The 288358-nt window shown below is 38.0% G+C and overlaps 1 protein-coding gene across 2 annotated transcripts; it reads left to right on the plus strand.

Moving 5' to 3' along the window:
* The first annotated feature begins 51281 nt into the window (after positions 1–51281).
* ANTXR2 (ANTXR cell adhesion molecule 2) lies at positions 51282–178548 on the plus strand. Of its 2 annotated transcripts, none has more exons than XM_084882814.1 (17): positions 51282–52164; positions 53061–53132; positions 55211–55282; positions 69839–69920; positions 70395–70502; positions 70637–70705; positions 71458–71538; positions 87223–87283; positions 88963–89061; positions 91594–91663; positions 101282–101360; positions 112066–112161; positions 125631–125675; positions 127088–127180; positions 132480–132647; positions 132961–133041; positions 176646–178548. In XM_084882814.1, the coding sequence occupies exons 1-17, from the start codon at positions 52010–52012 to the stop codon at positions 176682–176684; spliced, it is 1470 nt and encodes a 489-aa protein (XP_084738940.1). In that variant the 5' UTR covers positions 51282–52009; the 3' UTR covers positions 176685–178548. The 2 variants fall into 2 exon arrangements, with proteins under 2 accessions (XP_084738940.1, XP_084738939.1); XM_084882813.1 differs by having other exon boundaries at positions 51284–52164; positions 127085–127180.
* Positions 178549–288358: the final 109810 nt, after the last annotated feature.

Raw genomic sequence — 288358 nt, forward strand, 5'->3', positions numbered from 1 at the left:
AAGCAGCTCTTCCTGACCAGTAGTTTCATGATTGAGAAGTTGAAAATGGAGCTGTATAATTAGTACATGTGTTTCTCAAACCTCTGTCACATCATATTGTTTAGTTACTATTGAGACAAGGCAGTGAACATCTAACAAATCTAATTCTTTATAAAACAGAAACGTTTCTCAACAATTTCTTAAGAAAATTAATGAATTCTCACCTGGGGGAGCCTAGCCAATATGAGCAAAATCCCTGCTGAAACAATCTGAAAACTTAGGAATTTCTTTGTGACTTTGAGTTTAGAAACTGAGCCAATCAATTATTCTCTCATCCCTCCCTTTCCCTCTATTTCTCTATCCCTCCCTTTCCATTCCTCTCTGAAATCAATAAAAATAAAATTATATATATATATATATATATATATATATATATAGACTGTAACCTTAATTGTTTCAGTTCTATTGATTTTCAGTAAGTAATTAAGTGTACCCTGGGGTAGCATCAGTTGACAATAGTGTGACTGGCACTTGATGCTATTAAAAAATAAGTCCAGAATGGTTATTTGACAGCCATGCACTTCTAAGAAAGTGATAAGTTGGTAGCTATAATATATTCTGATTTGCCTGAAGATTTCTAATGATGAACAATAGTGGAAAATTATTGAAGGCAGGTGTCAACAAACATCTTTTGAAAAGATCCAGATAAACATTACAGGCTCTCCGGACCATATGTTCTGTGTTACAATTACTCAACTCTATCATGGTGGCACAAAGACAGACTAAAGCAATACATAGACAAATAAGGAAGTGAGGCTATTTGTTCCAATTAAACTTTACTTCCACAAATGGGCACCAGGCCCCATTTGACTTGTAGGTCAGCTGACATTAAAACTAAGGGGTGGTTGATATTAATGAAACATAACTCATACAAACTTTCCAAAGACATTAAATATATTTCACAGGAATCCTCTTGAGTTGAAAATGTGTACCATGTAGGCCTTTATTTTTAAGACCTGTTCTGCTCTGCCCAGGCTTTTGTGTTGAAAAGTGTATGGGATTTACAGCCAAATGTCCTTGGTTCAAGGCTTGTTCTTCTACTCGCTACCTGTATGACCTTTAGCGAGGGGCTTTGTTCTTCCTTTATAAAATTAGACCATAAGAATGTTTAATTGTGAGAATTAATTGAGATAATATTAATGAGAAGGATTTTGTAAAAATCAACTATAAACACTTAACTACAGAACAGTTACTATTACCATTATCTTGGGTCATTGGTTAACAAGTGTCTTTTTTTTTTGTCTGAATATCTTTACAGGCTAATTAATCTGTGTACTTTCCTTAAATGAGATGTGGATTAATCCAAGGAGAATCTGGCAATCAAATCTACTTCCCTAAAATAATTAAATTACCCATGAATCATAAGGTTTTAGGAAATGTACACTCATAGAGAAAATAAACCCTAACATTTGTAAATCAGAAAATATAAAGAGAAATTATATTAGCTGATATAAAGGATACTATGTCTTTAAGAAAAAAAAAAAGATTGTTAAGGGGCAGGAAAATAGAGAAATAAAAGAAGTGGAAGATGAAAGGTACGTCAAGGGGCAAAACTGAAATAGGGCCAACAGTGGGAATTTAGTGGGAAAGAATTCAAAAGGCCAAGTTAATGAAAGTAGGTCTAGTTCAAAGTAAATAACAGAGTCTGCAGGCAAAGCACTAAATAAAAAACTTGCAGCTCTGGGCTTATCTGTCCTCATTACCAGTGTGACCATTTTGTCGTCTTCACTTTGATTCGGTTATTACACTTGAGACCTTCCCATTTGTATCTGTATTTTCTGACAGGCACCCAAAGATAAGGACCAGGCAAGCATTTCAAATAATAGCGCATAGTTCTATTGGGCCTGCATTTTTAATCAGAGAAAGCTTCCTTGAAACAAGTGACACTCGTGTGCCCTGACTATGAAATGAATTAAGATAAATGAAGATTAAATAACAGACTTGTTCATCAGGATTTAGGGTAGACTTAAGTTTTCACAGTCCATTTTCTTGCTCTCACTTTTTCGCTCTCTCAAGCCTGTATTCCTGCTTATACATTCTCACAACACACATCCACACCCACGCACGCCTGTCATCCTTTCTCTACCCAGATGGATGAAATGGACTGAAGTGGGGTGCACCAATGTGTCTTTTATAATAAGTATTCACTGTCTCAGAGTCAGACAAATGAGAAGAAAATAAAAAGCATGTTTTTTTGTTTTTTTTAAAGCATAGAGAAATGACATTTCTATTTTTCTTCCTGTTATGACTCAAACTAACCTAGTTAGGTACCACACTCATATTAAGTAGATATTCGGTTCCTCCATCTGGAAAACAGAAGGTTAAAAGTATGACTATTACAATTCAAGAGGCTTTTATTTTCACCTTCAAAAAGAAGTATTTGAAATATCTCTTCTTATCCCCATAGTTCTTTCCAGTCGCTAGGTTATATGTGGACTTGGCTTTACCAGTAGAAATATGAAAACACACGGAAGAATTGTGTCTTTTGTTATTTTGGAATTGTAGTGGAGTTGGAAGTTTGGGCTAACTGGGAAAGGAAGAAATGCATTACTTCAAAGAGAGAAACTAATTACTTTGAGGAAAAACACTTTCAAAATTCTATGAAATACTATCAAGGGTTCCCAAAAATGAAAATAACTTTTGAAAAAAAATTAAGGTCAATATATTAATGGCATTTTAATTTTTTATGTGTTTAAGAATAGAGGAAAATGTGTTTTATATATATATATTTTTTTTTAATTGATTTTTTACAGAGAGGAAGGGAAAGAGATAGAGAGCTAGAAACATCGATGAGAGAGAAACATCGACCAGCTGCCTCTTGCACACCCCCGATCAGGGATGTGCCTGCAACCAATGAACATGCCCTTGACTGGAATCGAACCTGGGACCTTTTAGTCCGCAGACTGATGGTCTACCACTGAGCCAAACTGGTTTCGGCAGAAAATGTATTTTAGATACTTCCTAAGTATCCAAGGGGAGAAATGCATGTTCTGGTGGTTGTGACACCTCTCTTTATTTCATATTTAGCACACTAGGTATTATTCAATAAGGAAAAGCAAAATTTTGTAAGGCCTTTCTCCTGGCATGAAATCTTCCATCTTAATAAGATAAATCATTTTTTGTGATTCCAAACTTAAACCCCTTAATGTTCTTCCAAAAAGCCTAAAATAATCCATATATATATATATATCCTATATAATGAAAACCTAATATGCTAAGTGTCTGATTGGCTGATCAGCCGTTCAACCAATTAAAGCATAATATGCTAATGATATGCTAAAACTGCTCAACTGCTTGCTATGATGTGCACTGGCCACCAGGGGCAGATGCTCCAACTGGTAGGTTAACTTGCTGCTGGGTCCAGCTGATTGGGACTGAGTGAGATGGGCTGGACATGCCCTGGAGCCCTCCTGTGGTTGCTCCCCAGCTGGCCAACCTCCCGCATCCCTCCCTGGCCCCAATTGTGCATCAGTGGGGTCCCTCGGCCTGGCCTGCGCCCCTTCACAATCCAGGACCCCTTGGGGGATGTCAGAGAGCCAGTTTTGGCCCAATCCAGTAGCCAGGCCGAGGGACCCCACTGGTGCATGACTTTGTGTACCAAGCCTTTAATATATATATATTGAGAGGCCAGATTATTATGATCTCTGAACACACAATAATCTGACCACTCAGCGTGTATATATACATATACATACATACATATACATACACACACACACACACACACACACACACATATATATATACATACATATATATATATTAGATGCCTGTGCATGAATTCATGCATGGGTGGAGTCCAACCAGCCTGGCCAAAGGGAGGGACATGGGCAGTTGGCCTGCCTGCCTGCTGGTCGAACTCCTGGTCAATCCAGATAATTATGCATTCAGACATCATAATAATCTGGCCACTCAGTGTATACTAGAGGTCTAGCCTGAACGCTCTCCAATCTGAGACTGCTGGCTCCCAACCGCTCACCTGCCTGCCTGTGTGATCACCCCCTAATCTCCCGCATCAACCTGATCAATGCTTAACTGCTCCCCTGCCAGCCTGATTGCCCCCAATTGCCCTCCCCTGCCAGCCTGGTCACCACTAATTCCCTCCCCTACTGGTCTAGTTGCCTATAATTGCCTTCCCTTGCTGGCCTGACCCCCTCTCCCCCCAACTGCCTTTCCCTGTTGGCTTGGTCACCTTTAACTGCCCTCCCCTGCTGGCCTGGTCACCCCCAACTGCCCTCCCCTACAGGCCCAGTTGCCCCCAACTGCCCTTCCCTGTAGATCTGGTCACTCCCAACTGCCCTCCCTCCCCTGCAGGCCCAGATGCCCCCAACTGCCTTACCCTGCTGGCCTGATATTACCCACAGCTACTCTCTCCTTCTGGCCATCTTTGACCACATGGGGATGGCCATCTTGTGTGAGGGCATGAGGGTCAATTTGAATATTACATCTTTATTATATAGGAATATATATATATATATATATATATATATATATATACACACACACATATATATATGTGTGTGTGTGTGTGTGTATACTTTTTTTTTTTTAATGCAATGATAGAGAAAGCAGAAGATACAGAGATTTTTCTCAGAACTCTTCTCTTTCCAGTCAATTATGGTTATTACCACCAAATAGAAGTAGACAGCACAGATATCTGACTTTAAAAGTTTAATTTTACAATAGGTTTTCGTTTTATCTCTATTCCCCAATTCACTCATAAGACAGTAGTTTCCAAACATAATGAGTAGTTTCCAAACATAATTTCAAGTAGAGGCAGGAAGACTTGAAAGAATGACCTGCATTGGATTAAAATTGTCTCTATATTGCTTTTTAGATAATTATAGATACCTGAAATAATCAAAACATGTACTTAAGATTTGCAGAGCAGCTTGTCAAAGTCTGTTTGCTTAAGAATACCGTGTTTTTGCTCTTTTTAAAAACTGCTTTACAGAAGAAACACTCCACGGTGGTAACATATGATGAAAGTGACACTGATTTGGAATGTAAATATATGCAGAGTATTTTAAACTGACAGCACTTTTTTCAATGTAAAAATACTTTAAAAATATAGTCTATATTTGAAATTCAAGTGACAGAGATTAAAACAATAGCAATCATTCTATTCTAATTTTTAAAGTATATATAGCAAGAGAATATTTACTTAAAGATACACTTTTTTTTTACTTTGTTAGAAAAGAGTGGATATCTTAGTGTTGTTTTTTAAATATTTGCATATGAAGTAGAGCTGGTTGAAAATTTGTTTTTCATTAAATTGGATTATATGAAATTGCTGAAATAAATTTTTTTTAACCTACACAGAGGGTAATTTCACATGCTTCAACCTCATGTATAGGACTGCCTCAAAGGAATATCACCAATCCAAATACGGATACTTTTAAAACAGCAATTCTTTTATGTTTTCTATATTTTGAATATCACCTTACATTTCACAACAATACCATTTGCAATTTATCAGATAAATATTTCTTCATGCAACATTCCCATTTTATTTTCTGAAAATCAGGTGGAAACATTTGGAATGCACATGGATTTAAGGCTCTAATCTAGACACACATTTTTAAGATGTTAAATATAGCCATTGGTTTACCAGGACACTTTAAGGAGTTGTGTTACATTTATACACGTATGTGTTCACCACCAGAATAAAAATAAAACATTTCCTTTCCCCACCTCTGCCCCCCCATTCCTAGGCAACCACTGATCTGATTTCTATCACTTTAGATTAATTTTACCTTTGACAGGACTTACAAAAGTGGAAGTATATAGTATGTACATTTTTTGCTCCAGGCTTCAGCCAGCATAACGTTTTAGACATTCATCCATGATGCTGTAAGAATCAATAGTTCATTTCTTTTTATTGGTCTGCTGTAGTATTGCACTATATATATGGATATATCATAACTTTGTTGAACTATTCACCTATTGAGGAACTGCTATCAGTTTTTGGCTGTTATGAATAAGATGGCTAAAAATACTGTGTATAAGACGCTATGTTTTAATTTCTCTTGGGAAAGTACCCAGGAGTGGAATTGCTGAGTTGTGTATATTCAAGTTTAATATTACCAAAATGTTTTTTTCAAAGTGGTAATGATACTGGATGAAGTGTGTATGGGAGGTCCTCTTCCCCATTGGGTGCTGTTGGGGGTGGAATTCTTGCAATATCTCAAGAAAACAGGATGAGCCAAAACTTGTTTGGCTCAGTGGACAGAGTGTCAGTCTGCAGACTGAGGGGTCCTGGGTTCGATTCCGGACAAGGGCATGTACAATGGTTGCAGGCACATCCCTGGTAGGGGGTGTGCAGGAGGCAGCTGGTCAATGTTTCTCTCTCATCGATGTTCCTAGTTCTCCATCCTTCTCCCTTCCTCTCTGTAAAAAAATCAATAAAATATATTATTTAAAAAAAGAAAAGAAAACAAAACAAAAAAACAAGGTGAGATATGGTCGAAAGTTTTATTTTCAAGGAATTATATTCCTGGGTTTCTAAAGTCCCATTTTCCTTTCTCTAGTCATAGAAGAAATGCAGCTGGGGTTCCAGTAAAGCTAGAAGCAAAGCCAGTGTTCACAGTTTCTATTCCATGTCACAGCCCAGTCCAGCACGGCATCAGGCTAGCTGCAGTCCCTTAGTCCATTGTGTGTGTGTGGGTGTGTGTGCGGGGGGCGGGTGGGGCCCACATGGGAGAATGCAAGAGGGCATGCCCCAAGAACAAGAGTTCCAAGGGCCAGGAAAGCACAAGAGAGCAAATTTCTTTGTTCAGGGGATTAATTATTCCAAATCTGCAAGTGCTTGCAGTGGCCACACCTATTCTGGTCAATGACCTTTGTTCCCAGGTGAGACTGACATACTGTACATGTACCTTCCCCATGTCCAACTTTACTGGGCATGCATCTTTTCCCTTTGTCCAGTCCCTGTAATATCTGGCCTTCCTTTTGTTCCTTTTCTATTAGCTAATTACAATGGTATCAGTAACAACTTGGTTTTTAGAAAATATTTTATTGACTTCAGAGAGGGAAGGAGAGGGAGATAGGGATAGAAACATCAATGATGAGAGAAAATCATTGACTGGCTGTCTTCTGCACGTCCCCATTGGGTATTGAGCCTGCAACCCAGGCATGTGGCCTGACCGGGAATGGATCCATGACCTCCTGGTTCATAGTTCAATGCTCAACCACTGAGCCATGCTGGCCAGGCACAGTCTTAATATTTTTAATGGCAAAAATACAGCTCATTTTCTTTCTATAATATCATGTCTTCCATTTCATGAATTCTCCTCCTTGGCCCCAACTATTACAAGATGACAGAATCATATGACAATGAAAATAAAAGTGCTCAGGTTCTTTAGTCTTTAAGTCACACAAGGCAAGATATATTAGGCGTTTGATTAGTTGTTAATAACAGCTTGAAAATGTGTCACTGGCTGTAGTGTTTTCTGAAGTTCAGCATGTTAGCATTTTAATGTGCAATATTTTATAAGGGGGTGGGTGGGAGAAGTTGCACATCCAGCTTCTATTTCCTGTTGATTGTAACCCCCTTTGTCAGTAACCTGCTTGAACTGCTAAAACCTTCAGGAGCCTGATTGTAGAAGCTTCCTGTTAAGTGGGAAACAGTCACCCCTGCCTCTTAGCAAATTGTGGTAAACATGTCAACACGTTATGGAATGGGGCAAACCTTTGATTTTGTGAACATCTGATGAGGAGATCCTTTTTATCAGAACTTTTATGTGGGTTCAAAAGGCAGGACTAGATATCCTCTTTGTTTACTCTCAGGTATCCGAGATGGGTAGGCACATGTGCTGGAATTTGGGGTTAGCTCTCTATGAAATGTACTTCATACATGGGCTTTTGAGTTCCCCCTGACCTCTCCTGGTATTTAAAACCGGAGGTCCTGACTCTAGGGTATATACTACCTAGATATTCTAAAATAGATATATTAAATCCAGTGCCAAATGCAGTTAGATTCCCCTCCCCACTCCGGGTGTTTCAGCACATTTGTACAAGTTGTTAAAATACTTGTTTTGCTGAATTTTCATTAGCACATTCTTAGTGAGATAGTAACATTCAGTATCACTGAGAAATATGTTGGACAGCTCTAGTAAGTTTTTTTAATTATTGTATTTGTAGATATTCAGAAGATTGTAGAAACTCTAACTACTGGTAATTTAAGGATTCCAAAACTATTGTGATGACCCTAATATTCCAACTGATAATAACCACTACTATATTTATCAAGCACTTATGTTCCAGTAGTGTTCATAGAGCACTGTGAATTATCAATCACAATAATTTCTGTGTATTATCAATCACAACAGTCCTATGAGGGAGGTACTACTATTATTCTCACTTTAAACATAAGGAAACGGAGGCGCTAAGAGGTTAACTACTCTGCTCTAGGTTACATAGTTAGTGAGTGTTAAAGCTGGATTGTGAAGTCAGTCCAGCCATACAATGCTAATATTTCAGTTTATTTTTTACTTCTTTTTTATTTTATTTTTAATATTATTAATTGATTTTTTTATTGGGAAAGAAGAAGGAGAGAGAAATAGAAACATCAGTGATGATAGAGAATCATTGATCCATTGCCCACTGGGAATCGAGCCTGCAACCCACACATGTGCCCTCACTGGGAATCGAACTGTGACCTCCTGGTTCATAGGTTGATGCTCAAGTACTGAGCCATGCCAGCTTGACTTCATTTAAAAAAATATATTTTTATTGATTTCAGAGAGGAAGAGAGAGTGAGAGAGAGATCGAAACATCAATGATGAGAGAGAATCATTGATCCACTATCTCTTGCATGCCCCCCACTGGGGATTGAGCCCACAACCTGGGCAAGTGCCCTTGGCCAGAATCGAACCTGGGACCCTTTAGTCCATAGGCTGATGATCTAACCACTGACTTTATTTTTTAAAATCAGTTTTAGGTTCACAGAAAAATTGCAGGGAAGGTACAGAGGTTTCCCATGTCCCCCTGTCCCCCCTCCATCTCCAATGTGCATAACCTCCATTATTAATATCCCTCACCAGAGCGGCACATTTACTACGGTGGATGAACCTATACTTCAGAAAATACTTACAGCCCAGTGACACATTTTCAAGCTGTTATTAACATTATGGACTTTCGGTAATTATAATGTGTCCATAATGTAAATTAGGACTTGCTTGTGGTGACACAGGCTGAGTCTCTCTTACATTGGTCAATAAAATTAAATAAGTTTTAAGTGTACAATTCTGTAATATGCCATTAAGTGTACCATTCAAAATCTAGCCTCCATTCATTGTCATTTATTTCCCATTTACCCTCTTTCAACTCCCTTCATCCCCTTTCCTCTGGTAATTATTACCATACTATTTTCTGTGTCCATGAGTTTATTTATTTATTTATTTATTTATTTATTTATTTCCCTTTTGGTTTACTCTCTTCACCTATTTCACTCATCCCCCTAGCCTCCTCTCCTCTTATAGCTGACAGTCTGTTCTCCATATCTATGAGTCTGTTTCTACTTTGCTCATCAGATTTCACACATAAAGAAAATCATATGTTATTTTTCTTTTTCTGACTGGTTTATATCACTTAGCATAATACCCTCTAAGTCTACCAATGCTGTCAAAAAAGATAAGATTGCCTTCTTTTATACAGCTGAGTAGCATTCCATTGTATAAATGTACCGCAGCTTTTTTATCCACCCCTTTATTGTTGGGCACTTGGGCTATTTCCAAATCTTAGCTATTGTAAATAGTGTTGCAATGAACATAGAAGTATATATATTCTTTTGAATCAGTGTTTCGGTTTTCTTCAGATATATTCCCAGAAGTAGAATCTGTGGGTCATAAGGCTGTTCCATTTTTAATGAGTTGAGGAAATTTCATACTTTTTTCCATAGTGACTGCACCAGTCTGCATTCCCATCAACAAATGCACAGGATTTCCTTTTCTCCACATCCTTGCCAATACTTGTCATTTGTGGATTTATTGATGATGACCATTCTGACAGGTATGAGGTGATATCTCATGGTGGTTTTAATTTGAATTACTATGATGATTAATAACATTGCCTATCTATTTATATGTCTATTGGCCATCTGTATGTCCTCTTTGAAGAAGTGTCTATTCAGGTCTTTTGCCCATTTTTTGTGTTCAATTGCTTGAATTCTTTAGACATTTTGGATACTAACCCCTTATCAGATGTATTATTGGTGAATCTGTTCTTCCATTCAGTGGGTTGTATTTTCATTTTTTTTTGTAGTTTTCTTTGCTGAACCAAAGATTTTTATTTTGATGTGTAGTCCCATTTAAAAAAAAAAATTTGTTTCCCTTGCCTGAGGAGATGTATAAAAAATATTGCTATGAGAAATGTCCAAGATTTTATTACTTATGGTTTGATTTATATTCTTTTAAATTTGATAAATTTGATTTTTGGTCTAGTTTGGTGAATGTTCCATGTGAGCCTGAGAAGGATGTGATGCTACTGTCACTGAATGAAGTAGTCTATCGCAGTCAATTGATTGATGAAGTGGTTGAATTCAACTCTGTCCTTACTGATTTTGTCCTTACTACATCTGTCCATTTGGATAGAGGGACACTGATGTCTCCAGTTGTAGTGGAAATGGTCATGGCAGGATTGTGACTATTGGGGTCAGGCTGGCCAGGGGGAGGGGCCAGTTGGCTAGCTGCAGTGCAGGTCATAGTGGCTGGTCTTTCCATTCACTTGGCATATATATATATATATATATATATATATATATAATATTTGTCAACTATATTGATAAAATCTTACATATCATTGGTATGGTTGTAGATTTACTTATTTCTACTTTAGGTTCTCTCTCTCTCTCTCTCTTTTTTTTAAAATATATTTTATTGATGTTTTACAGAGAGGAAGAGAGAGGGCTAGAGAGTTAGAAACATCCATGAGAGAGAATCATCGATCAGCTGCCTCTTGCACTGCCCCCCTGGGGATGTGCCCGCAGCCAAGGTACATGCCCCTGACTGGAATCAAACCCAGGACCTTTCAGTCCGTAGGCTGACGCTCTATCCACTGAGCCAAACTAGTTTCAATGACTTTAGGCTCTCTTAATTTTTGTTTTCCTTGTTTAGAATTGTTGTATCTTCCTGGTGAAATGAGCCTTTTATCATTATGAAATGACCTGTTGAGCCCTGGTAATGCTTTTTGCCTTAAAAATCTACTTTATTTAACATTAATATGGCTATCCTAGCTTTCTTTTGGTTAATATTTTGCAGTACATATATATGTTTTTCATTTATATTTTTATTTTTAATTGTTTCTCTTATAGGCAGAAAATAGTTGAGTTTTGTTTTTTTAATTTCTCTCTGATCAGTCTTTGTTTTTTAATTGGAACATTTAAGCCATTCATATTTAATGCTAATGCTGATATATTTTAATTTCAACCTACCATTTTTCTATCTGCTTTTTATTAATCCAAAATAATTTATATTTTTCTTTTTATTTGGTTAATTTTTTTCCCTTTGGATTGAGTCAATATCTAATTTTTTTAAAATTTCTTCTATTATCTTGGTAGTCATAATTTTTTATTATTCTTTTAGTAATTGAACTAGAGATTAAGACATGTGTCCTTAAATTTTCAAAGTAATGTAAATCAGTATTATTGTCTTTTTTTTTTTTTGATGCTACAAAGACCTTAGCACACTTTAATTCCATTAACCCCCTCTCAATTTTATGTCATTGTAGCCATGTATTTTAGTTCTTAGTAAATCTTAAAGTTTATAAGATATTATTGATATATTTTATACAGTCAACATTTATATAGAATTGCACACCTATTTATCAGTTTTGTGTTTGTTTGTTTTTTTAACTTCTATTTTGTTCTGGAATCTGTACTTCTATCTGGGATCATAGTTCCTCAACTTGAAGAATATGCTTTAAATTTCCTTCAAAATGGGTTTGAAATCAACCAATTCTCTGTTTATATTTGTTTTAAAATAATTTTGTTTTATTTCTTTTTAGTTTTTGGAAGATATTTTCCCTCGGTGACAAATTCCAAGTTGGAAGTTATTTTCTTTTTTTTTTTTTTTTTTTAAATATATTTTTATTGATTTTGTACAGAGAGGAAGGGAGAGAGATAGAGAGTCAGAAACATCGATGAGAGAGAGTCATCGATCAGCTGCCTCTTGCACACCCCCTACTGGGGATATGCCCGCAACCAAGGTACATGCCCTTGACCGGAATCGAACCCGGGACCCTTCAGTCCCCAAGCCGACGCTCTATCCATTGAGCCAAACCGGTCCCGGCTGGAAGTTATTTTCTTTTAGCAATTTGAAGTTATTCCATGGTCTTCTGGTTTCTGTCATTTTTATTCATCCTTCTCAAGTCTCTTTCTTCTTGCCTTCTTTGTTCTCAAGATCCACATTAGATTTTTCTTCAGTAAACCTTCCATATCTTTAATGTTTTTTTTTTCTATTTTCCATACTTTTGTATCTTTATACTTTGTCTGAATCTTTTCCTCTGACTCACTTTTAAGTTCATTAATTATCTATTTACCTTACTTAATCTATTTATAAACCCTCACATTGGGTTTCTAATTTGTATTATAGTATTTTTTTTCTTTTCTAAACTGTAGTTTATTTAGCCCTCTACCAAAATTCTTTAACATTTCAAGCATAGCTTTTTTTTTTTTTTTTTTTACAAATATACCAGCACTTTATTTCTTTTATTTCTTTTTAATTATTTTTATTAAGGTATTATATGTGTACATATTTTACCATTTGCCCCCCACAACTCAGTCCCATACATGCCCTCATCCCCCAGGGTTTTGCATCCCAAGCATAGTTATTTTAAAGTTGCTGTTGATATCCTTGTGTCCCTCTCTTATCTATATCTACATCTATATCTATATCATCTATATCTATATCTATCTATCTATCTATCTATCTATCTATCTATCTATCTATATATATATAAAAACCTAAGAGACCATTTGACTGTTTGACTGGTAGCCATGATGTGCACTGACCACAAGGGGGCAGACGCTCAACACACAGGCATGGAAACATGAAACAGACTGATGAACCTCAGAGGGAAAAGAGGAGGGGAGAGGGCAGGAAGAGATTAAACAAAGATCTTATATGCATACTAGAGGCCAGGTACACGGATTCCTGCACCAGTGGGAATTCTTGGCCTGGCCTGCATCCTCTCTCAATCTGGGACCCCTCAGGAGATATTAGATTGTCAGATTTGGCCCAATCCTCGATGACCAGGCAGAAGGACCCCACCAGTGCATGAATCAGTGCACCAGGCCTCTAGTTTATTTATATTTTCATTAGTTTTGATCAAGTTGTTTTGTATTCTCTATTCCTCTTTAATTTGGATTGCATGTCTTACTTGGATATGGAACATTGTAAAGAAAATATGAAGCCTAAGAGATAGCATCTTTCTTTAGAGAGATTTTGCGCTGGATTCTCAGCTTTAGGGGCACTCTTCTATACCTTTAATTCAGTCAGGCATTGGGATATTGAAGATGGACTACAAAACACCTCTTTTGCCAAAATTGGTTTGGCTCAGTGGATAGAGTGTAGGCCTGCAGACTGAAAGGTCCCAGCTTCGATTCTGGTCAAGGGCATGTACCTTGGTTGCGGGCACATCCCCAATAGAGGGTGTGCAGGAGGCAGCTGATCGATGTTTCTCTCTCACTGATGTTTCTAATTCTTTCTCCCCCTTCCTATCTTTTAAAAAAATCAATAAAAACTACATATGTTAAAAAATACCTATTTTCCCTTCAGCCATCATTGACATTGCTCTAGTATTCTGAAAACAATACTTTAATCCTCACTCTACTACCTTTGCCAAATTTTTAATGACTATCCATTGTTCAGATTTTAAGAGTCTAAAGTATAGTGCTGGTAATTTACAGTTCTTTTAAAAATGACCTGTCTGCTTTTTCATTCTTATCTTCCATTATTCCTCAAAATTTATTTCTATTTTGTGAAACAAATTTACCTAGTGCCCCAGAGATATACTCTTCTACTTTATCATTTCTATGCCAGCCTTTTCCTTCTCAGAATGCTTACATCTGTCTTCCAAATCATTGTCTTTTCCATCTTCTGGGCCTACTCAAGATTTTATCTTCTTTATGAAACCACCTTTTACAACAAGCTCATAACATTGTTTGCCTCACCTTTCATTTAGCAAGTATGATGCATTGATAATATAGGTTGACTTCCTTATCATAGGTATGTTGACTATCTGACCTCATTATATCTACATCATCCAAAAACTTTTATATCTAATAGTTATATGTATAGTTGTTGCTTGAACAATACAAATCTATTTTAAGCCTGCATTGTTTTCTTAAAATCTGGTAATGCCATTAATCCTGGGTGCATATTTAGCCTGAAACAACCTTTATCATAGTTAAGTAATGTGGGAATTCCTTCTAAAAGGGCTATTTCAATCTTTAGGTGAAAGTTAACAATATACCCTCAACTTCTTTTTTCTATTTGAACATATGGTTGAGAATCTTATCATTTAGCTTGTGGCACCTTTATAAGTTTGAACTGCATTTAAAGTGCCTTTCAACTTTGCTGAATAACTGAAAGAGAAGTTGCAGTGTTTGAGACATCGATTAATAAAGTCACCAGAAAATGATCTTCCAGAACTTCTAAAATTCCAGAAATTCTTCTAGTTTCTGACATAGAATAAATATCTATTTTCCCCATTTGTGTTGATGGAGCAGATGCTTTGTTGTTGTTGTTCCATCTCCCTTCTGCCCACTAATTTTTAGCTGTTGGTCTCACATTTAGTTATGTGTGAGTTCCAACTCACCTCATGTAGATATCATCTACTATCCTGGATCTTTCTACTTTCTTCCTCAGAACCTTCTCCAAAGCCATGGGAATCTATTGGTGCTTCTTGGAAGTGTAGGGGTATTGATGCTTCCAGGGTGGCCCTCAATCACAGAGCCCACCAATAAATGCTTCTGCCTCCTATTTCTCAAGGGGACAGTTCTGCAAATGTGCTGTACACAGTGAAGAGGTTCGGGGCCCCTATTACCTAGAAAGCATCCTTCATTATGAAAACTTACATTATCTTTTTTTCTTCTGCCCTAATTCATTGCCCTTACTCCATCATTCCTGCTTCCAGGGATCAAGTTCCAAATTAACTACAACAATCTAAGTCCTTGTCTGATCCTCTGGGGAGTATCCAAATTAAGACAGTTAGGTAGTTCCTTTATGGGTTTAAGAATGGGCTATAACTGTATTCATTTAACAAATATTTATTGAGACCTACATTGTTCCTGGCACCTTTCAGGGTTTTACTGGGAATGAAAAATAAAGGAAACAGACAAACACTCTCTTCATCTATCTTATGTTGTAGTGCAAATCACAATCAAGTCTCAAAGTTTTTCTATAGTGAGTGAGTCTGGATTAGATTTGTAAAGAGCTAAAGTAGATACTTTAAAAAAAAATCTTTATTGTTCAGATTATTACAGATGTTTCTCTTTTTTCCCCTCCACCCAGTTCCCACCCCACAGCAGCCCCTTGCCGCCCCCCCCCAACAACTGTCCTCATTCATAGGTGTAAGATACTTGTCCAATCTTTTCCCGCACCCCCATACTCTCTCCCCCCTGAGAATTGTCAGTCTGCTTCATTACCACGCCCCTGATTCTATTACATTGACCATTTTATTCTGTTCATCAGATTTTTTATTCCTTTGATTTTTAGATTCACTTGTTGATAGATATGTATTTGTTATCACTTTGTTGTTCATAATTTTTTATCTTTACCTTTTCCTTCTTCTCTCTCTTCTTAAAGAATACCCTTCAGCATTTCATATAATACTGGTTTGGTGGTGATGAACTCCTTTACCTTTTCTTGTCTATGAAGCTCTTTATCTGACATTAAATTCTAAATGATAGCTTTGCTGGGTAGAATAATCTTGGTTATAGGTTCTTGCTATTCATCACTTTGAATATTTCTTGCCATTCCCTTTGGTTTGCATAGTTTCTGTTGAGAAATTAGCTGACAGTCTTATGGGTACTCCCTTGTAGGTAACTAACTATTTTTCTCTTGCTGCTCTTAAGATACTCTCTTTGTCTTTTGCCTTTGGCATTTTGATGATGATGTGTCTTGGTGTGGTCCTCTTTGGATTTCTCTTATTTGGGGTTCTTTGCACTTCCTGGACTTCTAAATCTATTTCTTTCACCAGATAAGGGTAGTTTTCTGTCATTATTTCTTCAAATAGGTTTTCAATATCTTGCTCTCTCTATTCTGGCACCCCTATAATTTGGATGTTGGTACTCTCGAAGTTGTCCCAGAGGCTCCTTACACTATCTTCATATTTTTGGATTCTTTTTTTCTTTTTGGTCTTCTGGAGTTGTTTGCTTCCTCATATTTTCAGTCTTTGACTTGATTCTTGGTATTCTCTAGTCCAGTGGTTGGCAAATTCATTAGTCAACAGAGTAGCAAACTGAATAGGTGTTTAATAAATAATTTTTGATTTATGTACAAATTGAAGGTTAAGTACTAGTTCATTCTACTGCACACTTTGAACATCTAATTTAACCTCTCTGTACTGTTTTCTACATCTACACTAATAAAAGGGAAACATGTAAATTGACCATACCTTTGCTATGCCTACAAGGCATGCCCACCAGCCAATCAGGAGTGAGTATGCAAATTAACCCAACCAAGATGGCTGCAGCCATGGAGTGAGCAGAAGGCTTGGGTTTACCTGGCAATGGAGGAAGCCAAACTTCTGCATTCCTGGCCGGTTCTGGCCTCTGCTCAAGGCTACAAATTTTCAATTATAGAAGATAAATAAATCCCAGATACTAGGGCCTTTGCTTGGGATGCTGGGGGCAGGGGGGGAGGGGGAGGTGGGGCCTGAAAACTACCACAGGCCCCTTGCTCAGGCCACCCCATGCCCCAAGGGAACCTCCACCCTGATCCAGGACACCCTTCAGGGAAAACCAGCTGGCACCCACCCATGCTCCAGGCCTCTATCCTACCTAATAAAAGGGTAATATGCAGATTGACTTTCACTCCAACACTCAAGATCAAGATAGCTGCCTCCATGTGTTCAAATATCTTGCCCCCATATGGACACAAGGTGGCCATCACAAGGTGGCCAGCAGGGTAGGGCAATTAGGAGGGACCAGGCCTGCAAGGGTGGGCAGTTGGGGGTGATCAAGCCTGCAGAGGAGGGCGTTTAGGGGTGACCAGGCCAGCAGAGAAGGGAAGTTGGGAGTGAGTGAGTCTGCAGGGGAGGGAGGTTGGGGGCAAACAGGCTGGCAAAGGAGCAGTTAGGCATCAATCAGGCTGGCAGAGGAGTGGTTAGGGAGTGATCAAGCTGGCAGGCAGAAGTGATTAGGGGCAATCAGGAAGGCATGCAGGTGAGCAGTTGGAAGCCAGCAGTTCTGGATTGTGAGAGGGATGCCCTACTGCCTGTTTAGGCCCATTCTGATAGGTGTCCCAGATTGGAGAGGGTGCAGGCTGAGCTGAGGGACACTACCCCACCCCGCTGTGCACAAATTTTGTGCACCGGGCCTCTAGTCTATAAATAAAGACAACAATAATAATGACCTCGTAGGATTGTTGTGCATTGTAAATAAAGGACTGCAGGTGAAAAATACAATTTAAATTAAAAAGCCAATATGAATATCAATTGTGGTGTCAGAAATGCAAAAGAGTGTATCTATAAAAGTCCATGTTTGCACATATTCTTTTATATATATATATGCTAGAGAAGTGCAAAGCTCAATGGAAGGTTTTATGACTATTGAATCAGTTTTCCCCCTCCAACCATCATACAATTAGCATTTTGATGGCCAACCTATTTGTTAATTTTGTTAAATTTGATACAGGTATTATCAGCTTTCTGTGGCTTATTGTCCCTGCCTAATTGTTAATAGTGCTGAGTTTCTTGTTGATAATGACACTGTAAATGTAAACATCAATAAAGCAAGAAAACGGCCTTTTTAGGAACAGCTATATAAAAAGTATTCTTTTCATTTGTAGACTTGGAGGAAAAACCTAAGCCTCACTGATGTTGAGCAGCATGGCTCTATCACCGTGCACATTTCCTTTCTTTCCCCACTGCGTGCTTGAGAACGCCAAATTAAAAACGAAAGCAGCATCCATGTGAGCCATTGTCTTCAGAACTATAGGCAAGTGAATGAGTATTTCATAGACTTAACGTGACAGTGAATTACACATCCAAAACAGGTTGTGTGTGGTTTAGCAAAACAAAATTAAGAGTCATTCTAGGGAAGGACATTGCCACAGCTTTGGCATAATTAGGAATCATCATAATCAAATACAGTAAATTGGCACATCTGCTTTTCAGGCTGTTGATCCAACTGCACGGATGCCTGTGTGCGCTGGAGCAAGCGGTTCTGATGTAGCTCGATGTGTTCTGCAAAGCTGTCTTCGCATAAATATTTACATAATTTCCTCCAAACACCACTAAAAGCAGTTTTTTAAAAAAATCACTTTTTCTCCCTTGGTTATTATTTCTTTCCATCCCTATTTCTGGTGAAGGAGTGATCCCTTGTTACTCTAGGTACGGATTTCTCTTTCTTTAAGAGAAGTTTAGAGGAAAATCTTGGAACCTGAGAGTTTTGTAAAATGAATGAAGTGGTAGCAGTACCTTTCATTCGATGTATTTTTTTTATTTTTTATTATTATTATTTTTTAAATAAATTTTTATTGTTCATATTATTACAAGTGTTCCTTCCCCCCCCTTCCCACCCCACCCTCTGCCCTTTCCCCACTCCCCATTGTCCTCATCCATAGGTGCACAGTTTATGTTCAGTCTCTTCCCACATTCCCCTGTCCCCTTTTCCCCAAGAATCATTAGTTCACTCCCCTTCCATACCTCTGATTCTATTATATTCAACAGTTAATATTGTTCATCAGATTTTTTTTTTTAATTTCCTTGGTTTTTAGATTCACTTGTTGATAGTTACGTATTTGTTGTTCATAATTTTTATCTTTATTTACTTTCTCTTCTGAAAGAACCCCCTTCAGCAATTCATATAATTCTGGTTTGGTGGTGATGAACTCCCTTAGCTTTTTTTTATTAGTGAAGCTCTTTATCTGACCTTCGATTCTGAGTGATAGCTTTGCTGGGTAGAGTATTTTTGGCTGTAGGTTCTTGCTATTCATCACCTTGAATATTTCTTGCCATTCCCGTGTGGCCTGCATGGTTTCTGTTGAGAAATCAGCTGACAATCGTATAGGAGCTCCTTTATAGGTAACCACCTGCTTAGCTCTTGCTGCTTTTAATATTCTCTCTTTGTCCTTTGCTCTTGGAATCTTAATTATGATTTGTCTTGGTGTGGTCCTCTTTGGATTCCTCTTATTTGGAGTTCTGTGTGCTTCCTGGACTTGTAAGTCCAATTCTTTCCCCAGGTGGGGGAAGTTTTCTGTCACTATTTCTTTCAGTATGTTTTCGATATCTTGCTCTCTCTCATCTTCTGGGACCCCCATGATTCTGATGTTGGATCGTTTGAAGTTGTCCCAGAGGTTTCTTACATTATCTTCAATTTTCTGGATTCTCTTGCCTTCTAGCTTCTGCAGAGGAGTGTCTTCTGGCTCTTTATGTTCCAAATCTTTGACTTGATTCTTGCGATCTTCTATTCTGTTTTTAGGACTCTGTATAATATTTTTTATTTCAGACAATGTATTCTTTATTTCTTGTTGATCCCTTTTCATATCCTCATAGGTCTCATTTATTTTATTGGCCTTTTCTAGGATACTCTTGAAAAACCTCATAAGTGTGGTTTTGAACTCTATATCCAGTCGCTTTTTGTCCTCCATTTCTTTCGTTTGTGATCTGTTTGGTTTAGCCATTTTCGCAGGCAGCTTTTCTGATGGGGCGGGGTTTCAGGGTGGAGCCTACAGCCTTGGCTTCCGTCAGCCCCGCCCTATGCGACTCCTGAGACTCAGGGTCCTTCAGTACTTGTTGCAAGCACCTCTGAGAGAAAGGTGCCCTCGATTTTCGCCTGCTACCAAACTGTGTAGGCTCTCCCGCAATGGGCCCGAAACTGGGGTTCAGTTCAGTTGGAAGTGGAGTTGGAGATGGCGTTCAGAGCAGTCTGGAGCCCCTGTCTCCTTCCCGCCAGGGCAGTCCTACAGCACAGCCGGCCGGCCCTTCTCTGCACGCTGTGTGCGCGCCTCTGGGACCTCCTTTCGCTGCTTCCCCGCATACCGCCTTACAGCCCAGCTCCCTCTGGATGAGCCTGGGTCCCCGGGGTCTGGCCTAGAACGGGGGTTCAGAGCAGTTGGGGGCCCAGCACAGTCGGAGTGTTTATCTCCTTCCCGCTAGGGAACGCCAGCCAGGCACTCGGCCTCCCTCCTCTCCGGCTCTGTCCTCTCCGCGCACGCCGCGTGTCTCCGTACCTTGGGCTTTTACAGCTCCTCCGCGCTTCCTTCTGGTTTTCTCCTTGCTTCTCGTTGTAGAATTTCCAGTCAGTCGACTTTCCTGTAGTTCTGGGTAATGTCCATTTTATATTTTAGTTGTATTTTATTGAAATTGTTGCGTGCGGCTGCGGCTAGGTGCCTACCCGAGCAGCCATCTTGGATTCTCTCTCTCGATGTATTTTTTTTAATATACACAAAGAAGAACTAGACCCTAACCAGCTGTGGGGAATGCAAAGCAGAGGGACAAGAGAGAAGTTGGAGACAGAATTCACTCCCGGTTTTAGATGAATAAAGTACAGAAGGTCTAATTAGCAGAGGTGGAACAGCATAGTCTTGAAGAAGCAATATACCATACCCCATTTTTTTTTTTTAATTATTAAGGTTTAAATTGTCTTCTATTGAAACACTGGTTGAGGAGTTCTTTAACTTTTAGTCATTTAATAATTCTGATAGCTTCCTTTCTGTTAAAATGAGCTAAGAGATCCCTTTTGTTTCCTCCAGTTTTGATGTTTTGTTTTACATTGTGGGACTACATGTGCCTTTTTTTCCCTTAGACTTTTAAAAAAATATATTTATTAATTTCAGAGAAGAAGAGAGGGAAAGAGATATAGAAACATCAATGATGAGAGGGAATCATTGATTGGCTGCCTTCTGCACGCCCCCTACTAGGGATCAAGTCTGCAACCTGGGCTTGTGCCCTTATCCAGAATCAAACCTGGGAACCTTCAGTCCATAGATGGGTGCTCTATCCACTGAGCCAAAACTACACATATTTTAAATAACACATATTTTATACTTTAAAAAATCAATTAAAAATATACTATATCACCTATTCTATTTTCCCTATTGGTCTTCTTTACCAATGTGCACAAGTCCTGTTTTTCTTAATGTAAGTTTTATTTATTTTATTTTTTGAAGTATTATAAATAGTACTACATATGTCTCCTTCTCCCCCCCAAATTGACCTTCCCCCAGCCTTCCCTACCCTTTGTTGCATGTCCTCACCTCCCCCCCCAACCCATTTCCAAATATGATCTTCCATACAGTGGGCTTTCTTGTTTTGTTGATGGTTTCTTTTGCTATGCAAAAGCTTTTTATTTTGATGTAGTCCCATTTGTTTATTTTCTCATTAGTTTCCATTGTTCTAGGAGGAGTATCAGTGAAGAAATTGTTTCGGCATATTACTGAGATTTCTCTGCCTGTGGTTTCCTCTAGTATTTTTTTTTAAATAAATTTTTTATTCTTCATATTATTACAAATGTTCCTTTCCCCCCCACCACCATTGCTCTCCTCCACCAGGTTCCCACCCCACCCTCTGCCCTTTCCCCACTCCCCATTGAGGAATCCAAAGAGGACCACACCAAGACAAATCATAATTAAAATTCCAAGAGAAAAAGACAAAGAGAGAATATTAAAAGCAGCAAGAGCAAAGAAGGTAGTTACCTATAAAGGAGCACCTATACAATTGTCAGCTGATTTCTCAACAGAAACCATGCAGGCCAGACGGGAATGGCAAGAAATATTCAAGGTGATGAATAGTAAAAACCTACAGCCAAAGATAATCTATCCTCTAGTATTTTTATGGTTTCTCATTTTATGTTTAAGTCCTGTATCCATTTTGAGTTTATTTTTGTAAATGGTGTAAGTTGGTGGTCTAGTTTCATTCTTTTGCAAATATCTGTGCAGTTTTCCCAACACCATTTATTGAAGAGACTATCTTGACTCCATTGTATGTTCATGCCTCCTTTGTCAAATATTAATTGAGCATAGTGGTTTGGGTTGATATCGGGGTTCTCTATTCTATTCCATTCGTCTATGTCTGTTCTTGTGCCAGTACCAGGCTGTTTTGAGAACAGTGGCTTTGTCATACAGCGTGAAATCTGGTATTGAGATCCCACCTACCTTGTTCTTCTTTCTCAGGATTGCTGTGGGTCTACTCAAGGTCTTTTTTTTTTATTATTCCAGATAAATATTTAGAGAGTTCTTTCTAGGTCTGTGAAATATGCTGTTGGTATATCAATGGGGAGTGCATTGAGTCTATAGATTGCTTTGGGTAATATGGACATTTTAATGATATTGATTCTACCAATCCATGAACATGGTATGTTCTTCCATCTGTTTAAGTCTCTCTCTCTCTCTCTCTCTCTCTCTCTCTCTCTCTCTCTCTCTCTCTTTCTCTCTCTTTCAGTGTCCTATAGTTTTCTGAATACAGGTCTTTTACCTCCTTAGTTAAGTTTATTTCTAGGTATCTTAATTTTTTTGGTGCGATGGTAAATGGGATTGCTTTTTTAGTCTCTCTTTCTGTGAGTTCATTATTGATATATAGAAATGCCATAGATTTCTTGGCATTAATTTTGTATCCTGTTACATTGCCAAATTCATTTATTAAGCCTAATAGTTTTTTATGGAGTCTTTCTGTTTTTTTTTGTTTTTTGTTTTTTTTTTATGTACAATATCATGTCATCTGCAAATAAGGATAGCTTTACTTCTTTTTAAATTTGGATGCCTTTTATTTATCCTTCTTGACTAATTGCAATGTCTAATACTTCCAGTACTCTGTCCAACAGGAGTGGTGAGAGTGGGCATCCCTGACTTGTTCCTATTTTAGGGGAAATGGTTTTAGTGTTTGCCCACTGAGTATGATGTTGGCTGTGGGTTTATCATATGTGGCTTTTATTATGTTGAGGTATGATCCTTGAACTCCCACCTTATTGAGAGTTTTTATCAAGAAAGGATGTTGGATTTTGTCAAATGCTTTTTCTGCATCAGTTGATATGACTATGTGATTTTTATCTCTCAATTTGCTTATGTGATATATCATGTTTATTGATTTACAGATATTGTACCATCCTTGCATCCCTGGGATAAATCCTACTTGGTCATGGTGTATGATATTTCTGATGTACTGATGGATCCAATTTGCTAGAATTTTGTTGAGGATTTTGGCATCTATGTTCATGAGGAATATTGTCCTATAGTTATTTTTCATTGTGTTGTCTTTATGTGGTTTTGGTATTAGGAAAATGTCTCATGTGCACTTGAGAAGAATGTATATTTGGCAGTTTTGGGGTGGAATGTTCTAAAGGTGTTGATTAAGTCCATCTAATCTTGTGAGTCTTTTAGGATTAATGTTTCTTTGCTAATTTTTTTGTCTAGTAGATTTAACCAGGGATGTTAAAGGGGTATTAAAGTCTCCTTCTATGATTGTGTTGTTGTAAATCTCTCCCCTGATATCTTCCAAAAGTTTTTTGTTGTTGTTGTTGTTGTTTTTGTTTTTAATGTAGTTGGTGCTCCGGCATTGGGTACATAAATGTTTACCAGAGTTATATCCTCTATTTGTATTGATCCTTTTAGAATTATGAAGTGACCTTTCTTGTCTCTTCTTATGGTCTTCATTTTGAGGTCTATTTTTTCAGATATAAGTATTGCTACCCCAGCTTTTTTTTTTTTTTTTTTTTTTTTTCATTTCCATTTGCCTGGAGATATTTTTTCCATCCCTTCACTTTCAGTCTGTGTGAGTCCCTTGTTCTGAGGTGGGTCTCCTATAGATAGCATATTTATAGATCATGTTTTCTTATCCAATCATTCACTCGATGTCTTTTGATTGGAGCACTTAATCCACTTATATTTAATGTTTTTTATTTTATTTTATTGATTTTTTTACACAGAGATAGAGAGCTAGAAACATCGATGAGAGAGAAACATCGACCAGCTGCCTTCTGCACACCCCCTATCGGGGATGTGCCCACAACCAATGTACATGCCCTTGACTGGAATTGAACCTGGGATCCTTCAGTCTGCAGACCAATGCTCTACCACTGAGCCAAACTGGCTTCGGCTAATGTTATTAATAGGTACTTGTCTGTAGCCATTTCTTTACTTTATGCCTTTGTTCCTTCTTCCCTTTCTATTTCTTCTTTTTACAGAATTCCCTTTAGCTTTTCTTGCATTGTTGGCTTGGTAGTGACGAACTCCCTTAATCTTTTTTTTTTTTTCTGAGAAGTTCCTGATTTTCCTTTCAGTTTTGATTGATAGTCTTGCTGGATAGAGTATTCTTGGACTGAGACCTTTCCTTTGCATCACTCTGTATACTTCCTTCCATTCCCTTCTAGTTTGATGTGTTTCTGTTGAGAAATCATTTGTTAATTTGATGGGGGATCCTTTATAGGTAACTGTCTGGCTCTCTCTTGTCATCTTTAAGATTTCCTTTGTTGGTAACATTTGCCATTATAATTGTGATGTGTCTTGGTGTGGGTCTTTTGTAATTCATCTTGCTTGGGACTCTACTTGTGTGGCTTTTTTCTTCCCCAAATCAGGGAAGTTTTTTGTCACAATTTCTTCAAATAGATTTTCTAATCCTTGCTGCTCTTCTTGTCCTTCTGGCAGCCCTATTATATGTATTTTACTTTGTTTTGTGTTGTCCCAAAGCTCCTTAAGCTCTCCTCCTGCTTTTTAATTATTTTCTCCTGTTGCTTTTCAGATTGGTTTTATTTCTCTACCTTATCTTCTAACTCACTTATTCTGTACTCTGCTTCATCTAGTCTACTGTTGAAACCTTTCACAGTGCTTTTGATTGTAGCTGTATCGTTTTTGATTTCTTCATTTTTGATTTTTGTTGATTTTCTTGTCCATCCAGTGTATGAATTATATGAACATTATTCTAAATTATTTTTCTGTCATGTTCCATGCCTCACTTTCACTTATTTCCTTTCTTGGTGATTCATTTTTTTTCTATCCTCTAGGGATTGTTTTGTTGTCTCCTCATTCTGACTATCATCAGAAGGTTCAATCACTAAGTTGAGGGGGCCTTGGCCGTGTGCAGTGGGAGCTTTGCACCACCCCAGTGTCACTGAGGAGCTCTGTGTCATTGACGAGCAAGACATGTGCCTGCTGTGGGTTGGTGGGAACCATACTTCCCCAGGATCAGAGTCACTGGTGCTCAGAGAAGCCTCATGTATGAACCTAGAATCAGAAACCCTACCTGTGCCATTCTGATAAAGAGACCCTTCTGGTGTGTGCCAAAAATCATAGTCCCCTAGCTCATGCCAGGAGTCATAGTCTCCCTGTTCCCGCACTGAGAATCAAGTGTTGGAGTCTCTGTTGGTTGGTGTGGCCTTGTGCTGAGAATCAGAGTTCCTGTGTGTGCAGGAGCTGATAGTAGGAGTTACTGGCTCTTAGTATGCATGCACTGGATGTTAGAAATCCCAGGAATGCATAATGAGAAACAGAGTGAAGTCACTAGTCCTCAGTGCTGCCTCTCATGCATAGAATCAGGGTCTTTAGTCTGCTTGGGGGACCGGGTTGCACAGCTGCCCTGTCAGCAGGAGGTCCACTCCTGCGCTGTGAAAAACAGACTTCCATGTGCGCTTGCCCAGAATCAGTCAGGTGGCACTGCTGCCCTGTGTGGGCATGAGGTCCATTAGCATGCACTTGTACTCTGGGGGAATCAGGTTTCCAGGGCTCTCCTGCCCAGGCTCAAATTCAGGCAGTGGGGCAGAGATTCCCTGTATTGGCTTGGGTTGTGGTCTCTGCAGCAAGCAAATTCCCAGTGTTCACACACCCAGGCTCAAAATTAAGCAGCAGGGCTGGAGCCACCCTGTGTGGGTGTGGGGTCTGGTCTCTGCAGGAAGCAGGTTCCCAGTGTTTGTGTGCCCAGGCTCAAATTTGGGTAGCGGAGCTGGAACCTCCCTGTGTGGGTGGGCCTGCTTGCCTGGGGTGGGACCAGCAGTTCCTATAGTGCTACATTGAGGCTGCAGGGAAGGGGATAGACTCCATGACTCACAGAAATCTATGGCCAGGATGTCTGGATTCTTGGTGTCTGTGGATCTGTAGCTGTGGTGGTAGGTCTTTATCCCTAGTAGTTGTAAGTCCTGGTTTGCGACTGAGACCAGGTTGGGTGGTGGTGAGGTTAGAATCCTAGTCTCAAGCAGTTCTGTTTTTCAAGGTGGCGTGGTATCTGTGCCTACATTGGCTTCCCCTGGAGTGTCTGTGGTGGCAGCGGGGTTTCACTGTCTAAGACTGACCATTTTTTGCAGTCCCTTGTAAGACCTGCATGATCTAACTGTCCCTAGTTCACACACACACACACACACACACACACACACACACACCCCACATATCCACACACTCATCTATCGCTCCCTCACTCTCTCACACACTCTTCGATGTGGAGGGCATATTTATTCTATGTTATTATTAGCTCTTGGCCTTTCTTTCAGCCTTACTGGCATTCTAGTGAGCTTGGGATTTGTACATTCGAGGGTGGTGTAATTATGTTTTTATAAGAAAACTAGAGGCCCAGTGCATGAAATTTGTTCATGGGTGGGGGGTGTCCTCAGCCCGGCCTGCACCCTCTCCAATCTGGGACCTCTCAAAAGATATTTTACTGCCGGTTTACAGGGATTGGGCCTAACCAGACATCCCTCTTGCAATCCTGGACTGCTGGCTCATAACCGCTCACCTGCCTGCCTCCTGATTGCCCCTAACCACTCTGCCTGCTGGCCTGCTTACACCCAACTGCCCCTGGCCACTGGCCTGCTCACCCCCAAATGCCCCCCTGCCAGCCTGCTTGCCCTCAACTGGCCCCGCTGCTGATCTGCTCACCCCCAACTGCCTCCCCCCAGCCTGATCACCCAACAATGGCCACCTCCACCAGCCTGATCATCCACAACTGCCATCCCATCCTGGCCTGATCACCCACAACTGCCCTCCCCTCTTGGCCTCTAACCATCTCTACGTTGGCCCTGCCACCATGGCTTTGTCGAGAAAAACATATGAAAGGTCTCCTGGAAGGTCTCTCAGTCTAATTAGCACATTACCCTTTTATTAGTATAGATAGAGGCCTATCTTGGTGCCCGGACAGCACAAGTTACAGATGATTGGTTTGCTTGAAGGGTGTCCCAGATCAGAGTGAGGGTTTCCTTAAGGGGTGGGACAGCCTGGGTGAGGGGCCAACGGCTGTTTGTAGGCTTGCCATGTCCCCAGCAGGAACTCTTACTTCATGGGGGCATGGCCTGCCTGGGTAAGTGGCTGAGGGCCATTTTTAGGCTGGCCACATCTCCCAGTGACCCAGGCCCCCATCCCCGCCTTGAGTGGAGGCCAGGGAAGGCTGGAAGCCTGGCTCACCCCTGGTGATGACCCAGGCCCCCAGCCACTCCTTCAGCGGGAATCTTGGATTGGGGGGGGGGGGGGGACGGGGCGCGGGGAAACTTGGCTTCCTCTGTCGCCGAAGGCAACCCAAGCCTCCTGCTTGCTCCAGCTCCATGGCCACCATCATCTTTGTTGGGTTAATTTGCCCACTCATTCCTGATTGGCTGGTGGGCATAGCAGAGGGATGGTCAATTTGCATGTTTCTCTTTTATTAGTGTAGATAATTGAGGGGGGTTTACATGGGAAAGGTATGTTTTTCTTCCCAAAGGCATTAGAAAGAGGCAACTTTTCAACAATTTGCAAATAAGAAAGAGGCTTCAAACTAGGAACATATAAGCTAGCTCCTAATCAATTCTCCCACTTTGACTTACATTAATATACAGATTATGAATTATTGGCTACAGTTGTGAGATTAAATATGTGCATATAGGAATGCTAGATTGAGTGAGGTTGTCTGTGTAAGGTGCTTATTTTAAACTTTTCAGTGAGATTTACATAGTTTGATTACAGTCCCTTCTTTTCAATGAATTCTTCTGTCATATTGGATCACAAGACTTTCTTCAACCTAAAGAAATTTACATTAAAAAAGAGATAAATGCTCAGTTGGAACTTATGATATTATTGGAAGAAGAGTCTATTTAAACAATCACAATAAATTATAAAAAGTCTCTATTAGGAAATGCATAGAGTACTAGGATATATAGAGGGTACATTTATTTTTCTCCAGAGGAAGTCAAGGAAAAGTTCTTGGATCAAATTATGTATAAGGTGAAGCCGAGAATAATAATTAGCAGTAATTAACAAAATAATCTGATAAACAAAATAGCTCCAGAGGTATAGAAGCATTGCACAAACTGACTGATCTCAGAGGGAAGGGGGATAGGGGTGGGTGGGAAGAGATTAACCAAAAAACTTATATCCATACAGGTTTCCAGAAAAATGTATATACATTTTAACACCTGATTGGCTTAATTTTGAAAATGCAATATATTTTAATAAACACTGCCTTTATAGTTATTCCAAGTGTGTATATACATTTTTGGTGGGTATCCTATATATGCATCACACATAGAGACAGACAATAGTTTGGTGAAGGTCTGGAGTGGGGTGGGAACCAGATGAAGGGGAGCAATGGGTGGAATATGGGGGGCATCTATAAGACTCTCAACAATAAAGATAAATAAAATGGAAAAAGTAGCAGTGAAACAAAGAGGTGGAGTAGTATTTAAGATAGAAATTTTTCTATGGTACAAAAATGCGATTACTGGTCATTTTTAAGTTATTTATATGATATAATCCTTGAGAAGATAGGATTACTTACCTTTAGAAATATGGAACTTTGGGCTTGTCTGTAATGATAGATCCTTAATTATTTTTCATTTTCTGTTACATTTTTTCTTTGTCAAAAGCCTTTTTTGGGGCTTCTAGTTTAAAAAAGAAATATTTATTATTTGATCTGCATCATTAAAATAATAGAATGTTCTAGCTAGAAAGAATCTGCAAGTTTGTTCAGTCCAGCCTTCTTATTTTACAGAATGTTTCATTAAGGTATAGAGATTAAGAAACACATTTAGCCGAAACTGGTTTGGCTCAATGGATAGAGTGTCGGCCTGCGGACTGAAAGGTCCCAGGTTTGATTCCGGTCAAGGGCATGTACTGTGATTGTGGGCACATCCCCAGTATGGGGTGTGCAATAGGCAGCTGATCGATGATTCTCTCTAATCGATGTTTCTAACTCTCTATCCCTCTTCCTTCCTCTCTGTAAAAAAATCAATAAAATATATTAAAAAAAAGAAAGAAAGAAAAAGAAAAAAGAAAAAAAGAAACACATTTACTAAGTTCTCATGGCTGGTTAGTGGTGGAGTTTGTACTAAATATAGTTTCTGATCCTGGTTTTGTGATGGTTCAGTTATCTCTGCTGCTTTTTCATAACATGAGGATAAAGAAATGTATGTTTCCATATTATTTTATATTCAAGTATCAGGAGAAGAAAGTTAAAAACAAAAACAAAAAACGAATAGAGGCAGAAATTGAATGGGATAAGTTTCTTTGTTTTGTTTTTGATGTTCTAGTTAGTGGTTTCATAATAGTTATGAATGTGCTTCTAAAATTTACAAAATGGACATATTTATTGTTGCTTTATTCAAAATACATGTTGATTTTAATTATATATCTATGCTAGTATTTTAATTGAGAAATAAAAATTGTTTTAACCTGGTGCAGTTAACATGAGTCTGAATTTCTATTTTTTCCTAATGACATTTCATTTTCTTATACTATCTTTTTTAAAAAAAAAAAAATGTATTGTTGAAAGTATTATACAATATATGTCCCTATGTCCCCTCCTCTCACCCCCCTACCTCCCCATTGAACCCTTCCAGTCTGGACCTCTCCCACCTTTCCCCCCCAGGCCCTCAGCAGCCCATTGTCTGTGTCCATGGGTTATGCATATATGCATACAAGGTCTTTGGTTGATTACCTCCCACACACCTACCTCCCTCACCTTCCCACCAAGATTCCACACTGTTCCATGTTTCCCTATCTCTGGATCCACTCCATTCATCAATTTATTTTGTTAATTAGATTCCATAAATGGGTGGGATCACGTGGTACTTGTCTTTCTCTGAGTGACTTATTTCACTTTGCATGATACTCCCCAGGTCCCTCCATGGTAGTACCTTTTAAGTTACAGATTAGTTTAAAATTCTTATGTCAGTTTGGTTGACCATATGACAGTGGTTAAGAGTTAAGGTTCTGGTATGATTCTTGGTTAATTCTGGACTCAGTATTTACAAATTTTGTGACTTTAGACAAGTAATCTGACTTCTCTCTATAATTCCATGATGACGGTTTAGTGAGATAATTTAAACTATTTAGCCTGAGCTTAGAAAAGGGTTCATTGCATGTCAGTTGTTATTGTTGTTATGAGACATTAAAAAGTCAAGTTCTCAGTAAAAATAATGGTTGTTGGTGGTCTCCAGAAATTATAGGAATATTTGTCAAAGCCAATAAAAAAACACATTTTTACATTTGTGGAATGGCCCAAACCAGTTTTGATATTGTTGTTACCGCTGCTGTTGCTAGAAACCAGATTTAGTTTATGGGTCTTGGCTGCCAGATGAATGAAGCGAGAGCCAATGTTGTATAAGTGGGCCCCAGGATTCCTGGGAGTGTCCGGAATGTGAGGAGGTTGCAATGTGCGCTAGTTAATGTTGCAAATCTCTCTTCCTGCCAGGAGTGACGTTATCTGGATAGCTTGGCTTAGCCTGGTTATCCCACCCTATTGGAGGCAGCACAACTGTGAGACAGAAACAAACAGGCTGGGCCTGGTGAAATAATCCACTGGGGGAATGTGGGAGGGGGGTGCAGAGAGCTCGAACAAGGAAGAGGTGTGGACAGAGAAGTATTAAAATAAAAACTGGAGTAGATCAATCGCATGGAATTCCAACTGGAGAAGATGGGATAACATTTTTGAGATATGAATCAACTTTTTCCTGACATTTTTCATCCTCACTATCCTTCCTTCTGAGCTTATCCTCCACCCCTTCCCCCCTTGCAGACTGAACTTGGTTGGCACATGTGTGGACAGATAACACTGAGATCCAGATTTTACCACTCCTTCCCCCACTTTGGTATTGAAGAGCTTCTCTGATTGGAGATGCATCCTGGAAAAGGGAGTGGGCGTCACTGGGATAGACTGAGATTGCTTACTTACTTCAGGGACTTTCTACTCAAGTTGAAATTTAGTTTTTAGAACAAAGGAAATAATATTAAATTCCTGAACATGTGAGTTTGCAGATGAGATTAAAATGTAAAGCATATATATATATATATATATATATATATATATATATATATATATATTATATATTTTTTCCAATTGAATTTCTCATTTCTATTTAAATTAGACACTAGGTAGAATATTTTAAGAAAGATTCTTATTTTTGCAATACTTGTGAATAAGGAAGTACAAGGAAGTACAATGAAGAGTTTGCTGCTGTTCGCCATAATCATAAAACCAGTAATGATACAGTATAGCTCTGTTTGAAAACAATGACAATAAGCCCTAACATTTTCTCACTGAATTAAACTAAATCTCTACCTGAGGGATAGACCTTTGTATTTATTCTTTCAACATACATTTACTGAGCACCAATTATATGTCAGGCAGCATGCCTCACACCGGGCATATACTGACAAGAAGCAAATACATAGTCCAGGGGGAGGGACTGTATGCAAGCTGACAAGCTAAAATTCTATGTGAAATAGGACTGGTGGGAATATGGTTCTTACAAGTAATTTTCACATAAGTTTATTTGATCATAGATTCAAGTGGAAATTAAATGATGGGTAATATCAGGATACTGACAGTACCATGGACAAATGAGTTCTCATTGGTTGATCTGGCTTGCTAAGTCAAAGTATAAGATCTCACCTCTCAATTACTTACTCAACATTCCAGTACATTTTTGGAACAATGGATAGTTTTAGAAGCTGCCAAGCAGATGGACGAATGGTAACTGACTTAGAAGATCTAGGAAAGTTGACATGTAAGCTAAGTAAAATTGCTGAATCCTGGAGATGCTCTCAAGTTGAAACCACAAGGTGCTTCCAGAGGTGAGATGGCAGGGTGAGGCTGAAAGCAGGAGAATAGGCTGACTGTGTTGCCTGAGAAGCTCCCACTCCTCCTTACTCTCACTTTGCCCCAAGCAGAAGCCAGGGGGTGAACTGGTTGGACCAAAAATGTTCTGTTCTTGAAGATACTGGATCCAGTTAAGAGCAGTTATGGAGATATCATCATACAAATTAGAAAATGTGCAAGTCTACATTCTAGCAAATGAGACACTGAGAACCCTTTTCCATTGGGGTTCTTAATATCCAGAAGACTGCAGGTCCAAGTTATATTCTTCAGGCAGGAGATTGTAGGATTCTTCTCTGGAGAAACATGGGCCATAAGAAAGGACCTATAGATATTGTCAGTAATATAGCTCTTCTAGGAAGGTGGGGGGAAGGAAATGTCTATTTGGGAGGTGGTGGTATAAGGGAGTTAAGTCCTATAATTTTTTAGCATGTAGTCATTTAGTGAGAAATCAAGATATATCACAATAAGCATGTTAGTTGTTTTTACATAGTATTAGAAATATAGAGATAACTCAAGAAGATGCTTCTAAAGTATTTGAAAATGGATTTATCCATTTTGTTTCTCCTATCAAGGTTTAGGAGTGAAGCGAGAAATGTATTACTTTATAAAAATGAGAAATTATATGAAGACAATCAATATAGTGCCATGGAGTCAAACATATCTGGGTCCACCTTTTCTACCTGTGAGCTCTGTGACCTTGGTCATGTTGCTTAAATTTTCTGAAATTCAGTTCTCTCCTTAGTGAATGAGTCGGTGTGTGAGTGTGTGTGTGTGTTGAGGTGTGTGTGTGGGGGGGGGGCACTAAGCACATAGCAAGCATTCAGTAAATAATATCTTAGGGTTATTTTGAATATTAAATGAAATAATATATTTAAATACTTAGTATATTACTCAATAAAGCCTAGCTAATACTATTATGACAATGCTTTGTGAAATATGGGAAGAAAATCAACTCAGAGTAAGAACAGGAATAAATATTTGACTGTGAATACACACACATAGGCACAGAATACACACACATAGGCACAGACATGCATACACACAGTATATAAACAGAAGGAGAAGTGAATCAAGGATAAGAACACTATAAAGGACAGTTGTATTTGTCCTTGATGTTTAAGTTAAAACAACAAGATTACAACAAACAGCCAGCCCTAGCTTGTTTGGCTCAGTGGATAGAGTGTCTGTCAAGGGCATGTACCTTAGTTGCAGGCACATCTCTAGTGGGAGGTGTGCAAGAGGCAGCTGATTGATGTTTCTGTCTCATTGATGTTTTTGGCTCTCTGTCCCTCTCCCTTCCTTTCTGTGAAAAATCAATAAAATATATTTAAATGTTTGTAAAAAAAAAAACCAAAACAAAACAAGAAATGGCCAATTCTAGTTAAAAAGATGTAGAGAGATAAAGTTCCTCAGAATATTCTGTTGACTCACCTTAACTCTCTTTGTGGAACAAGGTGACCTGTAAATATGTCCAAAGGATTTACTGAGTACTTACAAGGTACAAAGTATGTATACTAATTTCAGTAATAAAATTATATTGTCATTATATTTAGTAAAAGTGCTTTTGCTTTTATGCATCCACTTTATTTTTATAGTTGCCCTGTAAAATAGCACTTTTTTTAAGGTAACACTTTCTGGTTGGCTTTCTTAGGAGATAGAAATTGGGATAGAGTGGTGAAAATAAAAGGAAACTATAGAAGTTGCCTAAATATTAGCATAGATATAGAAGCATACAGAGAATAACTTTGTTATAGGTGCCTATGTCATAACTCAGTATGACAATTTGTTTATTAAATTTCAGTGAGAAGTACAACTGCCAAATGAATCAAAATACTGATATCACCAAGTTTGCACATTCACCCCCCCCCCCCTATAAAAAAAATAGTTCCATGGAAACTCAAATTGGTTGGTAGAAATGCAATGAAAACATACTTAGGGAATTATCTTAAGGGCAACTCAAATTGGTTGGTAGAAATGCAATGAAAACATACTTAGGGAATTATCTTAAGGGCTGATATAATCAAAAGATGACAGTTGATGTCCCCCAGTATACCGTAAGTCTGTATTTTCCAAGCCACCAGAATATCCATGTTAGCTGGCCAAGTCACCTTCATCTCTGGGTGGTGCTGAGAGTATGCTGACAGAATTGTATCCTTAGACTTCATGTAGATCATCTGGAGATACTTAGTCTCCAGCTATATTTTAGTACAGCTGGGTAGGTTAAAGCCTTCTTTTATATCAAGTCACAATCTAGGCATATTTTCTTGATGAATATTACATATTTTAAATTACAATGTAAAAGCCCAGATTTCTCTGTAGAGATTAAAAATGAATAACATGTCCATATGATTTTTTAAAATATTCTTATAAGTGCATTAAAAATAAACTCCCAAATTAACTAAAATGAACTTGAGTTCATTTTAATAAGAATGAAGCTAAAGATGATTTATCTATTGGATTAATAAATATAGTATTGGAAGCATAGGTGCCAGTGTCAGAATATAGACTGCACAGTCAATGAAATTCTTTATATTGTGTGTACATTTAGGATACTATCAAACTCTTTTTTTTTCAACCCTCACCTGAGGATATATTTTCCATTGATTTTCAGAGAGTGTGGAAAGGAGAGAGAGAGAGAGAGAGAGAGAGAGAGAGAGAGAGAGAGAGAGAGAGAGAGAAGTGTGAGAGGGAAAGACCGGGGAAGAAACATTGGTGTGAGAGAGACACATGGATTGGTTGCCTCCCACAGGTACCCCAACTGGGGTGGGGATCCAACCTGCAATCCAGGTACATGCCCTCAACTAGAATCAAGCCCTCCACCCTTTGGTGCACAGGCTGATGCTCTAACCATTGAGAATGCTGGTCATGGCAATCAAACTCTTTTAATCACTATCCTTATGTTAGAAGCTTTGTTTGTCTTAGCTAGTGAAATGTCACTTCAACAAAACCAAAAGAACTAAAAAAAAAAAAAAAAAAATACCCACATGCTTAGAAAGCAGAAAATAGCAAAATGTGGGAAAGAAATCATCTTTGTAAAGAAAGGTCAGTGCAAACATATGGATCCCCAGTGAAATTAAAATAAGGTTTCTGTACAGACTAGATACTGCAGCAAATAACGGTGCCACAGGCCAGACAGAAGGTTGCCAAGGCCCCAGGCTGCTTTCTTATTTCTGCTAAGCTCAAGACTTTATCCAACATTATTTTGGTGATAACACTTGTTATATATCCTCTGGATCCTCAGATGCTAAATCATGCTGTAATAGACTTTATCCAGGAAACCTAAAGGCCAGCCATATTTCATCATTTCTTAGGTTTCAGTGATTATAAAACAGCCATCTGTACATGTCTAGAAGCATATTTTTATTTGGGTTATTATTTGATAATGGACAGACAATCCAATTACCAATCCTCTTTAATGTGTCTATTTTTTTTAAGTCTATAGGGAAAATTTAAATGATTATATTTTTAAAATTTGTATTTTATTTAATTGAAATATGCATTAGACTTCTTGCATTCATTAAACTGGAATATACGTATTTACACAGAATAACAAAAATACGTTAATTAAAAAATATTTGACTATATTATTTCTTAGAGGTTTTTTTTTTTTTTCAGTTAAGCAAACTGCCCATGTGCTTAGACCTGGAGATCATACATAAGCATCCATTAGAGTACATTCTGTTACTATTGTTTAACATTACCTATCAAATTTTTATCTATTTGGTGCTTTATCACCAGGCAGATTCCAAGTAAAAGGTGAGTGAGGTGCTTTAAAAGTAGCTTTGAAATGCAGCTCTGGCAACACTCCCTCCCCTTCACTGCAGACCTTTGGACCTACATGGTTAACAACACCTGACAGTAAGCCACCTGCAACAGATGCCTGGCATTCTGCCATGAGATGTTTATTCTTTGAGATTAAGGCAAATATGAAATACTGCTGGTCAGCTTGGAGTTGGAGTAGGAGGAAAGGTAATGCATTAAATATTTATTAGTGATGCATATATTAGTGTGAATTTTTTTTCAGATCGTTCTCTATTGATGAGGAAACCTTGAAGAGCTTGTTTGTCTGGACAAGAAATGGAAGCATGTGCTTTAATGGGAGCAAGGGAGAGAGCAGTTGAAACTGAGCATGGTAGAGATGGAAAGTGGGATTGGAAGTCAGTAGAGAGTCTGAGGATGCTGTGTAGGGGCTGGTCGTACCTATCAGGTTTCCAGCAGAAAACAGATGGAAAACATTCAAATGGCATAACTAATGGGGAGATGATTTATGACGGATGAGGTAGGCACAGGGCAGGAAGGAGAAGATGCTAGCAGCAGAGAGCTGTGCAGAGAGGGCTGCCTTTGGATAAGAAGATCCTGCCGACCAAGGGCCAAGGCATCCTGGGCATGCATCAGGAGATTGATTCTCTGTGCCTCAGTTTTCTCATCTAGACAATATTATATGTTTTCTAGAAAGCATCTGTGTGTCAGGCTGTACCATTTATATGAAAACTCCAAACAGAGCCCTTCCTTCCAGAGAAGGAAGGTCAGAAGAAAAACAAAGAATGTTTAATTTCAGGAGGATGCAGAAATTAAAAGCGCAGGTAAAATAAAAGGAAGATTTATTTACCTGAGGCAGGTCCTAAGGCTAATACATGGGAGGTGCTATATATACATGTGCTCATAGATAAATGTTTCAGAGACATGGGTATGTAAATATGGAATCAACTCAGTTAGCAATATGAGGAAGGAAGGGAAAGTGGCCCCCCACCCCAATCCAAAATATTTGCCTGAATCATTAGGATAAAGAATTTTAAATATCTGTTTTTCTAGTGGAGATATAACTAAAAAGACAGCCAATCCTCTTTAATGTGGACTATAGTTGATGCAGACACAATTACAGGGCTGTCCTAGTCATACTGGAAATGGAATAGCTGTGATTGTTTAGCAAAAGGGTGATTTTTATCATTTCTTCAGAAACTTATTTTATACTAACATATACATTTTTAGCCTGCACTGTTAACTTATTAAACCACAGCAAAGAGATTTAAGAACACTATTTTTTTTTTTTTTTTTTTTGCTTTGTTTCCCTATGGGACTAACTTTCAGTTTAATCCCAGCATGCAGTTATGTATGAAGAATGTCAATACACTTTATCTCTTACAAGATACTCTTGTAAGAAAAATTGCTAGTTAACAGGGATGATACACTTCTTAAGTGTGCACCAGGGAAAAGAGAAATTATTTGTTTGATGTCACGTGTTTGGTAGTGTGTCTGATACGATCTAACAGGAATGCAGTTTAAAATTCTGTGTGAAGTCCCTCTGTTTTGACTGTCAATTCAGGGTGGAAAACCATTTTGTTAGAAGTGTCAAGGATATGATGAATGGTGAAGATATCAACTTCGTTAGCTTATTTTTTGACTGCCACATGATTCTTCTTGTACGGTATCATGTAGGAACAAAAAAAGGCATTGATTCAAAGGCCAGAAATTCAATGAGTTTTAAACTAATCACCTCAAGGTGCAATGAATTTATCTGCAGTATTCTTTATATATTGATGTTTGTGTCTACATCGCTCCCTTGGCTTACATTCAATATTTGTGCCACAAAAAGGAAATCATTAATAAATGCCTTTAAAATGCAAATTTGTCAAGGTCAGAGTTTCAAAAACAGAATCTTGTGTTAAATCAAGTACTGCATTTTATTTCTCTTTAATAGTTGGTTAGCTTCTCAATCAAACTGCTGATTATAATTGTTAAAAATTAATTTATAAAAGCCATTATCATCCTTGTCTTTGTCTAGCTGAGCTTCATGTGAGAGAAAAATCTTTTGTACAGAAAGGAGATGAGAATATAGTTAATATAAACCATACACATAGTGCACTCTATGGAACTGAGGTAGCTCCCAGAGAAGGTGGGTGAAAGTAGAATTTTTGAAAGTGAATCTTGCTCCTTTGAGAACTCTCTTTATGAAAGATGGGCTACATGTCTTGTGGAAGATACCTTTGGCTAGCCCCCCATCGCTAGGAAATGTCCTCTCACCACCAAGGGTGGGGCCCTGTCTGCCATGTCTTGGTTACATGTTCATGCCTCTGAACTTGAGCTACAATCAAGGGTGGACGCCTGATACAAACTAAATCAATACAATAAAGTCCCCTTTCCTGGGAATTTGAAATTGGGAGCTGGACCTTTCAGGTTAGACTCTAGTCTCATCCATAGGCTCCATTACAGTCCTCACCTTGGTTTCTGTGAGACACTATGGAGCTTAGTAATGCTTCCTTTTGTCTTTATTTGTTTACTTCTTTTTTGGAGTGAACCCAATGGATTGGATTGAAGACTTTAGTTTGTAAATGCAGGCTTATTATTGTCAAAATCTTCTGGGGCCCTATTCCAACAATAAGATGTCCCATGTGCTGTTTCCTTTAAGCCTTCTCACCCACAGTCTCATGCACAGATGCCCAATTTCCAACTTCTTTTCCCAGCATCTCTTACCTTCAGAATACATGTATTTCTTTCAGGCCCTTACCTTCCCACCCCTAGGAGCGCCTTTCTTCTGATTTACTGTTAAATTTACAGTTTTGAGTCCATCTAGACTTTAATATTTCATTGAACACAAGATAAAAAGCAATACATTAATAGTAAGTTTTACTTATTTTGAAAATAGTTTTTAGTTCTCTCAGCTTCTCGGTATCTTTCCTCTCCAATTTATCTTGCCACAGCACCTGGTTATCCTTCTAAACGTGTGGCGCTATTGAATTGAACCCCTCTGATGTTTAAAATTTATTATTGTCTCCATTTTGTCTACTTGAAAATGCTCACACTATAACGTTTTAAGGCAACGTCTGGCAAGCCTTGTCATTAAAGGTGAGATAGAAGATATTTTAGGCTTGTGGACCATATGGCTTCTGTCTTAACCATTCAACTTTGCTGTGGGAACAGAAACGGTCACAGGTAATATTCAAGCAAATGGGCATGGCTATGCCGGACAAAACTGTACCCACAAAACAGATCGTATGTGGGATTGACCTAAAGCCTTCTTCATATTGGATCTCAGCCAGCTCTGTCACTTGGCTTTCTACGCCAATCCTTCACATACTCAGGGTTCTACTGACATTAAATGTCTTTCTGTGCCCAGGAGGTACTCTGTCCACTCACTACGCAATGCTCTGTTCCCTTGGATGAGGGCAGGGGTGGGGCATAGGGAGACAGTTGTTTCTCTAATCACATTTCCCACAAAAGGTACCTTTGCATCACCTTTAAGATAATATATAGTTTTATTACTGGTCAAGAGGGTGATGACAATATTCTGAAGCTAGCATGATAAAATATACGACTAAAACTCAGTGCTAATACTAGGATACAGGCAATACTATGAAATAGGTAAAAAAAAGTAGTCATAGATTTGTGCCTTGTTTTGTTTTGTTTTGGTTACTCCTTACCCGAGGATATTTTTCCATTGATTTTTTAGAGCAAGTGGAAGGGAGAGGAAGAGACAGAGAGAGAAACATCCATGTGAGAGGGGCACATCAATTGGTTGTCTATTGCATGCACCCTGACCAGGGCTGGGGAACCTGCAACGGAGATATGTGCCCTTGACTGAAATTGAACTAGGGACCCTTCAGTCTGCCCAGCTATGCTCTATCCACTGAGCCAATCGGCTAGGCCCCCCCCCCTTTTTTTAAATATGCTTGCTCTACTCCCCATCTTAGTTAATGATGCCAGACCCTACCTCAGATATAGAAGCTGGCTTTGACTTTCTTTCTTCAATTTTCTTTTTCAACTTGCAGGTTAAATGTTCTATCCTTCATCAATCTTAATCTCTCCAACTAGCAGTAATTTCTCCCTCTTTGGGATTACACCCCATCACATCACATATGGTTAAAAAATAACCATCATCCTGTGTCATGATTATTTTTAAAGTATTTTAGTTTAATAAATAGATTATCTACCTAGAGTATCTCTGGGAATAGACTGTGTATCCTAAAGACCACAGATCTTTGCAGAGAATAAGCATTAGAAAGTTATTTGATAAATAAATTTTTAATACTTATAAAGATGAATTTCTCCACATTGAAGCTCCCTTTATTTGATGAAGAAGTGTTAACTCCGTATAAAGATCAAGGTCAAAAGCAAACCTCTGGTTTACTAATCTTTAAAAAATATCCTCAGGCACTGTGGTCCAGGGTTGCTGAACGGAAGTTGGCATTTTTGCTAGCCAAATCTGTTCCATATGAAGCCCACTGGCCATTTGGGGATTGACAACTCTCCTACTGCTCCTTTCAAAGAGCTTCTTAAGAAAACTGGGATAGATAATCTATGTGCCATATGTGCTGTTAAAATAAAGTTGGATATGCACTAATCAAGCGGTTTCCATGAGAAACGCAAGGCCTCCAAAATATGAAACATCGTTTTAATTGTAGGACTTATGGCAAGCACTCCAAATAGCAAAATTACATTTCAAACTTTTTTTCTTAATCTAAAAAACTAGTTTGTACCAAAGCTTAAATATCCTGGAGCAAAAACACTGTGGCTGTTTAAACTGTTATAAAACAAGTTTGAAGCAAGCAAAAGAAAGTTTTCTCTTTCGTGTTGCCTGCAAAGTCTTTAAATTAGTGCTTAGCTTAAAATATGTATGTTTTCTTTTTTTCTTTTTGAGAATGGTGGGGACACAGATATAGGGTTCTCTTTTCTCTCCCACAGCAGATTTCGGGCAAGACAGTGAGAACAGCCAAATCTGAAGTCCCTTAGCTGAAAGCGCAGGCTGAGAACATCCTGATTTAGGTGTCAGACCCAGGATAAACCAGTTTCTTGTTGCTGCTGTTGTTTGTTTGTTTCTTTTGAAGAAAGTGATAGTTAAGGAGGAATTGAGATTGAATACTGTTAATTTTTAATGTACCCAGTATTTAAAGCCAGCTGACTGTAAGAGTTTTTTTTAATATATATATTTTATTGATTTTTTACAGAGAGGAAGAGAGAGGGATAGAGAGTTAGAAACATCGATGAGAGAGAAACATTGATCAGCTGCCTTCTGCACACCCCCCCCCGCCCCCCCACTGGGGATGTGCCCGCAACCAAGGTACATGCCCTTGAGCGGAATCAAACCTGGGACCTTTCAGTTCGCAGGCCGACGCTCTATCCACTGAGCCAAACCGGTTTTGGCAGGGTTTATATATATATATATATTATTGATTTATTGTTTTTTTTTTACAGAGAGGAAGGGAGAGAGATAGAGAGCTAGAAAGCTAGAAACATCGATGAGAGAGAAACATTGACCAGCTGCCTCTTGCACACCCCCTACCGGGGATGTGCCCGCAACCAATGTACATGCCTTGACTGGAATCGAACCTGGGACCTTTCAGTCTGCAGACCGACGCTCTACCACTGAGCCAAACTGGCTTCGGCTTTTTTTTTTTTTTAATCAAAGAGACAGTGTAGACAGGAGCACTGAAATCTATAACTTGCCATCCAAATTTGTTTCTATTGTTACTTTTAAGTTTTATGTTATCACAACATATTATGAAATAAAGGTTACAATAGCAATTTAAATTCTTCTAAGCTATTGCACGTTGTAATCTCTTAGAAGTAGGTATAAATATGCAATTTATTTGTTTAAAATAATTTGGGAGTGGCAGTTGAAAGACTGCTTTATGTCCTTTGCAATGTTTAAACTGAATTTATTGGGGTGACATTGTTTCACAAAGCAATACAGGTTTCAAGTGCTTGCTGCGACTTGTTTCATTTTCCTTCTGAATTGTCTGCTTCTATTTATATTCACTCCTAATCTTTGAATTTTGTTATTTATAATTTCTACCTCTGGTTCCATAGGTAGCTTAAAGGATTTGCACTCGTCTTGCAGTATTCTGAAATAAATAGATTGGATCTTCTTTTTTTAAATCTACTTCTCTCTTTCCTCTAGGGTCTCTATGTTACCCTTGGAGGAGGAATAATATCAAATGAGTGCCATGGATAATTTAAAACTTCACATTTTCTTACCTTTTTTTTTTTTTTCATGTATAACCCTTTAATTATAAATGCCAAAAAAATGACTGATTTAAGGTTCATAGAGATGATAGAAAGTTAGGACTTGTCAATGCCTTTGAAAACAGAATCTGCTCTAGCTACTTTAAATGAAAGGTGGAAAGGGGTGTATGAGGGGTGTAAATAGCTTCCAGGGGCGTTTGGATTGCTGAAGAAGGAGAGGGAAGGCAGAGCTCCCAGAAACAAGTCCCAGAGCACACTCCAGCATGGAGCTGCTCTCTGCGGTAATGGGGAGAAGATGAACCCCAGATCGATGGAATGCGCCCCAGCTGCTGCCTCCTGCAAGCTGCTTCTGTCAGGGCCCGCACCAGCAAAAAGGACACCCCTTGTCCTGCCTCTCTCCCCGGGGGACTCAGTTCTGATTCAGAGTCTGGCCTGAGCCTGTACGGCCAGATTACAAATCATGAGGAAACCCGCCTGAGGGGAAGTCTAGGAGATGTCTATTTAAGCTTTTTCTAATGTGCAGAAGGACGTGTTAAAGGGGAGTTGGATCAGTGTTGGGTTTACCCACAGGGTCTACCATGCCAGGCAACTCTTATTTTCTCTTTTCTTTGATTTCCACCTCTCCTCCAGGTGGGATGCGAATAAACAGCAACATGATTCGAATTTGAAAGCTGGTTTAGGAATCAAGGTGTGCCAACATGCATCAAAGACCAATGAGAAACAACTATTTCCCCATTTCCTAAAATGTAACTTCCTTCTCTGGTGATGAAAACATGGCTCCCACCATCTATACTTACTTAATTTATCAATCTCCCATCTGTAACAATTTCTCATCACCACTGTGAGCCTCAACCTGCAGGAGCTGACCCCACCACCGGCCTGCACTGCCTCCCAGGCTGTCCAACTCCCCACGTGGCTGCCACTCTGCCAGGACACTTTCTACAGCCCATCCCCACGTTTTCCGACAACTTAGGAGTGATCCCTGGAAAGAACCTCCCCTCCATTACATGGGTTTTCATCTCCCATGCCTGGCTGCTCCTTGCTTTGAAGTCCTTTCCCCCCTGCTTGCCCACTCCTGCTCCACATTAGGGACCTCTCATCTTCTGGTCTCTCTCCCTTCCTGTTCGTGCTCTGGCACCCTGCTGTGATGAGCTTTCCCCACAAAGAAGTCCTCCTCCCCTCCCATTGGCTCAGAAACCACACATTGGCAGTGCTGCCTCTACATACATGTCGCATACACATATAACCTCCTCGCCTGGCGTGTTCTTTGACTCTTCATGTTGGGCCTCAGCCTTCTTCGCATGTGGACATCTCTCTTACCCTTTTTGGGCTCCAGTACCCCATGCCAGGATGCCCCTCCCTGCACCAGGGGACACTCCTCCATCTGCTTGGCCTCAGACACCCTGTGTTGGACCATTAGAGCACGTCTTTTCCCTGACACCATTTCTTGCCCCTACCTAGTGGCTTTTGACTTGAATTGTTCATTAAGGGAATGGAAGAGCAGATAAATCAGAGATAGGATTTGATGTGTAGAACGTGGTATCAGAGAAATGGGAGTGCAAACTGAGATAAGACCAAAGGTATAATTGTGTATGTATACAAGGGACACATATAAGGGGACTTGTTAGTGGTGATAATAGAACTAATTTGTGATGCTACTGTGGAGGGCCTTAAATTGTCAGGGAATGAGATTTCTTTGGCAGTTATTAGGTAAGCGATTGGCTTTTATACTTCAGAAATAAGTCACATTGCAGTGTGTAAAAGGTATGGGAGACAGAATACTACCGTGTTTCCCTGAAAATAAGACATCCTCCGAAAATAAGACCTAACGGGAAGATAAGACATCCCCTGAAAATAAGACCTAGCGCAACTTTGGGGGAAAAAATTAATATAAGAAACTGTCTTATTTTTGGAGAAACAGGGTATTAGAATAATTCCACTGAGAATTGAGAAACTGACCTGGACCAGGTCTATGATAGAGGGCATGAGAGGAAGGGATGCCGTTAGAGGGCAGGTATAGATTTTTATGATTCCAGAATACCATTCTGAGTCTGACCTGGCTTGTCAAGGTCTGACATTGCACGTGAGATGTGACTTTCATCAAGCAAGCCGCCAGTTGTCTTGGATTTTTGTGGGCGTTCTAGATGCTATAGTTGCATCATCTAGATTCCTTCATCAAGACTGAGGCACTCATTCCCCAAAGCCAGGAGTTTGGTTCCTCCTTAAAATTGCCTTGCGCCAAAGGAAGCTGCCTTGTCCCTGGTTATGCTCTCTCTACAGGGGCAGCCACATTGAATGGATGGTCCGGGAGGGGACCAAAACCCTGGCCTCACTGTGCCACTGAAACCAGGACAACTATGAAAGGCCATTTCAATTCCAGGAGCTACCCCGGAGGTTGGCTGAGGCCTCCTTTGTAACTTCATCATGTTCAACTTTCCCTCTGAACATTCTTGCTCCTCGCACCTGTCATAGCATTTGCTCCTGAGAGCATGCTCCAATGCACCTCCTGCATGCCAAGCTCAGAGTCGCAGGTCTGTTACTGGAAAACTGGATTTAAAATGCATTCAAAAAGAATAAATAAATAAAATAAAACACATTCAATCCCAAACGCAGATGTTGGTAATCATTCTGTCATTGGTTGACATCCTTGGTTGTCATACATGGAAATATTATTTTTGAAGTAGAATCATTTTGTTCCCTTTCAGGAACTCGTTCAGACATTGGGGAAGTCTAGCTCTTTAATGACTGTACCTGATAAAAGCTTAAATAAGCTTTGTCACCTGTGGGCACTGAGGATTTATTTTCTTCCTCTGAATCACTGGAGCTGTGTAATGAATCACTCTGCTTGTGATATGACGATGATTCACTTCCAGTGTGTTTCTTCATTTCCAGGAGAGTTGTGTTTGTTGTTGTGGATGTAACACAAAGATATCTACTTGTAAATAATATAGGTCACATGATTTTTTACACAGAAAGGATACATTTATTTCACTTTCCTATGTTTATTATTGTTGCTCATTTGCCCCTCCTGTGTATGGTTTGTCTGGGTGGGAGACATAGAAATAAATTAAAGATAGGATGTTGGAGAGGTGAATTCCTGAGAGGAGTAGGTATAAAATATGTGCTTAGAAGATTGTCAGATACATAGTAGGTACCAAATATTTGTTAAATAAAAGCCAGTAAAGAAATAATTAAATAAAATTGAACAAGAAGTCCATGGGAGCTCTGCAGGTGGAAGAAGGCCTCGAGAACACTTTTAGTCATTAGGTGTCAACCTCAAGCTGCTCTACTAGTAAATATGTAAAACCAGGTTTAACAGCTTTTCCTATTCAGTAGCATATATATTTTTTTAATGAGGTGATAAATTCTAACATTTATTAACGAAAAACAAAAAAACAACAACAACATCGAAACCTGTAAAGAATTTTTGTGAGTTTATTTGAGCCAAACTGTCGACAGATGCCGTGAAGTAGAACCTCAACGGATTGAGATAATGCTTTGGAGAACGCAGGGTTACATCTATATCTATACATTGCAATCAAAGGAAAGGGAAGTAGGTGAGTTACATGAAATTCATTGGTGATAGATTAGGGAGGTGGGACAGAGCAAAGTGGGGAAACCTCTGGGATAGGGTAAAAGGTGAAATGATGGACATGTGCTTCTTTTACAGAGATGGATATGGGATACTTTAACAGTTGACAATTAACTTGATAACAATAACAATGAGGGAATGTCTCTAAGCTATTTGTTGTGCCCTGAGGGGTCAGGGGTAAAAAGGAAGTTACCCAGACATTTTAGAGGCAAAAAGACAAATGGGCTCAGTAAAGAAATTCTAAGTTGATCTTTGTCAGGTGAAATACTGGTCTAGGACATGACTACCCACCATAACATGTTTGTAGTTAGATATTTAATTTTCAAACCATTGAGAAAGAAAAGAGCTACATGCTAACCTGACAAGCTCAGGAAAGGCCTGCATGACAGTCTTGCAAACTCAGGAGACCTAAAATAACCACAAAAGATCGTTTGAAAATTAAATATCTAACTACAAACTGGTTATAGTGGGTAGTCATGTCCCAGATATTTCACCTGACAAACATCAATTTAGATCTCCTTTACTGAGCCCATCTGCCTTTCCTGCCTCTAAGATAACATATCTATGAGATGTCTGGGTAACTTGTAACTTCCTTTTTGCACCGGACCCCTCAGGGCACAACAAATGGCCTCCAGACATTCCTTCATTGTTATTGTTATCAAGTTAATTGTCAGCTGTTAATTACCTTAGAGTATCCTATATCTATCTCTGTAAAAGAAGCTCATGTCCATCATTTCACCTTTTACCCTATCCCAGAGGTTTCCCTCTTTGCTCTGTCCCACCTCCCTAATCTATCACCAATGAATTTCATGCAACTCACCTACCTCCCTTTCCTTTGAATGCAATGTATAAATATAGAAATGTAACCCTGCATTCTCTGGGGCATTATCTCAATCCGTTGAGGTTCTGCTTCCAGGCATATGTCAACAGTTTGGCTCATATAAACTCACAATTCTTTACAGGTTTCAATTCCCCCACCCCCCCACCCCCGTTAACACCATCTTTTGTGGTTACTTTAGGTCTCTGAGTTTGCAAGACTGCCACACAGGCCTCCCCTGAGCTTTGTCAGGTTAGCATGTGGCTCTTTTCGTTCACACATTGAATTTGAAGTTTGGTTTAATAAGAATAATTTTCAGAGTAGGGCCTTGTATGGATTGTGAAGCAAAATACTTTAGCAGAAATCTAGATAATTTGATAAAAAATATTTTAGATTTATTTATCTAAATAATTCAGTCTAGCCGCATCGCTCTCTTCCTCTCTGCTTTCCCTCTCTATCCCCTTTTGTTTTTTCTCTCTCTCTGCTTAAAAACCTGCATTCCCCATCCCATTCTTGATTTAAAACTGAAAGTTAAACTCAGTTCCAGAATGTCTGCTATGGTGCAAATGTAACTTTGGAACCTTAACCTGGCTAGTGGCTAGCTGTTGCAATGCCCCAGTCTTCACACCTGGTAGAGGAGATGAGAGGGTGTTGCTATTGTTACTGCTCCTTCCTTGTGGTTTGGTGAGATCCCAAGTCTGCCCTCATTATTGTTTGGGAATTTGGAGGCTCAACAGCCTCTTTCACCAAGGACTATTTCAAGACTGCCCCAGTTTTAGCCCTGAGAGTCCCCTGTCCCTAGACACCCCTCACCTGGAACAGATCAGGACAGTAACTAATGCATTTCCCATTGATTTTTATTAGGTGAAAGTGATTCTGATAATTATATAATTATTGATTAATTATTGGTCTGTGCCAGGAGAGGCCACGTCCCTGCTTGGTCACTCCCACCAATGAATAACATGAAAAGAGTTTCAGAACTCGGCTGAACTAATTACCCAAACAAACAAAAGAATGGTGACAAACTTCAGTATATCCATCACCTCTACTGGCTTTGTCCTCAGGAAAGAGGAACTGAGTTGGGAGGACTTGACTAGGGCTGGGGAATTGGAGAAAGGACAAATTTTAAGGTATTCTGTTTTATTTTGGGACTAAAAGAAGATAGTTTCTGAGATCAGTTTGTGGAGTCCCAGAAGATGAGCAAAGAGTCTAGAAGCTAGGGGAAAAGAAAGCCAATAAATGTGGTTTACAATTCTTCATCATGAGGATATGTTGCTGGCAGATAGTCATTATTCAATGCAGCTGGTCCTGAGGTCAGCCCTGGAGTCTCATGTTTATCTGGTTTTGCTGCTTTTCTGGGCCTAGAGCTGAAATACAACTGAGGCCTAGTTGCTAGGGAAGAAAGGTCACACTGCAGATGAGATCCCATCTTAGTGACCTTTTGTACTTGGCCCATTGTCCTTGCTCTGCTCATATCTGCCTACTTGATTACCATAGCCCCATCAATACCTTCCCTGACCCATCAATTAAGAAGTGGTGGGTCACCAAAACCGGTTTGGCTCAGTGGATAGAGCGTCGGCCTGTGGACTGAAGGGTCCCAGGTTTGATTCAGGTCAAGGGCATGTACCTTGGTTGCGGGTACATTCCCAGTAGGAGGTATGCAGGAGGCAGCTGATCAATGTTTCTCTCTCATCAATGTTTCTAACTCTCTATCCCTCTCTCTTCCTCTCTGTAAAAGATCAATAAAATATATATTAAAAAAAAAAAAAAAGAAGAAGTGGTGAGTCTAGTGAATGGTACTAGAATTTCCATCTCCAAGTGGCAGATATTTTGAAACTGAGGGTCAATCTGTATTTACTGAAGCTCTTATCCATTCATTTTTCTCGGTTTAGCTGCTGTAGGATGATATAATCTCCTAACTGGTCTCCCTCCTTTCATTCTTGTTCCTACAAGTCCATTGTATCCTATCAACGTGAATAATCTTTGAAAAGCATAGATTTTATTACTTTACCCCCTATCCCACCTTCTGGGTTGAAATTATCTACTGGGTTCTCATCACACCTAATATAAAATATTGGAAATCTTTATCACAGTTTTGTAAAATGTGGCCTCTGCCTACCTCTCTTACTTCACCTTACCCATGCAGATCCAGCCACATGATCATCTTTCTGCTTCTTGAATGTGCTAAGGTAATGCCTATGGAGAGTTGCAGGAGCTGGGAATGTGTTCTCTTTCAGCTTCTGGAATAACTGCCTTCTTTTGGTTCATCATCTAGTCAATTATTCTCTATTATATTAAACTAGAGGCCCAGTGCATGAAATTTGAGGGGTGTGTGTCCCTCAGCCCACCCTGCACTCTCTCCAATCTGGGACCCCCTCGAGGGATGTCCAACTGCCTGTTTAGGCCTGATCCCATGGGGTTAAATGGGATCTCACAATCCAGGACTGTTGGATCCCAACTGCTCATCTGCCTGCCTTCCTGATTGCCCCTAACCACTCCCCTGCCAGCCTGATTGATGCCTAACTGTTCCCCTACCAGCCAGTTTGCCCCCAACTGCTGTCCCCTGCAGGCCTGGTCACCCCTAACTGCTCTCCACTGCAGGCCTGGGTCCTCCCTAACTTCCCTCTTCTGCTGGCCTGGTAACCCCTAACTGCCCTCCACTGCAGGCTTGGTCACTCCTAACTGCCCTTTCCTACAGGCCTGCCCTCCCTCCCAAATGCCCTCCCTTTCAGGCCTGGTCCCCTGCAATTGCCCTTCCCTGCAGGTCTGGTCATCCCCAACTCCCCTCCCCTGCCTGCTTGGTCACCACCACCTGCCCTCCCCCCAGACTTGATTGCCCACAACTGCCCTCCCTTGCAGGCCTAGTCCCTCCCAACTTCCTTCCCCTGCTAACTATCTTGTGTCCACATTGGGGCAGCCATTTTTGAACACATGGGGGCAGCCATCTTTTGTGTTGTAGTGATGGTCAATCTGCATATTACTCTTTTATTAGATAGGATAGAGGCCTGGTGTATGGGTGGGGGCCTGCTGGTTTGCCCTAAAGGATGTTCCAGATCAGGGTGTGGGCTTCCTTGGGATATTCGAGTTTCCCTGGGTGAGGGGCCTGTGGTGGTTTGCAGGCCATCCACACCCTCCGGCAACCCAAGCGGAGGCCCTGGTATCTGGGGTTTATTTATCTTCTACAATTGAAACTTTGTAGCCTGGAGCAGAGCCAAACCTTCTGCTTGCTCCATGGCAGCAGCCATTTTGTTGGGACTTATGTACCTTCTATAATTGAGCCTTAAGCAGAGGCCTAAGCCGTCCAGGGTGTGTGGAAAGCTTGGGTTCTCCCATTGCTGGGGGCAACCCTAGCCTCCTGCTCTTTCCAGCTCCATGGCTGCCATTTCGGTTTGGATTTATGTATCTTCTATCATTGAAACTTTGTAGCCTTGAGCTTGGCTTCCTCTATTGCTGGAGAAACCCAAGCCTCCCTTCTGCTCTCTGTGGCAATAACCATCTTGGTTGGGTTAATTTGCATACTCGCTCTGATAGGCTGATGGGCATGGCTGGTGGGTGTAGCGGAGTGATGGTTAATTTGCATATTACTCTTTTATTAGATAGAACATTTTAAATCTCTGCAAACCACCTTTTAATATGGACATGTATTTATTTATTTTTGTCTGTCTTTCTTTCTTGACCAAACCTTAAGCTTGGTGAAGGCAGGTGCTTGTCACTTTGTTCTGTGCTTTAACTGTAAGTACTAATAGATAATTGATAGTAAATCTTTGTTAAAGTGACTGGTTTCTATTCTCAAAATGCTTATAAACAAATCTGGTTGTATATAAAAAATAACTTAAATGAAAAGTTGTGTACACATGAAAACAAACATAAGAGATTAGTAAAAGGCAATATGCAATTAAGTGCTATGTGAACTTTTTATCACAAAGCATTGCTTTAGTTAAAACACAAAGGAGGAGGTGACAAGTCACATTACTGTCAATCATTATAACTTTCTAAAAACTCGTTTCAACCTGGAGAAGGCAGAAGACTTAGGTTGAAGTGGTGGAAAGGAGAAAGGAGAAGGCAGGCGGGTGAGGGGGGAGAGTGTAGATAGACTATACAGAGAATTTGAATGTAGCAAACTTCAGCTCCTGCACTAGTTTGGTAAGGCAGCCTGGCTTGCCCCAAGATGACATTCTTAATATGTGGAGATTGGGGTAGATGACAGTAGAAAAAATATTTTGAAATTCCATTTTCCACTCCTAGAAGTTTCTCCCCCTTGTCCGCCCCCCCCCCCCCCCCCCCCGCAACACACACCCTTCCTTGGCGAGATGAAACTACAAAGTAGGTTTATAATAGAAAAAAAGAAGAAGTTGCCCTCCTAGGTGGAGAGTTGGGGAAGTAAAAAGAGTGTGTGTGCTTGTGGTAGCGAGGAGGTGGGGCGGAATAGTCTATCATCCTTCGCGGGGCGGCCCCCCCCCCCCCCCCCCCCCCCCCCCCCCCCCCCCCGCTTGCAACTGTTAGTCTTTGGTTTTCAATCTCAGAGAGCCAAGCTGCTGAAACAGACCAGGCCTGCAGGATCTATGGGTATGCTCAGCGTCCGCAGGACATTTGTTTTTTCTAAACTCCTCCTCTTCCCACAGTTTGGCAAGCATTAGTCATTTTCAACGAGGCAAGAGCGCACAAGTGTGCCTGTGTGGCTGGGGCTCCAGATCAGGCCCCGCCCACCCGGAGCCGGGACTTGGCCGCGCGGAGCTCTTGGCTTCGGTCGGAGTGGCCACTCCAAGCCGCTCGCCCTGGGCAGCTCAGCCTCCTCCCCTAAAGGGGACCGTCCGGCCGTCCGGGCCGAGCTCAGGGAAGAAAGTTTGCGGAGCGCGGGGGAGCCGGGGCCGCCGGAGGAGGGGAAGGAACCAGAGGACCCGGACCTCCGCTCTGAGTTTGTGCAGCCGTCCTGGGGGGCGCCTGCCCGCCGCGCACGGCAGCCGCGGGGCTCCAGGCCACCCCGAGGAATGGGACTCGGGGTCCGGTCCTAGGAGGGAGCTGGAGGCGGGTCTGGAGGCCGGTGTGGAGGCCGGGGAGGAACTTCTTCCGCGCGCTGTCGCCTGGGCCCTGATCGTCTGCAGAAACTCTCCGGATCCGCTGGGAAAGGACTGAGTGCTCTCCGCTGGGACTCGTCTGGATTCCGGCAGCAGCTGGGGCTGCGGCTGCAGAGCCTCCCTTTGTCCTCTGCGGACCTCCCTCCCTCCCCTGCGCCCTCCCTCTTCCCGGGAGTGGGTTCCGCTGCTCCAGGCGCCCTCGCAGCTCCTCGTCCTCCTGCCCCGGGGTCCTGGGTGACTCCTATCGGCCGCCGCGTCCCGGGGGGCCCCGCCAAGGGGCCGGGAGCTGCCGGAGCCCAGGCCCCCGCCGGCCGCACGATGGTGGCGGCGCGGCGGTCCCTGGCGCGCAGTCCCGGGAGCTGGCTGGTCCCGGGGCTGTGGCTGCTGGCGCTCGGCGGTCCCGGGGGGCTGATCAGCGCCCAGGAGCAGCCCAGCTGCAGAGGCGCCTTTGATCTCTACTTTGTCCTGGACAAGTGAGTGTCTGAGGGGGTGCAGTGTCTTGGGGTGCGGGTGGCCGTAGGGGGTGAGTTGTGGCTGGGAAGCCTAGAGGTGTGCGTACGCCCAGGGAGAGGGAGGAGACACCCGGGGATGGGACTACCTTGTTGCTGTTTCCGGGCCGAGGGCCAGCGCTTTGGGGGTCTTTGCTGGCTGGGGGTGGTGATAGGAGCCATCCAGAGGTGCTGGCCTCGGGGAAAGTGGGAGAGTCCCCGCTTGCCAGTCCAACAAGGGCCTCCTGGGAAATGGAAATGCGGCCCCCGGGGGTAGCCTTCTGTGCCCCTGGAACCCAGACCAGGCTGTTGGTCAGCCTCCCAGTCCTCACCCAGTCCCTCTGGCTAAAGTGTGCTTGGTTTTATCCTAGGAAATGCCTAGGGTTAACCCACCCCCCACCCAGTGTGGTTAGCATTTCCTGGGAAGTGGGCTGTGTCTGTTTTATTATTATTTTAAAAATATATTTTATTGATTTTTTACAGAGAGGATGAGAGAGGGATAGAGAGTTAGAAACATCGATGAGAGAGAATCTTCTATCAGCTGCCTCTTGCACTCCCTCCCTACCCCCTACTGGGGATGTGCCTACAACCAAGGTACATGCCCTTGTCCGGAATCGAACCCGGGACCTTTCAGTCCGCAGGCCTTCGCTCTATCCACGGAGCCAAACCAGTTTCGGCTGGGCTGCGTCTATTTTAAAGAGCCTGGGTCCTGCTCCAAACTATGAGCAGGCAGGTGGTCCCCAAAGATGGGTTGACTTTCTCAGTTCCTGTAGCGCCTGTTTCCTTACCGGTACTGTGACTTTGATTCTAGAAGCGGCCCCATGTGCGTGTTTGTTTTTCTCTGATTCGCTCTATTTCTTTCTTTTCTGTTTCTTTTCCAGGTCTTGGAGTGTGGCCAATAACTGGCTTGAAATTTACGATTTTGTCAAGCAACTGACAGAACGATTTGTGAGGTATTTCCCCCGCTTTACTTTCCTAGAGACTGGAGTGTGACATTGAGGGAAGTAGACCAACATGTAGGGTGTCCTTCCCCAACCCCCCCCCCCCTTTTTTTTTGAAACCTTTTGCAGGAAAAGCCGTCAGTGAAATGTGGATGTTAAAGAGCCTCCCCAAGTTCATTATTGCCCACAGGCTCTTATGAGGACAGACCTTCACTGGTGGAGGGCTTATGTCATCTGGAGCCCAGAAACTTGGCTCAGGCTCCGGGGAAGCATCTTCAAATGCTATTCCACATGTCTCTTCCTTTTTGAATCTTCATCTGTTATGAATTTCAGTTATGCTTTCTCATAATTTTTCACATTGATTTTTTTTATGCGAATAGTCTTCATAATATATTTTCCTTTCCACACGATTCTTAGCATTGTAAAGGTCCTCATTAAAAAAAAAAAAAGTGTTGGTAAACTTCAAATGAACATGTGTTAATAACCTACTACCAGAAAAGGCACCTGTGTGGATGTTTAAAGAAATGACTTGTGTTTACAAAATGTGTGGGTGGGGTGTATGGTGCGTTTAAAATTTAACTGTTCTGTATATGCAATAAGGCTTACTAGGAAAGACTCCTATAAAAAGCAGAACTACTATGTAATCCAGCTCACTCTCTTATTTAGAGGTAACTAGGAATTAGTGGCATCCCTACTTGAAAATGGCCCCCAGACACCAGGCCTTTGAGGCTTTTTCCCCCTCTTTCATTTTTCTTTTTTAAGGAAAAAATATGCAATGAGCAAATGCAAGTTTATCAAGATAATGGGAAGGACACAAAAAGGAGCTGTATCATTAAATATTGCTTCTTTCAGTCTCGTTAGCCCAAATGTTGTCTGCAAAACAGGCTTGGATGATCAAAACATTTTGAAAGTCATGTTGCAAGTAACTTCAACAATCTGTAGAGGCCTAGGCAATCCTTGCTTTCAGTTATTGGCAGTCATAAAGTTATCCCTATAAAAATGTATGCTTGTCCATGTTCCATCATCCGTCTCCTGTACCAGAAACCAAGTATAACACTCATTTCTGGACAATGTCAGAGATAAAACCGTCTAAGAGAGAAAAATAAACAGGGCCCTATGTCCTGAAATGTCAAAGGCAGAAGAAAGTTGTTTGTACATTTTCTGATTTAATCCAAGAGTGTGCAGAGAGTGCCACACAGGTTTTGATGGAGAGCAGTGGATCATTTCCGTACAACATTTTCAGGAAGTGAGGTTCTTATTCATTCGGTCTGCTTTGCAAGATGGACTTCTGTAATACAGTTTCTGGCTCAAGTTTGGTTTCTCCGTTACTAAGATACAGTGTAGGAAGTGAATAAAGGGTGACTACTGAAGTGAATGATTTTCAAAACATGCAGCGGACATCATTCTGCTCTTCGGTCTGTGGGTTTTAGATTCATATCTTCAGTTTGCAATCTGAGTAATTGTTGCAAAGTGTGTCTTGGAAACGAACCATTCTGTGGTGTAAATGCCTAAAGCTTAAAAGATGCAGCTCACTGGGGCAGTTGTTGACAGTTGGAAATAGGACCTTTGAGACTTAGGAAATTGAAGATGCCTGATCAAAATGGGATTTGTTGGTCTCTTTTACATTGTCCATGGCAATTAAATTACTCTTTAAGTATTCTTACTTCAGGATAACTTTTTATGAAGTTCATAATACAATTGCAATTAAGTCAAACTGGCTGCTCTCCAGCCTTCGATTGCTAGCCATAGTCTCTCTGCAGGGTTTGGTCTCCTTTAAGGAGATGGGGTAGAACATCAAGCAGTTTCTCAAAAGAATTTTTTATGGACCTAGAATTTTATCTTTCTAGTATGTCTCTTCCTAAACAGCCCCAAAGGGCATGGAGGAGTGTTTGAGAGCTGAGAAGCACTGCCTGAATCCAAAATGACTTATGCAGTTAATGTGAAGCAGCGTTAGTGTATCTACTTAGGGGGTTCCATTTAAAAGAAGCATGGACTAGTCAGTGAGACTGATTTCAAGCCTGGCTCTATATCTGTATTGTGTCAATATTTCTCTGAAACATGTTTTAACTGCCTCTCTTCTTATTTTGCAGCCCTCAGATGAGAGTATCTTTCATTGTGTTTTCTTCTCAAGCAACCATTGTTTTGCCATTAACTGGAGACAGGTTAGTGCATTATCATGTCACTGCAGGCTTTTAGCAGAGACTACTAATCTTAAACGAATGATTGATATTCCAAGTGGTGATTCAGGCCTCTCTGTGAAATCAAGCAAATGCACAGACAATGTGTTCTCTTCACTAATAGAGGGGAGAGGAGGTACGATTAATATAAAAGAGCAGATAATCTGAAAATCAGTATCATTCATATTGGCTGTGGAATGTACAATGAAACCCAGGACTTTGTCTACTTGTATATTCACTACCTCCCACCTTTTCCCTTCTCAGTTACTGTAAGTAGTTCTACATCTTTCTTGTTTAGATGTAATACATTAATCAAGTAGGAGTTTGAAGAACATTAGGGAGGAAAAGCTATGGATCTATTTGGATAATTCACTAGATTCAGCAGACAACCTGGGTCTCTGGTCTTACTCTAAGGTACACTGGTGCTGAATATGTTTACTTTAATAAAGAAACTTGCTTTATATTGTACTGAAGGCCCAGTGCACAAAATTTGTCCATGGGGGTGGGGGGTCCCTTAGCCCAGACTGCTCCTCAGGTGATGACCAACTGCTGGTGTAGGCCCAATCTCTAGGATCGGCAGTCAGACATCCCTCTCACAATCTGGGACCATTGGCTTCTAACTGCTCACCTGCCTGCCTTCCTGATCGCCTCTAACTGCCCCATCTGCTGGCCTAGTTGCCCCCAACTGAACCCCCCCGCCAGCCTGGTTGCCTCCAACTGCTCCCCCCCTGCTGGCCTGGTCACCTTTCACTGCCCCCCTCTGCTGACCTTGTCACCCCTCTCTGCCCCTCCTGTCTACCTGGTCACACCTAACTGCCCCTCTTGCAGGCCTGGTCGTCCCACGCAGCCCACTGCTCAGTCACTTGGTCACCCCTCACTAACCCCCCTGACAGCCTGGTCACCCCACACAGCCTGTTTGATCTTCTGTTCAGTTACGATGGTCACTTAGGCTTTCATATGTATAGATTAGTATATATAGATGTACATATAAAATACATCTTTATGGCTCACATTTTTATAAGACATATGCAATATATATGTATGTGTCTCTACACACAGACACATACACATACACAGACACACACACAAATATACAAATCTTTTGTAAAAGGTATGGCTTTTTCTAAGCAATTGTCACAGTATTTCATATGACCATTTCTATGTGATTTGAACACACTGTGGCAAGTTGGAAATAGTCATTGCCATATTTTAAAGAATGACTAGCTTCCATGGAATCAGTTTTGTTTACTACTCTGAGTTCTTTGTTTTTGTATCTACTTCATTTAATACAAGGTATGCAAGATACTCTTTCTCAGATCTTTTTTCTTTTCTTTTTTTACATTTTTATTTCTTTATTGATTAAGGTATTATATATTTGTCCTCACCCCCCCCCCCCCAATTACCTTTTAAACCCTTCTTGCTCAGTTCTTGTTGGACTAATTAATGAGTTAGTATTATTTTTAAATCAAATTTCTCCAAACTGTAGTTTTAGCAGGGGAGACTGATGGAGTGTGTTTTGCATATGTGGATTTCTCAGGAGTTATGTGTGAAAACAGGTTTCTTTTATCAATTATTTTTCCTTAAAAAATGTCAAAAAAGCAGAATATTTGAAAGGATTCAGGGAGAGAGCTTATATAAACTTAAAATTTATTTGTGCTTTAAGTATTACTTTTCCTGGAGAGGAAGACTGTGGAGGGGGGGCGGGGGTTTCATTTGCACCTGGGTTTCTTCAAGGCCAGAGCAGTAGCAGTCCCTTATAACCCGTAAGCAACATCTTTGTACACTCAGTGATGTGACAGTCCTTGACTCTATGGGAATAAATTTTCTTCACTGACCAACTTAATTTCCAAAGAAACAGATTTGGATCTAGCCTATCCTCTAGGAGAAAATAAAAGAATAATGGTAACATTTATGGAATGCATGTGTAGAGAAAAGCACTAAGCATAATGACAGACATATTGTAGACTCTCAGTAATTGTCACCTGTGTATGCTGTGCCAGGTGCTCTGTCAGACACTTTACATATGTGTCCTCCAGCGCTTTGTAGATGAAGTGTAATCAGTGGTCTCCAAGTTGATATTGCTTAGACATGCGCATGAAGAGCTTAAGTCATTAATGTAAATTAGAGGTTCTTCCCTTCTCTTGGTTGGATCTAATAGGGGAGAGATTGGAATGGCATAAAGAGGCTTCTATTTGAAGAGACAGCATAACGTTGTTGTTAAGAGCCACTGAACCGGTGGTATTTAGCTAAATGGCCATGGACAAGCTACTTAACCTCTTTTATTAAATATATTTTTTAAAAGTTCATTTCTAGAGAAAGAGGAAGGGAGAGGGAGAGAGACAGAATCATTGATGTGAGAGCCAAACATAGACAGGCTGCCTCCTGCCTGGGAGTCAAGCCTGCAGCCGGGCATGTGCCCTGGCCAGGAATCAAAACTGCAAACGTTCAGTGCAAGGGATGACGCCCAACCAACTGAGCCGCATTGGCCAGGACACTTAACCTCTTTATGCCTCCTTTTTCCCCCACCTATATACTGACAACAATGATGATGATGATAACAATAACTACCTTATAAGATTGTTGTAAGAATTGAAGTCAGTGAGTGAAGAGAATATATGACAGAATCTGGCACATATGCATTTAAGAGGTGAAAGTTTTGTTGTTGCCTGGAGCTAGGAAATATGGAATATTTAATGATCAGAGAAGAATTGTATTATATAAAGAGATTATTGTCATGTTCAAAAGGATTTATAATACTCCAGGCAGAATTTTAATAATGCTACTTGAAACTTATTTTGCTTGCCTATCTCTTGGGAATAAATATACATTTATTTTTATTGAATTTAACTATTTGTGGCATGTTGAATTAGTTTGAGATGACAGAAAGAACACTAAGAAGGTCTGGGTTAGAGTTCTGGTTTTGCTACTTCCTGACTTTGAGACTTGGACCAAGTATATACTTAGTGTATTACTTTTTATATGTATAAATTACAGAAATAAACTATAAGTTTTCTTAAGAGAGATGTTATGAAGATCAAAATAAGACAGTGCATAGAAAAGTACTTGCATATCACAGAATAGTCTCCAGTAAAGGATATTGTTTTCTGCTTCTAGTTATTCTTATACTAATTTTATTTAATTAAGTCAGTAACTTTTTAAATTTCTATGGTCCTCTACATTTGTATATAATAAGATCATTTTTCATCCATTACATACTTTCAAGTGTGTAGGAACAATTTACATATTTAGGTGCAAGATCACTGAACAAATATTTCCACAACTATTGTAGATCTTTGTGTCAAAGCCCAGAAATGGGTATTCCATGTATCAGCTTTCTTGATGGCGTATATCAGACTGACAAACAGATCTGCATGCATGAGCAACACAAAAGTTCAGTACAGCAGGTTTCACAATTTTGGTTCTATCACTTATAATTCTTCAGACTGTGGTGAATATGAGAAGTACCTCTTTCATGTTTCTCAGAGTGTTGCTAAATATTTTCAGTAGAGATGGAGCAAGATTGGAAGGCAGTATGTCCTTACGGTAGGGCAGCGTCTTCTGTTAGTGTTTCAGCATAACATCTAGTGCTTTGTAAATGCTCGAATAGAATCATATGCATGGCAAGAAATGACCAGTTATACATTTCATAAACTCATCACTTAGAAACTTTATTCTTTTAAACATTTCAGTTCAAAACACTTCCTTCTATTCTCTTGTCTTCATGATTTTTATCCTCCATATATCTGTTAGTCCATTTTTTCCCCATCTACCTGCATGCCTTCCTTATAAGATTTATTGAGCATGGTGGGCTCTGGGAGTAACACAAAGATGTAGAATCTAGTGTGTGTGAAAATAAAGGGCTTGCACATACACATGAATAGTTCAGGGCTGTATCACAGCATCAGGTAAGAAGAAAGTGCTGAGGGTTTTTCAATATGGAAATATCCAGCCGTTTAATATTAGAGAATTTTTAAAATATATATTTTATTGATTTTTTACAGAGAGGAAGAGAGAGGGATAGAGAGTTAGAAACATCAATGAGAGAGAATCACTGATCAGCTCCCTACTGGGGATGTGCCCACAACCAAGGTACATGCTTTTGACGGGAATTGAACCCATGACCTTTCAGTCTGCAGGCTGACGTTCTATTTACTGAGCCAAACTGGTTTTGGCAATATTAGAGAATTTAAAATAGGACTAATTTTAAAGGATATTTTTAGTTTTTGTGGTATATAATTGGGAATAGTGACTTATGCTCAGTTGTGTTTAGTATGGTCTTAATAATATAAAAGTGATTTAGTTGAAATCATTTAGTGAACAATTACTAGGTGATAGGCAGTGGGCAAAATGCTTTCCATTCATTACCTCACTTAATCCTCATATCAACTTCATGTGATACATACTATTAGTATCTCATCTTTGCAAATGAGGAAACTGAAGCTGAGAAAAGTAATGAAGCTTGTCCAAGGATACTTAGTTAATAAGTGGTGATCAGTATATCAGCCAGAATGGTATCTTAATGTATAAGGTAGATCGTGCCACTCTCATGCCGAATACAGTCTAATGGCTGCGAATAGAAGAACACACCTCCCAGTGGCCTAGAACTCCGACCTGGTTGCCTCACCCAGTCCTCTGTGACAGCATTGGATGCCATAGGCTAGCCCACTGGCCACTTTTCCATTCCCTAAAAAGGCCAAGCTTGTTTCCACATTAGGAAGTTTGCTCTTTCTCTGCCCCAGATTTTGTCCAGGACAGGTCATTCTGATCATTTTATCCCCTGTGTCACTTCCTCTGAGAGGCCTGGCTTGGCCATCAAATCTGAGGGAACCCTGACCTGCCTCCTCAGAAATTTCTCTATTTGGTTACCACTCTTTGAAATTATTCTATTAACTAATCAATTTATTTTTATCTCCATGACTCTAACATAAAGTACATGAGAGTAGAGGGGTCTTTTTTATCTTGTTCACACATATATCCAACACCTAGGACAGCATGGCACCCAGCGGATGCTCAATCAATATTTGTTGAGTGAATGGCTGTTTGCCTGACTCCAGAGCCTTAGTTATTAATTGTCCTAATGTTTTCTCTCTCTTTTAAAAATGATAAATGATGACATATTTGCCAGTTTTCTCATTCCTATTCTTATAGATCAGTTATACATATTTTCAATTCTGTTTTCTATATACTTGTCCCAAGATTTAAAAAGTTGTATTTATTTGTTCTGAACACAATTACCCATTACTTAGGGAAAAAAATATTCCTTGGCCTGACTTGTTGGAAATTAAAGAGAAGTCATTAAGTGTAGATAATATATGCATTTCTATTATTTGAGAGAATTTATTCTAATTCCTTATAATCTGGATTTAAAATGTACTTGTGACAAGATAGTCCTTTTAAGAGTTGTTCACTTACAGTTGACTCATTCATCTTGTAGGGACATATGACAGTCTCTGTAAATGTTTAGAAGGTTCCTATTAGAGTTCTCCTTTTTAGGGATTGTGTCTCGCTAAAATACTAGCACCAGAGAGCAGCGATAGGCATGTGCAAGATTAGACATTGCAGCTTTGTCCATAAGAGTGAAAAACTGTATTCAATTAAATGCTTCTAAATTGATACTGTACTTGGAGTATATACATAGAACAGATACTATATAGCCATTAAAAGAATTGAAAAATTCATATAAATTGACATGAAAATATATCTTAAGATAGATTAATTGAGAAAGGAAAGTTGCCAAACACTCTGTTAAGTATGATTTTATTTATTTATTTATTTATTTATTTATTTATTTATTTTTAATATATTGTATTGATTTTTACAGAGAGGAAGGGAGAGAGATAGAGAGCCAGAAACGTCGATGAGAGAGAAACATCGACCAGCTGCCTTCTGCACACCCCCCACCGGGGATGTGCCCGCAACCAATGTACATGCCCTTGACCAGAATCGAACCTGGGACCTTTTAGTCCGCAGACCGACACTCTACCACTGAGCCAAACCGGCTTCAGCTGATTTTATTTTTTAAAACAAGAACAAAATCTTTAAATGTGTTTTTCTAGGTTTTGGTCTGTGTGTGTGTGTGTGTGTGTGTGTGTGTGTGTGATTAGAGAAAAAAGGCTGGAAGATATGCAACAAACTGTTAACAATGTTACTGTGAGATTCAAGCGGGGAAAGTCTTTGTGTTTTAATTTCAACGCATGTAGACTATTCAACTTTATTTTGATAATAACCTGTCATGTAAAAATTAAGCAAATGCTTAAATTAAAAAAGAATTGTTACTGACATTTCCCGTAGCTAGAGATAGCTATCTTGAAATCAGAATGAACCCAGGGTTTGAAAGAGTAAGCACTAGGAATAGAGCATATCCAGCTCTTATATTGGAGGGTCCTAAAGGCTTCTTGTTAAGATGACAGCACCGGGACTACACTTTGGGTAAGCAGACACAGGAGCTATCCACGAGCTGTGTGACCTTGGACAAGTTACTCCGCCTCTTGTTGTCCAAGCCCCTTGCCCGTTAAAAGGAGCTCAGCATCCCTGCCATAGAGTGATGTTGGGACAATAAACACCTGTAATGTGTGAGAAGGCCTCCTTGATGACTGGGTGGGAAGGAGGCTCATGTGGAAATGAGATTTGGGGCTATCAGTGTACACCACTGTTATCATTTTCAGCATGCTGTGCCAGGATTATAACTGCAGTGATTTGCTCAGGGTGACACCGCTGAGTAGCTAGACCCAGAATTCCCTCCCAAGTCTAACCCCAAACGTGAACCCTTACCTGCTGCACTGCCTGAGACTCTGTGTTCCCCCTTCACAATTAGTCAGAATTTATCATAATTCAAAGACATAGTCATCCTCTGAATTCAGTCTATTATGTTGAAAACCAGTGATTTGAAGAGAGGAAGTGACTCTAGGGTTTTAAAAAACTCTAATAGGGAAGTAGTGACTCCTGTTTAGAAAAGCCAGTTTTGGCCACACACACTGTGCTAATCCTGAGGGGTCTGGGCATAAGAGCAGCTCAGCTCCTGGTCCTGGATATGCTAATATTTACTGTCAGTGAAATTCTACATCTGTTTTGTGAGTGCGTTCTAGAAAATCAAATGCACTGTTCCTCACGCCTGTGAGGCAGCCCTGGCCCTTTGAAGTGGTAGAATGCAGAGGTCTGCTTCTCATGGCCCGGAGGGCATCAATTGGGGAAATGGAATAAAAACATACAGAATGCAGTGATAAACTTCAGGTGTGATCTGTGTGTCACATGTTGGTTAGTGTAGAAAAAGCTGGAAAACAATCTTTCACAAAACCCAGATTGTGTGGAGCATTTTGTAAGCAGAGACGCTTGAGTCAAAACTGCTACCTTGGGGTCACTGGTTTGGACTGGAGCACAGGGACTTGGGCATATGTTAGCCTAGAGTGACACGTTAAATAAATAATAAGCATGTTTGTATATAAAGCGATAGCTAAACTCAGATAATAGAATATATTAGCAATGTTTGTGTTTAGGAAATAATCTTTCATTGTTTGGAAACCTTAAAACATTTTTTTTAAGTTGAAGAACAAATAAGAAAACAATTACTTTTCTGTAATTTATTATTCAGGCAGTATGTAGTATAGCAGAATATAATAACACAATTAAGTAGATAATTGGAGGAGGTATCTGTGAATGAATGAACAGGTTTCCCCATATATATATATAAAATTTCTGTCAGTCTGGTGAATATTATGGCTTATTAATGGAAGGAGACAATAAAAATAGATAAAGTTCATTGAGCACTTACTATGTATCAGACATTTTGTTAAATGCTTTATACAAAACTAGAGGCCTGATGCACAAAATTCGTGCAAGAGTAGGCCTTCCCCTGGCTGCTGTCACCAGCTTCCCTCTGGCACCTGGGACCTGGGCTTCCCTTGCAGCCCCTGCTTCATCCATGTCTGGTCTAATTAGCATATTACACTTTTATTATTATAGACTAGAAGCCCAGTGCACAAAAATCCATGCAAGGGTAGGCCCTCCTTCCCCTGGCTGCCAGCACCCTCTTCCCTCCAGCACCCAGGACTCGGACTGGCTTCTCTCTGGCCCCAGCTTTGTCAGGAAGGATGTCCAAAATGATGTCCAGTCTAATTAGCATATTATCCTTTTATGATTTAATTATAGATAGTTCAGGTAAAATACAGTGCTAAGTGGATCATTAGTAATTTTTTATACAGACTAAAATAAAATTTTGAGAATATTGCTTTGTTTCATATTCTACTCAATCTACTAAGGTTTACTTATAAAATAAAAATGTTATTATGTTATATACATGGATTATTATGATAAAATTCTCAGGTAGTGCCATGCTTTGTTTGCAGTTACCATTTATTTTAAAGACTAATAACTTCTTAAGGATATATCACAGAATCAACCTATGATATAAACACCTATACATCTATGCTTATGCCATTTTCCAGATTGGCCTTGGGTAGCATAGGTGCCTGGAGTTTTTAGCTTTTGTGGTAGATTGTTCTTTTGTGACCTCCAATGAAGCACAGAATACAAACATACATATATATGTGTAATATATAAAGTACATGGATATATAAAATACATATATTCATTTAACTATGTAATTTTAAAAAAATCTGGGCTGGCCCTATTGCTTACTTTAATCAAGATTGTGACAGACATATGAAAATGAAACTGTGCCGGTTTCAGGTCTAAGATTTAATAAGGCCTGGGCGTTTCCTTTTCTTGTGGTCTTGGAAAAGGAACCATGAGACCACGATGGTAGGAGGAAACCTCGCTGAGCCACATGCACAAGTCACTTGTAGAAGAATACAGACTCTGGTCAGCAGTCCTAGCTGGGCTCAAAGGCAACAGCCAGCATCAGCACCAGCATCAGCTTGCCAACCGTGTGATGGAGATCATTTCTGCTCTCCTAGACATTCCAGCTTCCCTGTGAAGCATAGCTGCCCATTGAATGCACAGTATTATGAGAAACAATAAAATGTGTTTATACCACCAATTTCTGGGTAGTTTATTATACAGCAATAGATAACCACAGTAGAAATTGTGGGAAGCTGAGTGACCTTGAGGAGACGGAGGGTAAAAACTGGAAGAGCAGTGACAAATGGTTATTGGAGGCTGCCACAGGGATGACCATTTTATGTTAAGGGAGTGGACAAAATCCTAGCAGCAGGGGAGTGACTGATGTCGACAAATAACACTAGCAGCTGCAACTTACTCTGCACTTATTATTATGTGCCATCACATCCTCACAATGCCCCCACAGGGTGGATATTTTCATCCCTATTGATCAACGAGGAAACAAGATAGGGCTTAGAATAAATCTCTCTTCTCTGTGGCTATATGCCATAATCTCAGAAACTATACTTCACAGTTTAAAAGAACATCCTAGTCACTCCCAAACCCCTTCTTCAGTAGGACTGACAGGCAAAACAGGTAAGGGAACGAGCATTCTAACAACATGGAAAAGTTTTTAAATGAGATTAGACTAGAGGTTCTTAGTTATTATTTCAAAAAAAAAAAAATACCCCATCCCTATTACAAAGCAATTAGAATTAAAATCTTTAGGCACATTAGAATCTTTTAATTAAGGCACAGGAGAGATATTCTAAAAAGCCTGTTCGGTGATTACAGGGCACAGCCAGGGAGGAGAGCTACACTGCACCTGTAGAGAGGTATGTGGGAACAGCCATGGTCTATGTGTGAGCTGTTCTCCCATAGGAATCACAGCGTTCATGTGGGGTGTGTGTGCAACAGATGTGTGTAGGTTGGTTGATTGAAATCTGGAAAGAGCTTTGAGATCTGGGTCATTAAGATAATGTGCATTGGAAAGTTCAAGTACTATAGAGATAAATTGTATAGTAGTAAATGCATATCCTTCAGCATAAATAGAAGGTACTTAAAATTGTGCCTTAATTCTGTTAGTTGGGAAATCTAGAACTCTCTGCCAACCCTTTTTTTTAATGCCACTCTTTGTAAAAATACATCTTTATTTTAGTTATGACATCATGAACACCTTCCACAGTTCAGAGTGTGATAGGGATGGAGGAAAGCCATTGGACGTGACACAGTGCATGGCAGCTGTTGTTGCTGTTTCCTTCCCTTCCATTCCTTCTCTTGTCTTTTTATTCTCCCCTTCCCTTTTTATGTTTTACATATATATATTTTTAATGATTTCAGACCGACGCTCTATCCACTGAGCCAAACCGGTCCCAGTTATTTTTATTGATTTCAGAGAGGAAGGGAGAGGGAGAGAGAAATAAAAATACCAGTGATGAGAGGGAATCATTGATTGGCTGTCTCCTGCAAGCCCCTACAGGGAATTGAGCCACAACCTGGGTACATGCCCTTGACAGGTAATCAAACCTGGGACCCTTCAGTCTGCAGACCGATGCTCTATCTAGTGAGTCAAACTGGCTACAGCCCCATCCCTTTTTCATCTCTTCCTTTCCTTACTCAGCAAAGAAATTTGAGAGGTAATAGAGATGGATGTGCTAATTTTATGGATTAAAAAAGGGTCAATCCTTATAGTTGATTATTGAGTTTGGTCTCCAGTTCTCATAAAACACACACACACACACACACACACACACACAACAAAACCCAAAAAACCACTGGTTAAATATACCATTTGTTTAAATTTTTCCTCTTTTCAAAAAGTATCTGAAGCTGCACAGAACATTGCAGAAAATTAACAACATGTAAAAATAAAAGTAGCCCTAACCTGTTTGGCTCAGTGGATAGCACATCTGCCTGTGGACTGAAGGGTCCCAGGTTTGATTCTGGTCAAGGGCACATGCCTGGGTTGGGGGCTAGGTCCCTGGTGGAGGGTGTGCAGGAGGCAGCCAATCAATGACTCTCATCATTGATGTTTCTATCCCTCTCTCCCTCTCTCTTCCTTTGAAAGCAATAACAAAAACGTAAAAATAAAAATAAAGTAAAGATCTTGGAAAAGAGGATGCAGCATTATGGTAACCATAGGAGCTTTGCATAATTTGTGAATGAGTAAGAAATTTACGTGGGCTTCCCAATAAGAGGAGAACGCTTACATAATGCAGTTAGCAACAAGGAGGAAGTGTGTAGGGATGACCAGAAACTTCCGCTTTGGGACCTTAGAGGTGACACTGTGTGTCGGAAAGCAGCCCACACCCTTGACTACAGTTTCATACCAAGTGGTTCCAATATTGCTGTTCCTTGTAGTTGAAGACATACCGTTAAAGCCCAGCTCAGTAAGGTTGATCTTCTAAGGTTGAGATGCTGGATTTTTAGCTGATCTTTACAACGTATCCATTTTTTTTCTATGTTGACTTTATCATTTCCTCCTTGCTTTTCACTAGAGATTTCTTTAAGTCAAAGTATAGATGAATGAGTTCTGTTTTTAGTCCGCTATGTAATTTTGCTTTTCCCCAGTTAACTGTTTACCAATAAATTTGTCACCTGCATTTGGTTCCTTGGGATTCTTTGAAGGCTTAAGGTCTGCCCTGCCTTGGTTGGCTTTCTTTTTCCTTAAAGTGGCATTTACTGATGAAGGAGAGGCTGGCAGACTAGACTGTGTTGTCTATCTGGAAGGTGGTGGGACCAGGACTCACCTGTGTTGATGGAATTGGCTATGGGCAAGGAATGCTTTTCCTCGGATGACTAGGCAGCTGCAAAAGTAATGGGGGTTTAGTGCCACCTAGACTATTCCGGTGGCAGGCATGAGTGTGGGTAGAAAAGAGAGAGATGTTCTGCCTCTTCCATGGAAATAAGCTAGCAGAGACCTATCTTCCCCAAAGACTCTGAGTCCACATTTGGCAAGTTTTATTTATGTTAGCTTAGAGTCTTCTGCTGGTGTTGTCTGGTCATCAGGGGTGATGGGGAGCTGAATCTGAACTGAATGGAGAAAACGATTTTTGCCAACCAGAATCTGTTTGGGTAAACTTGAATTTCAGTTGTCTTTTTCATTTTCTTTTTGACAGCAAACATTAATACTTAAGGACACGCTGCCACTCATTTCTGGAAAGCATCAAATATTTGTTTTATCTGTGAGACTCAGACAGAATCACTTTCAAGTTGTTGCTGTAGATACTACACATAAATATTCAGAATAAACACGTTTATAAATTATGTAATTTACTCCATCATCTGTGGAATTATGATTTTTTCCCCCCTAGGGTAGGTTGAAGAATTTATTGACACTTACTTTGTAAAAGACATTACAATGAGTGGTAAGTGCAGAGTAGGGGGATACATTATACATACCACACATGGGGGTAGCCCACTGTAAACTTGCAGTCTTCTTGAGAAGTGAAAATATTAAGTGAAATTAATATTTTATTATTTTAAAGTAGAATGTTTTTAAGAGACAGTTATTTATTGTAGTGAAAGCTAAACATTCATAAGTTTGGAGTACCATAGAAAGAGAATGTAATGAAGTTAGAGATGGGCTCACAATAGGTAGATTTTAAACCAAGTATCAAAAAAGATAGCATATGTTATTAGAGATAACTAAATCAGGAAGGAGAAAGATTAAGATCATATTTTGAAAGTTGTCTTGTGTTTTGGGGAAACTTCTTGAGAGAGAGAATTTGTTTGATAAATAACTTTCATTACAATATTAAAATATAATCAATAACTTTTAAAATGTGAGTGAGGCTCTTATGAATGACTCATTTATTAAAAGTATTTGAAACACAACACTGCAACATGACAAAATAATAAATTTTAAATTATTTTTGTCATGTGTTTTAATAGTATATGAGGTATATATAGTATATATACATATTGTGTATGGTCCCAGTAAATTCCTTGATTTTCAGATAATATGAAAACTTGAATTTCAGTTCTCTCATTTGTCATCTATCATCCTCAGTAATATAATTGCTCTTCATGTTTATTGAAAGTATTATACTTAAGTTTAATATTTCAAGACTTTTATTTAAAAAGGTATTTTTCTTTGTTTCTGTTCAAAAACTAAAATTCCCAAAGCAATATATTAAGATTCCTCTTTTGATCTTTTAAGTTTAAAAATTTAAAAATTAGTTTTAAGTTTATTTTGGGTTATTTTGCAACATTAAAGTATTTATCTCTTAAGATTCTTGAAGTGTTTTTTTCTTTTCTCCTTTTTCTTTTTAAAATAGTCTTGGGAATCTATATTAAAAAAAAAAAAACCTGAAAAATTTGTCTTCTCTTACTCCTACGCACAAAATACCTCTTACTATTATATTCATATTTTATTTCAGTGTACTCCATTGGGACAACTAATTAGTCATGATGAAAAAATCAGTCATCTATCAACCATAGAATTATGGTTCTTTCTCTTTTTAATTTATACTATTCTCCTGAATAATCCATTGTCATCCATCCATCCATCCATCCATCCATTTATTTTTTATTTGTTCATCTCCATTTATTATTTTATTTGTTCACCAAATACATATTAAATATCCACAACATTCAAGAGAATGAACTGGTGTCTGGATGGGTGAGAAGGTGCTATAAAATTGCCTACATCACGAGACTTATGACTCTGGGAGATAAAAGTAGAAAATGTTAATTTTCATAAGTAACATCATTAAGTAACACACTTTAGGAATTTGCAGATAACAAAAAAAATTTCCAACTCATAGGGTGGTGGGTGAAGTGCTTCAGAAATATTCTTTCAGTTAAGTTGACCTACTCAGTCCTTGGTGTTATTATTTATTTATTTTAATGAGGTAACATATTTTATTCCTTAGCATTTAGTAAAATAAATATGATTGAAGGTAGATATTCTCAACTCAAAATTAGTTCATGCTTAGATTTTCAAGATATTTTACATTGTTAATACTTTAATTTTTTGTAGTTAAAATAAAAATATACTATCTAATAAAAGAGTAATATGCAAATTGACCATCACTACAACACACAAGATGGCTGCCCCCATGTGGTCAAAGATGGCTGCCTCCTTGTGGACACAGATGGCCACCACAAAATGGCCAATAAGGGAGGACAATTGGGAGGGACCAAGCCTGCAAGGGAGGTCAGTTGGGGGCAATCAGGCCTGCAGGGGAGGGAAGTTGGGGAGGGAAGGCCTGTAGGAGAGGGCAGTTAGGGATGACTAGGTCAGCAGGAAAGGGCAGTTAGGGGCAAACAGGCTGGCAGGGGAACAGTTAGGCATCAATCAGGCTGGCAGGGGAGTAGTTAGGGGGTGATCAGGCTGGCAGGCAGGCTAGCAGTTGGGAGCCAACAGTCCTGGATTGTGAGAGGGATGTCCAACTGCCCAATAGGATCAGGCCTAAACAGAGTGTCAGACAACCCTCAAGGGGTCCCAGATTGGAGAGGGTACAGGCTGGGCGGAGGGACACTTCCTCTCCCCCCCACAACCCCGCACGAATTTTGTGAACTGGGCCTCTAGTTATAATATACTCATTAAAACGACAAAAAGTATGGAGAGCTATCTGCCCTCAAAGCTCATGCTCCTTCCTTTTCTTACTGAAGAAAGCTTGGTTGCAATGCTGCCATGTGTTTTGAGAAGTGCTTATTGTGATCTTTGTTTACCTTAATATTATAAAACATTATTTTCAGAGGCAAAATCAATCAAGGCTTGAAGGACTTAAAAGCTGTCACTCCAGTAGGAGAGACATTCATCCATGAAGGATTAAAAAAAGTAAGTTTTTTGACATTTATACATACGGGAGGGATTTTTTCTGATCCTGTGATGAAATAATTTATAGCTCTTAGTCAAACTGAAAGATCCCATTACATACATATCTTAGAAAAAAAAAATTAAATTTGTTTAGTTGTTTTAGGAATGAGGCTGATATAAAACATTCCTTATCATGGTATTAAGAAAATTTGGATGGTATTTTGCCTTTTAAGAATTTTTTATTTTATTTTCTCTATGGTTATAGTCGGAATAGCCAACCAAAGCTAAAAATTTATCTCATTTAAACCCAATACTAACTACTTTATAAAGTAAATATATGTATAGTTCAATAAAATATTTAACACAAATACTGTATTTTAAAAGCCAGTCCCTAATACCTTGATTTTGTCACACTTATAAATTCAGCTTGAATAGAACATGCTGGTTCAAAGTTAAGATTAAATTGTGAGTTGGATAATTATTCTTTATTTTTAGGCAAATGAACAAATTGAGAAAGCAGGGGGCTTAAAAACCTCCAGTATCATAATTGCTCTGACAGATGGCAAGTTGGAAGGTCTGGTGCCATCATATGCAGAGAAAGAGGTGAGTATTGAACTAAAACTATTCTTTCCACTCCAGTGTATTCATTGATAGCCTGATATTTGAGTAATTAACCTTTTTCTCTCTGTCTCTCTCTCTCTGTCTACCTCTGCCTCTATCTCTATTTCTCTCCATAGGCAAAATTAGCCAGGTCATTTGGGGCTAGAGTTTATTGTGTTGGTGTCCTTGACTTTGTACCAGCTCAGGTGAGTAGAGCAGATATATAAACTTTAACTTAAATCATATAATTGTCTTAAGGATAATTTATTAAATTCTTTTCACTGATGCTAAGATAATCTATAAAAATGAGCATATTCTTGTATGTCTCGATTAATAATGTCTGATCTTAACAGGTTTCATTACTGAAAAATAAAACTCAGAATTTATTGAACATTTATTTGGTTTGGAAGAACTAAGGACAAACATTGGGGTTAAAATAATATACGTACTTCTTTCTTTAACTCAACTGACAAGATTATTATTACATTCTTATTTAAGTGTTTTATTTTTATTTAAAACTAGACCCATAGGAGTTCAAGGATTTAGGAAATTTGCTTATGAGAAATCTTTAATAATTTTATTTAAAAAACATTTTTTTTCATGAAGTTTTAAGGCTTTACATATTTAATTTTTTTTTCTACTCACAAAGTGATTTTGCATTTAAATTTTTGGTTGAGTATGACTATCATAATTAGGACTCCTTTCTTTCATGACATTTACAGCTAGTGGAGCTCTGTACTGTTTTGAAATTGAAACTTGAGGCCAATGTAAAGCTGATCTCAGTTCATTTCATTGTGATGCATTTAGAGTATCCCTAGTGCTGTTTCTGACAGGCTGCAGGAGGGGATAAATCCTGTGGTGTAATTCGTCAGAAGAACATAATTAAAATGTAATGAAGTTTATAAAATGTTATATGTCTCAACCACCTCTTAATTAAATTTTTCTCCTCTTTCTAAAGCTCGAAAGAATTGCTGATTCCAAGGACCAAGTTTTTCCTGTCAAAGGTGGATTTCATGCTCTTAAAGGAATAATTAATTCTGTGAGTATATCTCTGGGGGCAGGAAAGGCTCATAATTTTAGATCCATTTTAAACTGTAAGAAGTAATCGTGATAGCCAGTTCAGGTGGTCATTATCTGGAAGAAAGAGATTAAGGAGGAAGTTTGTTCGGTATTGCAAGCACCATGTAATTCTAAAGATCTAGATTTTGTTTGTCAGATTTGGTATTAATTTTTGCAAATTGAACTCTGTGAAGATTAGGTTTGTGATTTCAAGTTTAAGATTTTCATAAACAATCTTAGACACTTCTACCCTTTGAGCATGGCGTTCCTCAGCATCTTGATAGCTGGAGAGTTTTATAGAGCTTTATAGAAGCAATGTCAAATAAAAATTTGGATTGGAATGTGTGATTACTCTCTTTCCAATATGGTATTTCCTAGCTATCAGTCAGGCAACTTGAACCACCGGCTGAGCATTTGACTGCTCTTGTTCTTTTCATTTTAATGATTAATAGTTTCACTGGAACTCATAATATTTCTGTTTTGAATTCAGCAGAGCTGTCTCTGGTGATCATTAGAACCTGGGCAATCCTAAACAGGGTATGGGGAAGTGGAGTGATGAAATGCAAAGCAAAACTCCTGGGCTTTCACAGCTGAGGTTTATGTTTCATTTTACTGCCTTTTGCTAGAAGCACTAGGAACAGTTGCTATTAAGTATTTATGATATTTTGGTAAACATCATCCTAAAATGGAATATAATATTCTCTAAGTCAAAGCTTTCCTTTAATCTTTAGGTATTTATTGAAGGTGGGAATATTGTAGTTTCTTCTGACATTGGGCTCTGGTGTTTAAATTTTTCTTTAAAGATCATGTTTTTCAGAAATGATATTTATTGAATTTGGTTTTAGTATCACGTAAGTTCTTTTTCTTATTTAATGAGATTTTCCGAGAAGACAAGTTACTTTGCCTTATCACATATTAGTACTTCTAGTGGACAGGCAAAATGTAAATGCAGAATGGAACAGAGATTTAAATATTTTAGGAGTTTACATACATTAGTAGTTTTATGAAAAATTGCAATATTTTTATAGCTGGATACAAGATAAATACAACTGTGATTTGCTTTAAAATATAGGGATATGCGTGGACATTGCAAAATAGAGGATAATTTGACCCTATAAATCAATCGATCAGTGGATTGTATTTTAAGTAAAATTTTATTATGCTTGGGAATTTATAATTATTTTTAATAATTATACGGGCAGAGAGAAAAGAAATTACTGAGTTATTCCCTTTTGGAATATTTTTTTTCTCTATATAAAAAAATTTAATTCAGAATTCTCCACATGACTAATTTCCTTTTCAAAACTCTTTACGGGTTATGATTACAGATTTCTCCTTCAAGAAATTAATAGTTAACTACCAGAGGAAATAATATTATTGTTGTTGCCTACTTATGTTTATTTGTTAAATTTCATTTTTTAAAATTTGTATTTGGGAAACTTTAGAATGGAATTTGTAACTACATTCTTTATTTCCTAAAGTTCTTGATGGACTTTAGCTTGAGTAAATTGTGTTGAAAGACTTAGCATATGTTGGAGCAGAAGTGGAGAAAAAGGAACCCTCATTCACTGCCGTGGGGATATAAACAGCCACTATGGGAAGCAGTATGGAGATGCCTCAAAACATTGAGACTAGAGTCTCCATCTCTTTTCAGAGAAGACATGTAACTTGGCCTTATCATATATTAATACTTCTGGTGGATAGGCAAATTCTTCTTCTAGGTATCTACTTAAATCAGACAATTTATCTTCTCTGAAGGCACTTGAAAATAATAAGTTGAGTTTTGGAATATGGTGATCCCCTGCAGGAATTATGAAATGTGGGGATTTGGAGGCGGGAAATTTCAGTGAACCACCCTATGTGATAAAAAGAATCCTATAATGTAATTTATGTTAACATGACAATATGGCTAGAGTAAAGTTGCCAGGAGTATGGGTTAAGTTTGATATGTGAAGTCGTGGAGGCTTTTTGTGGTAGAGATTGGATTGCGCTGTGATAATTGCAGTAGATTGAATTAGAAACAAAGAACACAGACTTTTAGGAACATCCTGGGCTGGGTGGCTGAGGCACAAGAGGGAGTGTGGCTTGGCCTGGATCATGGAGGGATATGAGAGATAAACATTGACCTGTAGGCTGGGTCCATATTATGGGGGACTTCAAATGCTTGGATGGAGAATTACTTATTTCATAAATAATTGGGGAATCATGAAAAATTAAATTAGAGTATGAAATGTATATGATAGCAGTGAATGTTAGAAAGAATACTGCTATGATAATGTAGAGGATGATTTAGAAGATGGAAAGGTATGTTGTAAGTCTCTTGCAAAAATTTTTGTGAGATTCGGTGAAAAGAAACTTAATATAGTGGAGACAGTATGGTGGGAATAGAATGACCTGGCTGAGTCCCAACCATACCACTGCTATGTGGCCTGTATATGTTCTCTAATATAATCTGAGTTTTAAAATTCTATCAGCCCAATGGGGATATTAGCATCTGTTTCACTGGGTTATTTTGTGAATAAAATGAGATGATGATTAAGGATGATCTAGCTCAGAAGGGCTGGTAGGAAGCAAGGACTTTTGTGAGGCTAAGACTGTAGGAGAGGAGTCCCCTGAGAGAGATGCCAGCTTTCTTAAGAATCAACAATGTAGGCCTCAAAGGGCACGGCATTGATATGTGAGAGGATCAAATCTAGCAAATGGGTCGTAATAACGAAGAGTGCTAGATGGTGTTGTTACCCATAGTCAAGTATTTTGCCATGCCTTAGTTCTAAATCCTCAGGCCCGTGGTCAGCAAACTGCGACTCATGAGCCACATGTGGCTCTTTGGCCCCTTGAGTGTGGCTCTTCCACAAAACACCACGGCCTGGGCGAGTCTATTTTGAAGAAGTGGCGTTAGATAAAGTTTAAGTTTAAAAAATTTGGTTCTCAAAAGAAGTTTCAATCGTCGTAATGTTGATATTTGGCTCTGTTGATTAATGAGTTTGCCGACCACTGCGTTAGGCCATGGGGTTAGGGAACCAGTCAATAACTGGGGAAGGGGATTCAGTCTTCCCAAGACAAAAACTGTGTGGAATTTCAGGACTCTGCATTCAGAAAAGAGCCACCATTCTTGTCGGGGACCCTGTAGTGAAAATTAGTGATGCAGAGCAGAAACCGAGGAGGAAACAGGATACCTGATAAACCATATTTCCTCAGGGCTTATTTCAGGCACTGGGATGCTAGGTCTGTTGCAATAAAACTAGGTGGAGAACCTCAAGGGAAATGACTAATAAACTCTGTCCTGTCAGAACCTTATCAGTAGTCAGGGTCAGACTGAACTCTAGGTATGAAACGTTTTTCTTGCTGAGTCAGGCAGTTGTCATTGAGGTTGTTACTGTCATGGCAAAAATACAAAGGTAAACTTTAAAAAGTTAGTAGGACTTGAGAGCTCACTGGATATATGATACAGAGAGGGGCTCACATGCCCCCTTGGGCATTCTCATCCTGACTAAGACAGCTAACTAGAAACAGTAAGAAGGGAAGCTCTTTTTAGAGAGTGTTCGAAGCCAAGGTGAAGTTGGGTAGAAGGGCAGAGAGAGACATTGAATTGGGCCTCAGGAGAAATCCTGGTGGGAGATGTCCCTTCAGGAAGTGCAGGTCCAGTGAAATGTTCAAGTGGGAAAACTTCAGAATTTTAGTCACTGTTCCTTCTCTTGTGTTTTCTTCTCTCCCATCGTCCACAAACACAAGGGTATAATTCTTCTATTTTCCACTTTAGGTTGACATTTATTTTTGGTTTCTTGGAAAAGTAAGTTCAGGACTTTTACTTGAAAGTAAAATATTTAAACCAGTATAAGTCAGACTGACATGTGAGCACCACGTGGTTTCTAGTTTAGTGTTTCATAATGCAGTGCTGTGGAAGAACACATGAAAACTTTTGAAAATCTAGGATTGCTGAAAAAATATGGAAAGAATAAACATCAAAATGCTCTGTGGAAAACCCCCTTCTTCTTCCCCCCCCTTAAAAAACAAGACCATGGGATATTTTTCTCTTTGCAATATGTCCATAATTTTTTGATAGAGAACCTCAGAAAGTAGTAAACAGAAGAGATGAATCACTTGTGAAGCTGGTTGTATAAATAGCCCTCAACGAGGAGAATTAAGAGCTCTGCATCCGGGTGATGGCAGCTACTGTCCCAGCTCCTAAGTACCTAATGGGGAGGCACAGGAAGGTAAAGAAGAAGGGAATGATTGCTCACACGTGCAGGACATTTAAATAAAACTCCAATACATTCTTTATAAAGGGAAAAAAGTGCAACATACATTTAAAAGGTAACTTCATTCCTAGTGCTGAAAATAGAAGCTTCCTTGGACCTTTACAGCTAAATTATTTCAGTAATATCTATTGTTGTTAGGTGTTTTGTTTTTTTTTATTTAAAAGTATCTAAGAAAGGTGTCTAAACTATGTTTTAATGGAATGATAAAACATTGCAAAATCATTTCCTCTTCAGGTAAAACATTTCATAGAAGAGGGTATATAATAAACATTCTGATAAGACCTTAGCTTACGTGATTTTAGCAGGTTCTACTACGAAGGTTGACTGGTTAGTTGTGGAAATCTTTATTTATAAAATCCTGGTTGGATAAAAAGCCTAACATCTGAGCTAACTATAAAGATATATGCACAGGGGGGAAAAACAAAACTGGCAGGACTTACTCAAAATTGGAAATCAGTGTGTAGGACTCTTTTTAAAAAGGACTGGCTATAGTGTAAGGCTCACTATAAATCAGATTTTTCTGGGCTTCTGTTTATCCAAGGATCTTCAGTAATGACTAGAGATGAGGAGTCTCATCAGGACATCTTTCATATTAATCGTAGGTAGGTTAGGATTATATTTTCCTTCCCCTTTTTATGCCTAGTGTCTAATATAGCATTGAGTAAGCAGTCATTGCCTAATTCAAATTTGTAAATGAGCAAGTCAATAAAATTCATACCTCCTGAAATTATTTTTGTATTTTTATAACATAGTTAGGGTGTATTTAAGCAATAATAAAAGCAAAAACTTTTTTTTTGTTGTTGTTGCCAGAAAATACTTTATTCTGGTTCCATATAACTTGGATTTCATCCTCTTATATATATTCTACTCTATTAAGATTTTTGGTTACAACTGATAAAATCCAAGTTTATAATAGTTTAAGGGAAATAAAGTTATTGGAATACTAGAGGCTCAGTGCACAAAATCTGTGCATGGGGTGGGGAGGGTCCTTCAGTCCAGCCTGCACCCTTTCCAATCTGGGACCCCTCCAGTGGGATCAGGGCTAAATGGGCAGTCGGACATCCCTTTTACAATCCAGGACTGCAGGCTCCCAAATGCTTGCCTGCCTGCCTGCCTGATTGCCCCTAACTGCTTCTGCCTGCCAGCCTGATCACCCCCTAACCACTCCCATGCCAGCCTGATTGATGTCTAACTGCTCCCCTGCCAGCCTGTTTGCCCCCAACTTCCCTCCTCTCCTGGCCTGGTCACCCCTAACTGCCCTCCCCTGCAGTCTTGATCACCCACAACTGCCCTCCCTTGCAGGCCTGGTCCCTCCCAACTGCCCTTCCCTGCTGGCCATCTTGTGGTGACCATCTTGTGTCCACCTAGGGGCCGGATCTTTGACCACATGGGGGAAGCCATCTTGTGTGTTGGAGTGATGGTCAATCTGCATATTACTCTTTTATTAGATAGGATAGAGGCCTGGTGCATGGGTGGGGGCCAGTTGGTTTGCCCTGAAGGGTGTCCTGGATCAGGTTGGGGGTTCCCTTGGAACATGGTGTGGCCTGAGCAAAAAGCCTGTGGTGGTTTGCAGGCCAGCCATGCCCTCCGGCATCCCAAGCAGAGGCCCTGGTATATGAAATTTATTTACCTTCTACAGTTGAAACTTTATAGTTTGGAGAGAAGCCAAGCCCCCTGCTCGCTCTGTGGCTGCCACCATTTCTGTTTGGATTTGTTTACTTTCTATAATTGAAATTTTGTAGCCTGGAGTGGAGGCCTAGGCCGACCAGTACTGCAGAGGCTTGGCTTCCTCTATTGCCAGGGAAACCCAAGCCTCTCTCCTGTTCTCTGTGGCAGCAGCCATCTTGGTTGGGGTTAATTTGCATACTCACTCTGATTGGCTGTTGGGCATGATTGGTGGGTGTGGCTTGTGGGTGTAGCAGAGTGATGATTAATTTGCATATTACTCTTTTATAAGGTGGGATTATAGGGTGGCCCCAAGGAAGAAATTGTCTCAGTTGCAGTTGGAGCCAGTGCGTCGATCAATCCTCATTCTTTGGGTCTTCTTTCTTTGTAAATTTTGTCAGTTATTCTATTTGCCTCGTTCTCTTCTTGCTTAAGTGAGTGTCAGATGAAGGTAATTGTCAAAGGTGTCAGGCTTACAGGGTCTTCAGTTAGCAAATCTATTGAAAGAAAGAGCTATTGTCTCTTTGCATCAGTCTATTCGGTTGCAGATAAAGACTATGTTGGACTCAGTTGGGTCAAGTGCTCATTCTATACTGATTACCTTGTGGACGGTATGTAGACTAGCCCAGGCAGCCTGCCTGTTTCTGTAGAGGGTGGGAGCAAGGTGGAGAGGGAGAAGACATCCTGACAAATAGCCTCACTAGGACACCTGCAGTGCAGAACAGTTTGCCCAGTAGAAACAGGAACACCATTCATAGACATGTTAAAGATGAGAAAGTGTTCTTGGGTAGGAAAAATAAGTCCATAGCTATTACTGTCCAGCCCAATATAGTCAAATAAATTTAAAAAGTTTTGATATGTATTCTAATAAGGCACTCCATTTTTCCTAAATCCCAATGGACTAAAAATTAAAAATAGAAAATTTGCTTTAAATTACACATTTTATTTACTAAAATTTTAGAATGTTATCTTTACATTCATTGTCCAGGGCCCTATTTGCATGTGCACAAACATTTTACTTAATACTAACATTAGTCACTTCTTTTCCTTTAGTCGGTTGGGATCGTAGGTTAAGAAAATCAAATTACTTTGAGTAAATAATTGCAGCTTTGTGATATTTTGTGAGTAAACTAAACTGGTAACATGGATTTACATAGCCAAAATCACTGCCCTGTGTTTATTTCTTAGCATTTATCTGTTGGGCTGCAAAAGGAGATGACAGTTAGAGGCTTTGCTATTCTTGAAAAAGCAGATTCAATTCAGTAGGAGGCCATTGAAAAAGAGGAAATAATGGTTATGATTTATGATTAACTGTATCATCAGTGTAAATTGTAATGGGTAAAATGCATGATTTCTCAGTTATATCTTATTTTCCCCCAATGTTGTAATTCCAAATTCATTCAGAAGCACTTATTAAATATCTACTATGTTCAAGATACTTTTCTGGGTCTTGGGTTACGAACATGGACATGGTACCTCTGACTTTTCTGAGCTAACAGTTTTTAGGCATATATATTTGATTGTAAAATATAATAGAAAAGCTGATAAAGCTTTTTTTCTATTTTTGTTGGATAAGAAATATTTTATTTGTCACTCTAGATTTTGAAAAATCAAATTGGAACAATTGTAGAGTTAGAATGTCTGGCAGTTCTATTTCATATTTCAATTAATAAAACAAGAGAATGGAAAATAGGACTAATATTCAATAATATATGCAGCAGAGTGAGAAACATGCTGGGATGCAATTTCTTTAGATTCTTAAACAGATAGTATATTTATGATTACTTTATCCTATAATTTCCATGTTCTTTTTGTGGAAAGTCTTCACCCTGTAAGAAAACATTAAATGATCGTTCTGAGTTTGTGCTGATGAAAAGAAAAACAGAAAATAGAGGCAGATAAACTCTTGTTTCAAATCAGTTCATTTTTGGCATATTTCTATGATACAGACATATTTTCACCAACAGTATAATCAGCACCCTGCATTTGTTGTGTTTGGAGCTGAGAAGAGTAAAAGGCAATAATTATAACTTACATTCCTTCCTAGTTTTCTTCTGGTAAAAGTGTGTTTAGAAATTTGTCACTTGGGCTTGTAGTACTGGCTCACGTGCAGAGAAAGGGAGACTCCATATTTAGAAATGGTCAGTGCAAAACAGGCTGTATTGAGCAACTGGTGTTTTGAATCTTCAAGCATTTTTTTTAAATGAACTCAACCAAAACACGTGATTACAAATTACAGTTGCTTTTGTTGAACTATTACCTCTTAGATAAAAATAAATTCGGTAGCCAGAGAGGAAATAAAAAGTATAAATCTGTATATTGAAAGGTAAAAGGCAAACAAGGAAAGATTGTGAGAAACATCTGTCCAGTTGTCTTAACTGTGTTTTTATGCACATATATAACTAATTGCTGAAGCTTCATTCTGTTGGGAGCTTAGAACTAATGCTGTTCAGCCGAAACCGGTTTGGCTCAGTGGTAGAGCGTCGGTCTGCGGACTGAAAGGTCCCGGGTTCGATTCCGGTCAGGGGCATGTATGTTGGCTGCGGGCACATCCCCGGTAGGGGGTGTGCAAGAGGCAGCTGGTCGATGTTTCTCTCTCATCGACGTTTCTAGCTCTCTATCTCTCTCCCTTCCTCTCTGTAAAAAATCAATAAAATATATTTAAAAAAAAAAAAAAAAAAAAAAAAGAACTAATGCTGTTCGGTGACTTTTTTCTTATAAGATTTAAAATTGGAGTCTTTTATATTTTCGATGAGCTTCTATAGTGCTTAAAGCTGCTCAGTAAGTTAGGGGGAAAAAAAATGTCTGCCTTTTAGACTATTATTATCTTTACTGACAGTTCCTGACATGCTGCATGTCCTAGAAATTAGCAATTTCTATCTGTTAAAGGTACACCTAAGGTGCTTGTAAACTATCTGCAATGTTCTGTTCTAGGTGGTGTTATATGCCCAGAGTCAATGTTAGAAAATGATTGGTGAATATTTTGAATTTTAATAAAGTTTTTAAAGTGTTGGAGATGTTAAGGTATTGAATTTAAGTATGAGAAAATATTTGGCGTTTAACTTTCTTGTGTTAATATGTGGCAGGCTTCTCATTATACATTTTAAAGGAAGCTTTCAAGACAAATACATTTTAAATAGGACAGAAAGTTTTGATGAGGAGGACAGTGACTGTTATTACAGAGAGTAAACATATAAAACCATCTTTATGCATTTTATTCACAGTTTGCAACAACATGCTGGAATGTAGAATTTTTACACGAAGTACCAGAACTTAGAATTCTATGTATTTTAACATCTTTTCTATTATAGATTTATTTTTACTCACTTATAAACACAAATTTTGCAGATGGTCTTGTGTATACCAATAGCTACTCTGTCTAGACCTCTTTCTCTTGGAAGTCCACACCTTTAACTTATACCCAATCTGTGCCCTATGTGTGCAACTGCAGGTTAAAAAGGTTTAAGACCCTGTGGTTCAAACACATAGGAGGGAGAGAAACTAAGAAAAAGAAGAACAGAGGACAGACCTTCTTCAGGCACACATGTAGGCAGATCTTGTTTTCCAATGTTGGCATTCTGTTTCAGAAAACATTTTCCCTCACGCTGCTTGCATTTCTTGTCTTACTCAAGGTTCTGCTGCCTGGATTTCCATGTTTAGGGTTTTTATGGCTAAAAACATCCTCTTCATTTTTCCTAGGTGTAATGCTATCTAGTTGTTTGAAGGATAATCAGTTCACATATTCAGATGTACATAAAGGGTGGGAAAAGGAGGTTTGCTGTTAGTATGGAAAATTCTATCTAATAAAGAGGGAGTATACTAATTGACCCCCATGCCATTGCAAAGATGGCGATACCTGCAGCCAATTAGGAGGGAATATGCTAATTGACTGCCCCACCCTCAAAGATAATGATGCCTACAGGTACAAGATGGCGGTGCCCAGTCCTCGCAGCCCCCCTACTGCTCAGGGCTGGCCCAAGGCACATGCAAGCCTCAGATAGTGGCTGCCCAGCCACCCAGGGCCACCCAAAGTTCAAGTAACCAGGGCCAGCTGAGGCTTGCACTGCTGGCAGCGGCAGCAGCAGAAGTGTAATGGGGTGTTGCCTTCCCCTGATTGCCGAATTGTCTCCCACATCTGAGGGCTCCTGGATTGTGAGAGGGGGCAGGCTGGGCTGAGGAAAATTTATGCACGAGACCTCTAGTAATCCTATATAATAAAAGTAAAATATGCAAATTGACTCTACCTCTGTTACACCCATAAGCCATGTCCACTAGCCAATCTGGAGTGAGTATGTAAATTAACCCAACCAAGATGGCTGTAGTCACGAAGTGAGCAGGAAATTTGGGATTCCCTGGCAATGGAGGAAGCCAAGCTTCCTGCATACCCTGCCTGGCCCTGAACTCCACTCAAGGCTACAAAGTTTCAATTATAGAAGATAAACAAATCCCAACAAAAATGACAACAGCCATGGAGCTGGAGAGAGCAGGAGGTCTGTGTTGCCCCGGTGATGGAGGAAGCCAAGCTCCTGCAGCCCTGGCCTCTGCTCAAGGCTATAAAATTTCAATTATAGAAGATAAAAAAATCTCAACAAAAATGGCTGTGGCCATGGAGCGAGTAGGAGGCTTGGGTTTCCCAGTGATGGAGGAAGCCAAGCTTTTCTACTCCCCTGGCCTGACCTGGCCTCTGCAAAAGGCTACAAAGTTTCAATTAGAGAAGATAAATAAATCCCAGATACCAGGGCCTCCACTTGGGTCACAGGGGAGTGTGGCCGGCCTGCAAACCACCACAGGCCCCTCGCCCACTCCTTGCCTTAAGGGAACCCCCAGCCTGACCTGGAGCACCTTTTAGGGCAAACCATCCCGCCCCGACCCATGCACCAGGCCTCTCATCCTATTTAATAAAAGAGTAATATGCAAATTGACCATCACTCCAACATACAAGATGGCTGCCCCCATTTGGTCAAAAATGGCTGCCCCCATGTGAACACAGGATGGCTGCCACAAGATGGCCAGCAGGGGAGAAAAGTTGAGAGGAACCTGGCCTGTAAGGGAGGACAGTTGGGGGCAATCAAGCCTATAGGGGAGGGAAGTTAGGGGTGATCAGGCCTGCTGGGGAGAGCAGTTAGGGGCAACCAAGCCTGCAGGGGAGGGCAGTTGGGGCAACCAGGCCTGCAAGGGAGGGCAGTTAGGGGTGACCAGCCTGGTAGGGGAAGGCAGTTGGGGGTGACTGGCCCAGCAGGGGGAGTGATTTGGGGGTGACTGGGCCTGCAGAGGAGGGTAGTTGGTGGTGATTGGGCCATCAGGAGAGCAGTTAGGCATCAATCAGGCTGGTAGGGGCGTGGTGAGGGTTGTTCATGCTGGCAAGCAGGCAAGCGGTTGGGAGACAGCAATCCTGGATTGTGAGAGGGATGTCTGACTGCTGGTTTAGGCCCAATCCCTAAACCAGCAGTCAGACATACCCTGACGGGGTCCCAGATTGGAGAGGGTGCAGGCTGGGCTGAGGAACATTCTCCCCCTCTCCCCAGTGCATGAATTTTGTGTACTGGGCCTCTAGTACTCTATATTAACAATTCAGAGAATGATCTGAAATTTTAATTTATTTAAACTCAGTGGTATTAAGAATTTTAAAACAAACTTATAAAATCATCAATAAATGAAAGTCAAAGTTTAGTGACATTTATTTGAAGATAGGAAAGAAAGCAGATTTTAGATTGGTTTTGGTAATATAAAAGGAGTCTAGGAAAATAGGCAACTAAATTTCACTAGTTTGTTAGATATTAGGATTTATAATGGTTAGACAGTCAAAATGGTGCACTGGTTAGAAGAATGGGCTTTGGACTCAATCAGACATGCATCTGGCTCTACTCTTTCAAAATCAGTTATTCCAGGGCAACTTTAGAAAAATTTCTGTAAGTCCTAGTTTTCTCATCTGTAAAATGGTTATAAAAAGAGTATGTATTCATAAAACTTGGGAAGATTAACTGAAGAAATTCAGATAAAGTACCTAGCACAGTTTCTGGAACATAATGATTGCACAACCAAAAAAAAGTGATAATTATGATTGTCATTGTTAGTAATTTGAATTTTTGACTAGTTATATTTATTTCTTTTCGGTGTTTTTTTTTTTGACTAGTTATATTTGTATTTAATTTAGAAAGTTGTTGTCATCCATATTAATATTTGACTATGATATTTATGAGACTGACGCGCTACCTACTGCGCTAACGAGGCACCTAATATTTGACTATTTAAAAGTAAGGATTAGGTAATGATATAAATATTACATGCGTTTGTAAATATTCCTTAATACTAATATCACTTTTCAAGTGAACTGATGCTTTTGAGTAAATGGGTGCTCCAGTAATATACTTTTCATGGTGAGCATTAAGTTCCTTGTCAATTTATATATATCTTATATTCCAAAATCTCAAATATGTAATTTTGCATGTATTGTGTGTAAGACTTCAAGTGCCCAAATTTTATTAATGGTAGTTGGCTTGTTTTTAAATTTGGTCAGTAGTGCTATTGGCTCTCTTTGATGTCAAATAATATTAATCTTTATTTGAAACTATTTTCTGTTGCTATTGAGATATAATGAAGACAGATAGAAACACATATTTGAAGTAATGTCCTTACAAGATCCTCTCTTGTACAAATCATGGAAGTACAGAGTATGAAAGATAATGCATCAGTTATGACAATTGAGACACCTGATCCAATGTTCAATCAATCAATAACAGTATTTAATTTGATAAAGATTAACCAGAGTGTTTAAAGTATTTGTCATTCTCTGTCCATTATCATTTAGTGATGACTATTTTAATAGTAGACTCATTTTGAAATCTTGAACATTTTATCTTGTGCAATTAGTTGGTGAGAATAGATTATGAACTGTTTTGTATTTATCTAACAGTTAGATTCTAACTGATTATTTAAAAAATGTAATCATGTAAACTTTTGCACACAAACATTAAATTAGTTAAACTTCTGGTTGTTTTCTTAAAAATAGGAATATGGTAAACTCCAGATAGAAAAACCAAAGTTAGGATAAGTATTTTCTGAGCATTTATATATTTTATCTTTCTCTTTTTTTCCCTACCACATTCTCTCATTGTCTTTATTTATTTTTCATTTGGAAATGGTTTTGGTGAACTTAGCTACAAATTATGGGTTCCTGGCTTCCCAACATTCACAATTGATTGGAAGGGGAGGTGCTTTTTCATATAAATTAACTTTATTTTGCTTTATTTTAGTCCTAATATGATTGTCGCTTTGCTTACTAGATAGATCTTAATATATAGTCTCATTACTTCATGCATTTAGTCTGTGTTCTGTAAGTGTTTATTGGTTGTACTGAATGTAAAAAACAATGTGCCAGTCCAGAAAGGGTTGAGCAGTGTAATGTGATTCTGTTTCTATACTCAGAGTTTGTCTTCTAAACAAGGAAGTGATTCATCCACTCAAATAATATGATATAAAGTCCCAAGAAATTAAAAAAAAATGAAAAATAACTTTAGAGAAAGGCAGGTTGATCTGTGAGAAATTCAAATGCATTATGTATTCTTTTGTATAAATATATATTTTACAAGTTACTGCAAGATATAACCAACCTTTAACTACTCATCCCTGCTTAATATATAATAATGATTTAAAAAAAATTCAGATCTGAGTGTAACATAAATTGCTAAATGATTCTGAATTTATTGTTTAAAATCAAATACTTTACAGGGCATTAATAGAGTCTAGTTTCAGAGATATAGACCACCAGTGGTACTTGAAGGTATTTAATCTTCAGAGAGGTCTATAAGAATTGTTCATCTAATCTTGTTATTGAAACTATCATTTTAAAAATGCTTTGATAAATTACATCAAATAAAGGCGCAAGTCAACATGCACATTTGTCTTAAATATTATAAGATCTGATTTAATTATGGTCAATTTGGTAGGAGAGAGAAAACAAACATAATTTCAAAAATTCACACGGGTTACTCGGGGATACATATTCTTTGACATGGCCTTTGTAAAATCTCTTCATAACTTTTTGATTTACCTTGTTCTAAGAAATATTTTTTAAACAAATTTCTATTTTCAATAGACTAAATCTTTAAACTACTCTCATACTTCTCTTTAATGTTGAATAGTTTTTCAGTGATTCTAACAGAGGTGTGGCTAAAAACCAATAGAGAGATTGTACATTTGGTGAAGTCCGTAATAAGATCTGTTTTAAAATATGTTCTTACAGAACTGCTGGCAGAGAAAATAGATTTGAGGGCTTTGTGTTTTTCTTTGACCTTTCATTTTGGTGGCTCACTGTTCTCACTTTCATCTCAGATCCACCAGTGCTAAAGCTATGATGTGTGTGTGCGTGTGTGTGTGTGTGTGTGTGTGTGTGTGTGTGTGTTTAAGTTGGAACATGTTTAGCAAAACTTTTAGTCTTGTTATCTGGATTATGTCAAAATATGTAAAGATATTAGTGATTTAAGATACTTCCCATACTAGAGTACACTTTAGCCTTTGACAGAAGTCTTCAATTCTTAATTCCTTTTAAAGAAAATATGTTTTTATTGACTTCAGAGAGGAAGGGAGAGGGAGAGAGAAATAGAAACATCAAAGTTGGAAGAGAATCATTGATTGGCTGCCTTCTTCCTGCCCCACACTCAGGATCAACCCTGCAATCTGGGCATGTGCCCTGACCAGGAATTGAACCATGATCTCCTGGTTCATAGGTCAATGTTCAACCATTGAACCATGCTGGCTGGGCTAAACTCAATTCTTAATGGAACAATGGTACTCCCTCCTCAGTGGATAAGATAAAATAGCAGACCCAGAGTAGAAATTTGGGTATGGAAAGTTTCTGGGGTGTTATGGAATCTCTTTGGTCATTTCTGCATTTAAATAGACCTCATCTAGAATTTCTCAGACATTAAATTTTACTAGGTATGTTTCCTAATCACTAGGTGAAAATGGATTCACTGGGAAACTGTCTAAAAAACAGTTGCCCCCGTTCAGAGATGCATAGTCAGCAACAAAAATTCCCTCAGTTGAATCATCTGATTTTTAGAGTCTGATAGTTTATATTTTCACTGTTGTTAAAGAAAGCACTGAAAATGTTATTTCCTGCTACAGTTCTTCCTTCCTGTCCTAGTTATGAGCAGGAGATGCTAGAAACCATTGTACATGCATTATCTGTTTTCAACTCCCGTCAAGAAAGGAATGTTGTGCAAAGATCATCTGGAGTTTGTCTGACTTTGATAATGTAGTGCAGAGCCGTTCTAAAAATAAAGACAGGATTGTCGTGTCCATTAAGAGCAGCCTATTTCATCATTGTTGTTTTTCACTTGTAGCCTTGTGCCTTGTATGGCAGTTTCTATTTTCCAGAACAAGCTAAGAAGAGCCATTCTGTGTCTTTGGTCTGGGAATGCCATTGCACAGAGTCTGTCTGTGAGAATAAATATTTGGCTCATACAAGGAGCCAGTGTTCTGCAAGTGTCATGTCTGATACATGTAAGCAGTATCAGCATTCGTAGGCATTGAAGCTTTATAAAATAGTCTTAGAATATACACTGAAAAACAATACAAATTTCCTAAGAGCTTGGTATCTCTGTATGTGATAGTTAATCGATTTTTCTCTGCCATCTGGTGAAATTAAGGGGAGGACTCAAGCTTATTAGTAATCTTATAATTCACTTCACATGTTATAATTTAGTTCTATATCTTGGTCTTCTCTGTTTCCTTTTTAGATACTAGCTCGGTCATGCACTGAAATCCTGGAATTGCATCCCTCAAGTGTATGTGTGGGGGGTAAGTAGTTAGAATTTAAAAATACCATGTAAGAAAATGCATTTTTTTTTCGTAGTTAAAATATATGATTTGAAACTCACGTTGGAAAGAGAATAGCAAAATTAACTTTTTTGGCATCTTTGTAAGAATTTTTAAATAATTCCTTGAAATATTTCTATTTTAAATTCAAATTTTTAAGACTGGAGTGTTATTTTAAATAATGAACATATTGTGTGACAGGCTTTTAGAGTCTTCTGTATATTTAGTTCATGTTTGAGACCTTTCCTCTGACAAGTAAAATAAAATATGAAATTTTGTCTTTCATCTGATTATACAGGCCATGATGGATCTGTAGATTTTTAGCTCCATGCTTTGATAACCAGGCCAAAGGCTCAGGGCACATAAGGAAGTGACTTAGGGCTTGATGGCAGGAAGGAAGCAGGTGGTTTCTTTAGCTGGTGCTAAGCACAGGCTCAGGTTTTAACACATCAAAGCCATCCTTACCCAGAGCATGAGTCTTTTTGGCCTATTCTATTTCTCACTCACATTTGGCCTGGAGTTCATTTTAACCTGACTTTACTTAGAAAAGGAAAAATAATTTGGTGGGGGAGGACATGTGCTATGACGTTGACCATCGGCCTCCCAACAGCAGGACGTGGTGTTGACTTCTGCACCTTCTAGTCTCCTTAACTAATGATTACTGAGATGTTTAGGAGGAATAGTGCATTGGACCATCCCGGCAGTTTTATAATTCCCGATTCACAGATGGGGAAACGGGCAGAGACAGGTTTCATATTTGCTATTAGTAATTGTCTTATTAGACCCCTTTGTCTGACTGACTCTAAAACCCAGGTCCTCTTTTTACTGAGTCATATTTTAATTATTGCCTGCATTTTATTTTAACTTATGAGTAAAATTCTTTTTATAACATATTTAATGGCCTGTGAGATGGCAATATTTTCTTCCATAGTTACTTACTATGTATGTGTTAGATTATGTGTTAGATAGGAGGTGTCTGAGGGGATTGAGAGCCAAACACTATTAAAACAGTTATAATATATTATCTTGCAGCTAAGCAGCACACACTTATTTGCCAATCAAGATTTTAGATGTTAACTTTTTTTCTAGCATGTTATTTCACTCTAGCGTTAAGTGACTGCTCCTGTTATATACATAGAGTACAATAAATTAAGTCAACTTAATTTAGTGACTGGCCATGGATTATCTGTAGTCCAAAATACTTTGCCTCCAGTGAGTTATAAATTTGTATTAAACAAAAAAATGAATGTGGGATTTGTAATGTGATGAAGCTGTTCAAGAACTCTGTATGGTGTGTCATATATAAATTAAAACACAACACATGAAAGTTCTAAGAACCAAAGCACAGGGATCGTTAATGTTCTTTATATTCCCATACCTGAAAATAGAGAAAAACAAAGAGGTTTTATTTCTTCTCGTATTTTCCTAAGCAGAGAATTTGGGGAAGTTTGTAGGGTATATAATATCTCCACTTTTCCCCTAAAGGATCTAAGAAAGCAAGGAGAGTTGGAAATAGAGCCATGTCTTCTTTGTTATTAGTTGGCTGAATAGTGTGAAGAAATTCATTCTTTCTACCTAGATATTTTCAAATTATGTCTTTTTTTTTTTTTTTTTTTTTGTAAAGCAGTGATTAAAATGTTTATTTTCTTTTTTACTTCTAGAGGAATTTCAAATCGTTTTGAATGGAAGAGGATTCAACTTGGGCAGCCGCAATGGCAGTGTTCTCTGTACTTACACAGTGAATGACACCTACACCAAGAGTAGGTTCCCATCACCTGTGTTGTTTTCATATCAGCTGAGCAAGTCAGCGTCAGATGCTTTCCTCTTTTCCCCAACTGAAACCAACAGTCCTATGTTTTTTAACAAAGGAAAGGGAAATGAAGTCCCATAATAATAGAGATAGTAATAATTAATTGTTATTTAATGAAGGCAATGTTTGTTCACAGCTTCATAAATGTTGGATGCCATTCTGAGTAGCCTCATTATACAGATGACGGACTTGTGGCTGAAAGAGTCAAATAACTTGCCTGTGGTGACACAGTCAATAATGCGCAGAGCTGAGAGTCCAACCCAGTTTTCCTGTCTGTGCTCTGTAGTGACTACATCAAATGCCTGTTTTGGCTGCCTCTTTTTCTAGATTTATTTCTTATCACTCTTGCTTGAAAATATAACTCACTTGGACTACTCTACTACTTATTGTCACTTGTTTTCTTTTTTGTGTGAATATATTTTATTGATTTTTTTACAGAGAGGAAGAGAGGAATAGAGAATCAGAAACATTGATAAGAGAGAAACATCAATCAGCTGCCTCCTGCACACCTCCTACTGGGGATGTGCCTGCAACCAAGATACATGCCCTTGACCAGAATCGAACCTGGGACCCTCCAGTCCGCAGGCCAATGCTCTATCCACTGAACCAAACCGGTTAGAGCTATCACTTGTTTTCTTTTTCCAATTTCCCAATAATTTGTCAGTTAGGTTTTTGAGATAGGCTTTTTGTCCTATAGGTATTTTACATCTCCAGTGCCCACCCAGCATAGGGTTGATTGATAATTATTGTATTTATGGAGTTAGGTTTTATTTATCCTACCCTGGCTTTTAAAAGAGCAAATGAGTATAATGTTTTTATCTTCATTCTGAGAAATATTCTACTTACATGATCTTAGTATTCTGAGCATTTTGGTTTTCTTTTAAGACATTTTTTCCTCATTGATGATTATATGTCTTCTAAAATTTATACTGGAAGGCATATGCTACAACTCTGAACTCTGATAGAATTATTTCTTGAGAGGTTCATCTACAATTTTGCAGTTTATCTGATAGTACTAAACACTTCAATTAGCTTAGCTTTGGCTGCACACACAGTAACTAACTGTTCAATATGTGTTTGTTGAATTAAAGTGGTGATGATCTCAGCATGATAAATGTCATAATGAATTACTTTCTTTTCTATTACGATCATCATTTTGGTAAGGCAAGACAATAACATATTTTAACAATAACAGTTTTTAACAAATTTTCTCAAAATTGATGAGGACAAATGAGGAGGACAGGCAGTTGGCCATACCTCACACAATCCAGGGCTGCTGGCTCCCAACTACTCACCTGCCTGCCTGCCTGATTGCCCCTAACTGCTTCTGCCTGCTAGTCTGATCACCCCCTAACCACTCCCCTGCCAGACTGATTGACACATAACTGCTCCCCTGTTAGCCTGATTGCCCCCAACTGCCCTCCCCTGCTGGCCTGGTCACCCTTAACTCCTCCCCTTGACAGCCTCGTCACCCCCAACTGTCCTTCTTTGCAGGCCTGGTCTCCCACATCTGCCCTCCCCTGCTGGCCTGGTTATCCCTAACTTCCCTCACTTGCCAGCCTGGTTGCCCTAACTGCCCTCCTTTTCTGGTCTGGTCCCCCCCAACTGTCTTCTCCTCCAGGCCTGCCCCTCCCCCTCCCAACTGCCCTCCCTTGCAGGCCTAGTCCCTCCCAACTTCCCTCCCTTGCAGGCCTGGTCCCTCCCAACTGCCCTCCCTTGCTGGCCTGTTTGCCCACAACTGCCCTCCCCTGACAGCTATCTTGTGGCAACCATCTTGTGTCCACATGGGGGCAGCCATCTTGTGTATTGGAGTGATGGTCAATTTGCATATTACTCTTTTATTAGATAGGATACTTAGCTACATAAGATTAAGTATTTTAAAGTAAGTATTCAAACAAATAAGTAGAAATAGATTATATTTTCATCATTTCCATTCTAGGATTATCCATTTGATCATGTAATGTGTGAATATTTATAGTCTAGGTCATTTTCTCACATATTGTTAAAATTACAAGGGAAACTTAAGCATACAGCTTTATAAAATATAGGTTTTATATTATAGACACATCTGTTTTATTAAATGCTTGAAATAAATTCATTCTTTTTTGGACATTCATCTTTGTTTTCCCATCATTTCTAAATTCTGTTTTTAAATATATATACCATTTATTTAAAAAATCTAAGGTATTTGACAAATTGGGGAGTAGATGATAATTTCATGGGGTCTACAAATGTATGTGAACTTAGTCTAAGTAAAAATGTCATGATTTATAATTTACTGATACTATATATCAATGTAGTTTATAACCTCTACTTTTAATTCCTTTTTTCTTCTCTTCTTTCTATAGATGTCTGTTTGGTTTTTTATGCTAGTATGTCTAATGTTCAATACTTGAACTCTGATTGTCTTAGCCTTTCATATTATTAATAAAACTGAGATTCATAAAACTCTTTACCAAGTCTATGGCATTTTATTTTCCAGGTGTAAAGCCAATGAGTGTGGAGGGTAATTCTGTGCTTTGTCCTGCACCTAGCCTGAATAAAGTTGGAGAGTAAGTACTTCATTAAAAACATTTTAAAACATTTAAGCTACCAATTATTAGGGAATGGTGACAGACGTACATTGGTTATTTTATGTATAGTTTGAACATGAAATAATAAACCTTAAACACACCACTCTGATTAGTACTTTACCTATACTCTTAGTTTAATAAAGTCCGTTATATCTTATTTCTTAACTATTGATTAAAAAAAACCCTCTATAAATATTTATCTGGGTGGGTTTGAGAATTATTGTTAGAACCTTTAAAAAATCAGAGCCACAGTCATTATTTTGAACTTTAGAGTATATAATTTACCCATGTGTACATACACAAGTTCCAAAGTGAAATTTTGACTAATTGCTATAGTTTTTAAATATTAAGATTACAGATAAAAATGAAAATGGTTCATAAGGCACACCTCAGACTAGGAAATACTTTTGCTTTAATTTGTTTCTCAGTCCTGTGAAAGTCTATATTCTTCAGTTAAAAGAAGGGATATTTAGTTTGTGAGAAGACCTTTATTTGAATCACCTATAGGTGATTCAAATATATATATATAATTTTACTAGTAATTTATTATTTCCACTTATGATTTTTTATATTCTCTCTATTAAGAAGGGAATGATTGGAAACATTTAAATATTTCCTAGCCCAATACTACTGGTACAATATGCTTATGATAATGAATAGGATACAGGTTTTTTTTTTAAGATCACTTTCAACAGATCTTGAACCTAGAGTAGAGGAAAGTAAGATATACAAGGCCCCAATCCAAATTCTGGATTGGTGTTCAAATAATGCAGATTATATTTTTCTCTATGGAACCCAAGAGAACCATGTTAGTATTTTGAAGGTTACTTGAGCTCTTATCTTCTGAGGATGCATAACTATTCACGATATCTATTGAACATCACTTTGGGTCACCTAAGTAAATTTGGGCAGTATCAGCTGTCTCTTTTAAGTTGATTGAAGGAATACAAGACTATCGGACTCTTTTTTTCTTTCTATAAAAAATAGTTATTTTCTGTGTTATGTAATAATCTAGTTTCATGGATAAAATGCCCATGGCTGTGTATCAGACTGTGTCTTGGAATTTGAAGCAGATCCATTTTTCCTAGAGCCAGCTTAGCCCCAAGAGACTCCACAACTTTCTGAGTAATCATATCTGTGTTAGCAGTGATACATGTAAGGACTTAATGTTTGGTTTCTATTTTAACAAATCTATAATTCCATATTGATTCTCCTGATCATTCTCCTCCATCTACTCCCGTAGCTGTCTTTTCTGTCTTAGTCATTGGCAGCTCCACATTTTTTTGTGGTTCAGGTCAGAAACCTTTGATTCATTAATGATTTCTCTTACATGCAGGCCATCAAAGAACCTCATTAGCTCTAATTCCAAAATATGTTCGGAGTCCAATCCTTCCCCACCTCCTCTACTGATGCCATCCCAGACCAAGCGACTTTCATCTCTTGCTTGGTTTATTAGCCTCTCCGCTGGTTTTTCTGCTTCTGTTCTTGGCAGCAGTGATCCTGTTAAAGCACTTAAAATCGTCCATAATGAGTTCCCCATTCCACTCACCGTGAAAGTCGAGTGACTGCAATGTTTTACAAGGTTCTGCAGGATCTGGCCCCTCCTGTCTCAGACTTCATTTTTTTTTTTTCCCCCTTTCCATTATGGTCACACTGGCCTCTTTGCTATTACTTAACTATGTCAGCTTACTCCCACATCAGTACTTTTATACTTGCTATTCCCTCAGCTTGAGATGCTCTTCCCCACATGGTTCACTCTCTCACCTTCTCACGTCTTATTCAAAGGCCTTCTTCTTAGTAAGCTCTTCTTGGTCAACTCATGTAATCATACAATCTTATTGTGTCTCCTTCTTGCTAGGGTGAACTTTGTTTGCCTTGTTTCTCGCTGTAACTCTAGCACCTTACACATGCCTAACCTACAGTAGACTCGCTTTGATTTACTACTTATATAAACAGTTAAAAGAGCGCATTTGGTTGCTGGGAGCAGGGCCTCTACTGGGTTGGAGAAAAATGATCAGATTCCTATTTTGGAAGGAATGCCATTTAAGAGAGCAGAAAACTATCTTGGATTTTTAAAAAACATTTATATCCATTTATTTGGAAGCTTGCTTTGCCTGTAACTCACAACTGATAAGGCACATTATTACAAGATCGTGGGGGCTGAGGTAGAGAGACCAATATGAAGATCCTGGTGAAGGACAAATTGAAAACAATTCTTGTTTCTTCCTCCCTCCCCTGACTCCAGCAGCAAAGAACCACAGGTTTCAAAGTCCAGCTGGCCCCCTCTTCACCCCACCCTTGTTATCAAGCTCCTTTTAAAGCAACACATCTTTAAAAATGAAATTCTTCTGTTTTTGTTTTGTGTATTTTTTTTTTTAAATCATATGAGTCCAAAAAACAGTGCTTGGGAATTCATTCTCAAGAATTCATGTAGAACAGGTGGCCTAGATTAAAGCCTTGGCAAGATTCTTGGCCAAGCCAAATAAAAAACCCAGCAGATCATGTACAAAGGCAACAGTTCTGGTGAGAAATGATGAGTTACTCCTGTCGGCTACAGGATCCCGGAGTTGGTCAGTTTAGGAGCCAAGGTCCTTCTGTCCTTGAAAGTATGAAACCAGGTCTGTGCCAGCTCCATACTGCTGCTCTAGGAAGCAACGACAGCTACAGATAATCGAAACACACACAAGAAAGAAACCCTGTTTATAGTTCATTGAGTAACAAGGAGCTCAGAATAGTCTGTTGTATTTATTCGCCTCTTGCGAGGGATAGAGAGAAACATTGATCAGCTGCCTCCTGCACACCTCCTACTGGGGATGTGCCTGCAACCAAGGTACATGCCCTTGATTGGAATTGAACTCAGGACCCTTTAGTCCGCAGGCTGACACTCTATCTATTAAGCCAACCTGATCAGGGCTATTTTATCTTTTAATTCTAAGAGGAAAACTTGGTTTGGGGTTTCTTTCTTGTGTTGTGTTTTGATTATCTTGGATTTTTAATAGTAGTGTCTACTTAAGGAAGACACCTTACTTTCTTCTCCAAAGTAATTATAAAATGCAATATGCCTGGTCTGTCCCAGATACTGAATGAGCTTTCTTTAGAATTTGCCTTTGGGCATAGCCTCCTTTTGAAGAGACTACCATGGAGACCACGACTTATAGATAGGCTACCTTCAGGAGATGTGATTTTTAAAGATCATATAGAGCATAAAAAATATCAGACATGACAGGCCATCCTCTGTTTGGCTTGTGACACTAATATTTCACCTACAAGCAAACTTTTAGGGAGAGATTGCTTTGGGAAGAAGCTTTGTCTAACATAATTACTTTTGATCTTCTTTTTCTTTTTTGAAATCAAGTACATAATGCCATTGAGGCAAAACTTGAGAAGATGCTATTTGCAAGTGTATTAGGTATTTAGGGACATCATTATTTTTTCTACTAAGTATGTTGCAAGTAATTTGGAGCTTTCCTTTGCCTGGTCTGTTCTTTAGATGCTTTTGTAGCTCTCTTCTGAGATCGGATTAAAATCAACACAGCTGAAACACTTTAGTTTTGTAAGGTGACGGATGCTTAATACGCTTGCTTAATTATCTGTTGGCTAAGGTTTCAAACCCATTAAGTAGCTAGTTAGTCTATATTTCAAATGAACACATCTGGCCCAGCAATGAATGAAGGTTTTTCCTGTGTGAGGGTGACAGATGTGGTGATGGTTCCCCCTGTTCCCACACTTAAATAATTAACAACAGGCTGGTGAAGCAACCTTAGACAGACGGTCTCAGAGCCAGATGTGTAGTCTTAGTGCTGGATCCATGGGCATGTGCCTCATCTCATTAGCCTTTCTCAACTTTATGTTATAGTTCCTTGAATTACATTTGTTTTAGGATTCTTTGTTGAAAACCCAGGGCTCGTGAATTTTGGTTTGAAAGGGGGTTAACATGAAATTGTTGACTTGGAGATGAGAACGAAGGATGTAGCAGAGTAGTCAGGACATAAATTTGCATTCGGAAATTGATACAGAGTGAACAAACGATAAAACCACGTGGGCACATCTTATGCAGGTATATCACCAGTTAGTCTTGTTGAAATGGTTCTTTGAAGTACTTTCTTTGAGAAAAAAATATTTTATTAAATGTCTTTATTTGATAGGGATTTGTAGACTGAGTTGAACAAAATCTTAATATTTAAACAGAAGGTGGGAGTAGTGAGGTTGTTCTTTTAGATTCTTTCATTGGACACAGTTTAATTTTTAAAATGTCACATAATTAAACAAGTTGTCTTACCAAGAAAACACTGGAGATAGTTTGGAAGCTTTTTTTCTGCCAATGTTCATTTGCACCAAAATGTCTTAGTTTGAATAGAAAGGACTCTGTGAAGGTCTTCGAATCCTCCCCATTCCAGGGCAGGCGCCTTGTGGTGTACAGTGCAGATGCTAGCAGTATTTTCAGGATGGGCTTATTCTCTGACCCTTGTTTAGTGAGACATCAGCAATAACACAGCTGCTCTGCAATAGTTGAGATCTGAAACCTGTAATTTGGCAAGAGGAACAGAGCAAATTGGGTAAATATACATAAACACATTGTGAAGAAAGAAAAACAGAACAGAATGAACCAGAGCCTTATCCTACAGCTTGTTCGATAGAGATTATTTAAGGAGGCATATGGTATAGTTAAATGTGCTTTCAAAAATGCTGGCCAGAATCTTCTGGCAAATATGAAATAAATATCTACATCAGATGAATCTGATAGTATTAGTTCTCTTAAAAGGCAGTGTGGGAAGACACTTGACAGCGTTTTTAGTAAGAAGTGGAGGAATATCAGCGAATGTGGAAAATTTTAATCATCTGGTGCTGATGGGTCATTGAGATGAATGGTATGAAAGACTTGGGATTAGAGCCTGAATTGATAATAGAATCTTTGTTTTTGTATTTTCCTCCAGATTGTTATGTTTCTAATATAATAAATTTTCCTGGAATAAATTGATTAATTTCATTACTCTTTCTTGGTTGGACAAATTCAGCCTTTAACCTACCTTCTTACATGAACACTTCTTTTCAATATACCTATGTATGTACATCTATATAATCTCTCACTCCATTGTTTCAGTAGGCGGTGATACAGTCCCAACTTTATTCTTCTGTTTTCTCTGATGAATGATACTTTAACTAACTTATTTTTATCATGGATACCAGGACATTTTTTTATGTCTTTATTTTGGATATAAACATTGATGCATTAAGGCTGAGGACCTGCTCTGTTTTTCTATTTCGCTACCTGCCCTTCAGTGGTGGAACTTTTATCTTTTCTTCTACATGGTGTATTGCTTTCTGATTACATATAAAAATGTGATAAATTCATCTAATCTGCATTGTATTTATATTTTAAATATTATATTCCGTTCTGGAAATTGTCTTTTAAGAGGGATAACAATTTAAGCCAATCTATGGGTGGCCAACAAGATGTTGCTAAGTATGGAAATAATAAATAGGATGAACTTTAAAATTCTGTCAAAGTTGGATTCAGGAATGATACATTAGCTCTGTGCCAACATCAGGTTTGGTCTGTCATGTAAGAGATAGATTTAACTTATTCTTTATTGCCCCAAGCAAAGGAGAATGAAAGAGTGGAAGGTAAAAGGAGGCACCTTTCAGTTCAACATTGAGAAATCTTTCTAACAATTAGAATTACTTAGAGAGTGTTGATAACTAAAGTGTTCAAAGAGGGACAGCTATATATGAGGTAGAAGATATCCTAAATTTGTATGTAAAACCTCTTATATATCTGCTTTTAAGTTTTATATTATTGAAGCTTTTTCTATTACTAAGACATTTGACATTTTTTAGATGAAAGGCACTGAAAATTGAGTGATTTTTTCTAAGTGCCTTTTTTTGTATTTTATTAAAATATACAAATCAGTATAAAAAAAGGTTATTTTCAGTGTAATACTAAAAATATTTACTATACAACATAGCTGTATACATCTCTGAATATAGCTTTGTTTTTATTCTGAAATCTAACAATCTTCCTAACTGTAATCTTTGTTTTAGTTATATTTTGAGATATCTCAAAAAGAAATTACTTTATTTAAGAATATTTTAACCATATTGAAGAAAATATTTTAGACAAAACATTAATTTATATAAATTCAAAACTAGAAGTGAATTCTTCAAAGTATACACAAATATGAAACTTCATTTTTCAACTTATAATCTTTATTATGCATAAAGCTAACTTTTGAAAAGCTCTGCAGAGTATTTAATAGTAGCACTTAATTTCAAAATACCTTAAGTCACCTTAATTTTAATAACTTTTTGAGTAGTTGCCAGTTTAATTTTCAGTATGTGCAAATTGGAGGTAAATTATTTATTACTTCCAGCAAATGTCTTTCACAATTTTATTTAATTTTTTCGCCCTTTTTAATGGATCATAAAATGGCAGTCTTTTATTGGATATGCATAAAGTCAGCAGCAAATGAATACCTTGCAGATAGGTTTCTTTGGATTGAAATGTCAATCATATTTCATGGAGTATGAAATTTCTCAGATCAGAGTAGCTCTGACATATGGCACTGAACTAGTCCCCCATTTTGGAATTGTCATACATCTTTAAAAATTAAATAAAAGCACTTTGACCATTAGGCCTTATTACATTTTATTAAATTGATTATATATCACAATACTATTTAATATTTTCTCATATGGAATAAATTTAGTTTTATCACAATTAATTACCAACTGATGTTAAAATGCACTTCAAACAATCTTTTTGTTATGTTAGATTGTTTTGGCTTCTTCTATCTATGTGGGAAAATATTTTTTTTAAGTCTGGCATAAAGGTGGAAGCAATTCTAAACACTGCAGAACCAATTTATAGAAAAGGAAGTTGAAAGAGCTGTTAGTTCTCAGCCTTATCTCCCCAGACCACCTTGTGTTATCTGTCCTGTGAGCCGGTTCTGTCTCAGAAGGTTCTTCCTTTTGTTTCATGACCTCACTTTCTCACCTGCCTGGCAGTTTCTTCTCAGATGCCACCTCAGGCTATTCTTCTTGCAGTCCTTTATCTCTCAGTTTTCACAGTGATTGCATTTCTGGCCCACAAACACATCTTCCCTGCTTCCTCTTCTTGCTGATGAGCTCCACAACTCCATTCAATATCTTTTCCTTAGCGCAAAACCCACTGTTCAAATGTCCACTATCTATATGTCTACTGACTCACTTAGATTTCCCATAGTCACCTTACAATTGAAGTTCCCAAGTTAAACTCGTGTATTCTTGTTCAAACCTTCTTCTTTCCCTATGTTTTCTGTATAAATTTATCCACCCTCTTGTGCAAGATGGAACCTGTGAAGTCATCTTTAGTTCTTCTTCCTCACCTACAAACAATAAATGTCCAAGAGAGGTGAGGGAGAACATCAATTGGTCACCTATACATGCCCAGACCCAGAGTCTAACCTGCAAGCTTTTGGAGTAAATGACTATGTTCCAACCCCCTGAGCCATACAAGCAAGGCCTCCAGGTCTTGGAGTCTTAGGTCAGTTTCATTTGACAGCAGCCACATTATACTAGACTGAGATTTGGAAGATAATGTGCAGTTATTTGGGTTGCCTACCAGATCTTATCAGCATATATTTCTACCATAGGAAAGGGAACTTTCTTATAAAAAACTGTTCTACTGATCCCTTGAAAACTGAATCAATAAGATTACCTGCAATAATCATACTTTATTACAAATCAAATAATCTTCCCCCAAACTAAAACCATGTCCTGTCACATGCTTCCTGGTACGTGCTTTAAAGTAGAGGAATTAAGAACTAGGAAAGATTATTTTTGGATTCAACTGTGCTTAGTCTTCAACAAAATAAAACATGGCATTCAGTTTTGCAGAATAAGCAATTAGGTTTAAGTTTTCTTTTTTAAGTAAGCTACTTGGCATTCTATGGTAGAATAGTTCAGAAGTTCACTTAAGTTGATATAAACACCCTGAGTTCTCATTCTCTTGTGGAGTTAACTAAGCTTTGTTTTAAATGCAAAATTTAAAGAGAATATTGAGGAGAATATTTTACAAGAAATATTACCAATAGGAGTATTCCTGAATTTTGAAGGAGAATTTTGAAGAAGTTTGCTAGTAGTCACTTTCCTGGTGGTTCTCTCTTGGTACAAATCCAAACTAAGTTCACATTGAGAAAAGAAGCACATTAAGAACTTTTGTTTCATCAAGCATGTGCAGTAAGATGGAAAGAGTTCAGAATTTGTGAGAGTCCTAGTTTTACCACTTTCGGCACAGAAATGGACATTTCTGGGCCTCATGTAGCCCATCTATAAACTGTGGAGCTACTTCTTACTTGAAGCGTTATTGTAAGGATTAAATGAGATAAATGTCTGAAAATGCCCATGATAGCGTCTGGCCCATAGCAGGCCCTAAATAATACCTCTCATCTCTCCTCTCTGGCATTTTTATTGAAATTTTTACCAGAAATCCTAACTCTCCTTAACTAACATATTTGGCACTCTATTCAAGGTGTAGAGAAAGAAATCTTTTAAATCTAGCAAAATTCTACTAATTCAGAGTAATTAAGGCATAGTTTCTAGCTATTACTTTTTAGAATTTGGAATATTTTATGAGGACTGGAGCATAGCACTTTATAGGAGCCAGATTAACAAAATGTTACCTAGTACATTTGCTTTCATGAATCTTGTGATGATAGTAATGTTTAGAGATAGGGAAAATAAGCTAAAGGGGAATTAAGGATATTTTATCTCTTTTTAGATTTTTTTTGAACCTGAAAAAAAAAATCTCAGCATTTTTACAGATTAAGGATTTTTTTCTAATTTATTTAAACTACAGTAGTTTCTCCGTATCCATGGGGAATATATTCCAAGATTCCCAGTGGCTGCCTAAAACCAGGGATAGTACTAAAACCTATATATAATCAATTTTTCCTGTACAAATATACCTTTCACCTAAAGGGAGCACTTTGTCACTTCTCTTTTGACATATCCAAAACACTACTTTTGAACTTTGGGGCCATTATTACATAAAGTGAGGGTTACTTGAACACAAGCACTAAGATACGTAGATAATCAATCTGATAATGGAGAGTGCTAAGTGGCTAAATGGTGGGGAGCATTGACAGGATGGATAAGCTGGACAAAGGGATGACTGGGTCCTGGTAGGACAGAGCAGGATGGTAAGAAATTCATCATGCTACTCAAAACAGCACACAATTTAAAATTTATCTTTTTTTTTTTTAAATTTCTGGAATTCTCCATTTAATATTTTCAGATCACAGTTGACTGTAGACTTATCTAAGTAAAAACTCAGATAAAGAGAGGATTACTGTAAAAAAAAAAATAACAGGGATTTCTGAATGTTTCTACTTATGTTAATACTTTTAGGAACAATTAGGTCACTTACAGAATCGGCCTCTGGCTAGTCCAGTAGGAACTGGAACTAAGAAAGAAAAAAAGCTGGAATAGCTGATCAAAAGCTTGGATTTTTTAAGTAGACTTTCCGGTCAGTTTTGAATTATGTAAGGAAATAAAAATATCCCACAATATTCTAGCTTTAAATTTATTTTTAATTTTTGTTTCTTCATTTTGTTTCAGAACTCTTGATGTTTCAGTGAGCTTTAACGGAGGAAAATCTGTCATCTCGAGCTCATTAGTAGTCACAGCCACAGAGTGTGTAAGTACAAAGTTTGCATAAAGTTGCCTTTTAAAATAGTTCTATCCAGAGGTAACTTCCTGGTCCTCAGTGTTGAGCATACTGTAGTAAAGAAGGTATCCTCTCTAATAAAGAGGGAATATGCTAATTGACTGCCACACCTTCAAAAATGTCAGTGCCCACAGCCACAAGATGGTGGCACCCAGTCCCTTTAGCCCCGCCAGGGCAGCAGGTACATGGCAAAGCCGGGCTTGCCTCTGGAGTCCCCCATCCCTCTCAGACCCTCAGCCGCCCAGGGCCGCCTGAGGCTTAGGTAGTCAGGGCAGGCGGAGGCTTGCACTACTGGCAGTGGCAGCAGCAGAGGTGTGATGTGAGCATTGCCTTCCCCTGATCGCTGGGTCCTCTCCTGCCTCCAAGGGCTCCCAGATCGTGAGAGGGGGCAGGCCAGGCTGAGGGACTTCCCCTCCAGTACATGAATTTTCATTCACTGGGCCTCTAGTATGTAATAAATGAGATCATTACAAGGAAAAATTTGTATAGAGTTTAAATTACTCCCTCCTCCCCCACCCCGTGGCTGCGTTTAAAGGGAATTTTCAGATAGTATACATTTTATTTTGATATTTATAAAATTCAAGTCATATTTAAAATAAAAATAAGCTATGAGAATGATTTCCAAATGAAGCATTTCTTCTTGAAATATTAAACACATGAAAAGAATGCTTTTTTGTAATGAAGGTTGCATTGTAGCATCTAAGACATCCTGTTTTTGGAATTATTTGTGCATCTTAACAGAATGAGCTAATATTTTATCCATTTTACTGTTGGTGCTTTCTCATATGAGTAAGGAATTTGATTTTGATAGCTTGGTAATACCTCAGTTTTCAGCTATATTTTAGTTGAGATGTTGATTTATATTACCTAAGATGCAGTGTAAGCTCCATTGATAAAATAGTATTTTCTTTGCAGTTAAATTTTTGGATTTATGGAAAATTTTGTATTAGATTGTTGTACATGGAAATAAAACACAAAAATGGACTGATCACATGACTATTATTTTTTCAAGTATATTTTCTCCCTAAAAACATGTAAATTAAAGCAAAAGGGAAAACAAGCATCCATATGGGCTCTTGGTTGCTATGAAGGTCTCTGGATAGTTCTCTAAGTACCTGTATCTATTTTAAAATAGCTAGTTTTAGTCCCCCTTTTTACCTATAATTCATGTTGTAATTTGTAGGCCTGGTGGATGTTGCAATTTGTAAGGCTTCTGGTCCCTCCGGATGTGGTTGAGATTACAAACACTTGTGGTATAGCTCACTGTTAAGCTCACTGAAATGACATTCTTTCTCCATCCTTCTTCCTATTCTGCATCTCCAGCTGTCTTTTTTCACCTCTTTTCCACACAGGCAGGAAAACAAATCTTTTCTGTATCCTGTAACATGATTGCAGTGTGCACGGATGCTGAGGCCAAATGACTCATCTGGAGTTTATACGTTAGATGTCTTAAGGCAGTCTTTCTAGATCTTGCTAGTTCTCAGGAAAATGTAATGTGACTTTAAGTGGTTTAAGAGTGAGGTGATTTCAGGAAAAGGGATATTGGTTGTGTCATAGGTGGAGAGTGAAGGGACAAGCTGTGATATTAAATAAAGAATCAAAGTAATTTTCATGGAGAAAAGAGTTGAGAAAATACTTAAGGAAAGTGAGGGAGTGAGCCCTGAAAATCACTCAAGTGTTTCATGCAGTGGGAGCAGCTAGAATGAAGCCTGAGGGGACTGGGTCTGGCAAGCTGAAGAAAGCAAGGGGGCCAGTTTCCTGGAGTGGAGGCAGTTGTGGGGAGTGGGAGTCTTTAGATGAGTAGGAGGGAGTGGAGGGAAGGAGACAGATTATGCAGTTTTGTAAGTCACTGTAAAGACTTGAGTTGTTCTTTGGAGTGAAACAGGGAGCCATTGAAAGCTGACTTACTATGGCAATGTTTTCAAAGGATCATTCCAGCTCTTATGTAAAAATATGCTTTGCAAGGAGGGTCCCAAGTGGAAACATGGAGACCGATTCTGTGACTGTTTCAGTAATTCAATTCTAGGCAAAGGGAGCGTGGCTCCACTATGGAGATGGGGATGGAGATGGTGAGACGTTGTTGCATTGAATTTAAATTTATTTTGAAGGTGGTACCCATGGAATAGATGCCTGGAAAGATTAGATGTAGGTGTGAGAGAAAGACAGTAAAAATACTTTCACGCTTTTTCATCTGAACCACTAGGGTGAGTTGTCTTCAGGTTGAGTAGTTTTTGGAAGAGGACAGTGGGTAATATTGTGAAAAATACACGGGCATTGTATTTAATCGATATCCAGTCTTTCTGGCATATTCAGATGTGATAATTAGGCGAGATGCACTTAGTGAGGTTACTCATTATAAGGTGATACTTTGGGTTTTTACAGGCATTCGAAAACCAAACAGAAGAAAACACCATTACTTTAGCAACCGATTAGTTCTTGTGGCAACCCCACACATACAGAAGCTTCGCTCTGCATTCCAAGAACATCCGGACTTAAGGCTCTTATGTCACTGAACTGTCATTTCCTGTTTACGCCTGGCCTTTCTCGGCAAGTCTCGAGATGTTGATGGCAGGGCTTGTGCCTTGCTTGCTGCCCCCTCCCTTGCATAGGACTCACTCTCCAAAATTATTTGTTCAATGAATGAATGAAAGGAGTTATGTTTCTAGTTTAAATGTGGGCAATCTAAGGTTTAGATGGAAGAGATTTAAGATTAGAGCCTGAGGAGGGTAATTGGGCAGTCATTTCTCTTCTATCTCAGAAGATCTCTGAAATGTGTCTCTGTTTGAAAAAATACAGTTAAAGGTGTCTTCCCTCTCTCCTCCCTCCTATCCTCCTTGGAACCACTGCTCTTCTTCTGAATCACTTGGAATTACTATACCAAGAAGAGTTTTTTGAGCATGTATTAAACACAAGACACTGTGCTCAGCACTATATATGAGTTAATCCCTTCATGACTTCACGTGATACTCAAAATTCAAGAAGAGGCTTTTGGTTATTACTTTAATTTTACAGATGAGAAAACTGAGGAACAGAGAGCCACCTTCAATTGTTAGTGCACATTTATGTAAACATGTTAGAAGGTACTTTTTCTGTTAGGTGGACCCAACCCTCAGCAGGGGTACATGGTTTGATGTACAGAACATGTGCTGATTTTAGCCCCCACTGTGCCGAGAGAGGGCAGGGCTGGAACCTAGAGGCTCTGGAGGTTAAATCACTTGGTCAGTTTCCCAGCTGTGTAAAGGCTAGAAATGAGACTTGAAACCAAGTCTGTCTTCCTCCCAGACTGAACACCTACACAACCTGCCATTTGTAGTCAGGTCCCAAATGGATTTTTATAAAACAGGGTGGTGGTGGTGTGTGTGTGTGTGTGTGTGTGTGTGTGTGTGTGTGTGTGTAAAGTCAGGCAGTTAGCATTTCAGGTTTGGGGGCTATACATTTTTTATCACTTCTACTCAACTCTGCCATGTTGTGCAAAAGCAGCTATAGACTTCTATAAACAAATGGGCATTGCTGTGTTCAATACAAATATGCATGTTGAAATTTGAATTTCATGAAACATTCTTCTTTTGATTTTTTCAGCTATGTAATAATGCAAAAAAAAAATTCTAGTTTGTCAGAGATCTTATGAAATAGATGAGTTGATTTAACCTTTGGGTTACAGTTTGCTAATTCCTAATATGGAATATTCCAAAAGAATCAGTAAATGAAATGGTCACCTACTCCATGATTCTTACCCCCCAATTCTAACTTCATGGAAACAAAATTGTGGAGATCCATTTCACCCTTTCTGTGTCTGTTTTATTTTTAAAAAGGTTGCTGTGATTATTTTCTAAATAGATTAAAACATGCTATTTATGCAATTTTGGAATTTTTGACTGATTCTTCTTTCCCATAGTTATTTTGATGGTGTAATAGTGACTCTGGTTTGTTTTTATATTTCTGTGATTCTCTTAGTTAGAATTTCAGTTATATTTGGCAAAGTTTTTGACTGTACGTTGTAACTTGCTTTTAATAAAATAAAGGAAATTAGATGCAGAGAAAGTTAAGAAATGTAACGTACCCAAAATGATTAGAAAATCTATTTCTTCTACCCTAAGATCAAATTCAACATTCTGATATAGTTCCAGTTAACCAGTAAAAAGAGTTTTAGCCTCATGGCCTTGACCAACATCTGGGTACAAGTTGCTGACTAGACTCCTCAGTTAACTTGTATACCCTAATCTTTTTAGACATCTGAAAATGCTACTTGTTCAAAACTATAGTAGTAGTTAGAAAGAATTGTTCTAACAAATGGCCAATTGAAAGGTCATTGAACAAATGACCAATTCCTTCTGTAATAAAAGGAATTATTACTTTTTAGAAATGTGTGTTTCATATCTCTTCTTCAGCTTTTTCGGGTGCTAGCAGGTTCCTCAAACTCTGTGCTTTAGCCAAAGTTGTCTCTTTCTTGTTTTTGCAAAAATCCATTAATTCTTCCCTCCCTCCCTGGTCTTTCTTATGATTCCTCAAGGAGGTCCTCTCAGAACCTTAGACCAGGTTAGCTCCCAGTTTGACATGTTTCTATCTTAGTTTCCTTATATACTACTCACATTTGTAATGATTTTTTTTCAAGGTCTGTCTCTCCAACTAACCGGTGGGCTTCATGAAGACTTGTCTAACTTTGTAACTGTGTAACCCGTTTAACCATGTACCATTGAAACAGAAGCATGCCTAACCAGAAGCGAGAGGTGGTTAGGTTCTGTGTATGATACAAATCTGTGTTATCATATCTAGTTCCATCTGACTCTAAGTTAGGGGTGTCGAACTCAATCAGAGAAGGGGCCAAAATCTAAAATCCAGCCTAAATTGCGGGCCGAATGGTTTACTGAACAGTCATAAACTGACAATGTCATAAACTGACAGCGGAGTGCAGTGATGACAGTGCGGTGCGGGCCACATTGCAAGGCCTGGCGGGCTGGATTTGGCCCGCGGGCCTTGTGTTTGACACATGTGCTCTAAGTCTTCAGATTGCCGCATGCTAGGACTGAAGTCTATGTGTTTGACCTCTCCTTAATTTGTTTATAAAGTCTATGAACAATGAAATGATTTCCCTTTCATGATTGAAGTCTTTTATGCACTGATAGTGGCTCTGGAAAATCAAAACAAAGGAACTGGGACCGTCTGAACTTGTATACAGTTAACTGAGCTAATGTCTGGGACCGGGCATCCAGAGCTGGGTTTCATACATTTACAGCAAGTGCAGGTTGTCTTAAATTCTGTGGTTCCTCTGACCTATGTTCTATCATGCTTAGCTTAAATATGAAAAAAAAAAAAAGGACAGGTCTACAGATCTTTAGAAAGTGTATATTTTGGTTTAATTTATTGTAGACAAGTCTTTGGAATAAGTTGAGATAATACTGGCATACTAAATGTAGATTGCATCTAGACATGCATAGTGTTTTGTCAATTGTTCCTAATAGGGACATTTATTTTTAGGGAAAATCAAGAATTTTAATTGCTTATCATGCCCAGCCCATCCACTTCAGATTCTGTCAGCATCATTTTCCAAATGTCCTACTCATAACACATTCATAGAAAGAAAAAAACTAACCACTAAACTTTTAGCAGGTCTATACCCTCTGGTTGCATATCCTTATTTCTGAACACAAGGTTTGAATTCTAAGAAAGGAAGCCAGATGTTCAGAGAATACTTTTGAAAGCTGTATAGCACTTCTTTCATAGGGTGTCACATTTATATATATATATTATTAACTTTTTACAGAGAGGAAGAGAGAGGGATAGAGAGTTAGAAACATCGATGAGAGAGAATTATTGATCAGCTGCCTCTTGCACAACCCTACTGGGGATGTGCCCACAACAAAGGTACATGCCCTTGATCGGAATCGAACCTGGGACCTTTGAGTCTGCATGCCAACTCTCTATCCACTTAGCCAAACTGGTTTTGGCAGGTTTCACAGTTTTTATATATTTCTTTGACATTGTTTTTTCTGTTTGCTGTATTTTAGAGCTGAGCATAATCAAACCTGTAAAGAGTTGCATGATTTTTCATGAATGTTTAGAATTCTGTGTATGAAGATGTATTTTGAGTATTTTTCTAAGTAGCCTGATGTATATTTGAATTATTTTCTTTGGTTTAAAGAGAACTTCAATATTTGTTTGGAAAATTTCTATAATGTACATATCTCCTCTCTCCCCCTCCACACACACATCTCTTTCTATGTGCAAGATGCTTATTTAGATATTTAGGATACATCAATGGCCAAATGTGGAGCTTACATTTTCATCCTCCCTAACTCTACGTGAATAAGTTGCTAGATGTGTAGATGCCTTTTTATTTATTATGCTAAATTATTTTTTATGGTAAATATCATGTAACAACATTTTTGAGGGCCTTAAGAATGGTTTGATAGTAGATGGAAAAGCTCTGTGAAGACAGGGTGTGACATTTTTCTAGTTATTTTTGTTTTCTGAACGAGAAATCAAATGATCAGGGATTCTAAGTGATACTTTGATGGTGTCTGTTTTGGTTCATTGTAACCTAATATCAATTATAGAAGGAGCTTCCATGGTTATTTCCTCTTCCATCCCAATGAAAAACTCAGAAAACAAATGACAGCTTTAAATGTTCACGTGTACTTGATTCTAAATCTTTTTCTGAAAATTTCTGAAGTTAATTAATGGTTTATGGTACATGCTGACAGTTATTTTAAAAATTATTTCTTAATTGCAGTTTACATTGAACATTGTTTTGTATTAGTTTCAATGTACAGCATAGTGGTTAGACAATCATATTTTTTACAAAAACGATCCCTCTTGTGTTTCCAGTACCCACCTGGCCCATACATAGTTATTACAATGTTATTGACTGTGTTCCCTATGATGTACTTTACATCCCTGTGACTGTTTTGTAGCTACCAATCTTTATTTCTTAACCTTTTCACCCAGCTCCCCAGAGAATTGTTTTAAAACTTATTTTGTAGTGGTTTTATTGAAATTGAAAGCCTGCTAATAATAAATATCTTTGAAAATTGATTTGTTTTGGAACGGTTTCCAAGCCACTATCTAGAATCTCGTTTGCTTTGCTTTTCACTGTGATATTAACAGATGATCAGGAAATGACACATTTTAAGATTTTTCAGGTTAACTGAACCAAATATATTGCACTAGCACTTCCTTGGTAATACTTTTGAAAACTACCTTTTCTCCCCCCCCCCACCCCCCCAGTTATTTTCAAATAACTGTTTGCATATAGATTATTATCTCTTTTTGTGCATAGGTCACTATGTAATATACTTCCAATTCCATTATAAAGTGTTCTAATTAAATGCTACTACCATTCTTGCCGAAACTGGTTTGGCTCAGTGGTAGAGCGTCGGTCTGTGGACTGAAAGGTCCTGGGTTCGATTCTGATCAAGGGCATGTACCTTGGTTGCGGGCACATCCCCAGTAGGGGATGTGCAAGAGGCAGCTGGTCGATGTTCCTCTCTCATCGACGTTTCTAGCTCTCTATCTCTCTCCCTTCCTCTCTGTAAAAAATCAATAAAATATATCAATATATTTTTTTAAATGCTACTACCATTCTCGCTTAAACATCAGAAAGTCTCTATTTGGTCGATGCCAACATTTTCCAAAGTAGATTCTAGGTAAATTCCTGGATTTGTAAGGTAGTGAAAACATTATGAGAATAAACAAAGGTTTCTGTGTTGATATTAAATTGGAATTAATTTATTAATTTATTAATTTATTTTTTTTAACCACAAATCCATTCAGAGCTTTAAACATGTGAATGGGTAAGATAATTTTCTAAGAGAGATACAATAGTCTGGCTTTTCCACAGTTTCTTGCTTCAGGAACAACTGGGTTTCTTATTTGATGGATTAGTATAAAGGACTAATTTTAAGCAAACTTTAATTTCTCTGGGCCTCTATTTTTCAGTTCTTTTAATACAATGACATTCTAAGACCCCTACTGGTAGGTTCTCTGCCCCACCCCCAACCTCTCGGTCTATCAGCTGTTGGGAGGGATAAATGTGGTTCTCACCCTGACTTCTGAGCTTCTACTGAATTGTTTGGAATGCCAGACAATGTATCTCTGAAAACCTGCCTTATCAAGTGCTTTATAATGTCTTCATCCAGACAGTGTATGGATTTATTCTTCTTTTCCCCTGAGTTCTTTCCAAGAAAGAAAGAAAGAAAGAAAGAAAGAAAGAAAGAAAGAAAGAAAGAAGGAAGGAAGGAAGGAAGGAAGGAAGGAAGGAAGGAAGGAAGGAAGGAAGGAAGGAAGGAAGGAAGGAAGGAAGGAAGGAAAGAAGGAAAGAAAGGAGGGAGGAAAGGAGGGAGGGAAGGAGGGAGGGAAGGAGGGAGGGAAGGAGGGAGGGAAGGAGGGAGGGAAGGAGGGAGGGAAGGAGGGAGGGAAGGAGAGGAAGGGAGAGGAAGGGAGAGGAAGGGAGAGGAAGAGAGAAAGGAAGAGAGAAAGAAAGAGAGAAAGGAAGGAAGGAAGGAAGGAAGGAAGGAAGGAAGGAAGGAAGGAAGGAAGGAAGGAAGGAAGGAAGAAAGGAAGAAAGAAAGATTATTACATTATTACTGGGGATCCCAGTAATTAGGGTAGAGACACCTTGCCCCTTGGAATCTTTAGCTTTACACTAAAAATTCAGTCAACATTCTCCTCTGTGTTTGTGGATTGTGCCATCATATTTCTTAGGAGGCCATTCCCTCAGTAAACAGCCGAGAATGGGCTATCCACTGGTAAGGGGTTGGACCTCGCCCCCGCTTCCTAGAGTTCACAGTCACCTTTTCCAGCTTTCAGTTTTGCTGTGTAGGATGCACAGGTGGTTGCTAGAGGAAGGAGGTTAGAGGCAGAGCCCGGCAAAGGGCCTTTGGGCTGGAGGAACTCTACACGAGAAAGTAGAGAACACCTCTGTGGCTTTTGTGGGGAGAGCGTTCGAGCTGCCGTGAGAGATTGTCTGATACATGAATGCACAAGATTGCATTCTTGAGTTGGTGCATTCTTGAGTTTGGTGTTAGCATTTGCCAACAAGAACTGCTGTTGTTAACTTTTCACCTTGGTGATTTTTTATATTCATCTCTTCTATCATTAAATATATAAAGTAAATAGTATTCCATCCTCAAAAAATCTGGGGAAATTCTGCATAAATTCTGCCTGGAGGTATTCATGCTGGTAACAATCCTTTCCCAGAGATGAAAGATAAGGATCATAGGGACCATTCCTGCAACCCAAATAGTGATTCTTTTCTACATTCCACAGTGTTTCCCAAAGTGTGGTACGCGTACCCCCAGGGATGCAGGAAGAGTTTGGTGGGGGTACACGTTGCACCGGAGTTTGGTGGGGATATGCACTGCACCGTGCTTAGCTGCGCCTAATTCTACGTTCTCATGAGTACGAGGGGTACTCAGCATTACGAAAATTATAGAAGGGGTACACATATGTCAAAAGTTTGGGAAACAGTGCTTTATTAAGATATCATTTAAAACAATCTCTAGCACTTTGGAAGATTTTATATTTATTATGACTTGCCTTATAATAACATATGAAATAGAATATAAAGCAATTTATATACCTTAAAAAATTTAAAGGAATAGAAATCTGGTTTGACATTATTATGCTTCCTGTGTTGGTTTCTGGTGTTTCCTAAAAAAATGTGTATTGGGTATAAACAAGAATTATTCATTCCTGCTGAGAATATTTTTAATCCTCAGCCGAGGATATGCTTTTATTGATTTTTAGAGAGAGAGAGGAAGGGAGAGAAAGATACTGAGAAACATGGATATGAGAAACATCAATCGATTGCCTCTCTTATGCCCCCTGACTGGGGGTCAAACTCACAACCTAGCTCTGTGCCCTGACCTGGAATCAAGCCTGCATCCTTTTTGGTGGGATGACTCTCCAACCACCTGAGCCACCTGGCCAGGGCAAGCTGTTGAGAATTTTTAAGAGTTTATTTGAGCCAAACTGACATTGATGGGAAATAAAATCTCAGATTGAGAAAATGCTTCAGAGAATGCCTGTTTTGCAGTGTATTTCATACAGTAGAATCAAAGCCCTGCCAGGTAGTTTAGAGCATTGTTCTGATACACCAAGGTTTTGGGTTTGATCCCCAGTCAGGGCACAGATAAGAATTAACCAATGAATGCATAAACAAGTGGAACAACAAATTCTCATTTCTCTCCCTTCCTCTCTCTGAAAAAAAAAGGTGTGTGTGGGGGGGCATTCCCTAGAATTTTTCACACAAACAAACAAACAAACAAACAAAAATGCCACAACAAACAACAAAAAACGTATCAAAGGAGGAGACCTAAGGACAGTTCCATGAAATCCATTGTTGGTAGATTAAAGGGGCAGGAGAAAGCAAAACGGAAATCTCGGACAGGATAAAACAGAGACACATGATAGTTAATAATAACAGTAGACAGGCTCACTTAAGATAAAGGTTGGCCTTTGTCAAGGAAGGTACAGTCCTAGGACGTGACTGCAGGCCTTGACCTGTTTTTACTTAAGATTTTTGTGTTCAGACCATCCTCTGTGGTTACTCTCAGTCTCTGAGTTTGCAAGGCTCACCATGTAGGCTCCTCTGCTCTTGGTATGTGGCCCCCTTTCGTCCAAGGACTTGACCATTAGCTTTGCTGACCATCTTGTTTTTGTTTCTTTCCTCCTCCAGTCGAATGGGATTGCAGCCATCATTGCCATTTTGGTGTTACTGCTGCTCGTGGGCATCGGTCTGATGTGGTGGTTTTGGCCCCTTTGCTGCAAAGTGGTGAGTAAGAAGGATTTTTAGCTCCTCCTTATTTAACCAGTGAGATCTAAACAAGGCCTGGAATGTGAATCAGTGCTACATTGTTTACCAACAGCAATGTTTCAATTAGCAAATTGAACTTCAGTCGTTTTTATCACTGTAATAAATTCTAGAAAACATGCCTGCCAATAAATATTTATTATAAAATTTCATCTAAAAATATTTCAAAATCAGGTGTGGAGGAAAATGGGAAGAGGAAGGTAGAGGAGGTCATAGAGATAAAGGCTTTTGTACTAAGTACAAAAGAATTTCAAGTACATCAAATGGTATTTTCTACTGGATTTATTGGAAGAAGTTGATCTCTATCAAGTTTTTTTTTTCTTCTTAATTTATCTTTATTGATTTTAGAGATGAAGAGAGAGAGAAAGAGAGGTAGAAATATCAAGGATGAGAGAAAATCACTGACTGGCTGCCTCCCACATGGCCCACACTGGGGATCAAGCCTATAACCCAGGCATGTGCCCTGACTGGCAATCGAACCGTGACCTCCTGGTTCATAGGTTGATGTTCAACCACTGAGCCATGCAGGCCGGGTTGTCAGGTGTTTTTTTAAGTGCATGTTGAATCTCTCATTACCTTTTTGAAAGATCCACTGTTTCAGAACTTTCTCTGTTTGCTTCTCAGAAAAGCATTTTAGAAATAAGTCATGTGCAAATGTTAGGGGATCTGCTAGACAGTCACTTCTAGGTTATGCCAGTTGGTTTTCGTGTGTATCGCGTTTCATGATTAAAAACTCTGGAAGAATCTGGGTGTAAAACAGTTTTCTGCTGCTACTGTATCAAATTGCCTCACATTGCGTGGCTTAGCTTAAAACGATGCTTATTTATTATTTAACCATGACGTAATCACTGACCCAGCATGGGCCTCGCTGGGCTAAAATGGATACATTCCTCCCTTAGTGCTCCAGAGAAGAGTCTGTTCCCTCACCTTTTCCAGCTTCCAGAGGCCACCCACATTCATTGATTAGTGATCCCCCTCCCTTGTCTTCAAAGCCAGCAGCGATGCATCTCTTCTGTAGTCACCTCTCCCTCTCTCTACACCCAGCTGGGATGGTACCTCCAAAGTTAAGGAACCATGTGATTAGGTTGGACATTAGGATAATCCAGGATAATCTCCCATCTCAAGGTCTTCATCCTTAATCACATCTGCAAAGTTCCTTTTGCCTTGTAAGGCAATTCAGTCACAGTTCTAGGAGTTAGAGTGTGGACATCCTTGTGGGGCTGAAATTCTGCCTACCACAGGGTGGGGTGTTGAGTGATAAGTCTTGGCAGATGTTAAGCAATCCAATTTGGATTCTTCAGGCTTCATAGAAAAGATAATCCTGGCCGAAGCCAGTTTGGCTCAGTGGTAGAGGTCGGTCTGCGGACTGAAAGGTCCCAGGTTCGATTCCCGTCAAGGGCATGTACATTGGTTGCAGGCACATCCCCAGTGGGGGGTGTGCAGGAAGCAGCTGTTCGATGTTTCTTTCTCATTGACATTTCTAGCTCTCTCTCTCTTTTTCCTCTCTGTAAAAAATCAATAAAAATATATATTAAAAAAAAAAAAAAGATTATCCTGAAGAAGCACTTTTTCAAAGCATGCCTGCTACTTATTTTGATAGTGTTCCTTTTATTAGGGGCCCATCATTTAGAACTTGGTATTCCATAGATCACAGTTTTGGGTAATATTACTAGACTGCCTTTCCCTCTCATCTCTGCTGACTGATTTCATTTTCCTTGCAACATCCGCCAGTGCTTTTCGTATTAGTCCTGCATTCATTATTCATTGTACTTCAGTCTGCTTTCACGAGGCAACTTTACAGTCCTTTATCTCAGAGCAGTTGGCCGTGGAGGAGACACAGAATTAAACAACAGTAGAGACAACAAGCATCCTGTCTCTTTGCTGAACTAATCAGTTTCCTGCCGTAGCGATTTATGCACAAACGGCTTCCTGTTTTAATCTTGATTTTCCTAGATACGACTATTGTAGGGTGGCTAGCATTCTTGAGTCTCAAACTTAAAAAGCAAAAATGTGCTCTAAAGTGATTTGTACTCCTTGCTTTTTTTAATTTTAAACTTTGCAATGCTGGATTTCCTTCCTTCATTACTTTGCAATTTCATCCATTATTGGCCAGAGGGCTCAACAGTGTTAAAAGTATGTTTTTTTAAAGACACTTACAAAAACTGAAGCAGGCTTCTTTGGGAGCTTGCTGGATGTGCTCAAAAGAGGTCTCCACTATCATTTTGGTTGTGAAAATAGGTCTATTTTGACTCTGAGACTCTGCAGATTGCAAATCCCATGATGTATTTCCTTCTGCCAGGCTTAGGGCACCTTTAAGGTATGTTTTCAGGATGTGAGGGCTTCCAACCATGAAAGCTTGCTACTTTCTGGAGCTTACTTAACAGAGACAACCAGTTTTATTTTACGTTTAGAAATACAGATTTCTAGAGCAGCTAGCCCTGTGTATGAGCTGATACTTAGATCTAGGTATACATGAGTCACAGCTAATATTTCCCAAAGCAAGGTTTAAAAGCAGAGAGAAGGTAAAGGCAAAATTCTTTATTCAGCTCTTAGCAATCTAATATGTGCCAGTACTGTGCTGGGAACTGGGGGATGGGTGTGTCTGTACAAAAATGATTATAATATGATATGGAAACATATTTTAATATGAAAACACAGACTGTGCGTAAAATGTCAATGGAGGGTCTAAAGTGCCTCAGGAGCAACAGGTGTAAACAGTAAGAAGACAAAGGAAGAGGGATTTACTAGAGTTAAAGGACTATTTTATTTTTTTAAAATATATTTTATTGATTTTTTACAGAGAGGAAGGGAGAGGGATAGAGAGCTAGAAATGTCGATGAGAGAGAAACATCGACCAGCTGCCTTCTACACCCCCCCCCCCCCCCACCAGGGATGTGCCTGCAACCAATGTACATGTTTTTGCCCGGAATCGAACCCAGGACCTTTCAGTCTGCAGACCAACGCTCTACCACTGAGCTAAACCTGCTTCGGCTAGAGTTAAAGGACTCTTTTAGATGAACCTGACTATGCTGCTGATTCCAAACTGAGTTTTGAATAATGAATACATTGTTGGCAGTTGATGGGGGCCATTTCCAATGAAGTGTGTGCAGAATTACTAGTTATTCTGGCATGCTTTGGGAAGGCCTACGCTGAGGCGTAGGGTGCCATTGGCTGGGAGGGGTGACGGATGGTTTGGGATGTAGGCATGAACCCCATTAGGGAGGGCCTCCTCTGTCTTTTAGGAAGTTTGAACTCAGCCTGGGCTTGAGAAGCCACTGGAGAGGTTTGATCAGTATAATCCCCTGAAAGCAGCTTTGCTTGCTGCTTGGCTAGAGGTCTGGTCCTCCGGGGGTTAAGTCTGAATCCACACAGTTCCATCAACAATTGAAATGGAAAGCCAGTGACAGGTAGTGCATCTTAGAAATGGTTGGAGCAAAGTATCTCTGACAAAGTGTGGAGAGTTGGAGAATAAAAGATGCTAAGCTAGCTAGAGAAAAAGGGAGAGGTGATGGAAAAACAAGGGGCAGAGGAGACCAACCTTGTGGAAAAAAATGTGGAGTGTATCAGATGGTATATTATAACTACGGGAACTTTATTTCCCTTTATCCTTTTATAGAATATATCATATATGTGCAATGCTGGAATTAGAATGTGGTTATTTAAATAATTCTTAGCATTAACTTATCAGGGATCAGTTTGAGTTTGATTATTGTTAGCAGTGATATTACTTTTTAAAAAAATATATTTTATTGATTTTTTATAGAGAGGAAGGGAGAGAGATAGAGAGCTAGAAATGTTAATGAGAGAGAAACATCGACCAGTTGCCTCTTGCACACCCCCTACCGGGGATGTGCCCGCAACCAAGGTACATGCCCTTGACCGGAATCGAACCTGGGACCTTTCAGTCCGCAGACCGACACTCTACCACTGAGCCAAACCGGTTTCGGCTGATATTACATTTTTAATGGGAAAAGAAATGCATTTCTCTCAGCTTGGTGTTGTACAGCTTTCTTTTTGGTTGAGTGTGTTTTAAGTATCAGTGGGAGAGATTTAAAGTTATGTCTCTTCTCTGGGCATGTTTAGATCATGTCTGTGATTCACCTCTTAGGAAGTCACATGTTCAGAAACTCTTATCAGGATAGAGAGCCTGGGGGAAAAGCCCTGAACAGAGGCCTCACTATTTGCCACACATTTCTTCACTTAGTGGTTTTATATTTTATGGAAATATCTTATGAAATGATTTGATCATTCATTGTTTAAAAATTACAGTTTTATGTAGAATAATGGCTCAAACGTGAGAGCGTTACTTATATCTTAACAATTCTCAGTTTGTTTGTTTTTTCATGCCTGAGGGCTCCTTGAACAGTGGCTGTCAGATTTCTGTCTTGGCCATTCTCCCTGAGGGGAAGGAGGGCTGAGACAACTAGGGGACCAGTGCAGTTTGGAAAGCCCTGAGTGGGAGGCTGGCTAATGATCTCTGAAGTTATCCGGGTCTTAATCCCTGTACACCGAATGTTAAGGACTTTGTAGATGGGATTAAATTAAGGATCTTGATATTGGGAGATTTTTCCAGAGTGATTTAGGTGGGTTCCTAGATCAACCATTGTAGTTACGTAGGTAATTGTTTTTACACATTTGATAATTATATTTTAATATAATTTGGTTTCTTTAAATTTTTGTATATTTTAATTTAGTTTAATTATTCTGAGAAGAGGTCCCATAGGTTCACCAGATTGCCTCTGAGGGGTTTAGGATGAAAAAGGTTAAGAAAACAAAACATACAATAGAATCTGGACACCCAAGATGCTTTTAATATGAGACTATTTTAAAATTTTAAATCTTTCAGTTTATTTTAATGAGTATTTTCAAGACTAAAAGAGAAATGATGTCATCTAAAATGTTGCAGAACAGTGTCTTTTCTGTGCCGGGGCTTTCCATGATAAATAGAAATTTGAATCAATGATATTTGGAGGACTTTATCTAGTAATAATCATAACAAAAGAGCCCTCATACAAAGCTGACATTTTTGGACACTCCCAATAGTGAATTATGGAGTGTGTTGAGTTTGCAAACTATTCCATAAGGGGAAAAGTTCTCATTTTGTGTATGAAGTTATTTCTCACCATCTGTGGAGAGTCTGTATCCTGCTCATTGAGTATCCTCACATCCTCCTCTACAACTGCTTTTCTTTAACAAAAACATCAACAGGATCCTTTTTTTCCCCTTAAAAAAAAAAAAATGGGACAGGAAAGATGAAAAATAAACTTATGTATTGAGTCATGAGTGAGATCATAGAAAATGTGGATGTTTTCATCATTGTTTAGCTTAGAAGGCATGTTGGGTTCACGGCGGATGTGTTGTACGATCAGGATAGCAGAGGTGACAGTCCTATAGTTGCATCATTTGGAATAACCAGACACCACACAGAATTACAGATGTAAGGCTAATGAGGTGGCAAACAAAGGCTTTCTTGAGTGTTGTCAATTAGAGTGTGTTATACAGCTGCAAATATCTGAATATACTGGAAATGATCAGTGCTCACTCTGCTCTAGTGTCCTTGGCCAACGTTCTTCAGCCTCAAGGGAATACTCATTTCCCTTAGCGCATTTAAGACATCACATAAATCTTAATTTAAAGAACCATTTTGAAAGTTATCTTTTTAAAGCCCAATTTGTTTATAAGTAAGTTGAGCTTTCTTGACGAGGATATATCTGACTGGAGCTCTAAGGAATCATTTTCTTAGCCAGCAACAGCTGTGCTGTTTTTTTCTAAATAGTAATAATGCTTCCACATTCACTTGTTTTTTATTATTGAGGAGGGCTCTTGGTGCCTTTATTGAGTTACTTTGAGAGCAGCTTGATAATTTTTTTTTTGGAATGCACAATAAAGTAGAAGTAATCTAAATTTTAATATGCCTTCCTTGCACCATTGATTAACATGATTTATGTTTGGTTGCCCCCTTGAAATAGATTGTGATGTTAGTACTCATTGCTTCCATGGTGATGTTTTTCAACAGAGCATCATTTACAAAGCAGGGTGTCAAACTCTTCTTGGTCCTAGTTTGTCTTGACAGCAGTACCTTTACTTAACTCCTGGTAGAATAAACTCTCACACTGTTCTTTCCAGTCCTCATTTGGCATTTTTAAATGACTATTCATTGACCAGACTTCCTACCAGTTATTTGTTAATAGTAAGAATCCTTTTTTTATTAAAGATATTTATTGATTTTGAGAGAGAGAGAGAGAGAGAGAGAGAGAGAGAGAGAGAGGAGAGAGAAACATCACTGTGAGACAAACATTGATTGGCTTGTCTCCTACGCGCCCCCTACTGGGGATTGAGCCAGAAACCCAGGCTCAATGCCCTGACTGGGAATTGAACCAACAATCTTTCCATTGCACGCGATGATGCCCAACCAACTGAGCCAGACCAATCAATCTTTGACCATTGATGATTCTGTCAAAGAGGAAAGGAAAGAAGAGGAAAGGCAGGATGAGTTAACCCAGATTGTATTTTGGTCTGGATGTTGAAAGCATCTAATTTTGTGAGATTCAGAAAAGGACTTCCCTAAGCAGCAATGTAAGAGACTTTGTGCTTTTGCACTTCAGAGGAGAGGAACTACACTTGCTCTTTGATCTTATTAAAAAGAGAAGGGAGAATGAAATGAAGACCCACCTATATTTTTAAACAAATTTTTGTAGCCAGTAAGAATGATTTCTCTATTGTCTGTGGACTCATAGACATTTAGATGACATTGCTGATAAACTGGGCATTTGTTTTTATCATTGGCAAGAATCAGTTCTGAAATAGTTCTTGATCTACAGTTGTTGTACAGTATCTTTTTTAATTCAGTGCAGTTCACTGTTGACAGTTCTTTTCACTCTTTTCTGAATATCAGAACATATGATTGCATCAAGCTGGCTGCAGGCTCCCGTGCTGACATTTTCTAGCGCAAAGAATGCCCACATCACTCGAGCATTTGAAAAGTGTTAATGAGCAGATCAAAAGGACTGTTGCCTGAAGCAGCTAACTTTTTTTTCCTCCCTAAGAAATAGGCTCTCCTCCAAACTGAAATCTTCATTCTAGCAGCTGAGTAGATGGGATGTAATCCTCCCCGATGATGATAATAACAAATAAAAAAAAAAATTGGAGAAGAATCAAACTCTGCATATGGTTCATAAAGTGGTGAAAGTGTTTTCCAGAATCTTCAATACTGAGCTAAAGGATGCTAAGTGGGAAAAAATCCTGGCAACTAGGCAATATTATGCCTTTTAAAATCTGCAAATTCTCATAAAATATGGTGCATATGAATACATCTTTTTCTGAAATGCATGTGTTCTTGCACTATTTAATACAAGAATGAGATTCTCATGACTGTTATTTTTAATGTATTTGGACTAACAGCAAGGTTTCCTGTTCTCCTGCACTAGTTTGACTGAAATGTAGGGATATCAGTTGGACACAATTTTTGCCATTTTTGGCTTTTGGGCTGAATGGCTTCAAATCATCTCTCCCCTTCTCCCCCCTTTGTTACTTATGAGGCCACATGGTAGAGTGAAGAGAAGAGCATTTTGAAACATCAGGCACATAAGGAACATTTTATTTTTGGTTCCATCATGTCTAGGTTAGGGATGTAAAGTATGTGAATTATCAAATTATATTTCAATAAAATGGGGATGATAAACTTTTCCACATAGTTACCATAAAAATTAAATTATTTCTATCAATCTGCCTACTTTTTAAATCCATTCATCTATCCGTCTATCTGTCCATTCTTCTATGCATCCTAGCCAGTAACAATTACTCAACAAATCTTAAGCCTTTTCTTCTATACTCTTTTCCTTTGCAGTCCAAACTTATTTTGAAAGGATGTCATATGGCAGAAGTTGAACTCAGAGTTTGAAGGTAGTTGGGCCTGAGTCCTGGATTTGAATCCTAATACCAGTGTTTTCTCTTTGCACATCCTTGAGCAAGTTATTGAAGTTGGAGTCTCTGTATATTTAAAGCATAGTAACTGTATAGGGTTATATGACAGAACCAATAAATGGTGGGAGTAATATTAATACACAAATGAGCCATAGCACTGACTCAGTTTCTGAACGTAATGCTATTTTTTGTGGTGATAGTTGTGTCTCTTAATTTACCAGGTCAAAAGTTGACTTAGGCAGAGTTTTAAAGCTGTTGTTCCTATGTTAACAATGTAAAAAATGCCAGGATTTCAGAATCAATTTAAATTTATAATAAGTCATGCATTTAGTCATTTGTAAGATTAATTACATGCTATTGGAAAAACAAACCCTAATGTTCTTTTCTATAATAAGGTGAATACAAATGCTTTAGACATATGGCCTACTTAATTATGGAAAAGCATAGAAGCAAAAGTCCTGGTAGAAACATTATGATTTGTAGTTTTTTTGTTTGTTTGTTTTAACATTCTGGAATTTTCATCTTGCAAAGGGCTACAATTAATAGAATTAATTTTCTAGATGAAGAAACTTAAGGTAGTCTTACATCTTCCCACCTACCACTGAGTTCCTTAGTTCTCTGGATTTATTGGTTAAGAGAAATGTGATGCTCCATTTTCTTTGGAACAAGCAATATTTTAGTTTCATGGAAATCATCTCTGTTTATTATTTATTTATTTTTCCTTCCTATTTTTCTCATAAATTTAGAGGTTGGCTATGAGCCTTTTAGAATGTTCTTAGCTATTTCCTCAGTTTAATTTTCATTCATATTTTTATTACCTGCTGCTTGCAGAACACTTTATTAGACATTAGAGATATTTATAAAGAAGGGGAAATGATTATTGCCCTGCAGAAATCTACAGTCTTAAAGAGTAATTGAAAAATTCAAAAATAAACATATAAACCCAAGTTAATTAAGCATAATAGTTCAACTGAACAGCAAAATATAGTTTTAGAAGTTTTAAAGCTTCCAGTTAAAGCAATAGTAGGTTGGTGGACTAGTCTCTGAATGCTGGATAAGATTTAACATGGAAATGGCCATTTTATTTGGGGGAAGCAAAGAGATCTTTGGTCTGCTTGGAGTAGAGGGACTGTAAAGGGATATTTGTAAATCGGGGATTAGGATGGAACCACACTGTGCTGAGGCATTTGAACAAGGAGAACAGAAGTCTGGGCTCATGTAAATGTATTGAGAAAGAGCTTTGGTTTTCCAGATTGTGGCTTATGACACCAAATAAAGGGTCTCCAGTAAGGTGAGAGAATGCAAAACACCTCTTACTATCCTTTTGTGAGTTTGTCAGCAGTGATCATATAAGGATTGGATTTTTGTTTGTCTATGTCAATACTTTGCAGGATAATGAGTATGACATTAAAAATGGCAGAATCATGGAGAGGGATGTCCAGTAATTCTTGGAAGGTCTATAGAACAAGGTTGTGAATACCATTTATGTCCTCAGAATTTTATATCCCTGTGCAAGATATACAGGTAATAAGCAGAGTAAATTTTAAATCATCAAAAGGAAATCAAAATGAGTTTAGCTACATTATAACTCAGACTTAGTGGAATGAAGGATGTACCTTGGTCCTTTTCTAGTGAGAGAAGTTGAAATAACACTTCATGATATTTTGCAAAATTAAGCGTGGAAGCATGAGTTGTAAGGGTGTTCCAATAAATTTCAGTAATTCATTTATTTTAATTGTGGTCATTGTAACCATTGACCCATTTTGACTAGAGAAATGATCAATTAAGTTTCTGTTAGAAAAATATTTACCTGACTACATATGTTAGAATGAGGGATGGATTAGAGATAAATAAAAAAGCTAGATGTCTAATTTAATTAAGAAGAGAATGTAGACAATGATGATAACAAAGCAATGGTAATTAAAGACTTATCCAATATCATCAATATGTTATTAGTTAAAATGCATAAAATGGGAGTGAGGACTGATGGGGTACATCTCTTTCCTCTGAGCACAATTTATTTACTGATAATGGGTATGCCACACTTAAAGTGCTATTAGCAGTTCTGGAAACCACACTTGGTCATACTGATCAAATGAATATATACTAATGAAACTGACCAAGATGAGCACCTAACTCAGAGCCATTGCATGAGAAATGGCTGTGATATTTAGCTTCGAGAGATAATAAGTTCAATAGATACATGGCTATCATCCTAGTATTCAAAATTAGGAACTGCTCTCTTCTGGAAGAAAAATTAGTTGTGTGCCTGTATATTTCCACATTCTAGGATCAGGACTAAAGAGTGACATCTACAGAGAGGGAGGCTTTAGCTCCTTTGGGGGAAAACACCTTCAGATGATTTGAGTTTCTTGCCAATGGAATGAATTGTTTTGTGAGGTAGTGAGTTTCTCTTTATTGCTGGAATTCAAACATAGTTGGGCTACAACTCGGTGGGAATTTTTCACAATAGTGAAGTTTTGGTTGACTGTGAAAAATGTTGTACTAGATATTTGTCAGGTCCAGAGAATATTGAGTTTATAATTTTAGGTAGTGACAGTGGGAACAGATGCAAAGAATCTGCCCTTCTTCCTGGTTCTCTCCTCCCCTCCCTTTTCCTTCCTTCCCCTCTCCTCTCTATTCTCCCTTTCCCTCCTCTCCCCTTTCCTACTTCCTTTCCCTCTCTTTGTCCCTTCCTCCCTCCTCTTTACTACCTTTCCCACCTTTCTCCTTTCCTGTCTTTCTAACCCCCTCTTTCTTTTTTCTCTCTTACAAAATAAAAACTTAACTTACTGGGAATACAGTGAGTAACAAAGAAGACCAAAAAAACACCCTTATGGAAGTTTCAGTTTTTTGGAGCTAAGCAATGTTATCACTCTGATAAATGCTAGGGAAGAACAAATAGGCATCTGTAAATATGAAGGGGAATTTGTCTGCTTTGGGAAAATTGGGGGAATTCGCAAGGGGGGCGGATTTTTCAAAGAATCTATTGGACATGGTAAATGATTTAGTGACATCATCTAGAAGAGAAGAAAACATTATAGAGTATGTGAAAAATTTGGAGCTGCAACTAGAAAGAATGATTTATTTGAAAGAAACAGAAAATAGGAAGAAGAGTTGGCTTTTAAATGAAAATGTTTAGGTTGCTTTTGACTCGTGAGTGTGAAATGTTGATGGATCTGGTTTCATTGGTTGCTTTTGGACATGTAGGTTGATAATGCTATGAAGTGCTTCTTTTATAAAGGAAATTCACTTATAGCTTAATAATCTTAACTTTTCTATTTTACCACAGCATCCTTTTAAATTTTAATCCTCTACTGGCATTTATTTCAGATCTAACTGTAAAATCTTACAGATTTTTATCTTTCAAAATTACCAAAAAGAAATGGAATTTAATTTTATTGATAAAATAAAAATGAATTAAATAAAAGTGTTCAATAGAAGCATTAAAATATAATAATAAATATTTATTTCTTGTAGCATTAAAATATAATAATAATGAGTTAGTTTGAGTTTCAATTATATTTGTGGGATTGTAATTACAGTGTATTTTTTCCTGAGGTTTACATCTAAACTAAAATTTGAATGATGAAAGTATTATACATAAAAATGGAGTCAGTTCTCTCACATTACCAATAACATTAATTTAAAAAAATATATTTGTATCGATTTTAGAGAGGAAGGGGAGAGAAAGAGAGAGACAGAAATAGAGAGAGAGGTTAGTAATGAGAGAGAATCAATGACTGGTTGCCTTCTGCATGCCCTCCACTGTGGATTGAGCCTGCAACCTGGGCACATGCCCTGTCTGGGAATCGAACAGTGACCTCCTGATTCATAGTTCGACGCTCAACCACTGAACAATAACATTAATTTTTTTTAAAAACCTTTCATTAAGGAAAGATTCATATGTACACAAAGAAAGATTAAAATAATGAATCACCCTTTTCTCCTTCATTCAGTTTCAATTTCTAACTAACCCTAAACCCAGATTATTTTGGTGAAAGTATCAGAAGCATATTATTTAACTTGGAAAAATTGTGATATATATCTTAAAAGGGCAAGCAGTTTTTGAAAAACATATCCAAGGTAATAGTAATATACCTAAATAATAATGATTCCTTGATGATTTTATTTTCAAACTTATTATTTTAAACTTTTGAAAATTTAATAACATAATTGAAACATTTGACATTAGATGAAATGAACAATTATATTTTCAAAGTTTTGTTTTGTTTGTTTTTAGTTAGTATAGAGACTTGGATATGTACCTGATTGATCAGAAGAAGCCACTGGCACTTGGTCAATACTTTTCTAGCATGGTCGTACAAAATCCAGATATTCCAACCAGAAAAGGTCATTTAAATTAGATGAAGGGGGCTATTTCTATCACTTAAAATATTAACTATATAAAATTTCATGAAATAATATATCAAGTAATTATTCACAGAAGGAGAAATGTTGGCTAAAAAGTTGGTTTGTTTCTAAGTTAAAGGCTGGGAAAAGAATATATTAATTTCCCTGTCATCTCACCCAGAGCAAGCGAAGTTTTGTATTGCCAGCCTATGAAAAAGTCAAGGAGTCATAGCAGGGAGATTTTTCAAGTCAGTCCCTACTCTGTTTGAAGGGATGGACATACTGTAATCTAGTGGGGGGGTGGGGGGGGGGAGTTTGTATTTTGACATTAGAAAAACCACTTAGTGAAGCTTTGTGCAAAGTATTGGACAATTTGTGTTCTTGTTATTCATGTGACATATGAAGCTAATAACATATTTATACCATAAAGATAGAATGAATGAATGTACGTATTACAGAAGAGTTTTGTGAATTTTAGGTGCTTGTTATCTAGTTTGCCTAACAAATGACTCCACAACCTTGTGTCTTCAGACAATAATTTAGTGTCTTCACGGTTCTGTGGAGACTGGCTCAACCAGGAGGTTCTCACTTGCTGTTCTCTCATGTGATTGCGGTCAGGTGGCAGCTGGGCTGGAGGCATCAGAAAGTTAAAGAGGCTCAATGTCCAAGAGAAGTTCTTCCCTCACATTCTGACACCTCAGCTGGGAAGGCTGGCACAGCTGGGGGCTGGCCATGTGCCTGTCTCTCACCACCTAACCATGCCATAACCTTATCCTGGGCATGCTCACAGCTTGATGGTTTCAGGGCAGACATAACGTGACAGCAGGCTTCCCCTAGAATGAGTGTTACAAGGATGTCAGGGAAAGTGAAACCCTGCTTTGACCTAGCCTCAGAAGTCACATGGTATCACTTGTACCTCATGCTAGTCAAAAGCTAGTTATAGGAAAGCCTAGATTCACAGGGAGAAGCTTACATGCTGGATAGGGGTGTGGAGTGGGGCGGGAAGGAGGGGTTGGGGTGTTAAGGATCACTGGGGATGTCATTGGTGCTAACACAGTATTTTACTAATCTAATTATTTTATACATCCTTACTGTTTCCTCTCCCATGACACAAACGTTTTTACATTTAATTTTTTGTTTTTGTTTTTGGACAGGTTATCAAGGATCCTCCTCCACCACCACCCCCTGCACCAGTAGAGGTAAATGAGTGCTTAATAAGGGATGTGTTTTTTTACATATTATCACCAAATTTGACCAATTACATTATTATCAGATAACTATGACACTCCTGAATTGACTTTTGAATTCATAAAAATCAATAGTTATTGTTTGCCCTCTTATGATTTCTTACATGTGCTAGACGAGATCAACAGCACAGAGATTTAATTTACTTCTTATAGCAATATATCAATAGTTCTGACGTCACTTATTTTGTCTTAAAAAAGTTCAAAACTGCAAACTGGCAGTTCCAAGATGTTATTACTTTCCTCAAAATGAGTAATGCAGTAGTCTCCCTTATTGGTGGTTTCTCTTCCTGTAGCTTCAGTTACCAGTGGTCAACTGTGGTCATCTGAGGTCTGAACATATTAATTGGAAAATTCCAGAAATAAGCAATTAAACATTTTCGTTTACATGCCATTCTGAGCAGGGTGATCAAGTCCACACCACCCCATTCTGTCCTGCCGGATGCCTTTGTCCAGTGTATCCCTGCTGTATACCCGCCTGTTAGTCACGCAGTAGCCATCTCAGTTACCAAACTGCTGTCTCAGCGTTGCAGCTTGTGTTCACACAGCCCTTATTTTATTTAGTAATGGCCCCAAAGTGCGAGTCTAGTGATGCTGGCAGTTTGGAAATGTCAAAGAGAAGCTGCAAAGCGCTTCCTTTGTGTGAAAACGTGAAAATTCTTGATAAGAAAAGAAAAAAAAAATGCTGAGGTTACTAAGATCAACAGTAAGAAAACCATGAACTTTCCCAATCTATAAATTAAACTATATCATAGGCATGTATGTATAGAAAAAAACATCATATATACTAGGTTTGATAATATCCATAATTTCAGGCATCCAACGGGGGTTTTTGGAGGGGATCAAAGCTAAAAGCGGGCTGTTGCACTTTAAGTAACTGTTTGTCAGCCAAAATTGTGTTAGCAACGTGAAATACAGAATGCACTGTCTTGTGCATCTTTAAAGCTTCTCAGCTACCTATCTTTTTAGTACGAACTTCACAGAACTCAAACATATACATACTTGGATGCTTTATGTGACTATTGAAATGCTCTCCCAAATTTTAATGTTTTATCTTTTTAAATATCAACTGATGAATAGAAAGAAGCACACACAAATTATGCTCTTATCAGCTTCTGGTAACTAAGGGAATAAGGGGGATTCCTAAAGTTGTGGAAAGGAAGGAGTCCTCCTACGCTCTGGAACTCCAGGGGAAATTTCTGCCGTAAGCATCCATACCTCTCCATGTCTCATATAGTATAACTTGTACTGTGTTTCTTACACGGGAATTGCATTATTCAGAAAAATGGTTCAGTGTGACCCAGTCCTGACTAAGCAATGTTTTAAGAATGTAATTGAACAAATTTTTAAAAATTGTATCTAAGCAGGAGGAAGAGGATCCTCTGCCAAACAAGAAATGGCCAACGGTGGATGCTTCCTATTATGGCGGCCGAGGGGTTGGAGGAATTAAAAGAATGGAGGTTGGTATCTTTAAAGAAATAGAAGCCACTGATTTGGAATATGAATTTCTAGAACTATGAGGCCATGGAAACTGTACTTTTTATAATTCAGTATCACAATACATCCATTTTTTTACTTAACACTGGGTCTTTTGCAGATATTCTTTATCTGTGGAAGCATCTTAGCCATTTCAAAACTCTCCAAGAAGAACTAACTTCATGAGTCAAAGAACTGCATTGATACCATGCCTGAATTCTAAAGGGTGAAACAAAGTTAGGGTTTTTCTCTCTATTTTGGAAAAAATGACTGCAGAGAACATCAATTTTAAAGAAGCCAGCCACTTAAAATTGCAACAATACTCATCTTTGAAAAGATCTAATAGCTATGTACTATTTGAGGAGAAAAATGTTAAAATATTCAATAGTATGGATATGACCTTATCACAAATGTAGAGGAAACACATGTGAGGCTCTTTTTTTTTTTTAATACAGCTTTTAGTTACCACTTATGAACAATCATAATTAATATTAAATATCTTTTATTAGACTGCATTGAACTTTTTGACTGACTCAAATTGTGGACATGAGTTCATGCACCAGGCCTCTAGTTAATTAATAATATGCAGTCATTGCCTGCACTGAGCCCTTAACTAGTTCAAATAGGCCAGCACCTCACCCCAACGAGAACTGAAAGAATTTTTCATTGATATACTGCCGTTATTATTAAACTCAGATCTTCACTTTTTCTCCTTATTGGATATCCTTTAATTTTACTTCTCGATAAAGAATTTATTTTATGTTGTGCAGTCATGGCACGTGTCTTCTGTCTTATTTGTTTTGTTCCCATCACTGCCAGCAGAAGTCAATTAGCTAACTACCAACATCAAAACTGTTGCAATTTTCTTTCTTATACACTTCAATAAATTTCAGATTCCCAATAAAAAGTTGCCTCTTTTTAGAATAAATTTCAGTAGTTTTCAAAAAAAAAAGCCTAGGCCTACTTAATATGGTTGTCACTATTGAAATGGTTATTCAAGTCATCTGATCTTGATTGTCACTTTCTTGAGCACATTACATGTTAAAATAATGCACATTATCCATAAAAGCTTGCCACTGTATTGCTGAAATATTTTCTGACACAAGTACCTCATTGCCAATAAGCTATGGGAAAGGCGAGTGCTAACATCTGTTAAGTTTGTCTTTAGGAGAGAAGAGTGCACCTGCGTTTGCCGGTGGGTAATTGGGAATATCAAGTAGTATGAAGAGCTTAGCGGGGCTAGCTCTTGTTGCTTGATACAGAAGGAAGGTCATTTTCCTTCAGCCTAACTTTGCTATGCCAATCTAGCCTTAGAGGAGTGGGAAAGAGTGGATTAGATATTCCTGTGCATATAAAAAATACACTTATAAATAAGTGTTACATTTGGATAGCTATATATCTGATATCACAACTTATTTTAGTTTAGTTAGCCTCATTTTAAAATGAATGTGTAAAAAGATGTTTGCGAAGGGAAAAAAAGTTTTGACATGATATACCACAAAATGTTAGAATAGTTTTCTCTGCATGGAGTGATTTTCAATTTGTGCTATATATTTCTCTATTATTTCCTAATTTATTTGATATCGAACTTAGAAGGGTGAGGTAAAAGTAGGTTTATAGTTCTGAGTATGTGAAATAGTTGATTATTGTGTTACTATTTTCTTTCTTTTTAAAAATATATTTTATTAATTTTTTACAGAGAGGAAGGGAGAGGGATAGAGAGTTAGAAAAATCGATGAGAGAGAAACATTGATCAGGTGCCTCCTGCACACCCGCTACTGGGGATGTGCCCCCAACCAAGGTACATGCCCTTGACCAGAATCGAACCTGGGACCCCTCAGTCTGCAGGCCGACTCTCTATCCACTGAGCCAAACCATTTAGGGCGTGTTATTATTTCCTATACAAACAACTATAAATCTACTTTTGCCCAACCCTGTATTCAGAATAATAAATTTTATTTCATTTTGAAATCTACACTTGTAAAATACCACATAACAACAAGATATGGATGTGTTAGTATGTAATATATTAGTATATTTTTGATGAGAAAGTAATGTTCTTGTTAAAACTCTAGGAATTATGCAAGATTTTTGCTAGTTCAATATTTCAGTGTCCCAAAGATTGAGACACTTTGTAAAGAAAAGCATAGGCATGAGCTGAACGGGTCCTAAGTTAAAGAGTATATTATTGTCTTATGATCAAGGAAGCCAAGGACTCACACACATTTTTTAATAACTTGTATTTTAAGTTTTAAGCATTATTCTCTTAATATGTGAAATTATATTTTCTATTCAGTTGAGAAAAATTTATGATAAGGGCTCACCCACTTTTAGTAATTGAGGTCCCTTTTAGCTTTCGATAAATTCTGGCTACATTTTATGGTGTATTCCATCAATAAGATTGAAATGGGGATGAGGATGACAAAAAGTGAAAAATTAAATGTGGACATTACAAAGGGGAAATGAAATACCTAAAAATACATAATAAAAATTGAAGTGATCATTAAACATCATTAAACTTTCTCAAACATGAACTTCTTAAAGTTGGAGAGGGGAAAAAGAACACATAATCTGCTTTAAAATTTTGCCTATTCAAACCTGGAAAGCATATTCTTTTAAAAAAATACGTTGAACTGGGGAAAGTAAAAGGAATTCTAGAAATTATGACCACATCTGAATTATGGAACAAATCTTCATAACTAGTGCTATTTTAAGCCGGTATAGGGATTTTACTTAGACCTATGATAATGGAAATTTGCAGAAAACTGGAATTGAGCTGACGTTAATAACAGCTGTTAGCATAGCTGATCCACAATATCTAATGACTTCAAATGTGTGTTTCTGCCAATTCAGCGTGAAACTGTTTTTGTTTCTTTTCTTGATTCTGAAATTGCTCCTTTATAATATAACCTCCTAGTCATCTAAATATTCTCTGAAAATTATGGAATATTATCGTTTATCATGAAAGTCAAGCAGAGTTGGAAGAACTTAATTATCTAGCTTGTGCTTATTCCTCCCCCGCCACCCCCCCTCCAAAAAAAAATTAAAAATTCATGTATATGAACTCTGCTAAGTCTCCCTTTGGTGATCTAGTCTTGTAATTCTTTTATCCTTTGTGACCATCTCAATGTGGTCAAACTAAAATATTAAAATGTATACATATACTTGTGTATATATTTAACTGCTTTTAAGAGTTTTAGGAAAATTATAGAGTTAAACTTTGAGATGAAGTGAGAGAATTTGTTTTGATGTTTGTCTGATGGTGGTGATGATTTAAACAGCTATTTCATGAACTAACACTAGTAGATTTATTTAAGGAATTTCCTTTAAAACTCAGAAACATATTTCATAAGTGTAGTGTCTTGATAGTTGAGTTCCTGGAAATGCCACATTGGGTCAGAACTCCAGTTTAACCAGCTTGGGGTTCTTTATCTGAGAATGGGTTATCAGTGAAACTTGGAAGGAAAACACTATTTCCATGACCTTTATAATACCAGCTGGGAAGGTTAGGCTGAGGAGCTGTATATGCTAAAATCTGTCATTTCTAAATAGATCTAAAATGTATCTTCTTACGTTTCTATTCTGAATTATTTTCTGAGTTATGATACCTATGTGTTTACTTAACTGTGCATCTTTTTCCATTTTTTTGTTTTGTTTTCTCCCTTAGAATTGAGACTTTACAACTGCAAGGATATGTATCCTGCTTTTAAGGTTTTGTACTTCAATTTAGCTGTTCTAGAGATTGTACAAGTCTTAGTTTATCCAGGTGATGGTGCTGTGATTTGAAAGAGAAGGTCATTTCTTTGGAAGGAGAGCCAGCTATCTAGTTCTAAAGGTTTAATGGTGTTTAAAGCAATTTTAACACCCTCATAAAGAACATTCCAGTACCACTGATCACACTGAGAGATATAGATACATTTTTAATGAGTCAATAGGGCCCAATTGAAATGGAAAGCCTATTCTAAAACTGTATTAAAAATGGCTCAAAACATTTAAGTAAGTCTTACCAAAAAGCTGCGAATAGTTCTTTCTATAAAGAGGGATTATCTGTACTCCCACACACTAAGGCCATTAAAATGCTTTAAAATGGATTTAACAATTTTTTTTTCTTTGTAGAAATCACTTAACTCTGCTGGGTCAGTGTGCCCTGGACAGGCCCTCCTATTTCTTTTTAGAGCTTCATTTATGCTATCTCTGTCATCTTTGATAATGTTCTTGGGCTGCATCTTGTTCCATGCTTACACATGAAGAAGTTGAGCTCAGATTTAGCTCTTATTTCTTGTTCCTTTTGAAACAGAGAAAACAATTGGTTGACTCTGTGGTTTTTCAACGTCCAGAATTGTCAGAGAACGAAATTTCCTAAAATTTGTGAAAATCCCTGGTGTTTCTTAAATGTTCTTTTCATAACAGAAGCTTTTTTTCAGCTATGTTCTTCCTCAATGAAAAACTGTTATATCAAGTAACCATACTCAGATGAGAAAATGAGAACAGGAACTAAAGACTGAAAATTACTTTATAAAATCAAGCTTTATAAAAGTAAGGAAATTACATGTAATAATTTTACTTCTGAAGGCTAAATGTTTAAATCATACATTTTGCCTCAATCAAACTTTATGAAAAGTTTGGAAAGAACAGTGAACTCCTTTGTGTAAAATACATTAATAAAATTCAAACTTATTTAAAACGTATTAGCCTATTTCAGACTATCTGCATTAAAATCCCTGCCCTGCTACTTGCTAGCTGTGTAGCTTTGGGTATGTCACTTAACCTCTCTGGGTCTCAGTTCCCTCATCTGGAAGGCAAAATACAGTATCTCATTACATTTTCCTATGGACTAAATGCAAATCGGCACATAGTAAGCATTCAGTAAATTCTAATTATCATTTTTATTATCTATTTCCCTCAGTTTCATCAGTATATATGGGTTTGTGTTTAGCTGGAAGAGGACCCTATCCAATTAAAGAATAGGATTCCAGACTATCATGCTTTAGGAACTACCAATTAACTCCTTATTTGAAACAATGGAGAAATGGATGCTTCAAATTTTAATTAACTCCAGATTTATACAAAGGCTCTTTTATTTTTTCTGGAATCTTAATGTTAAGTACATAAGTAATGGTGATAAACCTATTAAATCTCAGAAGAGGAGAAATTTACAATTAGTTTGCCTACACATCTTCCTTCTCCTCTGAGGTGGTAAACTGAAGGACCATTGGTTAAATCGGAACTTATTTTTCCAAGACACTGTATGTCTAAGATAACTTCTCCCCCTTTGTTTGAAAGGTTCGCTGGGGTGATAAAGGATCTACTGAGGAAGGTGCAAGGCTCGAGAAAGCCAAAAATGCTGTGGTGACAATCCCTGAAGAACCAGAGGAACCCATCAGGCCTAGGCCACCTCGACCCAGACCCTCGTACCAGCCTCCTCAGACAAAGTGGTACACCCCGATTAAGGTACTACCCACGTTTTGCGCCATTTAACTGAAATTTCCCAGAGAAAGTGTAACTCTTTTTGTCCTCCCTACCCAAGTCTGAAGGAGGACCCAGGTCCATCACATAGCAGGCATGCAGTCTGTATTTAACGACTAAAAATTTTCTCAGCAGCAAGGACCTCCTCTTCTTCTTATTAACTTATTCTTTATTTTAATTTGTGAAAAAAGCGAGAGTGAGTAGAGAATAGGCTGTACCATCTTCATTTTAACTCACGTATTCTCCCAATAGGGGTTGAGTGTGTTCCTTAGGGATTAACGAGTCGTGTTCCCTTTAGGGTCGGCTGGACGCGCTCTGGGCTTTGCTGCGGCGGCAGTATGACCGGGTGTCCTTGATGCGACCTCAGGAAGGAGACGAGGTTTGTACGCGAGGATGTGTTGGGAAAGAGCTGACTGCGTGGGTCTGTACAATGAAGGTGAACTAGTAATCAAAAAGAACTTAAAGCCCTCAGTACACTCGAGGAAGGAGTTATCATCTCCTATTATATACGGCGCTTAAACAATTCTCTGTTGTTGGAATACATCTTCAAGTTTGATAAGTCCCTTGTCAAGCAATACATTAAGAAATGACGGCCTATTGTACACTGGCTTTAATGAGCCCACTCTTTGCTTCAGCCTTTGACTTGGATGACATCATGTTCTGAGGTGTCACCCAGTGGGGGGACAGATTCCGGGTTAGGAAATGAAGTCTTTCTCTGACCTTTACTAGGAGTGAGGACTGGAGAACACACCTCAGAGCCTCTATTTCTCAGTATAAGTATGTTATTTCCCTGCTTCCAATAGTTGATGAATCTAATTTCTTAAATATATGAAAGTGTCTTTGAAAGCATACATACATACACATATGTATAGGAATATATAAATGCACATACACATGTGTGTTCATTTTCTCTACCAAGTCAGCCTATTTGAAGCTTTTTAGTTTTTGGAAATTTGTCTAGAATTACGCCAGTTTTATCATTTTTTAAATATATTAGCACTATTTGCTGTTGTATCAATGTAAGAAAAATTGTTTAAAACCTTTTGATTTGTATCAAGAGCAAGTTTTGTTGAGAAACACGCCACTGTTAGTGGTAACAACAGTGTTCTCATTATGTGTCAGCACAACCGTGAACACCATTCACCCCAGCTTCAGAGGACTTCGGGTTCATTCAGGTGCAATAGCTATGTTTTTAAGGATAAATATCTAAGTGATGAGATTCATATTTATTTTACAGTGCCAAGCTAAAGTTGTATTTCATGTTGTATGACTCTGTCATGGTATTTAAAAGACAAAAAATGTCTAAATCTTATCATTTTACTTCGATGAGATGGGGGTTATTTCAGAAATATCTGAGTTCAACCATGTAGGAAATCCAATTTGAGAAAGTATTCCTGGAATATTCCCAACAGATCACTTACCCTTTGCTAAGACCACAGGTAGAGAGAATGAGGTAGTGGTTGAAGCAGACTTTTTCATTACTAGACCGCTGTGGTTTATATTTAATGGTACCTCTGTTTAAATGTACGCATGATTTGGAGTTGTGCTTCTGCAACAACATATAGCAGCTCTACTTATCATTCAATATGCTGGTCTTTCTCTTCCTCATGTTAGACATTAGTTCATTTGTTCAACAATTTGAGTGTTGGGAATTGCTAACACTGAAGATGTATTGGCCAGCAAAAACAGATAATACTCTCAGCACTCTTGCCAATATTTATATATTCTTTTAATTCCTATAATTAAAATTTATTTTTCAGTCTTTTTAAATTCCTACTCATTTTGATTGAATTAAGTAATTTTTTATTATAAATATGTACAAGTAATGGCATCAGGTAATACAAGGGAGCAGGTGGTGTACAAAGTGTAGCTTTTGCTCTTAAGAAATCCGAAATTTGTTTGGGAATCGAGACAAATAATGTTTATTCCAGAATGTGATCTTGAGTGCATACAGTAAGAGAGATTGAATCTTTCTTTCAGAGGAATTTTGGATGTTTTTTCAAAAACATAGGCCTTATGTCTTTGAAAATAGGTAGGATTTCATTAGGTGGAGTTAGTAGAATGGGCATTTCCATTGATAAAGCATCATGAGCAAAATCTCTAAGGCAGCCAAGAATACTGTCATTTGTGGATTACTAGGAAGTATGGGGGTTGGAGGTTAAAACCAGAATAGGTTGGGAATAGAAGAGATCTGTGAGTTTGGATAAGTTGGTATATTTGGTTTTTAAAAGGATGCATTATTCTTGTTCATTCAACAAATATTTAGGTAGTACCTAACATGTACCAAGAATGTTGTTAGATACTAAATAAATTGAGCATTCTCCTTAATGTATAGTGCTGGAAGGAATATCCCACATAGTGTCCCAACAGATTAAATTAGTATTTATCTTTCCATTATTGAAGACTAATGCTTCTATTATTTTGATCAAGATTTCCTTTTGTTTTAGTACTTGGGCATACTTTCATTTAATATAGTTCCAAAGCCTTCTATTCTAACATTTGAGGTCAAATTGCTTCAAAATTCAGAATTTTTCAGAGTATAGGGATTTGATATAGTCCTTATGTCATATTTATGTAAAAACACCTCCTGATAATTATTCAGACGTTTTGCTACAAAATTATTAATCGCTAAAAGTGGATACATATAGACTATAAGTAATCTCAAATTAATGCAGGCCAGGTTTAGCTTCTAAATGAATTTTGGTGACCAACTTTGTACAAAACTTTGTTTCCAAAGATTTTGTATTTCAAAAGTTTAGATAAAATATAGTAAGTGGACCTTTATTATGTGTGATTAATTAAACTAGTTTTCTACTCTACACTATATATGTTAATTATGATTTTTTGTTTATTTTTACTTAAATGTGGGATTTTAAGCTTAGTAAACATCAATTTGTGGTTTAATTAATTTGTTATTCTGTCAGATATATATTGACTCTGTGTGCTTGACACAGTCTGACTTAACCTTTTTTTATAATACCTATTTTTGATAGCTTTACTGCTTCTAACATTTTGCCACTAGAAAAGTTTTGTCACTTATTTTAAGTACAATTAAAACCTCAGTGTGACCCTCAATGAGAACTTTCCCCACAGTTCACTGACATTAGTATGGAAAAGCTAGGAACCACCCAAAAGTACAATCTCAGATTATCACTTTATTCACAAGGTTATTTTATAAATTTTGTTAAATTATTTGCTGAATTTAAGGTATAATGTTTATTTATAAACTCCCCCATTCAACTAACCAATGATGCAAAATTATTTGATCACAGAAATCAGGTAAGTTTGACATGAGTTAATCTTTTGCTTCTTGCTAGTTATTTTTTATAATATTATTTTTTTTAGGCTGGAGTTTGATACAAAGTTTGTAGGTATCAGCATATATTCTTTTCGCTTTAGACAACTTGGGAAGTCTTTCCCCTCCTGCCTCCTTTACTTATTTCCCATCTCCCATTTTCATGTTTTACAAGGATTATTAAGAATATGTTTCTCAGCCAAAACCGGTTTGGCCTGCGGACTCAAAGGTCCCAGGTTCGATTCTGGTCAAGGGCACTTACATTGGTTGCGGGCACACGGGCACATCCATCCCAAATAGGGGGTGTGCAAGAGGCAGCTGATCGATGTTTCTCTCTCATCAATGTTTCTAACTCTCTATCTCTCTCCCTTCTTCTCTGTAAAAAAAATCAATGAAATATATATATATATATATATATTTAAAGAATTTGATTCTCTCAACTTCACATCATCAACCAGGTCCTCTTTATTTGATAGAATTAATTCCAATGTAAACTCCTAATCCCATATACATTCAAAACTATAACCTGTACTTTTTCAGATATTAAGTGATTAAATTAGTAAGAATCATTTCAATACTTAGCAGAATTAGTGTTCTGTATCTTAATAATTTAGAATAAAGGAGTTCCAATATGTTTACATTATTTTTCAGAAAGCTATCATGCTACTTTGGTTACATGGTCTTCAGAATGCTTTTCTTTTCCTCCCTCCCTCCCTTCCTTCCTTTGTCTCTTAAACACATTTATGTCCACTATACTTTCACCTTCAGGCTTGCTAATTTCTTATACAAGTTCATGCATTTCTTACATGCTATGCTAATTTTCTTTTTGGTGTCATTTGAAAGACTGAAGACTTTCAATTACTCTATTCTTATCTTCAATAGTACAGTAAATACTGTTATTGATGAGGCCTGCCATGTGACTTTGTGATGCTTGTGCCAAAACGAATCTGCACCAGAGGACACTTAATCATAGTAAATATTTTAGTGGATTTTATTTAAAAGCATTTACAAGAACTGAACCACATCAGATATTATTATCCAAAGCAATAATAATTAATTATTTGTTTAAATAAAATCATAATTGCATGGTGCAATGGCATAAATCTGCTGAGACTCTTACAAATGTTATTTTATAAAACAAGAGCATATAATATTTCTTATATTCCAGTACTCTTTGCTTTGGAGTGTTTTTGATTTGAGAAACCCAAAGTATACTTCTCCCAGTAGGAAATGCGGCTCCAGAGGTCTAGAGAGACCCAAGGAGTGGAGCATGCAGGGCACAGCTAGTTTTGCTAGATAGGAACAATGGGGTGCTGTGCTTTGGTAGTGCTTAACCTGTGCATGCGAAGGAGACAGTGGTTCACCATTACCTCCTATTTACTGTGTCCAGTTGGTGAAGCCCTCAAAAACTAAACTGCCTGAACTCCGTGGTTTTCACCAAATTTGCTTCTATCTCTGTTTCTTAGGATTACAGGGGCAGAGAAAAATTTAGATGTAGCAGGCTAGGATGTCCCAGGGCCAGGGCCCTCTTCACCGGCTTTTTGTGCTGGTAGCCAGGACTTAATCATTGAATGAGATTAGTCTTGGAGTTGTTCTGATTGCATTTTTTTTTTTTTCGTATACATTGGTGAATAACTTTTGCAAATGATTTTTTTACTTTCCTGTACTCCTGAAAGCTAGTGTGTGTTTACTACTGAATATACTTCTTATGAAATATTTGTTTAATGGTGTAAGAGGAGTATGTGTGTGTGTGTGTGTGTGTGTGTGTGTGTGTAAATACAAAGCAATTTGTATGTTATAGGGATTAGGTAGGCTTTTGGAAAAATATTCTAGTTGGAATTGAATGCAGTGTGTTTTATATTGTCAGGAAACAAAGGATAATGCTTTTATTTCCAAATTTTTAAAGGAAGCAATAGTCTTTTTTTCTTAAAAAAGGGAAAAGGAACAAACTTTATGATGTTTAAGAAACACTACAACGCAATGGTTTTCAGGCTGTGGCTGATGGCTCCAATATAACAGAACCTCTGCCTAGTCAGCTAGGCAGCGGCACATTTTCTACCTTAGAAAACAATCCTGTCATTTATTTATAAATTGTTTACTGCAGATGCTGCCTCCTGTGAGTTTAGTTTAACAAACAAACCAGGGAACAGTAGAACTACACCCGGAGTCACGCAGCAGCACACTTATTCTGCAAGTCAAATACCCTCCTTTCATGACTCAGAGGCCCCGCACTGGGCTTATTTGCAGAAGCCAAGGCTGAATGGAAGCCCTTGATCAAGTAATTGAAGTTCAGACATCCGGTATCAAAGCGGCGCGAGCCACCTCTGCGCCCCTCGCTCCCGCTCTCTCTCCTCCGCCCCGCAGCTCCTCGCTGGGCACCCTCCCGGCTTTGCAGGCTTTGGTTGGGGCTGCAGCTCCTCCAGGTCATGAATGTTTCAGCTCTGGCGGGAGGTTAGGGCCGCGGCCAGGTGCGAGCTAGTAGGCTGTCCCCTTGCAGGTTGTCCCCTAGCAGGTTGTCCCCGGCATCTGTTTGCAGCGGCGGCGGTGGCCGGGCTGCCAGCGGAGGTGGCTGAGCGTGGCTGCACCGTTTTGGTCTCCCCGCTGCCCGGAGGCCCGAAACTCCAAAGGTAGGAGCCGGGTGGACACAGCTGCGCTCCCACACTCGCCTCGGGCACAAATAAAGAGATCTAATGCGGTGTGACTCCGCGGCGGCGGGGAGAGCGGGACGGAAAGCCACTTCAGAGGCAGCGGAGCCGCTGCAACATCTGCCGCCGGTTCCCGGGGAGCGACGGGGGACCGCAGGTACCGCTCCGGCCCCGCGCAAACCAGCGCCGCTCCTTTGTGGGGCCGCCATCAAACACCAGCAGGAGTGTGTTTGGTTTTCAAAGCCGTGTTTTGTTTTTGCAATAACAAGGTAACTTATAAATGATGCATGACCACGCGTTGTTCTCCTTTTTATTTTTATTTATTTTAATTTGGAAAGGGAGAGTGAGAGAAGCAGAAAGGCAGAGAAAGAAGAAAGCACAGCACCAGGGTTGGAGTTGTTCCACAAACCCGTGAAAGCCCCACGGACTGCTTAGCTGTTAGCGGAGGTTATGGTAACCTTCAGGCTTCAAACCCTCCTTCACCAGTCAGCTGCCCTGGAAGGCTCCTAGTGATACTAACATCCACTGCTTGTTTTTATTTATCTTTTAAACATATTTTTATTGATTTCAGAGAGAGAGAGTGAGAGAGAGAGAGAGAGAGAGAGAGAGAGAGAGAGAGAGAGAGAGAGAGAGGGGCACCACTGAGCTATGCCAGCAGGACCCCTGTTTGTTTTAAAACTTATGACATGGAGGTGAAATATAACTTGATTTTTTTTTTTTTTCTGATAGGTACACTCTTTTAGTAAAGTGAAGTTAGGAAAATAAATTGCTTGGACTTTAATTTTCTTCCTCCTTATAAAGGCTTCATGCCTATATTTGGATATTACAAATAAGATCTCAAGTCAAAAGTAAGAACTTCATGTTAAAGGCAGCGTCTTTCTTTTCTGAGGGGTTTCCCCCTCTACCTCTATAATAATAAAAGGGCAATATGCTAATTAGACCAGATAGACTGGACATCTTCCGGGCATCATTCTGAACTTCCTTCCTGGGCCCCGGGTGAAACCGCTCGGGGTCCCAGGTGCCTGTGGCTGTGGCTATCCAGGGCGAAGTCAGCCCAGGGGCCCGCGTGCCTGCAGCTGGCCAGAAGAAGGAAAACACGTTCCTGGTTGCCTGCAGCCAGCCGGAGGAGGGAAGCCTGGGTCCTGGGTGTGGGGTCCGAGGCAGAGGTGGTTAGGGGCCATCAGGCTGGCAGATGAGCAGTTAGGAGCAATCAGACAGGCAGGCGAGTTGTTAGGGGTGATCAGGCAGGCAGGCAAGCAGTTAGGAGCCAGCAGTCCTGGATTGTGAGAGGGCTCAGACTGGGCTGAAGGACCCTGTTCCTCCAAACCCCCTCCCTTGCACAAATTTTGTGCACAAATTTTGTGCACTGGGCCTCTAGTGTTTTAATAAATATTTAAATAGCACATTTATATACATGACATAAAAAGTTCTATAGTTATGAGCATTTACTTTCTGATTATCTTTCTCTGACCCTCATTTATCCCCTTTTTCCTACCTCTTAACACTGGTTGATTGCTAAGATTTAACCCTTGATCTTATGTTTGTTTGTTTTTTCATCCTACTTTTCTAGAGAGCATGCAGACTTTCACTGTGTTACTATCATCATTAGGCATGTCATTTTTTGAAAACCTATCCTCCCTCCTGAATTTTGCTTGCATGTTTCTGTAAGCTTATATGAATTTTCCTCTCGTCTAGTGTATTCTCACATTATTTGTGCTTACCTGGACCTACTGTATTCCCTGTGTATAGCTTTCAAATTTTAACTTTTCTCTGTTGTTTTCTCTATCCTTCACCTGATGTATCTAAACTAATGCCCAGCACACCTTAAGGTTCTGACAACTCAATGAGTGGGGTAAAGACTTTACTTCCTAATTCAGAGTACAATGTCCTTTGTCAACAAGTCACAATATTTCCCTTTAATGGTCACAAGATATTGATTTAATGAAGAGAATTGTGTCTATTAATGCCCCTCTTCATTTTGTTATAATTGAATAAAAATGAGCTATTGATAAATATATGCACTAAACTCTACTGATTGAGAGATACCATTTTAACTTTGTAGAATTTAAAGGTTTTTGTTATAAGGAATTATTATTTTACCTTCATGATTCTACCCTGAAACTAAGCTACTTGAGAAAATTAAGATATCAGTGCAACTCTCAAGTAGACAAATTTGAATTATTTCTTATAAAGATACTAGAAGCTTGGTACATGAAATTTGTGTACTTGGTAGGGAGGGCAGAGTCCCTCAGCCCAGCCTGTGCCCTCTTGCAGTCTGGGAGCTCTCAGGTGATTTCCAAATTCCCTCCTCTGCTGGCCTGGTCACCCCTAACTGCCCTCCCCTGCAGGCTTGATCACCCCCAACTGCCCTCCCTTGCGGGCCTGGTCCCTCCCAACTGCTCTCCTCTGCTGGCCATCTTGTGGCAGCCATCCTGTGTCCACATGGGGGAAGGATCTTCGACCACAGAGGGGCAGCCATCTTGTGTGTTGGAGTGGCTGTCAATTTGCATATTATTCTTTTATTAGATAAGATAGAGGATTGGTGCATGGGTGGGGGCCAGCTGGTTTGCCCTGAAGGGTGTCCCATATCAGGGTGGGGGTTCCCTTGGGGCATGGGGGACCTGGATGAGAGGCCTGTGGTGGTTTGTAGGCCAGCCATGCTCCCTGGCCACCAAAGTGGAAGCCCTGCTATCTGAGATTTATTTATCTTCTATAATTGAAACTTTGTAGCCTGTAGCGGAGGCTAAGGCAGGCCAGGGCTGTAGAAGCTTGGCTTCCTCCATCGCCGGGGGAAACTCAAGCCTCCTGCTCTCTCCAGCCCTGTGGTTGCCACCATTTTTGTTGCGATTTATTTATCTTCTATAATTGAAACTTTGTAGCCCTGAGCGGACGCCAAGGCAGGCCAGGGCTGTAGAAGCTTGGCTTCCTCCATTGCCAGGGAAACCTAAGCCGCTGCAGCCATCTTGGTTGAGTTAATTTGCATACTTTCACCTGATTGGCTGGTGGATGTGGCTTGTGGGTATAGTGGAGTGATGGTTAATTTGCATATTACTATTTTACTAGATAGGATGTCTGAGAGTGCTGCTGCATAAAAGTTATTTATATTGGGTGACGATTTTTGGATGATGATTAATTTTAAATTTACAATTAAATCTATTAAAATTTTCAGAGTTATAAATACATGTCACAATTCTTTTCCCTTAGGTTGAATTCTGAGATTATGAAGGCTTATATTTTTTAATTTCCTTTATCATGATATATTTATTTTGTTGCTTACAGTTGCATTCTTCTCATTTTTTTCTCTAAAGCAGATTTAATATTAGTTTCATAGTCGATTGAAGAAGAGTTTTCAGTGATGGAAATTCTTGTGATAGTTGTATTTATCCCCTTGAAATCATACATTATAATGTCAACCTATTGCATAATCACTTTCAGTGCAGTGGCTTAGGCCAGTTTATAGAAGTGCTGGCTCTTTGCAACAAACAGTGAGAAGAGGACTGTATCTTAAGTTCAGTTCCTACTCTCCACAAGGAGTGGCATGGCTTTACCTGTCCTCTGAATCCAGGTTTATAAACTAGACTTATGCTCTTAACCAGATCAGTTCCTCGTTCATTGACTACTTATAGGGCAGCTGTCTGAGCTGTTGGTGGTAAATTTGCTAATGTCTACTTTGTTGATCTCTGATACAAAAGGCAGCAAATAATGGGATCAAAGTCTCAGGACCTCGGGTTTTTACAGCCTGAAAGGTGGATGGGAGGGTGGAGGGAGTGGGACATTGAAGAGATGGGAGGAAGTGTTACATTGGGGAAAAGGGGATAACTTCTGTCATTAATCTTAATTAATTGCCAAGAGTTTTCAATTTGAGTTGTTAATACTGAAGTTAAGCCCTTAATATACTATTCATGCTTTGGCATCAGATGCACTATTATGAGATAAGAGATTTAGGAGGGAGAGGTGTGTACGTGTGTTTTACATGAATATTTTCATTTACATCTTTCATAGATTTCTCTGGCGTAATATTCGGGCCTTCACCTTTAACAGTTACTGTAGAACAAGTAACAATAAATCCAAATAAAATCCCTGGGCATAGCAACAGCAGTAAATCTGAGTAATATTACTTTCATGTTTACCAGAATACAAAATACTTCCCTAAAGAGGAAAAGTGAAATAGAATGAGGGAGAATTTAGAGCTAAAAAGAAGAAATGAAGGAAGGAACAAAGAGAAAGAAATGAAAAATGAGAAAAATATATTATTCTTATGTGTGTAAGGTTGCATATTTTCACTGCTGTAACCCTAATCGTTTGGAGTTAAACAAACGGAACCTTGAAATGACTAAAAAATCTCTCTTAAAATCTCTTTCCCATCTCTCCCCTTGTAACTGTTCCATGCATGCATTTTTGGGGTTAAACTCCTTTCACCACTGATTTTGTTATTATTCTGAGATACTTTTCAATGTGCAATTGCACCTAACTGTATTAATTATAACCATTTTGGCTATGGAAAAAAATGACTTGTAATTCTTCATGGAGAAATCTTTTAAAAACAGATAAAGCTTACATTTCAGAAATATGATTTCAGTATTGTCCCATGTACTCCATACATTTGGAAAAACAAAAACAAAAAAGGTTTGTAATGAAAACATATAGCACACTAAATTAATTTAGATTTTACTGAATTTCAAATTTAGCTTTTACAAGTATATCTTATATATATGATGACTGTAACCTGAATTTCAGTAGTTAGAGTCAGTGGCTTGAATAGTATTATCTACAAATTTAAAATTACAGATTTGGCTCTGAGATATATATATTTCTTTTTTATGTATTTTTTTGTTCCTTTTATGGTCAACTTTAAATGTAAATAGAAAAGGCATGAAATAATTTCATTTATTTTACTTATCCACCTCTTTATTTTTTCATATAGTAATTGATTATTGAAGAGACTAAACAATCTAGTCTGCAGATATCAAGAGTTTAGATTTTAATTTATAGGCAGTGGAGACAGTAAAGTTTTGGAGCTGAGCAACAATATGATCAAGTGAAATTAGAATTTGGCCCTTGAAAAGTTTGCAAATAAATTTGTGACAGGAGTGGAGAAAATATGTGGTTTTCTGTATATCCCAGCCCTGTATCAATGTGCTTATCTTTGTATGTAGTCTCTCATCATGAGTCACAAAAAGAATTGCATGAAATTATGATATAGCAGGTCTGGTGGATTATTATGTTGTCAAGTCATTTCTTGGATAAAGCAATTTTTTTTTCCAGTAGAAATCCAATCCTGCTCCCTCTTTTTTTTTTTTTTTTTTTTTTTTTTTTTTTTTTTTTAAGAACAGTCAGAAATGTATGGCTTCAGATATATTTTCTTGATTTGTCAGAGGTCGTCTTTTTTATTCTTAGAGATATTTAGATAGACAACAAGCTCAGGCTTACTAAACAAATGCATGTAGATGCATGTATGTGTTAACATATTTATGCATTCATGTATATATGGAGGTTGTTTATGTGCCTAATGGGGCGGGGACAGAATATTGTATTTGTTAAAGGCACTCATAGTTTCAGGAAAGTGCAAACAATTTATAGGAATTATTTATTTATTTATTTATGTATATATTTTATTGATTCTTCACAGAGAGGAAGGGAGAGGGATAGAGAGTCAGAAACATCGTTGAGAGAGAAACATTGATCAGCTGTCTCCTGCACACCTCCTACTGGGGATGTGCTGCAACCAAGGTACACGCCCTTGACGGGAATCGAACCTGGGACCCTTGAGTCCGCAGGCCGACGCTCTATCCACTGATCCAAACCAGCTAGGTCTATAGGAATGATTTAGAACTCAAATTCAGATAATAGTTATTGAGTATCTACTATTATTTAGGTATGTTCAACTCTTAACAGTATTAAAGAATTAGGTATGATATTCTTCCCATTTTGCAGATGACGAATGTGAGTCTGAGATGCTTTGTGAATTTATCAAGGTTACATTGATAAAAAAAAAATAACTGAGCCTAGATTCAAAACCAAGTTGTTTAAATTCCCAGTTCAGTGAATGCTGTCATTTTATAGTGTGACACTTTATTCCGCTCCCTATTCAGTCAATAACTGATTGAATTGAGGCTAATATATAGGTAGAGAAGTACTTTTAAAATTTCAGTTTTGAATTTGATTCTTCTGTGATGAAATGATCAATTTTGTGTCTATGTCTGTATCAATATACCGATAAATCATTTCAGCAGGACTTCAGAATGTATACTTATTACTCTGTTATATATAACATTTAATTTTATATATATATAATATTAATTTAATGTAGTATATATTTAATTCTGCATGCATATATAAGTAAAAGGCAATATTTAGAAATGGCAATAAATTCCACAGAAAATTCATTTGCATCTTAAAAGTAGCAAAATTCCACCCCTGGCTATACTGTAAACTTCCACCCCTTCTTTAATTCTGTGCCTCAGAAGGAAAAGCAGATTTGAAGGAATAAGGATGATGTAACTTGTACATTCCAGGAATTACAAGTACTTTTTAGGCTGGAGTATGAGTCTGGTAGTTGGGAAGTAAGTTATGGGAAGAAGGAAGAATTACAGATATTCCTAAAGTTCTTGGTTGCATATTGGTAAGATCACAGCCAAAGGACTTGTATGTATGTATATAAGCCTAACCAATGGACACAGTCACCAGGGGGTGAGGGCATGAGTGGTGAGTGGTGGGGGATAATGGGGGGATAAGGACACATATGTAATACCTTAATCAATAAAGAAAAAGTAAAAAAATACAAAATATAAAAAAAAATCACTACATTTGGAGTCATGAAACTGGACATTTCTATACTGTCATTGATCATCTTGAAACTGAGCATAAATTTCCTCATCTCTTTGGTCCTCAGTTTTCTCATTTGTATATAATGAAATGGTCACAAATACACTTTTGAGATTTAGCAATCATGTTTTTCATCCAATTCCAACCAGGCCAGCTCTATGAAGACAGAGGTTTTTCTGTCATGTTCACCAGGATAACCCCAGGACCTTGCCCTTGGCCTCTCAGCCAGTAGGCTTCAGTAATCTTTGATGAGTAAAAGAATTTTTGTAGATAGCGAGTTAGGTTTGCTGTTTGCAAGTCTGTTTAAATTCACACTTTTTTAGTAATTAGACATTTCATGAGGTCACCAATAATTAATAAATGCATATAAACATTTTACAAGTTACTATAAGAATTAAGAAGTGGCATATATTTCTCACGATATTCTGGAACATGCTTGAATGTTCTAACAAATATACAAAATATCCATAATGAATATTTGGCTACTAAATAGTTTAAAATAAATGGAAAATACTGTCCATGGAAGAAAATAAAGAGGATAAAGATTTAAGAGAACAGTATATTTAAATTGTATGCCAGTTTTGTCTTCATAAGACAACTGCTTCTTGCTGCTTTTCTTCTTTCAAAAAAAAAAAAGAGAGAAGATATTAATGCGTGATATTTGATTATTTCCATTGTCATTTAGATGTGTTGTAACTTGCTGCCTAGTAAGAAGTGCAAAAGGATTTAAAAGCAAAGTTTTTTTTTGTTTGTTTTTTTTTTTACTTGAAACTAGTATAAGCAGTGGGGTTCTAATGTGTTCCCATCATTAAGTGCATATAGCTCCATGGAACTGTCCTCCCACTGGGCCACTTTGGAATCGATTTTCCAAGTTGGGCTAGAAGTAGTAGACAAATGCTAAATGAAAATCAATCACTTTGTAAGTCAGCTAAATACACTCTTTTTATTAAGTGTTTGATCGCTTTTCCTATGGATGACAACACTTACGGTGACCTCTAGCCTTTGAATGCTTTTAACATAAACCTTGAAGGTCTTTGGCCTGATTATAATTTTAATTTTATATTAGAATTGTCTTAATGTTGATCAATTAAATAAAAGTATCTTTTAGCTATTATTTAAAAATAGAAAAGATTTGAATTATTATTTTAATCACAAATTCTTAGACCATTAATATTTCAAATGTATAATGAGAAATATTTCACTAAAATACAATGTTGATTGAAATAGTAACCTGTTTTGAGAAATACAAGGTATAGCAAATACCTTATACCTTAGAAGATAACTATATACCTTAGCTATGTTCTTCAGCTAACTATGGTGATGTTGGGACAGGGTCAGGAACCAAAACTCTGACAGCCAGCATAGAAAGTAAAAATCTGAGGAATATACTTAACTAAAAAATGTAGAATATAAATCTATGGAAGTCAGCATACATTACAATAATTATTTACATTATCATTAATGATAAAAAAACAACATAATCTATAATGCAGTAGCTATGTGCCACGCACTGTATTAGTTATCTTACATAGGTTACTCTAATTCTCAAAACAACTCGTGGCAAAAGGCTTTTATCCCCATTTTTATGGATAAGGAAACTGAGGCTCAGAAAGTCCAGGATCCTGCAGATAGATGGTGAGGGATTGCATTAACTTTGAGCTTTAAATAGCTTATTGGAAATTTTAGTTAGCCGCTTAAACTCTACTTTATGTTTCACAATTAATAGGACAAATATACAGAAAATGCACCACAGTTTAGTATGGTTTTAGTTGTAATTTATAGTCTCATGAGTATAAACAATGAAATGAATGGGAATTATCAGTAAACCATTTAAATGACATAGGCATCACTATATGCACAAAGGAGGTTAACAAAAGTCAACAATTGGTAGGTGATGAAATTTAAACTCAGAATTTAATGTCACCAAAGCTTCACTTACTAGTATATTACATTGGAATTATTAACTTGTACAGATACAGTTCACCAGAGTAAATTCATGGGGCATTGCGGACCCTGAGATTTTATGTGCATTTCTCTATACATTAATTATTAGTTGTTATTAGTTATAAATGGTGTATTGGCCTCCATTTTCTCAGGAAGACCTCCACAGAGGTAAGGACTATGGTAGTATGGTACCACCTGGGATGGTGACAGCTGCTGCAACTGAATCCAGCCCTTGTCATCATTAATGACTTGCGTTTGACACTTTATCCCAGCCATCCTTGTTTAATGTACAATGTATTGCATTAGAATAATTATGACCTGTCATCCTCTATTTCACAGACAGCTCTTAGTCATCCCAGACATGCAAATGTCATGTGATAATGTACCAAACCCTTGCTAGTTCCTGTGTTCTCAGCCTGGTTGTGGGTTCCTGTGTCCTCTCTTTCCTTTTTTCCCACACAATGTTCAAAATACATTTTATACCTAAATTGAAGCAATTTTAGTTTATTGCTGATATTGAAAGGGTTAGGTCCCTTCATTTTAAGATAATAGCCAGGTATTTATTAAGGGATAATATTTTCTGAACATAAAGCATGGTCAATGGATTAGAGTCTCACTTCGTCCTGCTAAAAATACTGGTGAGCTGAAGTAGAATCAGAGAAAGGAATAGTAGTGCTGACCCCAGGAAAGGATGATGGCCACATCCAAATGATATAAATCATGTGCGGAGGGTACTATGCCTGTATTTAACACTTTATTTTAATTTATAGATCTGAGTGACTCCCAAGGACTTTGTCCTCTCTCCTTCTCTCTTTTATTTAGTTTTAGGGAAAGAAACACAAAGGGATTCACTATATTATTGAATAAGAAACTCTACCTTGATTTTAAGTCATCATAATGTTGTTGCATATCTGTTAAATGGGTTTAGAAATACCTTTGGCCCAGAGAGTGAAGATTGTGACTTTTTTAATAGACCTGTATTACCCTGTTTTGCTTAAGGCCCTACTCATAGGCTTCTGTTATGGTTTATTTTACTTAGGAGAATTCATCTATAATAAAATGTGCTACTGAATTTCTGTGTATCTTAATTTGACACTTTAAGAAAACAGAATAAGTCATGCCTGAAGTTTGGAATAACCCAAGCCTTCTATTCATTATGTGGTCTACCCCAGCTTTATTGCCAGAAATCCAATTCAATATAATCTTTTGCATTCGTCAGCTGATTGGCCCTGAGCAAGTTATATAATGTCTCTGGACTTTTTTTTTTTTTTTTCTTAAACAAAATTTTTCAGCTGAGGCTTTTATCTGAATCATAGAACAGAAAAAAAAAATATAAGGGACTATTTTCTCATTCTCCCAAGTATGTTATACAACTAGCATATGGCTTGCATGAGAAGTTATTTGATCATATTAAACAGAGCCTTCAACAGTCTTAATGTATTCATTTAACCCTAGTTGTGAAAGGCCAATGAAGATTTAAAAGTTATTTCCACTTTACATATTTTACCACTATTTTTCTCATTAGTTGAGAATAATGATTTGATTTTGCAAGCCAAAGTAAATGCAGTCAACTAGTAATTTATTTTCTTCAGTTCCCAGATTATTACTCAGTAAAAAGGAGATTTCTCTGAAGCTAAATTTAATTTCTTAAATATGTTCATTCTGGATAAATTTTATGACAGCAATGACTGGTGAGAAGAGAAATCTGTTTTTAGATGGGCTTATTCTATTATATATTTGTGATATTAAATGTCTGTATACATTATGTTATATTCGGAAAGTTTGATAATATCCAATGACAAGACACTTCACTGAAGATAATAATTACACATGACTATATGTTTTTACCGTAAGTTGTATTGTCACTCAAAAATGATCTTGATAGGGAAGGGAAGGCAATAGAGACATGCAGGGCCTCTTGAGAGCACGTGGAGTGATGTGTATCAGGAGAAAACAATAAAGATTTATTGTCTGTGGCAAAGGAAACACAGATCTCTGCTTGTACAATAGGGTTTTTGACATTGCCCACCACGGTATAGGGTGATTAGAAGTTGTAGGTTAGAAAATATTCTGCTGGAACAAAATAACAGTTTTACATTGTTGCTCATATTATGACCTTAGATTGCTTGTTTAGTCTTTACAGCACTTAAAACATGAATGATGGCCATGGCCGGTTGCTCAGTGGTTAGTCGGCCTGCTATCTGAAGAGTTGCATGTTCAGTACCAGTCAAGGGCATATTCCTCAGTTGCAGGTTCCTCAGTGCTGGCAGTTGAAGCTGCCAATATGTCTCTCTCATGTGGATGTCTCTTTCTCTCTCTCTCTCTCTCTCTCTCTCTCTCTCTCTCTCTCTCTCTCTGGAAAAAGTATCATCAAGTGAGAATTAAAAACAAAATCTATGAATGATGGTCATGCCAAGCCAATCCTTGTTGTAAATAGGACTTTGCTACCCTAATAATCAGATTTACCTAATTGAACCAATATGCAAGGGCAGATTTGATTATAAGAGGAGGTAGCAATGCAGAGTAGCACCATTATTATTTTTTCTCCAAGTTTTATCTTTTGCTAATGAGAACTGTCTTCCCTGTCTACATATGCTTGTTTAAAATAAGACAAATGTAAATGATCCTCTTAGATTGGAATCTGAAGGAAAGAAAACATTGCTAATGGCAAGAGCTGCAAACCTTGGGTAGCTGTTCTCAGTGTCTGTCAGAGAACAGCCCCATCTGGCTGAGAGGTAGGAGTTACGATTCAGCTATGGTAGGTTTCTATTTACTTCTGGCCAGAAGATGCAGGCATCTTACACACAAAGGGCTTCATAGTAATTTGGAATACAGTCTGTGTGGGTATATAAATACTCATGGTAGTAAGAAGAGAAATAAAGCATTAATCCTTTTTTATTTTGAATAGTGTCTAGATCCTAAGGTTTTAGGATTAGGACTTTATAGAATGTAAATAATCTATCATACAGGTTCAGATGTCATTGGCCATCCTAATATAATAAATGTCTTCCATTAACTAACGAGAACAGGGAGGGTTTTGTGGCTCATCACCTATTCTTTATTTCTTCTCCTTTCAGTTGGGCATTTCATGGAAGCTATAGGAAAACTGTATTTCCTCTGCTGGTTCCACAGGAATGGCTTAGGGCTGATGGATGACTGAAAAATTCAATGACTGATTGATGTGAGGTCCCAAGGCTTGGCTCTCTGCCTCCATTCAGAGCAATTCGGGGGGCCATTGCAGCTTCAGAGGTCCCCATGGGATTTGTTGAGGCCTCTGTTGAGAATTCAGCAAGGTGTAAATTCTTTCTTTGCTCAGTCCTAACTCCTTCACAGAAACAGATTGTTTCTGAAAGCATTCCCTAATAAACATTTTGCACACAAATATTCACCTGGGAGTGCTTATAGGGGCCTACAATGTAACTTAGTAACCCTTCACTATCCTGAAATACCTCAGTTCCATTCCTGACTGTACTGTTTACTAACTCTGTGCCCTTATGCACATCCTTAGCTAAAACTCATTATCATTTTTTTAGTATTTAAAATGGAAATTGTATTATAAGAGCACTTGCCACTCAGGGTTGTTTGAAGATTGAGAGTAAAACATATAGCTCAGTGACTGTAACTCAGAAAGTCCTTAATAAATATTTGCTATTATTATTTTATCACATTTTAAATTATATATCCAGCACTGGTAGTCTCTGTCTTTCAATTTCATGCTCACTCTACATTTTACCATTTTATACCAGAGGCCCAGCCACTCAAGGAGGTGCCCTGCCTCCTGCCTCTTGGTGCTGCCACCCTCACTGCACACACAGCCTCCTGCTGATTGGTCATGGTGGTGTGATGACAATTAGCATATTAGCTCTTTATTATATAGGATATTCCAATTTGGAAGAAAAGCTCACTTTCTTTTAGCTTATTACATTTTTAAAATTTTTAGATCATTATGAATGGGCAAATCTAGGATATATATTGACATGTAAGAACAAATATATTAAAAAGTAGGGCCTGTCTGTGATGCCCAAAATAAATGTAATTCAGGCTCCCGGTGGTGTAAGTCAACTCTTGTTGTTGACCGAATGAGCTCCTTCATCCATTCTCCTTATACCAGAGGTGGGAGGGCTGAATCTGGAGGACTGCTACGTGAACACCTACAATGAACCTGAATGGCTGAGGTGCACTGATAAGTAATGAAAACTGAGTATTTAGGTTTCAGTTTATATTAGGGAACTCAGATCAGTAGATTGTAGGCTTCTTTTTCTCTTAATATATTTTTATTGATTTCAGAGAGGAAGGGAGAGGGAGAGAGAAACATCAGTGATGAAAGAGAATCGTTGATTGGCTGCCACTTCCATGCACCACACTGAAGATTTAGCCCACAACCCGGACATGTGCCCTGACCACGAATTGAACTGTGACCTCCTGGTTCATAAGTAGATGCTCAACCATGGAGCCACACTGGCCCTACAATTGTAGGCATTTTAATGCAACACACACACACAAACAAACCCACAAAAATTGCCTTCCTAGCTCTATTTTATGTCGTATAAATATACTGCTTCATTTTTGTGAAGATTGTATGAGTTAATACATCTGAAACACTTAGAATACTTCCAGGGTATACAGTAAATGCTGAATAAGTATTAAATCTTTTAGCCATTGATAACAATACATAGAGATCAGTGTATTTCTTCCAACAAAATGATGTAAGATGAATGATGATTGACATGAAAATCTCAAAGCTGGAATTGTAATGGGAATTACGATGAGTAAGATTATTCCATATTTAGGTTAACTACTGCAATATAAAAAAAAATACTTTGGGGCATATTATTGAAAAGAGATTTCTACCTTAGACTTTTGTACATATCGCTTAATATAATAAGCTGTCTTCTAATTGGACAAGAACTTTCCGCATATTTGCTTCCTAATCATTTCCTTCAGAAGGCAGGAGAGCGAGAGCACCTCACACTCATCACTTCAGGAGCTCCTTGGGGACGAATCTATCTCCATTAAAGCTGCTTGAAAGTAAGCCTGGATTCATGAGTTAAATAATTCAGGTCATGTTTTAAAAAATCAAGAATTATCTGCTTGAGAAGCATTTATACTTAATTTTAAGAAGCTGAAGGATAGAAAAGTGTGGTGTCATTAGGCAATTATAAAAGAACTATACTTTTCACTGAATTTCTTTGTCTTCCTGTGGCCAGGACTCACTCTGCTGAAACCTTGAGCTCTAGGGAGAAAACACTGGGCTAGTAGGAAGGAGAAGGTGGCAGGAGAGCCTGGCAGCAGTGGTGGACATGCTTAAGTGTATTTAAAAGATTAATAGGCTATTGAGATTTAAATTGCCAACACAAAGCGTGTTACACCAGATTCACAAATGCATGTGTAACAACCATATGGGCTACAGCTTAGGCCAATGGCCTGCTTTTGTGTTGTGACAGGCATAGATTAGGCCTCTTTCATTGTGAAGGCTGAAAGAAATACCTTTTATTTGTCACTTAACTGCAAATAACACTTAAAGACAAGAACTCATGTTTACATCCCACCCCCACCCCAAGCAGTACAGTACATTCTTTTTTTGGTGTGGTGCCAGGATATGATATTGTAAAAATCTGACCGTCTTTCTCCTACTGCAGCAGTTTAAAATGGTCTTGTGATTTAGTGGTTTTTAACGAATATGATAGTAGTAATTATCCCTATATATATTGCGATATATTAACCACCATGGATAACACAGTAGTAGTACTAAATGTAATGTACTACTTTTTCAGCACTATTTAAATTTTTCTGTAGGGACTGAATTGGTTATAGAGAGGTTGGCATGAAAATGCTGATGCATTTTGGATACATTTAATGGGCTTGAATTCTGCAGTTCTCTTCTTTTTCCTGTGTGTTCATCACGCTTCTGCAGCTCACAGAGATATCCTCTGGAGTAAAATATTTTGCAGTTTGTATGAATATCCCTACCAGTGCTGTTAGACAGGTTTGATTCGCTTGATTCAAACTCAGAAATGAAGTCTGCTTTCAGATCTAGCTAGAGAACTCACCACTGCATTTAGCTAGAGAACTCACCATTGCATTTAGTGGTCTTGCTTCTGAACTTCTCTACATGGAGAAGTTTGTAATCCACCGCAGGAAAGCTTTTGCAAAGAGTTGAAACAACAAATTCCAAAAAGTGAGGAATGGGTAAGCCAGTTATTAACGAGTAAAAACTAGGATAAAATAGTAAGCAGATGTCACAATATAGTTCTTGTTTTTACTGAAAAGCAAAAGACCATTAGTGGGTTTTAAAAACACGGTACATGGTTGATGCTCAGTATAACTATTTGGATATTTAATTGTTATTTAATTGGATATTAAATTGTTCAGGATATTTAATTGGATATTTAATTGTTCAGGTTGTACTTTGTTAGTGATGCACAACATTTTATGATTTTTTTATTTCTAGGATAGATAATGAAACAAAGATCTGTTTTTTTTGTTTTGTTTTGTTTTGTTTGTTTTTAAGAATAGTATAATCTGGTCAGTATCTCTTTCAGGATAGGTATAAATTAGAGCTGGGAGTTAGTAGCTCAAGTGAGTGCCAGAAAAAAAATTACTTATAGATACTTTTATGTGGGTGTATTACAGTGAGAATTTAAAGAAAGATACCTAAACATTTATGAATCTGGCAAACAATCTTGCAAAAAACTTTTTCTTCTGCCCAATTTAATGCTGTTTTAGATGGTTATATGAGACTGGTTTTTAAGGAACTTAATTGAGCAAAATATGAATCTTTTGAGATTTTCTTGTTACTGGTAATTGCCTCATTAAGAAACTGAAATGGGCATCTTGTTTTCTTAATGCTACTGTTGAGACTACAGTGATTGGCTCCTATTCTTTATAGCTGAATTAAAAGCTTAATTAAGTTTATGGGTGTGTTCTTAAACTGTATAAAATTAAGACTAATTAATTTATTACTTTTGTAAGAGTAAAGCAAAAGGGTTATCTGCATTACACTGTTTTTCTTCTTTGTAGCAAAGATTAAAATGAGAAATACCTTCAAATGATTGAGTGAATACATAAGCAAACTTTTCTTTGCTTGCTAATTTTGGGTCTAAAATTGTGCAAGAGATGAAAAATGTAAGCATAGTTGTTGTCTTTGTGTAGTACTAGGTAGGAATGATTAGAAGTGTAAAGGTCACTATAATCCATTGTGCAATATATAACCAGAGCCTGAAGTGAAATACTTTAAATGTTGTGCAATAATTTTGAAATTAATTGCTTTCTAACTATTTCATGTTAGTTCTTTCTCCTTCATTATCTTTTACATTTGGTAAAGGGTTTTTATTTCTTTTGCATCGTTCTTCAGTCTCTGAGACCAACTTAAATAGTGTTGAAATATTTCACTATTTCCTTCTCTCAGCGATTATACTTGAACTTTTATGAGGAAATATATTATCTTAAAAGGAAGAGAAACCTTGATAGAATTAGAAAATTATGACAACATTCTAGCTGTACACTTAGACTGTGGATGTGACATTAAGGAGAAAACTTCTCAATTCAGGGTTTTAAAGTAGTACTACCAGTTATAGTGCTGATTTATGTAAGAGAATGGCAATAGTTTTGAAATCAACCAAAGGACTTGTATGCATGCGTATAAGGATAAGTCTAACCAATGGACACAGACAACAGGGGGGTGAGGGCATGAGTGGGGGGGGTTGAGGCGGTAATGGGGGGGATAAAGAAACATATGTAATACTTTAATCAATAAAGAAATTAAAAAAAAAAAGAAAGAGGATATCCAAGCTCTGCTGAGAGAAGATCTGAAAATAGCATAGTGGATGGAATAGCATTATGTCAGTTTAAAGCTTATGTGACTAGAGATTGCTTAAAAATTCAGCCAAAGATAATGATACAATTTGTAGTACTTATTGAAGAATGGTGTTTGAAACAACTGAACTTTCAAAAATAGCATCAGAATGATACTGGCAATGCTGTGAGGTACTCGCTACACTTCAAACTATGAATAATAATAGAACATGTGATCTGTAATCAGGTTGTATACCTGGCATTTCCTGATAAATTCCATTTTCTGCCCTAGCCGGTTTGGCTCTGTGGATAGAGCATTAGCATGTGGACCAAAGGGTCCCAGGCCGATTTCGGTCAAGAGCACATGCCTCAGTTGTAGACTTCTCCCTGGTCGGGGCACATGCGCAAGGCAACCAATCAATGTGTTTCTCTCTCATCGATATTTCTCTCTGTCTTTCCCTCTTTCTTCTACTCCCTCTCTCTAAAAATCAATAGAAAAATATCCTCTGGTAAAGATTAAAAAAACAACATATTTTTCTTACAACTTTAGGACAAAAATTCTTGGTGCTTTTTCGTGGAAGAAGCAATTATAGTTTTAAGTAATAGATCCTATTGAAAGCCCAGTCATCTGTTGAGCGTGTACTAACTAAGTGCACTCTTTAATGTGGCTGGCTCTCCAACACCTGGATTGCAGTAGAAATGTACTACGTAGCATTGCAGTGAATGCGGAATAGCAAATGTTCCTTGCAAAAACAAGTAGCCAACGGACACACATGTGGGTACTCATCTCTATTTCACCCCTGAATTCCAAGTAATTTTCTTGAACTCTAAACATGTCTTAAAATTTCTTCACTTTGCAGTAACTGTAGCCAAAAGAAATAAGACTTCCTTCTCCTTTTACTCCATGTACCTTAGGCACGCAAGTCAATAATGTTCTGTCTTGCACTTTGGTTTCTATTAATACTTTGCTTCCTTGTATTAGTTTTTGATCTAGGCTTCGCCCTAGTAACTGTTCCTTTTGGTATTTTCCCTAGTGTTTAGGTTCCCCTTTTCCCAGCCAGCTGGCCTTTGAATTTCTCTTTTTCTGTTCATTATTTCTTCCCCTATAATCTACTCTCCCCCCAACTCTTCGTCACTACTTCAATTTCACATTCGCTGCCCATGATGGACCGTCACAGGTCACGTGTGACTGCAGGAACACAGTTTCAGGTTGAGCATGCTGTGGCCTGCGCAGGGTGGGAACAGAGTGGTGGGGTGTTCCCTGGATCCAGCCCACTCTGCCCGTCCAGCTGAGTCAGCAGGCGCAAAGGGCGGTGGTTCTAATTGGCTAAGGAGGTCCTTCTCCTCCTCCTCTTCCTCCCCCTCTCCCTCCCCCCTCCCCCCCTCCTCCTCCTTCCCCTCCTACTCCTCTTTCTCCTCCTTACCCCTCCTCCTCCCCCCTCTTCATCCCCCTTCCTCCTCCCCCTCCTCCTCTCCCCTCCTCCTCCTCCTCCTCCTCCTCCTCCTCCTCCTCCTCCTCCTCCTCCTCCTTTAAAGGAACATAACAATTTTAAACTTTTTATATTGGTAGATGGCAACTCTAATTTTAGGAGCGTGTTACAAACCTCTCTATTCTTAATAACAACCACCACTAGTTTTTTTCTGGATAGAATGCCCAGAGTCAGTCCTCTGAAAGCATGCACGATCGCACTCTGACTAGAATGTGTGTGTCATGAAAAGAAACTGCTGAATAGATAGTTCTTTGGTTTGGAACTTGATTAATGAAGGTTTTTTTGTTTGTTTGTTTTGTTTTTGTTTTTGTTTTTGTTTTTGTTCTTGACCCTCCTCCCCACTCAATATTTATTTTGAAGTTTTATTGAAAACAAAATCCATAAATCAAACTATTTGCCAGTTCATGTCTATAGGAATAGATGACACTTATTAGAGTTTATCATGTAGTTACATCTCCACAGTTCTCCCACTCTCTCTATGAGGCAGTGCTACCTTTTTCGAATGAAGAAAATAAGATGGAAAAGATACAATGCTTCAAGTCAAATGACTCTCAAATGGTAGGTTTTGTTTTCAAACACAAAAAGTCCTGACCACTTTTTTTTAAATCTTATTTTATCACATTGATGGTTATTTGCTGAAAGTCTATTCTATTGCTTTTTTTCATACACAGTTTATATTTGAGAGAAAACACAAAATTATTAACAGCTATTTAGTTTCTTCCAGGAATTTGATTCAATGATAAGATTATAATTGAGAAAAAGTAACTTCATTTTTGTATGTGTATACAAAAGGTGAGGTAAAATAAATAAATAAGATGGTAAGTTTTTTTTTTAAATTATCTTATTACAAAAATAAATATGTACCTATTAAAGAAAACTGCAAAACTTTCATGACAAAGAAGAAAAAAGTATCTTCTTATATCACATAAACCAGTTTTCTGAGCCTGTTTTTAAAAACGTAATTGAAATTTACAATATAAATACTAATTTCTATTATTTAAAAGTGTGTCATTTTTAAATCAAATTTCAAGATAACAGTGACATAAAATTATTTTTTTATTTTATTTTATATTTTTCTATCGCCATTTATCCCTCATACTCTGCTCCACCAGTCCCTAACCCCCTCTCCCTACCGTCACCACACTGTTGTTTATCCATGTCTGTGAGTTCTTTGCATCTTCCTCCAGTCAACTTAGGAACCCTCTGTGTTTGGATATTTAATATATATTTTATTGGTGGGCAGGGCACCATTATAACTAATGCAGCAATGACTACTTTTATTCCAATTTGGATTTTATCGAGGAGAAGATAGATAGGTTGATAATGAAGCATTAGAAAGGAATATCCCTTTCCGAGGAAAATCATGGAGGGTTGTGGTGAGCTGTTTAGAGAATTACACGCGGAAATCCTCTCTGCAGTTCTGCTCTCCCCTCTTAGATTGCCTCCTCCTCTCCTAGTGCTGCTCTCAGATTGGACCCCACATTAAATGTTCAACCTTTTTCTCTTCTTGGTGACATTCTTCATGAAACAAACAACTATGGGGTAGGCACATACAGGTAGGATTATAAACATAGTTACTTTCATTAGTGTTTTGCTTGAATTTAAAATTGTACTAAATATGAATATTAAAGGTCTTACTAAATTTACCTACATCATGGGTATTTTATATGCAATTCAAATTTAGAGTATGGTGATATCACTTGGTAAAAAAAAGAAGAGAGAAAATATTAATTATCCTCAAAGTAACATTATATCGGCAGTTTGCCATAAATTTGAATTACACAAGGATACTGTGAAGAGGTAAGAAAACAGAGAACGGGTGGGGAAAAGCCTCTAGGTCATCAGATACACATGGACTTGTGAATGCGTTCAGACATGGCACAAATCAGATTATCCTCATTTAGTATTATTTGTAAGGATATATCATTGATCTAAACACCATCTAAATTAATACATTTGTGGCAAATAAAACAAATTAAATATGCTCACTTTGCTCAAGAGTTCCTATTGTCGATCTGGGAAGAAACAGCGAGTGTTCACAGTTGCAGCTTCAACCTTGCCAATCACAGACTTCCTGTAAGTGCACTGCAGTTATTTGGAACCTTTTCTGGGTTGGCATGGGCACTCTTTTGCTAGATTACATTTATGCATTAGTGCCATCTGTGCCCGCCGTACCTTCTGTGAGTTAGCCCTGGCCAAATGACTGGCATTTATCTGGAAGGAAAGAGAGAGAGGAGAGAGGGGGAGGTTTGAGTAAAGAGAGGGCTGGGGAGGGGGGAAGGGGGGCTGAAAATATGAATGAGAGAGATCCTAGGGCATTTATTTTACTCATTGTTGGCACAAGTGGAATTTAGGAAAGAGATACATTGGTAAGCATAAAATATTTGCAGCTGGTGTCCCTCACTTCAACCCTTATGAAGTTAGCTCTAATTTGCTTCTCTTGAAAATGTATATAGAATAGCTATTTACTTTTAGCCTGGGATATGCAAAAGAAGTTCAACTCTTTAAATAAGGAAATACAGCAAAACATTTGCAAAATCTTCAAGTTGAGAAAAATCATGTGCAATTCGAATATGTGTGCACTTCTTAAGTGACAGTGAATATACATAATGTGAGTTGGGTTTCGTTGTTTAGATTTGGTAGAGTGCTTGAATTGGACTCTATTTTGGTAAATGTATTAAAATGTAGACTTACGAATATTATAATCATGTGTAGGGAAAATATGGTTCTATATTTAATGTATAATTAGTAATGAATTTATTCTGTAGAATCTTTATGCAATTGTATTGTTTTAAACTATAAGGTATTGCAAAGTAGATTAGCAACTTCCACACCTAAAATACATTCTAGAGTAGTAATTAGGAATACAAGATAAATAACTCTCTGATCAATAAAAATATATATGAAGAGTTTCAGCTTATTTATACTATTATCTACATATATATTATTAAATATGTTTTTGTTTATTTTAGAGAGGCAGGAAGGGAGATAGAAACATTGATCAGGCCCCCAACTGCTGCTGTATGCCCTGTCTAGGAATCGAACTAGTGGTCTCTTAGTGCATGGTCGATGTTCAATTATTGAGCCACACCTGCTGGGCTGCATATATTTTTTATACCTACTCTTGGTGGGCTTATCTTATTTCCATATGGCAGATTAGAAGAAGTACAATAGAATTGGGGCAGAGGGACTGTGAAACATGGATAGAGCACTGTACTGAGAATTAAGAGTTGCAAGGAAGAAAATGAGAGAACTGAGATGCAAGACCTGGACAAACACTGTAATCTGGGATCATTTAATGTAAAGAGAAAGCACTTCATATTCCTTAGAGTGCCCTGAGAATATTGCTGGCCTGTATCCTGGTATGATGATCAATAGCCATCATTATAAAGCTTTGTCTCTGATATGAGAACACGCGCAGACAACTCAGATAAGGAAGATGGAAATGTGAATACATTCTTGAAAAGAGTCCCATTCAAAATGGAAAATATATGCAGTTGTAGGACTTAATGTATTTAATCTACAGTTAAACTTATGTACTAGCCTGTATTGAGCTTTAAGTTCCAGACATCCAGAGAAAGTTCATTTTCTGTAGTTTTAGAGGTATGGCCTCTTTTCTTATGTTCCCCTAATAATGTCTTATATTCCTTTTATAATGTTCTTCGGACCTAATTTATAATGTACTTAATTTATGTATTCCAACTAGATTGTTTAATAAAAGTAAGCATTTTCCCTTGTATTCTCAGCCACTAATATTTTGTTATCTCTAATGTGGTTTTAAAAGATCTATACAAATACCTAAGATACAGACTTTAATGATTATGGATGGTGGATATTGACTCTCCTGGTTCCAGATCTTGGAGCTGCCATTTACTTGTGATGGCATTCTGAGTAAATGACTTGTCTTCTCCAAGCATCAGTTTCCTCATCTGTTTATTCAGAAAACTAATACTTGCCCTAGAGCAGTAGTCTGCAAACTCATTAGTCAACAGAGCCAAATATCAACAGTACAACGATTGAAATTTCTTTTGAGAGCCAAATTTTTTTAACTTAAACTTCTTCTAACGCCACTTCTTCAAAATAGACTTGCCCCGGCTGTGGGCTGTGGTATTCTGTGGAAGAGCCACACTCAAGGGGCCAAAGAGCCGCATGTGGCTCACGAGGCTCAGTTTGCTGACCACGGCCCTAGAGGACCACTGTGTTGATTAAATAATTCTAGTGCACATAAAACCCTTAGGAAAGCACCTGGTACATAATAAATTGTTTAATGGCTGGTTAGTAAGTATTGCTGCTGTTGTCAAGAAAACCATTGATTATGTACATGCGGACTATAGTTGGTTGTGGTTCAAATTAGTTCAAATTATATCTTTAAAAATGATTATAACTGATTCCCTGCATTTTATTATTTTTGACTATGTATCAATTTGGACAGATCTTGAGAATCACAGTGATACTGCCATGTTAGCACTCCGGTAAAGAAATACCACAGCAATTGCTCCTGCCCTGGGCCCTGGGCCCTGGGCCCTGGGGTCTGTCTCAGTTGAAGAGACTCCATGTGGTAGAAGCATTAGGAACAGCTATCCAGCCCTGGCCACTGTGGTTCAGCTGGTTGAGTGTTGTCCCATGCACTGAGAGGTTGCTGGTCGATGTTTCTGTCTCTAATCTGTTTCTCTCTTTCTCCCTCTTCCTTCTCTTTCTAAAATCAAAAAAAAACAAAAACAAAAAAACAAAAAAAAACTCTTAAAAAAAAAAAAAAAGAACAGCTAGTGAGAACTTTATTCTTTCATTAACACCAGCTGGAATCTTTTATATTTTTGCGTTTGATGACTGAGCCTGTGAGCTCAGTAGTGGTCAGCTACCTCCACCAGATGGTAGGCAGTAGAGAAGAAGACCTCTACGAAGGCCACTTTAATGGCTAAGGGGACAGAACAGAGACACTCAACTATCAGGATAATTTTTTCACTCTGAATTACTTATTCCAAACTATTGCATGTAATTAAGATTTTGACTGTTACCATTCAGATAGTAATAAATCTAAAAAAAAATTTGAATTAATATTTGAAGTGTCAACTATATTTTACTATATGTCTTACAAAAAATACATATTAAGCAATAATAATAATTATTTTTTGCTATGTGCCATCATTAGTTTTATATTATTAAAACTGATTAACTAGCTTGATATATAAAATAATTATGATAAATATATACATAGAGAGAATCACATATTAGTAATTTATAAGAAAATCTATTATATTAAAATAAATTAATGTAGCCGAAACTGGTTTGGCTCAGTGGATAGAGCGTGGGTTTGCAGACTGAAAGGTCTCAGGTTCGATTCTGGTCAAGGGCATGTACATGGTCGCGGGCATAACCCCGGTGGGGGGTGTGCAGGAGGCAGCTTGGTCGATGTTTCTCTCTCATCGATGTTTCTAGCTCTCTATGCCTCTGCCTTCCTCTCTGTAAAAAAAATCAATAAAATATATTTAAATTTTTTAAACAAATTAATAATAAGTGTTTTATTTAAACATAATTTCTCAATAATATTCCTAACAATAATTACTGTAATATTGGGGCTTTTTCTTTGTGTGTGTGTGTGTGTCTTATATTCACCTTATCAATGATTTTCATAAAATATAATATTTGAATTGATTTTAAACTCCTATAAATAGTAATTATATTGGGTAAAATGTATATATAACATAAAATTTATAATATTAGCCATTTTAAGTATTCAATTTAGGAGCATTAAGTACACTGATGGTGTGCAACTATCACCCCCATGCATCTCCACTATATTTTGATCATCCCAAACTGAAATTCTCACTCATAAAACAATAATTCCCCATTCTCCTCTCTCTCCTAACCCCTGGCAATCATTGATTTTTGGTTTCTGAACTGGATTATTCTATGTACCTCATAAAAGTGGAATCATACAATAAATGACCTTTTTTGTCTGGCTTATTTTGCTTAGCATAGTGTCCTTTTAAAATTTATTCCTTCTTTATTGATTAAGGTGTTATATAAGTGCCCTTATCCCTCCATTGCCCCCCACCCCCCAGCTAGTTCCCTCAAACCCTCTCCCCCTCCCCCCCCCGCAGTGTCTGTATCCATTGGTTAAGCTTATATGCAGGCATACAAGTCCTTCCCCCATCCTCTGAGGTTTGATAGTCTGATCTATGCTTCTCTGTCTCTGGATTTGTTTTTGTTCATCAGTTTATGTTGTTCATTATATTCCACCAATGAGTGAGATCATGTGATATTTAACTTTCTCTGACTGACTTATTTCGCTGGGCATAATGCTCTCCAGCTCCATCCATGCTGTTGCAATGGTTAGAGTTTCTTCCTTTTTACAGCAGCTTAGTATTCCAGTTTTCTTAGTAGATGTACCACAGTTTCTAATCCACTCATCTACTGATGGGCCTTACGCTGTTTCCAAACCTTAGCTGTGGTAAAATGTGCTACTATGAACAGAGGGGTGCATATATCCTTTCTGATTGATGTTTCTAGTTTCTTGGAATATATTCCTAGCAGTGGAATCACTGGGTCAAATGGGAGGTTCCATTTTTAGTTTTTTTTAGAAAACTCCATGCTGTTCTCCATAGTGGCTGCACCTCCGCATCCTCGCCAGCACTTGTCATTTGTTGATGATAGCCATTATGACAGGTGTGAGGTGGTATCTCATTGTTGTTTTGATTTGCATCTCTCAGATGATTAGTGACTTTGAGCATCTTTTCATATGTCTCTCTGCCTTCTGTATGTCCTCTTTCAAAATGTGTCCATCCTTTTCCCATTTTTTTTTTTATTGGATTGTCTACCTTCCTTTTGTTAAGTTGTATGAGTTCCCTGTAAATTTTGGAGATGAAATCTTTATCAGAGCTAACATTGGCAAATATGTTCTCCCATGCAGTAGGCTTTCTTGTTGTTTTGTTGCTGTACTAAAGCTTTTATTTTGATGTAGTCCCATTTGTTTATTTTCACTTTAGTTTCCATTGGCCTAGGAGCTGTATCAATGAAGATATTGCTTCAGCATATGTTTGAGATTTTGCTGCCTGTGGATTCCTCTAAGATTTTTATGGTCTCCTGTCTTACATTTAAGTCCTTTATCCATTTTGAGTTTATTTTTGTGTATGGTGTAAGTTGATGGCCTAGTTTCATTTTTTTTTTTTTTTTTTTTTTTGCACATAGCTGTTCAATTTTCCCAACACCATTTACTGAAAAGACTGTTTTGACTCCATTGTATGCTCTTGCCTCCTTTGTCAAATATTAATTGAGCATAGTGGTTTGGGTTGATTTCTGGGTTCTCTATTCTATAGCATCTGGCCTATATGTCTGTTCTTGTACCATTACCAGGCAGTTTTGAGAACAGTTGCTTTGTAAAATACCTTGATATCTGGTATTGAGATCCCACCTACTTTGTTCTTTTTCAGGATTGCTGTGGCTATTCGGGTCTTTTTTTTATTTTTATTCCAGATGAATTTTTGGAGAGTTCATCCTAAGTCTGTGAAATATGCTGTTGGTATTTTAATGTAGATTGCATTGAATTTGTAGATTGCTTTGGGTAGTATGGACATTTTAATGATGTTGATTCTACCCATCTAGGAGCACGGTATGTTCTTGCATCTGTTTATGTCTTACTCTGTCTCTTTTATCAGTGTCCTGTAGTTTTCTGAGTACAGATCTTTTACCTCCTTATACCAAGTATCTTAATTTTTTTATGTGCAATGGTAAATGAGATTTTTAAAAAATATCTCTTTCTGTAAGTTCACTATTGGTATATAAAAAAGCCATAGATTTTTAGGCATTAATTTTGTATCCTGCTACATTGCCAAATTCATTTAGTAAGTTGAATAATTTTTTGATGAAGTCTTTAGGGTTTTCTATTTACAGTATCATGTCATCTGAGAATAATGACAAATTTACTTCTTCTTTTCCAATTTGGACACCTTTTATTTCTTCTTTTTGTTTAATCGCTATGGCTAGCACTTCCAGTACTGTGTCGAACAGGATTGGTGAGAGTGGGCATCCCTGTCTCATTCCTGTTCTTACATGAAATGGTTTTATTATTGCCTAATTATTATGATATTGTCTGTAGGTTTGTCATACTTGGATTTTATTATGTTGAGGTATGATCCTTCTATTCCTACTTTTCTGAGGATTTTTATCAAGAAAGAATGTTGGATTTTGTCAAATGCTTTTTCTGTATCAATTGATATGACTATGTGATTTTTATCTCTCAATTTGTTTATGTGATATATCAAGTTTATTGATTTGTGGATATTTTACCATCTTTGCATCCCTTGGGTAAATCCCACTTGGTCATGGTGTATGATCTTTCTGATGCTATGCTGGATCCAGTTTGCTAGAATTTTGTTGAGTGTTTTGGCATTTATGTTCATGAGGGATATTGGCCTGTAATTCTCTTTTATTGTGTTGTCTTTATCTGGTTTTGGGATTAGGGTAATGCTGGCTTCATAGAAAGAGCTTTGGAAGTGTGCCTTCCTGTTGAATTTTTTGGAATAGTCTAAGGATGATAGGTTTTGGTTCCTCTTTGAATGATTGGTAATAGCATAGTATTTTCAAAGCTCATCCATAATGTAGCATACATCAAAAATGTTTTTTTTAAGTTTGAATAATATTCTGTTATGTGTCTATACCACATTTGTTTATCCATTCTCCTGTCCATGGACATTTTGTTTTTTTCCATTTGTTGGCTATTGCAAATAATGCTACTCTCAACATGGATTTAAAGTGTCCATTTAAGTCCCTGCTTTCAATAATTTGGGTGTACTATACCCAAAGTGGAATTGCTGGATCATGTGAAATGTTATGTTTAGTTTTTTGAAAAGCCACTGTACTGTCTTCCACAGTTGCTGCACCATTTTATAATTCTCCCAGGAATGCATAAGGATTCTAGTTTCTCCAGAACTTTTTATTTGCTGTATAATTATTTATCAAATTTCTGATATTAGCTAATATAGTGGAACTGAAGTGAGATGGGGACAGGTTTTTTAGCATGTTCTTTTCTACTTTTTTCCCATTTGTAAACAGATAGTATGCATTACAACTCAGGCATTTTGCTTGACATAGGAATAGAAAGATAAAATACTTATATCGATATGATAAATTATGGTAACCTCATAGCAGCCTTCTAATATAAGAACTATAGTTGGGCTTCTTAGTTCACTAAAAATATCTAAAATGTGTTATATTCAGCTATCTCCACATTTGGTGAAATTGACTTATTTTTAAAATAAGATACTTTGAAACATGCAGGTCTTTATAGAGCTTTACAAATTCTCAGCTTTTATTCTAAACTTAATATCAAATGTCTTTGTTTCAATGTGGAAACCATGTCTTCTTTCCAGCTACATAAGCTAACACAGCCTTTTAGGTGGGATGTTGACCTGTGATTTGTAAAATGGGAAAGTTAGAACTAGAACCTTTTGAAATAAAGTTAAACGTATTTCCTATCTCACTGATAACATGGTATAAGAAAATTTTTTATAGACATGATTAGTATTGCTGTTAGGTAAGTTTAACATTCAGTGAAATTATATCAGAAACATACATAAAACAAATCTTAATAGATGATTACTTCTGAAAGAAATTAGATTCAAAGTCTCATTCAAAAATATTGATTGTTTTCTTCAACATATAGAAATCATGAGTAATTCAGCTGACCTTTGTCATTCTTGAAAGTTTTCCAAAGCCATTATTTTTTAATTTAATTTTATTATTAATCTTTCGAAGGCGAAAAACACAGGACATTGAACAGAGAAGCATTGATCAAAACATCAAATTTCAGAGGGAAGGTAGGGGAGGGTGGGGTAATGGGGAGATATCAACTAAAGGACTTGTATGCATGCAGATAAGCCTAACCAATAGACACAGACACTAGGGGGGTGAGGGCATGAGTGGGGAGAGTGGAGGGCAGTGGAGGGGTTAAGGACACATATGTAATGCCTTAATCAATAAAGAAGCAAAAAGGAAAAAAAGAGAACATACTGATTGGTGGTAGATAATTCTAAGTTCATTTTGTTAGGTATAGTTTGGGTTTTCCCATAAATGTGAAAGGCAATAGAAGAAATTACTTTAAAAATTATTCATGGCTATATGAAAACTGTGATGTTAATTTTTTTTAATGGTCAGGATTTGTTCAATACTGGTTCATGGACACCACCTCTGTGATAGCTTGTACAGTTAAATGGATAGATGAATGTTGTTACCTTAACAGTAACTGCTAATTAATTTATTCGCTGGCTGCTTTATAAAAGTGTTATTTTTAATTTTGCTCAATGAGAAATGACCCCAAGTCATACAAAGTGAAGGACTCTTTTGATATAATCCTTTTAAAATCTGGGAATAAATATTTTTAAAATATGAACAATGAGATATCAACTGTGGCAACGTGAAGTCCTGAAGGTTAGTATGATTACAGCAAAGAGATTCTATTTCTGTTAGTCTCTGTCTCAAGAGATTTGAGTCTGAATTACTCAAAATTACTATAAAGTAGATTTTGAGCCAATATTTGTGCATGGAACTCAGATTTCCTTTGTCTCGTTTTCATATGTTCTGTTTTAAACATATGTTAGGTTGTATATTTAAGGCTAAAAGTACCGAAAAGCCCACATTGAAATATGTTTTCTTCATTATCAAAGACTTGAATGCCGTCATCATTTGGAGAAAAGAAACACTGCATATAACATGTCTGTAAAACAGACTTTAATAACTCCAAATAGATTGAACATCTGGCTTTCTTTTCACAAGGTGCACTGATGTCAGAAAAGATTGAATAAAAATGCTGATATAATTGTCCAGGTTTGGGGTTTGCCAGTAGAAGAATATTTTATTCATTCAGTCTATTCTAATTCCAAATACAGGTGTTGAGGTTGATGGAAAAATACAATGATACCTATTAGAATGACCAATCATTGATATTGAAATCTAAAACTGTGCTGCTATTGGATTTTTCTGAGAAATGCCATTCAAACACCACAGTCCACTGTCACCTCATATAGCCTTTCTGGCTGCTGGGTTATGTATGGTATGACAGCTCTGCACTGCTTTTATTATGGCATTGTACCCATGCATGGCTATGGTGCTCTCTTTTGTTTCCGTCAAAGAGACATTTTCAGGCAATGAGGTTTTGAAATGGAATTTTTGTTGTCATTAAAAAAAAAGTGTACCAAAAGCTGCATTACTGCAGTTTTAAAGAAAGCAAGCTTTATGAACATTAGATTTTTTTTGCAATTAAAAAAGGCAGTTTCTTATCTTTTCATTTCTTGTTCCTGACTCTAAAGAATGTTCTGGAATTAATGATTCATCTAATAATCTCTCACCAAAAGAATAACAACAATGGATTGCAGATCTTTACATTAATTTAAAAATATATATATTAAGTGAAATTAATTTATCAAATTATATTTTATTCTTTTAAAGAAAGTTTTCATTCTTTTTAAGCCTGAATCTTTACTTGTTGATAAAAAGTCTAGGTTTAGTATCAACTAAATCTTAAACTTTCACTACTTGTCATTAAGTGCCATCAATCTTGAGAGCATTTAAAGAACATGTGTTTTGGTAAAGCTGCATGAATTATGCTATATTGTTTTCAAATTTAATGATGCTATTAATGAACAAAAGTAGAATGATTCCTCCTTGATGCATAACTTGGTCTCTGGAATTTTATTGACATGCATAGAATAGCAAGCGGTATGCCACTTGTGTGAAGAAAGAATATTGATGTCTTTGACAGGGAATAGCAGAAGCAACAAGGAAAATAAACACCTACTGAATCAGTTAATTGGACGCTGATGTAAAGTTTCACTACTGCATGATATGTTTACCTGTGGTTAGGTTGCTCATCATGATCACTTCCTGCTTGTCAAAACATGTGTTGTAGTTAGATATAAGAAACATAATGGACTTAGAATATATACTTTTATCTCTACTCTGAATGTTGGTGGTTTCAAGCACGAAACAGACTTCATTTCGAACCATCTGCTCTCTATTTAAAATTGACATCAAGTTCAGTTCCTCTCTGATGCCTGCTTGTTTCCCAGCTTAGAACACTTCTATCCTGCAGGTCAGCCGTTACCTATTATGCCTAGCCATTGAACCAACATATAAGAAATGACACATCTAGGAGTGCTTGAATATTCATATCACAAAATAAACCAGGAAGACTTTTTGTGATATGCCCATGGAATGATTGCCACTAATGCTGAACTATAAGTCAGTTAGTAAAAACTAAAGTATAGTTTTCTACTTTTGTGTTTAAATGAGTGAACCATTTATTTTATTTTATAGCTTACTAATCATTGTGTTATTGGATTGAACCATCAATATTTATATAAATATTATTATAAATATCAGCTATATGTTTCAGAGCTATATTGGCCGCATGAGTAAAATCCAGTAGTGATTAATTTGGCACATGTTTTTAAGCACTTGAACTGTAGAGTGAGCACCGCATTTGCAGTAGTAGTGAAAACAACATCATGGAGATTATAGTCTAGGACAGAAGACAGAGTTTGAACAGATGCTTAGATATCTTTGTTAAAAATTAGACAAGTTGTTATAATGCTGAACAAACTATTATCTAGAGTCTGATTATATTTTTAAAGTAGAATATTAAAGTTTATTATATTTTTGGTTTAGAAAATCATTTTGTCTTTGACTATAGACAATCAAAATGTGTTTTTCTAAGCTAACTGAAAGATGGACTCTTTATATCCTTTTCTATCATTCTATCTATCTATCTATCTATCTATCTATCTATCATCTATTGACCTATAAATAATCTATTTTGCACTAACACCAGACAATTCCATTTCTGGTTATGGGATTTATGCTGAATAATTACATATAGACAGTCAAATGAAGATTAAGTAACCAAAGGCAATAACTTTTTGTAATATGATTCTTAAATGTGTATGCCTTTAGTATTTTTGAGTTCTATGGACCAAAAAGCAAACTATCCTTTGTACATAGAAGTAACTTAGTACACATGAGTAAGTAATTAGTATTCTGAGACACTATCACAATTATGTTTGTTTACTTGTTTGAATGTATCTATATGCTAGTTCAGGTATAAATGTTTAAACTTTGAGTTTATTCTTTCCATTGGAAGAAATTAATTATATCTCTAGAGATGATTTAGTATTTTCACAGTTGTTTTAAGAATCTTGTTAGTTTATATGTTTTTTTTTTTTTTTTTTTTTAGATAAGAATGCCTGAATTGATTTCAGGACAAAATTAATGCATGTTTAGTTTCTTTTCAAACAGTGAGCAAGGGATTCCCATTAAATGTCATTGTATGCTCACTGATCAGTGAAATAACCTTTGGGTTACAGTGGCATCTATCTTTGCAATATAAATACCTGTGATTAAGTATGAAATGAGTGTTTAGACTTCTATTTGCACATAAAAGCAGGGTTAGCTGGGAATTGAGCCATCTGACAAATGACCCATATTTCTATGGATTCTTTTCAGCAGAGATAGATAATGAAAATCTGTATGAATGAAGTATAGAGTGAATTCATCAACACATTTTTATTATTAATTTTTTGACTGGGACAACACATACTATTTTGGGGTCCTAAAAGTGAGGGTTTAATTTTTAGAAACTTAGCTATGGATAAATCATTTCATCTTTAGGTTCATATATATTAGGAAAATCTCACAATAAATATTTTTCAATGTTAATGATATATAAGTTTTCAGGATTTCTCCTCAAGTGTACCAAAAGCAGTATGTTAAGACCAATTATCTTAATGCCTAATTTTCTAGAGGGAAATTAATTGCCTGGAAAATGTTTGCTCTATGGTAATACTTGAGGTTAAAATTTTAAGTCTACGAAGTATCTAGTGAAAAAATTAGTGTTTTCAAGCAACAGTCTTTCATACTGAGTAAATTAACTTATTCTATTTCCCACTTGATAAACAGTAGTGATGCCTTTTATTTGGATTTTTCTAACATTTTCCTAAATGCATAATTTAAATAGCGATTGAGTTTTCAATTAGCCATTATCTGACATAATGGTTGGAGTTTGGGTTCTTAATTCTGATATTTTCTGGGAGTGTGAGTGTGCATGTGAGTATGAGACATACACACACACACACACACACACACAAAAAAAAAAAAAATTCCTATCTTATAAAAGAGTAATATGAACATTAACCATCACTCCAAGACACAAGATGGCTGCCCCCAGGTGGTCAAAGATGGCTGTCCTCATGTAGACACAAGATGGCCAGCAGGGGAGGGCAGTTGGGAGGGACCAGGCCTGCAGGGGAGGGCAGTTGTGGGCAGTTAGGGGTGACCAGGCCAGCAGGGGAGGGCAGTTGGGGCAGACCAGGCCTGCAGGGGAAGACTGTATATAATCTGATATATGGTTTTCTATGAATTTATTCTGCTTGAGAATCACTAACTTTTTTTTTTTTTTTTTTTTTTTTTTTTTTTTTTTTTTAATCTGTGTGTTTATGCCTTTTATCATTCTGGAAGGTTTTGAGTGATTATTTTCTTCAATTTTTCTTCTGCTCCATTCTTTCTCTTCTCCTTCTGGGACATCAATTACTCATATGACAGACTATTATATATTGTCCCACAAATCTCAGATTTTCTTTAGTCATTTTTTCTTTTTGTTTTTCAATTTGAATAGTTTCTATTCTCCTACCTTCAAGTTTAATGATTTTTTGTCCTACTATATCTAGTCTAATTTGTCAGGCAAACTCAGTATTTCCCTTCACAACATCTACTGAATATCTTTATGGTGTGTGTTCTCCACTGTAAAAGGGGACATTTATATATTAGACTTACATTAGAAAAGAGTATATGGGATTTATACTTCAGCTCAAAATCTTGCAGTTTTATTTCTAGCAGAGGATGGCACAATTTATCTCATAATATATGTAATAATATATACATAAATCTCTTTATACCTCACATATACTGTTATCTGTCCTTCTCATAATGTCATATTATGTGTAGGAGAAGGACAGATAATAGTATGTGTTCTCTCTTCGGCTGCTACATGAAATCTCCACTCAAAGAGCCTACTGTGTCCTCAAGAGTCAGCATTTCTCCCTGTCCCTGATATTCAGGTTTTCTTGGACCTCTTAAATTATCTTGTATGTGTTTCTATGTATTTCTGTGCTTTGTATACAGTTTTAAATTTGAATCACTATTTACTGTTGTACAAAACATGAAGGTTTAGTAAACTCTTTTTGAGGTAAGACTATAAATAAATCATCTATATTTGAAAAGTCTAAACTAAAGTGCAGTTGTATGCTTCAGCTTGTCAATGGATATTTATGAGGTGAGTATGATACTATAAAGGTTCTGGCAGTGAAATATATCCTGCACAGATAGCTAGTAAAGGAGCTTGCAAGTGTTAATGCCAGCAGAATTTTAATGCTCAAGAGATGGGAAACTCGACACTTGCTCTGGTTAATGCTACTCTTACTGGCTACAGTGAAAAGCAACGGGTAAAACAGCTTTTTATAGATACTGCGATAGAACTGGAGTCTATAATATGTCATTTCCAAGTATTGTCTTGTTTTTTTCTTTTGGTTTTGTTAACTACAGAGCAGTAACATAGACTCGGACAGTTTTATTTTGGGCATCAACTTCTAATCCTACTTAGTATGATACCCAAGAGAGGTTACTGCCAACAACAGCTTCTAAAGAAATAGCAATAAGTTTCTTATTCTAATAGAAACTTGTTAGTAGAAATCTTGTGTTCATCTATTAGCATATTATACATTTTAATTGTTTATTATAAAGACTGTTTAGTCCTATCTGATCCTAGTATTACTCTACATGGAAAATAAGGTATTATAATTATAAATATATGTCTCTATCTGTAGTTCTATATATTTAGTTTATATTAAACAGACTAATATTAAGCAATTTAATTAACTTTAAAAATATTTTCAGCATTTCTTCTATTCATCACTAAAGTGAAATAGTCTCAGAAAAATGAGCACTAGTAACTAATACTATTCTGTATTCTGTACTATTCTTTAATGGGTTGTATGTTCTACTTATTTTATACTGCTTTTCGTATTACCCGGATAACATACCTTTATTATGTAAGCATTATAAGGATAAGATATGAAGTCTTTTTAACCTTGTCATATTCTATTTCCTATAAATGAAAATTGCTCTCCAGTGTTCTGGCATCGACTGCTTGCCATATCATCAGTGGCAGCCCAAACATTCATGACCTTGAACATAATCAGCATTATCACGATGTGTTTTGTAAGATAGCATTGAATAGTCTTTGTAGGGCCACAGACACCTAATCACAGTCACTTACAACCAGTGTGTATTACCTGGATTTAAGAAAATTCCAGGAAATTGATGTTAGCTGCTAGGCTGAAATAATCCCCTGGGAGTGAGATGTCTGAAAGAATACTGAATAAAAATTTCCTTCTGGTCAATAGCTTCCATTTTTCTTGATTATACCTTTTCTATCTTCTCTTTACTCTTCTGTTTCTCCATATTTTCTTCTCTCCTTTTCTACCATTATATTCTTCTCTTCTGTAATTATCTTTTTCTGTCTCAAATTCATACTTATTCTGTATTTGCATTTTTGAGGTCTGGCTTCTCCCCCTGTGGAGGTTTTGTCATTTAGTATTCATTCCTTTAGACATTCATTGTGGATTTGTTCCTAAGTGATTACTTATTACAAGTCTGCTTCATGTTAGACACTTTGAAGAAGCAATTAGAGAGAAGATGGATGATAAATTCCCATTTCTTTACTGAGAGTATACTATATGCCAGGCACTGCTCTAAGTGCTTTATATATATATTAACAGATTTAATCCTTATAAACAATCCTAAGAATAGGTCCAATTTATTATTACTATTTTTAAATATTTTTATTGATTTCAGAAAAGAAGGGAGAGTGATAGATAGAAACATCAATGATGAAAGAGAATCATTGATTAGCTGCCTTCTGCATGCTTCCTATTGGGGGGTTGGGAGGGTGGATGGAGCCTGCAACCCAAACATATGCCCTTGGCCTGAATCGACCCTGGGAGCCTTTCCTCCACAGGCTGACACTCTCTCCATTGAGCCAAACCATCAGGGCTAGGTCCAGTTTTTAATCATCAATTTACTTATGAAGAAACAAGCACACAGTAGGGAAATGTTGCCCATGGTCACACACAGGCAGTGAGTGTCAGAGTGGTGTGATGAGGTTTGGCTGCAGAGGACATGCAATGGTTCCTCTGGGGAAAGGAGTCCCATGACTGAGAGAACTGGGCAGTGCTTAACAGAACTCCTCCAGGTTTCCAACTTTTCAGTTAGAGTAAAATGAAAGTACAACCAGACATTATCAGCTCTTGATAAAAGTGAAACACTCTTAAGTCCATGATTTGGAGGGGAGAAGACATTTGGTTGTTTTTGTTAATAGGTGTATAAAACACAAAGGTGTATACAGCATTTAGGAGGGGTTTTGAGGTACTTGAATTGACATTTGGCAGCTGTCTATCAATACTTAATCCCAAACTTTGGAAGAATTGAAGTAAGGACCTCAGGGTCAAAATCAATAGGGTTTTCTTCACTCGTACTTCTATGCCTTTCATTAAACCACAGAATTTTAAGTCTGGAATGATTTAGGTGTTGAAGTTATTTTGAAAATTCAGGTGAATTATCAACCTCACTTTTTAATCTGTCCAGTTGTTTAAAGTGAATGAATCATGGTCACCAAGATTAATCTGGGATGGGAACAGAAGTGGTCAGAACAACTGTAAGCTTAGAAAGTGGTTCTAATAGTAGTGCTAATCCAGTGTACTTATTTTTTAAATATATTTTTATTTTAGAGAGGAATGAAGAGGGAGGGAGATGGATACAGCAATGATGAGAAAGAATCATTGATCAGCTGCCTTTTGCATGCCCCATAATAGGGATCGAGCCAGTAACCTGGGCATGTATAATATCTTGGCCAGCAATCGAACCATGACTTCTGGTTCATAGATTGATGCTCAACCACTGAGCCATGCAAGCTGGGCCAATGCATTGTATTTAATAAGTATGTGTTACTTTTCAAGTTTTCACTTCTGTATCTGAGATAGGTGAGGAAGATACAAATAAACCAGGTTACATATGGAAAAAAAAAATGGTCAGAAGTGGTCAGCCTTATATCTACAGCTAGTTAATTAGCAATGAAACTCAAGTAAAAGTAGAGAATCATGATATCTTCTTTTCCAAGTAATGCAGAAGAGAGAAACTAACTTGTTTGGTTCATAAACACACAAGAAAAATGTCATTAATTCACATTATTGCCATTATAATATCATTTCTCATACATTTGTTTGATTCTGGAAAATTGCCAGAAAGTAATATTTTTAATGTTCATCCCTGTTGTAATTGTATAATCATTGCATACATTGTTGTGGCTTAGAAAAACTGCTTTATTGCTTTTATCAAATATTCATTCATTGTCTCATGTTCCTACCTATCTCCCTTGAAACAAAAGTTTAGAAAAAGATATAGCATGAAAAGAACATCTTTAATGATTTCTTGGCATTTGGTGTCATTATTAGCTATCTGCAGAAGAGTATATAATTCACTTAATACTCGTTTTACAGATCTTGTTTGAAGATTCTAGATAATACAGAAATACAATCTGAGTGCACAGTCTATGAACATTGGATTTACCAACACATTTTGACCTCATTCTAAAGTGCTTGTGTTTATGCTTTTCTCCGACTTTCTTTTTCACACATATTATTTGTAGAAAGTAGTAATAAAATTGACAATTACAGTAACAGGTTGCTTCCAAAGACATTTAGAAATAGATAATTTGATGACTGTTTTCCTTTCAATCAAAAAGAATGGAAACAAGTTTGCTTTTATCCTTTGGGCTATTTCATTCATTTCTGAAATTCCCAAATTTATTGAGTAGTCATTTTTTGAAAGGAAAATGGACTAAAATCTTGGTCTTATGTTCCAAGTTTTCTTCTCCAACACTTGTTTTTTTTTTTTTTGTTTGTTATTATTTTTTAATATAAAAAATGAATGTATTGTTCAAATTTAGAGGGAGTAAAGAGGTGTTCTAATATCTGAAATTAGAAAGCAGATATGAAAAATAGAAAAATCTCAGCAGAGTGATAATGTTGACCCTAAGGTAGAAAGCAGTATGCTAGTTTTTGAGGAATCTGTACATGATTTATGTAATACAGTGAATCAGAAGGGTCATACCAAACAGAGAGAAGGTAGTAGGACCCTTTATCACTAATTGGAAGCTTGATTTTCAAATGAATTTTAGATTATTTACAATTACATATGAAACTGTGTGTCTCCCCAGCCATCATGTGAATTGCTGAGGAATCGGAATCGCAAAGTCTCTTGGGAAATGTGCAATACAAATAAACAGTCGCCGTTTGGAGAGCACACATAATGGTGGTGTGCATTGTGGGCACTGGTCAACAACAATATACAAGGTCACTAATCAACCTATTGCAAAAGCCGTTTATAAAAGAGAAGGAAAAAAAAAGAAAGAATAACAAAGAGATGGCATCTCCTCCCTTTCTCCCAGGCTCCTTATCTTCAATCTCTGACTACTTAAATGCACTCCTCATGTATACATTTTAGAAGCACTAACTTCATATCAGTTTTAGAAGCACCATATTGCATAAAGAAATACTTTTATCTGAATTCATTATTGAGAGAAACATACAAAGTTGTGGCTTTGATAATCTTATTGCTAGGATAGTAACACTATACTTTAAACAGCAATAAGATATTTCGTTTTTCCATAGAATTTTTCCACTCCATACCATTGCGTAGATGAAGTCACTGTGGAAAATATCTCAATGCTTTGACTCAAGGGGAAAAAAAAAGTTATGGTTTCCTGTGTTATCTTAACATTGATCTTACCTTAGGTGGTTGCTTATTATATTATGGTAGGAAAAATAGGCATTCTTATGCTTTTTTATAATTGCTTTAATATTTCAATAAGGATTTGTTTCTCTTCTAGGGCCGGTGCATAAACTTCTCCCGAGTTTCGTCTCAGTAAAAAGATGGTACATCTTCACACTGCTGATTTCCAAGCAAATGAAAACCAATAAGTGCATCTTACAAGTTTTTGGAAGAGCAGCTTTATTTCTCTCAGTGGGGAAATGTTTTCTCTGCCTTCTGCTTTGCTTGCACCAGACATTTTCAAACACTTGTTCTGCCATCCACCTGGGAGTTGATGAAACCCAGTGGTAACTCATGACTCATGGCATTGAAAATGAAAAGGACCATTAACCTACATGCCATGACTTATACAAAAGTTTGCATGAATGTGTAGAAAAGGAAAACAATAATAAAAAAAAAATAAAAACAACAGCATGAAGATGATATCAAAACAGAGACCACAAAACTACTGGCCGTGATGGATCTTTAATGAAGAAAGGAGCGTTGAACGTGGTAACATGGCTCTCCTGTTTTCACATGGCAACTGTGTATCCACAGGCAAAGGATGAGATTTCCCGCCAGGATCAGCAAATAAAGGAGTCTATTGCCTTAAAGCTCTGTCAGATCACAAAACCCTTCCACGTTCCCTACCACTCTGTGCCTATGGGAAGCTTCTGCCCGGAAAATCTTGTCATTTTCACACTGAAAAGTGCACACGCATGACAAAATGTAGACAGTTTGCCCCCAGGTATTGGTAGCAAGCAAGATTTTGCCCTATAGTTTTTCAAGACACCTTTCTTTCATTATGCTCTCGGGAAAGAAGACAATTAATAGAGTGTCATTACACAGGAAGACAGCCTCTACCCAGAGGTTTTGAGTGGAATGTGAGGGACTCATGATTTGAGACCTTGCCCCTGTGGTTGGTAGACTCACCCCTCCTTCTATGTTTAGGGTTTAGTAGTGCGTAAAGCATCAATATCTGTAAACATACCAAGGAGTTTTGTTTGCTTTTAATTTAATGGAAGCGGTAACCACAACGCTTCCGCTCAGGGTTTTTTTTTTCTTTCTCCAAGTCTCCGAGGGCTCCTCAGCGTCACAAGCCAGCAACTCTACTTTGCATGAAAATTTCAAAGTTTAATTAATATAATTAAAGGCAACAGCAAGCAGCAGCCTGTGAAGATTTCGCTCATCTTTTTTATGCCTTTTGACATTGAATGACCTATTACTGTATGCACATTACTTGGATTTTTGAGGGGCCCTTTATCTTGGATGTGATTCCACAGAGAAGAAAAGACCTCCACTCACCGATTTGAAAATTAAATGTTCAGGAGGATCCGCCGCCACAAAACATCGAAAATGTACGTATTAGAGTTTTTTGTAGGAAAATCACCATCGTGTCATGTCGACGATGCCAAATGATGTTAGCGTGAGCGGAAACAAGGTGGGGGAGGAAGAAGGCAGCAGCTGAAGAGGAAAGCTCGAATGATCTAGTCACTTTCGATACTGTATTTCAGAGGCGAAATGGGTATTCGACGCGAAGCCTGACAAAGTGCGCCCGCTTTGATGGGAACCGGTATAGACAATGACCAGTGGCCGGGTCAGTGGGATGTCTCTCTGCGCGCACCAAGGCTTATCAAATGACATAAAAATAAGTTCAACAACCATCACGTTGGAAGGGAGAAGGTGGACATCTCATGTTTGGCGGGCATGTGAGTGCACGAGATAGAAAGAGCGATTTGGAGCAACCCGGTATAATTACCCCCATTGTGCTCTTCATGGCGATGTCAAAGGACGGGAGTGATTCCGTGGGTTGGTGTCCAGATTTGCGGCGCTGCTCCGAGAAGCCTGGCTCACACACGCAAATCTATGTATGTACATGTATACCTTCTGGCTTGAATCTTTTGCTCAAGTTTATTTATGTCACTGGCTGGCTGGATCCAACGTCATGTGTCTACATATTCATAAATAAAATGTTACCTGTGCCTCTGCTACCATTTTCTTTAAGCCTACATAAACTCAAGCCTTGTTTGGTTGAATACATCATTGTCCTGGTTAGTTTCGGGGACAGAAGTATATTTCGTACCCAGATGTCCCCGTGTTCACAAGTGATACCATTGGCAGTAATTATCCATGTGTGCAAGTGTGACTTGGAAGCCAGATGTACACCCAATGAGTTCTTGTAGACCTTTGTTCTACATTTGCATCTGGGACAGGGCTTATCCCTATTTTCTTTAAATTGGCACTTTGTTTCTGATCAGTTCACGTTCCTAGATGGCATTTATGAGTATCAAGGATGCTTAGAAGCTAAGGCTTTTGCTTTGGTAAGTGACTTTGAATTTCTCTAGTATATGGCATTTGTTACATGAGCACTGTAAGTAGACCTCTGCCTTGCAAGGGCAAAGTAGCTTTTGGTATGTTGTCATGCAAATGAGTTTGCAGTTCTAATACTACTATGAAGGATTCTCAGTGATGACAGAGAGGCATTGGTCTATATGTACTCCAAAAAAAGTACCGTTCATAATGTTTAAAAACAGATGAATTTCATTGCACTGAAAGATATGAGTCAGCTTTATGTTATGACTTGTTTTAATCAGGCTAAGTAGCAAGTGAGAGGACTTTGCTTTAATGAGTACTGTTTCCTCACTACATTGAAAACCTTTAGACCTTTCAACCAGGAAAATAAAAGGGAAACAAAGAGCCATTTCCATAAGTGTAATAACATTTTATATTTCATATAGAGAAAAAGTTCCTGTTTAATTTTTTTTGAACTTCAGTTCAGTCAAGATTTCTTTTCTGTGAATAAATGAGTAAGCCTTTAGCCATACTCCATTTGTGTTGCATAAGGTTGCAAAAACAATTAGGTGGGAACTGACTCCTAACTTATGTGTCTACTCTGTCTGGAAAGAAAGTTTTGAAGGCATCTATATATATTTCATAACAATGTCTGTTCTTTATGGATTTGATCCATAAATATTTATCTATCTGAAAACTTTGATACTTGGAATGTTTTCCTTAAAGCATTTGGTGCTCCAAGAAAAGACATTTGGTGCTAAGAGTTGCATCACTGATGCCTTCCCCCAAGTTACTTCTATTTTAACATTTTGTATTTCCTTCCCAATGAGATGCAGAGTAAAATGTGAGACCCGCCATCAACTGGGAGAAGCATCTGTCACTATGGATAATTACTACTTTGACAAAAATATATAAGGTTTAAACCTCCTGTATTTCAGATTGTTAGAGAAGAAATGATTTGCTTATATTTCCCTTGCACTTTATTCTGACCACTTTAAGTAATAAATTATTCAATAATTGTTTTTCAAATAAATATATACTGAGTATAAGATCTGGTGTCCCTGTGAACTTAATAACTTTATCTAATATCAATGGCCATTGTTTGCTGCTCAGAGGCAATGTATTGGCTTATTTTAAAAATTAAAACACATTATTATGGCCAACGCGGTATCTAAAATATTTTTGATTGAACAGCTGACATACATTATTTAATTTTTAAAAAGACAAAATATAATTAGAAAAGCAAGTATTTTTTCATCACCAAGCCTTGGGTTAACTTCTGCTAGGTTTTGTACCGCATCATGTTGTTAGGAAATTTATCAGTGTTTTATTGCTACTGGTAATTTTTGGTGGGTGGAAGTGCACAGGAGGGAAATACATATATTCTTTATTTTAATGTGAATGGAAATGTATAATCTAGAACAATAGAACAACTTGGTACATCTGCTGTATGTTTAAGGAAAGAAACTTGCAGGTGAGATTGGAAAATGTCTGTTTGCTGGTAATAAAGTGAGCGTAACCATGTATTCTAGCCTCCAGGTTGGATTTATATTTCTCTTAGTGAATGTTTATGGCATATTTCTGAGAGTACTTTAATTTTAATATACCTCAACACTTACAAGGATATAATTATATCAATTTGATAAGGAAAAAATTCTTTCTCATGAAGAATGTAGACTAACAAAGCCCAGTGCAATTTTTTATTTTTGTGCTCTTCTGCCAAAAGAAAATTCTGATAAGTATACAATTTAATATGCACATTTATTGAAACATGCTCATTCAACTTGCTTTGCAAGAACTATATTAAGATAAAGTGTGTGTGACTATTATGTGTGAAGAATCTAGTGGAGAGCCTAGACCATAGACCTCACCACAGCCAGCTTGCTAACGTTGAACAGATCAGCTTCTCAACCATAGGCTGGAAATGCATTGGTGACATTTAAAGTCTGTTCCAGCACTGACAGCATGTCAGTGAATATTGTCACATTGGAGACTTTCATATTTATGTATTTCATTTTTCAAAACTTGGTTTATTTGTATGGCAATATTAGCTTTGTAAACTGCTATTTAGTTACAAACCATACATTGAACTCATAATCCATAATTTGATAATTAGCCATAATAGAGTAATTTCTCAATTAATTTCCTATAACTAGAATTTGTCTAAGAGCAACTGGTAATAAAGTTTATATCTGATGAAATCTCTCAAAAGATGAGTACACTTGAGAAACAGATTTGTGTATTTCAATCTGATATTACAGTCTTAATAAGTGTCTCAAAGGCATATATAACAATGTACAGAAATTATTACAAGATATATATGCCACCAGTTTCATTGATCGAGGTGCTTTGTACCCTGCAGAAACTTAAATCATTAAATTTTTATTTTTTATTTTAACCAAAATTGAGGGGGATATCTTAATTTATAAGCACTGTGCCTATATTTCCTATAGGAAGTATTCAGTATTTATTAATTTGAATATAGCTTACGATAGACATATAGTTGGAATTGCTAACTTTTCACACAATTACCATCAACATACTGTAGGGAAAAAAACCTGAAAGTGGGAATTAAAAAAAAAGTATCCTTAACACTGTCACCAAATTACTGTAAAGTTATTTGTATCTTAGATGAACTAGGTTGGCAAGGTTGTGTCAGTGTCAGTGGATAATCCAAAATAAGTTGTAAAATTATTAAAATGTACATTTAAGTAGATTTCAATTTGATAGAAACTACAAGAGTTAATCTTCTAAAATGTAAACTAACAAAATGATATGCTGCCTTTATCCACTAGAAGGCAAGGTGATTTTGAACATTTAGACATAGAACAAAGGAACTGAGAGCACCCAGATGATAGAAAAGAAGTTGTTACATCATGTACTAAATTCAAAGCAAATATGACCTCTCAGCATGCTTCACACTCCACCATCTGATTTGTATATGTCATTGGGGAAAGAAAAACTGACATTATAAAATAAGATCCACTAGTTCAAGCAGATGACACCTGTGAATGGAATTTTTACTAGTTGAAATTCTGATGTGAAATGAGATGATTGTCATCATCGCACTAAGGTTTTCATTTTTGAGTTATTTTTTAACAACCTCTAATTCCAAAAGTCTGTTAATTAAGCAGCAATGACAGAACTTCATCTTCTTTAAATACTTTGTTTGTGCGAGGCTGTCACATAGGAAGAAAGATTATATTTTTAAACAATATGTTCAAGTGTAAAAAATCTTCAACAAATTCTTAATGTTTAACAAAAAAATGGGAGAAAATTCCAGGACTTTTGTATTTAACATCTTGGGATTCTTTATAGGGAACTGGATATTTCAGAATATTTAAAGGATTTTAAATAATTTCAAAAAGATATCAAAGACTATGCCCTGGAATATTCAGTGTACGTTTTCTCATCTTAAGGCATATTGATTGGTGTAGGTAGTTTAATATAACATAACATTAAAAGCAAAAGAAAATTATCATGGCATTAACCATTGTTCATTAACTCTGTGTTCCTGTCACCAACGAGAAAGTACTGATTGAAAGGATTTATATAAATAATTTAAAATATTCTAATTCAAAATGATAGTGGCCAATTCCGAGGTGATTTCAAAATTAAATCTAGTGAGCTATAAAAGTAGTATACCCTCAAATTATTATTTTAAAATCATGGAAAAATGAGAGGCATTCCTTTGTTTTAAAAAATATTTTTTCAACCCTTTAAATATAAGTTCAACAAATCTCAACCCAGTAATGACTGCATATGTTTATAATTTCTAACTTTGAAAAGACACATCAATTAAATTTAGGAGAGAGGGCTTGTGTTTGCTTTCTATTGCTTCTACAATAAATTATCACAAACTCTGCGACTTAAAACAACACAAATCTCTTTTCCCTTACAGACCTGGAGACCAGACATTCAAAATCAGTTTCATTGAGATAAAAAATTAAGGTTTGAATTGGGCTGGTTCCTTTTGGGGGCTCTGAGATGAGAATCTGATTCTTCGCTTTTTTTTTTTCAGCTTCTAGAGGACACTGGTATTCATTGGTTTGTGTACCCTTCTTCTGGATTCAAAGTGTATCATCACTTCATCCTCTGCTCAGTCACCAGATCACCTCTTTTCTCCCTGACCTCCTTCCTCCTTTTGTGGACCATTGTGGTTACACTGGGCCCAACCTGTTAATCCTGGATAAAGTCCTCATCTCAAATCCTTGACATAATCATTAAACAAAGTCTATTATGTAAGGTCACAGTCACAGGTTCTGGGGATGAGGACATAGCCTACCACATAGATTATAATAATTTTCCTTTCACTACATATTTTCCTTGTACCTGATTCAATAAGAGAATATACAAGTTGAGAGATCAGCTCCATTAAATCTTTGCTTTCCCAAATTCTTTTGATACTGTCATCACACAAGGTGATAACAAGGTGATAATTCCATTTGTTCCCATTCTACTGCTGCATATTTTACTTGAGATTTTTTTTTCTCAGCAAAGGAAAAATGCCAGAGGGTAACTTCTTGGGAGATTTTTGCCAGATGATAAACCTTGAACAAGGCTGAGAAGCATATGGGCAGGTCTTTTGTTGCCTCTGGAGTTTTTACCTGGCCTATCTGTAGAAGCCCAGAAGTTAACCTAGATTTAGTGCCTATAATACTTTCTGCTATCACACTGAAAATCTGTTTAGCCGGTACTGAAATATCACTAGAGACAAAGAACAAAAGTTATTGATGTTTTAGTACACACACAAGCAATCATATATAAAAACCCTGGGTCCTAACGACCAGAGGCTGACCAACCAGAAGTCAGTGCTGGCCCTGCCACCAAGCAAGCATTATGGGGCAATCAGGCAGGCAGGCAGAGTAGTTAGGGGTGATCAGGTAGGCAGACCAGTGGTTAGGGGTGATCAGGTAGGCATGCAAGTGGTTAGGGGAGATCAGGAAGGCAGACAACCCCTCACATGGCTGACCCCACCCCCAAGCAAGTGGTTAGGGGCAATCAGGCAGGCAGGCAGAGGGGTTAGGGGTGACCAGGTAGGCAGACCAGTGGTTAGGGATGATCAGATAAGTAGGTAGGTGAGCAGTTAGGGGCTATCAGGAAGGCAGACAGCCCCTAGCAGGGCTGGCCCTGCCCCCTAACAAAGAAAGAAGGAGGCCCAGGACAGCAAAGCCATTGCACCCCAGTCTGTTGCCTGCAGAGGGAGGCCACTGGTGGCAGGGAGTGAGGGCAGCGCTGCACAGATGGCAAACAGTGGTAGCAGTGGGGGTGGGGCCAGCTGCCTGAGGCCAAGGAAGGCCCCAGCTGCCTGAGGCCAATAGGCCCTGATCTCAGGCCAGGCCTAGGGACCCTACCCGAGGGGTCCCAGATTGTGAGAGGGTGCAGGCTGCGCTGAGGGACCCCCGAGTGCACAAATTTTCATGCAGCAGGCCTCTAGTAGACATATAAAAAAGAGCTTGATAAACATTTCTTAAATTATTGTATTAACTATTGAATATTTTGTCCTAAATCATGTGGCTTTTACCTATGGCACACCCTGTGCTTTATCCAGCTCATTTGTTCATTCATTCCCATCTTACCAATCATCCATGAGGAGATATTATATATATATATATACACACACATACACACACAAACACACACACACACACTAATAAAAGAGAAACATGCAAATTGACCATACCTACACTATACCCATAAGCCACGCCCACTATCCAATCAGGAGTGAGTATGCAAATTAACCCAACCAAGATGGTGGTGGCCACAGAGCTGGAGCAAGCAGGAGGCTTGGGTTTCCTCAGTGATGGAGGAAGCCAAGCTTCCTGCCTTGGCTGGCTCTGGTCTCTGCTCAAGGCTACAAAGTTTCAATTACAGAAGATAAATAAATCTCAGATACTTGCTTTCAGCAGGCCCTGGCCTCTGCTCAAGGAGACACTGAAAAAAAAAGAAAAAGAAAAAAGGAGTGCCTGGAAGTGTGGGTGTCCAGAGGAGTGATCAGGCCAGGATGGGATGGCATTTGTGGGTGATCAGACTGGTGGGGGGCAGGGCCATTGAGGTTAAACAGGCCAGCAGGGAGGCAGTTGGTGGTGAGCAGGCTGGTGGGGGGCACTGAGGGCAAGTAGGCTGGCGGCAGGGGGCAGTTAGGGTCGAGCAGGTCGGCAGGCAAAGTGGTTAGGAGCAACCAGGCAGGCAGGCAAGCAGGCAGGTGAGCAGCTGGAGCCAGCAGTCCCAGATTGTGAAAGGGATGTCCGACTGCCAGTTTAGGCCCGATCCCTGTAAACCGGCAGTAGGATATCCTTAAGGGGTCCCAGATTGGAGAGGGTGCAGGCCAGGCTAAGGAACACCCCTTCCCCCCCGTGCACAAATTTTATGTACCAGGCCACTCTAGGACTATATATATAGTTATAGTTTAGTTATAGTTATAGTTATAGTTATAGTTATAGTTATAGTTTAGTTATAGTTATAGTTATAGTTATAGTTATAGTTATAGTTATAGTTATAGTTATAGTTATAGTTGTTATAGTTATAGTTATAGTGATAGTGATAGTGATAGTTATATAGTTTCAGGAATGATGTATATTCCAGAACATACATTTCCACAACAGAAAATTCAACAAATGATTATTAAATGCCTACTAAATAAGGTTTAGGCAATATGTGGATCACTAAGGAAATGGTAAAGAATAAGTTGAATGTACATTCTAGCAAAGAAAGAAACACTTTAAGCAAATTGGTAACAAGTGGAATGAGCATGCTGAATGCATATGGTTGTATATGATAAGAGGATTTAACCAGGTTCAGGGATTCAGGGAGAAAGTATTAGATGCAAAATCTTTGAAGGGTAAGAACACAAAGGGAGGAGAAAAGTAAAACGTTGTAGAGAGTGGGAAGTCACGCCCTGGGATTAATAAAACCTGAGGTTATCTGAGGACTGAGAGAGATGAATTACAGAATGGAGAGCCAGGAAGAGTGAAAACAGATGGGACAGGATGGTGTAGGAAGGGATCAGAACATGCAAGGATCAGAAATTTCACTATTTCTAACTATCTTCAGGATGGAAAAGAAGTCATCCAATAAGTGTTTGAAGGGCTAAAGCAGGAGAGCAATATTATCAGGTTGACATTTTGGAGCAATCACAGGGTAGAATGGAAACCATAGAGGGAAGGGGTATTACAGATCAACAGTTCTCTTTAAGTCTCACATCCGTTTGCATTGGGTGGATGTTATATTTCTGTGTTTGTCATAATTTAAAGTCCCTTTGAATGATGGGAGCATTTATTTTCCATGACCTCAATTAAAACATATTCCCCTCAGTTTTAAACAGATGCCATGTGTTTAAAGTTAGACATTCTTGCTTCACAATTGCTTTTTTTTCTGTTACTTATTCAGGAGGAATACTTTATTTTGAATAATTGAGCCCACAGGAACAACCCTTCCCCATGTCCCCCTCCCACCCACACCCCCCATCTCCATGGGATTTCTCACCCCAGCTGCACTTGCAAGTGTCCTATGGCTGCTCTGAAATTTCCAGCTTTGCCCTCGCATTGGCAGGGCAAACCTGCTCATGCTAGTACAACCTGTTTGACAATATTGGAGTGTCCCTTCCAAAAGAGCTAGCATGATGCACATTACAGTGTCACCCTTATTATGTTACTCTTAATTTGGGGGAGGGGGGGCGCTTCTGCTACAACTGGAACAAAAAAATACCCTACTTACAATTATGTTATAACTAGAGACCCGGTGCATGAAATTTGTGCATGGGGGTGGAGGTCCCTCAGCCTGACCTGCACCCTCTTCAATCTGGGACCCCTCAGGGGATGTCTGACTGCTGATTTAGGCTCACCTGCTGGGTTGCCCCTAACCACTTCTGCCGGCTGGCTTGATCACCCCCTAACTGCCCCCCTCTACCAGATTGATTGCCCCTTAACTGCTCCACACTGCCAGCTTGATTATCCCTAACTGCCCTTCCCTGCTGGGCTGTTTGCCCATAACCACCTTCCCCTGCCAGCCTGATCACCCCTAACTGCCCTGGTAACACGAGCTCAGTGTCTGTGCTCCAGCTACTCTGCATGGAGGAAGGGGAGGGGCCTCTGAGGATGTGAGCCTGGTGTCCCTGCCTCAGCTGCTCTGCATGGAGGGAGGTGAGGACCCAGAAAAATGGATCTTTCCAGTTCCTAATGCAGACAGAGCCCTGGTCCTGGGTGCCGGGGTCCTTGGCCTGCAACCCCAGTCGCAGAATGGAAGACCCCTGCCCGCAGTGCAGATGCTTCTAGCATGAAGCCACAGGGAAGGGGTGTCCCTTGGGCACACTACAGACATCAAATCACTGCTGCCCCAGCCACCACCGCCACCCCCCACCCCCAGCTGCACTTGCAAGTAGTATGGTTCAAGGGGATGACTCCTGAGGTATGGCCTCACTGCAGCTGATGCTGCGCACCAAGCCAGGCAGGAAAGTCAGCCCTGAGAGCCCAACCTCCCTCCCTCCCCCTCCTCTGAGTACCCAAGCTGCCAGGTGTCATGGTCTGAGGCCCTCAGGACAAGCATCTTCTAGAGGGGAGGAGCCTCTGGCTAGATGACAAGGTGAGTGATGCTGGCTTCCTTGCAGGCTGGGCTGAGAGACATCCCCCCCACACCCCCTGTGCACAATTTCATGCACTGGGCCTCTAGTTTACTATAAAATTGTGCTGTAAGGGTATAGGTGGAAGTTAGAAGACATGGCTTTTCTTTACTCAGAAAAAAAAAAAAAAAAAAAAAGTTGTACAGCATGAATCCTGAGTGGCTCATTTGGAAATAACCCTGATCACATAAACTGAGATTTAATGCTAAATGAGGCCTGCTTTATATGGGCAACCCTAGATAAACTCTACTGCTGAGAGTACCTCATTTCGCTGCCACATCATTTTCCATGTATATTAACAGCCTTTCCGAGGAAGCAAAATACTTTTAAATCATTCTATTTGTTGCAAAACATTACTTTGATCTCACTCACAGGTCAGTTAAGCGCATAAAAATGTAGTGTTCCCTGAGGGAAAATAAAACAAAACAAAACAGAACACCATAAAAATGATGAGGTTAAGACGTTTGACAGGATTTCTGGGGAACAGGGAGGCTTCTGGAGGAAATGGTTTTCAGGGCCAGCTGAAGGACATTATGACAGAGATGACTGCTTTAACAACTTCAGGGGAAGTTAATGTGGAGCAAGCAGGGGAAGGAAACCCCAAACAGTGAAAGGACACTGAGTTCAGAGTCCTAGTTTTAATTTCCAGGATCGTGTGGTGAAGCCACTCCTCACAGGGCAAAACGGAACTAGATGTACGGTTTGCCTTGTTACTTTGTAATAATGAACCGTACCAGGCACTCACTCTGTTTTGACACCATCATTTCCCTTCCGTTTTACCAACTGTCCTACACAAAGCGGGTAAAGAACAGTGCGCCTAAAGGGGAAGCCAGGCCTGGCAACCTTTCAGCCATCCACAGCACCCTGTTTTCTGAGAGTCCCTGGAGTGGGCCGGGAGGATGTGTCTGGGGCAGAGTCCTGGAGGCAGAGGGCATTGGTTATGCTTAGTATCAGAGGGAGATGACCCCCAAGATGAATGCAAACCATGCCTAAGGTCAGGGAGCTGGTTCTGTTGCCAAGAGAGAGACACCAAAAACTGACCAAGAAGGTCAGAGCCATGTAGCAATTATATTCAGAATGAAGAGCAAGGACAAGAACAGAGCCAGGAAGATGGGAAAAGGCCTTGAATCTGCTCATTCATTAGCTTAATTAAAGAATATTGGCAGCTACATACCTTGCATCTGTCTCTGCACTAGAAGATGGGAAACAGACGTGAGAAAGAAAAACTGGTTTCGCCTATTTTATTAAAAAGTGAAGACAGACACGGAAAAGAAGATGCAAGATCACGAGGCACATGAAGAGAAATAAAAGTGCCCTAAGAGCAGGTAATGGGAAGGGGCTAACCTAGTCAGGTCATAAGGGAAAGCAGTGAAGTTTCGCTTAGACTGGCAGGATGAGTATCCCTCCCTCCCTCCCTCCCTCCCTCCCTCCCTCCCTCCCTCCCTCCCTCCCTCCCTCCCTTCCTTCCTTCCTTCCTTCCTTCCTTCCTTCCTTCCTTCCTTCCTTCCTTCCTTCCTTCTTCAGTCCTGTCCACTTAGCAACATAAGTATAATATTAAAATGGCACACAATAGGCTCCTAATGAATATTTTTTAAGGAGTTAAAAAATAATTCATACTCCTAGTTCCTTCTAGACTGAGTAGTTCCATTTCTCCCATGTCCTCCTGATTACAACTAATAATCCCTGAACATACAGGGAAAAATGTGGAAGTCTCTGAAAAGAGGAAAGAAGGCAAGCTGCTTAAGGACTTGAGAGACACCTGCAGGTGAGAGCCCTGAGTTTTCTCTCTGCCTTATTCCAAACAAGGTGCCTGCAGGAGGAAAGACCTCCTGGCCATGGGGGACCGATGCCCAGTATTGAAGCTGACCTTGTTCCCTGACTTCTCTAGGTAAGTAGAACATGGTTCCATCCAGTGCTAGGCTGCATTTTATTTCCCTTGATTCCACTACCAAAATGCAATTGGTAGGAGTGTTTAGAGTCCTCCCTGGGGCAGGTAACAGAGTTTTCAATATTTTTTTTATTGTGCTAAAACACACATAACATCTAATTTGCCATCTTAACCATTTTTAAGTGTATAATTCAATGGTATTAAATGCATTTTTATTGTTGTGCTACCATCACTGATGTCCATCTTCCAAAACACACATTTAAGCATTTTTGGATATGCTGCAACATTTAAGTGGTTTGACAGCTTTTTATCATTTTTACAAATGGACTGATATTCCATTTTCTCTCTTTTTTTTCTTTTCCACTGCCAAGGGTATAATTAACACATCTGTGTGTGTGTGTGTGTGTGTGTGTGTGTGTATACTCTTTTGAACTACTTTAACTTGTTCCTTGAGATTTAACACTAAAAGGCCTCAAGGCTACAGTTATAATGAGATTCATATTTTGGAGCCTACATTAGTATAGCAATATAGTTCATGCTGCCTAATCAAATAAAATGAGATCAAGCATTACATTGGAAGAGTTCAACCTCTCCATTCATGCACAGTTATACTTAGCTAATCACATAAGAAGTCACTTTTTTCCCCCCAGGGTTTTGTTAAGCTAGTTAGAAGTCAGAAATTAATTAGTGTATTCTATTCCTCTCTTAAAATCTAGTGAGATCATATTCCCTAATAAGTAAAACCAAAATAATGAGAACAATGTTTGGGGATTAGTTAATAAATTAGTTAATTAGTTAATAAATTCATTAACTCAGTAGATATTTATTGATTGTACCTACCAGGCACTTTGTTGGCCACTTACCCACAGGAGTGAAAAAGATAGAAGCATGATCCTGACCTTTCATGAAGCTTCTTATCTCTATGGTTGTTGTAACAGATTACTATAATTCTTATATCTTAAAACAACACACATTTAGAATTTTGCCCAGCTTCCAGTCAAGATGGTGGCAGAAGTAAATGCTCACATCTTTGCACAACCAAATAAAAATTACAGCTAAATTACAGAACCACCATCATTCAGAACTGCTTGAAATCTGGTGGAACTGAGATGATGAAGAAGAAGCCACATCTCTGGCAGGAGAGGCAGTGATGTGCAGTGGACTGGCCCCAGGGCCACATTCGGTGGATAAGAATTGGGAGTGATATCTGAGCTCTGGAGCTCCCCCTGAGGAACAAGGGATCTCAGCCCTACAGCAGGCCTGAAAGCCCAGGGTTCCAGTGCCAGGAATAGAAGTCCCCATCACTTCTGTCTGTAAAAACCGGGGTGATTATAGCTGGGAGAGAGCTGCTGGAGTCCCAGGTGTTGCCCTTATAGGGCCCAGGCACAGACTTACTCAGACTCCCTCTGGAAAACAACAGGGACATACGGAGAGAAGCTGAATTGTCTGGCATCAAAACAAGAGCTGGAGAGAAAGTTGTTGCAGAGGCTATTGCTCCTTTGCTGAGCTCTCACCTTACAGAGCCAGCAGCCAGGCACTATATCTGAGACTCCATCTACTTGGGTATCACTGTTCAGGCTGTCCTGGTGATTCTGTGAGATCTCACCCCACCAACTTTCCTGCCCACTCAAGCTCTTTCTGGTGGCTTTTCCATGCAAATGACCTGTGTTGGATCATGCTTCAGACTTGCCTAAGATCTCTCCAATAAACAGTAGCTGGCCTTGCTGTGCTGGTACTTCTGGATAAGTGGCCCCGGGCCTGGCACTAGAGGGAGGCACGGGATGAGAATGGGTAGGGGCTTGATGAGAGTGATCAAAGTCTGGATGTGTGTTTCAGGAATTGTAAACTAACCTGTCACAGGAATAAGTGTTCCTGGTGGCTGGGAGCAACTGGCTGGGTGCATAGGTGGGTTTCTCAGAAACAAATGGTGAGGTGGAATTTGGGGTGAAAATGTTAACTGGAGATCATTAGCTGTGAAAGAGTGGAAATCATCTATTGACTTTTTGTGGCTACTGGGAATAAGCTGTAGATCATTCACATAGTTAAAATAAATAATATCAGTGTGGATGAATCAGAAGAATGCAACACTGAGTGGAAAAAAATAACAACCTGAAATAAGATACTTGACATATAATAAACTTTACATACATTTTAAAAACAAGCAAACCAATAGTATATTTTATAGATGGATAAATAGAGAGCAAAACTACAAAAACATCTGTGGGAATGAGACCCATCAATTTGGTTACCTCTGGTAGACGTGAAATGGGAAGCAAAGGGAGGTTCTGTGAGGCAAACATGTCAAGCCTCATGCTGGACACAGGATGCTACTAGCTAATACAGTAAAATGTTAACATGTTTTCTCTTATTGGTACATATACAGGTGTCTGTTATAGTGTCTTATTTTATATTTGCATGTTTAAAGCAATACTTAAATAATTTAAAAAAATCATCAGGAACACTTTCTTAATTCTACAAGGCCAATAAGATTCATTTCCAAAATGGTATGTGACTTTAATCTTCACTTTCTGATAAACAAACCTCTATGACTTGGTGACCAAGTGAATAGTCAGGCACATACATTTGGCTAAAAACACATGCACACACATGAGCATTCTCTTGGTGTAACAAAACACGTCATTTAAAGGCGAAGGCCAAATGCACTTGACTTTTCTCTTTATTTGATGAATTCTTCAAGGGCGAGGACTGTGTCCCTTTATGCTCCACAAGCCATACCTGGCATATTGGGAGCACTCAAAAAATAATAATCAATTCAATCCCTTAATAATAAGCATGCATTTACTCAATAAACACTAATTAATGATAATGAAATGACTGAAAATAATGGCAAAGGTTGAAAAATGTTATAAATGAGAGATAAATGGTGAAGGAATATATAAATGAGAGTGTGAACAATATTATACTTTCTGTGGACACTTAGAACTTGAGCTCTATGAATTTGACATAGATATTTGACATCTTATATGTTAGGGCACTCTTGTTCATATTGTTCCCAAGGTCTCAGCTATATTCACATACATTTATATAAACCTGCATTATGCATTTGTGTGTACATATATGTATATACATATATTTCTCTATATACTTATATATGCATAAACTCACATTTCCCAACTTGATCTATATATCACTGACCCTTGACAAGTCTGTAAGGTATTACATTTACCTGTATGTGCACATGCACATATATGTGTATTTGTGCATGTGTGTGTGTGTGTGTGTGTGTGTGTAGTAACCCTCCACTTTGTAACACCATTTACACCATGGTAGCCTATTTGACCCCAGATCATCAATGCCCCATCCTATCTAATAAAAGAATAAAAGAGTAATATGCAAATTAACCATCACTCTGCTACAACCACAAACCACACCCACCAGCCAATCAGGAGCAAGTAAGCAAATTAACCCAAGATGGCTGCAGCCATGAAGAAAGCAGGAGGGAGGCTTGGGTTTCCTCGGCAATGGAGGAAGCCAAGCTTTCCACACACCCTGGCTGGCCCAGGTATCCACTTAAGGCTACAAAGTTTCAATTATAGAAGATAAATAAAATCCCAACAGAAATGGCTGCCACCACAGAGCGAGCAGAAGACTTGATTCTGCTCCAGGCTACAAAGTTTTAATTGTAGAAAATAAATAAATTCCAGATACCAGGGCCTTCACTTGGGTCACCAGGGGCATGGCCAGCCTGCAAACCACCACAGGCCCCTCGCCTAGGTGGCATCATGCCCCAAGGAACCCCCTCTCTGATCCAGGACACCCTTCAGGGAAAATCAGCTAGCCCCCACCCATGCACCAGGCCTCTATCCTATCTAATAAAAGGGTAACATGCAAATTGACCATTACTCCAAAACACAAAATGGCTGCCCCCATGAGGTTGATCAAGCCTGCAGGGGAGGGCAGTTAGGGGTGACTATGCCAGCAGAGGAGGGAAGTTGGGGGTGACGGGGCCTGCAGGAAAGGTCAGTTGGGGAGGGGGAGCAGGCCTGCAGGGGAGAGGGGGGGGGACCTGCATGGGAGGGAAGTTAAGGGTGACCAGGCCTGCAGGGGAGGGCAGTTAGGGGAGCATTTAGGCATCAATCAGGCTGGCAAGGGAATGGTTAGGGGGTTATCAGGTTGGCAGGCAGAAGCAGTTAGGGGCAATCAGGAAGGCAGGCAGGCGAGCAGTGGGAGAGGATGCAGGTTGGGCTGAGGTACACCCCACCCCCTGTGCACAAATTTTATGTACCAGGCCTCTAGTTGTTAGCTAATTACAATACTACCAGATTACTCTTTAGTTTATCTCAAATTAATTTGTAATGAGGTATTGAGCTATTAGCAGTTCAATGAATTACTTTCTTACTTTAATAAGAATTGTGGATACTTTCTTCTGAAAATATGTTTAACAGTGTGAATTCCAGTCTTGCCTTAGAAACAAGGATCCTTTTGGTGCTACTCAAATTCTGTTTATTTCCACTAGTGGTCTGATACATGAAATTCATGCACATTAAAAGGGAATTGATTAGAGGAAATATTTTAATATTGCTATTTTCCCTTTTTCTATAATAGAAGTGTCAGAGATGAAGGAAAATTAGCAATATCTATATGAAAATCTTCCTCCTGTCAGAGTCTGAGACATTGGCAGAGTCAAGCCCCTGCCCATCTGCATGCCTCAAAATTATGCAAGACCTAGACCTGGCTGGCCCACCCCCATTGGGTGAGATCCAGACCCTGCTGGCCCCACCTCCATCAAGCCCTGCCAGGTAGGGCATGCAGCCTCAGATCCTTAGGTTCCTGAGCCCAGTGGTGGGATCAGGGGTGCAACATGAGGTCCCCCATCAAGCCCCACTGGGCAGGGTGAGCAACCTCATCTACCCTGGCCCAGCACCAGGGTGGGGTCATCTCCTGAGGTTCTGCAGCCTGGCACTGGGGCCAGGGGTATGCCTTGAGGTCCCCCATCAAGCCCCACTGAGCAGGGAGGATGGCCTGAGGCTCCCCATCAAGCCCTGCCAGGTGGAGGGAAAGGCCCCAAGTCCCAGGCCTGGTGCTAGGCAGAGGTCATGGTCTGAGGTCCCCAGACCCAGTGCTGCGCAGCCTCAGGTCCTTACTGGTAGTTTATTTGGACAGGAACCCCACCTCCACTATGGGCACAGCCATCTTGTGATGGCGTGATGGCGTGCGGACCACCTAAGCTTTTATTAGTATAATACTTTTACTACTCAATTTCAGAAGGGAAGTGAAAAGTAAATTCACCCAGTCATCACTTCCACATATCCAGCTTTAGCTTTTTCATCAAATAGATAAAACAAACAAAATATTGCCTTTGAATTATTTTGCTTTACTTTTAGGTTATACAGATACACTTTTATTAAAATTTAAACCAACATTCAGAAGTTCATTTGGTAAACAGAGCAGCACACTAAAAATCATCTGTAATATTACAAACTAATTTAAGTTGTTATGTCCAGAATCATCTCCTGAATTTTCGTGTTTTGTTTTTTGTTTGTTTGTTTGTTTGTTTTTTTTACCTTGGTCATCTTATCTGTAATTCATTCATTTGTTTTGTTCCTTTCCATAACTGCAAATGAAATTACTGTTTACCTCATTCAGGTTCCATTACTTGCCTCTCAGGAAAGTGAATGAATGTCTTGAGTTGGTTCCACAAAGCAACTAAAAAGCATGAGCACCCCATTCAAAGAACCATGTAATTCACAAAGGCTTTTACTGATGAGAACAATTTTGCTAAAGCACGAAAGCTTTTTACAAAGAAGATAATATAAAAAAAATAGATGTAATAAAAGGAATGAGCCCTTTAGATGACAATGGGGTGGATAATAAGCATTTGATGGTGTGCTTGTGAGTTATTTTATTATTTTATTCTAATAGCCTGAAAGGTCCTTTAAGAATCATCTAGGTGAATGTGTGTTATACGGGGATAATAGTTGGTTTACCATTTGACTTTAAAATAAACTTCAAAATCAGAACTTTCTGTATTATGTTGATTGTTTAATTATGTACTTTTGAAAGGCATGGTTTTCATATGAAAAATAACTTCCCTACACAACAATATTTTAAATTATCTTACTCAACATGTAAAAATATAAAAATAAATACTTAAATGCAACCAGGAAAATTGGTTGATGAGTCCACTCTGCTACCCCTTTGAAATGCACCTTTGTCTCTAATGCCTGAGCTATCACTGAAGATTAAAGGCAGGATTCAGTAGGGCTATTGCTCATACTTTACCTGCTCATTAAATGCCAAGCTAGTTTTTTACTCAATTATATATCTGCCAATGAAAATGGTGCGCAAAGACAACATCAAGGCCATGTTTTCACTTTGATCATTGCTAGCTAGTGAATTACAGGGTAGTGAGCTTTCCTACAACAATTTATATTGACCTGGGCTTCATAAATCTGGTACAGTAGGCTGGGTTGCTGAGCTGTATGTTGTGATCATGTCTTTCTGCTAACAACATTAATCACTTGCTTGAGAGGAAGAAGCAATTCAAGAGTGTTCTGTCTCAGGCTCTCACCAGAAAGGACATCTTCACAGAAGGCTTTGATGTTGCCCTTGCCCCTCGGAGGTTTCTAAACTCCTTCCTCTTTTGGTTTCCAAGATCTAATTTATTTTGTATTCCTTATTAGGCAAGTAGAAAAAAAAAAAGAGCAATAAATACACAAATTATATCCCCATGAGAACAACATTATATTTGTAAGCCAACATTTCTAAAGAGGGGGATAAAGTTAAACGAATACTAGATGTATTTTCACATGGCAAGCATATGAAAAATTTAATTTTCCATGTCTAGATTCACTCAGAGTTGGAGATGTATTTGAGATAAAATAATTTTATGTGTGCCCTTGTGATGAACTACTTCTAACTCATTTTCAAAATGAATAATTTCTCCTTAAGGAAGTACTAAACTTAGCTGGAAACCAGCCAACACATCTGTCTCTGAAATATTCCAGGGCAAAGATATTAACAATGAGTCCGATAGGTTATGCATCTGGCCACCAGCGTTCTATGTGACAAAAAGTAGAGCTATGACTAATATACAGGAAATTATGTCATTTGACACTACAGTATAACAAAAACAAACGAAAAAATTTGGCTGGTTTGAATGAAATGAAATTGTGTTAGGATCATACACCATAATTACACCATTGTTTCAGTGCATAAACAGGAGCATAACTACATATTTTTTACTAAAGAATTACTAAAATACCTGACATGCCTTTTTACACTATGATTTTTCATTTGCCCTCCTGTAACTGTTATTAGATAACTCTTATGGAGATTTAATCAGTTTTATGTGCAAATTAATTTGTAATCAAGTTGTCAATTATTTTTAAAAGTAAGGTACAATGTCTTGAACACTATTATCCCTGGCCCTACTGGCTAGTTTATAGAATATTTCTTTCTTTCCTTTATGTTCCTATTAAAAAACAACTTACATGAGTACAAAGTGTGTAGGGGACACTTAGTTTTCATTCTTAAGGCAAATATGATGGCATTTAATTGGGGGAGAGAAGAGTTCTCAGAATTTGTTTTTTTTTCTTACCAGGGTAGAACACGTTACCCTTTCAGAGAATGTTGTTTTTGTCCTTGGTTCCATCATTTGTAATAGTTTAACAAAGCCATTTTAATAAGAGTTGCATTGAATACATTTTATCAGACTGACTTCTTTCATATGATTGGCAGTTTTAATTACTGTTGATAATATCAGATTGCCAATTATATGAGACTGGAAATCGGAAGGTCAGTTGAGTTTACTTTTAAAAATGTATATAATTTTCCCCTATGCTTTGTGCAAAGAACTGGCAGCTTCTGAAGCCATGCATTCTCTCAGCTTTATCTGTCTGACGAAGGCCATTTTTAATACAACAGTCTCATTATGGATGTAGAACCAGATTGTTGAAAGATTTGTTCCCTGCTTATTAACTCATCTTTAAACCATCTGTACCTGAATTGTATTTTTTCTTAAAATAAAATTAGACTGAGTATAAGGGGTAATAAAGACATTTAGAGAAATGTTGGATAATACAATTTAAGCACTAAAAAATAATACCAAAGCCAATGTTATTTTGTATAAATACATAGTGATATGATAGTAAAACTACCATAATCAATACTTCTTTTCTATAATGTAAAGGAATGCTTACAAATCATAAAAGCACAAAAATGTAAATAAGGAAAAGCATTTTAGAGGAATTGATGTTACTTTAGAATATTTGCTCTCACTTAGTTTTTCTGTTCATACCCTACTTTGTATTGAATGAAATTTTGCAGATTAAGATTTTTGGATACGGTGAGCAGGAGTTTAATTGACTAATTTAAGGTCACATGGCAGCCACTGGTAGATTACTATCTTATCTGCCTGCTTCAAAATTATCTTAATCCTTATGCCATTATCTTTTCCTTTATTTTTTTTAAGATATATTTTATTGATTTTTTACAGAGAGGAAGGTAGAGGGATAGAGACTTAGAAACATCCTTGAGAGAGAAACATCAATCAGCTGCTTCCTGCACACCTCCTACTGGGGATGTGCCCGCAACCAAGGTGCATGTCCTTGACCAGAAGCGAATCTGAGACCCTTCAGTCCACAGGCCAACACTCTATCCACTGAGCCAAACCGGGTAGGGCTATCCTTTCCTTTTTAATGTTGTTTTGACACTTAATAAAGTCTGGTCTTAAGAAAGTCTTAATGAAGTCTGTAAGTATGGTCATATTGGGGGTACACAAATACGGCCCATTTTGGAGGTAAATAAGTACAATCCATAGCAGGGACACATTATAAAATAAGTTTAGAAAGAAAAGTGGACTTCTTAGAGGAATCTTATTTAGATCACAGAATCTTCATAAATGATAATTTATTTATTTATTCAAAAATATTTATGGACCCGAGGAATGAGCCAGGCATGCTAAAGTAGTAAATATATAGTCCTTGATTGTGTGCTAGTTGGAGATAGGGAGAAATGCATGACATAAGTATGTAGGTAAATAAAATAAATGAGCAAATGGCTACAGAGAGTAAAAGTGCAGTGAAGACTATAAGCTGGGTGCTAAGGTGGAGGTACCTGGGGAAGTTTCTTTCAGATAAGGTTATCAAAGGAGAGAGTACTGAGAGGAGATAACACGTGAATGGAGATATAAAGAAGAAGAGCTGGAAGAGAATTCTGGGACGGGAGAGATTTGATGAGCTTGAGAAACAAAAAGGAGACTAGAGTGCCTGGGACATGGTGCATAGGGAGGGTAGGGGCTGTCTTAGACTGCTCAGGCTTTTGTAACAAAATATGTATAATGGGTGTCTTAAGCTGCAGAAACTTCTTTTCTCACAGTTTCGGAGGTGGCAGGTCTGAGATGAGGGAGCTAGCATGATCAAGCTGTGGTGAGAGCTTTCTTCTTAACTTGAAGATGGTAGCTTCTTGTTATGCCTTAGCGTGACCTGTCCTTGGTATGTGTGCATGAAGAGAAAGACCTCCATCTCTCCCTTTTCTTATACAGGCACAAGTGCTATAAGATGAGGACCCCATGCTCCTGATATTATTTAACCTTAATTACCTTCTAAGAGTCCTATCTGCAAGTATGGTCATATTGGGGCTACACTGATACGGCCCATTTTGGGGGTAAATAAGTACAGTCCATAGCAAGGACACATTATAAAATAAGTTATGTACTCTATAATGCAGAGCTTGATAAGGAATTTGCATTTTATTTAGTGAGCAAAGGGAAAAATATAAAAATAGGATAATCTTAAGTATTACACTCTGTCTTTTTTCAGCTTCTAGAAAATGTATTCATCCAGTGGACATTTAGTAAGCTCTTGTATAAAAGAACTATGCCAGACACTAAGATTACAAGGATAAATCAACTGTAGATTATCAACAAGCTGCTCACAGCTGAGGAAGCACACAGGACAAAAATAAATGCCTAGGAAAGAAGAGTGTTTTCAACAAAGGGTTTGGGGACAACTTTGATTTCTATCTTGCAGAGTTCAAAAAATTATTTGGAGATAAATTATAGCTTTCAATGTAGAAGTAAACAGAAGAGACTATTTTAATACCTTGAAGAACACAGGATTTTTTTTAGATAGGACAAATATGTACAATATAATGCATTAATTATTAATCAATTATAACATACAATATAATACATTGTGCAACAATACCAAATGTTGGTGATAATGTGAAGCAAACCAACTCACACTTCTAGTGGAATTGTAAGATGGTATAATCATTTAGAAAAAACGGTTTAGTAGATCCTAATAAAGTTAAACATATACCTACACTATAACCAGCAATTCTACTCCTTTGTATTTACCCCAGATATATGAAAACAAGTATCCCATAAAAACTTGTACATCCATAATAGTTTTATTCACAGTAACCAATAACTAGAAACAATAAACATTCACCAACAGAAAAATAAATGTCAACTTGTATATTAATTTGATGAAAAAATATTCACTATTGTAGATGAATCACAAAAATACATTAAGTCAAAGAAAATAGCACAAAAGGTTAATGACAATGGATTATATGTATAGGAAGTTGAAGTGTAAGCAAAACTAGTCTTTAATGAAAAACACAGTTCCAGGGAGGGTCCAGGTGCCTGGACAGGGAACTTTCAGGAATAAAGGGAATAATCTGTATCTTGATTGGATAATGGTCACACAGATGTGTCATTTGTCACAATTCACCAAACTCTACCCATAAGCTCTGTACATTCTACTACATGTAAAATACATAAAATAAAAACAAAATTTATTAGTAAAATGTACTGAATAATAAGAGGGAGATGCAAAGAAGGGAATTATGTCCCGGAGCCTGACCAAAGTGCAGATGGATCAGGGATTCAGTTTGTAATTTAATCCGATTTATTTGGGAACCCATATTGGGCCCATCACTTGATAATAGTGTTTCATTCTATCAGGTGCATGGACCATGCTCAGTGGCTCCACACTTCATTTTCTTCCCACCTGTTAAGTGCAAACAAATGCTTCAATGACTGCCAGGAGATTCCAAACTTAAGAAGAAGGTAGATTGAAATTCACGATGAGCTACGAATTCTCCCAATAGGAGAATCCATTGCCTTTGTCTGGTTGAGTTTGATCTGTGCTAGGAGAGTGGAGAATCTTCCATTTTGGAGCTAGTTTCTGTTGTTATTCTGTCATAGTCTGAGTGCTAACCCTCAGGGCACAGGGCAAGCCTCATCTGTTCAGTCTCAATATCAAGGGAAGGGAGGGTGGTTCAGCTTTGGCCTCTTTGGGAAGGGTGGGGATGTCATTTTTTCAATCTTGTTAATGTTAAGTATATCCAGAAGGCCAGTGGTTGAACAGTGGCTTTTAAGATCAAAAACAAAATGAGATGAATTAAAATTAATAAATCCAAGACAGCAGATGAAAACATGTAACGGTTCTTTTTTTAAATGATGCTATAAAAATAAAGATTATCTGCACAGATAAAAATAAAAAAAAAATAAAAAATAAAAAAATAAAAAAATAAAGATTATCTGCACAGACTTGGATAAATATTTGAATTCCTTAAGACTCATTTACATTCTTTCTAAAGGACCTTTTACATCTACTTGTTTCCTGGACATGTTACCCTTCAATTGAAACAGTGTGGCAATCATCCATACTATATATGCATTTTTCAAAATCTTGAGATCTGGTTACTCTTCGTTTAGTCAATATAATATGTTAACTTTCCCTAAATAGGATGAATTCCTTTTTATTTTATTTTATTTATTCGTGTGTGTGTGTGTGTGTGTGTGTGTGTTTTCATTCCACAAATATTTACTGAGAACCTGCTAAGTGCCAGGCACTGGGTTGACTTAGGGGTAACAAAGATAAATAAGACATAGTCCCTGCCCTGTAAGAAATCCATGCAGGGTTTAATGAAACTACACAGAAGGCTAATAAAATTGCCACTGGTGACAAACTTCCCAGAGATGACAGAGCGCAACTCTTCCTTTCATCACAAAATGTACAAAAGGTCCTTTTACTTCACAAGCCAACAGGAACCTTTCATTCTAGCAGTGCTTCCTACGTTTACGTGAGAACCAGGAAATTTGGTGTTTTGTTTTTTTTCAATTTCTTCTTTTTTGTGTGTGTACATAAATGAACTATACAGTAGACAACCAACAGCCAGTTTATACTCCCTGCTGTCCTTCCAAAGCTTCATAGCCAAAAATAAAAGTGCTGTGGAGGTGGAGAACCCAATTTCCATTCTAAGTTTCACACAGTGGGCTCCAGTCAATTAACTTTTCTGTTCCTAAGATACAGTTGCTTATGGAGGCAAGCAGAACCCACATTTTGGGAAACAATGATCTTGGTCTAGAGCAGGGGTCCTCAAACTTTTTAAAGTGGGGGCCAGATCACGGTCCCTCAGAGAGCTGGAGGGCCGGACTATATGAACTACTAATTCCTACTGTAGCACCTTGGCTGCGCTCACTGCCCAAAAAACCTGGTGGGCCGGATCAGACTCCCCTGGGGGCTGCATGTGGCCCGCGGGCCGTAGTTTGAAGACCCCTGGTCTAGAGGAACTGTCTAGATACCTGCTAACAGTGAGGTCAAGGGATTCTGCTCAGTTCCTTCAGGGGTATCATAAAGCCGATTTCCTTCCCTTTCCCAGACATCAACTTATTATTACCTGGGTTTTGACTCCTCTAAGCAACACAACAAACATCTTGGAGGGGCAAACAACATGTTTGTCATTCTTTTTATCCTCACTAATGCATTGGAACTAGGCCATCTGGCTGCCTTTTGGGTAAATCCATTTTATAACAAGATTTTTTTTTTTTTGTGTGTGTGATTCAGTAATTAAACCTCTTTGGATAGAGTTCAAGATGGACCTGCCTTATGCTGAATTTTGCTTTATAGCAAACTGTTAGTCACAAGTGCCAGTGAATTTATAAGTCAGGATGAGAAACCTCTTCTAGATTTCAGAAAATTAACCAGATTGCTGAGTTCCTTTCACCTTCGGCTCATTTTTCAGAGGTGAGCAAGGTGAGAATGTGCTTCACATTCTACCTCCCTTCCCCCAATAGCATTACTAGGATTATTTATCTGCATCTTTACCCTAAACCCAACCCTCTGAAATGTTAAAGTTAAGAATCTTAATGTTGTTACTTATTGCTAAAGTAGAGACAACATATTAAACTTGTCTATTAAACCATTCATTCAATAAACACATGCTAGATTCAGAAATAACTAAAGAAACCTGTGAACTCAGCTTCATTATAACATGATTCATTGTAGACCCAATATTCCTTTCTTGTTGCCATTGTTATGTGAGAGCTTCAAACATCAAAATGTGATTTGCCATGACCTCATTTTTGAAATATTTTTTGGGAACAACTTATTTTTTTTTCTTTTGTAAATAGCTTGCCATCCCTTAAATTCAAAAAAGTACAAAACAAAACAAAAATGTGGTTAAAAGTTAAGTGCTCAGTCATGTTTTTCTTGATATCTTGGAGGGAAATTTTTAGCTTCTTGGCCAGTTTTGCTCCCTATTTCTTTTGCCATGAGTCATGGAAAATTCATATTCAGTTTGAGAATTTTCTTCTAGTTACTAACTCATATGAAAATTCCTTTGCAAAACAACATCAATTTGATTTGACTCCCACTCTTTGCCTTTCTTGTTCTTTCTTCATACCCAGTGTCTGATTGGTGAGATGGGCCATCTCTCAACATGCCCATGTGTTTTCTTAGCTATGATCTAGTTATAAAGCCATTCATATCAGAAGCATTAAGAGCTTGTGTGACAAGCAAAGCAGCCCTCTGTGGCAGTTAATTGGGAAACAATTTACTCTTATTTCAAGCTAAATTATTTGAATCTTTTAGATAGGCAGTAGGCTTGGAACTTCTCCTCAGACTTAGAATAGCTTGAGTTCTGGCATTTTCCCTGCTTGGACATAGATTTGCTTTCTCTTTTTTTGTGTCCCCATGAATGTATTTGAGTTCTGGCATTTTCCCTGCTTGGACATAGATTTGCTTTCTTTCTTTCTTTCTTTCTTTCTTTCTTTCTTTCTTTCTTTCTTTATTTCTTTCTTTCTTTCTTTCTTTTCTTTTTTTTTTCATTTTTTTTTTTGTGTGTGTGTGTGTGTGTGTGTGTCCCCATGAATGTATGGTCTAGCCTCCTTGAGTAGAGAAAGAATGTTCCTGAATTCCTGAATTTTATCAGATGATATCAGACTTCAGAAAATAAGTGGTGACTAACTTTGCGGCTCCTCTATTGGCTGACATTAACCACATCCCCAGAAATGGGTAGCTGACATTTGTAATTAAAGAGGAATGTGCTATACAACTTAAGTCTTGAATCTGCAAGGGCTAACAGGGTAACTCAGCAGGTTTGGAGGCACAAGACCCTTTGTTGAAATTACATGTGGGGCCACACTTGGGAAAGAGTTCTGTCCTGCTTGCAATTAAGTTTTTAAAAACTGCTTATACAATTGTGGTTCACTTTGAACTTTCTGGAAATCAACTTCATCATGAGATATTTAAAGCATTTTTCATTCTGGGTACCATACTCTAAGAGAAAATGATCTAATTAGAAGCCAAGGTATGCCTCCATTCCAGGTATGTTTACCAAGAGGCAAATTACCACAGCTGCTAAACCCTCTGGAACTCCTGAGTTTAGATAAAATTAAAAATAGCTAATTGCAATATTGTGAAATCTGTTTTTGTTATATGTCCTTGTGAGTACCATAGCATGATTGTTTCAAAGGGTTATCAAACTGATCTTGTGTTCACAGGTAGTGATTTTTTTTTTTTTTTTTTTTTTTTTTTTGCTTTCGAGTCTTATTCTTCTTGGCCACTGTGGAATGCTCTCAGTAAAATGTATGGTTATTGGAAAGAACTTAAAGGCATATTGGTGAGTTTTACAACTTGAAAACTCTCCTTACTAGTGAGCAGTAAACTCCTCTGGTTGTTGGGTGAAGACAGCTCTTATAGATTTAGCTGCTAGAGTTAATGCCCTAGGTTTGCATTGGTGACTGAGCTGATGAAGTCTAAGTGAACAGGAGTAAGAGATAGTGAATACATGAAACTGCAAAAACAAAATGTGCATCAATAGAATTGCCCATGATGGTCAAATTAGTGACTAAAGCAATGGCGTGTGTCGCTGTTTAATTAATTAATTACCTGTTTTTCTAAGAGTCAAACCTGTGATTAAGTACCACAGGGGAGGGGAAATGCAAGTGTGGTTTCAGATAAAGGACCAAAGGAGACCCTCTTGCAGAGTTGCCAGAAATTTTGCCATTAGTGGAAAAGTCAGTATTGCATGAAGAGGCTAGAAGTAGATAGTAGATTTTTAGTTTTTGAGAGATAGTAGACTTTTAGTTTTTATGTTCTTCTTAGGTACATTAAAGATAGTAGATTTTTAGTTTTTATATTTCTTCTTAGATACATTAAACTATACATCTTAGTTTTATTAGAATTAATCTATGTGGAGATTATAATTCAAACAAAGGTGTTCATCTCTCATAATCATTTCCCATTCCTAAGTTCCACTTTCCAATATGAATCCTTTCAGGTATTTCCACTGGTATTCTTTTCCATTTGTTTAAATAGGACAATAATATTGTTATTTCTAAATTTAAAATATTTATAGATTATTGTTTGATTTCTTCCTATAGACAATAAATATTTGTTGCCACTCTCCCACCCAGGCATCCCTAATAACAGGCATACCTGTTTCCTTCTTCTATTATCCTTATCTACTTTTTTTTTTTTTTTTTTTTTACCACTTTTGATTAAGTCACTATTCAGTATGTACATTACCGTTATTACATAGAATTAATTACATGTGAACTGCTTTCCATTGTTATATAATTTTTGTTGTTTCTAGAGTTAATTATCTTTTTAATTTATTTACTTATAAATTGTCAATTAATTTATAAAATTTATGAAAGAACTGACCAAGCACATCAAATAAGCTATTAATTAAATTAGTTTCTCTGCCTGGCTGGTGTGGCTGGTGGTTGAGTGTGGACCAATGAACCAGGAGGTGTGTGTGATGCCCCATGAGGTCACATGCCAGGGTTGTGGGCTCTGTCCCCTGTAGGGGCATGCAGCAGATGGCCAATCTTTCCTCCTGAATCTCTCCATCACTGATGTTTCTCTCTCTCTTTCACTTCCTTTATGAAATTAATAAAAATATATTGTGTAAAATTATTTTTTTCTTTAAGTCCTCTCTATTTCTCTAGGAGTTTTTAATTTTATTGTCCCAATCTTGACTGTCAATCACTAGACCTTCCAGGATTGCTTCACAGCCATTCTGTCCTTTTCTGTCTTTGACCCACATTGCTGGCTTGCATGTCTTCTACATTACTGATTCACTCTCTGATTCTGTCAGTGTATCCTCAGGTAGCTTTCATGAGAAATTGATCTTTTGAAGTATCTGTATTCCATTTTCTCAGTCATTGGTTATTTGACTGGCTATAGGATTCTAGGTTGTAAGTTACTTATTTATTTGTGTTTTGAGAGAGAGAGAGAGAAAGAGAGAGAGAGAGAGAGAGAGAGAGAGAGAGAGAGAGAGAGAGAGAGAGAGAGAGATTCATGGTTGCCTCCTACATGTGCCCCAACTGGGGGATCAGGGATCCAACGGCAACCTGGGTATGTGCCCTTGCCCTGACTGGAATCAAAACCCTCTACCTTTTGTGTATAAGACACTCCAACCAACTAAGCTGCACCAGCCAGGGCCTAGGTAACTTTTTTACTGTCTTCTATTTCAGGCCCCATGCTGCTATGGGTAAGTCTAATACTGTTCTGATTACTAATCCTTGGCATATGATTTTTTTCCTCTCCAAAAACTTTTTTTCTTTCCTCTTTTCTCCCCCCGCCTCGCCACCCCATCTGTGTCTGGTTTAATTGTTTGCAGGAGAATGCTCAACATAGCACATAATTACAAATACTCAGGTATGCAAAAGAAAATAGTGCTTACAAACAAATGGGAGACATGATTTCCTTTAAGTCAGTGGTTGGCAAACCACGGCTCTCGAGCCACATGAGGCTCTTTGGCCCCTTGAGTGTGGCTCTTCCACAAAATATCACATGCAGGCGCACATGTACAGTGTGATTGAAATGTCATGGCCCATGCGCAGAAGTCGGTTTTCGGCTCTCAAAAGAAACTTCAATTGTTGTGCTGTTGATATTTGGCTCTGTTGACTAAGGAGTTTGCCAACCACTGCTTTAAGTAAGTACTTACACACAGCTCTGTCCTACAAGCACCTGGATCTGGGTCTGCCCGGGGAAGCAGCCCTGCCTATGGACTAACAAAGTGGTCAGGCTCTCCTCTCCCTGTCGTCAGTGCATGGAATCAGGGTGCCCGTGGCAGTGATCACCCTGAGCCCTTCTGGAGCCCTCCCCAGCCTTCTACACACCATCTGGTTGGGTAAAGACATTGGGATTTATGGAAGGTCAGTGGCCCATAACAATGAAGTGTTCTAGGTGACTCTCTGGGTGCCTGTGTCTAGGTGAGTCACCCAGATGACTTTTTAGCTCATGGTGCCGCCTATGACCCTGAAGACTTTAGACCAGGTGTCCTGGAGGAAGGCCTTTCCCCTCTGTCTTTGAAAATCTTCTACTAGCAGTCCATGCCCCCTCTACCCTTTACATGCTTTTGGCTCCTGTGTGCCCCACAGCATCAGCCAACACCTTAGCACATGTGTCAAACACAAGGCCCGCGGGCCAAATCCAGCCCGCCAGGCCTTGCAATGTGGCCCGCACTGCACTGTCATAACTGCACTCCGCTGTCAGTTTATGACATTGTCAGTTTATGACTGTTCAGTAAACCATTCGGCCCGCGATTTAGGCTGGATTTTAGATTTTGGCCCCTTCTCTGATTGAGTTCGACACCCCTACCTTACAGTGTTGAAGGGATGGGAGACTACGCCAGCCACAGCAGTCATCCATCTCCATGATCCTCCAGCTCCCAGTGATGTGGGTTTTCTTGGGGACAGTGATGTACCAAAGTAGGCACAGGTAGCCTGGTTAATGCTGATGCCCAGTGTGGAGACGTTGAAGCCCTAGTATAGGCCCCAGATGCTGCCACTAGACAGATCTTCACTAGACAGGCTCCAAGGCCTTTGAGTTTCCACTGGGTGTCGATCTCCCTCCTCACCTCCCCCCACTACTTTACTCCTCCTGCATCCCCGTGGGTTCTGGAGAAACCCAGCGGGTAGGTGAAGGAGAGGCAGCAGAGCCAGAGGCCAGGTTGCCGGCAAAACACTGTGTGTGCTTGTCCATGTCCATGTGTAAGGCCTGCGTCTACTGATCCTTGAAGGTGAAGTTAAGGGCACCGGAAGCCGGGTCTTATCTTTTCAAAAGATTTTTTCACTCTTCACTTTTAAAGGTATCAGCACTCCTCTCCTCCCTGCCCCCATTACTGGTCTTCCTGCTGTAGACACCTTTAAAAATGAAATCACAAACACCTGTTCGTAAGTTCTAGGTAACTTATTTGTATCGTCTTAAAAATTTCCTCTTTGACTTAAAACAGTTTTTTCTAGAATACCTGTAAGTTAGATGCTCATCTCCTGAATTGATGGTTTTTTAATTTGTTTGTTTCTTTGTTCTGCCTTTTAGTTTTACTTTGAGTCAATTCCTCAACTTTATTTTTCAGGTATTCCCATGAATCATTTATATTTCTTCTCTCATATTTTTAAGTTCCTAAAGCACTTGCTTATATTTCAAACATTTTCCATTATGTTATCCTGTTCTTATTTCATGACTACAAACCTTCTTCCTACTTCTATGAGAATATTAATTATAGTGCTTATTGTTTTTTCTTTTTTTCTTCTCAAATGTCAGGTTTCTCTTTATATTAAAAAATAATATGTACACATGTATGAAAGATTCTCATTGTTCTTCTTAATTAAAATAAGCAAAATTCTAGATAAAATTTATGTAAATTATGAATTAAATGCATTTTGGGCCTAGATAAAAGAAAGTGTGCAGAGACCAAAAACAAAGTGAAGAAGAAATCTATGAAAGTAAGACAAACCAAAGCCTATGTGACCCTGAGGGATTCTAAAGAGAGAAAGGCAAAGAAAGAGATCTCACCTTTAAAAATACATTGTCCATTTCTCATTGCCTGAAATTTTATTTCATAGCACAAAGGTTTCCCTCAGTTATACCACTGTGTAAGGCACTGAGAAGCAGATCAATGGGCTGAAGGTTATAGAAGAGGGGCAAATAGCAATAGAATTCTTGTTGGATAGAATTTCAGAGACGTTTAGACTTTCGGGAGCAAGGAAACTCTTTCAACCATTTATCAACAGAAATTGAGTGAACTGAGAAATATTTATTTTACTTTTCTTCCATGCAAAACTCTTCTTAGAGGTATTTTGAGTTAAGTTTTTATAAGTGACTAGAGGCCCAGTGCATGAAATTCGTGCATGGGTAGGCCCCCAGGCTTGGCCAGCAATCAAGGCTGATCTGCACAGTGACCAGCAGGGCAAGCCAGGGGCCCTCTGCTGGCACCTGCCTTGGCTAGCCTGGAGCCTGTAGGCTGGAGGCAGCTCCTGCATTAAGTGTCTGCCCCCTGGTGGTCAGTGCACATTATAGCAACTGGTTGTTCAGCCGGTCATTTGCTGCCCAGTTGATTTGCATATTTGTCTTTTATTATATAGGATAGCTTCTCTCACTTTTCAACTTGAATATGTGATGATCCAATGTGGATTTTGTTGTTGTTGTTGTAACCTAATAATATTCCATATTAAATCAAAGCTCCTCTCTACTGCTCAGACCTTTTTTAGTAACTGACCATTTCATGCTTTCCAATTGGGATGACATGGATTAAGCAAGAAACCTTTCTTTTCCCCATTTAAATCATAGGTCTGTATTAAGTTTATCTTTTAATAATTTTTCAACACAATTGAAATATTTTATTTCACAAATGGGCCAAGAAAAGGAGATATTATTTCTCATCCTTTAAGTGCAAAAGAACAGTGATAATGTAATACTGAGAGTCTTTACAGTAGTGTCTATCTTAAAAGCATTTCAGAAACACAAGTGTTAGGGAAGAAGGAACATATGTCTCAGCAAGCAGGTGGCTGTACAAGAAAAGGAGCTCTATAATGGCTGCTCTGCATTTCTGGAAGCTCAAAATAAATACTGCATAAGCACAGCCTTACTAAAGGCATAACAGACAGCAGAATGTGACTTAATGATAAAAAAAATAGAGAATAAAAATTCAGCTACAGGTGTTACATGCTGAAGCATGAAATGGAGGCCCTGAACCATGAGCAGAGTGTAGCCAAGTAATTTTAGCACTTTTGCAGGATTTTTAAATATCTGAATTAAACTAGTCTCTTTTTAAGAAGAGAAATGTTATCCCAATGTTATTCTTTTAGTTATTTACTTCACAAATTTTAGCTGAGAGCCTATTCTATGCCACGCCTCACAATGGATGCAGAGAAGTTCCAAAGTTCATAGTCTAGTAGTAAAACTGAACAGCAACTTTAGACATTACACTATGGGATAGTGAATTCTGTAATGAAAGGAAGCAAAGAATATTGTGTAAGGAGGGCCACCTCACTCAGCCTCAATGGCTCATGGCGTAATATTGAGGTAAAGTGAGACTAAATTGGAATAAGAATGGTTAAGGGGGTCCCTCTAGGGAGAAGAAGAAGTATGTGCAAAAACATGACAGACTTGGCTTAACTTTGAATTACACTGATATACAGAGTAGCAAAACTTAGATAACATTATGAAGGTCCTTGCCTGAAGTCTCTGTGAAGCCATTGTAGGTTTTGGAAAAATCAGACTGATAGCAATGTAGGGTAAAGGGGATTACAAATGAAGGCTGTGACACCAGACACAAAGCTGTTACAGTAAACAAAGTAAGAAATAATAAAGTGCCAAATCAAGGTAATCACTATTAATACAGGCAGATAGTTAAAAAAGTAGAATCAACTGCCAAAACCAGTTTGGCTCAGTGGATAGAGCATCGGTCTGCAGACTGAAGGGTCCCAGGTTCGATTCCGGTCCAGGGCATGTACATTGGTAGTCCAGTGGGGGGTGTGCAGGAGGCAGCTGGTCGATGTTTCTCTCTCATTGATGTTTCTAGCTTTATATCCCTCTCCCTTCCTCTCTGTAATAAAATCAATAAAATATATTTAAAAAAGTAGAATCAACTGAAATTGATGACTAATTTGATATGAGGTAGGTGAGTAAGGGAAGATGATGGGTCCAAGGTGATGTTCAGGTCCTTGATTGGTAGAGTGGGTGCAGATGCTGCTATTCACCCAGGTAGGGAAGTCTGCAAAGAGAAGCATATCTGAAGGGAAACTGTTTTGGTTTGAGGTGGGTTCTGTTTACACTGACCTTTTTAGGCATCCAATGGGGACTTCCATGTGTGGTTGTATATAAAGACCTTGAGGTCAGGAAAGAGATCTGGGTTTAGAGATATACCACTAAGAGTTATTGCATAGTGATGATAATTGATGCCATTAATATGACTATATTATCCAGGAGAAGATTTTAGCGCCAACTTAGAGAAATACTGACTCTTAAGTATTTAGCAGTATTAAGTATTAAGCAGATAGAGAAAGAGGACATTTTAAAAGAGACTGAGAAGTAATAGCTGGTGAAGTCAGAGTATAACTATGTGAGAGTGGTCTCCGAAGTCAAAGAAAGGACCTGGGTTATAGATGTAACTGCTGCCCTGAAGACAATCTAATGAAGGCTTGAAAAGTGAAAAGAGTGATGGTATAAATTATCATCCACTATAGATAAATTTAAGAATGAAAGGATTGTAGTGATTTTGTTAACTCGAGTGGGCCATCGGGTTCTTGGATGTTTGCTAAACATTACTTGCAGGCATGTCTTAAGGATGTTTCTAGGTTAAACTGGCATTTGAATCAGTAGACTGAATAAAGCTGATTGCCCTCTCCAGTTGGGGTGAGCATTATCCAATCCATTGAGGGTATGAAGGAAACAAAAAGCAGAGGGAGAATTTGCTTTATCTGCTTGACTCCTAAGCTAGAACTCTGGTTTCTTCAGCTCAGACTAGGACTTGCTTATTCTGTGTACAGTGTGGTTATTTTTCCCCATTTCAAATCTACTATTACTCTGGAAGAATGTGAATATTGAGGAATAGTGTGGCTGTGGTTTCTGGTTAGTTTGTGTTTCCTGGACTTTCTTTGATTGTGTAACTCTTGAGTTCCAGTGATAATCATGTCTATAGAATTTACTTTTCCCAGAAATCCTGGGGAAACCTGAGTCAGGAATAAGAAATCTTAAAAAATTAAATAAAAAAGAAATCTTAGAAAATTATTTTGTAATTTAACTAATAGAAGATATAATTCTGTATCAAATGAGCATATGAAGAATTTGGGCAATATCTATTAACAAACCCATTTATCTCATCTATATATGCTATTTTTCTCCTTACCTGGGTTTGTCTTGGAGTCTTGTTTCTTAGCTGCATTTTGGCTTTCTTGACTCTATGCTTTGACTCCAATTTCTTCTCTATCAGCCCTGAAACAACTTTGTTGGGGTTAGTCATTCACTTCTTCTCCAAAACTCACTCTAATACCACTAGGATGTACATGACTCATGGGAAAGCCAGGGAAATCACTTTCAATCTTTCTACCACTGTTTCTGGCTGTAGTTTCTTCATGCAGTGATCTTTTTGCTTTTTGCTTTAAAAATCCACAGACTGAGGAGGTAAGATGGCGGAAGAATAGATGGGCGGATTCTGAGCCCTCTCCCGAAGCAGAAAGAGAGAGCAACTGAGGGTCTTGTGCTGTGAGTGTTTATCGGCAAGCTGGGAGACAGCGAAGACCAGAAGAAACTGCTGGGGGGCTGCTGACAGAGGTGCCCCTCACAGGAAAGCACCCACGCAGGCTGTGTCCCTGCCTGGAGCTACCTACCGGCTTGGACGGGGAAACCTCGCCATTTTGAGAGGAAGATAGGATCGTGTCAGAGGCCTGAATATCCACAGCCACAGCGACCAACAAGCATCTGTGACCCCCAGAACGTGGATCCCAGGCGGCGAGAACACCTGACTGCACTGGAGTGCCCCACTGCTCAGCAAAAAGGATTACTGTTCTACAGTCTTTATCTATCCTTCTTTCTCCAACGCTTTAATCTATCTCAACCCTACCTTTATGCCTTCACCCTCTTTCCAATCTTTTCCTTTGATACCCTATTTATCTTAACCCTTTCCTGCTCTAGATTTCCCCCATTCCTTCTGTCTACCCACTCCTAAAATTTCACCCTACTTGTATATATCTAATTTCCAACTACCTGCTCCAAACCCATTCACACCTCCCTCGCAGTTGTCCTAAAAACAAAACAAAACAAAAACAAAACAAAACAGTCTTTCTCTCTAACTCTTTGAAGTTGTATGTTGAATGTTAACTTTACTGAAGTTGTATGCTTTTCTTTTATAAGATTGATTTGCCTATGCTTTTTGTTTGATTGTATGTTTTTGTTAGCTGGGTTCTAGTCACCCTTATTGGTGGTTATTAATATCGCAAACACATTTCTATTCAGTGCCTTGTGTGTTGTACCTGGTTGTGTTGTATTTTGTGCCTTTAAATCAAAGCAGGAGAGAGAGAACTACACAACCAGACATCCTAGATCACATGTGTCAAACACAAGGCCCGCGGGCCAAATCCAGCCCGCCAGGCCTTGCAATGTGGCCCGCACCGCGCTGTCATCACTGCACTCCGCTGTCAGTTTATGACATTGTCAGTTTATGACTGTTCAGTAAACCATTCGGCCCGCGATTTAGGCTGGATTTTAGATTTTGGCCCCTTCTCTGATTGAGTTCGACACCCCTATCCTAGATCATGGGGAGACCAAAGAACAGCCTACATATGAAAGAAAAGCAGGCTTCACCAGAAAAGGAAGTAAACGATATAGAGGCAAGCAACCTACCAGAGCAAGAATTCAGAGTAATGATCTTAAGATGGCTAAAAAGAATAGAAGACAAATTTGACAATATGAGTAAGACCCAAGAGGAAATGAAAAAAACCCAAGAGGAAATGAAGATGACTCAAGATGAAATGAAAAATGACATCGCTACTATGAAGAACTCAATAGAAAGCATCAAGAACAGACTAGAAGAAGCAGAGGATCACATCAGTGAGCTAGAAGACAAGATGGAAAAAAATACCCAATTAGAGCAGCTTCTAAAAAAAAAAATTAAAAAGCAGGAGGAGAGCCTACGGGAGCTTTGGGACAATGCAAAACAAAACAATATTTGAATAATAGGGGTACCGGAAGGAAAGAAAACCGAGGTAGACATGGAAAACGTATTTCAAGAAATAATGACAGAAAATTTTCCTGAGATAGAGAAGAAAAAACCCACACAAATCCAAGATGCTCGCAGAGTCCCAAGCAAAATGGATCCCAGAAGACCGACGCCAAAGACATATTATAATTAAATTGGCAAACACCAATGACAAAGTTAGAATCTTAAAAGCAGCCAGAGAGAGACAGAAAGTTACATATAAAGGAACCCCCATCAGACTAACAACTGATTTCTCAACAGAAACTTATCAGGCCAGAAAGGAATGGGATGAAATATACAAAGTCATGCAAAGAAAGGGTCTAAATCCAAGAATACTGTACCCAGCAAGACTATCAATCAAAATTGAAGGGGAAATCAGGAGCTTCACAGACAAAAAAAGACTGAAGGAATTTATATCCACCAAACCAGCAATGCAAGAAATGCTAAAGGGTCTACTGTAAAAATAAAGAAATAGGAAGCGAAGAAGGAACACAGGGATATAGAATAAAAATGGCATCAAATGAGTACCTATCATTAATAACATTAAATGTAAATGGTTTTAATGCTCCAATCAAAAGACATAGGGTAAAAGATTGGATAAGAAAACAAGACCCATATATCTGTTGTCTACAAGAAACCCACCTCAGAAAAAGAGATGCACACAGACTGAGGGTGAAGGGATGGAAAAAGGTTTTCCAGGCAAATGGAAATGAAAAGAAAGCTGGGGTAGCAATACTTATATCTCACAAATTAGATCTCAGAGTGAAGGACATAACAAGAGACAATGAAGGTCACTTCATAATACTAAAGGGAGCAATCAAACAAGAAGAAATAACCCTGGTAAATATATATGCACCCAATATGGGAGCACCCAAATACATAAAAAAAAACTGCTGGAGGACATTAAGGGAGAGATTAACAGCAATACAATCATAGTAGGAGATTTTAATACCCCACTGTCACCCTTCGACAAATCATCTAAACAAAAAATCAGCAAAGAAATATCAATCCTAAATGACTCACTAGACCAGATGGAATTAATTGACATCTTCAGAACATCCTACCCCAAAGCCACAGAATATACATTCTTCTCAAATGCACATGGGACATTCTCAAAGATAGACCACATTTTGGGACATAGGCAAAGTCTCTTCAAATTCAAGAAGATAGAAATCATATCAAGCATCTTCTCAGACCATAATGGCATAAAACTGGAAATTAACTACAATAAAAATAATCCAAAGAAATCAAACACATGGAGACTAAACAGCATGCTATTAAACAAGGACTGGGTTACCAGAGAAATCAAGGAAGAAATTAAAAACATCCTGGAAACAAATGACAATGAAAACACAACAATCCAAAATCTATGGGACACAGCAAAAGCAGTTTTGAGAGGGAAGTTCATATCCTTAAAAGCCTATTGCAAAAAACTAGAAGAAAGTGTAACAAATGATCTAACTCTACAACTCAAAGAGTTAGAAAAAGAGCAACAAGAAAAGCCCAGTGTAAGTAGAAGGAAGGAAATAACAAAAATCAGAGCATAGATAAACGACATAGAGACCAAAGAAACAATACATAAGATCAACAAAACCAAGAGCTGGTTCTTTGAAAGGATAAACAAGATAGATGGACCTCTAGCCAGACTAACCAAGAAACAAAGAGAGAGGACCCAAATAAACAAAATCAGAAATGAAAGAGGCGAAATGACAACAGACCCCACCGAAATACAATGGATTGTTACAAAATACTATGAACAACTCTACTCCAACAAACTGAACAACCTGGAGGAAATGGACATATTCCTAGAAAAATATAATCTTCCAAAACTCAATCAGGAAGAATCTAAAAATCTCAATAAACCAGTGACTTGGGAAGAAATTGAAACAGTCATCAAAAACCTTCCAGCAAACGAAAGCCCAGGGCCAGATGGCTTCACAGGAGAGTTTTACCAAACATTCAAGGAAGAACTAAAAACTATCCTCCTCAGACTATTCCAAAAAATCCAAGAGGAAGGAACACTTCCAAATTCCTTCTATGAAGCCAGCATCACCCTAATACCAAAACCAGATAAAGACAACTCAATGAAAGAGAATTACAGGCCAATATCCCTCATGAACATAGATGCCAAAATCCTCAACAAAATTCTAGCAAATCGACTCCAGAAGAACATCACAAAGATCATACACCACGACCAAGTAGGATTTATTCCAGGAATGCAAGGATGGTACAATATCTGCAAATCAATAAACGTGATACATCACATAAACAAATTGAAAGATAAAAATCATATAGTCATATCAATTGATGCAGAAAAAGCATTCGATAAAATCCAACACCCTTTTCTGATAAAAACTCTTAAGGTGGGAGTACAAGGATCATACCTCAACATAATAAAAGCTATATATGATAAACCCACAGCCAACATTATACTCAATGGGCAAAAACTAAAACCATTCCCTCTAAGAACAGGAACAAGACAGGGATGCCCACTCTCGCCACTCCTGTTTGACATAGTACTGGAAGTACTAGCCATTGCAATTAGACAAGAGGAGGAAATAAAAGGCATCCAAATTGGAAAAGAAGAAGTAAAGTTATCCTTATTTGCAGATGACATGATATTGTACATAAAAAACCCAAAAGACTCCATTAAAAAACTAATTGACTTAATAAATGAATTTGGCAATGTAGCAGGATACAAAATTAATGCCAAGAAATCCATGGCTTTTCTATACACCAACAGAGAAACTGCAGAAACAGAGACTAAAAAAGCAATTCCATTTACGATCGCACCAAAAAAATTAAGATACCTAGGAATAAATTTAACTAAGGAAGTAAAGGACCTATATGTGGAAAACTACACAACACTGAAAAAAGAGATAGAGGAAGATGGAAGGAGATGGAAAAACATACCATGTTCATGGATTGGTAGGATCAACATCATCAAAATGTCCATACTTCCTAAAGCAATCTATAGGTTCAATGCACTCCCCATTAAAATACCAACGACATATTTCACCAACCTAGAAAGAACTCTCCAAAAGTTCATTTGGAACAATAAAAGACCCCGAATAGCCACAGCAATCCTGAGAAAGAAGAGTAAAGTAGGAGGGATCTCAATACCAGACTTCAAGCTGTATTACAAAGCCACTGTTCTCAAAACAGCCTGGTACTGGCACAAGAACAGACATATAGATCAATGGAATCGAATCGAGAACCCAGATATCAACCCAAATCACTATGCTCAATTAATATTTGACAAAGGAGGCACGAATATACAATGGAGTCAAGACAGTTTCTTCAATAAATGGTGTTGGGAAAATTGGACAGACACATGCAAAAGAATGAAACTAGATCACCAACTTATACCATTCACAAAAATAAACTCAAAATGGATACAGGACTTAAACATCAGACAGGAAACCATAAAAATACTAGAAGCATCCACAGGCAGCAAAATCTCAGATGTATGCCAAAAGAACTTCTTCACTTATACTACCCCTAGGGCAATGGAAGCTAAAGAGAAAATAAACAAATGGGACTACATCAAAATAAAAAGCTTTTTTTACAGCAAAAGAAACCATCAACAAAACAACAAGAAAGCCCACAGTGTGGGAGAACATATTTGCAAATGATACCACTGATAAAGGTTTAATCTCCAACATCTACAGACAGCTTATACAACTAAATAAAAGGAAGATAAATAATCCGATTAAAAAATGGGCAATGGACCTAAATAGAACATTTTCAAAAGAAGACAGAAGGAAGGCCAAAAGGCACATGAAAACATGCTCAAAGTCACTAATTGTCTGAGAGATGCAAATCAAAACAACAATGTGGTATCATCTCACACCTGTCAGAATGGCCAACATCAACAAATCAACAAACGACAAGTGTTGGCGAGGTTGCGGAGAAAAAGGAACCCTCGTGCACTGCTGGTGGGAATGCAGACTGGTGCAACCACTGTGGAGAACAGTGTGGAGTTTCCTCAAAAAACTGAAAATGGAACTCCCATTTGACCCAGTAATCCCACTTCTAGGAATATATCCCAAGAAACTAGAAACACCAATCAGAAAGGATATATGCACCCCTATGTTCATAGCAGCACAATCTACAATAGCCAGAATTTGGAAACAGCCTAGGTGCCCGTCAGCAGATGATTGGATCCAAAAACCATGGTACATCTACACAATGGAATACTATGCTGCCATAAAAAGAAGGAATTCTCAGCATTTGCAGCAACCTGGATGGAATTGGAGAACATCATGCTGAGTGAAATAAGCCAAAATGAAAGAGAAACACCACATGACCTCACTCATTTGTGGATAATAAAGAACATTATAAACTGATGAACCAAAAGATAGATATAGAGTCAGTATATCAACAAGTAGACTGTCAAATTACAGCGGGGAGGGGAGGAAGATCTGGGGGAGATAATAGATCAACCGAAGGACTTTTATACATGCATATAAGTACAACCAATGGACACAAAACTCAATAAAATATATTAAATAAATAAAAATAAATAAAAATAAAAATCCACAGACTAAAAATAGTTCTTGCCCATCTAAAATTTTTTCCATGCAAATCATCAAAATCTACTCTGACCTTAGCAAATGGGGGAAATAACTTGATTCTTTCCAATGCTGGAAACCACCTTCTTGTAACTAGTTCTCTCATTTCCCCCTTGTTCATCAATAAACTTTGGAGACTTCTCAAGATTTTGTTCCAATGCAAAGGATCTAGTCCACCCTTCTTGGAAAACTTTCTTGATTTACATTTGCGGGGGTTTCCAAATAACATAAGTATTCAACATGAATATTTTAAATTAAAACTGGAGACATTGTTCACCCACAACAGAGCTCTAGTCATGAATCTATCAAGTCTGTTTTTTTTTGTGTGTGTCAGTTTGTATTACGATATATGAAGCCTTCCTAAAAGCCCACGTAGTACAGGGGTCTTGATATGATGAGGTGACTATGTTGCTTTCCTGATTCTGCAGCTGGCCAAGTGGTCACTGTTTGGTTTATTCAGCAGGAGTTTTTGAAAAAAAAAATTACTTTGATGAGAGTAAAATAAAACTTCTATTTTTTCTCCCTTAGAAGATAGATGTAGGAAAGATTGATCAATAAATACATTTTGATTAATTATGAAGAGAAAAAGGGAGAAAAATAAGGAAGGCCATCAGAAAGGGAAGTTTCTGGAATCTCGATGGAGTAAGTGCTGATATTAGTTTCAAGGTCAAAGACTAAAAGATAATGAAGTTAAACTTGGCTTGTCTCTCATATGGTATGTGCTTAGAGCAGAGATTCAGGGAAATTTGATCCTTCTATACACAGATTGAATTACATGATTATGAATTTCTGTAGAATGAATTAGCTTTAATTTAATAAGAAATAACTTGGTAAAGGAAGGATATAATGGTCAGAGCAACAACAAAACTTGAATTGCTAGTTTGTGGCTCTAAAGAACACTGCTATATTGTGGCTCTAAAGAACACTGTGATACCAAGCAGAATGAGATGAAACGTTTTTACCTATTTTCTTACTGCTGCTCCATCTGTTGTTATTCAGTGTCCGCATAGTCATAAATGTTAAATAACCTGAGGGAATTAGAATAGCCTATGAGGGAATCAGGCTTGTATAACTGAACCTGTTAGGACATAGATGTGGTCTAGCATTAAGGATTCTTAATTTCTTATATTAACTAAAAGGTAAACTCACATACACACATGTACACATATATTCCTAAATTGGTGATTAGATAAATATTTAAGTATGTAATTATTAGATTGCTGTGTATGAGTAAACAAATGAGAGAAATTTAAAGCACTGAAGTAGCCTCAATGCATGAGTGATACTTATGCATATTAGTTCCTCAAAAATGTTTAATGAATAAACAAAAATATTCCTCTCAGGGTATCAGTGCAGAGTTTTACCTGAAAACTTCATGTTAATTTTGTAATTTACTATGTACTTATATCTGTCTTAGACTTAATATAAGTATGTTTCCCATTTATAATAACATCTAAAGAAGAACAAAATTAATGAAAGGTTTTCTTCCCCAAGTCCTTGAGTAGGATGGGTTTTCCAGAAAGATATATTCAGTTTTTATCCGATAGTTTTGTGTACCGCTGAGCACACCAAAGTGTTGTCCTAATTTAATGGGTCATAGCTGTGGATGAAAATACTAGGTTACATTTTTTAAATGCCAATGTCTGGATCTCACCAAAGTCTCATTAAATCTAAATATCTGGAGTAGATTCTTAGCACCGATATTTTTATAATTTCATTAGTGGAATCTAATGTGCACCCAGTGGTCACCCTACTATTATTGGGGACTTATTCCACTTTGAGAAACATGGATGAGGTAATATTGGACACTACCCTTCAGACCTACCTTCACAGCTTGAAATTATTTCATCACTAGGACCTTAGAATAGCTGTAAGTACAACAGTAAACTGACTGCAGGGGACTGCAAACCTGGTTCTTAGTGAGACCCAGACTTTGTGTGTGGCCCCTGGGAATCCTGAAAATCAGCATACAAGCTACTGATTCTACAGTAGACAAACAGAATTGCTATTTCTTAACACTTTGGCTATTGATCCCCTCCCCCCCCCACCCGCAACCCCCCTGATAACTTCCTACATTTAAGGAAATTTTTATTTGACAAAATTAATTGTGGATTTTGGGAAGTGGTGAATAATTATAACTTTATCAGTTTGACTTTTTAAAAGCCCACCAAATTCTCCGACAATATTTTCAGTATTTGCTGAAGGATGACATCCCCCTTGCCTTAATCATGTGCCAGATTACTCGTAAACCTGGACCATATGCCACTGCAATTTGTTGATGGGCCCAAGCTGTTTTGGTACATAAAAAAAATCCAAGGGGATTAGAATGGCTCAATCCTCACTGTGAATGGAGCAACGGCAGTGAGGGCAGCTATATGCTCATCTACCTCTCCTTGTCTATACATTACCTGTGTTCTCTTCATTTAGGTCATTGATAACCCCAAATATGGAGATCACATTAATGACTGCAAAAAAAAAAAATGCCTTTTACCCTAGTAAGTTATTCTTTAGATGCTTACACAGAAACCAAGTTTCAGAGACACACAGATCATGCAAATAATGGAATAGTGATCATTGTGTGCACAAGCAGGAAATGCTTTCACAAATTTGGCTGTAGGATGGTCCTGGGGGAATAAACACTCTAAAATTGATGAGTGACATAAAGTATTTTTCTCCTTTATTGGACTCCTGTTTTCTGCTCAGTACAGTTGATGGTATTTTTCTCTGTCATCAATATTTTAATAACTACAAGTTTCTCTGTTTCTAATCAAATAAACCCCTATGACTCTTGACTTGAAATCAGACTCAGATGGTTGATTACATTACTTACATTTAACAATAACCTTTGGAAAAATGTTATTTTCTAAAAACACTTTCCCACACTCCACTTTTCCTTTCTATTGCAAGTAAAACTTTCCCCAAATAAAGAAATCATTGTGATCTGTTCCTTATGTCTTAAGATCCTTGACAATTCTTGATAGCTGACACTTGTTTTAAAAATCTGACCTGGTGTCTTTAAAGATGAAGCAGTAAAGTATATTGATTTCAAGTCTACTAGTTTTTCATACTGATAAGAGTGCTTTATAAAAATATGAAGCAGTGGGGAAACACTGGTTATTCCGATTCCTATGTTGCTATTAAAGAACTTGCACACTGCACAGTTATGTGTGGATCTTGGAGAATAGGATACTTGAAGTTAGAGTTGAAATGAAAGTCATTCAAGCCAACGCAGGAAACGTCTATACGTTTTCTTTTGCCCAATTCAAGAATACTCTCTAAACTTCTCTGAAAAATCTGCTTTGAGTGCTTGTAAGGGATGCCAGAGAGTGATTCTTTTGTCTGAATCCTACATCCTGCAACTTTCATTCAGAGCTCTGCCTTTTGAGAACTCAGCAGAATAATTTTAATTTTGTTGTTCTTCATGACCTCCCCCTCCCTAAATACTTCTGTGAAAGACACAGCTCTATCCCCTGGAATTTGACAGTCATGATGACTAACTCTATACATGCATTTGCCTTTTACTAAAGACCCCATCCCCATACACAGGGAGTGATGTTGTCACTTCGTGTCCCAACACCATTACCACAATACTGCAACCGGCCAATACTCACATGTGTGTTCAAAATGCATCGGGGACATACAGGATAGCTGTTCAGTCAGTCACCCATGACTGAGGGTCTCTTTTCAGCATCAGAAAGGGATCACGCTCTCTTGGAAATGCTCCTTATTTTCTCTGTTGTTGAGTATAGTTGTAGCTTATTTAGAAGATATGACATTCCACTGCAAAAAGGGGCTCATATCCAGTTCAGATTCCCATGGGTGGGAAGTGTCTTTCTTTATCACTAATTAATTCATTAAATCACTGCCTCTTTTTATTCCTTAATCAAGTTATGTAGTTGTTTTTTTGTAGTTGAAAGTGGCACATAAGTCTGACTGCCACAGGACCCAAAGTGATGATGATTATTAATTATTCTTGTACAAGCAAGAAGACGTGGTGTTTAAGTCTGCTGCTTCTGTGCTGGGCCCTGGGTTGGAGCCACCATGAGTTCACATGCCCCATTTAAGAACTTTCTCAGCTCACTATAGCCTTGTGGGTCTTGAGGATGTTCAAGCCCCATTGACTTTCAAAGCTAGATGTTTTGGGGGATGGTCACTCAGGTGCAGATCTTAAAAGTTAGGATGTCAGAAGTGGGGTTCAAACCCTTCACTCCTCAGGGAGAAGCTTAGAGTGGTAAGCTCCTTCCTGATTGTGGGTCACCATGCTGGGGGAGGTGGGTATGGTGAGATTGAGTCTCAGTCTCTCCTACAGGTTTAGATGTGGGTGTTTCCATGTTTGCCTGATGTGGAGAAGTTTCACAGTTAGATTTGTGGTTTCTTTCAGAGGAAATTGTTCTATATGGAGCTGTAGATTCACTGTGTCCCTGTTAGGAGGTGAGTTCGGGATCCTCCTGTATCATCATCTGGAATCTCTTTGGCCATCACATATTTATGTGCAGGCTGGTCTCTGGATACCAGTGTTTCCTGGTAGAGCTGTAGTCCTGCTTGCATGGGATGCTGGGAATCTGGGTTTCTTGTTCTTCCAGATTATCACTTCATCTGGTGTATTCCCACTTGCTTCAGTAAGGGCAGATGCTGTAATTTAGAGGGAGAGCTACACATATGGGGGATAATTACATACTTTTTATTACTTCACATGCCTTTGTTTATCTTATCCTCTCCTAATCCAGGTAGGCTTTCTCCATGTGGTAGGTGATACAGTTATCAGTAGCCTTGAGTTCATATCATCCCAACTTAGTGAGTTTACAGAAATTAAAATATTTCTGTAAGCCTCTGCATGAAAAATTATAGGAAGGTTATCTTTCTGAGCTGGTGACTGTGGCCACTGAGTGTGTTATCAGAATGGGTCAGGTCAGAATCACATGCCTCAGTTTGTTCCCAGATTCCAGGAACTGGGTTCTCATCTGATCTCTCTACCTCTTTTCCATGATGATATCGAAGGGAAAATGGTATGGCTTAATGTGCACATAATTAATGTGAATGAGTTTAGGATTTGAACTTTCTCAATGAATTTTGAAATTTTACATGCTGGAGAACCACATTTCTATAATTATTGTGCTTCTGCTGAACTCTGTCCTTGAAATGGCCTAAAAAAGTGAATACATTATTCTGAAAATATTGTTTTTTGTTCTGAGATTGATTATATCATTAAACCCACCAACCATCTCTGTCACATGAAAAATATCTAACATGGCTTTGAGTTATAAAAATTGTCTCTCAGCCCTGGCCAGTTTGGCTCAGTGGATAGAGTGTCAGCCTGCTGACTGAAGGGTCCTGGTTCGATTCTGGTCAAGGGCAGATGCCCAGGTTGTGGGCTCCATCCCCAGTAGGAGGAGTGCAGGAGGCAGCCAATCAATGGTCCTCTCTCATCATTGATGTTTCTATCTCTCTCTCCTTCTCCCTTCCTCTCTGAAAGCAATAAAAAATATTTAAAAAAATGTCTTTCAGCTATCAACTTAAAATGATTTCAAAAGAAAAGTTCACAATTCCAAACCATTTAAAGAGATATTTATTTCATTTTGAGAAATTTATAAGCTATCATTTAAAATTTTTCTAAAATCTTAAAACATCTTAAGTAATTCTAATACACAGAGTACAAGATGTAGGAAGTGTGAAATTAAAAATATTTTCACTAATTAGAGATGACCTTATATAGTTTCAGCACTTATAAGTTATCAGGACATATGTAACTTGTGAAAATGATTTTCATATCTTACTTCCAAACATTATGTATTTGCTCTTTATTTTAAAAAACTCATGTAAATATACAAATGCACATATTAAGATATACTTTTATATAAATAGGAGTTAAAAATCCATTTGTTAAGATATCCCAAATAAAGCATATTGTTTCTGTCTTTCTCCGTTACAGAAAGGACACCTTTCCAAAGACATAACAAACTGGTGCATTAGGTGATAGAAAAACATCAACAACATCAAGTACATTTTTTCACACATGTACTGAAAGTACAGTAAGGTGAGCATAAATTAAAAAAAATTTCTAAAGGAAATGGTGAGTGGAAGATTAGTGGACTGCATAAAAGTGTTAAGCAGGTAGAGAAATAAATGGAGATCTGTTTTAAATCTGTTTTCATAACATCATATCATAAAAAGGGGGCCGAGGGAGGTCATAAGAGGCCATGCTGTTAATAGACAAGTTGGGAAAATCAGGCTGATGTTTTGATATGATTATGCCAATTGGCATCTAAACTGGGTGATTCACATACTTGGCCTCACCTCTTCTTGGGCCACTTTTTACTCTTGCTGCAGCAGCAGGTGGTTTGTAGTGGTAACATGACGAGATTTTGCCTGCACTGCCATATCTGGGCCTCCACAGAGCAAGGGGAGGCTGAGATGATGTCAGCTGTTGCTAAATGTAACAAGGAAGCAGAAAAGGGTGCCAGTATGGGAAGAAGGGAGGGCCCCAATTTTTAAAAAGGCCATCAGTGAAGTTCTCAACACAGAACTGAAAGAGTGAGAGAGGGAGTCTATGGGGGTGGGGGGTGGGGGGGTAGTTAGACGCCCAGGCGCAGGAAACAGTGCAGAAGCTCTGAGGCAGCAGTGGGGCTGGAATGCTCATGGGTACACAGGAAGCCAGTGTTTCTGGAAGAGAGAGACAGAAAAGCTGGCACTGAGGCCAGAGATAATGGTGCCCTGATGTAGAGCCTCATAGGCCTCTCTGCTGATAATGGCTTGGGTGCTGATGAGATGGGAACTCAAAGTTTTTGAAGGACCAGTATAATATGGCTGGTGTGTTGAGACTAGGCTACAGATTGCATGGGCAAGTGTGGAAACAATTGTCTCTTGCAATAATTCCATCAAGAGGTAATAGTGACCGAAACCGGTTTGGCTCAGTGGATAGAGCGTCGGTCTGCGGATTGAAGGGTCCTGGGTTTGATTCTGAGCAAGGGCACGTACCTTGGTTGAGGGCACATCCCCAGTAGGGGGTGTGCAAGAGGCAGCTGATTGATCATTCTCTCTCATCGATGTTTCTAACTCTCTATCCCTCTCTCTTCCTCTCTGTAAAAAATCAATAGAAATATATTTTTTTTAAAAAGAGGTAATAGTGGATTTGTAAAAGGTGTGAGCAATGGATGCGGGAAGATGAGGAAAATTGTAAATATATTTAGAAGGTAGAGCCAGTAGAATTTGCTAACAAAGGAGATATGAGATATGAGGAGAGGCATGAAGGATATATTGTATTATCTGAAAGACAGAAAGGAAGAAATTACTATTAACTGAGACAGGGAACACTGACAGTTGGTAGGCTGGGGAGGGGATCAGGTTTTGTATACAATATGTTTGAGATACCTATTAAGCATCCAAATGAAAATATCAATAAGGCATAGGCTGGATATAGGTGTCTGGAGTACAGAAGAACGCTTAGGAAGAATTGTCAATTTGTAAGTAATCATCATATAGATAATATTTAAAGTCAAAACTTGGTGAATCACTGAGGTAGAGTATGCAGGGAGAAAAGAAAAGGGGTCGGGCTGAGTTCTGGGTCACTTCAAAGTGTAGAAGTTTGGGGGCTAAGAATAGGCTTGCAAAGGAGCCAGAAAAGGAGTGGACATTGAGGTAGAGGGTAACAGGGACAGTGTGAAATCTTGGCAGCCAGATGAAGAAAGAGTTTCAATGGTGTAACCACTGAAGGGAGGTATATGAGATGAGGATTAAGAATTACCCATTGATTTAACTGTATGGAGGTCATTGCAGGTCATATGTAGTTCAACAGTAAGGGGCAAGAAAATTAAAAGCATATGACTTCACTTATATGTGGAATCTAAAGGTTAAAAAAAAAAGAAAGATAAAAACAAAACAAAAAATGGAAACTGACTCATAGATACAGAAAGGCAACTGGTGGTTACCAGAGGAGAGAGGTGTTGGGTGGTCTGGGTGAAAGAGGTGAAGGAATTAAAAAGAACAAATTGATGCTTACAAAATAGTCAGGGGGACATAAGTAAAGCATATGGAATATAGTCAATAACCATAGTGAATGACACTGCGATACTATGTATGGTGCTGGTGGGGTACTGGAAATATCGAGGGGAACACTAAGTACCAGTAAAGTGTGTGATTGTCTAACCACTAAGCTGTATACCTGAAACCACCACAGAATAACACAGGGGGAAAAATGGTGAATACAAACAGTAATTAAAGGGAAGACCAGCATGGTGTTTTGGCTGGAGGGGGTCCTTGAAGTCAAGAGAGGATTCTTTTATTAATATGGAAGAGATAATAGCATGCATATAATCTGTTAGGATGATTTATACTAGGCTTATGTTTTCTTTTAAATTAATTCTCTCAAGTGACTTCCCTTTTTCTAATAAAGCTACCAGCTGTTACTCATCTAACTTTGGAATCTCAGAATCATTTTGGTATCTCATTTCCTCTCACTGCCCAGACAGATGCACCCAGTCACCAAGTAGCTGTCACATCATTCTCATCCTAATGTCACTGCAAAAGAAGGTGAGTGCAGGAGCTGATGGTGCTTGGAGGGGAGGAGCAGCCTACCGTCAGAATGTGGAGGTTCTAGAAATCTAAGGTAAAGAATATTATCATCAATTAAATAGGAAGCCAAAGATTTCTTACCTGGTGACAAGCTTCTTTGGCATATTCTCCCAGGAGAACCATGAGGGAGCTGCATGGCCCTTAGTGACTTAACCTCAGAAATCTTAAGAGTAACCTATTTATACTAATAACAGCCTAGGTGCTCCTTGCGCCCTCACACGACCCCTCACATTATCACAAGATGACCACCACAAGATGGCCGGCAGGGGAGGGCAGTTGGGAATGACCAGGCCTGCAGGGAAGGTCAGGTGAGGGTGATCGGGCTGGCAATAAAGGGCAGTTGGGGGCATTTAGACTGGCATAGAAGGGCAGTTGGGGGTGATCAGGCCAGCAGGGGAGCAGATTGGCATCAATCAGGCTGGCAGGGGATTGGTTAGGGGGCAATCAGGCTGGCAGGAGACGAGCGGCTAGGATCCAGCAGTCCTGGATTGTGAGAGGGATTGGGCCTAAACGGGCAGTCAGACATCCCTGGAGGGGTCCCAGATTGGAGAGGGTGCAGGCTGGGTTGAGGGATACCTCCCAACCCGTGCATGAATTTTGTGCACCAGCCCTCTAGTTTTTGTAAATAAACTGTATTGGAACACAGGCAGATTTATTTTTTTCCTTATCATCTATGGCTGTTTTCCAACTTCCATAGCAGAGTTGAATGATTGCAACAGAAACTGTATGGTCTGCAAAGCCTAGTTACTATCTGACCCCAGGAAAAAGTTTGCTGAGATCTTCTCTAAAAACAAAAGAAAGTGTCCAAAGTGGGAGTTTTCAAATTGACCAGTCATGATGTTTGTTCTAGAACAGTATATACTGTAAAAATTTACAATATATATAGAGCCATATCTACAAAACAGTTCAAATTTGTCAGTGAGAGCCATTCTACAAAACAGTTCAAATTTGTCAGTGAGATTAGAGGGGTGTCCCTACTCTTCATTTCCTCTCTCCAGGGATGTTACCTAAGACAAGACAAAATACATGATCAGATTTAAACATAAATTTTGGGACATTTGCCAGACCAGATGGCTAGAAAAGCTAAATGCCATTGATTTATTTCTTACCCTTTGTGAAGCAACATTAGAGACAATGGACCTTATCAGAACAAATGAGAATAAACAGCAGAATGCAGATCAGAGGAGAATTAAGAACAAATGCTATTGGATTTTATTATGCTATAATTAATTTTGTATGTAGAAAAGCACTAATTATTAGCAAATTTTAAACTTTACCAACCAAGCTTTATCTCAGCAATTTTCAGCCTTTTTTTTTTTTTTTAATTTCATGGCACACGTAAACTAATTACTAAAATTCTCCTAATCTGAGCAAAAAACAGGTATAATTTTGATTCATTTACACTGGACAGCTATTGCTGTGTTGGCTTTTGTCATTTTTTTTTTTTATTTGACAATCTAAGGGAAAAGAGGTCAGTGTCCCTAAATAGTCAGGCTGTAAAAATTCTTTGGCACACTAGTTGAAAAACCTACGGTTGGTCCGATGGGAGCTGGGCAAAGATTGACTTTCCTGATTCATAAATATCATAATAATGCTCAGTACCCTGAGGAAGCTCTCTTGCAAAGGCAGCTCACTATGTATTAAATGCCTTTGAGGACTTAGTACATTTTGGAGGCTGGAGAAACAGAGATTAGGAAAAGTTGCTCTCTGCAAATGATGCCGCAGAACAGTGGGGATTTGCACCCACAACTGCAGCAATATCCTTACATTGCTTCAGGTCACAGACCTTTATGAGACTGTGTTCAAAGATGCAAATCTTAATTTAGGAAAAAATATGTGTAAAGACACATATAAGAAAAATTTACATATAATTTTAAGGTTGCTTTTTAAAAATTTCCCTGAGGCCATTTATGAAAGTCCATATGGGGGTCAATCCCATTTTTAGAAGCTTTGTGGAGCAGCATGAGCACAACGGAAAGAAGGTGCATACCTACACACATGTGTGCATGCAGGTGTCTTAGTTTCTTCAGGGGATTAAGTTTAAAAAAACACACATATCTAGGTGGGAGGAATGGGTTATGCAAAAATAATGAGATACGATATGGCAGGGGAATTAGGAAGTCAAGGCAGTTTGGTATAACATATCCTTAATGGAACACGAAAGCCTTGGAGATGGGGCTAAAAAAGAGACTAGAGATTGGATCACACCAGGTTTTGTATATTATATGGGTAGACCTGTCTCTTTCCTTCTGGGATTATATGCCCTAAGGAGACACACCCTATAATGGGTCATGCCATTTATCAAGAACACATAAAAGACATATTTGTTTGCTTCTGGTTGGTTCATTTTCTCTTGCCTTGCTTTATCTTGCTTCCTTTCCCCACCACCTCTGAATTAAACTACATTTTACTAAACAACAATATTTTATAGACAATAGTCTAGAATTAATTTAATTTTGTAGTATGCCTGCTAAGTATATTTTATTTTACCTCGTTACACACAAGGACTTGAGGTCTTGAAAGGCACTAACTTGAGTGAGTCCACACAGCTAAAGTAAATCCTCTTTTGACTCTAGGTTTTATGCTTTTTCCTCTGGATGTATTTATACTGGGCCAAATAAAATTTTATTTGAAGAATAAGTGATTATTTCGGATGAATGCAGAATACCCTCTTAGGATAAGTCAGGTTATTAATTAAAACCATACTTTCTATTTAGTAATTTTATTTAGGCCAAGAATTTTTAAGGGACTGGGATTTATTTTATTTTTTAGTGATCCTTCACTCTTATCTACCCTTATTTTGGTAAAGAGAATGCTGGAGAAAGGCTTATGGCTGGGGTTAAACTGAGCAAGCCGGACAGACTAGGAAAGGACTGGGAGGGCTAAGACCTGGATTACAAGGCACTGGGAATTCCTCCAAAATACAAATTGCAAGCAATAGACAAAATGTGCATCATAAAGAAAGTTGCACATTAAGAATGTTTGAGAAATGTCCCTGTCCTTCACTAGGGGTGGTAAAAATAAATCATTAGATAATCACGAAGTAGAGAAGGCAATGATATCAGGGAGAAAGTCTACATACTCACAAATATAGCCCCCTCCAGTGCCAACTGTGGCTTCAAATTCTGCTTTGCTTTTAACATACTAGCTTATTTCTGGAAGGCCTTTCCAAAAGTTAAGCCCAATTAGCACATGGACTCTTACGGAGCAGTACATGCTAATTAAAGACTACCAATCCTGAGGTGAAGAGTAAAATGGAAGGGATGACGCAGGAGTGAGTTTTGGTTGTGAGAAGATTTAGAACATCCAGCCACCAGGGAGATCAGACTGAGGTGTGGCGTGTCAACATCAGCCAAGTGCAGTTTAAGGACAGTCAGAACCCAACAACAAGAAAAATAGAGACAATGGTGGTTGGTGATGTCAACGGGGAGGAGGCTTCGTTGGATGGACCTGGCGTGGCTCTGTAATTGTGCTGAGGGCCTGCTCTGTGCTCAGGGCCTGCTCTGAATGCAAGGCATTAAGATCCAGCACATAGTGAAATAACTTATTATGAGACACTGAACCATGTTTGCAAGAGAGTAAAACAGGTCAAAGGCACCTCCCAGTGTTGCGTAAATGATGGGGAAGCACTGTTTGTGTGTTCCCCTCTGAGCGACAACCTCTAACCCTGCTCGTCCAGAGCTAGGGGAGTCACAGCTCTGTTTATGGGGAGGTTTCTGTGATCTTTCCAGCACGCTTTCCCCTCAGCTGCATCCCAGGCACAGTCCCCTTTCCCTCAGCCTTGCATCATCTCCTCGGAACCAGGCCAGGGGGAGAGGGAACAGCTGTGAAGGGATGACTGGCCAAAGCCCCAAGGATTCTACAGAGGGTCCAGAAATCCCCTCTACCAAGGAAACTTAAGGAGCCTGAGGGCACTTTCAACAAACACAAGGGCATTTTTAACAGAAAGAAGGACAGTGTGAGGAGAGAGGTACAAAATACAAACTGAGTGCCATGACCACACTGCAGGACAAAAGACATTAGTAACGAGGCTAAAAGTCTTGTGTATTTCTTAGCATTTGGTAATATGATGACAGACGTGTTTACTAAAGCCTAAGAACAGATGCTTTTAATACAACAGGGCATGGAATTCCACAGCAAATCACAAAGTTCTACTGTATTTTCATAATTAAAATACATATTTTAAAGATCCTTTCATCAGTTCAGTGAAACTGTGCACATTATAACTTATTTTTATTAAAAAATATGTTTTTCTTCTTTTTTAAATCTTTATTGATTAAGCTATTACATATGTGTTCTTATCTTCCCATTGCCCCCAACTCCACTCCCATTCATATCCTCACCCCCCTGGTGTCTGCGTCCATTGGTTAGGCTTACATGCACGCATACAAATCCTTTGGTTGATCTCTCCCCCTTACCCCACCTTCCTCTACCTTCCCTCTGAGTTTTGAGCGTCTGCTCAATGTTTCTCTGTCTCTGAATCTGTGTTTGTTCATCAGTTTATGTTATTCCTTAAAATCCACAAATGAGTGAGTTCATGTGATATTTATCTTTCTGTGACTGACTTATTTCATTTAGCATAATGCTCTCCAGCACCATCCAAGCTGTTGCAAATGGTAAGAGTTCCTTCTTTTTTACAGCAGCATAGTATTCCATTGTCTAGATGTACCACTGCTTTTTAAACCACTCATCTGCTGATGGGCACTTAGGCTGTTTCCATATCTTAGCTATTGTAAATTGTGCTGCTATCAACATAGGGGTGCATACCTCCTTTCTGACTGGTGTTTCTAGTTTCTTGGGATATATTCCTAGAAGTGGAATCACTGGGTTAAATGGAAGTTCCATTTTTAGTTTTTTGAGGAAACTCCATACTATTCTTCACAGTGGCTGCACCAGTCTGCATCCCCACCAGCAGTGCATGAGGGTTCCTTTTTCTCCACATCTTTGCCAGCACTTGTTGTTTGTTGATTTGTTGATGATAACCATTCTGACAGGTGTGAGATGTTACCTCATTGTTGTTTTGATTTGTATCTCTCAGATGATTAATGACTTTTCAAAAGAGGATATACAGAAGGCAGAGAGACATATGAAAACATGCTCAAAATCACTAATCATCCAAGATAACATTGACAAATATGTTCTCCCATGCAGTGGGCTTTCTTGTTGTTTTGTTGATGGTTCCTTTTGTTGTACAGAAGCCTTTTATTGTGATGTAGTCCCATTTGTTTATTTTCTCTCTAGTTTCCATTGCCCTAGGAGCTGTATCTGTAAAGATATTGCTATGACATAAGTCTGCTATTTTGCTGCCTATGGCTTTTTCTAAGATTTTTTTTTTATGGTTTACAATCTTACATTTAAGTCCTTTATCCATTTTGAGTTTATTTTTATGTATGGTGTAAGTTGGTTATCTAGTTTCATTTTTTTTTTGTTGCATATATCTGTCCAATTTTCCCAGTACCATTTATTGAAGAGACTGTCATGGCTTCATTTTCTGCTCTTGCCTCCTTTGTTAAATATTAATTGAGCATAGTGGATTGGGTCTATTTCTGGGTTCTCTATTCTATTCCTTTGGTCTATATGTCTGTTCTTGTGCCAGTACTAGGCAATTTTGAAAACAGTGGCTTTGTAATACAGCTTGATATCTGGTGTTGAGATCCCTCCTACTTTGTTCTTCTTTCTCAGGATTGCTGCAGCTATCCGGGGTCTCTTTTTTATTTATTTATTCCAGATGAGTTTTTGGAGAGTTTGTTCTAGGTCTATGAAATAGGCTGTTGGTATTTTAATGGGGAGTGCATTGAATCTATAAATTGCTTTGGGCAGTATGGACATTTTAATGATGTTGATTCTACCAATCCATGAACATGGTATGTTCTTACATCTGTTTATGTTTTGCTCTATCTCTTTTTTTCAATGTCCTGCAGTTTTCTGAATAGAGGTCTTTTACCTCCTTAGTTAAGTTTATTTCTAGGTATCTTAATTTTTTTATGTGCAATGCTAAATGAGATTGTTTTTTAATTTCTTTTTCTGTAAGTTCACTATTGGTGTATAAAAATGTCATAGATTTATTGGTGTTAATTTTGTATCCTGCTACATTGCCAAATTCATTTATTAAGTGTAATAATTTTTTGATGGAGTCTTTAGGGTTTTCTCTGTACAGTATCATGTCATCTGTGAATAATGACAATTTTACTTTTTCTTTTCTAATTTGGATGCAATTTATTTCTTCTTCTCATCTGATCATTGTGGCTAGCACTTCCAGTACTATATTAAACAGGAGTGGTGAAAGCATCCCTGTCTTATTCCTGTTCTTAGGTAAAATGGTTTTAGTTTTTGCCCATTGAGTATAATGTTGGTTATAAGTTTGTCATATAAGGCTTTTATTATGTTGAGGTATGATCCTTCTATTCCCTCTTTGCTGAGCATTTTTATCAAAAAAGGATGTTGGACTTTGTCAAATGTCTTTTCTGCATCAATTGATATTATTATGTGATTTAAAAAATTTGTTTCTTTGATGTATCATGTTAATTGATTTGCATGCCTGGAATAAATCCCACTTGGTCATGGTGTATGATCTTTCTAATGTAATGCTGGATCCAGTTTGCTAGAATTTTGTTAAAAGATTTTAGCATCTATATTCATCAGGGATATTGGCCTGTAATTCTCTTTCTTTGTGGTGTCTTTATCTGGTTTTGGGATTAGGATAATGCTTCTAAAATGATTCTTCAGAACTATCAGTAGATCCATGATATGAACTGTAATTATTTTTAAAGGAATAGCAGTTGTTATCATTTATTCTGATCTTGTCCCTCTAAATTAAAGACAGTATTACTAACACATATCTTGGGGAGTTATGGAACACTTTTCACCCTCTCTTTGGTTCTTTGAATGACTTTCATTGCTGTGTCATGATTTACAATATATGTAAAGTACATAGCAAAATAGTGGGCCAATGAAAAGTGCTCAGTAAGTGATAGCCATAATAATCTTTCTCATCACTACTATTATTCATTTAAATTCAGGTTAGTCAAGAATACTGTAATTTTTAAATGATACATTTTGTTTAAAGATGGCATATAACTCATTTTTTCATAATTATTACTACTGTCTGATTTGAAAACATACAAAAATTTAGCATCCTCCAAATTTGCTTTGCAAGTGAATCATATAAGCATACATAGGGAGAGGTGTGTTTTTTGTTTGTTTGTTTTTTGTTTTAATTTCAAATTCTAATAATATCTAGGTTTAATTTTCAGGAATGGTAATGTTTGATTTGTGAAAAATTTGAAAGTCTCATTATTAAAATCTGTTGATAATCATATTTGCATTATAAAATTTGTCTAATCTTTAAATCTAATATACCAACATCAAGTCTTTGTTGTTTTTAAATTTGTTTATTCAAAGAAAATGTGAAAACACTTGTATAGCAATGTGGAATGCTGAAAAATATGTCATTCAGAGGAAGTTGGAAACATCTGTGATCCTCAAATTCATCTTGTTTGCTGTGTTTTGGGGCACTGGATTCTCAAGCATTATTGAGAAATGGTCAGAGATGAGTGGAAAGTGTTTTGAAATCAGAAGAGAAGATGTACGTCAGTTCCTATCCACCACAGCATGGAGACCTCCCTTGTTTAAAAGCCAGCCAGGCATTGTCTTTAGATGTTCATGTGCCCATTACAGTGACATAAATGGGAGTGTCATGTTGAAAACCTTCCAGCCTTAGATACATCATGGATTGAATATTTTAGATCTAAATATGAGTAGTTTCTAGGCCTAGAATTAGGTGTAAAGAGAGTTAAATGCCCCATAATCAGTTTTCAAAAAGTTAAAATATGATTTAATATGTTTTTTAAAATTGATTTTTAGAAGGGAGAGGGATAAAGAGATAGAAACATTGATGAGACAACAAAGAAACATAATCAATAGGCTGCCTCCTGCATGCCCCCACACTGGGGATGGATCCTGCAACCTAGGCATGTGCCTTGACCAGGAGTTAAACTGGTGACCTCTTGGTTCCTGGGTCAATGCTCAACTTCTGAGCCACACCAGATGGCACTACAAATATAAGTTAATTGGGATAAGTATTACTCTAATAAATAAGTAATGTTTTCCAGTCCCCTGTGTAGAAATATAATTTCTTGAAGTGGTTAGCACTTTCATGTTTCAGAAGTTCTTCCTTTCTGGCTTATCAGGGCTTTAGATTTCTTAAAAGTCCCTTGTCTTAGACACTCTCTAAAGGTAGATCCTAAGACAAAGGCTTCCATATAGGTAGTTCATTCCTGAATAACTTGAAAGCAAGAAGCAAGGGATACTGGAGTGTAAGTAGTGGGGGGATTGAACAGGAAGGGGGAGGGAGGTGAATATAGGGATGCATTACTGAGTTGGCTACACCACTGGTGCTCAATCTGTGGTTTCTTCTGAGGAGCCTTATGGTATATGTCTCATAATTGACCAACTGGATATCTAAAGGGTAGACATCAATCCTTTAGCTTCTGTCTCCTCTCCCATTGGCCAATGGAAGCCTCCCTGACATTTATTCCTTTGCAGTTCCCAATGATGCACATGTTCTTACAGATTTCCCATGCAGCTGCTTCAAAACCAGAACAAAACAAAACAAAAAAAGCAAAAACCCAGGCAGGAGTGAGAGACACTTACCACAGGTCTGAGCCCAGTGCTGTCAGGCTGCACCTGTGGGAAGCTGGGTACAGCCTTCTAAGAACTGGCCACCACAGCAGTCCTGGAGTGGAATGCAGAGAGAATTTGGGGAGAGCCCAAGAGGCATCTGCTACGGTTTATCTCTTTCACTTCTCAGGTTCTCTCAATCCTGTTGCAGTGTCCCTTTCATGCTAGTGGCCAAACTTTCAAGGACTTAATAGCAGAAGGTTAGTGAATGAGCTACAATCTTCACGGCTGGGGCTAGCCCTGAATCCATGATCTATATTTTCTTTAATACTGTATAACAATCTCAGCAACCTTAATAGTATTACAACTTTAATTCCCATTTTTCCAGGAAACTTAGCTTAGTCTCATGTTCTAGAGGTAGGGGTGTGTCATTATTCCACATGTAGCCGATGATAAACCCAGAATATAAAAGACACGTGGTAACAAAAATTGGACTTTCTCAAATCAGGCATGACTGTTACCGGTTTCTGCGTGTTTTAGGGAATGGGAGGTCTAGGAAAAGTCACATCAAGATAATTTACATCTTTTTCTAACTTGTGTGGTCCATCTTGCATCTGTTAATTACTTGTGTATTTGGATAATTAAATCCAGAATTCAATCTAATCTGTGTGTATGAAGAAGGCTGGGAAGTCTCCTCTTGCCAGTCCGCAACCAACACAAAGAATCAGGAACCCAGCAAGGATGAAGTTGTAACGCTCTATTTCTCAACTTGAAAACTGAGAATGAAAAGTATGAGCAATGCTGCTCTTCCAGGGAATTCCCTTTCAATTCCAGTGTTCCTGAAGAGATTGTCAACTGCTTTAAGGATATTGCAATAAAAATTCAAAGTATGGTGGGGATTAGAGTAGATTGTAGCTGAGATACTTTCTATTCTGTGTTTTGTTATTTTAACTATATTAACACAGTGGAGTTCATTACGATTTGGAAACTGTCCTTATACCATGGTATAACTTAACCAAGTCACTGTCAGCAAGAAGGAGACTGAATCTGCAGCAAAAAATTGCCCATATGCCGAACAATGAAAAACAAATTGGGAAAGGACAGAATTCTGAGTCATGTTACAAAAGAAGCTGTTAAGTTTCAAGGAAGATTTGGTAAACTCTCCTTGGGAGTTCTAGTAAGATACCCAGCACCATGAATTAAGTGTTCACGTGAGAGAATTTTAGAATCCAGAGGACAGATGTTTAAATATGCTGATGCTATTTTACTTGATGCTAAAAAAGGGAGAATTGTTTGTCTAATCTAAACTGTTGCTGAGAAACTAAGAAAGGTATTTCCAAAGTAAGATGCCAGTAAACGCTGAAAAACCTTGGGGGCTGCTTGCCAAGGCTGTAAACTCTGTTTGTCACAGTGCCCATGTAGTACAGAGTTTCTTCTAAATATACCTTCTCCATTTGTTTTTGTCATAGAATTATATACAATGAGAGGCCAGACACCTGAAATTGCCTCTTTTAGCTTTGTCAGAAGCAATTTTGTTTAATATCAGCTGCACTGTTAAAATCTATGAGGACTCAGATTCAGTAGGTCCTCACATTCTGAGGGTTAGGGGTGTTTTCTCATTCTTCTCTGTATGCTCTAAATTATCCCTCAGTGGTTAATACATACTGGGAGTTACATGCTGGCCAGACTTGTGAACCAATGAATGAATTGTAAGAATAGCCTGAATAAGTTACTGACTAAAAATCAATGTAGAGATGTTTCTCTTCTTTATGCTTTTTCACTGGAGATTGAGTCCACAACCCAGGTAAGTACCCTTGACAAGAATCGAACCTGGGACCCTTCAGTCCACAGGCCTACACTCTATCCACTCAGTCAAACCGGCTAGGGCTAGAGATGTTTCTTTAACATTTTGTGAAATAAGATAGATATATATATATATATATATATATATATATATATATATATATATATATATATATATATTATTGATTTATTACAGAGAGGAAGGGAGAGGGATAGAGAGCTAGAAACATAGATGAGAGAGAAACATTGACCAGCTGCCTCCTGCACACCCCCTACCGGTGATGTGCCCACAACCAAGGTACATGCCCTTGACCAGAATCAAACCTGGGACCTTTCAGTTCACTGATGCTCTATCCACTGAGCCAAACTGGTTCGGCTGAAATAAGATATTGAGCAGATATGGAAAAGAGAACCTTATAAAACTGTTAGTATATTATTATTTTTGATCTACAAAAATGGTAGTTTCTTATAGTTCTGAATATTAGTAGATTACTTAACTTCCTCAATTTATCATATTTAGAATAAATCATAATTTATTAGACTCCTATTAAGGGCCAATTGTCCAAATGTCTTTTTCCATGTTATCTTAGGTCATCTTTAAAACATCCTTAGAATAGGCAGAATCCTAAAATGGCCTCCAAGATGCCCATTCTTGCTGTACATTTTTGTACATTACCCTAACACTGTGAATCTCACAGATTTTTACTTTGATAATTGGATTATGTTAAATGGCATGATTAACTTTAAGAAAGAGAAATTATCTGGGTGGGTTGGACTTAACCGCATGAACCCTTTAAATCTGGGTCTGTAAGGTCAGATACAGAAGTCAGATATTAGAAGCAAGAGAGGGACTTGACATGAGGGAGAGTCTCAGCTGCTGGCCTGCAGGTGGAAGGACCATGTGGGAAAGAATGGGGACAGCTTCTAGGTGAGAAGAGTGATCCACATACAGTTAGTAGGAAAACCGGGCTCAGTTCAACTACAGCAAGCACAGGAATCCTGCCAATAGTCCTTGTGCTCTGACAATGACTAAACCACAGACGAGAAATGAAAAATCTGCTGACACCGAGTTTCAGCCATTGAGACTGTGAACAGTCTAGTCATGTGTGAGCTATAGAGACTGAGAAAGACTAAATTTATGTTGTGTCTTGGTCCCTGTGTTTGCAAGAGGTAATTGGTTACACAACAACAGAAAACTAATACAAGTCCTCTACACTCTTTCACTTCATTTTACAAAAGAGGGACAGAGATGAATAACTAATATACCGATATGAATAACTAATTTTCTCTTTTTTTAAAAAAAATATTGGGGTGACAATGGTTAATGGAACTATATAGGGTTCAGGTGTACAATTCTATAATACATCATCAGTATATTGTATTGTGTGTTAACCACCCTAGGTCAAGTCTCCTCCCATGACCATTTATTCCCCCTTTACCCTCTTCTACCTTCCCCGCCCCTTTTCCTCTCTGGTAATCTCCATACTGTTGTCTGTGTCTATGGGTTGTTACTACTGTTGTGTTTTCTTTTTTCTTAATCCCTTCACCTTTTCACTGAGCCTCCCAAACCCCATCCCCTCTGACAGCAGTCAGTCTGTTCTCTGTATCTCTGAGTCAAGGATGGGCACAAAGGGCATTAAGACAATACTTTTGACTTTGTGGTTAATATTTTTTTCTAATGTGTCCTTTTTATAAAGAGCTTTGGAAGAGGAAATGAGAATTGAAGAATTGAAGAATTAGAGTTTTGTCAAGACAATGGTAGATTCTCATGTAGGCAAAAGATCATGCATAGTGAAGTTCCTTTAGTTGTGGTTATATTAAACTTTTTACATTTCTGGGTGTTTTAATGATGGACATAAAAAAAATCCTCTTTGAACTCAATTTGGGTCAGATAAAAAAAAACATTTGGCAAGAAAAAATCACATGATGTTGGGTAAGACTAACTATCTTTCTGAAATGACAGATAAATTTGTGGTAACTTTCAGGGTCATGGGATCCCTCTTTATTTATTTCTTCCTTGCTGAGAAAATAGCACACCAAGCCCAACACTTTCTGAACTACTTTTAAAATAAATCACATTATGATATTTTATCACATGTTAGTATGTTTTCTGTGGATCTCTAGAAGTAAGAAAAGCAGCATTTAGCAAAATCACCCAATATAGGCTTCATATTTTATTACATTAAATAGTATGTGTGTTAGAGAGATCATTCTGACTTCTAGAACTACACATTTTACTTAGGTTTTTATATTGTCTTTCAAAATAAATGTATTTTATTGTTTTGCTTTTGTCATGTAATTGTTGTATTTTTATGTAAAACATGTAACTGAGAAAAGTCCTACGGAGTTTTTGAAAAGTTATTCATAAGCTCAATACCTTGTAATAATTTTACTGTTTTTTTATTAGCTTTATTCTAGACATAGTTTTATTAGCTTTATTCTAGATATAGTTTTATGTATATATGCAGAACAAAAGGATAGATAGAATGAAAAATATATTCTACAATAAATTTTAAAATAAATAACATTGTACTTAAAATTTTTATTTAAAATAAATTTTAAAAAAATGGCAAGAAAGAATCACATGATAAAAAGAAACATATGCTGAATTTTCAATAATTTCTTTACCACATGACATATTAGCTCTAAAACCTTCTGAAGCAGAAGTGGGAAAACTTTTACTATAGAGAGCCAAGTATTATATATTTCTAATATTTAACATTAAAAGGTTTGTAAGCCACATGTAGTCTCTGGAACATATCTTTCTGTGTGTGTAGGGAAAACACAGGGTGCATTTTATAACTGTTTTACAAATTTACAAACCATTCTTAGCTCCATGGCTGAACAAAACAGTCCATGAGGCAGAATTAACCCAAGAAGAGAATTCACTATAATGTCAAACATTATAAGATTAGAGTTATGTTTAGTAAATTTCTTTATTAAAGTACTAGAGGCCCAATGCGTGAATTTGTGCACGGGTAGGGCCCTGCCAGCTGGAGGGAGGGGCCGAAGGTGATTGGCCAGCTGGCCCCACCCCTATTGGGGTAGGAGAGGGATCAAAGGGGCCAGTGGGGGATAGGGTTGTGGGCCAATTGGGGTGGGGCCAACTGGGGGCAAGGGCTGTGGGGGTTCGCTGGCTGCAGTGGGCATCATAGCAATTGCTGGTTTTGGTAGTTACAGCATTCCAGCCTCTAGCTTTTTATATATATAGATAATATAATATAGAAAATACACAGATCATGAGTGTACAGCTCAAAAATTTTCACAAAGTGAACTCATTGAATAATAATCTAAACTGGATTAAAGAAAGGTACATTTCTAGCTGCTCAGAAGTATGGAGGCAGCCACGGAGGTGTTGCTTTCATCTTTCTTTAAAGAGACTTGCTGTTCAGTAGCCAGGTATGCAGTTACAGACCACCTGACCTGTGCCTCTTTCAGCATCTGTGGCCACTGAGGCCCACCCTTCTGTGGTAACCCTCAGTCAATAACTTGGCTCACTAGGGCCTGCCTACTACTGCCCAACTCCTGTAGTTGCTAATCTTTTTGCACAGCATTCTAAAGGATTGACTGAGACTTTCTCAAACCTGCACTCCACTCTGAGGTTTTACTTGTTCAATTTTGGTTCTTTTCCCAGGTGTTCTGGCAGCACAGGATGGATTTATAGACTTTCACTCCCAATGATGCTTCCATCCCACTTATATTTATCAGGTTTACCTCTCAGTAAACCTGCTGCACTCTTAATCCACCTCAGCAACTGCTTCCTGGAGGACGCAAAATGACACCTGTCCCCGTCCATCTCTTCCTCCACCCTATCAAGAATAACCACTACCCTAATTTTTACCACCCTCTGTAGTTTCCTTAATTGAACTTGATATCAATGGAATCTTGTATTATGTAGTCTTTGTAACTGACTTATTTTGCTCAATATATAGTTTGTGAGATTCACCTTTCTTCTTCTTATGGTTGTAAATTGCTCCTTCTTGTTATTTGGCTTTCCATTGTGTGGATATACCACACTTTATTTATCCATCCTCCTATAGATGGACAACAGGTTAATTTGAGGTTATAAACAGCTGCCATAAACATTACAGTACATGTCTTTTAGTGGACATTTGATTCACATTTTTTGCTTGGTTTTATATTTAGAATTGTAATTGCTGGGTCATATGGTATCCATACATATACTTAGTTTTTGTAGGTTTTGCCAAACAAATTTCCAGAGTTATTTTATTAATTTACCCTCCCACAAGCAATGTATGATAGTTCAAGTTGCCCCATAAAAAAAAAAATCTTTGCCTTGCCACGGTGGGTCAGTGATTGATCATCAACCAATGAACCAGGAGGTTGTGGTCTTTTCCCTGGTCAGGGTTAAATGTTTATTAATGTCAAGCAAAGTAGGATAGTTGATAGTATTATTCAAATATCCTCTTTCTTGTTTGATTTTTTGACTACTTGTTCTATCAATTATGACAGAATGATATTAGAGCTTCCAACTATGACACTATGCTTCCCTATTTTCTCTTGTAGTTTTATCTGCTTCTCTTCCATGTATTTTGAATTTCTGTTGTTACATGCATATGCATTTGTGATTTTTTTTAATATCCTTGCAATGATTTGATTCCTCTTCTATGAGTTTTCCTTTTATCTCTGGTAATACTCTTCAAATCTACTTTTGGAATTAACATAGACATAACAATTTTCTTATGCTTACTGCTTTCATGGTATATGGTTTTATAATTATTTCAGTTTGTCTCTTAAAATGAATCATTTAAAGAAAACACAGAGTTAAAACTTGCTTTTTTATATAGTCTGACAATCTCTGATTTTTAAGTGGATACTTCAGTTGTTTTATATATAGTTCAATTATTTCATTTAGTTGTGTTTATTATACCATTTTGCCATCTGATCCCTTCGAAAGTCATTTTGATCCCATTGAAGAACTATTTTAATGATTTCCTTTTCAGTTGCCTTAATTCTTAACTGGTATTTACTCTTTCACTTGCAAATTACTTATGTTTCAGTCCTTTATTTATTCTCTTCCCCACGTAAGAGTTTTATACTGATTTCATTGTTATTGTTATTTTGAGTGAAGCTAATTAGCTAATTATTTACAGATTCATGTAGTTTGAAATAGAAATAGTGAAATGAGCCAGTCAGCTTCTTCTTGGAATTTCTATTGCAAATACCCTCCATATATCTGTCATTTCATTTTTCCCAGGGACAACTTTCTTATACTTGTTACTACAGGCCCGGTGCACAACATTTGTACACAGTGAGTGAGGGGGTGGTGCTCAGCCTAGTCTGTGTCCTCTCTAAATCTGGGACCCATCGGGGGATGCTGGGCCTAAACCGGCAGTTGGACATCCCTCTCGCATGCACCAGTGACCATACTTTTCATACAGGTGAAAGGCATCTTGCTGTTGTATGGACAGCTACATTGTTTTGCCCTGATTATAAAAAATAGTATATAACATGGTCCTTCTGAGGCAATAGTAGCATTTCCCCCATCTTATTGGTGGAAAAACTGAAGCAGAGAGAAGTTAAATAATTGGCTTTGTCACACAGTTATAAGTATCAGAATCAGGGCTGACCACAAAATGTGCAAGCCAGAGTCCATGCATGTCATCGCTACATCATCCTGTTTGTTTGTTTTTCCCCCCCAGTGTTAGAGTAGCCTTGCCAGATTTTAATTTTTAAATCTAATAGACTGTTCCCAATATATAGGACAGGGTCCCTAGGCCTGGCTGGCGATCAAGGCCATCTGAGGGGCAATTGGGGAACCCCTGCTGGCACCTGCTTTGGCTGGTGTCCTGGTGCTACCCGCTGGCCGGCCTCACCAGGCCCTTCCCCCTCCCCCAATGCTGGTTGACTCCCTCTCAGGTCCAGGGGCAGTGTGCATCATAGTGACTGGTTGTTCCACAGGTCATTTGGAAGTTTGGTCAATTTGCATATTGGGTTTTTATTATATAGGATTATTGTCTGTGTTCAAAGGGCTTACTGAAGAAGTCTGTTAGCTGACAACTCTCTGACAATCACTTTTTATTTTTTCCCTTGAACCTAGATTACCCTCCAAGGGCTCCCTAAGCTAGCGTAATGAACATAAAAGTACCTGATCAATTCTGTTTTTCCTTCAGCTTCAACTCCCTTTATATCCTGTGGTCTGAAATAGGATTTCTAGCAGAGTCTTACCATTGCCTCATGTGATACAACCATACCCCTAGTTCTTGTCTCTCTGAACAGGGATATTTGTATAGTCCATTTGTGACAATGCTCTTTAATTTTAAGAAAACTCAGAAAACAGTTTTCTCATCTTTCTCCTGTAGTTTAATGCACATTTTATAGTATTTTTGCAAGTATGCTTTAGGTCTCTGGTTTTCTAAAGTTTTACTCTGGTTTTCTAAAGTTTTAATATATATATTTTTCCATGAGTTTCAAAGAAAAGAAATGTAAAACAACAATTTTATTCTGCTATCTTTAACGGGGAGTCCAGCCAGTACTTTTTGAAGCTTTTGGTTTATATTACAACTTTCAGATAAAGATTTGTGATACTTCCTCTGCACTGTGAGTGTTTGAGGATTTGGTGAATCCTACACTAACAATTTTACGGCACCATGAATAACACTTTCATCTCAAGTATTACCTATTAAAGGAGACAGTATCGTACTGAGTTTAATGTCATGGTTTTGAAATTACACAGGCCTGTGTTGAAGTGTTAAATCTACCGCACACCTGTTGTATGAGAATTGAGAAATTGCTTAATTTCTCTAGATCCTATTTTCTCTTGTATGTTGGTGATGAAAATACTTACCATATAGATAAATGTTTAAATGAGATAATTGTGTATAGTTATTGCTGAATAAACAACAACAATTCTGATGATTATTCTAGACAATTGGAATATTAATTGCCATAAAGTTATATTTCAAAATTCACCTTTCAGAATCCTTGGGTAGAAATACCCTGTTTCCCCAGAAATAAGACAGTGTCTTATATTAATTTTTTCTCCCAAAGTTGCGCTAGATCTTATTTTCAGGGATGTCTTATCTTTCCATGTGCTAGGTCATATTTTCGGGGAAACACGGTATATAAGTAACTCTCCCCACACAGGTAAAATTATTTTATTGAGGAATCAATAAAGTAATTTAGAAATGATTCCTATGTCCTAGGACCTTGACATCTTAACATACTGGGAGAAAAGTTTTGCCCATGCAAGTCTATGCCAGCTGGTGGCATGTTATCTTCTGGTAACCTGACCTTTTAGCTTTATAACTTCCAAATGTTTATGGTATAAGAACTGCCCTTTTAAAATTGACACAGTGATTAAAATTAAAAACGAGAGCCAAGACTCATCTCATAAATAGGCTGGATCTGAGCATGCATCTGTCCAGCAAAAATCTTCTAAGCAAACAGGCAAGCTTTTTGTTGCTTGCATTGCAAAAGTAAAGGTGACATTTATACCATTCAATAATTTTTCTCTCCATCTGTAAGTTAGCAAATGCTATACTCACGTTGATACTACTAGGCTATCTTTCAAACATTCAGCTATTAAATGGATGTATCCAGAGCTTTGTTGACATAAATTTCTTATAAATTTCAATTTCTAAGAAAACACCTCTTCAGAAAGAGAAGAGGCACCACAGTAGAACCTCATACTCCAGCTATTTATCTTGCTAATAGCCCTACCAGTTTCATCCAAATTTCCCAGATTCTGTAACAGGCTGTCCTAACTTCTTTTCTCACTTAGGATCATATATATAACTTTCTTCATACCTGAATAGAGACGAATTGCAATTATTCAAAACTATTTTTCTCAGGAGCTACAGGGGGGAAAAATTCCCAAAGCATAGTAGAAAACCTATAGTAACTTCAATTTTATGCTATTCAAAAATGTAGAGATTCAGAGGAAAGATTTCATAGCAATACAAAATTTTTATATAAATACAATTTAAATTAAGTCAGATGTGAACCAGACACAGGGATTTTAATTTTTCCTCTTTCTTACATTGCTTTCATCTGCTGAAACTCTAGTCACAGGGGCCTTCTTCTTGTTTCTGGAGCATGCCAAGCTAGATCCTTTGGACTAGTTTTTATACTTTTATCAAAAGCTGATCCCTCTTCTTAGAAGACTAATTTCCATATTTTTATATGTCTGAATCTCAATTCAAAAGTTTCCCCTTCAAGAGGACTTTCCTCTTTAACTCAGTGCCCTGTTTTATTTTTCTCCAGAGCATTTAGCACTATATAAAATTACAATAGGGTTACACCCTGACAAACCCATTGTAAGTATAAAATATTGTGAGCTAAAAAGGCATTTATACCCCCAACATTGTAGCATGTTCAGACACTATAAGCATTTGTCTCCCACTTTTCTAGTTTTATTGCAGATGGCATTTTCTTCTCTGTTTTCCATTCTCTTTATTGTTTTTAATTGGGTTCTGGAAAAGTGGGGCCAAGTGCCTTTATTTGGCCATTATCTTAAAATACAAGTAAACTATGTTATTTATTGTTATTTTTAATATTATGGGGGTTCTAAAGACATAACTATAGATACTAATGGAGATTACATACTGATAGTTTTTAAATATTCCTCTAAGTAGTACCTGTGTTAAACATAATAATAATTAAAATAAGAACCACCAATATTTACTGAACTCTTATTCTATGCCAGGTATTGTGCTAAGTACCCATAGAGAAAACCCAATTTACTCTCATAACCACCTTAAAACAGAGATAACAGTATTACATTTTAGAAATGGGAATACTTGTTCAAGGCCACCCAAGTGATAAATAGTGATAAATGTTAGAGCTGAATATTAAACAAGGTATACCTACCTAAAGTATATATTCTTAACCCCTATGTTATAGAAATTATCTTTGGAAGGAAAAAAAAACACCCACAAGCCATAAAATAAATAAATACAGAAGAAACAACAGTGACAACTGAACACACCTCAATATTTTATAATACTATTATCTTAACTGATGATTCTATTTTAAACAATATCACTACAATGTATGTTAATTCATTTTTATAAGTGTACTCACAGAATAAAACAAACACATATATGTCATGGTCACTATATAATTTTTTACTTACCAAAGCAATATATTGCCTCTACTCTGAGTGGTCTATTTGTTTCATAGTTATTTACTTTTTAAAACAAGAAATAAAACCCTGGCACTGGTTACTATTTACTAATGCAGCCAATTCAAACCAATGCAGTTTTCTCCCCATGCCCAGATATCTATTAACATGGAGAAAATCTGAATTATCTGGTGCTCAATGCACGAAAATGAGTCGAGCTTTCTGTGCTGGGTGATTGAACATGTTCTTAGATCAGTCTATCAAACTTTAATTGAACTACAAATCCAGTGATGATTTGAATAGAACTCTGGTCCAAAACAGATATATTCTAAGCTCTAGTTAATGAGCAGATGCTAATGGAGACCTCTGCTTATATACATGGCATCCTTTGACTGAAATCTAAAAAATATGGCTATGTGGCATTTAAATTATTAGTTCTATAACAATATTTAGTCAGTAACCACCTTGTGCTCAATAAATAAGACTAGAAAAATAAAATGTAACATTAGAATATTTAAAAATAACTCAAGTCCTCATCTGTATTTTATATTCTTCAAGGCTATAGGTTTTTTCATATGCTATTAGTGTATTATTAAATACATAATAGTTGTTAAGTATATATTTTATTTATATGTATGAATGGTGGGTCTTTGAAAGAAGTAGGTAAATAAATGAGTAATATAATAGATCCCATTCATTATAAAAGTTATAAAATGTGTGTTTACAAAATACAATGTATTGCCGTTACTGTCAACATTTTCATCTCATATTTTGATTGAGCTCATTGACTTAAAATTACCAAAATTAGTTAAGTAACAGGAAAATTCACTTAACATTGTCTCCTTGACAAGATTTAAGAGTGTGAAGTTTGTTTCTGAAATATTTTTGAAAGTGTTACTATTTAAAATATTCACATTTATAAATGTATACAAAATTAAAGGTAAAAGTGATCGAGTAAATCAAAGTGACAAAACTATAAAGATGGGGAGGTGTTGAGGGGTTGCTAGGCATTAGAGATGAGAGAGAAGATGGAGAGGTATGTGGCTGTAAAGGGTAGTGTGACATCTTTTTGGTGATGGAATTGTTTTGTATCTTGAATGTGGCATTAGTAGTAGGAATCTATACATGTAATATACATGCTTAAAGTGACACATGTAATAAAATGACACAGACACATTGCATCAATATCAATTTTCTGGTCTTGATACTGTTCTATAGTTACATAACATGTACTCATTGGGAGAAACTGGGTCAACTATACACAGGACCTCTATTTTTTTTGTATCTTCTTTTGAATTTATAACTCTTCCACAGTTTTCAATTCCACTATCTTTCAAAGTAAAGGATAAAAAATCATTGAGTTAATACTGACTTGTATAATGGTTGTGTGTTTTCCCTCACCACTTACATTTAAATATTTTCTACATTTCTAGTTTGAATGATGCTATTTACAAGCTGTACATATTTAGGCTTTTAACAAGCAGTTGCAAGTGACATATCAACTCATCAAATGCATCGTGTACTCTTGTTTTTTCAGTGATGAACACATGGCATTCAATCTGATATTTTTCTTTGGACGGCAGAATTTCTCAAGTGTTTCAGTGGAAATACTGGTGTGACACTTGCTCGTTTCTACCTTTATTGCAAATATGGTTTCATATATTTCACCAGTGCAATAAAAATGTGAAATTCTGGAGATGCTCTGATTTTACAGTTTCTCTGTGATGCCAAGTGTACTTTAAAACAATATATTAATATTCTGTTATTCACAATCTCTTTCTTGTGTTCCTATATATTACACTTGGAGGAGTAGTATAGATCTTCCTCATAATACATAAAGCATGCTGCAAGACACATTGCTGGCATCTTATTTTATCTGTCTAAAAGTGGATGAGAAAGACATTACAACTGTCTTGCCCCATCTGTCTCTGTCAATGTTAGGAATCATCCACAGGCAAATATCCATCTCATTGTTTCCATTTGCATTTCCTTGAAAACTAGTGAATTGGAACCTTTTAGCACTTATTTCCATTTGTGTTACTGATTTTTGAATTGTCTCTTTGTAGTAATTTGCCTTTTTCTTCTACTTAGATAATATTATTTTCCCAATTGATTTAAGGAGCTGCTCCTGACTATTAATATGGAGCCTTTGTTGTATATGTTTTAAATATTCCTTTGTAGTATATCTTCAGTGGGAGGAGGAACACCTTGGTGTGTTCAAGGAATTGAAAGAAAAACAAAAAAGCAAACAAACCTGGTGTAACTGATGCACAGAGAGTGAAGAGGAACAGGAGCAAAGAACCATCAGAGATATAGAAACACACAGGCTACGAAAAGGATGTTAGTTTTTATTCTAAAGCAGTGTGAAGCCATTGAAATGTTTTACTAGTAAAATAGCATGAAGTATAGAAATGATTGTGATGTTGTAATTGAGATTTATCCTAAAAATATTAAAAAATAATCCATTAACACTATTAGCAAAAAGAATAGACTATAGTACTATAGTAATCATATATATATATATAGCAAACTACCATACTACCGAACAACCGGTCGACTGTTTGCTATGACACTCACTGTCCACCAGGGGACAGACACATAACACAGTAACTGCCCCCTGGTGGTCAGTGCGCCCCCACAAGCCCTGTGGCAGCCGCTCACTCCCTCAGTAGGCCTGCAGGTCTAATCTTTGGAGAACAGGCCAGGCACTGACGGACTGGCACTGCCTGCAAGATCCCAACAGCACTGCTAGCCTCCTGGAAGCCAGCCTCGGACATGGCCGCTTCCCCTCCCTAAAAGCTCTGCAAGAAAGAAACAATATAAAAGTAGCTGCCAGGTAGCTCCCGATCACCAGCATGAACGTCAGCAGGATGGATCTGGATCCCAGGCCAGCAAGGGCATCCACTGCCCACCCGGAGGACCAATCACATCCTTCCCCACCACACCCACGCCTTGGGACTGGTGCCAGAAGCAGGGTCCATGGCTGGCTAGCACCATTGTGGCAGCACGAGCCTATCCCAATCAGAACTGACTGGGTGCGAACCTGCAGCAGGCCCAATGGGACCGGGATGAGTGGAATGGCAGGCAGGGGCAGAAGGCAACATTGGACTGCTGGTTTGACCCAATCTCCACAGGCTATGCTGAGGCCCCTCATCTATGCACAAATTCATGCACCAGGCCTCTAGTTATTTAATAAATACCATTGTTAATATGAATATAATGATACTCTCAACATTGTGTCAGAAGAAGACTGAATTCTAATGAGGCTAAAAGTATGTTTTCAATTCCACAGTTATAGAGAGCTGTTTCTAACTGCAACTTATTTTCATCTGATATCCAGAGTGAGTGCATGTCTGTAGCGAGCAATCTCAGAACTCACAACACAAATTTGGGTAAGGAAGTGGTCCTGTAACAGACCAAGGCATTAGGAGTGTTAGCAACAAATACTCAGTCATGTATTGGGTGACTCCCATGTGTTGGAGGCCAAAAGACTCAGTTACAAGAGCATTTACACAGAAGAGAGATGGGAAACATTATTATCCTCAGTACAGAGTTAGTCTGCCAGGGTTTACAGGTACCATTTTTCAAAATTAAAACATTTACAAATTTTGTGTTTGCAAACATGCACATACTTTGTGGGCCCTCAGTAAATGCTAGCTGATTGGCTGACAGATAAATACCTCCATAAACAGATAAACTGTAACCATATATTTAAGAGGCAATATCAGATCTACGTGTATAAACTGGAGATTAAATATACTAGAAACATAGCAATAATGCAATAGTAAAAATATCTTTCTAAATTGTGAGTTCCCTGAACATCAAATGAAGATAAAGTTCAGTAATTATTAAAATACCCCCAATGAAAGTTTTATAAAGTAAATTTACAGTACAAAATAGGTGCTCTTCCAAGATTATAAACTAGTCCATCCACTTTTCTAACTTCAAATCTTTACCTATCAGTTTGTCAAGAATGGGGCCAATGATCTTGTGTGATGGTTTTGAGAAAGATGACACAAAGAAAAGTTTATCTTTAACTTATTTACTTTTTTTCCTATATCAAAGTGGCCAAACTGAAGGTCAACCTTTATCTTTGTCTCCTGGGTAAGACCAGGGCAAGTACACTCTGGGGTTTTCTTCATCAGAATAGCCACATCCAACCTCATTTGAATAGTCATCTGAGCAACCATCAAAGATAATTGCCATTAGAAGGAGAGGTGAGAAATGAGTGTCAAATTACTAAAGACATGACATCCTGATGAAAGGAGTCCTGGGTAGAAGCCAGGGAGGGTACAGACCTGTCCAAAGTGATGATGCAATCTTATCTCTGCCAATGTCAATATCCTCAAACCTGATCCTTTCCTTAGAATCTTTGGTTTGTTTGTTTAAGCTCAGGATGTGAAACTCATTCCGGTCAAGCGGCCTAGAAACCAAGTTGTTTAGAACAAAAGATTTGTCCTGGAAATAGGAAAACAGGGCTATAACCATCTAGATACATAAATATGTATATGGACTATCATTTTCTTGTAATAAATGGTTAGGGGATATTCGGGTGACAGTGAGAGAGGCGTGCGGAGGGCCTGCTTTATCACCCACCTCAGGCTATGTTTTCCAAGCAGCCCTCTCACCGCCTAAAGCCTGGGCCATCATTAGTTCCTGCACATGGAAGCAATGAAGGTGTCTCTTAAAGTAAATCATGTGAGGATTTTTATAATCTCAAATAAAATTTCCTAATCTTTTTTTCCTAAGTTTTTCAGGTTTAAGGTTTTAATCTTTTATTATTTATTGTGCAGCAGTTTCAAGGAGCATGGGGAGAAGCAAGTCTTGGTTAAATAGGTTGCAAAATCAGCTCGGTTCAAGGCTCTGTTAAAAACCAAGTTCTTTCTTTTTCGTATGATTACTATTTACCTTCTGGTGCTTAAAAATTGATAGCTTGTGGCTTTGTAAACCTTTTGCTGTTGATCAGTAACATTGTGGATAAATATATTGTAGAGACTGTAGGAGAAAGAAAGCCTGCACATAAATTTTCTCTTCAACCACCAGCAAGGACCATAGGCATCCATTTCAACAGAACATATTTTCCAGTGCATTATTTTTATGATATCAGGATAAAGAAAATAATGTCAGTAAAACAAAGCAAAATTTATTGGAAACTGCAACTTTGAAAATTAATAATAAAGCAGTTATGGGATAAAGGCAAACATTTCTCACTTTATTCTTAATGAGGATTTGATAAAAATAACAAATTGTTGCAAATAATTTTTTGTCAAATTAAATGAGAATGAATTCAGTACGGGGAAAGGGACCGTGTTCTAACTTACTTTTTGAACGCTGTAAGTCTCTGTATTTATTTACAGGATCGTTTGAGGCAGAGGAAATGGCACCAGGTGTTATAGACCAGTGGGGTCAGATTGAACCTGGGTTCAGCAACTTTGGTACTTGAGTTCCGGCTAGGACAGAATTCAGAGCCAAGTCTCAACCTATAAGAGAATATTTATTTCTAAAATTTGTGTAATCACAGATGTAGAAGAAGTAAGTCATAGAAGAAGTGGGAGGAGGAAACAAGTTCAAGGGCAAAGGAAGGATCCTAGCGTCTTGGGAGTAAGGAAGGTAATGATAATCCCTCTGGGGAGAGGGAAAGGGGTGGGGTGCTCCCAGGAGGGAGAGCGCTCTGGGTCTTCTGTCCAAAGGGTCCTGAGAGTAGAGATCTTAGGGGAGGTCCCAGGGGAAGACCTTAATGCAGCATCTTTCCAGGTGTGTCCTTTCAGGGTCTAGGTCTCCACGGATTGATTGGTCACAGCCAGTGGCCATTATCTAATGCAGCTGGTCCTGAGGGCAGCTATGGCATTGCTTGTCTAGTTTTGCTTCTTTTCAAGGCCTGGAGCTGAAATACAACTGAGGCATAGATGCTATTTCTAGAAAGAGAAGGTCAGGGGGGTTCAAACCTCATGACCAGTGATATGCTAGGGGAGGAAGGGTCACCCTGGGGATAAGACCACACCCTACAATTGTCCATTGATAGGCAATCAAGGGGTTCCACCCTGGTGCCCTTCTGTATCTGGCCCATCGTCCTTGCTCTGCTCATGTCTATCTAACTGCCTATCACAGTATTAAGTAAAGTTTATTTGTGTCTGCCTGTTAGATATGAACTTGGTTATAAAATTATGAAACCTGAAAGGGTCTGACCCTTGTCTAATGCAGGAAAAATGAAAAGCAGACATACTGAGAATCAATTCAGAATGAGAATTCAAAACGTGGAGTCATAAGGCATTGACTATTGAATTATTATTTTTGTATATTTAGGTGTTTGTAAATCCAATATACATACATAGGAATGAAGGCAGGAAAGCAGAAACAAAAGCAAAGATGGCAAGAATGAGGGAAGGCAGGTAGAAAGGAAAACAGTAAAAATGAGAGAGGGAAATAAAGAGGAAACTGAATGATTATGGTGAGTGTGAGATAAGAATTGAATCAAATATAAAATAACTTTCATTCCTATGCTGCTTCTTGAACACAATTCTAGCTGTAGTTTTTGTCAGCATTTACAGCAAAAATTATACCCATTCTTTTAAAATAATTCCCATTCTTCCTTCTCTTAGACTCTGATTTTGAAAAGGCTCTACTGTAATTTTGGATTATGTATGCCATTTGGACCTTCAATTTATTTGTGGCAGCAAGCACTGATGAGTGTACTGTTTGTCCTATAATTGCTATCTTCAGTGAGCATTTTGTTCCATTATGATTGCCTAGAACATTTTATTCTTGAAAAGAGGTGGAACAGACTGATTCTTCATTTTCAGAACACTTTTAAATACCCCCACTTTAAAAATATTTAAAGTTATCTTTGGAATAACAAAATGTGGGAAGAAATGATCAGAAGTGGAACACATTTTAAAATTTATATTGAAAATTTGTACTTTTATTTTGGAGATGAAAATATATTATGAAATGTAGCCTGATACAAAGAACTCATTCATGATATTCATTAATAATATAAATATATAGATGGAAATAAATTCAGCTATAAAAACATAGGGTAATTATGAGTGTTGTTGTTTTTTTTTTTTTTTTTTTTTTTTACCATATATATATATATCATACTTTTCCATGTATAGAACACTATTTTTTATTAAATTGTTAGACTGAAAATTGAGGGGCATCTTATACACAGAAGTCAGCCAAGGAGGGAGCTCCATGGGTACATAGCTGCCCATACCTTGTCAAACAGGCTTCCTCCAACCATGAGTCTTACTGTTACTGAAGTCAGCTGATGCCATAATTGGAGGTGGAGGTGGAGATGTGCAGATGCAACAGGGACCAGAGCACTCTGAGCCCATAAAAATGTCAAAAAATAAAAAGATAAATACCAGTAAGTGATTGTCTTACTCTACAAAATTCAAACTGAAAGTAATCAGCTATGCCAAAGAGTGTGGAAATCGAGCTGCAGAGAGACAATTTGGACCTCCTCCCACTGAGTGTCTGATCAGACAGTGGAGAGAACAGGAAGAACAACTGCTTAAGATGCCAAAAAAGGAAGAAGGATTTAAGAAGAAAACCAGCAAAATGTTTAAAATATTGATTTCTTAATTTTGGGTTGGAAAAGTGGGGGGCATCTTATACATGGGGGCATCTTATACATGGGGAAAATATGTGTGTGTGTGTGTGTGTGTGTGTGTGTGTGTGTGTTTACCTTTCCTTATGAAGTGTTCAACAGCAGTAGCAATAATGCTGATTTTAATGTAAAGACTATCAGTTCAAGTGTTGTTGTATTTTTATATATACAAGAATGATGACTTAAGCCCTGGCCAGTTCAGCTAAGTAGTTAGAGCACCAGCTCAAGGACTGAAGGATCTTGGGTTCAATTCTGGGTCCAGGGCATGTACCTCAGTTGCAGGTTCAATCTCTGGCCCCAGTTGTGGCATGTGCAGGAGGCAACCCATTGATGTGTTTCTCTTACATCACGCTCTCTCTCCCCCCCCCCCCCACCTTTCTGAGTGTCTCCCTCTTTCTCCCTTGCACTTTCTCCCTTTCACTTTCTCTAAAAATCAATGGAAAAAAATAACCTTGAGTGAGGATTAAAAAAAAAAGAAGACGAATGACTTTAAGTGTTTTATAAATGTTACATTGTTGCTTGCAATCCATCTTTGTGATTTTTGAAAATCAGCAATGGTGTTAGGAGAATATTCATTTTATTTTAACTAGTGACCTGGTGCATAGATTCATGCACATTGAAAAGAAATTCATTAGAAGGTAGCCAGCAGGGTGGGACTGAGCAAGATGGGCCAGACACACCCCGGAGCCAACTTCCTGCAGTCCCTCCCTGGTGGGCCACACCTGGGGAGGCACCATGGCTCGAAGTGCATCTGTGGAGTGAGTGGGGTCCCTCTGGCAGGTAGGGGTTCTTTGGCTTGGCCTGCAGGGATTGGGCTGACTGGCTCTCTGACATCCCCCAACTGGTCCTAGAGTGCACTCTGCACAGTTGCTGTCATACAGGGTGTGGAATGCAAACACAAGTGTGCAGTAAACCAGATTTGGGGCCAATAGTACCCCAGCAACAACATAACCCACAGCCAAAGGTAGAATTCTCGGTCCCATGAGAAATCGAGCTCCCTCCTCTCTGGTTTCGAGGTTCGTCACCTGAGAATCACCACTGCCAAGTCACTACAGCTCCTGCATTGAGCATCTGCCCCCTTGGTCAGTGCATGTCACAGCAACCAGTTGGAGACACTTAGCATATATTAGCCTTTTATATATATAGACTAGGGCCCGATTAAATTGTGCAGGTAGGGTCCCTAGGCCTAGCCTCCTGTGATCAGGGCCATCTTCTGCCTGTCCGCCAGTCACCAGGCCGAACGCCACCTCCACCGTCGGGCTGTTAGGCCGTTGGGATCACCAGCTCATCCTTGGCTGCTGCCGGGCTCAGGCTTAAGGGAAAGCAGGCGCTGGAGATTCACCTCCATGCGCATGCGCTGGGCCCGCCACTGATGGAACGCGTTGCCTGCTCGGGGCCACTCACTGCTGCTGGGGCTTGAGGTGCTGACAGAAGCTGAAATACCTGACCCAGGGTGAGCGACCCTAAGCGGGTAGTGCATTCCTTCAGTGGCCAGTCTGGTGCATGTGCATGGAGGTGAAGTCGCCACCAGTGTCCCCTTTCCAACAGGCCTGAGCCCCTGAGCAGCTGGGGATGAGCTGATAATCCTAATGGCCTGATAGCAAGCCCAGTCCTCCCACCATCAACCCCAATTCTCCTGTTCACCATCGTTGATCCAAGGGACCCTATAGGCCGGCAGGGAGGGACCAAGAGGTCAGGAGTTCTGCCCACTAACCAGTCGCCAGTTCCTAGTCCCACCCTACCCCCACTCACAGGCAGGTGGGGGGAGGGACCGAGCAGTGATCAATGCCACCTCATGGCGACCGGTCATTTGGTCATTTTGGTCGTGATGCCTCTTGGCCTTTTATTATGATAATTTTTACGTAATTTAAATTCTCATTAATATTGTATCAAGGACTATATGCAAATACCATGTACTAATTTACTATATAAATGTTTACAATGTATATATATTTGTAAAAAATGATCTGAGATGATACACAGAGTAGCAGATGGTTATAAATAAAGTTAGAGAGGTCAAAAAACATATTCTTCAACAAAATGTGGTTGACAGAAAAAAATTATAACAGGAACATATGACAAGACTCTGTGATTTAGATTTAACTATGGCTCTGGGCTTCCAGATTGCCAAGTCAAATAAGAGTCCAGTTCTTATCAGATGACAAAAAAAAAAAAAAAATGTATAGCAAATCTTATGACAAGAAAAGATAGATGTCAAGATGCAAATAATATGATAGACAATTCTGCTAGGAAGAAGCCAATTCTCAAGATACAAGCCATAGGTGGAGGAGGAGGGGATATTATCACACCTCATGACTATTAATTTTCACATCCAATTATGAGCTCACGACTTAACAACATACACAGTAGGGGGAGCAGCACTCTTTTGCACTTGGAGTTCTCTGCCTAAAATGCTCTCCTTCCCTGCTACATTTTAGTAATCCCTACTCCTCTTTACGCCTGAGCACAAACTTTGATCTCTAAATGGAAGGTTTCTCTAAGCTTCTAAGCTTTCTTCTAGCACCTCAGAATGATACTTTTGGCTGTGTTATAGTTGATTGACTTCTCCTTACTAGACTATAAACTTACTGAAGGCATGGAATACCTTAGTTAATATTTTATTCCCAGTACCTAATGTGGTCTTTGGCACCTGGTAGATGCTCAATAAATCTTTGGTAAATGGATGGATGGATAGATGGATGGATGGGTAGATGAGTAAATTTAGGGTTGTACTGGGGAGTCTTGTCATCAGTGAATGGGTTTAGGGTGAGAAAGTTGAGTATTTTAAAGTGAGAGCAAAAGCCCTAATTGGTTTGGCTCAGTGGATAGAGTGTTGGCTTGCGGACTTGAAGGATCCTGGGTTCGATTCCTGTCAGGGGCATGTACCTTGGTTTTGGGCATGTCCCCAGTCGGGGGTGTGCAGGAGGCAGCTGATCGATGTTTCTAAATCTCTATCCCTCTCACTTTCTCTCTGTAAAAAAATCAATAAAATATTTAAAAAAAAATAAAATGAGAGCAAAAGACAGCATTATACATGGAGAGAAGTGGTGTGTCCTAGACTCAGAGCTCAGATTTCAAATGCTTCCTGAAAGAGCTTTCCAATCATTCAAAGTCAGCCTAGATATTGATTCTTGAGTGAAAGTTGGTGAGGGATGGGAAAAGGGTTGATTTAATCACATTTCCAAAGCTCAAGCTGCTGTGTACTTAAAGGCTGAAGGAGGAAAATGGAAAAAATCTTGATACACATCTATTCTAATAATCTACAGATTTTTTAGACATCCATTTTTAATACTGTCATTATCATTGTTGCCTTTGAGGAAGGCAATTTATATTTAGCAATAACTGCTATTAATTAGTATTCCTGGACATAGCCTTTCTTTTTGTTTGCTCTGATGTTCCAAAATTGCCAGGAAAAAAATGCCTGCTATTTAATTATATTAAATCAGATATGTGAACAACGGAATTCTGGTGTCAAGGACTGTATTAGCAATTGTGCCAATTAGAAATACACAGCAAGTACCATGCACTTTCCTTTTGCATTAGTCGCTTTTAAATCATATAGTGGCATAGTAACAAATGCAGCTAGCATGGTATGACTGTCACATTTTCCACACATTCATTTTTAGCTATTTTGCCTTTTAATGAACACTTACAGTATGCTGTAGGCCTACACATGAAATGCTTCCCAAAATATAAGAGATAATTATTTGCTGAAAGAGTAACATGCAAACATTCTTCTTCAGATAATTATGAACACTTATATTTTCCTGTGGGAAGCTAGCCAACAAGGAAAGACGTGCTGCACTTTGGGATGCCATCCATGTTTAATAAATGAAACACTGCAAAAAGGAAGTTATCCGATTTCTTACGATCAAAAGAACAGCCAAAAGTAAAAAGATATTCTAAAATGACTGTTAACATCCACCACACAGGGCCCTATTAAAAAAATAATCCTATGAAAAAACAAAATCTGCTCTCAGAATAAATGTTGGTAGTCATCAAGAACATCAAGAAATAGTTCACTTTTTTAAAAAATATATATATTTTTATTGATTTTTTACAGAGAGGAGGAGAGAGGGATAGAGAGCTAGAAATGTCGATGAGAGAGAAACATCGATCAGCTGCCTCCTGCACACCCCCCACTGGGGATGTGCCCACAACCAATGTACATGCCCTTGACCGGAATCGAACCTGGGACCTTTTAGTCCGCAGACCGACGCTCTACCACCGAGCCAAACCGGTTTCGGCAAGAAATAGTTCACTTTTAATAGGCTCTGAAGATGTATCTTCCTTCCTAAATACATATTATTTATATATAAAACATTATATATAGTTTGATTAAAATCTACCAACTAGCTGGTTGGTTTTTATTAGTTCCATTTGTTCTTTAATTCTCTTTATTTTATTTTTTGCATTTTCTGAACTTAATTAAGCTTTTTTAATGATTCTGTTATTTTCTCTAGTGACTTATTATTTATATATTTATTTAAAATTTGCAGTTGTCCTAGGAATTCTACTATATAGGAATTCAACAGTATATGTGTGTATGTTATTGTGTTTTATATTTCTGTAGTTTCCATTTAATTTTTAGTTTCAACTTCTTTCATAAATATATCTATCTGGTTTTATACCTGCTTTACCTTTTCATTCAGAGCCTTTAATGTATTAATTGTAGTTGTTTTAAATTCTTAGTCTGATATTTGCAATATCCATGTCATATCTGAGTCTGGTTCTGATGATTGCTTTAATTTCAAACTCCTTTTTTTCACTTTCATATGTTTCATAATTTTTTAAAAAGCTGGACTCATTTCATAGAACAGTACATACTGAAATAAATGCTTTTTTATAGTTGTATATGTTATGCCTATCCTTATGCTAGTCTCTTAGTGTTGATAATTGTGTTAACTTACTGAAGAGTTTGGGCTAAATTTGCAATTTTTTTGCACAGGTTTCAACTTTCTCTAGTTTTAGGGTGTAGACAAGTTGTCCAGGGCTTTTTTCCCTCAATATTTTCTCCCCAGAGAGAATACAACTCTCCAGCTGCATCTCATTATTATCATTGCCAAATGCTTTCTGATGGTGGTGGGAGTTCCGGGGAGGGAAAGCGCTCTGGTGTTCTGAGTAAGCCTCACCCTTAGGCAGGCGAACCTGGGTCTCAAATGGTGTGGCCTCCTGCTCTCGCTACCATGCTTTGCTTCATACATATTCCTGCTTTTTCCCCATTTATTTTTTCCTTCTTTTCTCTAGATTTAGTGGGTTTCCAACAGTGCTCTGAGCAAGATTTTTGTGGTTCTTCTCCCTATATACTATCTCCCTATAGAGGAATGAAGGGAGATGAGTTTGGGTAGGGTTTTCACAGTGGCTGGTGTTACCCTCTGCCTGACAAGTGTCATGAAGGAAATTTTCTTGGGATTCTAAATATGTGAGTATTTGATGTGGTTCATGAAGGAAAAATATATTAGTTGGTAAATACCTACACTATATATGCACCCACAAATGACTTTAAACCTTCCATCAATTCACATTTGGCCTTCTCTAATTCAATAAAATTTTAGCTGACTCTTCTTACTGGCTTATATGATATCTGATGGCATTTGACCCAGGTATGCAAAAGCTTGGTTTCTTTCTATCCATGAAAATTCTGCCCTGAAGTTAAAAGTTTTCTCATAGCTTCAAGAAAGTCATTAATTCACAGGTTTTTTTTTTTTGGGGGGGGGGGAACCCACACAACTTTTTTTTATAATCATGAGATCAGTATTCTATAAGCTCTTTATATCTCTGGTATAAAACAAAGTTTATCAATGTTTTTAGTATATCCATTCTTATAGGTGTGAAGTGTTATTGTGTTTTTAAATGTGATGCATTTTCTGATGACTAACGATACTGAGCATACTTTTTAGGGGTGTCGATCTCAATCAGAGAAGGGGCCAAAATCTAAAATCCAGCCTAAATCGCGGGCCGAATGGTTTACTGAACAGTCATAAACTGACAATGTCATAAACTGACAGCAGAGTGCAGTGATGACAGCGCGGTGTGGGCCACATTGCAAGGCCTGGCGGGCTGGATTTGGCCCGCGGGCCTTGTGTTTGACACATGTGCTTTAAGTGGTTATCAGCCATTTGTATGTTTGTCCTGTAGTTTGAAACAACTTTGTGCTCAAGTTCTTTACACTTTGCTTAATTGGGTTGCTTATCTATTTATTATTGATTGGTAAGATTTTATTACATATTTTTGATACAAGTCCTTTGTCATATAGATGTATTAGAAATATTTTCTCCTTGTCTGTGGCTTTCCATTTTATTTTTTAATTGCGTCTTTTGATGAAGAGAAGTTTTTCATTTTTATGAAGTTCTGTTTATCAGATTTTTATGGATCTTGTGTTCTGTGTCCTTTAAAAAAAATCATTTCCTACTCCAATAATAAAATCATAATCTTATTTTTCTACTTGTAGGAGGTTCCTGTTTTTATTTTTTTAAATAAATCTTTATTGTTCATATTATTACAAATGTTCCTCATTTCCGCCCCCCCTCCATTGCTCCCCTCCACCAGGTTCCCACCCCACCCTCTGCCCTTTTCCTACCCCCCATTGTCCTCATCCATAGGTGTACAGTTTATGTTCAGTCTCTTCCCACACCCCCCTCTCCCCTTTGCCCCGAGAATCGTCAGTTCACTCCCCTTCCATACCTCTGATTCTATTACATTCAACAGTTAATATTGTTCATCAGATTTTTTAAATTGCCTTGGTTTTTAGATTCACTTGTTGATAGTTACGTATTTGTTGCTCATAGTTTTTATCTTTATTACTTTCTCTTCCGAAAGAACCCCCTTCAGCAATTCATATAATTCTGGTTTGGTGGTAATGAACTCCTTTAGCTTTTTTTTATTGGTGAAGCTCTTTATCTGGCCTTCGATTCTGAGTGATAGCTTATCTGGGTAGATTATTTTTGGCTGTAGATTCTTGCTATTCATCTCCTTGAATATTTCTTGCCATTCCTGTCTGGCCTGCATGGTTTCTTTTGAGAAATCAGCTGACAATCGTATGGGTGCTCCTTTATAGGTAACTACCTGCTTTTCTCTTGCTGCTTTTAATATTCTCTCTTTGTCTTTTGCTCTTGGAATGTGTCTTGGTGTGGTCTTCTTTGGATTCCTTTTGTTTGGAGTTTTGTGCACTTCCTGGACTTGTAAGTCTAATTCTTTCACCAGGTGGGGGAAGTTTTCTGTCACTATTTCTTTCAGTATGTTTTTGATATCTTGCTCTCTCTCATCTTCTGGGACCCTCATAATTCTGATGTTGGTTTGCTTGAAGTTGTCCCAGAGGTTTCTTATATTATCTTCAACTTTCTGGATTCTCTTGCCTTCTTGCTTCTGCGGAGGAGTGTCTTCTGGCTCTTTATGTTCCAAATCTTTGACTTGATTCTTGCGATCTTCCATTCTGTTTTAGGACTCTGTATAATATTTTTTATTTCAGACAATGTATTCTTTATTTCTTGTTGATCCCTTATTATTTCTTGTTGATCCCTAATTAGTTTTGTTGATCCCTTTTCATCTCCTCATAGGTCTTATCGATCTTTTCTAGGAAATTCTTGAAAAACCTTATAAGCGTGGTTTTGAACTCTATATCCAGTCTCTTCTTTTCCTCCATTTCTTTTGTTTGTGATCTATTTCCTTGTCTCAGCATTTTCACAGCTTCCCTGAGTTGGTAGGGTGGCTTTGTGTGCTAAGGTGTCCTATATGGTTCAGTGAGTCAGCCTCCCAGTTACCTGAGGTGGACAGTCTTGGTCTAGCCCTTTGTGGGCTGTGTGTGCAGTCTTGTTAAGCCTTGCTTGTTGTTGGTATCACTGGGAAGCGTTGATCTCCAAGCCAATTGGCTATGAGGATCAGAAGTTTCTCAGCTACGAGGGTTTCTGTATTCTGCTTGAATGGGGTGAAGTCTCGGGGTGGCACAGACAAGCTTTGTTGAATCCCACACAATTGGTTGCAGACAAGCTTTAGATTCCTGTCTGCCCCTCCCTAGGAGAGTCCTATTGGCAGCGAACGAGGAAGCTAGCCACTGGAAGAGCTTCTGTGCTCCGCTTGGATGGGGCGGAGTTTCGGGTGGTGCAGACAAGCTTTATTCAGCCCCTCCCTACGAGGGTCTGGTTTCGCAGTCCTGCAGTAATGGCTGCTGGCTTCACACACCTCGAGAGATCTCTGCCCACTGCCTGACAGTCTGGCCTCTCCCTGTCTGGGGCCGTCTATCAGCGCAATAGGGTGGTTCTGTTTTCGTCCTGAACAAGAAAGCCAGCCGCACATTAGTTGTCCGCCCTCTCCACGCGCAGGGAGTAAGCCGGTAGCGAACTCGTCCCACCCTCTCCCCAAGCAAGCCGGCAGCGAACTCTGTGGCCGCCTTTTCGCGTGCACAGTTCTCCGCACCTTCACAGTTCCTGAGGTTCAGAGCGTCTTCTTTCTCCTTCCCAGATGGTAGAGCCTCCTCTCAGCCAGCTGTCCGGCGCTTCAGGGTGATGTTTCCCCCGTTTTTCAGTTCTAAATTCAAATTTGTTGTGGTTGGCTGCATTCGGGTGTCTACCCTATGCCTCCATCTTGGTTTCTCTCTGAGGTTCATGTTTCTAGATTTCATTTTTAAGTCTATGATCCATAGCAAATTAATTTTTGTGTGTGGTATAATATGGGCATTAAGGTTCCATTCCCTCCCAATATTGATGTAGTTATTTATAGTACCATTGGTTGAAAAGTTTATTTCTTCTTCCATTGAATTATGTTGATATCTTTGTGGAAATCAGTTGGTACATATATGTGTGCCTATTTCCAGACTCCATATTCTTTCCATTAATATATTTGTCCATTCTTTGTCTGGCACCACACTACAATGATTTCTGTAGCTTAATAATGCATTAAAGTTGGATGGTGTTTTGTGTTTTGGTAACAGGCAATTGCAGTTGGATGTATAAGATTCACTATTTTATATTTATCTCAATTTTACTGGCCAAGAAATGAACCCAAAACTTCTAAGCCTTCTGAACTCTTCTACAATCTCTCTGTCTTTTCTTTACTCTTCTTTTATTTATTTTAGAAATTAAAAATAGAACATCCTTGCCTACACATCATGTCAATGCTTTGAAATAGCATTGCTCTATGTAGAGTTATAAAGAGTATTATATGTGAAAAGTCATGTATAACTGTTTAGAAGATTCAGTTTTGTTTTTTTTTTTTCTAATCTTGACTCAAAGACAAGGAGAACCAGGGACACAAAACCATAGAAGAATTAATGTTATATTTCAATTAAAATGGGGCCTCTTTTCTTCTTATCACCTAATACTTCCATCCATAGTCAGGCAAAAATCAAATTAGTTATTAATTGATGTACATTAAAATTCATTAATTCTAAGTGTGAAGCCTGTATTATAATTAACTGTCTTTCTTACCTTTTGTTCTGAAATCTCTAGGTAAAAGATCCTCCTGCTTATAAGGAGGAAAACAATTTATATTCTATAGTAGTTAGAAATGAGGCCTTCAGAAGGCCGGGTGACAAAGTCCCCAAAATGTTGGCTCATAACCAGGAGGCAGAGTCAAATCTCCAGACACAAGTTTCCTACGTGCAGTTTATCTTTGACATATTTGAAAGGGGAAAAAAGTAGTATGTAATAGTTTACAATATTCTGATTTTATGATATTTACACCTTAAATTATACCTTGTATATGTCTTCAACCAAGTTAAAATTGTGTTCAAACTTAACACCCCCCAAAAAACAAACAAACAAACAAACAATACTCCCTGAATATGCACGTTAAAATAAATGGTTAGAAAAATATAAATTTTAAACTAAATGCATTGAAATCACTATATGTTTTCTTAAAACACACCTTACAAATAAGTGATAGAGAAAATAAATTACCTCAGTCTCAGCTAAAGTGAGAATTGATATTCAGGCAGATTTATAGCAACAGTTATATTGGAGCTTTGGTATCTGTGATCTACAAAAATAACAATAAAGTAACTATTATTCGTGATCTCAAGCTCATTAAAAGCTGGGTATGAAGTAAATTATGCACAGAGTTTAAGTGATTATTTTAACTCATTTTTTTAGTGGTTTTATCCATGGGTAGACAGGAAAAAAAAAAAAAGTGAAGCTGGGCCGGAGTGGATCAGTGGTTGAGCATTGATTGACCTATGAACCAGAAGGTCATGGTTCAATTCCTGGCCAGGGCACATTCCCAGGTTGTGGGCTAGATCCCCAGAAGGGGGTGTGCAGGAGGCAGCCAACCAATGATTCTCTCTCATCATTGATGTTTCTATCTTTCTCTTCCTCTCCTTTCTTCTCTAAAATCAATAAAAATACATATTTTTAAAAATCATGTAAAATAGGGAATAAAGAAAACAAAATTTATAAAATTAATTGGAAATTGTTAAGAAGTTTTAATCTCTCCATTTCACCACTGTTTAAATTGGACAACTGAGGCCCCATGATTAAAATTACTTTTCAAAGCCATAATTCTGGAATTGCCAAGATTATAGGACAAACTTGTTTTCTACCTAGTTCATAAGTAATTTTTTTCCAGAGCATAATGAACTTAATTCTCAATTTATGATTGAATCATTTTTACATTAATCTGGATATCCTGTATCTAACTAAGAAGATGACTACCTATTATATCTATAACTGATATTGATTTCAGTGCTATATTAAAATAGTTAACAGTAAGGAAGATGCTATGGACTGAATTGCATCATCTCTCTCCCAATTTCATCTATTGAAGCCCTAACCTCAAATGTGGTGGTATTTGAAGGTGGGAGGGTCTTTGGGACATAATTAAGTTAAAATGGGGTCATTAGGTAGGGTCCTCATGATGGGATTAGTGTCTTATAAGAAGAGACACCAGAAAGTGTAGGTGCTATCTCTATCTCCGGCATTGTCCCCAATGCAATAGAAGAACAAAGCAAGAAGGTGACCATCTACAAACCTGGAAGGGAGTTCTCACCAGAAATCAACCAGGCTGGTACCTTGATTTGAACTTCCAGCCTCCAGAGCTGTGAGAAAATAAATGGTATTCTGGTACAATGGCAGCCAGAATTTACTGCAACAAATGGTTTCAATGTACTGACAAAATGTTTCTACAGCCGAAACCGGTTTGGCTCAATGGATAGAGCGTCGGCTTGGGGACTGAAGGGTCCCGGTTTTGATTCCGGTCAAGGGCATGTACCTTGCTTGCGGGCATATCCCCAGTGGGGGGTGTGCAAGAGGCAGCTGATCAATGACTCTCTCTCATCGGTGTTTCTAACTATCTCTCTCCCTTTCTATCTGTACAAAATCAATAAAATATATTTTAAAAAAAATGTTTCTACAGGAAAAAGAACTTCTTTCTTGTCATGTGCCACACTTTGAACTGGATAATAACAGGTTAAAAGCATAAGGACAACTAAGATTTTATTCTTTTTATCTAATCTCATGGAAGCATGGAACAGACTGACAGATCTCAGAGGGAAGAGGTCGGGAAGATTACCCAAGAACTTATATGCATATATCCATAACCCATGAAGGCCGGGGTGGAGTGGGAGCTGGGTGGAGGGGAGTAAAGAGGGGGAAATGGGGACATTTGTAATACTCTCAACAATAAAATTAAAAAAAAATAAGTTTATTTCTTTATATGTGAATAAAACTGGAATTTTAAAGCCAGAGGGACCTTATGTGTCATCTAGTACATTCCTCCTGCCTCCACTGTACAGATGAGGAAACTGAAACAGAGAGATCAAAAGACCCTTTCAATGTGACTTGGATCATGAATGGCAGGATAGGGATAGAAATCAAGTCTCATGACAGCTTTTTAAGGGCGTAGTATTTTCACTATATCACACTGATGCTTCCTAAAAGTTAGTGACTGGAAAGTAGAAACTGATCATTAGCAACCGGATGACGCTGAAGCAGATGCTCTGGTGAGGTGAAGCTTATGGCACGGAGCAGAGACACAATTAACAAACACTATCGGATTTGCCATGGAGGAAGTGAGCTTTATGACTCATAACAAAACCCCACAAAGGAGGATTTCGGCAGTTTCAGGTCAACTTTCAGCAGCTCTTGCTTGAGACTCAGCTTGCTTAATGGGCTGAGCTACCCTGGGCCCTCCTGGGGCTCATTAGATAAATGACTATGGTCTTTAGACCTTGAGATTTGGAGCCGAAGCTGCTTGTGCTGCAAGAGGAAGACTAGTAATTACTGTTAATATTAAAGAGCAATAGATCATTGGGATTTAAATCCCAGTTCTCTCTGAGGACATAAAGATAGCATGCAAGGCATGGGATAAAAGTATGTTGCCAACTATATTTTAATCACAGAGACTTTGAATAAGTAGAATCGTATATGAGCTACATCTTATCATGGTTTTACCCTTAATTCTAGGTCATACCAATAAAAGTATAATTTTCTGCCTATTGGCCAAGAGATACTAGTAAATATTGCATTAAGATAAAACATATGGTAAAAAATGGGAGAGTTGTCTATTTCTCTACATTGTACAAATCTAACTAAATCTAGCTCACAAGTCTACAAGGCGGGTAAACCCCACATATAATTCAGGCAGCCCTTCTATAGGGCTTGAGTGATTTTTAAAAACCTTGAGTGATTTCTAATGGTTGCTACAAATTTGACATTCAAACCACAGTGCCTTAAATTTGTGGTTTTCTTCTCAAGGACATCTGGAAAATTAAATAATAATTTTTTTAAAAGGAGGAAAAATCTTCTTTTAAACATATGGATATGTCAAATAAATGACATCTTTCACCAACTTCATGGCCTCGTAGCCACATAACTGGTGGCAGCAGATGTTTCAGTCCCGTGAAGGGGAAGAGCAACTGTAGGGCTACTGTTTGTGTGGATGACCTTTCACAGTTTAACCAGTTGAAAGAAACTTTGCTGAACTTACTTCACTATCCATGATAATTTTGAGGTTGTATGTTCAGTGATTGCATTTTTATTAGTTAGTTAGTTAATTTGCCCCTTGAAGAGTTCTCTTCAAAAGGGACTGGATTAAACTGTTAGGAAACATTGCTAAAGTGATGCTCATTCAAGTAAGAGTTCATTTATGGCAAAGGCCTCTGATGAATTTAGATTGTTCAGTTTTCAGGTTTTTGTGGGTGTTTTTTTTTTCTTTCAGTTTTCAACTGAAGAATTTTTTTTTTTTTAATTGGAAGATGGGTCTGAGCTTTGCTGGCTTTGTGGTGAGGAGGACTGGGAAGTGTGCATTAAATCTGTTGACACTGGTGCATCTCAGTTATGGCAATCTATCAGTGAGCAGCATACTCAATCACAAGTCTGCTGCCTATATTAAATTCTAACTTTCATCTGTTGGGGAATTTTTACATTGGCCTAGAATCAATATTTTGCTCTGTCAAGAATAATCACTGTAGAAAATACTGCATACTTACTCTGTAATTGATTTTAAAAGATTAATACTAATTTTTAAAAAGTCATACAGTGGAATATTACTTGGTCATGAAAAAGAATGAAATTAGAACATTTGTGACAACATGGATGGACCTAGAGGGCATTATGCTAAGCAAAACAGATCAAACAGAGAAAGAACAAATGCCATAAAATTTCACTTACATGTGGAGTCTAAAGTACAAAATAAACAAAGAAACAAAACAGAAATAAACTTATAGATACAGAGAACAAACTGAGGATTGCCAGATGGTATTATAGTTGGGGAGTTGAGTGAAAAAAGTGAAGGGATTAAGAAGTACAAATTGGTAATTACAAAATTGTCATGGGACTGTAAAGTACAACATAGTGAATAATATTGTAATAGCTATGTACAGTGCCAAGTGGTACTAGAATTATCAGAGGGGGATTACGCTATAAATTATGTAATTGTCTGACCATTATGCTGAGCTCCTGAAACTAATCAATATATATATATATATATTTATATGTAAAAAGCTAGTGGCTGGAATGCCATAACAACCATAACAACCAGTCACTATGACACCCACTGTGGCCAGCAAACCAGCCTGATGCGGGGGGGGGGCAGCTGACCAACTCCCCTGAGGCCTTTCCCCCTGGCTTGACTGCCCCATCCACAATCAGCCCCACCACCCTATAGGCCTGCGGCCCTTCCCCCAGTCAGCTCTGCCTTAATCGCCCCCCACACACACCAATTGGGGGTGGCACCAGCCTGCCCACTGCCCACAGTCCCTCCCCATGCTGCCTATATTAAATTATATACCCCCCCTTCCCAATCTGGAGTGGGGCCCCCCCTTCCCAATCTGGAGTGGGGCCCAAAGGCCAATCACCCTCAGCCCCTCCTCCCAGCCAGCCTGGCCCTGATTGGGCCCCAAATGGGGTGGGCTGGCTGGCTAACCTTCCTCCATTTCCTCCTCCTGATAGGCCAAGCCTCCATTTGCCCCATTGGGGTTGGGGTCCAGCCGGCCCGTGCATGAACTCATGCAATGGGCCTCTAGTATAAAATAATATTGAATGTCAACTGTAATTGGAAACAGGAACAAATGAATCCACATTCTGATCTGAATTTGAGACCTTAAGTGTATTAGCATTTAATGTTGAAATACATGAACAATATGTAAATGAAAATAATCAAATGTTCTAAAAATAATAATAAGATTAATCCAAAAGTTTTCCTCCACTCAAGATTGTTTTTGAAAATTCCCACAATATTATTTTTGCTTGAGCGATAGATCCTATGTTAGCAATGTTGAATGGGGGAGAAAAAGGTGCTGTTTGAGGGAGTGGCTTTGAAAATGTAAAGCTGAAGAAAATCCTAAAAATATAAACCTATTGTTATCCTTATTTTTCTAATGGTGAGCTTCCTAGCACTTCCTGTAATTTTTCCTTTGTTGAGCAGGAAGGAGCAAGTGAGTTAGAACAGTGGTTAGCAATATGACGAAGGCCATAGCCTCTCAGAAGTTGTTATAAAAATATACCTGTCTGTTTTGCATGGTAGCTTTTCTGCATTGTTCATTCACCATTTCTGAACTTGGATGTCTGAGGAGAGAAGCGAGATCAGATGCACTTGGTGGCTGGAGCAAAAGGGCAGGACGGCAGCAGGCACACACTTTCCCAGGACGGCCAACCAGAGTCTGGATTGGCTTTGCACCACGCTCTGTCACTGTCGGGAAGAGGACCTCACCCTCTATTTCTCAATTACATCTTGGTTGCCGATAAAAATAATACCAAATTATTAATTCATGTTGATTGCTCTTCATGTGCTGTGCGACACATTTCATTAAGTGTAATTTTCCCAGTTGGAAGTTATCTTCCATGAGAGGGAACCCCAGAAAGTCACCCCATCTGGAATGTGTCAGGGGTCTAGTGGGAAGAAAGGAAAGGGAGGGAGGAAAATTGGGTAATGCATTCACTCCATGGCTCTTTGTGAGATGAGATTGCTGCCAACATGTGTCACTCTGACAAATTCCTTAGCAAATTTTAGAGCATCTTAGAGATGTTTAAGAGCTGTACTAGCCAGCAGCTGTGAAGACCAACAGCAAGCAGCTGAATGAAAAAAAAAAAAAAAAAAAAAAAAAGCCCAATTAACAGAAAGATAAAAGTAGGGGGGAAAAAATAAGCATTCCTCTCTCTACTTCTCTGGCTCTTTAAGGATTAGTGAGGCACCCAGTGAGGACAGGGAAGGTGTGTGGGGCATATTCCTCATGCCATCACTATCTATAAATAATGGACGGCCCAAAATGACAAATGGCAAGTTTGCCATTCGGAAGGGAAAAAAGGCAAATCGAGAAGGCGTCTTTTCAGCCCAGTGAAGCGATGTTATTGCCCGCATTTAAAAAAGAAACAACCACGACTAATAAGTGCTGGTTACTCCATGCAAGCGGCAGGTGGAGGCTGCACATTACTGCCTTGAAAGCAGAAAAGTTTCTTCTTTTCTGAAAGCAGTGACCCCCAAGCTCTGTCATTAGGAACAATAATTAAAAGGTGCTCTAAGAGGGAATGGATGGATGATTGCCACTGAGAGGCACATTCTCATTAATTTATTACCGATTTTTAACTTTGCTTCATTAGGACGTGTCTGCTGAAGGCCATTTAGGACTCTGGGGATTTGCCTGCACTTCACGTTGCCTCCATATTGGTTCCAGGGAAGGTGGATCATTTCAGTTTGTTGTCCTCCATGGACCGATAGGAACAGGGAGGTGCGGGGAAATCTATGGCCCTGTAAATCTTCCAATCAGGGGAGTGGTCAACTTCTTTAGGATGTTCTTGGGGACTGACTGAGGAGGCTTTTAGGAATCAATTCTGGGAAACAATCATCAGCTAAGCAAATTGGGAAGCAGCTGGCATGTCCTGCTTATGCTTCTGCCCCTGGGCGAAGTCTGCATACAATTTGATCCCATGTGGGAAGCCGTGTTCCGTGGGGCCCGAGGGCAAGGATGGAGCATAGGGTAGGGACGCCTACCTGCTCTCCCCTAAGTCTTCAGGGTCAACCAAGGACAGGGCAGACCATAGCCCCATTGTTAGAGAGTGCGCGTGATGCACGACTTATCTGGATGTTCTCAGCTAGGCTGTTCTCAACGATACCTAACCAGATGCTTGCTCTATGTATCTTTTCCAAGAATGTCTTGAGGGGCTGACGGGCGGCCTCGTCCTGGGAAAGGGGCACTTGGAGAAATGCCCAGAAAAGCCTCATAAATGTACGCTTGCAACTAATAAAGTTGCTGCAGTCTCATCATGGACTAGCAGTCCTCCTGATGTCCCGCTTTCTCTTTGTCTTTATTTCTTTTAAAACCTCCTAGCCCTACCTCCAGGACCTGTGATGCCGGCTGGATCCGGTAATCCCAGCCCAGATAATTTAAGAACCAGGGCTCGAGGATTCTGAAAGCAAACTTGGGCTTAAGTTCCTTCTGCATATTTTGCTCTCACTGTGTTTCCAGTTGTCACAGACTTCATGAGGACTGCCTCATGGGAGGGGTGGGGCTCCGACATGCATGATCTTAGAGTCATAAGCAGGTAGCATCACACGTGATGGTAGAGGGGTCATTCCCGAGAGGTTCTCTAAATGTTTTTACTTTCTTTTTGTTGTTCCAGTACTTCTGGACAAGTAAATTACTCTTATCACCTCTCTGCCTTAGGGCTAAGCATCCAGATCTATGTCTCTTGGTTTCCCATAAATATCCCTTGTCATGGGGCTGCACGGACATAAATTGATCTATCCCAGAATTGGACTACCACCAGGGAGACTGGAATTAGGCATCTATTGGCTGTCATCATTTACTAGAGCTTGTCTTTGTCTCCTATAGAACCGCAAATGCCATGCTTTCTGACCTTGAACTTTATTCGAAAGGATCAACTATTTAAAAGTTCCTAGGGTAAAAATTTCCCATACTTACCACTGCTTTTGTCTCCAGAAAGCCTGATGTAAACTAGCACCTCAGTTTAGTTTATAGACCCTGAATAATTGAGTAAAGTGTTAGTTCATGTTTTGAATGCCCTGGCTTTTCCCCATGGTGTGAGGTATGGAGAATGTGATCCAGGATCATCTGAAGTAAATTCTTAAATGAAAAAATTGCTTATTCGCTCAGCCACTGTGACTCCGTGTTTCAGTGTTGACCCATGAACCAAGAGGTTACTGGTTTGATTCTGGGTCAGGGCTCATGCCAGGGTTGCAGACTGTCCCCAGTGGGGAGCCTGCAGGAGAAGGCCAATCGATGTTTCTATCCCTCTGTCCCTCTCTTTCCTCTCTCTCTGAAATCAATAGAAACATATTTTAAAAATAAATAAAGACTGGTCATTGTATTTGATTTAGTTATATAAATAGTTTTGTTTTCTTCAATTTAGTGAGGGGCTTGGTAATCTGAATTTCACTTTTAGGTATTTTTTAAGCAAATCTATTACAGATAAGAGAACATATAAATTGCCATGGTAAAAACAAGTGCCCCAAATGAATTCATTATCCAATATTCATAGAGCTCTGTTTACCAATAATTATCAAATCCAACCGATATTAAGAACTTAGCCCCTCTAATGGGGCAGACCACAGGGAAATATCAAAGAAATGCTAACAGCTGGCTTGTTAATGCTGGTATTCTCAGTCTTCCCCCCCACCCCGCCTTTTACAGGAGAAAACAAATGAAAAACATAAAAGTAATTATACAGTTATCTTGTTTAAGATAAACCATAAGAAGTAAAAGTACTGACTGGATTGATAGCATAACTATATCCCAGGACATATATTCTAATATTGGTTATCAAGAATATAAACATTATCAGCTTAAGAAATGATAATATCCCAGCAGCTGATTTTACTCTTTAGTAAGAGAAGAACCCAATCAGAAATCTTAATAGAGAAGGGCAATCTCATTGAGTCACTGCTAAATGCCATCTGTTTCCAAGCAAATCCATATGAAGGAGCCCTTCAAATAGCAAAAAGACCACAGAGAATAAATGCCAAATTTCACCTTGCTTTCATTCTTTATTTTTTTAAATATATTTCAGTTTATTTTTAAGCATTGTAAGTGTAGTTATTTGAACAGGTAAAAATGAAAGCTAAATTCACAGCTAATTGTTTAGGAAGGAGCTATCTTATCTTTCAGATTTCTTCTGCCCTCCTCACCCCACTCCCTTCCCCGGGCACTCATCTCAGCGGTCACCTGCTCAAAGAAGCCTCTCCCGGCACAGACATGGAAAGCTCTCTGTCTATTACAGGTATACTACATGTTACCTGGATGGTCATATGTAAATTTCCAGGGTGCTAAGACAACATTTATCGCTGGCACAGTTCCATTTTTTTCAGTTTTCATTGGAGTGCCTGGTGCACAGTAGGTATTTAATCAGTCTTGTTGGTTTTTTTTAAATAAATGAACAATCAAATTCATTAAAAGCTCAAATGGTTAATATACAATTGGACCAATAGCACCCTAATTTAAGTAGAGATTTTTAGACAATATTTTATGCGTATCAACTGGAAACATACCATTAGAAACCTTTTTTATCAGCAGGACTTTATACTTACTAAGCCTAGTATAACATATCCTGTATTAGATAATGGCTATCAAAGACATGTTTATTTCAGTAGCACCCAATTCATTTAATCTGTGTGTGTATGTGTGTGCTCACATGTGCACACTCACTGCAGGTAGAGAGGGCAGTTAGATTACCCTATGCTTCTTGCATTAAGATACTTAAGTTTCTAAAGGGCCGTTTGTGACTTCAAGTTCTGAAAGACTATTTGGATCTCATGAAATTTTAGACTCAGTTTTAAACCAGAAAAGAATCCAACTAATTATTATTAACCTGGAATTTATCTTTTGGGTCCTCTCATTCCAAGGGCTTGAAGTAATCATTTTCCTAAGTATTAGGCTATCTCCTTTCACACAACAACTTATTTTGGGACTCAGGACCCACGCTGAAAGAATCTAACTATATAGTATATGAAAATATGTGAGGATATTATAGGGCAGCAAATAAAATTTAAGGCAAAAGATGGATAAAATCCAATTTTACTAAGAGGAAAGCATTATGATTTATTACCTTATACTTTGTGTAATAATCAAACTATTTAAGTTTAAGTATGTCTGAAACAAGTATATAAAAACCAAAATTAATGTTCACACACCTTCACCTTCATGAATACTAAATATTTAAATGGCTTAGACAATAAAATAAGATGAGGAAGAAAAATAGGTTTAAAATACCATTAACCTTTGTACTTCAATTTCACTATCTGGAGTGCAGGGGACTCTTGATGAAGTTTCCAGGTGCTAGCCATTCTGGTTTGCATGGTGATAGCACAATGAGTTAAGAAGCTGCTGTAAAACATATTATTAGCCTTGTTTTGAAATAAGCACTTCTTATATTTAATTGTACAATGTTGAACTTGAAAGATATTTTATAGTTCTTAAATTAAATAAATTTTATTTAATTCCAAGAGGAAAAGCTAGACTCTGTAAATATTTCATTTCGTCTTTATGTATATTTGTGTGTAATAATTGCTCTTTGTTTCATCTTCATTTTTGTGTTTATGTATAAGTATATGAATGTCAGTGCATGTAATAATTCCCACTTTGTTTCACCTTATTTCTTCTGCCTCTTTTGTTCTTTCAGATCCCCAAATAAGTAAATGTAATAAAAGTTTATTAGAAATAGTTAAAATTAAATGTACTCTTTAAAGGAAATAATTGTATATTACAGGCTTCTCCTGGTACCATAGTGAGTCCCTTGTGCACGATTCCTTGTCTCAGAGGTCAAGGAATTTTTTTTTTTAAAGAGAAACTGAGTATAAAATTGAAAAAATTAGCAGGGAGGTCAGCATTGGGACCATGAGTAAGGAAGGTAGAAATAAGAAGGAAAATTGCCCTAGTTTTACAGATGAGGAAATTGTCAAGTAGAAAAGCGTAACTTGCCAGGCTAATACAGTTAGTTAGAAAGTGTCTGTGCTGAACTTAAACATAAATGAGTCTGGGGTCAAAGACTTTGCCCATGTCTTCCTCTCTAAGGCCAAGAACCAAGTACATGTATAAGACAGTCATAGAGTGCAGGTCCTTCATGATATCCCACTGAGCACCATCTGAGCAGTGGATAGCATACTGATGCTATAGGAAAGAGCCCAGTTTATGGTGTGGTGCCTTTGAGAAACAGAGATCAGAGTAACAAATGGAATATACCGACTTCAAGGTCTGAGGCCTGGAAGGGACACTTTGGTGAAATTATTCAAGCCCAGAGCTAGGGTGTTTCAGGTGCTTCCTGGTGCTGAAGGCATTGGCAGCATCTTCCTGTGATGTGGGACATGCCAGAATTGGAAATGATCCCTGCCAGGATGGTGCAGTGGTTGAGCGTTAGACGAATAAATCAGGAAGTCATGGTTAGATTCCGGTCAAGGCACCTGCCCAGGTTGTGGACTAGATCCCCAGTTGGGGGCATGCAAGAGGCAATCAATCAATCAATGTTTCTATCTCTCTATTCTCCTCCCTTCCTCTCTCTAAAATAAATAAAAATAAAAAGAATTGGAAAGGAAATCAGCTTTTCAAGTGCCCTTAATAGAACATACACATGTTCTCAGAAGACTTTTCAGTACGAATCACTTATATGCTATAGGCACAGTTTCACCCTTCTTATTTAAATTGTGATTATTAAACATGGTCTGAGTTTGAAATAACTAACATTTTTAGGTGAAAAGATGAGGACATTATTTTTAAATAAGATATAGTTATTTAAAGGAGCCTTAGTGATTTATGTGATGCTCTTTGTGATTTCTTTACTGTGGCCTATTTTCTTTTGCTTTCATTAACACATATTCCTTAAGCATGAATATCAGTGATATTTAATAAACAATAACAGTGTTTTTTCAATTGAAGGAGATTAAAAGCTTGGGGAATGTGGGGCTGGGAGGTGGGGAATATATCTTTGGCAGTTAGATGGCCGTGGCTCCAAAATTTGGAGTTAAGAGGCAAGAAAGAATGTTTTATCGCTAGTACCTAAAACAAATTTTATTGGAAACTTTTATGTTTGTGGGTTTGAGTAGGTTTTATAGTGAAGAGTTCTGAAAACTGCCATAAAATTTTGCCTTGGGGGTTATGATTACATTTGTATTTTCCCCAAACTTATATAAATAAAAAAGACAGTTTTTACTGTGAAAGCTTAAAAGGTTAGAGTGATATTTGGTCTGTGATGAACCTTTTATAGGCTTGATGTTATAGGAATTTATTTTGAAAGTATTAATAAAAAATACAACTTTAGAGGCCTTGATAAAGAAATGGTAGAAACTTGAAGTTGAAATTTCCATTCAAATAGATTCACATAGATAATTTAATTAATTTCACTATGTAAACTATCTTTGATATTAGCTAATGCTACAATTTTAGATGGTTGTGATACGTAATTTATAATGTTTCTTTATGGTTAATAGGAGGTAATATGAGTTAAAATTTTCCTGGCTAGAGCTTGTTTAACAGTAGGATGGACAATCAGATGGCTGAGGAGTTAGAGTTGTTCCCCCTTATCTGCAGGTAATATGTTTCATAACCCCCAGAGGATGCCTGAAACCGCAGTACTCAACCTTATGTATGCCTCATATATATAGCATAGAACCATATGTTTTCCTGACATATACATACTTTTTCACTTAATGAAAGCACTTTACAATTTCTCTTTGGCATGTCTGAATTACCACATCCCTACTCTCGTGCTTTGGGGCCATTATTAACTAAAATAAGGGTTACTTGAACACAGGTACGGTGGTACTTAGACAGGCAGATCTGATAACGAGGAAGGCTACTAAGTGACCGTGCAATGTGTAGTGTATACAGCATGGGTACATTAGACAAAGGAATAATTAACATCCTGGGTAGAATGGAATAGGATGGCATGAGATTTCATTACGTTACTCCAAATGACACTCAATTTAAAACTTATGAATTATTTATGGGATTTTTCCATTTAATATTTTTAGACTGCTCTTGACCATGTGTAACTGAAACCACAGAAAGCAAAACTGCAGATAAAAGGAGATGGCTATATAGAGAAAATTGACACATCTTAGAGGAGACCAGATCAACCCTAAGATTTCTTTTCAAACCAGACACTGTGAATTTTAAGCTCTAAGAAGGACAGTTTAAAAATAATTCGTGGAAATGTCCCCCTTTTTGCCTCTTCCTTTGGACCAGAGGTTTTATCTTGCAATAACAAATTCTATACCAAAGAAGAAAGAATCATGGAATTGTAAATCATGTATTATATATGACATAAAATAACTATGTAAAGAATGAAGTATTTTCTCATTTTCTAACTGAGGTAACTGAACCAATTAGAGATAGAATTCAGACTTGAATCTCCTCGATACCCAGACCTGCACCTTTCCCCATTATGTTAATTTTTAAATGTTACTACTTAGAGTGAAAGGTGAGGTAAAAAGTGAGGAAGTGAATGTCAATTTTTTTCTATACAATAATATGGAATCAATAGTATGGATTTGGCTTCAAAGGCTATTGTTTAGATCACATGTGTCAAACACAAGGCCCGCGGGCCAAATCCAGCCCGCCAGGCCTTGCAATGTGGCCCGCACCGCGCTGTTATCACTGCACTCCACTGTCAGTTTATGACATTGTCAGTTTATGACTGTTCAGTAAACCATTCGGCCCGCGATTTAGGCTGGATTTTAGATTTTGGCCCCTTCTCTGATTGAGTTCGACACCCCTAGTTTAGATACTTCTAGATCAGTCAGTCAGTCAGTCAACAGATATCTATTAGGCACCTATTATGTGTCAGACATTGTTATAGGCACTGTCGATACTGCAGTAAACTAAGTAAATAGAAAACTTATATTTTAGTGGTGGAGAAGACCAGCAATACACACAAAGAAGACAATTCTAGGCCTTGATAAGTACTTTGAAAAAAAAGTTGAGCAAGAAGAAATAAATTTGTCTTGACTAAGAATAAAAGTGGCTGAGTATGGTAAAAAAAAATGTTGACTGTAGTTTGTTGAGAACATTGAAAGCCATGCTAACAAATTTGGGTTTGAGCTTGTAGGTAGTGGGGAATCCCAGGAGAATTTTGTTCCAGACAATTACACGATAAAATGTGTGTTGTAGACAGTTGCCTCTACTGACAGCAGAGAGAGTGGAATAGGAGAAAACAAAGAAAGACAAAGACAAAGTAGGAGACTCTTATGATAATTCAAGCTATGATGATGAAATTACCAAAGCAACAAGGATAGCTTTATGAACTATTAGTGAAATATGAGGGCAGGTATTAGTTAATGGATATTTGGGATGAGGAAATTACAGTGGCTGGATTTGTTAATCTTAAATAAAAATATGGCTTTCTGCGTCTTAGAGAAGTGAAGGATATAGGGGGAGGCCGGAGGAGAAATAAGTGTTTTATCAAGGATTATAAATTTGAACTTGGACAGATTGAATTTAAGGTACTTTGTGGCCTCGTCCAAGCTAATTTATTTCAGTAGGCATGAGTATTCTTTTGACAGCAGTTGAGTCTGAAGATAAAAAAATTAGGGAACTAGCAACTTAGATGTGCTAACTGAGGCTAAGATAATGGATTAAAGATGATACTACAGATTTTAGGGTGAATGGTGAATGGATGTTGAGTATACAGTAAGACATAATTGTGATCATCATGCTTTCCCCAGAGTAACATCTTTAGAAACTAATATAATAAGCACTAACACTACTTGAAAAATACAGAGAAAAATTTCCCTGGAGTGTGTCTGCATCTTCTGCTCTCCTCGTACCCTCTCTCTCACTCTCTTACTTCAACATGCAATCTCTTCATTCAAATTAGTTCTCCCTCTCCTCTTTTCTCTTCAAGGTCACTCTCTCCTTCTTCTGCATGCGTATCACTTCTCTCTTGATTCTAACAGCATTTTATAAGATTCTCAGGCTTTTCATTTTCTTTGTAGCAAAAATTACTCTTAGTCAAAGAAAATATAGGCCATGGGAAGAAGAATGTCCTTGCTTCAACCTTGGACAGGTTGAATTCAAAGGATGGCATGATATATTGGAAGGACCAAGGAATATGTTGCCAAAAAACCTGGGTTTCCAGTACAGAATATCTACTTACTAACAGTATGAACATTGAAACTTTTGAATATCTGTATTCCTCATAATAAGACACACTTCACAGGATTATAACAAGTATTAAATGGAATAATATATGTAATGTGTTATGTAGAGAGCTGTACAGATATTGAGTTTTCATCTACTATCTGGCTTAATAAATGTTTGTTGAATGATCACCTTTATTAAGTATTTTTGTATCTAATCCTATAGATCTACCAGTCTCTATAAGATTGTATCTTTAAGCATTTATAGCTGTCATATTTCTGACCTTGAGTATTTTATAATGCGTGCATATATTTTTATTGCATTGGCTTAATCTTAAAAAACAAATGTACTAAATTATTATATCATATAATTGTTACTAAATTATGTTAAAATAATATTTTTTTTGATTGTCTTATTAATAATATTGATTTCTCTCTTCCTGTAAATCTTTTTGATTCAATTCTCAACTATACACAAAGAACATAAAACTATTTAATCTACTCTATAAAAGCAAACATAAAGGTATAGCAACCAGATAAGGCTATCATTTACTTAAGCTCTCATTCAGCTATGATCTTTATATTGCCTACTAAATTGTACTTACTTTCTAGAATTTTTTTTCCTTACTGTAAAATATTGAAAACTGACTTTAGGGCTTGTCTTAAAAACTTTAAACTTGAAAACCATATTATTTCTTAGAACCTCTAATGAACCACATATCCTAATATATAAAAACCAAGAGCCATAACGACTGAAGGCTCAACCGAACAGAAGTCAGTCCTGCAGTCAGTGCTGGATTGCCGTGGTGACCCAGCACTGACTGCCACTGCTACGGGCACAGCACCCAGCACTGACTGCTGAGGGAACTGTGGATCAGGCTCGGAGAGAGGCCTGAAGAGAGAAGCAAGGTCTGATCCGTGGCCTCCGTAACAGCTGTTGATCAGCCCTTGCCTTTCTCTTTCTCTCCAGGCCTGGCCAGCAGACCTGCTTCTCTTTCTCTGTGGGCCTCTTTGGAGGCTGATAATCAGCCCTGCCTCTCTGATCAGGCCTAGAAATAGGCCTGGAGACACTGACTGGCATAGAAACTGACCAATCAGAACCAAATCTGGGTGAACTGAGAGGAGCCAATGGCTGCCTAGGAGGCAGAGGTTTTGACACTGGCTGACATAGAAACCAACCAATCAGAATCTAATCTGGGTGAACTGCAAAGGCAGAACCCAAGGTGGGGGCTGAGAAGGGGTTTTAAGGGCAATAGCTGTTTGGTGTAAGGTGTAAGAAAGTGGTTCAATTTTTTAATGACCGGTTTGGCAGTATAGTGCATATGGCTGGCTCTCAGTCCAGAAATAAGGATTATGTATTTTTGTCTGCCAAGAGCATCTCCTCCTGCTGAAAAAGGCTCCCCCACCCCATTTAAGCAATCCTGTCCTATATAATCTATCTATACTAATAAAAGGGTCCTTTGCTAATTAAATTGGGTTGACCGGCCATCTTCCGGATGTCTAACTTCCTTCTGGATCAAGGCATAGAGGGCCATTGCAGGCAAGATCAGGCTAGCAGGGGAGGGCTGTTGGGGCAACCAGGCCAGCAGGGGAAATCAGTTAGGGGTGATCAGGCAGGCAGAGAGGTTAGGGGTGATCAAACAGGCAGGCAGGTGAGCCAATGGTCCCAGGCAGTTAGGAGCCAATGGTCCCAGATTGCAAGAGGGATGTCCAACTGCTGTAGTCAGACATCCCCCAAGGAGTCCCTGATTGGAGAGGGTGCCGGCTGGGCTGAGGACCCCCCAACCCCCGCATGCACAAATTTCATGCACCAGGCCACTAGTATAATTATATGAACTCAGAAGACCATTGCACTCTAGCCTACAGCTTTTTTTTTTCTTTTCTATCAGGTAGAGTAAACTCTATTCTATGCCATGCTTATAAATTGCAGTCCAAATCTAGTACAAATATGCTGTAGAGGCTAATAATGATGAAAGCATGATACATATGAGACTATAGGCTTTTTTAAAACAAAGGCAAAGTCAGATATTTTTAATATTACCATATTTTTCCGTGTATTAGATGCTATTTTTTTCTAAAATCATTAGACTTAAAATTGAGAGGCATCTTATGGACAGAAGTCAGCTGAGGGGGGAGCGAGCAGGTGCATAGCTGCTCATACCTTGTCAAACAGGCTTCCTCCAATCATGAGCCTTGTTGTTATTGACATCAGCTGATGCCGTAATTGGAGGTGGAGGTGGGGAATGAACAGATGCTATAAGGACTGGAGTGTTCTGAGCCCATAAAAATGTCAAAAAATAAAAAGATAAATACCAGTAAGCAATTGTCTTACTCTGCAAAAGTCAAACTGAATCTAATTAGCTATGCCAAAAAGCATGGAAATAGAGCTGCAGAGAGACAATTTGGACCTCCTCCCACTGAGTGTATGATCAGACAGTGGAGAAAACAGGAAGAACAACTCCTTAAGATTCCAAAAAGGAAGAAAGCATTAAGAGAAAAAGCAGCAAAATGGGCCAACTTGGACCAGAGGCTAAAAACTTGGATTATGGAGCAGTGCCAGAGTGGCTTATATGTGTCAACCAAGTTTATTCAATGTCAGGCAAGATTGTTTGCAAGAAAAATGAACATTGTTGATTTTACAGGAAAGGCAAAATGGTGCTTTATTCATGAAAAAAGAAGGGTTGGCCATGAGAACACAATATTAGCTCAGAAAATGCCACCAGTTTATGAGGATGATATCATATATAAACAGTGACTCAGAAGACATCAGTGATATAATAGAAGTTGAAGGAATTGATATGTCTAGAACTACTGTAATAATAATGAAGAGAGCAGTGAACAACAGAGGCTGAATAAAGTAATATGCTGCATAATGTCATAGTACTGGTATGTAAACATTACCTGCGGTGATTACTAAATAAAAATGTGTTCTGTTTTATGTTTAAAATATTGACTTAATTTTGGGTTAGAAAAGTGGAGGCATCTTATACATGGAAAAATATGGTATATATTTAAGATCTAGCATAGAAATAAAGCTTATGTTTAACTAATCCTAAATATTATTTATGCAATGAGGAATTTTTTCTTTAATTAGAAAGCATTACTTGCTGTCCACTGGCTGCTTGCTATTCCTTCATTATACCAAGTATGTTCCTATTTCGGAATCTTTACCCTAAATACTCTCTCTGAATGTAACGCTCTTTCCCCATATAGTTTTTATATAGTTTGTTTCCTCACTTTGTTCAGGTCTCTCTCTCTCTTCTAATGTCCTTCAGAGGATTATTCCTTGACTGCCTCATTTAAATAGTTTCCCCCTAATTTCCATAAGTCTCTGTGTCCTTTACCTAATATGTTTTTATTTATAGTACTTATCATTATCAGAAATTAAATTTTTATTTGTATACTTGTATATTGTGTGTTACCCCACCACCACTAAGCTATAAGGTTCATGCATGTAGGGATCTTATTTGTAAATGTCGCTGCTATACCCTCACAGCTTAGAAGAATGCTTGGGAAGAATTGGGTGCTCAAAATAAAAATCTGTTGAATTGATAAATGAATTCCTGATATTTACATTTGATTTATCTCTAGGAATCTGGGAGATCTTTGAGAATAGAAACTAAATCCTATATCTTATCAGGTAATAGTAGGGTCAATGTCACTGAGTAAATATTTAAATTTATCATTTATTTGGAACTTATAAACTAGCCACCTGCATTTTCTCATTTAGTCCTGAAAGCAACTTTCTGAGGTAGTTATTATCATCAAAGGAAACTGGATACAGAAAAGTGAAGTAGTTTCCTCAGAATCATTCAGTTAGTACAGTGGCAAAGCTGGCATCCAAACCCCATTTATTTGGATTCAAACACTATGCTTTCTAGTTATGCACTATTTTATGTGGAAGCCTTTAAAATTCTCTTAAATGGGAGCACAATGCATTGGTTTCTATTTTATAATCCAATAGCAAATTTTTCACAGTCTACCTAAAACTAAACCTTCAATTCAATGCTGCACTCAGTGAATCAGCCTAATGTGAGTGCTCTCATACTGCCAACAAGTTTTCCAGCCCTCAAACTCTCAGGCTTGAGACACAGCCTCCCTGAACCTGGACCCTAGTATGTTCTTTCATCTAGCGCATTTTGTCACAACATCTTACCACCTGAGTGAATCTCATCTGTTCTACATCCCCTCATTTTGGATCGTATAAATGCAACTTCATGTTATTAGAATTTGCATTGCAAATATGATTTAATGAACAGCAAAAGTTGTTAATCCATTACTCACAAAAAATAAACAACTTAAATATAGAATTGGGCCCCAGATATGAAAACAAGGAGACAATTGTCTCATTGCATCAGACAAGTTAAACAGGCAAGGACTACTTTATTCAAGACCATTGTAATAAGGGGAGAGCGACTGAAATTAACACCTTTGAAACAAAGAGAAGGGGAGTCACTGGGATGAGCTCCTGAAGTAGTCTTGGAGAATGAATAGTAGCAGGGAGGTAGGTCAGTGTGATTAGGTCATCTGTGTTTGTTAATCGAAGTTAGGCTCCTACCCTCCCACTGATACTGGGCGAGAGAGGTACTATTTTTCTTGATGATTAAATTCTGAAGGATGGCTTCCAGGTTTTTTAGAAAGACATTTCTGGATGATAAAACTGTCAAGAGATTGGGAAATTTACATCACAAAGGGATAGAAAAGAAATGTACAACAATTTTATAACAGAAAAGAGAGGACAGGGGCTAATAGAAAGAAACCCCCTCTATAGTTTAGTCAAACTGTGGGAAATATTAAAACCACCTTGGACAATATACATAAGTGGTCATCAATATACACAAAGTATTTCTATTCATAGAGCTAGATAATAATTGTGCCTTTAGCTAACATCACAAATAATTTTGCATTTTTCTTCTTCTTGTTTTTTTAAATATATTTTATTGATTTTTTACAGAGAGGAAGAGAGTGGGATAGAGAGTCCTCTTACACAGTTTAAATAGCAGGTAGTACTATACAAGGTCCTTTTGTTTAAGTCCAGAGATTATTATTTAGCGAATACTCTCTGGGAAATAATCACCACACCTGGTTAACTAGCCCAAGGGGCTGGTTCTAAAGTGGGAATTCCAAATTTTCTTTAACTTCTTGAGGGTGGAAAAAATACTTCACAGAGTTAAAATTTACATGTTTCAGAAAACAGCATTTGTTATGGTATGAGTTAATGTAATTATTTACATATTTAGAATTTTTTTTTGTGTTTTGTTAGAGATGAATTGTGGAGTTGTGGAAAACCCAACAGATTAACTAAACTCGTAACTTGGCAGGGCTCAAGCTTCAAACTCTGTTTTCCTTGCAGATCTTGTCAAGAACAGGATTTTTTATGGTGGGCCGGAGTAATCCTTGTTCTGATATAGGGTTTAATCCGAAACCCTGTTTTTGTTTTGTTTCTCCCCCTCTGGCATTTTATATTTATTTATTTATTTATTTATTTATTAAAATATATTTTATTGATTTGTTTACAGAGAGAAAAGAGAGGGATAGAGAGTTAGAAACATCAATGAGAGAGAATCATCTATCAGCTTCCTCTTGCACACCCCCTACTAGGGATGTGCCCACAACCAAGGTTCATGCCCTTAACCGGAATCAAACCCGGGACCCTTCAGTCCACAGGCCGAAGCTCTATCCACTGAGCCAACTGGTTTCGGCTTTTTCCTGGCATATTTCTTGATGTTTGGAGGTTTTAACACAGTCTCTCCCCTCTGGCTAAAATGTGACTGTAAAATCTCCCAGCATTGCTTGATTTACTCGCAACCCGAGTCTGCTTGCTGGTAAACCTTGTGCAATCTTAGCCTCTGCATGTGAAGTCTACCTCTTGGCCAAGGGCTGTGAGAAGTCCCAGCCAGACTTTGGAATTTCTTCCCATCCTGTGCAACCACCCTTCTACCAGGCACTCTGCTCTGTTGAATTTAATCATTTCATCAGCCCCAAAGTGGGATTTTTGTCTCCTTAGCTTGTCAGGCAACTGGCTCCATGGCCCCATGCCATGAGCTGGGGGCAGGGAGTAGAGTGGGCGGGGTGGTATTTATCCATATACAGAGAGCAGAGTTAATACGGGGCTTGCCCTATGAGTTTCCCTTCTCTTAGGGATCACAGCCTTGTACAGTCTATTGTGGAATATCTGAAAACTGTTCTCTCATATGCAGCTTAGCGCTGTACTTGTTTATGGTGGAAAAGCTAAATTAGTACTCTTTCATAAAACAAAGCAAAAACTTCTGAGAATAGTACTTTTTAATCTTATTTTAGGGCACTTTGATGATATGCTAAAAGCTATGGACTGTTTCATCAGCATTAATAGTTATTTAGATCTATAGCTTGACCTCATGGGGAAGGGGATTTAAAAGAGTGCTTCTGTTAATCTTTACTTACATCTTACACAGTTTAAATAACATGCGTACAGTTTCCTGATGTTTTCAGTATGCCTTATGCTCCCAATTACTGAAAGAAGACTTCATCACATTTACATGAAATCATCTTTGCCAGCTATTTATATTGCAACATTTGTTTTCTTTTTCTGGCATTTTCTTTTATATAATTAATTAGTTAATTACCATGATTTATTCTGAGTCAACTTCTTTTAGGTAAGTCTGTAGTATTTAGTTACAATGGGATTTTATTTTCAACAAATTCAGGAGTTTCTTCCATTTTATTCATGATCTAGATGTACATTAATAATTATAATGGTATTTTATTTAACTTCTGCTGTTCTGTTGTGTGTGTGTGTGTGTGTGTGTGTGTGTTTGAGTTTGCTTCTCTAATTTATTATCTTCAGTTAGTTACTTTGGGTAATTAGAAAAATTAAAAATTCTATTTTTAATTCTAGTAATGGTTACTTCAGCCACATTGTTTCACTTGTGTTTCTAGGCATGTATGCGTACTTGATATTCCAAATTTCTATTCTGTATCATTCTCATGATTTCACAAGCAGCTCTTCAGCTTACCTGAGTGAAGAATTTCCCTTATATCATCTGCTTCATTCACCCTCACATATTTGTTTTGAACCTTTGGTTTGTGCTTGTTCAATGGTGTGTGAGTTTGAAATGCCAAGGGAAATAATTGGACAATGCAATCTACTCGAAGTTCAAAAGCTTAATTATTAGTATGTTCCTAATGGTTTATCACTTGTCAGAAGCTCCCTGTGTTGAATCACAGACAGGTGTCAGAAAGTCCCTGTTACTTAAAAAGTGTCCTGGGAATGATTTTGTTTTAATTTATCTTTTCTTTGTTGAAAATATTAGTTATGTTCCCCCCACTCCTCCCATCCCCCAGCCCAGGCCTTCACCACACTATTGTGTGTGTGTCATGGATTATGCATATATGCATACAAGTACTTTGGTTAATCTCTGCCCACCCACCATATGCCCCCTTCCCTCTGAGGTTTGTCAGTCTGTTCCATGCTTCCATGTCTCTGGATCTATTTTGTTCTTCAGTTTATTTTGTTCATTAAATTCCACATATGAATTTTTTAAAGTGTTGTCTCAACTCATTTCCTTACAGATCTCTTTCCATTCATAAATCATTAGCACTGCCTTTCCAAGTTTCTTATGAGAAGGGAATCTCTGAGAGATATGTTAAAAATAAAAAAGGATATCTAATTTGTAAAATAGAATAACAGGGAGGTTCTAAAATGTTGGAAACCTTGTTTTAATTGTATATCAGAGTAGAAGTCCCCTATATTTCAGTGGTGATCTATGAAATTATTTTACTAATTTATTCTTTTGTGAAATGAAGTCAGGAGAAGGAGAAGTTTACAGCCATTGCCCTTGACTCTGCCTTGTGAAAATTCAAGAGGGCATCATGGTTTGGGTAAATCCACTTGCAAAGACACCTGGGAAGAAATCCCATCTAAGCCACCTTAAACAGAATATATTTTTCTTAAAAAAAAGTTCCAGGATATGACTTTCTTCATAAAAAGTTCACTTTATATTTCTGAAAGTTCAAAATGTATATTTGTATATAAAAGTTTCAATTATGTCTTATGAAATATAATTAAGATTTTTGTTTAATAGTTTATTTATTTTTAACTTTTTATTAAGTTTATCTTTCCCCAAACTTAATTCATGTCTCTTCTCCACAAAATGTCTAATAACATTTAGGCTCAACTCTAGGAATAGGATGACTATGTGCCTCCTTGTTTTTCAAATACCAACCCTACTTCTACCATTCCCACATTTTAACAAATTCTATGTCTTGTTATGCCCACAACAATTAAATCCCATTTAAACTATTATTATGGGATACAAGTTCAATCTAAAGTATTTATTTTTAACACACTCTAAAATTCCAAAGGGGTTACTTAAATTGAGAGGCAGAATGGAACACGGAGTTAGTAAAATCATGAGGAAAGTGAACACATTTGTTGGGACTGGGAAGAAATTTCTCAAGGCAGAGGCTGAAGGACTGCTCCAAAGATAAAAATTCCTCACTTGACAATTTGGTTTACTATCTACTCCAGCTGTGCTCTGTGAAATTATCCCCAGTGCACATTTCTAAAGTGATTTCCAAAAAGAATGACCAATTATTATTCAATGGTATTGTTGATAGACACATCTCATTATACCCTTGCCAGTACTAAATATTATAATTTTTAAAATCTTTGCCAGGCTTATGCAGAAAATCTCAAATTATTTTTTTATTTAGAAGTTCTTCATTAGTAGATTAAATATATTTTTAGTTTTTCTCTGAATTATATTCTACTAGAGGCCTGGTACATGAAATTTGTGCACTGGGTGTGGACCCCTCAGCCCATCCCACACCCTCTCCAATCTGGGACCCCTCAGGGGATGTCAAACTGCCTTTTTAGGCCTGGAGGGATTGGGCCTAAACCAGCAGTTCGACATCCCTCTCAGTATCCGGGACACTGGCTCCTAACTGCTTGCCTATCTGCGTGCCTAATCACCCCTAACTGCCTCTGCCTAGGCTCCTGCCACCATCCCTTTGTCCAGAAGGAAGTCAAACATCCAGAAGATGTCTGGTTGACCCCTGTAATTATCATATTACCCTTTTATTAGTATAGATCTTCTCATGCAACATTTATTGGCTATGGAGGGGCTGATTTAATCTGTAATAATTCTGTCCCTTTAGTTCACTTCCATTCTCACAATTGCTCTGCTTTATAAATATATCCAGTGAGTATAAGGTCCAAACGAAACCATCAATTTGTTGTCTTATCTCAATAAGCCTAGAGTGTGACTTCAGATAAAGTTGCTCCAAATTTTGAGGAGAGTACAGTGAAAGATTGTTTACACATTGTATTTTTAATGCTCTTATCAATTTAGCTAAATATCATGAATGTCAGAATGAAAACAAAGATACCTGCTATCACCTTAATTAGTTGACATTGCTGAAAGAGCTAGTTATTGTTTTAAAACAAGAAAAGAAGATGATGTAAAGTTATTAGAAACAGGATATAAACAGATTATTTTAAAATCTAAAGATATCTATGTTTAAGTTATGAGAATCAATGGTTTATCCCAAATTTTTTTGATATCTTGAAGTGTGTATATCTCAAGTGTTATAAAAAGCTATTTCCTCCATGAAAAGGTAAAATCTATACTCCTTGTTCTGAAATCTAGATGAAACCCAGGTAAACTGTTTCACATAGAAAATTAATTGCAATGTAATTAAATTTAAAACCAATTTAATTTAATTATTGGTTTTCATGGAATATGTGCTAGTATTATTTAAGAAAACCCTCAGCAGCAAAAACAATTTTCACATAACAATTTAATTGGGTCACTTAATGTTCAAAAAAAGATTGGTAGTTAGATACATTTGATATACCTGTTTATTACACTGGTGATTTTTGTGGCCACCTTTTGGGTTTGACTTAATTGCCCAAATGTTCCATGCTAGCAATATGAAAACACTTAAGGAGTCAAAAGGAAGAAATTAAAAATACTTCAACAGATATTACAATTGATG

The sequence above is a fragment of the Pipistrellus hanaki genome (genome assembly GCF_964339955.1).
Source record: "Pipistrellus hanaki genome assembly, chromosome: 1".
Lineage (NCBI taxonomy): Eukaryota > Metazoa > Chordata > Mammalia > Chiroptera > Vespertilionidae > Pipistrellus > Pipistrellus hanaki.

Bases quoted from the DNA above. Each gene is read 5' to 3' on its own strand.
- ANTXR2 (XM_084882813.1), top strand. From the start codon at position 52,010: ATGGTGGCGGCGCGGCGGTCCCTGGCGCGCAGTCCCGGGAGCTGGCTG. The intron at 87,284-88,962 runs GTAAGTAGTTAG...TTTTACTTCTAG, and splicing joins CTCAAGTGTATGTGTGGGGG to AGGAATTTCAAATCGTTTTG. The intron at 112,162-125,630 runs GTGAGTAAGAAG...GTTTTTGGACAG, and splicing joins GGCCCCTTTGCTGCAAAGTG to GTTATCAAGGATCCTCCTCC.